Source organism: Protopterus annectens, chromosome 10.part0, assembly GCF_019279795.1.
Source record: "Protopterus annectens isolate FY-2018-M chromosome 10.part0, PAN1.0, whole genome shotgun sequence".
NCBI lineage: Eukaryota > Metazoa > Chordata > Ceratodontiformes > Protopteridae > Protopterus > Protopterus annectens.
The window spans coordinates 998,267,998-998,556,355 of record NC_056744.1 but is presented as its reverse complement, the minus strand read 5'-3'; positions in this window follow the sequence as shown (position 1 = coordinate 998,556,355).

Sequence of the window (288,358 nt, the reverse complement as noted above, 5' to 3'; positions counted from 1 at the left end):
GTATTAGAATTCTATCTAATCTACAGTAGTACTACATCTGCTCAAAATAATATAAATATTGCTTATTTCTATTACAAATATTCTCCATATGATAATTCAATTCATGGAGCTCAGATGTTCTGGATTGTCAAGGTATGCGTGATAATTTGATGGACTTAGGTTTATCCATCAGCTTAGGAATGATTTTCATTCCATGGCTAGTGCGGATGGAAAATAATTTTCTTGGGTGGCAAACGCCAGGGTACCATTTGGTTAGGCTTATATGGACCCTAGGGCCAATAGCCTAGTACCTACCTATGAACCTATTTATTAATTTAAATTTATTTCACAAAAACATTTTTAATATGCCTAACCAAAACATTACTTTATTGGTAAACACTCAACGTATAAAACTGATAATTTCCTTTAAAAGCTCAAGCATATACTTTTATTAGTTATCAGAGGAAAATGTTTAATAGTCACAATAAAACAAAAATACATAGTCTAAATAACCTAAGATGGATTTAACTTTATTATCTTTAAATACCAATGACTTAAACAATCCTAGCAGGAGATCAAATCTACTGAAATATTTAAAACTGAACAAAGCACAAATTCTCTTCCTTCAAGAAACTCATTTCAAAACAAATGACAATTTCAAATGGAATCCTAAGAAATATATGATATTGGCACAATCCACTTATAAGACAAAGACAAAAGGGATAACAATGTTATGGAAAACAAATGTGATTAACCCAGAAAACATTTATAAGTATGAAGATATAGAAGGCTTATGGCATTAGTAATAGTTAAATATAATAACAGAATATGGATCCTAACCAATCTATACTGGTTCCCAAGCATTGGAACAGGAACTGTTAAAAAACATTTGGATTTCATTTCCAATAATTAGAAAGGCAACTTAATATTAGGAGGAGATTTTAACTGTATATTTGATATTTCTGAAACTACAAATAAAAGACCGCTAAGTACATATGCTGTTTTAAAAGCTTTAAACAAGTGGGTAGAATCATTTCATCTTGTAGATACTTCAAATTTAAAAAAGACAAATCTTTGTTGTTTTCCCTTCAAGATCATAGATTTGGTACCCAAAGTAGAATAGATAAAATATTTGCTGGCCAAGACTTACACTCTAAAATCATTAATTTCCCAATCACTCCCTGCCTCTTTTCAGACCACAATTCATTGATACTAAATCTTCAAAATGGGTTGTTGTTGTTGTTGTTGTGTCTTTCAGCTTATCCCGGTTAGGGGTCACCACAGCGGAACTCCGGTCCGCTAATGTTTGGTAGCGGATTTTTACATGCCAAGTTACCAGCCCTGACGCACAACCTTCAACGAAGGCACGCCCATTCACACATGCCTCCACACGGAAGATGCTATAGCTGAGAATCGAACGCGACAACGTCTTGCTGTGAGGTGACAACGCTACCGCAGCACCACTACCACGGGTGGTATAATCTTTAACTCCAGAATTCCAGCATATATAACTAAAATTAAAGCGTGCAAACCCTGATTATTATCTGAATTACAGTTCTTCTTAGATATTAATTACACCACAGGGATAAACAAAATAGTGATATGGGGCTCATTAACAGCTTACATATATGGTAAAACCCTAACTTCGTATAAAAAATTTCAGAGAATGGGATTCTGAATTATTAGCTCTACAATTCAAACTTTTGTCAGCAAAAGCTGAAAAAAAATCAAAATCATTTGGAGATGAAAAAGAAAGCGGAAGTATTAAACAATAAATACAACAGAATTCTAACACACAAAATTAGTTTAGCTTTACAAAAATTAAACATTAATACCTTGTCCACTTCTTCTAAACATCTACAAAATTTATCCACAAGAATCAAAATACAATCAAAAGCTAATAATATTAAAAGTATCTTCCATGAAAAGAAAGGGGAAAATATCTCAGATATGGGTGACATTCTTGGTGCCTATAGAAATCACTATATGGAACATTTCCAAAATGAAAATATACATATTGATCAATTAAATATAGATGAAAAATGTTCTAATATAAAAAAAACAGAAAAATTAAAACTAGATCTGCAAGCACCCATATCCTACAAAGAAATTACAGATATAATAAAAGAGGGTAAAAATAATAAAGCTCCAGGTATAGATGGAATAATTATGGAAATATATAAAGTTTTTCCTTCAAAGATACTATCCCTCTTTCATAAAACTCTACTAGAAATTCAGTCACAAACTTTAATACCACCCTCTTGGAGATATTCCTTAATCATACCAATCTTAAAGGAAAACAAATCCCCAAAAATCTGTTCCTCATATAGACCTATATTATCATTAAATAACACCTATAAGATATTTATGATAATATTAACTAACAGAATGAAAATACCACTATCTAAAACAATAAATAATGATCATACTGGATTTATATATCATAGAAACACACGTGACAATATTAAAAGCATAATTTCTCTTATAGATTATGTTAATAAAGAAACACTCATAATTGTCTTAAATATAGAGAAAGCCTCTGAGTCCCTAAATTGGGATTATTTATTCAAAATTCTGGTGTCATTTGAATTTCCTCCTTTGTTCATCTACTAAAGAATATATATGCAAATAATTTAGCATATGTTAAGCTAGGTCCTTTCACCTCTGAATCTATACATATAACAAAGGGTACTAAACAAGGATGTCCCATGTCACCAACTCTGTTTGCTTTGGCTATTGAAATATTGGCAGATTCAATACGTAACAATACAAAAATCAAAGGAGTAGATGTTTACGAACAATACAATTCTAAAGTAATGTTCTTTGCTGATGACATATTATTAACATTATCCAATACAAAAGAGATATTAGAAGAATTTGACATTTTAATTGACACATTTTACAGGACTTCAGGACTCCATTTCAATAAATCAAAATCAAAATTTTTATTTTTAAATAAAACAAAAGAATTGCAGATGAAGAGGAATCACATTAAAGGGAAACAAGAATCTACCTTAAAATATCTAGGAATTGAGTTATGGAAGGATAATAATGAATTAGTCTCAAAAACTACAATGATATCATCAATACAATTAAAATCTCTGTGGAAAAGTGGAACAAAATAATATTAACATTTGAAGATAGACTAATAAAAATGGTTTTACTACCCAAGATTCTATATATAGCTTTGGCAATATAACTGTTACCAGAAAGTTATATACTCAAAGAAATAAATTCATGCCTAATAAAATGTTTATGTTTTTCCAAAAGAAACAGAATAGCTTTACTACATCATATCAGACCATTAAAAAAGGGAGAATTAAACTTTCCTGATACAGAAACATATATAAACGCATCAATATCCAAAACAATATCAGATTGGATGTCCAAATTATTCTGCAAATTGGAAAGAATTACTAACTGTAATATCAATAAATGAATTTGATTTACAAAAAAAAATTTTCAAACACCAGAGAAAAACAATTTGCCATGGCACATATGTATTAGTATGCAACATAACACAACTAAGGCCACTAAAGCTCGTATGATTAATTATTACATTGACTCATTTAGGAAAATTATTAATGCAAATATAGATTTAATAATCTGGTTTGATCTTTTAACAACATTCATAGTTACAAAGAGCTATCCAAATAAAATATACAGAGAAATAATTAATTCCTGGGAACATAAAGGATTTGTTTGTTGGTTGCAATGTATCAAAGATGTAAAATGTTCTGGATATGCAGACAATAGAAACAACATACACAATTCCACAACAAGATTGGCTAACTATGCAAAGCATTCTGATGTATTTGCAAGATTTATGTAGAATAATTAGTAATTCTTCATTTAAAGAAATACCTAAACTTATGAAATACCTATATGAAATCATATATAATGATTATGACATGGGAAATAGTATTTCAAAATTTTACAAGATATTGGTAAATTATAAAACAACACCCAAACCCTCATATTGGAATTATACAACAAAAGGGCGCTCATTACATCTAACTGAATAAATTAAATCAAATATTTTATTATCAATAAAACATACATCCTTTAAACAATACTGGAAAGTTTTTAATTAGAAATGCTTGCACAGAACATTCTTAACTCCAGATGGAATTACTAAAATTAATTCTTCCACAAAGGGAATATGTTGGAGGTGTGAGCAAATACATAATGCAGATTGGAATCACATTTTTTTCAACTGTGTTAAAATTAAGCCATTTTGGAATGGTATTAAAAACTTTTTACAAGCTTTATTTAATGAATTGTTTAACTTATCTAAAGTTCTAGTATTATTAAATGTGTATGAAGGTCCTCATTTGAATGAGTCAAATATGTATCTAGTATGGACAATACTTGCAATCTCAAGGAAGTGTATAACAAGAAGATGGAATACAAATACAATACCAACTTTGGAAGACTTCTACAGCCTACTGAAGACAACATCATTGTTGGAAATTAAGATTAAAGAATTAAGGATTCATCATCAGCCATTTATTAACAATCCATGGAAAAAAGTCTTATCATTGATTGACACTTTACAATAACTGAACAGATACACTCTGACAACAGGATTTATACTTATAAAGTAATTGTATATATTGAGTGCTGTTATAGTGTCAGGCTGATGTAAATAATGTACATAGTTATTTAAGATGTTGTATACAAATACTATTGAATTTATTTTTTGAGAAAAAAAAACAATAGGCAGAATGCCTCCCTCTAGACATCTTGGCTCTGAGCTTTAAATCAAAGAATTTCACAAAGCTTAACTTATCAGCTTTCTTATAGCAGAGTGCACTGTTGTTACATTTTTTTCAGTTCAAAATCCAATACCGTCTTTTCACATTTAAGAAAACAAGCCAGTGGCTTACATTAATATTTACAAATGACAGAATTTTCTACAAAATTCTATCTACCTAGCCTGGCAGCCTTCACCTATCTTCACAAGAGTAAAAGACATATTTTGATTTATGTGGAGAGGAAGGTGATTCAAAAGAAGTGGAATTCTCTGTGATAAATATTTATCCCTTCAATATGTTCTACTTATGTTGCAGAAGAGATTAAGAGCTGTTGAAGAGGTGTTTATTCTACCACTAGATTTGTGGATGTCTGGTAGGACCAAAAGGATCGGGTCGGTTGAGGGTCTGTAACTGAGATAGAGATCACCCATCAGCAGCCTATAAAATATTGAGAAGAGGGACAGGGCTTTGAGATATTCATTGTATCTTTTTTGATTTAAGCCATAGATTTTCTTGGTGAAAAGCACTGTGGTTTTTCAAGCTTTATCGAGTGTCTGAACACATACATACTGGGGGGGGGGGGGCACTGTACTCAATGATCAACTTAATAATTGCAAAATACAGTGGAATGATCATAGGATGCTACTAGGCTATTGGCCCTGAAGCCCTTATAAGCCTAGCCAAGAGTTTAGCTCATGTTTAGACAAGTCAGCACCCAAAGCCCTGGGTGTATTTTTTGTTTCCCATCCAGTTATCCAGGTTGTGCTTAAAAAGGGATATGAGGTACTCTGCTTGACGTGAAGAGGGAGTTTATTCCACAAATGGGGGGGGGGGTCTCTAGGTCACAAATCTGTCCCACCAACAAGTCCTATTGATATCACAGACCAGATTGAGGTCATGAGTATAGGTTACTCAAGTGGATCTTGACTTGCGGATATGCAGCAGTCCCATCAAGGCGGGGTCTAAGACTGCTTTGTATACCAGACAGAGGTCAACTCTGAGGAGTCTGTATGAAACTGTGTAGAGGAACAGAGCTTTTAACCTTTCTGTGTAGGGTAGATGTTTGAGGCCCTTGATTCTCCTGGTGCGGAACCTCTGTGATCTCTGTGGCTACTACATGTGCTTTGCGAGGTACATGCCGAAGGGGGTGTTGTACTCAATAATTGGCCTTATAAGGGAAGAATACAGGGATGTTATGACCTCTTTTTCTCTGGATGAGGTACCCTTACTTATAAGGTGGGCCATGTAGAAAGCTTTCTGTACAACAGAAGCAACAGGGTGATCAAAAGTCAGGTTGCTATCAACCTGGGTGTCTAAATTCCTCAGTGCTGATTGTGTACTTAGGATGTTGTTATTAATGCTAATATGTGGGGACATCACAGTCCCCAAAGGGCATGATGATGCATTTTTTGGCATCCAGCTTGAGGCCATGTTTCTGTCACCAGTCATTTGTTTGGATGAGACCCTCTTGGTGGACATCCACATCACTTGGGGAACTGAAGACCTCGCCCTGTTTGCAGTCATCTGCAAACTTGGTCAGCCACAGCCTACTGGTTTTGGCCTGCACCTCAGAGAAGTATATCCCGAATAACAGAGGGCCCAAGACCGATCCCTGAGGTACGCCACTTGTTATAGGTCTAGTGCTTGAGGTGGCTTCTCCTATTTTGAATAGGTGGTTTCTATCAGTGAGCCAGTTTGCTCCCCATCTGGTAATATATGGATTGATGCCTAGTTGAGAACACATCCTTTGACCTGCACACTATGCCTCTACTAATAAGGTGCACAAAGAAAAAGGACTTTCTTACAGTAATGGATGCATGGTGCTCAAAGAACAACTCATTGTCTACATAGGGTCCTAGATCCCTAACTACTGGATCAATTTTCAGGGGTATGTTGTTGATGTCATTGTTACAGGGCACATCATGCTTGCCAAAGGATACTATTATACATTTTTTTGAATTTAGTTTTAGTCCATGGTATTTCCAGCAGATATTTTTTTTTTGGGGGGGGGCACTCTTGGAGGATCTTGGCATGTTCTGGAGAGTTTATTACAGTAACCTGCATACTTGATAAGTCATAGGTTCGTAGGCTCATAAGTGGTTGCTGGGCTAATAACCTGAATGTCTTTATAAGGCTAGCCATGTGTACCCAATATAAAGGATCTTGTCTAAACTCGAGATCTTAGTTAGCAATGACTGCATATATTTTGGAGGGTCACAGGTGAAATCCCAGGCAGGAACTTTCAGCTGCCCATCCAGTTATCTAGGCTATGCTTAAATAGTATCATAGAGGGGCTTTGTTTGATGTGAATTGGTAGCCTATTCCAGAGGAGTGGCAACCTCTGACAGACACATCTCTCTCTCCAGCAGGTCCTATTTTTGTCGCAGGACAGGTTAAGGTCCCTGGAGTAGGTGACCCTTGTGCCATTTGAAATGCAGATGTGCACCATTTCCATTAGGTTTGAATATGAGATTGTTCTGTATGCCAGGCACAAGTCTCCTCTAATTAGTCTGTACTCTACTGAGTACAGTGACATTGACTTCAGTCTGTCGGTGTATGACATGTGCTGAAGACCCTGAATTTTATTAGTTAGAAATCTCTGATGTCTCTCAAGTTGCTGCAGGTGCCTGGTAAGGTACAAACCAAAGGGAGCACTGTACTCAATTATTGGCTTGATGAGGGTCAAGTACAGGGGTGTTAAGACCTCTTTCACTCTTAAAGCAATGCCTTTGCTGATGAGGTGTGCGACACAGAATGCCTTCTTTACCACAGTAGATATGTGGTGGTCAAAGTTTAGGCTACAGTCAACTTGTGTTCCCAAGTCTCTCAATACTAAGTTGTTACTAAGGGTATTATTATTTATATGATAATTTTCAAGGATATCGTTTTACCAAGGGGATGATAATGAATTTTTTGGGACTGAGTTTGAGTCCATTGCTTTGGCACCAATCAGTAGTTTGTGTAAGTCCCTCGAAGTATATTGCCATTGTTTGGGGATTCAATTATTACACCTAGCTTGCAATCATTAGCAAACGTAGTCAGCCACAGCCCCTCTGTTGGCACCAATCATTGGTTAGTGTAAATCCCTCCTGATGTATATTGACATCATTTAGGGATTCAGTTATTGCACCTAGCTTGCAGTCATTAGCAAACTTAGTCAGCCACAGCCCCTCTGTTTTGGCCTGAACTTCTGGGAAGCATATTCCAAATAATAGGTGACCCAGCACTGACCCCTGTGGAACCCCCTGGTGACAGGTCTGCTGGTTGAGGTAAAGCCCCCAACTTTGACTGAGTGTGATCTGTCAGTCAACCAGTTAGCAACTCACCTGATGACATATGGGTTGATACTCAATTGGGAAAGTTTATCAATGATGCCCAAATGTGGGATTGTGTTGAATGCCCTGGCTAAGTCAATGTAGGCTGTATGCACAAATCTGCCTTCATCTATGGCTCTGGTACTGTTTTTGAAGATGTCCCCCCAGGTTTAACAGGCATGACTTACCTTTGACAAAACCAAACTGTGTTGGAACAAGGATTTGGAGATCACCTATATCCTTCTTTATAAGGTCCATGATGATTCTTTCCATGGTCATACAGATGAGGCTGGTTAAGTGTATGGGTCTGTAGTTCCCAGGGTCTGTTGCTGTACCCCCCTTTATGAAGGGGGATGACGATTGCTGTTTTCTATTCAGCAGGGACAAAATCAGTACTTTGGCTGTGGTTGAAAAGAGTACCTAATGGAGTTGATAACTCATGTTTTGTACCATTTAAAATGCAACCTGTGATGCCATCCAGTCCCACTGTATTTTTGGCCTTGGAGAGAGCATTAATGACTTGTTCTTTGAAGATGCAAGGTGGAGGAGATGTAAAGGGAATGCTTTTTGGAATGTTTGGAGAGGACGGGGGGGGGGTGAAATTTTCAATAAACCTGTCAGCTAATAGGTTAACTATGTTTTGCAGGAACAGTGTGTGTGTGATACTATCCACAGCTAGTTCAGTACACGTCTGGGGACTAACTTTTAGGTTACGGATACAGTTGAAGAATGTCTTATGGTTATCCTTAGCTATGGTTGCTAAATTGTTTTTGAAGTTGCCCTTAAAAAATTTTTACAAGTTGCCTTATTTGTTTGTTCAAACAGAGGAGGGTGTTTTTACAATGCTGGGACATCTCCTTTTTATTCTTAGACAGCAACGTCTTCCTCTTTTTGTATAACTTATTAATGCTAGATGTCTACCAGGGAGGCTTGTTTTTTTTTCTTGCGGATCTTGTTTTGATTCTATCAGGTACAGCAGTGTCAATACATTTGTGTAAGAGTCTGTACAGGGCATTTGTGTATACCTTAGTATAGCTGTCAATGCCATCTGAGGGAACAGGAGCTTGGAAATTATTTATGCCATCCATTAGGAAGGTATAATTAACTTTGATTAATTTTTTTAGCCTGATTTCATTTAAGCAGGGTTCAGGTGTTCTATCTACTTCAAATGTGACCGATTTGTGATCAGATTTAACCAGTGGGTATCCTATACTTATGGTGGTGCAATGAACCCGTGTTGATGAGAATCAGGTTGAGAATATGACAGCCCACTGTGGGGTTGCATATTATTTGTTCCAGGGCATTAGTGTTTATAAAGTCCAGGAACCTTTGTGTGAGCATGTTGGTACTCATATAAGTTTCCCAGTCAATGGAGGGATAGTTAAAATTGCCCATGACTAGAGTGCTAGGTTATATTGTGATTGACTCAAGTAGGTCCAAATAAGCAGCGTGAGTATCTAGGTACATTGAAGGGGGCCTACAGCTAACGATGACTTGAAGTGGGTCTTACCCACAGTTAGTTGAACTTGTAGTAACTTCATGGAGTTTTCCTATCCAACCAGTCTAAAGGTATATTTATCTTTGATGAAGATAGATACTCCTCCTCCTTTGGCTCTCATACATTCACTTTGTGGTCTGAAAGTGTGGAAGACATTGTAGCCTTGCAAGGCCAAGGTACTCCCTGCAGCACTAAACCAAATTTCTGTGAATGCACACATGACAACATCCTCCAGGGAGAAGAGTGCTTCCAGGGAGTACAGTTTCTGATTTAAACTCCTAGCATTTAGCAGCATAACCTTTAATTTATTTGTGAATGATATTTTCACATCGGAAATTCTGTGAGACCTTGCCTAAAAAAAGGCAATATGGAGGAGGGAAGAGCCTTAGCCAGTAACTGAAAGCCTAGAAGTGACAGGTGCAGACCACCTTTGGCAAAGCAGCGTGGTCCATCAACCATGTCATCCCAGGCTGACAGGAACTGGACCCCCTTAGAATAACACCAGAAACTAAGCCAATTGTTGAAGTCAATCAATTTTTGTTTATAATGTGACATCATCCTAGGTGAGGGTAGAATGCTGCTCAAGGCTAGGGACAACCTAGTTGAGACACATATTTATAAAGCTCAATCATGGCTCTCTTCATATAGTCCAGTGACAAAGGACTAATAAGTAAATGCCAAGGAGTGGCTGATCTGTAGGGTACACTCCTGATGACAGTTGTTTTGGAGGAGGCCACTCATCCTAATTTCTTAGATTGTATTAATGAGCCAGTTGTGATGAGTTATATAGGGCTTTACATTTACCTGTGTGAGTTTATCAAGTATACCTAGGTGTGGGATAGTACTAAACATATTTGTGAGGTCTCAATATGTGGCATGTACCAATTTTCCCTGATTGGTATGGTATATACACTGCATATATCTCCTAGTGGAAATAAATCAGCCTCAGAAGAATTATTATCCTGTATAACTACAAATATATTACCTGAAACATTAATTTTAGGTGACTGTAATACAGACTAGCCAAAGTGTATTCATTAAACTACTTGCCCTCCTATATATGGAATAACACATTGAATATGTATTACAATGAAAGATAAAGTTAATGGAAAAAAGGTATTTTAGACTGTATATTTCACTAGACCTCAGCAAAATTTCCTGTTTAGGAATTATGCCTTAAACCATTACTGGTCATAACCTAGTGTTTGCTATACTGACACATAACAAAATGTATAAACCATCTAATGTAAAATAGTCAGAAATAAAACTAAGTTTAATATGGAATAATTCTTGGCTATCCTTAATCACAGTAACTAGAAACAATTAAAAACACCATCTTTAGATGAAGCAGTAACTCACTGCAACAAAGCCTTCCTCTCCATACTAAAGTCTCTAGCTCCTTAATATAGGAAAATCAAGTCAAAACCTGCACTGTGGCTCACCAGATATAAAAGTATAATGCATAACAGAGATAAAGCATGGGAAAAACTAACATACAGGGACAAACAACAAACAACCTGCAAAAGTGTCAACACAAAACCAAACTAACAATAACATTCTAATGACAAGGCAAAACTATTAGATGGATTTAGAAGAAAATTATAGTAAAACTTCATATCAGTTTTGATCAACAATCAATAAAACGTATACAACCTGGTACAAAATGGCAATCCTGCCATTTCAGAGATGAACCATACTACAGCATAGCATGTAGATTTAATTCACACTGCATAAATGTTGCTAACTCCCTTAAACGCAATGCACCCAACACTTCAGTGAGTAAGATGCTTTCTCACTTACCACAATTCCTATCAACATGATAAAAAAACTTATTCAAAAATGTAAATCCTGCTTTCTTGCAGCTGATATTTATCAGTAGAACATCTCATAATCATAATAGCTGCAAAAGACACTGTACACCCAGTATCTATACTTATAAATCACTCTCTCCAAAAAGCTATAGTTATCTTATATAAACGTGGCAAATCTCTCAAACTGGCAAACAACAGACCTGTAGCCATCTTGCACCTCTTTTTTAAAATATTTGAAAATGTGTTCACATACAGCTGCTCAGCTACCTAAAAGAGAGCAAATCAGTTTCCTTACCACAGAATGGATTTAGGCCAGGCCATAGCACAGAAACAGAAACAAGATGAAATCAAGTGAAATGGATGCATCCCTATTTTTACATCTATCCAAAGCATTTGATATAGCTTCTCATCCCATACTATTTGTAGACTTTCATTTCTAGAACCAAAGGCAAGGGGTGCTACCTGCTCAGCTATAAACACATGAGCCATGCCTAACAAACCATACGATCAGTTGGTTTACAAGTTATCTTTGTTACCTAACTTTATATGTACACTGTGCCAAAGAGCTGTCACTCCTCACCAGCTAAGATTAGGCATGCCATAAGGATTAATATTAGGACCTTTAATCCTTATTATATATTTAAATAAAATGCAGACAGCCCCTCACCCAGAAAAATCAAATCTGATATACAGACAACTCAATGCTAACATGCACTGCCTCTTAAATCAAACAGCTCCAAGATGACCTGCCTCAAAACTGAAAACTGTCTAGAAAACACTAAATTACACCTAAATACAATAAAACTAAACATGATAATATTTTTACTTTTAACCCAACAATCAAACTATTGCAACTTAAAACTATTTTCAGTCAGTAATATTAAAACTGAGACAGTACAAAATGCAAATCTATTGGAAATAATAATTGAACATATACTAAGATTCGTTCAGCACATCTAACATGTAGTTCTTAAAAACTAAAGTCGAACCTTTTAAACAAAATATGCTCATAACACCATAGCCCGGGCATAGTTTCTCTCTAGTTTCCTATATACCCCCTGCATTCAAGTCGATTTTGAGTGTTTTTATTTAAACATACTTTAACGAAAGCGCTTTTTCGATTAAAGCGCTTTCATTAAAGTGTGTTCGGTGGTAATTGGTTTGGGCTTTTGAACTTTCGTTCAAAAGTCCTAGATCTATACATATATATATATATATATATATATATATATATATATATATATATATATATAATTTGTCAGAAATATCTCATCTACAACTTAAAAATTCCATCGAAAAGCATTCCTATCAACAAAATGGTCCTGCACTTGTAATAACCCCATTGGTAAGCTCCATTCTTAAACTAAATCTTACTTGGTCTATAAATTAAAATCCCACTGAAATCATACCTATCAACAAAACAGTCCTACCCTTCTATCAACACCATTACGATGTCCTCTCATCATGCAGTCAAATCAAACTAATATAATAATAATCCTTACATCTTACTATAATAGTATCCAGGTTACAAGTTTCAAGTGAATTTATTTTACTGTTTGGATAAAATATGCATATGCTTCTTTTGCTGTTTGTGTACTAACATTACACTATGACTATATATATATAAAATAGTAAAAATGCAGTTGTAGGCGCTGTTCTCCAGTAACAATAAAGATTTTCCTCTTAATAAAATGTGGAAACTCAATTTCAATAAATTCAAGGTCCAAGTCCAACAGACCACTAGGCAAAACGTTTCAAGACACCAATTTATTTGACAAAAAAAACAGATTAAGCGCTTTCATCTCCCATGTGGAGACTTCATCAGAATTTATTGAAATTGAGTTTCCACGTTTTATTAAGAGGAAAACCTTTATTGTTACTGGAGAACAGCGCCTACAACTGCATTTTTTCTTTTTATATATAAAATAGTGCTGAAAGTTCTGTAGATGTGTGTGAGCTTAACATACTGTAAATAATATACATTGTACATATCATGGTTATCAACTGTTAAATTATATCCTCCTGAATGTTATATAGTCCATTTCTCTGTTCACTCATACAGAGTATGTGATGTGTAGCTTTTCTCCCTAGGCCTCCACTGAAAAAGGACTTTGCCTAGTTCGACATTCCTTGTAGTCAAATGCAGGAAGATTCAGAAACCTCCCTTCCACAATCATGCAAAAGCTATCAAGGAGATGCCAATATAGCCAGCCTTTGGTACCAGTGATCCCTGTTGCCCCTTCTTCCGGGGGGGGGGGGGTGTAGAGGTAACCACAGCAAATTATCTTATCTTAATATTTTGTAATATGGCTGTCAAACCAACAAAAAACAGTAAAGTAATCTTGTATACTTAATAAATCAGGTAAGTAATAATTCTTATTTATGTCTCCTTTAAAATTCAGAGTTTCCTGTTATAGAAACAATATTTTATTAAGTAACAGGCTTCACAAATTCATTAAAGATTTTACCACTGACATAGTACCCCTGGCTTATTTAAACCCTGCTGGTGGACATTCTCTCCACTAAAACCAACTTAGGTACTTTGCAACAGCTGTGGCTGCAGGGGGCTCTTTAATCATCCTTGACTGTGTAGGGGTCCCACAAAAGCAGTTGCTGGTTGGGGAAAAATGAGGAGAAAACGTATTAATTTCCTCATTACACTCTTAAACCTGAACAAGGCTGTGATATGACCATGTCAGGTTATAACTGAAAATGAACATGAGCAAGGTAAACACTAGAGAGGTCAGCATCCCAGAGTGATTGATCTCAGTGCATTACCTTGGATTTCAAGAAGAGCTGATACTTCGATCTTCAAGGATGGCCTTTCAGGGAGGTTTATTAATATTGGCAGAACACCAGATACTATAACTCTCAACTTCTTTTCTGAAGAATTCAGCGCAGTGCCAAAATAATAGCAGAATAAAGGCTCAAAATTAGGAACACGTTTTAACTATTATTCTAATTCACTTAAAATTTAACAGAATAACACATTCCATAACAACATGCATTTTTGGATGATAAGAAGTACAAAACTTTGATGCCTGGATTTATTGACTGTCTGTGATCCTGAATGATTTACTAATAAATAAAACTTTTTACAACGGAGACAGAAAAATTATGAGGAAAATCAGGCAAGGTCTGTGAAATCAGGGACATTGACAGGTACGCATTAATCCTCAATGAGGTAAATAAAAGTGACTTACCCTGCTGTGTTTGACAACTGCTAAACAACAGTCAATGATCCGCTGTGGCAGTACCATTGTTGCACAATCTATTGCTATTTACGGAAATAAGTACAAAAGTAGTACTGCTATGGCTTATGCGTGTGTGTGTGTGTGTGTGTGTGTGTGTGTGTGTGTGTGTGTGTGTGTGTGTGTGTGTGTGTGTGTGTGTGTGTGTGCGTGCGTGCATGTGTGTGTGTGTGTGTGTGTGTGTGTGTGTGTAAAAACATCACTGATTTTTATCTGTGCACACACCCAATAATGCCAAGAGACATACATTATTCTTCAGGGCATAGGTAAAACATGCAGCTAACAAGTAATTATATTTCAAAAATAAATAATAAAATAGATCACAGAATATTCAGGTCCCTAGATCCTTAGGAGTGCAGTAGTCCTCACTCCTCAGACTGCAAAAATGGATACACGGGGCTCAGTTTGTCATCCTTAATTATGTGGGATCCCCACAAAAGCTGTTGCTTGTTGGGGAAAATGAGGAGAAAAAGTATTAATTTTCTGATTATGCTCTTTAACTTGAACAGGGCTGTGATGTGATCCTTTTAGGATAAAGCTGATAATGGCATCTGCTCTCAACCGCACCCATTTTAAAACCAGTCCTGCTTAGATGTGTGTGTATACAGAAAGATGCTTTAGGTTATATGGGGGGGGGGGGGCTAGGGATTGTGTGGTTATTACTACTTTAGTTTTCATCACACTCAAACTTCAGTGGTATGCACAGGAGGTCATTATATCTTGAGATTGAGTTGAGGACAGTGTGGTCATTGTTTCTTATATTTTTCTCACAGACCTCAGAGGTGTACAAAGAAAGTTACTACAGCTTGTGTAAGGGCAGTGCACTGTCTAGGAGCAGTAAAGTAGAATACATTACTGTAATCATTTTTTTTTCACTTTCCTTACAATCATACATCAGGCACATAGACAGGTGGCTGACTTTGGGGTTAGGGGTGGGGTGTGAAGAGACATGCTTTGTATATGTATGTCAGCAGTCAGTTGAAATACATGACTGCGGAAATTTGAACATTTGCTTTCATCCCAATCTAATAACAGAGGAGTGCATAGGCAGTGGCTGTCTTTTTTGGGGGGTTAGGGAGTCAGGCAGTATTCCCAGATAGGAAGTGGGTATCCTCACAACGGTTGGCTTGTTAGTTTATTGTGAGCTACTATGTTGTTGACTTTGTATATTAAGCCTTGGGAAAAACTTATGTCTTCCTTGAAATAAGAGTGAAATTCTTTTCTTACTCATGAATTTTGTTTAGGTGCCATTTCATTAAAAGGATGGGAAAATGCCCTGAAATGCTTTATAGAGACTCTATAACCCCTTTGGCTTCTGCAGGCAAAGGCTTACTTGAGTTATTTGCTAAATTATTATTATTACACTTGTTCAGGAAAGGTATCCGTAGTGGTGATGCTGCGGTAGCGTTGTCGCCTCACAGTAAGACGCTGTCCAGTTTGAATCTCAGCTAGAGTGTCTTCTGCGTGGAGACATGCATGAATGGGCGTACCTTCGTTGAAGGTTGTGCGTCAGGGCTGGCAACTCGGTATGTAAAAATCAACTGCCAATCATTAGCGGACCGGAGTTCCACTGTGGCAACCCCTAACCGGGAAAAGCCGAAAGACACAACAACACTTGTTCAGGAAAGGTGTGTTGAAAGGATGCAAGGAAAACTAAAGCTGAACAGCAGCACTGAATTTCTTTCCTTAATCATAATTTCTGTTCAATGCATCAATAAATGAAAAGGTTGTGTAACAAAAAAAATACTTTAAAATGCACTTCAGAGCATATAGAGTTATGGCTTCTTGAAAAAGCAGAAGAGAAAGGCAAAATGTGAGAAAAAGGAAGAAAAAAGAAATGTACATGGTATGGGGAGCCCAAGATGGGGAGAAACAGAGGGAAGGACTGGCGGGTGTGTGTGTTGGGTAGCTAAAACAGTATGCTGTGCCTAGGTTACTATTTCACCTAAGTCCAGACCTGTATATAGAGCTATTGTAATGCACCATTGTTGCAACTAAATGCCAGGAACTGTAAATGTCTCTGTGAGATGCTCCAACATAACGTGGTACACAAGCCTGCTGTAATGTAAGAGCACTGTAACTACAGGTCATTCTGTGTGTACTACTAAAGTTTGCAGCATGAACTAAAAGATTACTTAGGAAGGGTGGTAGTGACAGGGTGATACTTAGACTGGAAGTGCCTAGGGGGCTCCCAACTTGATAAATGCTGGGGTCGTCAAAATTCTAACAATGGCCCTGGATGCCAAAAAGTATGTAGCACAAAGGTGATATATCAATTAACAAGTAGGAATTTCGGGTTCATATCAAAACACCGAATGCTGAAAACAGTGAACGGTGTTTCAGTGACACACATTCAGAGAACGCTGAAAATGTCGAAACCACAGAATAGCGATTTCTTTCTTAGGGAAAGAAATCACTGTTCCAACTCCAAAAAAAAAAAAAATATATTAAACACTTCCAAACACATATACACATACCGTAACCCTAATTATACCCCCCCAAAAAACAGTAAACAACTAAATACATATATGCATGTAACCCAACCATACATCTAATGAAAAAAAAAACAGTAAACATTTTAAAACATATGTACTTACCTTAATCCGCACCCTAATCCTAAGGTCAGTAACTCGCACATTTACATAAACAGTTCCAAACACATACACACTTCCCTTAACCCTAATCCTACCCCCCCCAAAAAAAACAAAAGTAAACAGCTGAAAACACATACACACGTAACTCAACCATACATCTAACGCAAAATAAAAAAAAGTAAATAATTTCATACATATGCACTTACCTTTACCTGCACCCTAACCATAAGGTCAGTAACTGTTGCACAATCACGCTGGGGAGCTATAACGGACAAGGGATCACACTACACTTCAGAACAGACAAAGTGGTCAGGCGACTTCTTTCCCAGGGAAAGAATTCATTGAACAGCCGCTTCACTGTTTTGCCCTACATGTGTCGACGAAAACGCATTCAACAAAATGCGTTTTCGTCATTCTAATAGGAACCCAGAATTTCACAGCCCAAGCAGCAATTAATTAAGAAACTCACTCACAGAAATGACAGGCTCAATGGTAAGAAAGCAGTTCCTGCAATGTCTCAAAGTCTGGTGGCAAACAAAGAGCATGCACATGTATGCACTTGTGCGTGTGTTATTTTGTGATACACAAGTATGTCTTGAAACCACATTAAATGGTTACAAGCAATGTTTATACAGTTTTGTTGTTTTAAACAGGGAGAAATGGCTGTACAGGAAAGTAAGAAAATGGGAAGAGCAAGTAGAAGAACATGCAAAAGGGCAGAGAAAGGTAAGAGTGGGAGTGGGGAGGAGGAGGAGGAGGAAGTGTATACTTTTTTTGTTAAAAGCATCTATTTTCGTTTTTTAAGAAGTTTAGCTGGGGAAGGCAAAGGATGGAAACAAGGTAGGTATGGAAGGAGAGGCACATAAACAAATATAAAATGCATAAAAAGGCTAACAGGGAGGTGCTGATACAAAGTGGGTGGGTTTGAAAATGATATTACTGACATACAGGGAAGGGAGTTGACATACAAGGAGCAGAACACCACGATGGGGGGGACAGTGGAAATCCTGTTCGTGATAGCACACTGACTGAGCTGGACATAGGAAGAGATCAGTCACCATAGTGACTGCCCTTACCACTCAGCCGAGCCTGAGGTAATGGTGATGGCAGGACCAAGTGGCCAGAGTAGGCATTAAGCTGCCAATCCACCAGCTCTCCCACTATTTCCAACAGCTCCTACCAGGTGACAAACAGTAACCCTTTGGCAGTGCCACCAGAGGGAACAACAGCCCTTTCCTCCAGTAATCAACTGTAACAGGCCACTGGGGCTGTCCCCAGGTCACCCATTTATTGCACCCAAAGAGGAGGCAGGCCTGCTGGGAGGACAAGTCTGGGACTAATGGTGGGGCTTGTGCTGCATCACTGGCATAGCTGTGGCAGACGCTGTACAAAATGTTAACATAAATGCATAGAAATAAAACAACAAACATTGCATAAAATATAATGATAAACAGAGGGACAGGGAGAGACAACAAAAATATATTAGCACTACAAATGTCTCAGAAGATGACTTATACTAGTATCTTCCACTCACACTAGTACCTACTGGTGTACTACACAGCTGCTAGATGTGCTACTATGACAGGCCCTATAATTCTCCCCAGGTACAGAAGCTCAAATATCACTACTACATGATGTGTGTCCATGTGTACAGCACCAATGTTCACGTGGTCAGGGATGGGAGGGATGGCATTGAGGCTACAGCGGGAGAATGAGGATAATGGATGAAGAATGTAATACCCCATTGGGATGTATGGGGTTATGCCAAGAGACACAGTCAAAGATAACCTATCATCCTTATGAGGGCATTGTGCTGTAAAACAGGCAGAAAGCAATCATGTCCAACAGTCCCAGCTATCAGCAGGTGCTTTGCAAAAACTAAAAGGTACTGTGGTATGCCCCAGGTCACTCAGCATGAGTACAGCACAAAAGTCAGGAGTATGCCAGGGGAAAGTACACCTGACATGGGTATATGGCACAGTGATGTTTGGACAGTATGGAGTTAAGGGCTTTTAATCACCCTGCCTAATGCCCCCCAATCCATTCTTGCATGGCCTTCTGTATATAATAAAGGGATGTGGCAACCACCCTGCATGTCAGAACCATGAATTAGTTGCTATGCTGTCCAGGAAAACAGAGAGCTGGTCATCTCCTTGCAACTACGCACTATGTGCATACCAACAACATGTAGTTTTTGCATGTGCTACTGCACAAACAAATGAGACAGCACTGTTTAACTGCTACCAATACATACTATATCAGTGGTTATACCCAAGTTGCTGTAATATACTTGCATAATAAATTACATGGCAGTAAATCATATTCATCCCTGCACCTGGAGAGAAGTTCCACTCTCCTCTGTTGCAGGAAGGGATTCTCTGAAGTTGCTTCTTGATCTGAAAAATAAAAACAGCAAATACGCCATACATTAATTGTATTTCCACTAAGGGTCAATTTACTTTAAGGAAAATATCAGGGCAGTGATCAGTTCTCATCCTGAAATACAACTCTGGGGCTCTCTCTCTGATTCTTCTTCCCACTGGCTCAGAAAATCAGAATGTTACCTCCTTATGTCACTAATCTGGTGTTGGCAATGCTCATCAGAGTGGTTTATGCCAAGGGAAGTAGTCACTACCCTGACAAGATTGTGCCAGGTATCCATCTTATACTGGAGACTCTTGTAAGACTCCCCAGCTAACCACTACCAGTGGTCCCATATAGCAGATGAAGAAAGACCACGTTTTCTTGAGGTCACAACCTAGAAGTCCTGCCACCATCAGTATCCATGGAAGCCATCGCCATTCACCCAGTGACAATCCAGAAAAATATGGTGGTCGTCTCATAGTTGCACACATTAGTGTTGTCCACATGTGATGCAAATCCTCGGGTGACTATGTAAGACAACCAGTTCTGGTACCACTATTAAATTATGCCAAAGTACAGGGCATGGCATTGCATTAATGTGTTAGGATGCAACAAAAGAGATATATAAATGGGGAATGGTACTTGTTCCATTTTTTCCTATTGTAATGCCGCTTACTTGTATCTTGTTAGAAGATATACATGACAGTTTGATATTGTAGGGGGTAAAAGTAATGGGTGTAAATGTCAACAGTAGTGAAATGTTGTGAGGGACTCGACACAGAGGAGGGGTGGGGTGTACTGTGATGGCAGTGAGAGTGGAAGGAATGAGGCAGGTGTAGTAAAACACTTTGCTGCCTTCAAGGTATACATGACCACAGAGCTCAGAAAACTCCAAGCTGTAGGATGACAACTGTAAGTGTCCCTCAAAATGGTGATGTGCAACTGCTAAAAGGTATTCTACTTGTTGATAAATTCACAGTTGTTACAAAGATGCTGTCTTGTCCTGTATCGGAGGGTAAGCATTGTGGTATTCTACTTGCTGATAAATTCACAGTTGTTACAGAGATGCTGTCTTGTCCTGTATCGGAGGGTAAGCATTGTCAGTACAAAATGTGTGGCTACTGCCACTACTGACGCGGTAATGTTGAGTGTAGTACTGTGGGTTGTGTTTATTGGGTACCATCTAACTAGCAATGCCAGCAGTATGCATTAAGTGATGTTGATCTCAACATATCCCATGGAGTACTTTTTGACTGATGTATCCATAGAAATTTTACATTCATTACTTCCTATATATTTATAGGTAAGTATTAAGCAATTAAGTTGTAGACTTTTACAAGCCTAACTAAAACCCCTATTTTCAAAATTTCCTCCAGCCTCAAGGAAGGCAAGACAAGACAGACTGGGGGAGAATTTGAGACCACCCATTCAATTATCTACATTTATCTTGAAGGTGGTACAGGAGGCACTTTGCTTCACTTGTACTGGTAGTTTGTTACTGAGGTAAAGACACATTGTGATTTGAATCTATCATGTCAATGTGTCTAACAGTCCACAGAAGTATGAAAAGCACTAATATAACGTCTAGTGGCATTACATTTGTAGACTAGGCTTCCAATGGGTTCTGCAACGAGCACACTCGTGCCTGTGTCAGCAATCCCTGGAAGGGCTGTTAAAGACAATGCCTTATCTCTACTTTGGCACATCCCCCTTTCTACATCTGTAAAAGGGTGCTGCATGTCTGGTCTGAGGTATGTCTGTTGCTTTGGGGGGATGGTTTGTGCACATTCCCATGAAGGGGGGGGGGTGTGCTGACAGTTGGAGGTGGATGCATTTGTATCTTGTGGAATGAGTTTTCAGCACTGTGTATTAGTTTGGTTTGTTTGTTGCTCAGTAAGTCATCTTGCGGAATGTTCTATGATAGGCCTATGCCAGCCTGCAGGCTGCACACACATACTGTATTTTGGCGTATACTGCCTGATTGTACAGTAGCATAGATACACTGTATTTCACAGAGGCTGTATATGTCACTAGCAGGGAGTGTGGTGAACAATGGCAGTCACATTCTGTGATGGACTTGTGGGTCCTCTTCAGTCAGGGTGAGCAACAAGAGGCATAGTACAACAGTTGTAATACTCCAAGGCATATGCTGACACAGCATGTTTGCCTATATGACCTCTGCACAATGACATTATGCAACATGTCCCACATACTGCTATAGTTGCACCTAGTTGCCTTCTCAGGGTATTGTTACATCACTGCCACATGTCACAGCAATACCTGGAAAAACAGCATACAAAACACCTCTTCACAGATGACAGCCGTGCATGTGGTTAGTCTCCCATCAAAGTTGGAATGGACAAGGGTTTTGCCAACACTGTCCAGTAGCGGTTGTAGCTATGTAGGGATATGCTGTCTGTGACTCCCAAAGAACTTACATGCACATTTCTTTGGTATTCTAGGTTGTCATACCCCGAAGTGAGAAGCGCAATACGAGAGCAAGCACGCTCAAGCACAGAATGACATTTTGCTGTGGCAGGCCCTCCATTAGCATGGTCAGCAGATGCTTCATCACGAGAGCTCTGACTGGACTTTCTGTGCCAATGTATGGCAAACCATTATATGTACCATCAGTGCTGTCAATTATCAAAATCAGATCAATGTGCAGGTATGAAGAAAGGTCACACAGCAACGACAGCACTCACTAAGGACACTTTTGTGGCACAGGAGTATACAGACATGTGTGACCGTCAGCCATCATAATCAGCTATGAACAATGTGGAGGCGTTCCTGTTATCTCTGCCAGAGGACACAGACAGTTCAGAAATAAATCTGCAGAGGAATGCTTGATATCAGTGCTGAGTTGCACATGGCACCACAGATATCCCTCAGTGTGACACCCCAGATGGGTCTTTAGGAATGTGAAGCAATATTTGCATAAATTGTCCATTTCATGATCATACCACTTAAAAGCAAGGCTTCATTGTTTTACAGGAACATCAGGACTGCAGATCTAAAGGCCATCTGTCCAAGATATTTAAAATATTTGTTTTTTGCAGTATTCCGCAGTTCCACTAGGCAGCAGGTGTTGGTTAAATGCTGTGGGTGTTGTCATAGTGCTCATTCTTTGATTGCGTAAAGTTCTGGTGCTTTCATAGGTGCTGTTTATCGGGGTCCTCCACCACACATATAGCCAAGCCCAAAGTCAGGAAACTGTCTGTCTCCAATGACAATGGAAGCTAAATCCTGGCACATTCACCTTGACAGAGTCACTGGTAGACTCAGGCAATGTAATAGCTACATGACTACCTGCATCTACAAGCACAGCTCCTGTGCATCTCAACCTTCAGACAAATGATGCTACTCAGGGACAGGAAAATGCACACATATCCTTTTAGTAAGTGGCCTCCTCTCCAGAGGTAAAGTCCCCCTTGGTTGCAGCCTGCTCCACTGAGAGGGATTATTACCTTAAAGACCAGCATGTCAGTGACCAAACACATCATGGGTACTGTACCATTCCTAAGCTGAGTGTCTCTATGGCCACTATTCAGCATTTGTACACAGCCATAATAAAAGGACAGGAAGAGACTAATGCATCCATAGCTGAACAAGTTAGAGTAGTATATGATCTATGTGAAGACTCCCAGGAGTGTATGGGCCACATGTACAATATTATGGACATGTGGAGTGGGAGCACATACATCTCCTGCAGGTGCCCTAGACCTGTCCCTCACACCCCACCACAGTGCTGCATCATCTACTGGAACAGTGTCCTTACACATGCTTGCACACACATATACACCAGCAGCACCACATAACACCATTCAGTCCAAAATAATCTCCATGATCATTCTTCCCATCATCCTGCAATCACTTATCTGTGCTTTGTGCACATGTGCGCAAAGCATTAACCCACACTACCCCTCTTTGCACACAATGCCTGTTATTGACACTTGTCACTCTGGTCCTCCCCACCAGTGCATATGGTTTCAACTGTGGTCTGCCTTCAGAAATCTATCACCCGGATAACCTGTGTCTTATGCACTGCATGGCCATACTTTGCATGGAATAGCACAGCTTGGGTGAGTTTTGCATAAATCATTTTATGGCTATATGTTCTGCCAATTCTGGCCCATAGTTATGAACCCAGTGCTGCCTGGTGTATTGTAGAAACCTCCATTTGATATAGTCACCCCTGCAGCCAGGTCCTCCATAGGCTCATCGTCAAGTGACCAGTAGGGACATGGTGGATAAATCTTCTCTGATGCTGATTCTGAGACTTCCTCATCCTGACTATCTCTGTCCTGTTACAGCTGTTCATGTTTCAAAATAATGTGTAATACAGCACACATTGCAGTGTGTCCAGAGAGTGCAATGTGTAACACAGCACTTACGGCAAAAATGTTACTGCATGTTCCAAGGTCAGACCGCAGTGCATGACGAGAGACATCATGACAACTGAAGTGGGCATTTAGCAGAGTCACCTGTGATGCAGCATTTCTGTATGAATTCTCTGCCACTGTCTGTGGGTTTCTAATTGTTGTCATTAGCCATGACTCCAGGGCAAATCAGGTATCGCTAATAAAATGGCCTTGTGGAAAATTACCTGCACAAACCACTGATAGAAGATACATATGTGCCAGATGTGGGAATTATGTGCACTGCCTGGGTGGTCTGCTGATGCACTGTACATTAAACTATGTGCATTTCAGATTATCTGGAAATTGATGGAGAAGACACCCTTACAGCTGTGTACCATTGATCCTGTTTCCCAGTTGGAGCCTTTATTACAATGTGAGTGGAGTAAATGGCTCCAAGTACCTCAGAGAACCTGGACTATGTCATTAAATGCCCATGTGGTATTGTCTCTCCTCTCTATGATAGAGGAAAACATATATTCTCCCTCACAAGCTGTGGCATGGCATCAAAGAATTGGTGGAGTACTTCTGAGGCTGCAGGATTTATCCACTATGTCCCTGCTGGTCTGTGAAAGATTCCTGTAGCTAGTATTCTAAAGTCACTCATACTTTGGTGGCCACAGGGAAAGGTACTCAATATGTCCCACAAACCTACATATGAGGGCAACACATCTCAACCAGCTCTTACATGATGCCTCTGTTCACAGGGTAGTACTATTTATGTGTCATGGATGTTGTGTCAGCAGAAGATGGATGTCTTGGTGCCAACGAGGGCAATGGCTTGCACTTCCTTGATTACTGGCAGCAACAACAGTATCTTGCATATACATGCTCACTAATGCAGTAGCTACCTATACATGCCTTTGCAGTCTGTCTCCTGTAACTGCAAGACCTTATTCAGGTCAAATCTTAGGATAGTATCTCTTTGTGTGAAATTTAGATATTGTTAAATTGCTCTGCTGTATTTTTTACCCTTATTTGCATTTTGGAATGCCCTCATTTTAAAAAAGCTGCTCATCTCTATATCACTACACTGCTTGGCCTTCATCAGTCTTGCTCAATGTGCCTGTGAATCACACTAACTAGGCTTGTGGCTGCTCAGATTGCGAAATCAACTGCAGAGAGGAAAAAGCCATTTTCAAATAAAAGGGACAATTCTTGTTTTTCAATTCATGAAGAAACGGCTTTTAAAACTCTGCTAAGGATTCCCAAGCCCATCAATAATTCATTTTTTATTTCTTAATTTTTGAAAACATTTTCTATCCAGATTTCCCTAAAGAAATAGGTTTCGTTGAGCGCAACTAAATTTGAAAAACAAGCTGTAGTAAGCTAAAATAAAGTAACAAAACTAATCAAAAATGATCTAACGCACAAGGCACACTGGCTGAGTCACATTGCCAATTCTAATTCAAACAGGTTTTTTCCACTCTAGCTGAAGATGAGACTTGCAGAATTACTCCAAACTGATGGTTTGAACTGTAACAGTAATATCTTATGATCTTAACAGATGCTGAAATGGGTTTTCCATTTCTTTGCTGCTATTTGAAATATGCTAAACAGTTAAAGCAGGCTTGCCAATGAAATGGATTTGTCAAGGGACTCAACTGGCAAAAAGTTTGGAAAGACAAGTAATACCTCTTGAGTTCAGCTTACAGCAAATGATGCAATTATTCTACAAAGACATGTAAGACTGATTCAGGAAATTATGCTGGCTGCTTCCATAGCTTACAGTGCATTGGGAAGCCAATTTGTTTTAAGCTTTGCAAAAACCTTATTTTCAAACATCTCCCTAAAACCAGTGAGGTTTAAACAGCTTCTGTTGACAGTCCAGTCAAAACTTAATGATTATTTTAGTAATGCAGTGATATACTTATCAGCATTTATTGTCAAAGTGTTCAGTGAAATAAGATGAATTTAATCAGAATCTAATCTAATAAATAATACAGAGTTCCACTTATGAAAAAAATAAATAAATAAAAAGCTGAAATATCTGAAAGTTACAAAACTGATGGGCAGGATATTCTAAACTTATACTGGTTTTGTTTTGCATCTCTAGTAAATAATTGCTTTCCTGTTTAAAACTTTTTTTTTTTTTCAGAAATGAGTATGCACTACATATTTAAATGCACAAAGCTGCATTATCTAAACTAAAAAAGCCTTTATCACCCTGTAATTTAGTGAGCTTTTTTTTTATAATCTGGAAACTGTTTATTTTCTTCCATCTCAAATTGGAGTCTGGTCATTTACAAACTCCTGGTGAAGACCAAATTAGTTTACTCTACAGGATCTTGTCTCATCTGTTAAAACTGTGTGAATGCCTGTACTGTACTGCACAGCTTTTACACTAGAAATACACTTTAGTGGTTAAAGTAATGGCATGCAAATTATTTATATTCTGGAGATCAGGACAACAGCCACTATTTGTACTTTCTCACCCTCCCCCTGGATGTGTCACTTGACCATAACAAATGTCCAAGGTCATGTATGAAGGCAGGAAGTTCTGTTACTGAGTTTAACCTGTTAATAGATATCAACCAAAACATTAGATGCCCTGTGTAATTCTGTCTTTGTAAGTATTCAAAGTTAGTTAATGTCAGGCTTCTAATGCATGTTACGTACAATACTTCAAGCCTATCTAACTTAATAGTTGTGAGTACACTAATAGTAATTGCATATACCATTTAGCAGGTCAGGAAGCTGGCAAAGAAGGTGTGACTGTACAACATCCTGGGGAACTGAAGGCCACTAAATCCACTTCATGTTTAACACATCTGGATATAGTAGCAAAATGCAACTAATTTGGGTCGTAGTGATTATTTGTGACATGTAGAGTCAATAGGCTTTCATGTGGAGGAATGACATTTCCCAGACTGCAGCATAACACAGCCATTGTCCACCATGGGAATGGGGAGGCAGGGAATAGGACAGGAATCTATATGAATTCCCGCACAGAACCACTCATTACCTCATCACTCTTATCCTAAGCAAACGGGCAGATCAGGCTAAGTGATGGGCCAAGAACACACAGGGATCAATGTTGGCCTGGGATACAGTCCACTTCTCAGCCCCATGGGGTAAGGAATGAGCAGACTGTACATAGGTAGAGTATTTGACATTTATCTCTAGGCAATAAAAATAAACATATACAAAATTATATAAAATTTATTTTGGGGAAATTAAAATGGTTACTGGAAGAGAAAAGAAAAGAGGATGTATAAGCATATAGATGATATGCTTTTGCGAGGGAAACCACGTAAAACCTGGTGATGAAATCAGGATTTCAGGAAAGTGAGCAGAGTCAGCCTCAGAATGGCACAGGATATGTGGAAAAATGATCAAGGATGGAGAAGAGTAAATGCAAACAGAAAAACAAGACAGATGAATTACCTGAATAAAAAGGTGGGATTATTGGTGTCATTATGAAAAGTATTTTTTACCTGGAATTTGTATGGGAGAGATAATGGTAGTGATAGCATTATCTATAAAAAGTAACGTAGACATTTGGTGAGACTTCTCACTCTCTTTCAACTATCATAACAAATAACTTGAAACAAGGTCAATGCCAGCTCTGTGGTTTAGAAAGTTAAACATCGACTTCTCCTTAGACAACCTGAGTTTGTCAGGTGGTTCAGTTGCTAGAGGAGCTAAAACGGGGAGATGGGACTGTGGTGGCCTGGGGGAAAGTGACCCTGACTAATGCAGGGGAGGGCATTATCCTACACTTATGCTACTGGTGCACAGCACCACCAACTGGTGGCAGTACTCAGGCATGGCATTTATGCATGCATGCATGCACCCCCAAACACAAACACAACATGGAAGTCACAGCTTCAGTGTGGAAGTTAGGGATAAACACAAAGTCCCAATGGCTACCAAGAATGGCAGCACCATGCCCAGCTCCCAACTCACCCTAAGGGTAACAAGCTGTTGGGCTCTTGCTTCTGAAGAAATCAGTGGGTCACTAGGGAGTCTGGGTGGAGTATAGATGATCAGGATAGGGATGATGGAAAAAAAAAAAAAAACAGAACAGGATTACTAAAAATACTCGTCTGGCCTGATGAAAGCACAACTCTAAGCAAAGGTACGTTTATCCCCACCTCAAATACAGTGCTCCATTACTTGTCACTTTTTCTTCAGATGACAGCATTTGCTGTTTACATCCATCAGTATGCACAGCCACTTACTTATTTACTTATCCATCTGTTTTCTAAATCTCTTTTTCCTGGCAATGGTCACAGTTGTAGAAAGCTGAGTACGGCAGACCAGACTTCCATGTAGCTAGTCCAAAGCAGAACTCTTAAAATAAAAGCCTTCAGGCTTCAAGATGTGAGCATCTCCATAGTCTCCTGAACAGAATACAGTAACTCTTTATCGATGAAAATACTTGCACTAAGGATGCTAAGCTATAAGCTACTTTTATGATATGCTCACTGTACAGTCATGCATACCTCCTTCTAGGATTCTCAGAAGAATAGTTTAATTCTTCTCAACACTAAGATGACCATCAGGTTTTTGGAACTTATTTATGCTTTAGAGATATTTCAAAAGAGCAGAGTCAATAGTCATTGCAATATTACTTATGAGGAAATTATTGTGTTATGTATGTGTATTTTGGGATGTTTAAGGCACTATCACCATCACTAGATGTTGTTTAAGCTCTGGTTGCACTTACTTATTCACTGTCTGTTTAGATTTTAACTAAAATCTTTGTACTTTAAGCTTTTAGAGTGTAGAGAGTTAGTCATTTTATTTGCCTGTGTATTTGTTCTAGTTTTCAGAAATAATTTCTAATAATTAATGTGCAGGCCATCTCAGAAAAATGTCCATTTAGCTAACTACCTCACCTGGCTAACAAGAATAAACAGAATACCATGAAATAATTGGGTACCATGTGACAAATCAGCATATAAACCTGCACCTACTGCCACCAATTTATATATGACAGACAAGGGCACTGGTCTCACATTCTGCACTTTTGCCATTAATAACATTCAAGGGTTTCTTGCACTTAAGAGTATATGGTAATTGTCCAGTGCTGCCTCAGATAATAGCCAGTACCTAATGTACCAAATAAGTTCTACAATGGCAATAGCAGGATTACGACCGTTGGTTCCCTAAGATCTTACTCAACTTGATCTCACTTCAGTTCCTTCCAGTACGAATAAAATGAATAAATCCAAAAGCCACAGGACCCAGAGCCAAAGTAGAAGTATAATGTTTAATTTTATTACACCACGTACACCAAACACGTAAACCAAGCTCTTTCACTCGGCCACTGCCAGGCTTTTTCAAGGAATGAATACTTGTAAAAGCCATCCTTTCATCATGAAATAACAATTTTCTAAGTCAGCTGATCAACAGATTAATTATCATCAATTAACTTAAAATACACTTTAAAGCCCATTCAAAAATGTATATTTGTTTTTCCGTATTGTGTGTTACAATTCCCAAATCAATCATATACATAAAACATAATCACATTTAAAAAATTTTTTATATAAAGTAATCATTCTAAACTTGATAAAATGCTTTATAAAAAACTTGCAGTACGATCTTACCAGCAGATAACTGAAACTTGTCCAAGAGATGATTGTGGTCTCTAAACACTATTGCTCCTTAGCCCCCACACAGACACACACACTGCTTTCCAGGGGGGGTTAGGAATACCTTTCTAGTACCAGTATATGTTCACAGGTGATTATTGGACTATTGACCAAGAGGTCTTGATAAGATTAGCCATGTGTACCCAATCTAATACCACAGAAACAAATGATTGACTTTAACAATTGGCTAAGCTTCTGGTGTCATTCTAACGGAATCCAGTACCTGCCTGCCTGGGATGACATGATGGACAGACAACGCTGCTTTGCCAGAGATGCCCTGCACCTGTCGCCCTTGGGATTCCGGATACTGGCAAAGGCTCTTGCCACCCCTATAGTGCCGTTTTTAGGCAAGGTTCAAATGACAAATTCACCACCGTAACAGGTACAAGCAAGCAAAATCTGAGGGTAATGCTACTCAATGCTAGAAGTCTAAACCTCAAAATGCACTCACTCGAGGCACTCCTTAAAACGGAGAACATTGACATCTGTGCAGTGACAGAGACCTGGGTCAAAGCTCCAGAGAGCACCCCTGCATTACCAGGCTATAATTCATACCACACCTTTTGGCCACCAAACCCGGACCAAAACACTAAAGGTGGAGGCGTGTCCATATTCATTAAGGATATCCACACCTCCAAGCTAGTTGCTCAGCATAATGCATCCGAGATTATCCAAGTTCAACTAACTCTGGGAAAAACTGCAATCCAGACTGTAGCTTGCTACAGACCCCCCACCATGCCCCAGGATTCCCACTCCTCTTTTCTTGATACACTGAAAAATATTAAGGTACAACCCAACACTCTAATAATGGGTGATTTCAACTACCCTACCATTAACTGGGAAAACTACTCATGTACCAACTCTTTTGCTCAACGTTTTCTGGAAATCATCACTACCAATGCTTTGAATCAACTTATCCACACCCCCACCAGAGGCAGCAATATCTTAGACCTGGTCATCACCAATATGGGTGACCGGTGTTCCACACCAGAGGTCAGTTCCTCGTTGGTCAGATCCGACCACAAGCTAATCACCCTAGACATCCACATCCCGCTCCCACCCCCCATTAGGAAAACAACCGTAAAAAATTTCTCAAAAGCCAACTTCATGCTTCTTAAGACAGAAGTGGCAAACTTCATGACACCCATGCAGATGGACAATAGAGGTACGACTGCTGAATCCTACACAAATGCACTTTATAAGCACTTACACGAGTGCATGGATCGTGCTATCCCTAACAGAACCAAGATGCTATCCTACAAAAATAGGAAGCCAATCTGGTGGTCTTCTTCCATAAACAAACTCTACAACAGAAGAAAGAAACTGTTGCAAAAAAGAGTAAAATCCCACGATTGGAGGAACTCCCTAGTCAGCCTCAGTAAGAAGCTGAGATCCCTCATAAAATCCTCCAAAGCTAGTTATGAAAACAAAATTGCCACTGATTCTAAAGACAACCACAAAGCATTCTATAGCTATGTTAAAAATCTCAATGGCAACACTCAGATCTGCTCTGATTTACAGCACAATGACACTAAATATACAGAACCAACTGATATTGCCAACATCCTGGCAGATAGGTTCAGTGCTAACTTTACCCCCTCTCACCCCCTAAAGGGCCCATCTTTATACCAGAAGAATGCAAAGTTCCTGTAATCACGGCTGTACACGTAAAAACTTCACTCTCCAAAGCCAAGAACACAGCATCCATGGGACCTGACAACATCCTAGGCTGCCTTCTACATGAACTACAGAATGAACTGGCACCCCACCTAAGTACCATGTTCAATCATAGCTTCACCTCAGGCTTTGTGCCCATTGAATGGTGCACCGTGACAGTTATCCCACTCCACAAAGGGGGGGCCACAACAGACCTCGGGAACTACTGCCCCATTAGCCTGACGAGCCTCGTCTGCAAGGCCATGGAACGTATCATCATGGAACTCATAAACAAAGACATTGGAGATCTCCAAACCCTGGAACCCACAAAGTTTGGGTTTGTAAAAGGCAGATCATGTCTCCTAAACCTGATAGACTTCTTTGAAGTAGTCACCAAGGCCATGGATGAGGTTAAGGTGGTTCACACAGCCTATCTAGATCTCTGCAAGGCGTTCAACACCATCCCCCACTCTGGAATTATAGAGAAACTCACTAAACTAGGTATAAATCCCTATGTCACAAGATGGGTTGCCAACTGGCTTACTGAAAGAACCCACACTGTGAAAGTAGCAGACTTCAAATCAGACTTCAAACCAGTGACAAGTGGAGTACCACAGGGTTCAGTCCTCGGTCCTCTCCTGTTTGGTATCTACTTCTCTGAAGTACAGGCTAACACAGAAGGTCTTTGGCTAACTAAATTTGCAGATGACTGCAAACTAAGAGCCATAATTGAAACTCCTAATGATGTGGATATCCTACAAAAGGGCCTCACTGAGGCAGATGCCTGGTGTCAAAGACATGGTCTCAAGCTCAATGCCAAAAAGTGCATTGTCATCCCCTTTGGTAAAAATTCTGTACCCATGAACTACCACATAGATGGTAATCTATTTAACACCGAAAGTGTGATAAGAGACCTTGGGACACAGGTGGACAGTAGTCTCTCCTTTGATAATCACATCACCAAAGTGGTCAGGAAATCCTTCTACGTGGCACACCTCATCACAAAAGGTTTCTCATCCAGAAAAAAAGAGGTCATTGTTCCCCTCTACTCATCACTCATTAGACCCATTATAGAGTACAACGCCCCTTTTGGTATGTAACTCACAAGACATCTACAACAACTGGAAAGGCCGCAAAAATACCTCACAAAGAGGATTACTGGCCTCAAACAGATGCCTTACGCAGACCGTCTCAAAAAACTCCAGCTTTACTCTGTCGCATATCACCTACTCAGAGGCAATCTCTGCCTAACATACAAAGCTATGTCAAACCCAGAGCTGTTGGACATGCTCCACTTAAATAAATCCCAATCCCTCTGAGCTACACGCTCTAGGGACCTAAATCTTGTCACCACAATAAACAGAACATGCTGGAGGGATAGATTCCTGTCCCAGAGACTTTCCATACTGTGGAACAGACTACCTATCTATGTCAAACAGACCTCCTCATTAGCACTCTTCAAGAAAAATCTTGATGATTGGATGGGTAATAGGAAATTCACCCGGGGATCACTTCTGTGGTTCTGCTTGGCAGGGGCACAGGAAAATAATTTTCTTGGGTGGCGAAAGCCAGGGTACATTTTTGGCTAGGTTTGTATAGGCCCTAGGGCCAATAGCCTAGTGCCTACCTATGAACCTATATAAAGCATCTTGCCAAAACTTGAGATCTTAATTAGCAATAACTGCCCATATCTAGGAGGGTCACAGGTGAAATCCCTGGCAGGAATTTACAGTTTCCCATCCGATCATCAAGGCTACACTTAAACAAGTCATAGAGAGGTTCTGTTTGATATGAATTGGTACTGGCAACCTCTGGAAGACATACGTATCCGTCTCTTCAGCAGGTGCTATTTATGTCGCAGGTCAGGTTAAGGTCCCTGGAGTGGGTGACCCTTGTCCCAGTTGATTTGCGGATGTGCAGTATTTCCATTAGGTGTGGATCCGAGATTGCTCTGTAGGCCAGACACAAATTTCCTCTAAGTAGACTGTACACTACTGAGTACAGTGATTTCAGTCTTTCAATGTATGGCATGTGCTGGAGACCCTGAATTTTCTTGGTTAGAAATCTTTGAGGACACCCAAGTTGCTGCAGGTGCCTGGTAAGGTAAACACCAATGGGAGAACTGTACTCAATTACTGGCCTGATGAGGGTCGAGTCAGGGGAGTTATGACCTCTTTCACTCTTGAGGCAATGCCTTTGCTAATGGGGTGTGCTATCTAGAATGCTTTTCTTACCATAGTAGAAACATGGTGGTCAAAGTTTAGGCTACAGTCAACTTGCATTCCCAATTCTCTCACTACTGAGTTGTTACTTGGGGTATTATTATTGATAAGATAGTCTGCAGGGATATCATTTTTACAGAAGGGGATTATAATGCATTTTTAGTATTGACTGAGTCCATGGCTTTGACATGAATCATTGTTTTTTGTAAGTCCCTCTTGAGGTATATTGACATAATTTGGGGATTCACTGATTGCACCTAATTTGCAGTCATCAGCAGACTTAGGTCAGCTACAGCTAGGGTTGCCACCTTTCTACCATTTCCTGACAAACAAGCCCCGCCCCATGCACAATCACATGCACAATCAAGCCACACCCATTCCCTTTAATAGCCACACCCCTTTACTCTAGCACCCTTCAGCGCAAGTCTTTAATATCACATACAGTTACCAATAAGTAGAAAAATGTGCAACGAGTCAAAAGTAAATTTAAAAAAACTTTATTTAGCAATACTTCATTCAAAGGTTCACTACATACAACAGTACATCACACACAAGCATGGGAAAACTAAGCCCAAGTCTAATATCACAGGTAGTACTAAAATGGAAATACAATTACTTAGATATTAAAAACACCAGTTTATTCAAAGCAGTACATTAAGGGTTCACCACACACAATAGTAAAAGAAAAGCAACTGTTTAAAGTATCTTCACAGTTTTGCTAGAAATCATTGCTTATACTTGAAGCTATATTTGGCGTTTGATCTAGCAGCCTCAAGTAATGGCTGGTTATTTCTCAAAAATGAATAAAATTGCGAACAACTCATGTTAAAGTTTAGCTTGACCTGCAACTCTGTCTTCACAAGTGACACAAGCATTCTATTTCTTACATCAGTCTACGCATTCCCCATTAAGAGAAAAAACCCTTTCCACAAAGCTATTGCTGGGGGGGATTGAAAGAGCAAACTGCACCGGTCTGTAAAGTGGCTTGCAGTCTGGAGCTTTACTAAAAAAAGTCACCCAGCGATCACTTACAGATGCCTCTGTCATCTGTAACAGGGCTGGCAATGCAGCAGTTAAAGTACAGTAGTCTGAGTAAAGTGCTTCAATGTCCACATCCAATTTGAAGAGGTCTGCAACTGTACGCAGTTCTGGCCAAGTTACAGGATGTTGGAGGCTGAGGACCTGCATAGCTTTAAAGGGACTATTATCATAGTCAAACCACTTCTGTAGGTAACAAAGTGCTTTACTGTAAAAATCACAGAAGGTCCTACAGACCTGCTGTGCGACAGCTGGAGTAAAGTGCTGTAAGGCAGATGAAATTTTAGCACCAAAGAACTGGTCATCTAGCCTTCTCTGCAACTCATCTTTTAGACTTTTCATCACAGTGTACAACTCTGGAGCAGAGAGTGTTACTTTCAAGTTTTGCTATAGACTTGTGGAATACCTGCAGGATGTAGTGCATGAAATGTATGTAGCACTCTGCCTCCGAGACATCCCCATTGATGCCATCCTCATTGGCCTCCACAAATTTCCAGATAAGGGGGAGACACTCCTCAGGCCCTTGACTAATAAAATAACTTTTAATAGCAGGCCAACATTCTACCAGCCTTGCCACAGCTGGGAACAAAGACAGCCACCTTGTTACAACATGCTGCATTATTTCCTTAAAGTCCTGGTCTAGGAAAGAATAGAAGCCTTTCAACAGTGCCATTTTTAGCAGATGCTGAAAACTCACTATGTACTTTCAAAACCAGAGTCTCCACATCAAACTTTGCAAGGGACTTGCTTGCATGCTTGGCACAGTTATGTATTGCATGGCATAAACAGTTTGCTGCAATGATGTGAGGCACCTCAGATTTCAAACTTTTAAAAACAGATCTGTGCTTTCCATAATTGACTGAGGCATTGTCTGCAGCATAGCTAGCAATGTTTTGTACTTTGAGTCCTTTATGCACAAGGATGGCCTTTATTCTAGTAAAGATACATTCAGAACTTTTGTTATGATCCTCGTAGAAATCAAGGAGTTTCTGTTGTGTGCCATCGGTGTGAGTAAAGTACTGAATAACTAAAGGGAACATTTTTCTGTTCCCTTTATTGGATGCATCTGATCCCACTGAGAAATAGGAATTGCCAAGTTCCTGCAGAAGGAGCTCCTCTGAATGAGGTGCAAGTACATTCATGACAATACTCTCAGATTTTGTCTTCCCACAGGTGAATTTCGAAGCCAAAGTAGAATCAGGGAAGACTGTCGGTGCCAGCTTACCTCCACAATCTATGGATACATATGAGTGACCATGTTTCACTCCATGATAGACTGCTGTCACTTCAGCTGCAGTGACTTTGGAAGCTTCACTGGTTACACTACGTGGCTGAATAAACTTGGTAATTACGAGGTTCTGCCTCTGGAGCTGAAGGCTTTGCTGATGTTTGTCTGACTTCTGATGGCTTTTCAATGCCTTTTCCCCATCCCATTTTACAGTGAAAATTGTTCCACAGGATGTGCACTTTGCCATGGCATCTGCATTTGGAACAGGTCGCACCCATGAGTAGCTTTGCTCCCACACCTTATTATAACTGCAGAAAAACCTCTTAGGAGACACGCTTTCAGCCTCTTCTTGATGATCCATTGACCTTTTCCTGAACATGATTCGTGCAGGATCCTTGCTCAACACTACAATAAACCAAAACAGCTATTAATAGAAAATCAAAATACTTGTGACCAATACCAGTGCCTGGTAGGGCCTGTGTCAGTCAGTAGCCACTAGCCAGAGTTCACATTCACATGTGAATCCCCAGACTTTCACACCCTAGTAATACCAAGTTGGTATAGGGAAAAAAAATGAGACTCCTCATGAAAAATTACAGTGAAGATAAAGCAATGAAAGGCAGAAGCAACTCCTGTCTGAGGGGCTTTCTGCAGCTGTTACACATGGACCTGGTGTGACAGCAGAGTATGCACAGAAGGCATTCAACTGTGTGTAAAACACATGGGTCAGACACTACAGCAATGCACCAAATTAAGACCCTCTACTTTTACGTAGAACCCAGTGCAAAAGTTATCCAGCTGAGTCTGAACACAGCAAGAAAGTTCAGGCATACTGTGGACTGACAAGATAAAGATGAAATACATGACAGCTCAGCAATCATACCCTCTGGCTACAACTGTAATAACTTGCATAAAGACAAACAGAACATAGTGTGGGCCGACACAGTGATAAACATGAAATATGTAACTCAGCAATCATAATACCCTCTGGCTGCAACAGTAATAACTTGCATAACGATAAGAGACCGTATGGGCAGACATGATAAAGACGAATTCCATAGCCCCACAGTATTCCAGATGCAACACCCCATATTAAGTGCAATTTCTCTTAAAATCACAGAGACCAGTCAACCTGGGGCTGGTTTCTCCCCTTTTCCACTCCAGATCCCCACCACCACCTCCCACTGGCACAGTTAGAGTTGAGCATAGTGGCCAAGTGAAAACCTCCAGCACCCTATTTATCAAACAGTGCTTTGGGCCCCTGCTCAAGCAGTTGAGACACACTTGAGGTCTGATTTATATACACAAGGGAAAGGCTGGCACAAGTTTACTAACTATGCCCCCCTTTTCCCCAGACTACAACGTAATCATTGCCAGCTACTCCTTATAAGCAACTTTAAGGCCCTAACAAAGTGTGTTCAGTCTTACTGTGCAATAGTAAACATTGCTAGTTTGACCAATGCCAAGGTAGAGTGGCCCAGTGTCACTAAATAAATATTTAAGTAGTCTCAAAACTTAAATATCTACACAACAAAACGTTAGAAAATATCCAATGTATATTCACTGTAACAAGCTCAAAACCACATGAAATATTTCACATTGACAGTCCCAAAGAAAAGCAACTACATTAAGCCTTGCTATATACCCAAGACACCTAGAAAGAAAAACAGGTCAAGGTAAACATCACGGTGATGACAGACTAGAAAAGACAGTTCTACAGTCCAAGCATCCTATACAAATCATGTAGTCATATATTTACTGTAACATCAAACGAACTAAGCTTTGGTATAGACGGTATACCCTAGAAAACACAGATAAAGGTAAACAGTGGTGATGACAAGCTAGACAAAAAGCTACATTTAAGCCTCACTATAATACGAAGACTGTACACCCTAGAAAGACACCCTAGGAAGAAACACAGGTCAAGGTAAACATCACGGTGATGACAGACTAGAAAAGACAGATCTACAGTCCAAGCATCTTATACAAATCATGTAGTCATTATATATTCACTGTAACCAAGTCCAAAACCAGATGAAATATTTAAAACATTGCAGTAAAAACAGCCTTGGTATACCCTAGAAAATGCAGATCAAGGTAAACATAGCAGTGATGACTAAAGAAATGATAGTTCTACAATCATAGCTCTACAATCATAGCAAGAACCCTATATAACTCCGTCAGTATACATTCACTATCAAAGTGCACCCACATGAAAAATAATAAATCAAAGTGCACCCACATGAAAATAATAAATCAAAGTGCACCCACATGAAAAATAATAAATCAAAGTGCACCCACATGAAAAATAGTTACACTAACTACAGTTAAAAACAGCCAAACAAACCCTTCCTTTATATATCTGCAGACAGTATACTAGAAACTACAGACAAAGAATAAGGTAGATGTGGTGATTACAATCTAGAAATTGTTCTAGTTAATAATCACCACATGTTGAACATCTAGATACAGTTACACACATCTTGTCACCATCAATGAATGAGATAGTGCCAGCACAGCTAGTGAATTAATATAAATTTAATATTTAAAAAATTCACTAGTAGCTGTGCTGGCAATATTTCACTCCCCTTGTCACACTAATCTTTGAAAATCTACCTTAATTCCAAAGAATTCATCCATTAAAAAAATTCCACTTAACTCCAGAAAAAGCAGCAGCAGGGCTCCTTAAACAAGCTCTCAGCCAGAAGAGAACAGGCAGCTAACAAAGGGCCAGCAAGCAGCAGGCAGGCAGGGGAACACAACACCACCCAGTCGGCCAGTCCACAGCACTTCTCCAGGGCAAGACTCCAGCAAGCAAGGCAAGCAGCAGGGCTAGGGCAATCCTTCCAGGCTGCAGGTAGCAGCAGCAAATGAAACCAGCACACCACACCAGGCAATCCACCAAAGACGTCCCGAACAACTAGTAAACAGCCGAACCAGCAAGAAATTTCAGACCTTAAGTACCGACCTTTTAGAGTAGAGACAGTAAAAGGTAAAAGTATAGCTGGAGCACCACTTTTTATCCCCTAATTTTCACGGGCTTTGCGGGGATTTGACTTGCAAATCTAAGTGTTGATTGGCTGCTTGCTGCATGAGCCTCTTCTGCAGCAAGCAGCCAATCAACCGAGAGTCCAAGACGGCAATGTCATTTTCTTTTGTTGTCATACAGACGCACTGACGTCGTACAACTTGTTATTATTATGTCTGCACTCCGGAAAAAAACGGAGGGGTGGCAATGCTAGCTACAGCCCCTCTGTTTTGGCCTGAACTTCTGAGAAATATATTCCAAACAAAAGGGGGTCCAGCACTGACCCCTGTGGAACCTCACTGCTAACAACAGGTCTGCTGGTTGAGGTAAAGTCCCCAACTTTGATTGAGTGTGATCTGTCTGTGAGCTAGTTAGCAACCCACCTGACAACATAAGGGTTGATATTCAACTGGGAGAGTTTATCAATGATGTCCGAATGTGGGATTGTGACAAAGGCCTTGGCTAAGTCAAGATAGGCTGTATGCACAGATATGCCTTTGTCTATGGCTTTGGTGATGCTTTCAAAGAAGTCGACCAAGTTTAACAGGCATGACCTGCCTTTGACAAAACCAAACTGTGTCAGATCAAGGGTTTGGAGATCACCTACATCCTTATTTTTAAGGTCCATTATGATTTATTCCATGGCCTTACAGATAAGGCTGGTTAAGCTTATGGGTCTGTAGTTCCAGGGTCTGCTGCTGTACTCCCTTTATGAAGGAAGAAGTCAGTCACTGCTTTCCATTCAGCAGGGACAAAACCAGTACTCCGGCTGTGGTTGAAAACAGTACCTAATGGAGTTGCTAACTCATATTTTAAACTATTTAAAATGTAACCTGGGATGTCATCCAGTCCCATAGAGGCTATGTTTTTGGCCTTGGAGACAGCATTAATGACTTGCTCTTTGGAGATGCAAGGAAGGGGAGATGTAGAGGGGATGCTTTGTGTAATGTTGAGAGGGGGCAAGGTGCTGAAATTTTCACCAAACCCCTCAGTTAATAGGTTAGCTATTTTTGCAGGATCAGTGTGTGTGATGCCATCCACAGCTACTTCAGAACATGCCTGGGTCCTACCTTTTAGGTTACAGATATAACTGAAGAATGCCTTATGGTTATTCTTAGCTATAATTGCTCATTTTTTTTCGAAGTTGTCCTTAAAGGGTTTTACAAGTTGTCTTATTTGTTTGTTCAAGCAGAGGCAGATGTTCTTCCAGCACTGGGACCTCTCTTTTCTATTCTAAGCAATTTCTTCCTCTTGTTGTATAACTTATTAATGCTAGATGTCCACCACGTAGGCTTGTTTTTTTCTTGAGGATCTTGTTTTGATCCTATCAGGTACAGCAGTGTCAATACATTTAATTGTACAGGGCATTTCTGTATACCTTAGAATAGTTTTCAATGCCATCTCTGAGAACAGGAGCTTGGAAATTATTTATGCCATCCTTTAGGAGGGTATAATTAGCTTTGGTGAAAATTTTAGCCTGATTTCACCTAAGAGGGGCTCAGGTGTTATACTACTTCAAATGTGACTGATTTCTAATCTGATTTAAGCAGTGAGGGTTCTATACTTGTGGTTGTGCAACAGTCACCAATGTTGGTGTTAGCTCAGACTGACAGGAACTGGACCCCCTTAGAATGACACGAGAAACTAAGCCAATTACCAGTGTGACCTATAATGGTACTTGTTGAGAGACATGAGTGCATGTGTGATTTGATGGATCCTGGTACCCAATAGACAGCTGACCGTAACTTTCTCCTTGTCCAGCCTGGTGAGTGGGACATCTGTGTGTTTCACAATGGAGTCACCTATGACTAAAAAATGTGGTGTAGATGTGCTTTGCCTTACGGGCTTAAAGTGGATATAAAAGTGTACACACCCCTATTAAAATGCCAGGTTTTTGTGATATAAAAAAATGTGCTTCAACAAAGTATTATTTTAAGGGTGTGCACACTTATGCAACCAGCTTATTGTACGTTTTTTTTATGTTTCCTCTAACAGATTTGTTTTTCAATTGAATTGTACAGGTTATAGGTCACATTAAAGGTGGGAAAAGTTTTGAAATGATTTACTGTGGTCTAATTTTTTTTATATCACAAAAACCTGGCATTTTAACAGAGGTGCGCACACTTTTTATATCCAAAGTATTTGGTGATACACCACTGCTTGTATTTATATGTGTATTGAGTACTGTAGCTGCTGTATTAGGTGTAGCATGTTTGTGTTTGGAATGTCTCTGGTGTTTAGGTAGGTCTCTGGTGTGTTCCTCTGCAATTGATGGTTTGGGTCTATATTAATTCAGCGAAAGCTGTATTCCGCGAATATGTCTTCATCTATCACCAGCCACAGAAATTCACTTCAGCGAACCTTGAAATTTTTCCCAAGATTCGGAAACACTCGCACACCAACTGTCCGGAACACACAAAGCACTAAATCAAATCCATCCAAGTTGGGGGTCTTTGCCCCCCACACCTCACACCCTAACTATATATACAAACTCTGAGATTGCACTACAGTGGGGAAAAGGGCAAAGTTGAGATGATGGCCAAGTGTTTCTGAACTGTGGAAAAAATTATGTGGCTCGCTGAAGTGCACTTCGCTGGCTAGTGATCAATGAAGACGTATTCATGGAATACGTCTTTCGCTGAAATAATATATACTTGATGGTTTATGTGTTGAGTGCATGATTTGCAAAGGAGGTGTAGTATGTGACATGACAACCTGTTCAGTGTCACTGTTCTGTGAGTGAGAGAGCAAGGATTCCAGATTCTTACTGTAGATACATCTCTCACAAACCGTACTTGGGTGATTTAGGAGTACAGGGTTGTCAGTGTACATGAGACAGCTGCTACACTGCCTTAGAATACCCATGTCAATACACTGCCTTAGAATGCCCATGTCAATCAGGCTGGTAGCAGAAATGGTGGGAACCCGACCATCCATAATGCTAGGTTAAATCCTGTTTTCACAGTGGGGAGAGAAAATGGAGGGGTGTAATATAACTGGGTGCTCTAAGTGGGGTCTATACTAGTGGGGGGTTCTCTAAATGGTATAAGACTATGTATATCTGTTGGTGTTGGGACGGCTTAAGGGTCAACAGTGCAGGTGAGGTGTTCTCTGAGCAGTTATGCACAATTTAAGAACTTCTTGGTCAGATCACAGGCAGCTACTACAGGAAATTTTATCTACTAAAATGTTTGCATCTATAACCACCAATGGTTACCCACACAGCACTGTAGTGTGCGATGGTACACGGTGATGCACCACTTGTAAACGATGACTACAGCAAAGCAATGGCTGGTAGCCTAACTCTGTGGAGCTGTGTTAAAACAATCACAAATGTGAGGCTTATATAGCAACAGTTAGCACACCAAATTAAACAATTTAACCAATAAAAAAGCTCAAATCTCAGCCCTGTGTTAGCAACCTTCAATCAGATGAGTCCTAACTGCACTCTCCTGCCACAAGGGTGCGGGGGGGGGGCCTCTCCAACAAAAGATAGCCTGGTTTAGTGCTCAGTGTAACAAACAGAACCAGATTCAGCAGTTCTGAATCTAATCTATGCTACAGCAGACAGAAAGTTTAACAAATCAGCAAAAACAGTTTTAAAAAGTCAGCAATATAACAAAAATACAGTTTAAAAGTGCAAAATACAGTAAAACATTGTACTTATGGTTAGCATAATGACTTGACTTCAAAGTAGCTCACTACTACTAACCAGATCAAACTGACACATCAAGAAAATTATTACTGCTTTACCTTAAAAATAAGCCATTACGTATGTGGATCATAGCAACAGTAGTAAGCAGTTACTCTTTAAAACGTGGATGCTAAAACCTGAAGTGTCAGCAAGTTTACCTGCATACTATGCACTAATAAACCACTAGCCACAAGCTTTAAAAATATTAATTAAATTCTTTACCTGAAATAAAATTAAGCACTATATTGTACGTGTTTACAAATTAACACACAAAAAAGTTTTGGTAATCTTATGGGAATATATGCCTGTATCTGACCATGTATATACCTACAGAAAATTTTAACACAAATCAAATAATTGCATATTGTATAGCTGCTCTGACATCTGTGTATCACTACTTTCTTCTGAATGGAATATGCAATATATGCCTGTATTTGACTATATATCTGCAGAAAATATTAACATGAATCACATAACTGCATATTGTATACCTTTATCTGACTATCACTTACAAACATCAGTTTTGTAAAAGCCATTCTGCAATGTCTCCATCACGTAAATTATTCAAGCAGCAAATTTTGAAACAACACCACAGATCAGCCAGAAAATTCGAACAATTTAATAAAAAACAGTACAATACAATACAAAAATCTCCTCATTTTATAGCACAAATTCAACTTCTAACAATCAATTATTCAATTACCATAATTACAATTTTAAAGGCACATTATAAAAAACATTTCCAATTATAATGCCTGTTCAAGCCATTTGGATTCAGTGTGTTGCATTTCAAAATAAAAACAGTTTCTTTCTTAAATTATACTTAACTCCTTCAGGAGTTAAAAAAGTTATTTTTATACTGCTCTAGCACTGTGGCTTCCAACCCCATGGGATCCCCACTGTGACACTTAAAAAAATGTTCTGCTATTGGGCTAGTTTCTTTGTTTTTTATGTCCCTAATATGCTCTTTGATCCTCATCCCAAAACTTCTTTTACTCTCACCAGTGTAGAACAGTCCACATGGGCACCTTAGCCCATATATAATTTCCTCACTCCTACACGTAAAACTAACCTGTACAAAAAAATTATTCTTATTTATTGTAGTAAATGTTTTAACCACATATGAACAAACTGCACATTCCCCACATGGGAATGCTCCTTTCATTGATGTAATACTATCATTCCTAATTATGGGACTATTAAAGACCCGATGTACCAACATATATTTAATACTCTGCTCTTTCTTATAAGAAAATTTTAACTTTACATGCTTAAACAGGGTTTCCTTTCTTTTCAAAATATCCCAACAATATTTTACTATACTTTCCAATTTCTCTGAAAATGGAGTGTATCTAGAAACAAAATACATTTCCCCTTCTTCATTTTTAGATCTTACATACGTATTACATGTTCGAACATTTTTTGTTCCTTATTTAAAACTTTTCTCATTCCCTCATACACTTGTCACTTCTGATAACCCGTATTCAAAAACATATGAGCTACCTTATTTATTTCTTTAATGCTTTCTTGTTCATTTTTACTCAGCATCTTAATCCTCAGAAATTCACCATAAGGTACAGAGGCAATAGTATGGAGGGAATGACAACTGGAACCTAATAACACATTTTCCTGTTGCTCAAACTTCCTGAATATTTTAGTAGTTATCCCCATCTATTCTTTCCCTTCTACGGTGAGATGCAAAAAATAATTTTTTTTTGTATTGTATGGTTTGGAAATATTGCAACTTATTTTTTGTATTGTGTGGTACACATTTTAGTGCTATATATTATTTTGTGTATTTTTCAGCTTCTCCTGTACTGTTATGCATTTTGTACTTTTTTGAGCTTTTCTCCCCAGGCCTACTCTGAAAATCTACCTGTGTCCAGTCGGACTTTCCCGATAAACAAATGTTAAAAAAAAATAATAAAATAACTAAAAATACAGAAGAACTACATTTAATTGCTTAACTAGTCTTATTACTACCAGTAACAAATGAAGTACTGCTTTCTCTCTGTCTCTGACTTCTAAGTCAAAATAACAACTGGACAGTTTCGCAGGCAAAGAATTTCAGGCTTATGTCCTGGAGCTGCAGTCCACTGTTTACATTTCAAAGCTAACCATATTTCCTCCCTGCTTAAAAGATTCCTGGGTTCTTTATTGTTTGTTCGGCTTTAATTCTGAATATTGAGTTTCCTTCTTTGTCAGACACATAACTTTGACAAGGGGAAAGTTACAGTTCAAACAAGGTTATACATCCTTTGACCTCTAGGAACATAAAGCTTTAGACACTGCAAATATATGCACAGTTCAGAAGCCAGGTTCACTTTTTAACAGCTCTGCTGTCATTCTACTGAATGCAATTATATATTCTGTTCACATTTTTACATTCTAAACATTTTTCAAGCTACAAGATTTCTTGAAAGCATCAACCTCGATTTTTATGAAAAAAATTGCATTACTTCAGCATAACACAGCTTTTCTGCAAACTTTACTATAAGATAACTTCAAGTTGCACTTGACCTGCAGACACCAGAAAGTACAGTTATGTATACTTACAATAAATCTGGTTGTTCGAGTGTATTCACTGTTGCAGTCCTAACTGATGGGATTTCCTTCCGTACAAACCCTTGGCTGGCCCAACTAACAGAGAATTGTCTCCTTCTCCTGTAGCCAGCAGATGCCCTGACCGATGTCAAGACATCTGGGTATAAGGGGAGTCAACCAACACAATATCCTTAGTATGTTCTTGCCCCTAACAGGTCCCTAAGGTTAGAGCCTAAGCTCAGAAGCTCTGGAATTTGTAAAGAGGAGAAGGGAACAACTTGGAATATGGGGAATTAGCACCCCAATCTCATGGGGCAAGAGGGGGTGGAGGGAGGGAAAGAATACTGCAACAATGAATACACGCAAACATCTACATTTATGTACACAAATGTACTATATTATTTGTGTTTCACTGTTACAGTCATAACTGATTGTATGACTCCCAAGCTGAAAAGGAGAGTGGATGCAAACCTTAAGGAGAGAAAAGGATGCCCTGCAAGATGGCAGTGGCAAACCCTGCTCTGGATTTGGAGAAGGATGGAAGGTGATAATGTTTGGTGAAGGTATGCACAGAGGACCAAGCTTCCAAAATGTTTTTACTGCCCACCCCTTTAAAAAAGTCAGTAGATGCAGGAATAGCCCTACTGGAGAGTGACCTCACAGGGTCTGATGGCTGTAGCAAAACAACATACAGTGGGAGATCCATTTGGATATTGTTTGGAAACTGCTCTCCTCTCAGAGCTACAGGCAAAGGCCACAAAAATCTGGTCAGACTTCCTGACATTCTTTGTTCTGTCCAAGTAGTAACACAGTTGCCTATCCACATCCCAAGTATGGAGGAGTCTTCCCCCCTTGTTTTGAGGGTTAGGAAAGAAAATGGGCCACTGGATGTTCTGGTTTAAAGAGATCTCTGTAACCACATTACAAATAAAGAAAGGGATGGTCATGACAGTGACTCTGTCAGGGGTGAAAGTAGTGAAACTCTTCTAGCTGAAGTAATTGCTAGCAGTAAAGGCTGTCTTCCAGGTCGCGAGTTTGATGTCTGCAGAGGCAGCTGGCTCGAAAGGTGGAAGAGTGAGCTTCTGCAGAAAGAAATTGAGATCCCACAGGGGAGCAGGAGGTTTTCTTGGGAATCTAATGTGGATAACCACTCTCAGGATCGGTTTCATGACAGGATGGAAGAAGAGATGAGGTTGAGTAGGCAGATAAGTTGAAATTACTGAGGTGTGAATTTTAATAGAATAAGAAAGTTCTTTGTCAAAAAGTCTTGATAAGTATGAAAGGATCAGAGGCATGTGAGCTTGAAAAGGAATTTGTCCCTTTTGTCTGCACCATATAGTGAAACTCTTTTATTTGGCAAAGTAACATTTGCTTGTGCTAGGTCTCCTGTTTTTTTAGAATGTCCATGATGTGTTTGTCAAGGGTGCCCCCTCCAGTGTTTCAAGGTATCATTTAAGCTGCCAATTTCAGAATGTTTAGTATGGGCTGTATGATGGTGTCCTTGTTCTGTGTTAATAGGTCCACTCACTGGGACAGCAACTATGGTTTCTTCTTCCTTAAACTGAGCATCAGAGGATACCAGGGCTGCCTTGGCCAATCTGGCACTATTAAAATGGCACTTGGACCTTCTTCCCTTATCTTCACCATTACCCTGGGGAGTAAGAGTATTGGGGTGAAGGCATAGAGGAAAAGGGCTGTCCAAGGAAAGGAGATGGCATCTGTCATCTAGGCTGACCTTGTTAGTCCTTGACCAAGATATTTCCAAGTGAGTGTTTTATTTGGTGGCAAAAAATGTCTATGTCTGGCACAATCCATTCTTTGGCTATGCTGAGAAAAACTTCCCAATGTAGTTACCACTCATGACGGTCTGAAAATCTCCTGCTTGGGTGATCCACCAGTTGATTGGTTTCTGCTGGTAGGTACTGTGCCACAGGGTACAGACCTAGGGAGTTTGCAGTTTCCCAAAGATCTGTGGATAGATGACAAAGAGGGTGGATAGATGACAAAGAGGGTAAGAGTGAGTCTCCTCTGCTTGTTTATGTACAACATAACTGTGATATTGTCTATCTTTACTACAAGAACTCCAAGTTTCCATTGGTCTTTGAAGGCAATCAGACCTTTTTGGACTGCCACAAGTTCTTTTAGGTTGATGTGTTTGTGTGTTTGCTCTTGAACTGGAAGTCTCATCTGTCCTGAGTCTGTTGTAGTGGGTCCCCCAGGCTATTTCCAAGGCATACATTTTCAGTGTTTGGTCCTAGGGGATGAACCTGACGTGAAGGCCCAGGTTGAGGGAACATTCTCAGGCCCACCAGACAAACTCTGTCGTGAGACAAGGGAGAAGCCTCACCTTGAAGCTGAGGGATTGAGAATGCTGGCAATACACATTTCTGGGGTACCAGTGCAGCTTTCTCATACATAGTATGGCCAGAAAGATCATGAGGATGCAAGAGGCCATGTAGCCCATGGCTCTGAGGAATTCTCTGGCTGTGAGGTAGTTCCTGAGAAGGAGCTTTTGGAAGTACACAGCTAGAATGGTAACCTTGTCTGGAGGAAGGAGGACTTTCTGAAGTGAGGAGTCCAGTACAGCCATCAGAAACACATTTCCATTTGTGGGGATGGTCTGAGACTTTTGGGTGTTGGTGGTGAACCCCAGTAAAGGCAGGATATCTTGGGTTTAAAGCAGATCTGCTTTGAGTTTTTGTAGCTCTGTTACCTGAATGAAGCTATCGTCTAAGTAGGGGTAAACCTGAATGACTTTTGACATGCAGAAGACTATCACTGAGGCTAGACATTTTGTGAAAACCCCGGATGCATTAGATATGCCAAAGGGCAGAGCACAGAAATGGTAATTCCTCACACCTGCTGTGAAGTGTAAGAACCTCCTGGGAGATTTTTCTAAGGGGATGCAGAAGTGTGCATCCTTTAGATCTAAGGTTGCCATGCAAGCACTGGGTGAGATCACGGGGAGCAGTTTTTGAAGGGTTAGCATTTTGAATTTTGGTACCTTAAAGAATCGGTTGAGCAAGACAGATCCAGAATCCACTTCCAAATACCCACTTTTCTGGGGACTAGGAAAAGCCTTGAGTAAAATCCTTTTCCTTGTAATGAGCTTGGTACTAGTTCCACAGAAACTTCGGTGCAAGGGAGCTGCACTTGCTTTAAGGCCTCTGTTTGTTGGTTTGGTGGAATATTTGAGGAATCTGATTGAATTAGAGGCTGTTTGAACTGCCCTTTATAATCTTTTTGAATGATTTTTCAGTACCCATTGATCAGTGGTAATTAGAGTCAAATTCTTTAAGGAAGAGGACAGATGTCTTCCTAGTTTGAGAGGTGGTAGGGAGGGAGAGGCGGGACTAGAGGGGAGGGGGAAGGGAGTGTCATACAAGAGTCAAGGTCATTTCTTGTTGGGTCACTGTTGGCAGGATCACACAGGCCTATTGGAATCTGCTTGCCACTGTCTCGGTTGCTTCTGCTACCTTTGACTCCTTTCCCTTCGATTTCTCCTTTAACTAGGCTTAGACTGGGAGGCCATAAAGGACCAGTGCTTGGTAGGGTAATTGTGGCACCAAAACAGCAAATGGAGCAAGCAGGCACAATGTAGAAATACACCACTTTAATAGTTCAAAAACCACAGGTAAAACAATATTCCACAAGTTAAGCACTTTCTTCCCCACCTGCAAGGGACTTCATCAGATGGGTTCTTTCTCTAGTGCAGACCGACTGATGCACCGACTAGCACTCTGCTTTGGGCTCCAATTCCAAGAATGTCTTAATGTTGTTCAGGGCATTTGCCAGCTTCAAGAGGAAGAGAAAATTCTCTGGAAGTTGGGCTGACCAAGGGCTTCCATGGCACGAGATCCCATCAGTTATGGCTGCAACAGTGAAAAACAAAGAACATCGAGGAAATAAGTGCTCAGTGAAGAAGATAATGTTGTGCGACACCAGAAACCTAGATAATAACCTATTTCTTTTATATGAAATGAAGGAAACGCTTAAAAACATGACTATGGTGATATGAAAAAACAAGATAAGTTTTGATGATGAATTGTTCATACTGCCAAAGGAGAAGGTGACAAGAAGGGTAAAAAAACTGGGAATCTGATTAAAGGAGAGCTGATGATGACACTCTGTGGGTGGTTCAAACATGGGCCTTGTTAGCTTACAAGAGATCAAAAGAGTCAAAGAGACATATAACACCATGAAAGTATGATCTCCGGAAGTATGGCAAAGTTCAGAAAGTTTTGCCAGGGCAAAAAAAAATACTTAATTCGCTAAGAACACAAAGATAGCCATAACAGAAAAGGAAATATTAGGGGGACTGCAAAGATAATGGGAAAAATCACTGGTGGAAAAGTTATGTGCAAACTGCAAATATACTACTAAGATGAATCAAAAATGCCAAAGAGAAAGTGGAAAAAAAAATTAGTAGCAGATATTAAAGTAGGCATCGTATGCAGTAGAAAGAAAACTAGGAGAGTAAAGGTATACTAGAATGGAACTGGCAAAAATATAAGAAGGGGAAAAACAGATGAAAATTCTGAAATAATATCTTTTTTTCACTAAAAAGAAGGATGGATGAAATGGAAAAGCAAAAAGGACCAAGAGAAAATGCTCAGATGACAACTTAACAACAGAGGAGATGGAAAGGCACAAAAGAGGGATGAGAATACGGGTGGGATCCCTACAAAGGATTGCTGAGGTTTAGGTAAAGTGTCTGGTAGACCTTCGTGATAAGACCTTTTCAGTCAAACAACTGTTGTGCTTGCTCTACAAAGGCAAAGCAAGAAATAACTAAGAAATTTACAAGCCAGTTAAACTGACTTCAGTAATATGCAAAATAAGCCTCCTGAAGTCAAGCTTTAGAAGGTTTTGTGAAGAAAATGGACTGCTCCGCAAATATTAATACACAATTAATACACAAATCATATCGGAGTAATTTGATTAAGTTCTGTGACTGGGTCCTTACATATTTAGACAGAGGTTATTCTGTGAACGTTTTCTATCTAGATTCCAGTATAACCTTCCATCTATCCTATACCACAGGCTCCTTGCAAAGTCAAAGGAGATAGGCATGGGTAGCAGACTGTGTTGATGGATGGAAAAGACTTGTATATCTAGGTTCTCACAGAGACAGAACAAGGTAACTGTGTAGATGTGCTGTATCTGGATTTCACCTGTACTACAACATGGACTCCTAGTGAGGTAGTGATGGGTAGGAATGTATAACAATGGGTTCATAAAGGTTAGATAACAGGGAACAAAGGACATCAGGGAAATTTCCCTGTGAAAAAATGGTGACTAGTGCTATCCTTCAAAGGTCAGTTGTGGGGTCAGCTCTGTCTAATCTGTTCATGTCTGGCTTGATGTAGGGCATGGAAAACTGCCTCAGTCTTTATGAGGTAGTGGCAAATGCAGTAGCAAGTAAGAAAACTGGAGGCATTGTCTAAAAGGTAGCAGTTTTGCCATAAATCATCCAAAAGTATTTTACTACATGTGGCAAACAGTCCAGGCACAGTGTACACAGCTGGATGAGTTTGGCTAAACAATCCATATCCAGATCTAGGAAGTTACAATGGAAAACCTACACCTTCAATATCAAAGAGCAACTGCAAAGGTAAAATCAGTTGTTGGAATATATATCTTGGAGGTGGAAACTGGATACAGAAAGGTGATTTGTTCTGACTATTCTGAAGAAAGACTACAGTGGGAAGATCTGTATGCCTTTTAGGGAATGGGAGACAGCAGTCCTCTAAAGGATAAAGATAAAATCAACTAGTATACTGATGGTCATGGAGGACCCATCACACGAGAAGAGGCAAAGTTTGCTCAAAATATTTCATTGTAAAAAAGGATATAAGTTAATATGATATTGTTATATAAGTCACTGATGGAATCTGACAGGATTACATTGGAAAAGAAAAGATATGTCAGGAAGAAGGGGACATTACCATGAGATAAAAGGAACACTGCAATCTTGATATAAGAAAGGAATTTTTGCATAGTGTGATATTCAGACTAATATCAAGCCAGTAGCCGAATGGCATTCAGTAAGTTGGTTTGCATCCATGTCAGGTTGATACTTGTTTAGTCCCATATATATGTCAAGATTATTTTGAAGACTGTAATGGAAATACTTGGGGAGTTTATCCCGTAGGTGTGGTGAACACTAGGTGAAGTCTCTGCTTTGCCTTTTTCCCTATTATTAATCTTGACCTTTAGTCTGATCTTGTGTTTGAGACTCTCATCTACTATTCCAGCAGTACACTCAAAGCAAAGATTTTCAACAGAACTGAGCTTAACAGTGCCTTGTAAACAAGACAAATGGCACAGTTTAATGATTGATATGCCATGGAATAAACAATATCTCTGTTAATTTTCCAAAACAAGTGATGTCTTCTAACTCTTGAATTTTCTTGCTCATCAATCTCTCCACTACCTAAAGCTAGACTTCATTTATGATATGAAAGCTACAGAAATCCATATTGCATTTAAATATATAAAAACTAATAAGGCTTTGGTATACTGGCCAGATGCTGGGCTATCCTTGGCAGGAGATCCGTTAGGTTATGAATACTACATAAGCAATATGGAAGGAGATCGAGTAATTTTGGTGTTTTCAGTGTGACTATATTATCATATAAATATTGACACTGTTTGCAGAGTAGCAGGTAAAGGCCTGTGTTTGACTGGTCTTTCCTTTTGAGGCTCGGAATTCATTTTGTTTTGCTGGAAGTATACTCTTCCCTTCATCTCTGATCTCCAGAATTCCTTTATACCAGTTCCACATATTCATAAATTCCATGACTAAGTTTAACTGTTCCCTACAGGAGACTATTTCTCTTGTCTTTTACTTACATCAGCAATTCTACAATGAAAATCTTCTTTGTGTCTCTTTTGAATTATTACCCACATAATTTATCAGTTGCAGTCTAATCCTGAAACATCTTTTTATTGGAAAATAAGGCATTTTTGCATACTATTTTTCCTAAGAGAGGAATTTGTACACCTTTGTCATATTCTCTCACTCTCGTTAGTTAGTTAGTTAGTTAGTTAGTTAGTTAGTTAGTTAGTTAGTTAGTTAGCTAGTTAACCACAGTAGTGCACTGATCAAAACTGACTTTTAAAGGCATGACCTGGATAAATAACTTCACAAAAGTACAGTAATATACGAATGAAGAGATTAATCTAAAAATCATAACAATTAACATAATTTGGTGAGATGTATAAGTATTTACAAAGAAGAATGCAAATGTACAATAAGAAAAACAGATCAACATCAAATCAATTGCATAAAATTGTTGGAGAAATTTACATATCTCCAATAAGAAGAAAGACCGTAAAAAACAAAACTAAGCTATCATAGAGTGGGCTAGAGTCAGTAGTAGTAAAGACCAGGGGAGCCAAGTGACTTTTCCATAAGAGATGGGAAAAATTATTTTCAAAATAGTAGGTAGGAGTTCATTAGTAGGCAGTTGAATGGATTTGGCATTTGGAAGTAGGATGCTTAGGTGATAGGTCCACCACTGAAGCAGGCGTATTATGCATTTTTGAAAAGGTATGCCTTTAAGTGTTGACAAAAGGCAGGTAGGAAGTGATTGTCAGAATGAAGGAGCCAGGAAACAGAAGGCATGTTCATCATAAATTTGTTGCGGTAGTAAGGAAATCGGGGGTGATTGAAAGCAACTCCTAAGGGAGTAAGACCATGGGCCAAATTCCAAAATAACTGCTCTCAGTGTAAGCATGCCCTGCTTCCGAAAGACTCACTGTAAGTGTTTTACTTCGGTTTAAGGCCTAGCTATAAACAGGCTTCCATAGGGGCTAGATTCCAAAAGACCTGCTCTCACAGTAAGCAGTCACTTACAGTAAAAGCAAGTCTTTTGGAATCAGGCACAGTGTTTTAAGTTTTCAGCTGAATTACTTTGAAGAGCTAGGTCCTTAGTTAGAAGACAGTTCTATGCTATATGGGAAGCAAGTTAGCTTTGCATAGTGTGAGGCAGTGACACTCATCTGTGGAAGGGAGCATAACTGAAACAGCAGATATTATTTGAAATGGTTTGAAGAGAGCTGGGATTCTTTTTGGAGGTTGAGGCAATGATAGGGGAGTCCATATTCTAGTCAGAATATAAGACTCCATTCCCTATTGCTTTTCTAACTAGTTTGTTGAGAAAGGGTGATTTTGTTGTTCCACAACAGGAGAGAATGGACTTTGTTCCTGTTTTTTTTTCTTTTTTCATTGTGTGATTGGACGTTTAAGGTTTGATCGACTCAGGTGTTTAAAGGAAGTGGTTGGATCAATAGAGTAGTTGTTAAGGTCAGTGATATGAATGTTGCTAGTGGCAATGGGAAAGTTTTTGTTTCCCAAACAGCATGGTTATAGTTTAAGGTGCATTAAAGATTACTTTGTGGTTAATATGCCAGTTGTGGTGGCGTTACATGTCTGTCTGTATTTGGGATTGAGTGCATTTCATTTGCCAGCTGGATCAGAGGATGACCATGTCTGGATATAAAATCACTGGGATTTGGGATAGGTCATAGAAGAGTTTATTAATAAAGACAGAAAACAGGAATGATCAAGTATGGAGTCCTGAGGAACACTGCTGTGGAGGGAGTTTTTATCTGAGAATAAAGTATCAATTTTTACCAAGAAGTATCTGTTATAAACTAAGTCCTTAGTCTGTCTTACAAGGAGTACCAATGGAAACTAATTCCTTAGTCTATCTTCCAAGGAGTACCAATTCTGCCCAAATGTTTAAGCATCTAAGATTACAGATCCTGAGTTGCTACAATTAACACCCACTACTGCATTGCTACGAAGTCCAGATCAGACAGAAGCTACAGTCGAATCACAATAAATTATGGCAGTAGCACAGAGGCAAACCTCTCAAATGTTCAGATTTCCACAGACTGACCAGATTGCTGTGTCATATTTTGGTCTATTCCTCATAAAAAGAAATTTTCTAGCAAACCAATGAAAACTGAAGTCAATAAATAATTGCATTCGAGTTCCATACTTGATACAGTAGAGAGTCGATTATCTGAAACATCGGTTATCAGAACCAGCCTTCCAAAGTTTTCAGTTTTGAAAAATCATAAAGTCTGAATATGTAAACATTAAATGTATTCACTTGAGCATATTTTTTTAGTATATAGCCAGCTCATCTGTGGAAAATATTCTTTATTATCCACTGGAATCACTGAATGGTTGAAAAGTGTATTCCGATGTGCAGAAAAAAAAACAAGATTTTAGAAGTTTGTTATCCAGTTCAATTATATGTTTGATTATCCAAACTACCCTAGGCCCCAATTAGTTCTGATAATTGACTCTCTACTGTATTCTTCAAAGAATGCATGCTAACACAAATCCTGGTATTCTAGCAACTTTTTTTAAGTTTGTAAGAGCAATATTTAAAATGTTTACCTATTTTTGGGCCTTTGTGTTTTGTTCAGATTTCTTGGTCGAAGAGATTTAGAGTGCACACAGGGGATGGCACTGACACCATACCCAGACCCCCAAAACTCTTCCCCAGACACGGAGGTACAATGATCTAATGTAAGCTACAACAGCTACATAGTTGTTGTTAATACCTTGGTCTTTGAGCCTGGGTGACATGGCTGTGCTTAAATGTTTATGCCTGATATCTCACCAGTCATATATACAGCCATTTGAAGATGTGATGTGGATAGGAATAAAAATGAAATTGTTACATTTCTTGACTTCTGATTAGGATATTTCTATCTATACAGGAAGAATGCAGAGCCCCTGTAATCACAACTACGCAGGTAAAAGCTGCACTCACTAATGCCAAAAACACAGCATCCATGGGACCGGACAACATCCCAGGCTGTGTTTTACACAAACTGGCTCCCCACTTAAACACCATATTCAATAATAGCCTCGCATCAGGCTTTGTGCCCACTGAATGGTGCACAGCAATAGTTATCCCACTCCACAAAGGGGGAGCCACCACTGATCCCGAGAACTATCGACCTATTAGCCTGATGAGCCTGGTCTGCAAGGCCATGGAAAGTATCATCATGGAACTCATAGACAAAGACATTGGTAACCTACAAACTCTGGATCCCACCCAGTTCGGGTTTGTGAAAGGCAGGTCATGCCTCCTGAACCTGATCGACTTCTTTAAGACAGCCACCAAAGCCATAGGTGAGGGTAAGGTGGTTCACACAGCCTATCTTCACCTCGCCAAGGCTTTCGACACCATCTCCCATTTTGGAATTATAGCTAAACTCACTAAAATAGATATAAATCCCTACGTCACAAGATGGGTTACCAACTGACTCACTGACAGAACACACACTGTAAAAGTTGCAGACTCCAAATCTGACCTCAAAGCAATGACAAGTGGAGTACCACAGGGTTCCATCCTGGGACCTCTCCTGTTTGGTATCTACATCTCTGAAGTACAGGCTAACACAGAAGGCCTCTGGCTAATGAAGTTCACAGATGACTGCAAACATGACTACAAACATAGTCAAGTCCCCAAATGATGTGGACATCCTACAGAAGGGCCTCGCTGAGACAGATGCCTGGTGTCAGAGCCATGGCCTCAAGCTCAATACCAAAAAGTGCAGTGTCATCCCCTTTGGTAAAAACCCTGTACACATGAACTAACACATAGGCAGCAATCTACTTAACACCAAATGTATGATAAGAGACCTTGGGACCCAGGTGGACAGTAGTCTCTCCTTTGATAGTCACATTGCCACAGTAGTCAGGAAGTCCTTCTACACACATCATAAAATGGTTCTCATCCAGGAAAAAAAAGGTCATTGTTCCCCTCTATTCGACACTCATTAGACCCATTATAGAGAACAACACCCCTTTTGGAATGTACCTCACAAGACATTTGCAGCAGCTGGAAAGGCCACAAAAGTATCTCACAAAAAGGATTACTGGCCTCAAACAAATGCCCTACACTGACCGCCTCAAATAACTCCAGCTTTACTCCATAGCATATCACCTACTCCGAGGTGATCTCTGCCTAGCATATAAAGCTATGTCAAACCCAGAGCTGTTGGACATGCTACACCTAAAGAAAGAAATCCCAATCCCTCCGAGCTACACGCTCTAGGGACCTAAACCTTGTCACCACAATAAATAGGACATGCTGGAGGGATAGATTCCTGTCCCAGAGACTTCCCATACTCTGGAAAAGGCTACCCATCTATGTCAAGCAAAGTTCTTCATTAGCACTCTTCAAGAAAAATCTTGATGAGTGGATGGGAAATAGGAAATATACCCCGGGGATCACTTCTGTGTCTCTGCTCAACAGTGGCACAGGAAAATAACTTTCTTGGATGGTGTAACCCAGGGAACCTTGTTGGCTAGGATTACGTAGGCCCTTGGGCCGATAGCCTAGTACCTACCTATGAACCTATGAGACCCAGGGTGGAAATGGACATGTCATTTCAGATAAAATAATTATTTACGCTAGATCCAAACAAATTAAAAGCCACAAATGTAATCTGTTTATTACAGCTTTTTAACAAAGTAAATACAACTAAGAGAAGTACTTTTTTAGTATGGAAACCACCCATAAAAGCACCATCTATGACAACAAAGACAAAGTAACTCCATGCTGGTGATGGTGGGGAAAATAAGCAGAAAAGACTTGCTTGAACATCTCATGCAACAACGTATTACTGAAGACCACGTCAGTGCATTTACTTTAGTTTCTGATAAAAATAAGAACTATATTTATCTGCTCGGAAAATGTATAAATATGAGAACAATTAATAGAATTCATTAGCACCTATTTCTTAGAGCAAACTGGCCTAAATTCCCTGAGCTAATCTATATTGCTTAGCATTGCTAGGGATGGGATGCTAAAATTCTTTAGCATTACACTGCCAATACTGCTGCAGAGAGGATCAGCATAAAGGATATACACTATTTTGTTTGAAGAAACACAGTATAGCTACAGTACAGCATAAAGGAATGTAAATGAGGATTTTGTTATACTTCACTTACAGGTGATTCTTAAATGGAGGAGCAGCACGCCAAATTATTTTGGCAGTCAGTTGAGCATTTTGGTAGGTTAATGATTTCCCAACCTCTTAACGCAAAAATCAGGGACAAAGCTGAAGAAAGTACAGTTGTGTAAAATCTTACCATAACAGTAGATATACTTCTCTTCACTGTTGCAGTATTCATTTCACTAGGGATCCTCTGCCTAGGGTGGCCTGACATCCAGCCAGTACACCAAAGCCTTTAGGTTGCCTTAAGGTATGCTGTATGTCACACTTATACTCCTTGCATATCACAAGGCATAAAGGTGACGTCCAGATGTACCATCCTCAGAACTGAGAGTCCCAGTAAGAATGCCAGTCCAAGGAAAAGAAAGGTAATCAGTACATCCAGAAGACAAATGGACCAGGGGGTTGAGAGAGGGTGTAAATAATGCAACAGTGAAGAGATCATCCTCCTCTGTTTTGCTAAGATTTTACACAGCTGTACTATGTCCTTCCATTTCATTATTGCAGTATTCCTTGCACTAGGGAGAGTGCCAAAGCTCAGGAAAAACAGAGGGAGGAGGAAGGACCAGGAGAGCACTCTAGGAAGCCATGAAGGATGGCCCTAGCAAAACCAGCTCTAACTCTGGAAATTCCATCCAACGTATAGTGCTTGGTAAATGTATGCAAAGAAATCCAGGTAGCTGCCTAAAGAATAGAGTTAGTATCCAAACCCTTGAAAAAAAGCACTAGGAGAAGCCACGGCTCTAGCAGAATGAGCCTTAACAGAAGGAGGAGGACTCTTTCCATGAAAGGAGCAACAAAAAGAAATGGCTTTACAAATCCAGGAAGAAACGGTCTGCTTGGACGCATCTATTCCTAAGGACCTAGGATGAAAGGAAACAAAAAGCTGATCAGATTTTCAAATAGACTTAGTCTTATTGAAATAAAATTTGAGTTGTCTTTGCACATCCAACATGTGCAGCACCTTCTCACAGGCAGATTGCCAAGAAAGAAAAAAAGTGGGCAAATGACTGGTTGAGAGACAGCTCATTCACCACCTTGGGCATAACAGACGGATTAGTAAGCAAGGGCACCCTGTCCTTATGAAACACCAAAACAGAACAATCCATAACGACATGAAGCTCAGACTGGCAGAAGTAAAACTAACAAAAGTACAGTCTTCCAAGTGCAACGTTGCAAGGAAGCTGAAGCTGCAGACTCAAAAGGAGCCTCAGTCAATAATTCCAACAGAAAATCAAGATCCCAAGGAAGAGGAACAGGCTTCCTGGGAGGCCTAATATGATGGACGCCTTTAAGGAATTGTTTAGTCTCAAATCTAGAAGTTAAAGGAGGGGATAATGGCAGACAAGCAGAAATAGCTGATAAGTGGGCCTTAACAGAGGAATAAGCCAACCCAGCATTGAGCAATACACACAGGTAAGATAGAAGCAAAGGCACATCCACAGAAAGTGGATCCAGGTTACGAGAAAGACACCAAACAGACAACCTCTTCCATATGAATAAGTAGGATTTCCTAGTATTGGGTTTCCTGGCCTCCTGCAGAACCCTAAGCACGTCCCAGAAAAAAGCTATCTATGTGGAATTATCACCCAGAGTGTCAGTTGAAGAGTGGACAGGTAGGGATGGATTTGAAATCCCTTATCTTGTGTGAGTAGGTCCACCCTGTGAGCTAACATGTGATGATTGCCCAATACTGTCTCAGCCAAAAGGGAGTCACCAAGGGTTGGGAGGGTGGCCTAATGGTTAAGGTGTTTGCCTTACAAACACAAGGTACAGGGTTTGAGTCTCACAAGGCATAACTGGCTAGGCTTAAAATGCCTCGCAAGGGCAGTTAACCTAGTACTAATCTATGAACCTATGAACAAGATTTTGGGATCATCCTGTTGAATTTTTTACAGGACTTTTTGGAATAAGGGGAAGGGAAGGGAAAACATAAAGAAACACCACTTCCAAGAAAAAGAGGGCATCCACCTTCCATACCAGAGGCCCTGGAACTGTGGCTCAAAAAAAGAGGAAGTTGTCTCTTCAGAAGGGAGGCAAAAAGATCTATTTGAGGAGTCCCTCACTGGTGGACAGTGTCCATAAACACATCCCTGTGAAGCATATATTTGTGGGACTGAGTTAAGGACCTGCTCAAAGTGCTGCCACAACATTTTGACCTGAGGGAATGTAAGCAGCCTGAAGAGTCACTTGATACTGAATAGCAAGTTCTCAGACTCAGGAGTGACAAATGGCAAAGAAGGTAAGATCTTGCACCCCCCCCCCACCATTTCTTTACATACCATATCATTGTGGTATTGTCATAAACACCTTGGAAGGTCCCAGGGAGAAGAGAGAATGAAAAGCCTGAAGAGCCAACCAAAGAGCTCTAATCTCTTTGGCACTGATGTGCTATTTTTGTAGCCAAGGCAACAACACCTTCTGCAACTTCAGGGAGCCAAAAGCTGCTCCCCATCCCACGTCTGAAGCATCTGTGAACAGCTCCTGAGAGGGAAGAGGGTGGAAGAAAAGGAATTTAGAGACAACTGCTGAATCCACCACTGAAGTTCTTTCTTCAAACAAAGAAGAAAAGGAACTACAAACTCTAAGGAATGTGCATATTGAAGCCAAATTGACTGCAGAAGCACTGAAACTTTCTCATGTGAAGTTTGCCCAGAGGGAGCATAGGAATGGTATATAAGGCATGAATCCCAGAGTTCTCAGAAACTCTCTGGCTGTAATAGAGGCCAGAGGAAGAAGAGTTTGAAAAAGGAAACAAGTTTTAGGGCCTTGGGAGGGATTCCAACAAAGGCACAGTCATGATCCTGCACCCCAGAAAAAACATGGTCTTGAGAAGGAGTCAGAAAATACTTTTTTGAAGATTATTATGAACCCCAGGCTTTGCAGAAGGGAAATGCAAAATGAAGATTTTGCAACAGGACCTCTGGAAAGGATGCCTGAAACAGGAGGTCGACCAAGTAAGGAAAGACTTGGATCAAATGAACCCTGCAAAAAGCAATCACAGGAGTGAGGCATTTGGTGAGTACCCTTGGGGCAGTAGAAAGGCCAATGGACAAAGCAGAGAACTGAAAAAGGCTGGAAAATCAACAGAGTAACGTAAAAATGTCCTTAAAGGGGGATGGACTGAAATATGGAGATAAGCATCCTTGAGATCCAGAAATAACATAAGCCTGAGGAAGCAAAGGAGGGAATAAAGACTAAAGAGATAACATTCAAAAGGAGGCCACCTTCAGAAAAAGTATTTAGTTTAGTTTAAATGAGAGAGGTCTAGAATTGGTCTCCAAGTACCTCTTTTCTGGGTACTTTGGTATACTTGCCGGCTGTTGGGTCGCCCTTGGCAGTGGATCCTTGTGTTAACAAATACTGCAACAGTGAAATGGAACAACTTTAAATAAATACAGGACAAAGGCCTAAACTCAAGCATACATTTTAAATACTACACAGTATGTAATGCAACACTTACTAGAATAACAGTATTTTATCAGCATGCATTTTCTGAAATATATGGATTTCTGAAACTGAAGAGTCTTTCATTATTTAATGACTGTAGGGCTCAATTTGACAGAAAAAAAACATTAATTTTATGATGAAAAGACCAAAAATGATGAAAACTGATGGCATTTATAAAAATAGTGACATTTGAGAGGTACGATCATACTAAAGATAAGCTTTGCCTTCCTGTAGTCCAGGGTTTGATTCCCACAGCCTCCAGTTGTTGACTGTGTGGTTGACCAGCCAGTTAAAAATGTATAGAATTTGCTCCAAGCTACTAAATTTTCAACCACAAATGTATAAATGCCAAAGAAAATAAAATTATGTAAACTTTCTAAAGTATTTCATCAGTTGATAAAGATGCACCATGTTATGACAAGTAATTTTCTGGGAAAGAAAAAGGACCCAGGCTAGTACTATACTTCTTCTTCTTCTTCTTTCGGCTGCTCCCATTAGGGGTCGCCACAGCAGATCAACTGTTTCCATTTCTTCCTGTCCTTTGCATCTTGCTCTGTCACACCAGCCACCTGCATGTCCTCTCTCACCACATCCATAAACCTTATCTTACGCCTTCCTCTTTTCCTGTTACCTGGCAGCTTCTTCCTTAGCATCTTTTTCCCAATATACTCTGCATCCCTCTTCAGCACATGTCCAAACCAACGTAATATTTCCTCTCTGGCTTTGTCTCCGAACCTTCCAACCTGGGCTGACCCTCTAATATACTTATTCCTAATCCTGTCCATCTTCGTCACACCCAGTGCAAATCTTAACATCTTCAACTCTGCCACGTCAAGCTCTGACTCCTGCCTTTTTGTCAGTGCCACTGTCTCCAACCCATATAACATAGCTGGTCTCACTACCCTCTTACAGACCTTCTCTTTCACTCTTACAGGTACTCGTCTGTCACAAATCACTCCTGACACTCTTCTCCACCCACTCCATCCTGCCTGTACTCTCTTCTTCACCTCTATTCCACACTCACCATTACTCTGAACTGTTGATCCCAAGTACTTAAACTCATCAACCTTCGCCACCTCTACTCCCTGCATCCTCACCATTCCTCTATCCTCCCTCTCATTCACACGCATATATTCTGTCTTAGTCCTGCTGACCTTCATTCCTCTTCTCTCTAGAGCATATCTCCACCACTCCATGGCCTCCCCCACCTGTTTCCTACTCTCACTACAGATCACAATGTCATCTGCAAACATCATAGTCCACGGGGACTCCTGTCTGATCTTGTCTGTCAACCTGTCCATCATCATTGCAAATAAGAAAGGGCTCAGAGCTGATCCTTGATGTAATCCCACCTCCACCTTAAACGCATCAGTCTCTCCCACCGCAGACCTCACCGCTGTCACACTACCCTCGTACATATCCTGTACCACTCTTACATACTTCTCTGACACTCCCGACTTCCTCATACAATACCACAACTCCTCTCTAGGCACCCTGTCATATGCTTTCTCTATATCCACAAAGACACAATGCAACTCCTTCTGACCTTCTCTGTACCTCTCCATCAACACTCTCAGAGCAAACAATGCATCTGTAGTGCTCTTTCCTGGCATGAAACCATACTGCTGATCACTAATCATCACTTCCCTTCTTAACCTAGCTTCCACTACTCTTTCCCATAAAGTACAGTTTTGTACCTACCATAAATGTAGATGTTTGAAGATCCACATTGCTGCAGTCATAACCTGTGGGTAGTCCGCTGTCCTCGGTCGGCCCGAATACCAAAGTGTTAGGCTGGCGTCGGTCATGGTCGCTCAGATCTGACGTCAGTACGCCATGGTATTAAAGCGCATGACCGACGTCATATCCTCAGTCTTTCTTGCCCCAGATGTCAGAAGGCCCTAAAAAGAAAGGCCATAGCCAAAAACAGAAAAACCTCCAAAACCCATGTACAAACAATATTTACAACCCAAACTATACAACCACTCCAAACTACAGAGGGGAAGGAGGGAGGGTAAATTGGACTGCAGCAATGTGGATCTTCGAACATCTACATTTATGGTAGGTACAAAACTGTACTATGTTCTTCATCTCACATTGCTGCAGTCATAACCTGTGGGTAGAATCCCAAAGCAAAGGTAAAGGGAGGTTGGCAAAATCATAAAGCATTGGGAGCTGCTAACATGCCCTGTAAGACTGCAGTGGCAAACCCAGCCCTAGATTTGGAATAAAGAGGGAGATGGTAATGCTTAGAAAAAGTGTGCACTGAACTCCAAGTGGCTGCTTCCAAAATATCTTTAGTAGCTACACCCCTTAAAAAAGCAGTAGAAGTGGCAGTAGCCCTAGTGGAATGAGGTCTGATTCCAGCCGGAATCTCCTTACCATGATGAGAATAACAAAAAGCAATACAATGACCAATCCACTTAGAAATAGTTTGTTTTGAAACAGGTTTCCCCTGAGAGCCCAAAGCAAAAGAAACAAATAACTGTTGAGACTGTCTGAACCCTTTAGTCCAGCTCAAATAACGCAACTGCCTGTGAATATCCAAAGTGTGCAAAAATTTCTCCCCTTTATTTTGGGGATCAGCATAAAAAGTAGGCAAATGAATAGATTGGTTCAAGGCCACATTTGAAACCACTTTAGGCATAAAAGTAGGGTTAGTACGCAGAGATACCCTATCCTTATGAAAAATCAGGAAGGGTTCAACTGCCATTAGAGCCTGTAATTCAGATACCCTTCTAGCAGACGTAATGGCCAACAAAAAAGCAGTCTTCCAAGACAAAAACTTCAACTCAGATGTAGCTGCAGGTTCAAAAGGAGGTAAAGTAAGTTTTTCCAACACAAAATTGAGATCCCAGGAAGGAGTAGGAGCTCTACGCGGGGGTCTTATGTTCTTTGCCCCTCTAAGGAATTGCTTAAACAAAGGATTAGAGAATAATGGTGGGTCACAGTCATAGTGAGCAGAAATGGCTGCAGCATGAACTTTTACAGAGGAGAAAGACAAACCCTTGTCCAATAATTCTGTAAGATATTGAAGTGAAACACTCAAATTAGGCCTGGAAACATCCAAGCTCTTTGCTTTGCTCCAAATGAAAAATCTCCTCCATTTATCAGCATAAACTTTCCTTGTACTAGGCCTTCTGGCCTCCAAAATGACATTCAAAACTTGTTGAGGAAGCTGCGACCCTCCAGGGTCTAGAACAGAATATGCCAGGCTGTTAGATGCAGGGACTGTATCCTGACATTGAGGAAATGATTGCCTGCCTGAGACAAAAGGTGTGGAATTGATGGCAAAGGCCAAGGAGGCTCCCGTACTAAACTCCTCAGCAGAGGGTACCAGTGCTGCCGTGGCCAATCTGGAGCTATTAGAATCATGGAGGGCTTGTCCTGTCTGACCTTCAAGAGCACCTTGGGAAGGAGAGGCAGAGGAGGAAAGGCATAGACGTGAAGATTGTTCCAACTGAATGATAGAGCATCCACTTTCCAAGCTTTTGGATGAAACATCTTTGTGCAAAACTCTGGCAACTGGAAATTTAGTGGAGAAGCGAACAGATCTATGTCTGGAGTCCCTCATATCACTGTCAACTGTCGAAATACATGAGGATCCAACTTCCACTCGTGGGGATCCACCATCTGTCTGCTCAAAACATCTGCTAAGGAGTTCTGTGCTCCTGGCAGAAACCTTGCCTGAAGAGTGAGGTGCAAACTGAGAGCAGTCTCCCACAAAATCATAGCTTGCCTGCAAAGAGGGTACGAATGGGTTCCCCTTGCTTGTTGATGTACCACATGACAGTTGTGTTGTCTGTTTGAATCAACACTTGTCCTGGGTGAAGTAGATCCTTGAAAGCCATCAATGCAAATTGGACTGCTAACATCTCCTTCAAGTTGATATGTAAATGTTGAAGTCTGGCAGGCCACGTGTCTTGAACCCATTTTCCATTGAGGTCTGCTCCCCAGGCCTTGTCTGAGGCATCTGTCGTTAAGATCTGACTCGCCTCTGGTTGGGTCACAGAGAGTCCCTTCTTTAGGTGACATTCCTGAGCCCACCACAAAAATTCCTTTTGAATGCAAGGTATTATCTGAATGACAGTGTCCAGATCGTGGCAGTGTTGCGTCCATACACTTTTGAGATACCATTGTAGCTTCCTCATATGCAGTTTGGCATTGGGAAGCACCAGAATACAAGATGCCATGAACCCCAAGGCTTGAAGGACTGTCCTTGCAGTCAGCCTGGACCGTAGAGACAATTGTTGGAAGTAAAGTGTAAGATTTCTTTGCTTGTCCGGGGTCAAAAAAGCCATCTGGGAAGCTGTATTCAGTCTCACACCCAGAAAGCACATTTCCTGAGAGGGTACTAGACTGGACTTTGTTTCGTTCACAGAATACCCTAGGCACCTTAACACTGCCATAACATACTGTAGATGGTGAAGTAGCTTGTTTTTGTCTTGAGCAAGAATCAGGCAGTCGTCCAAATAAGGATAAATTTGTATTCCTCTTAACCTTAAGAAGGCTATCACCGGAGCCAGAACCTTTGTGAACACTCTGGGCGCAGTAGATAAGCCAAAGGGCAATGCAGAGAACTGATAATGTAAAGTCCCAGCCCGAAAACGCAGGAATCTCCTGCAACTGGGCCTGATAGGAATATGAAGATAAGCCTCTTTGAGATCCAGAGTTACCATCCAGTGATCTTTGCCCAACAGAGGCAGAAGTTGTTGCAAAGTCAACATTTTGAATTTTGGAATGTCCAGGTATGTGTTGAGGATAGATAAATCCAAAATTGGCCTCCAAGTGTTTCCTTTCTTTGGCACAAGAAACAGGCGAGAATAAAATCCTAGGCCCACTTCTGACAGAGGGACCTGCTGTATAGCCCCCATTTGAAGAAGTAAAGAAATCTGTTTGTGAGCCTCCACCCTTTGCTGAGGAGGAATGTCTGGCATGCCTTTGAAAGGAGGCAATGTGTGGAAATAAAACTTGTAGCCTCGGTCTATAATGTCCAACACCCATTTGTCCTGGGTGACTAAAAGCCAGTTTTGCCTGAAGAGTGCCAACTTTCCTCCCAGAGGAGCTGCCAGACAGGAAGGATCTGGCAGCTGAAGATGCAGGTCATTGGGTCTGTTTACGAAAGGACTGGCCCCTGCCCTCACCTGTAGATTGTGCAGGGGAACTCCACGTTCTAGGCCTGAAAGAACCCTGAGCTCTGCCCCTACCACATCTAGATCTGCCCCTAGACTGTAAATCAGAAGAAGGGTAAGCCCATCCCTTAGTAGGCCAATTTCTGCTAAACTTAGGGGGCTGCACCTGCAAAAAATCCTTAACAGTCTGCATAGACTTAGCTTTGTCTTCCATTTTCTTTAAGACTGACTCCACAGGAGAACCAAACAAAACTTCAGACTGCAGAGGAGCATCCAAAATTCGAGCTTTAACATGCTCTGACAAGTTCTGATCCTTAAGCCAGGCGTGCCTACGAATAACTGATCCAGTGGCAGCCACCCTGGAAGAAGCCTGTAAAGCATCGAAACCACACTGCAAAGAATGCTTACCCACCTGATCAGAGGCATGAACCAAATCCTGTAATTCCTTACACTCTATGCCCTCTGCCAAAGCATCTACCTTAGATTTTAACTGAGTAAGGAGAAAATTCTGGTACTTCAACATATGAAACTGGCAATTCAAAGCCCTCATTGCTAGAGTGGAAGAGGTATACACTTTTTTACCCCACCTGTCCAAAGCTCTAGAATCTTTATCCATAGGAACTGGATTCTTTACAACAGAAGCCCTGACACCCTTAGGTCCCTGGCTAATAGTTTCTGGGTCAGCCCTTGGGCTCTTATACAGATATTTATGAGCCTCAGGCACTCTGTAATACCTATCTGGTTTAACTGGCGCAGGAGGCAAAGAGTCTGGATTAAGGGAAGCTTCAGAGAAAACATCCTGAACAACATCCAAAACAGGAGGTATAGCTAAGGGTCGATGTTGTGGTAAAAACAAAAATTCCCTAAGCCTCTTTCGGGAATCTGAGAAATCCTGACCTTCCCATTTAAAATGCTCCCTCATAGAATGCAGGGTTTCTGAAAAAGAAAAATCCTCTGGAGGAGAAGCAGAAGGACTGGAATCCTCTGCGTCTGAATCAGAATAAGGAGGAAAATCCTGAATGTCTTCAGCCGAAGACTCTGAGTAATCTGAAAAATGCTCCAAACCTTCCACCTCTGGCTCCACCCTAGGCCTCTTATCTGGAGGGGGCATAGAACCCCTGATTAAGAAAATCAAATCTTCTGCCATTTTTAGCATGTGTTTTTTAGGTACAGAACCTGCAGAACTAGGACTGACACCAGAGGAAGACAAACCAGGCCTGACCTTGGAGGGTACCTTAGAGACAGAAGGGGAAGGCCTAACCACCTTATGCAAAGAAGGGAGTACAGCAACCTGAGAGGCCCCCTCAGCCTGACCCGACTCCTGAGAGGCCACATCTTGCAAAATTAACGGCTCCCCCTGAGACTCAGCTGAAACCTCAGCTGGATCCACAGATTCCACCGTAGTTTCTAAAGAACCGGCGTCCAGAACGGACGACTCATCCTGCTTGGACTTTAACGATTTTTCCTTGCGCTTCTTAGCGGTAGCGGGCGTCGGAGGATCCGACGGCATATTGTAATTACACCGCTTACCGAAAACAAGCCTAGCGCAATCTAACCTACGTTTAATGGTGCGCTTATTAAATCTAGCACAAAGCGACACCCGACTACGTCGTGCTCAGGCCCCAAACAAGGAATACAGAGAGTGGTAATCCCTATGCGGTATCTGTTTCCCACAAGAAATACAATTATTCACTTTTTCTGACATCCGGAATTAACTGAGGCAAGAAAAAACAAAAATATTCCCCAACGGGGTACTTAGCCCAACTTGGTTTTCGGTCTGAAACTCAGAATACGAAAATTTCAGAACACCGAACGGCACTTGCAAACGCTGCTTCTGCTTTGGACCATGCGGCAAGAAAGACTGAGGATATGACGTCGGTCATGCGCTTTAATACAATGGCGTACTGACGTCAGATCTGAGCGACCATGACCGACGCCAGCCTAACACTTTGGTATTCGGGCCGACTGAGGACAGCGGACTAACCACAGGTTATGACTGCAGCAATGTGAGATGAAGAACATCTTCATGGTGTGACTGATCAGTTTAATTCCTCCATAGTTACTACAGCTCTGCACATCACCCTTATTCTTAAAAATCGGTACCAAAACACTTTTTCTCCATTCCTCAGGCATCCTCTCAGTTTCCAAGATTTCATTAAACAATCTAGTTAAAAACTCCACTGCCATTTCACCTAAATACCTCCATGCTTCCACAGGTATGTCATCTGGACCAACAGCCTTTCCGTTCTTCATCCTCTTCATAGCTATCCTTACTTCCTCCTTGCTAATCCACTGCACTTCATGATTCACTATCCACACGTCATCCGATCTTCTCTCCCTCTCATTCTCTTCATTCATCAACCCCTCAAAGTACTCTTTCTATCTGCTCAACACACTCTCCTCGCTTGTGAGTACGTTTCCCCTCATTATCCTTTATCACCCTTACGTGCTGCACATTTTTACTAGCTCGGTCCCTCTGTCTAGCCAATCGGTACAGGTCCTTTTCTCCCTCCTTAGTGTCCAACCTTTTACACAACTCTTCATACGCCTTATCCTTAGCCTTTACCACCTCTCTCTTTGCCATGCACCTCATCTCCTTATACTCTTGTCTACTTTCTTCATCTCTTTGACAATCCCACTTCTTCTTCGCCAACCTCTTTCTCTGTATACTTCCCTGTACTTCTTCATTCCACCACCAGGTCTCCTTGTCCTCCTTCCTCTTTCCAGATGTTACACCAAGCAACTTTCTAGAAATCTCTCTTACTAGCTCTGCTGTAGTTACCCAGCTATTCGTTAACTCTTCGCTGCCACCCAGTGCCTGTCTTAACTGTTCCCTGAACATCACCTCACAATTACCCTTTTTCAATTTCCACCATTTGATCCTTGGTGCTGCCCTCACACTCATCCTCCTCTTCTTGATCAACAATGTCATCCTACAAACCACCATCCTATGCTGCCTAACTACACTTTCCCCTGCCACCACTTTATAGTCTCCAATCTCCTTCAGACTGGTCCTTCTACTTAAGATATAATCCACCTGTGTGCATCTTCCTCCACTCTTGTATGTCACCCTGGGCTCCTCCCTCTTGTTAAAATATGTACTCATCACAACCATGTCCATCCTTTTCGCAAAATTCACTACCATCTGACCTTCTGCATTCCTTTGCTTAACACCATACCTACCCATCACTTCCTCATCCCCTCTATTCCCTTCACCAACATGCCCATTGAAATCTGCTCCAATCACCAGTCTCTCACCCTTGGGTACAGTCATCTCCACTTCATCCAACTCACTCCAAAATTTTTCTTTCTCATCCATCGCACACCCAACTTGTGAAGCATATGCACTAACAACATTCATCATTACACCATCAATTTCCACCTTCATAAACATCACTCTATCTGACACTCTTTTCACCTCCAAAACACTCTTAGCATACTGTTCCTTCAGGATAATGCCTACGCCATTTCGCCTCCCATCCACACCACGATAAAACAATTTGAAACCGCCTCCGATACACCTAGCCTTGCTCCCCTTCCATCTGGTCTCTTGCACACACAATATACCAACCTTCCTTCGGTCCATCATATCAGCTAGCTCTCTCCCTATACCAGTCATACTGCCAGCATTCAAAGTTCTGACCCTCACTATCACAGTCCTAGCCTTTACCTGCCTTCAGTGCCTTCCCCCTCTTCTCCTCCTTTGGCCAACAGTAGCCCAATTTCCGGCAGCACCCTGTTGGCCAACAGTACTGGTGGCGGTCGTTGTTAACCCGGGCCTCGACCGATCCGGTATGTATTTTTGTACTGTTGTCTGCATGTAGGATTTGGCAAAATTTTATGCCGGATGCCCTTCCTGATGCAATCCTCCCCATTTATCCGGGCTTGGGACGGACACAAAGAAATGCACTGGCTTGTGCATCCCCAGTGGCTGGGTACTACTACTACTGTTAAACGAGTCACTTCAGCTAGCCTGTCATCATGAAAAAAATAACAGCAGTCACAGAACAAAGGACAAATTTAAAGCTCTGAAAAGTATTCCAAATTATAACTTTGCTTTCCTGTACTCCACAGTTTGATTTTGTCAGCTTCCATTTGTCCACTTAAAAGACTGAACGACCAACTTTTATACTTAGTTCTATTTGTTAGGGTCTGATTAAATGACTAGCTCAGTCACACAATAGATCAATGGAATCAAACACTGGTCCACAGGATGTGGACTTGATAATAGCTCATAGCCTTAATCCTCTGTGGCATTTAACCAGCCAGTTCTCCACTGGACTTATTTATCCAAAACAAATAAATAAAAACATAAAAGAAACCAAATTCAGTGTATAGAATTCTTTGCATGCTTAGCTCTCCCATTTTTTAACCTACAAAACACAATATCACAGAAAATTAAACAGTATTAAATATCAACATTATTCATTTCAATAGCTAATGTACAAAGGAACACACAGATTTATTATTGCAATTATTACAGTCAGCATTCCGCAGGCAGACTCATTTTAGAACAGAAAGGAGGGTACCTTCAGAAAAGTGTTTAGTTTAGTTTAGATGACAGAGGTCTACAATTGGTCTCCAAGTATCCTCTTTTTCTGGGTACTTTGGTATACTGGCCAGTAGTTACCTCATAAGCAACATCGACACCCATAAGAGCGAAACTGTATTATCGCGAAAGCCGGTTTTCTGAATCAGCAAAAAACAAAAGAAATACTGATAAAATCAGTATTTTGCAGGGGGGCAAGCCCCCCTGCACCCCCCACACCCTCCCTACTTAAATATACCAACTCAGAGATCGCACTACAGTGCAGTAATGGGAAATATTCCCATTACGCGCTGTATGCAGATCCCCATGCAGTCCGGTCGAGCTTTCACAAACTCGATCATATGGGGTCAGCCACATGATGTTCGAGATTGTGGGAATTCGACCATTTGCAGTAGACATATATATATATATATATATATATATATATATATATATATATACATACATATTAATCACACACATGCGCGCACACACACACATGCATGCAGACATACCCTGTCACTGTGCACAAAAAATACAATTGCAGATTTTAGTTCCAATCACACATAATGCCCCGGTAGAATTTGATCCCTTTGGAGACAGTACCCCACCTTTGCCTGTGAACGTACATCAGTTTTCTGCTCCAGAGACATACGTTGACCACCACCCAAAAAATATCAGTCTTACACACACACACACACACACACACACACACACACACACACACACACACACGTTAAAAAAAAAAGAAAGTCACACTTGGTATAATTCTGATGACTCATCAATAAAATGAAAAGAAATAGTGGCCAAGGAAATATATTACAAGCTATTACTGTCAGACACATAAAGCAGCACCAAGCAGCTTTTAACAACTTTGCAAAAGTATCCATAATAATTTCTAAATTTGTCCCTGATTCTGGAGGTAATAGGTTGAGAGATATGCTTCCGGAATCAGAGAAACTTTTTAAAACATTATTACTATTAACTTAAAGTTGGCAGAATAAGAAAATGTGAATTATCACTCCCAAGTGGGACTTACATTCCCATGTTTGTATAGTACATCAGTGGAGGAGAAGTGATGGAGAAAAAAAGTTATGCCTTACCATAACATTCCATCTGTGTTGTTCATCTTCTTTCATTCATCACTGATGGGGCCTTTTTACCAAGCTCGCGCCAGCCAAAAAAAAAACTCTCAAGCTAAGTCTCTACCCAGAATGCTCTTCTCCCTGTTACCTCAGATCGAGTTTGCTAGAGAAAAGAAGTAAAGCCTAGGCCACTTCTGCGCAAATACCCTAGGGCACTACTTAGGCCCAAAGCATCCCCCAGGAGCTTTTCTGCACGACTCAAAAACAAAACCACAAACTGATAAATACCACCGTTGCAAGTTGCTGCACCTCTAAAAAGCTCCTAGTAATCCAGAGGTTATATTTAGGACTCCTAATAATCCACAAAATGTCTGTACAGAACGCCAATAAATGAAAATACCAAACAGGAAGCTGTTGGAGGGGTAAGGAGGGTGGGATGAGATGAATAAAAGAAGATTAACAACACAGATGGAACGTTATGGTAAGACATAACTTCTTTATCTGATGTTGTTGACCTTCTTTCCATTCATCACTGATGGGACAGAATCCCAAGCTACCTTGAGGTCCATGGACGGCCCTTATGGAAGAACATTCCTGAGTACCATTGAGCTGAAGGCAGCTCGCCCTCTGGAGACCAAGTCCAATTTGTAATGATTGATAAAGGTATTATGCTTAGCCCAAGTACCTGCTGCGCAGATGTCATCCATGGAGGCCCTGGAATGGAAAGCTACAGATGTTGCCACAGATCTAGTGGAGTGAGCTGTAACTTTTGGCATAGGTTCATTACTGGGAGAATAGATGAAATGTATGCAATCTCTTAGCCATTTTGATAATGTAACCTTGGAAAAAGCCTCTCTCATTCTGGGCGCAGAAAAGGAGATGAAAAGCTGTTCAGATTTACAGATAGATTTGGTCCTGTCCAGGTAAAATCTCAATAGTCTATGTACATCTAAGGAGTGAAGGCAGTACTCTCCTCTATTGACAAAATTCAGAAAGAACACTGATAGGTCAATGGTCTGGTTTATGAAGAATTCAGAAACAACTTTGGGGAGGAAGGATGGATTAGTTTGAAGTGATACTCTGTCGTTATGAAAGACCAGATAGGGCCTTTTGATACACAATGCCTGCAGCTCTGAGACTCTTCTGGCAAACGTAATGGCTACCAAGAGCAGGGATTTCCAAGACAAAAACTTTAGGTCACACTTCCCAGTAGGCTCAAATGGTTTCTGGGTCAAAGACTGAAGGACTCAAGTGAGGTTCTATGGTTCCACAGGCTGTCTGACAGGAGGTCTGATATGAGAGGTCCCTTTGAGGAAAGCCTTGCAAAGGCGTAAAGAGATAAGAGAGGTGCCATCTATACCATTGTGGAAATTGGAAACTGCCACTAGATGTACTCGAACGGTAGAGGCAGAGGCTCCATTATCAAAAAACTTAGCCAAGTATTGAAGCATTGCAGTAACTGGAGCCGAATACGGGTCTAGCATATTATCCTTGGACCAGATGGAGAACCTTTTACATTTATCCTGATTCAGTCTTCTGGTGGATAGTTTATGAGAGGCCAGAATGATGTCTCGAACAGATGATGAGAGATTAGCTTGCCTGGCTACTAGTGGAAGTGGAGAAACCAAGCTGTCAGCTTGAGACTATACAGATTTGGGTGACTCATCCCTTGGGGGTGAGTAATCAGATCTGGCAGAGGGTCCAGAATCCACGGCAGGTATACTAGGTGAGGCCTAAGGAAAGGGAGACAAACTTGTCGAGGCCAGAACGGGGCTATGAGGATCACCTTGCATCTCAACTGAGGATATTTCTTTAGAAATTGTGGAATCAGGGGGCTGGGAGGATAAGCGTAAAGAAGTCCTGTGGGCCAATCGTGGATCAGAGCGTCCCTTGGTGACTCCCCCTCTGGGGGAAGTAGGGCGAAATAGCTGCTGCATTTGTTGTTTAATGGGGAAACAAAAAGATTGCAGAAAGGCTGGCCCCAGTGGCTGAAGATTTCTGACGCCACCTCGGGGTTGAGAGACCACTCGTGAGGCATGAGGATACATCTGCCTAGTTTGTCCGCAATCATGTTGGAGCTCCCCAGGATATGCGTTGCTATCAGAAAGTGATTGGAAGCTATCGCCCACTGCCAAATTCTCATGTTTTCTCTACATAGCGGGTAGGACTTGGTTCCTCCTTGCTTGTTGATATACCAGACCACTGACATATTGTCTGACTGAATTGCAACTGTTCCTGAAGGTAGAGTCAAATGGAAGGCCTGCAATGCTAACAGCACAGCTCTCAGTTCCAGAACGTCGATATGCAGGTGGGCCTCCAAGGTGGACCATGTGCTTTGGACAGTCTTTCCCTAGAAATTGGGTTGGGAGGGTGGCCTAATGGTTAAGGTGTTTGCACAAGGTACACAGGTACAAGTTTGTTGAATCACAGGATAATTGGCTAGTGGCTAGAAAAATGGCAGGGGGGCAGTTAGCCTAGTATGAATCTATGAATCTATGAATCTATGAAATGGCCCCCTCACCCGATCAGGGAAGCATCCGTTGTCACAATGGTTGTGGGCTGAGGGGATTGAAATGGGCGACTCCAAAGTTCTACGTCTGACCTCATCCACCAAATGAGGTCTTGTTTGCAGAAGTTGGTTATTCGAATCTGGTAACTGAGGGGATACTAGTTTGGGAACCATTGACAAAGAAGGAGCCATTACAGGATCTGCATATGTAGCTTTGGTAGAGGCACTATTGGGATTGAAGCTGCCATTGAGCCTAGGGCCTGAAGAACTTTCCTTGCTGAGACTTTTGCTTGAGAGAGTAACACCCAGAGTTGAAGCCTCAATCAATGGAGTCTGTGAATTGGTAGTGATACCAGACAGGACTGGGTATTGAACACTGCTCTAATGAACTCTATTTGTTGTGTAGGAGTACGGTTTGATTTCTCCCAATGTATCGTTATTCTCAACAATTTTGCCAGACAGTATAATGCAGTGGTGTTACCAGAAGATGCTTGGTGGGGGTGGTGAGGAGCCAGTCATCTAGATATGGAAACACCAGGACTCCTTTTAGTCTCAAATGAGCTGTGACCACTGCCATGCATTTCATGAACACTCTGGGGGCTGTAGAGAGACCGAATGACAGGGCACAGAATTGATAATGACTGGCCCCTAGCCAAAAGTGAAGCAGACTGGAGCATTTGTCCATCTTGATGTGGTAATACGCATCCCGGAGATCTATAGAGCACATCCAATCGCCTTCACTTAAAAAGGGAAGAATGGACTGAATCGAGACCATCCAGAATTTGTAGAAAAACAGCTAGATGGAGACCACCACGATGTAAAAATAAAGTTAATTTATTTATATAACAAGCGCTTTCACGTGCATCCAAGGCACGCTTCCTCAGGTTTATACAACTTCATTACAATGAGTAGCTTTTATATGCTACCAAATCATTCATCAGACAATCTAGTTCAATTAATCAATAAAGACATTTATCAATTAAGCTTGCTAAAAACTACAATAAGATGTAGCAGTTTAAGAACAGAAATGAAATTAATGAAGTAGAGATACATATATATTCAGTTCCTTAGGACATGAAGCAATATTATCAAATTTTAATCTAGCATATAATAGATAATAATGCCTAAAGCCTCTTAAAAATTATTAAATCATAAAAATATATAAAAAGAATAGTACAAAACCTATCTAAAATAAATGTATATATTATCAAATATATTTATATATATATATATATATATATATGTATATACATAAAAATATATCACATTTCATCATTTCAAAAACCAGTACTAAATATATTATATTTTTATTTTTAATCACGTGCAGTTAAAATAGGTTTAATACTAATATATTGATTTAAACCTGGTTCAATATGTGCCATCAGTCTCCAAATCCATTTTAATTCCACAGTTTCTAAGTAATTCATCTTGTCTCCTCCTCTCTTATTAAGGCCTATCACTTGTATAACTCTAAACCTAAAACTGTGGTTGGGTTGAGTGGCAACATGTTTGGCTAGAGCATTATTCAGATTTAACCTCCTGATGTCATATATATGGTTATATACTCGATCTCTTAGCCTTCTTGTAGTCATGCCCACATAAAATGCTGGGCATTGTATACATGTTGCTAAATAGACAAGATTAGTAGTTTCACAAGTGGCATAAAAATTAGGTCTATAGATGTACTTAATAGAGGGATGGACAAACTGATCATCACTAGCTATATACTTACATATACTACATTTACTGCATGGAAATGTACCATATCTTAAAGTTCGCTTGTCTATACTACTGATTAATGGACCAACTTTATCAATGCACTGGAGCCTTTTTAGATTCTTACTGTTCTTATACCTAAAACTGGGTGTTGTCCCTATTAATCTATGACATCTGCTGTCTACAAGTAAAATATTCCAGTTTTTCCTAATAATGTCAGTTACATAAGTTATATCACTAGTATATCTTGTAGTGAAGGATATCCTATTTAGGTCATAGTCTGTCCCATGTTTATATGTAATCTTAGGGTGTCTTCAGACAACAGAAGCCTCTGAATACATATGCATATCATTCATGTCAAAGCAATTTTGCTTACATAGTGAGGCATTGTAGCCTCTCTCTTGAAATAACACCCTTAGATGACCATCCGGAATTTGGTTTGGGTGACATACTTGTTTAATCTGCTGAGATCCAAAATGGGTCTCCAGTCCCCTGTCGTTTTTGGCACCAAAATGAATCTCGAATAAAATCTGGATCTGCACTGGTCTGATGGGACTGGTTGGATGACTCTTTTTTGAGACAGCTTTATAATCTCTGAAGCTGCTTCTTCTCTTTCACTGGGTGGAATGTTAGGAAGTTTTCTTGGAAGATCTGACTGATAAGAAAGAGGAATTGTGTAACCTCTGGTGATGATACTCTGCACCCAACGATTGGTGGTGATAGATTGCCAGGCAGGTTGGTGCAGAGAGAAACGACCCCTGACTGCTTCCAGAGGTAAGCAATCGGGCTGCTCCTTAGGAGCGCTGATAAGGCTGTCCAGAGAAGGAATCCCTGAAGCCTTGGTTATGAGGACCCCCTCTGCCTCTATAGGTGCATCTTCCAAAATTGTTACCCCCTCTGCACTCAGGGGTATCATCACCATGTGTGGCACAGAAAGGCCCCTGAGATTTTTTATGCCACATTTTTCCACTCCTCTGATTCCTGGAGAAGGTACGTTGAGGGTTAGAAAAACGTAGGCCTACAGCAGACAGGGTCTTTCAGTCTTGCTTGCACCTGGCTAGCATGTCCTTCACTTTGGAGCCAAAAAGGGACAAAGCTTCGAAGGGAGCATTCTGAAAGGAAGACTTGAAGGGATCTGCAGGGACACAAATGCACATCCATGCATGACGCCACATAACAATGCCAAACCCACTGCTCTAGCTGCCCCTTCGGTCGCATGTGACAGCATCCTCATGGATGAGTTGGATCCTGATTCCAGGGTTGCAAGCTTAGATGCCACTTTATCCCTGACCTCGTTAGACAACTGTCCTGTGAGCGTCCCAGAGAGTTCAGAGATCAAGTCCCTCTGGAGCCTCGTAAAATATGCCAAATAATTCAGGGACTGTATAGAAAGTCTCTGATGCAAAAACATGCTTTCCAAGTCTGTCCATCGCCCAAGACTCCCTGTTGGGTGGGTGGACAGTGGGACTTTCCTCAGCCAAGTCCTTCTTCGTGGCCGCCACCACCACCATAGCATCAACTGGTAACCCTTTGGTCCAATGCGGGTTTTCCTCAGGAGGGGAAAGAAATCTGTCTGGTCTCTGAGGGATCGCCTCAATGGAATCAGGGTTCTTCCAAGCATGCTACATGATGAGCTGGATGAGCTCATCGGCAGGTGGGGTCACCCAAGAGGTAGAAGGCTGGGTGCAAAAAGCCTGCAGGAACACGGACTCCTCAGATGAAGGGTTGGAGGGCTTCCAGTCACCTCTCTGCTTTAACATTTCCAGGATGTCTCCAAAAGAGACATCATCAGGAGGTGACTGCGGGGACCCCTCACCATCATCGTAATCCATGTCTTCTGTTAAGGACTCCTTGGGTGAGTCCATGTGCTTCCTATTGCACATCTGGGGGCTCCTCAGTGGGAGTCTCTGAGGAGGACTTGGAAGAGCACGTACCCTGAACAGGGGTGTCCTGTGGCTTCTCTGCCCGGTGTCCTGGGTGGGGGTTCTGTGACAGCTGTAGCTCAGGGGGTGAAATTGGGGTTCTGACATCAAAGGAGTGCTGCCTGAAGCAAGAGCCCTCTCCATCAAGCGGAAGACAGGACCATCCGAAGAGGGATGCAAGCCCGGAGCTGAGAAAGACAACCTTGTGACTGGGGTCACACCCCACTCCGACGAACCCGCCCCCATGGGTGAAGCCTCAAGTAGGATCGGCGCGGATGAGGTTATTGGTGCTGAGGATGGAACAGAGGAAAAAGATGGTTCCGTACCCCGAACCAAAGCGCCCATCCCCCAAACCCCAGATTGAGGAAGGACCGGTTCAGCAGGAACCGAAGACCAAAGGGACAAACTCGGAGCCGGAGTGAGATGCACCATAAGTGCCCGAGGTGATGGGTTCCAAGAAGGATGTCAGAGCAGAAGGCTTCGGAACCAAGATGGTCGAAGGAGGAGTGTAAGATGAAGTCCATGGATAAGTCAACCCAAGTCCTGCAGGTGGATGGGTCTTAGAAAGTGTGGGTAACCCCCTGGCCAACAACAGCTGGTCCACAAGAAGCACCACATCGTGTTCTGATAGGCTCCTGGTGGATCTAGTGGATACTCTGGATGGGGAGTCAGGGCGTTCAACGAAAGGGCTATAGGCTTGGCCCAAAAACAGATCTACGGAAGGGGAGTATCAGGTCCATGGTGCAAGGTCCGCTGGCACCGAAGTCTCTAGCTTCAAGACTGGAAGTAAAGGAGTCAAATACAGTAAAGTTGGTACAACACTCAGTGTAGAAGTGGCACTCGGACCCGAAACAGTCGGTTCCAAAATAGTAACTAATGAAGTAGTCGAAGGTGTGCCCTGAGCCGAAGTGGCCACAGGTGCCAAAGTTTGAGTAGGCGAAGTAAGGTCTATAATCGGTGCTGGAGGCAGGACCGGTGCCAAAGCTGGTGCCGGTTTTGAATGTTTCGAGATGCTCAGAGCCGAGGAAGATGGGGCCGTAGAGGCAAATTTATGCTCCGAAGATAACTTTGGGATTTTTGATTTCCCAGGCTTGCTTTGATCACCCAATGGTGAAGAAGGAACAGAGTGGGATCTCTTTTTGTCCTTAGCTGTAGGGGTTGAGACCTCCATCGCAAAAAAGGTCTCTGAGAAGGGAGACTTGAGTAGCCTTTCAGGATCAGTTTGTTTTTGTGCTCATTAAGAGTGCATTGACTGAAGCTCTGACAAATGTCACATGGAGGCTGCACTGAAAAGTGGGACACTCCCAAACAGTATACACAGTCATCATGAGAATCACTATTAGGTAACTTGCCATTACATGAAGTACGATGCTTAAAACCTGAAGTACCCTTCTTATCTGACATCTTGATAGAAAGACACCACAGGCCAACTGTATAATCCAACTAAAACAAAGTCAAACACCATTCAAAATCACAAATATAGCAACACACTGATATGTAAAGAAAAAAAAGGAAACACCTTACTAAGAGTCAAACCTAATAGGTTAGACAGGAAGGACAATACCAGCTATGGTATTGAAGAAATACCAGAGGGATAAGGGAGAGAAGGCCGTACCAACAATGGTACTTGAAAGTTTACCAAAGGTAACAACAGGTAGAGGAAAAGACAAGGTTAGATAGAAGAAAAGACACTGGAATCACTAATCGCTTAATAAAATACGAAGATATCAAACGTTTTTGCACACATATCAAATAAAGTTCCACTTAGCTGAGAGCTCGGCTGAAATGCAGCTTTACAGTTGCGCGGCAAACACGATCTGAGGTAACAGGGAAAAGGGCATTCTGGGTAGAGACTTAGCTCAAGAGTTTTTTTGGCTGGTGAGAGCTTGGTAAAAAAGCCGACTCAGTTCCGAGGGCTTGGAACTGAACCCCATCAGTGATGAATGGAAAGATGATTAACAACATCAGATCATAATTTCTGTTGCTTTTTTTTTTTTTAACTTAAAAAAAATAGATATTTATAAGGGACAGTGCAAACATATAAGAAAAATCAGGTCAGTTTCTGTTTGTTTAGTTTTGCAGAACGCATCTGATTTTTCTTTTATTTTGCTCTGTCCCTCAGCATATACCAATGGTACTTCAGCAGCTGGTCTTTTGTTTTTTTCTTGGTATATGCTTGATTTACAATGGGCACATTGGTTGGGCTGTCCAATCAGCTAGCTCAGTGAATAGTAATGAGCATTTATTGTATAATTTTTATCACCTCCAAGTGTTCATATACAGACACAGAATGTAGATGCCCTTTAACTGTACATATATGAGGCATGGAAAAGGAAAATGGATACAATTATTTCCCACAGTGCACAGAAATTAAACACATTAAGGGAAAGTGCATACAATTATCTCCCATAGTACAAAAAGCAAACTATAATGTATATTACTGTAAAAATAATTTGCACAGAGAAAAAAAAAACAGAACTGGACGCATTTGGGCAGAACCTCCCATACTGGGATTACACACTTGCATAACATCAGACATATGCATCCCTCTGTGCCAGCAATGGTTTCTAAGCAACTTACTAAGAACCGTCATAAGTGGTATTCCAAGAGAGCTCAGTAGGGAGTTCCCTCAGCATTCTCTATCGCTTGCAGAAACCATAAATTATGTGCAATAAAAAGAAAATATTCTGTTTTTCCTTTTATGCAAAAAATTGTTACTTTCACATAATCAACTGCAGTTGTCCAGGTAACAGATGTGTGAAGGAGCAACATATAATGCTTGCATTAAAATTTAAGAAACTAATCCCCCCATACATCTATATATAATTAATAGGAATCTCGGGACTGTTAAAGTTCTTCGAGCATTACAGCAAACCCACATGGGGATTACATCAGACTTGTCTACGTCTCTAATCCTGGGTTTTCCATGCACACTTGTGAAATGCCTTGTAAGACTTCTCTCAGTCATGAGGAAGCCCAGATTTATTTTCCACATGTATTTCCTGACAATTTGATTTTGCTTTGTTGTCCTAAAAGGTGAACTGCTCATTAATGACATTTTACAGTTGCAGCTTGGCATAATACATCAGTAGCAGGAAATGTAATAATCACGAATAATAAAAAATGATATACACTCTAACAATAACTGCAAGACTGCTTCACCTTACACATTTGTTAATCTTAACATAAATCAGGTAAGTGATACAGAAAATAACACAATACATGTACTGTAAGACATGAAATCAATAGCAAATATCATACATGTGAAGTCATCCACAGAAACTGTCCCTAGAAGAAAGTCAAGAAAGGTGTGGATCTTCCCTTTCTTGTGACAAAATAGTTACAAGATCTCTTTTTGGTCACCCAACACCCTCAGGCACCATGAAACTACAAATCAAGAAACCGAGCGCGTCAAGTTTCATTGAAAAAGAATCTTGAAGGCTGTGATGGCTCCAGCAGGCCATAACGTGGGCAATATCAGCACAGTAGCTGGGGTGACATCAAGTTATGTACAGAAAATAAATAACTAAAAAGAAACAGTTGGAGCCTAAAAAGAAAACAACAAAGGAGAATATTGTGACCAATTTCCTAGAAAAAAAAAATCAATCACACTGCATCAATAGTAAAGGATAACTTTTTTAGAAAAAGCAGTTTGTAAAGGTTTAAGTTTTTTAAACAGACAACAAGAATCATGAACTTTGTGATGCCTAACAAAAATATTTCATTAATTTTAGTTTATGCTGAAATTCAGCTGACTGAAAAGGTGAAGCATCTGAAAATCTACAACTATAAAACAAACTAATGAAAGAGAATGATGCGCACATACTTGAAATAATTTAGTATTCTGTCCTTACTACTAAAGTTCTCATACCTCTGTTCAAATTAATTATAAAACCATTAACAGAAAAAATACAACCAATTCTACTGTTACAGTCTATTTGGATTACTCTCAACTGGAATACATGAGATGATGGTCTATATGTACAAATATGTAGTTCATATAATTGTATACCTTATACTGACAGATTTATTATGCTGGAATCATATTTGAATATGTACAGCTTATGGTGAGAAAAGCAAATACATCTCAAGCCCAGATATATCTTACACTAACCAAGTGCACACGTTGGGCAGAGACATGGTAACAACCAGGAACTGCCAATAATTCACTTAAAGATGTAAACAAGCTTCACCATCTGTCAAGAAGGCTTGTAGGTGTGTACCAGGATAATGTCCACTACGGCCTTTTTAAGCTTAGCCATGCCTCCCAAATAACTGACAACTTCTGGTACCCTTGATAAGAGTTAGCAGGAGCTTGGGAGATGAAACATTTACAAGCAGGGAACTGGGAGATGAACCATTTATAGGTTGTCTATGTCCATTAGAGACACAGCTGCTAAACTAGGGATGAATTTCCTATTCCCCATCCAATTGTCCAAGTTGCACTTAAATTGTGTTAGGGAGAACTCTGCTTCATATGGATGGGGAGCCTGTTCTAGAGAATAGGTAGTCTCTGGGATACATACCTGTCTCTCCAGCAGGTCCTATTAGTATCACAGGCAAAGTTTAAGTCTTTAGAATGGATAATTCTGGTGCTGTTTATTTCACGGATATGCAGGAGGTCCATCAGGGTGCCATCTGACAATGTCTTGCATGCCAGGCATAAGGTCTCCTCAACAGCCTGCAGGGGACAGAATACAGGGACAGTGCTTTGAAGTGGTCTGCAGAAGACATGTTACATATGCCCTATAAGGAATCTCTGTGAATGTTCCAAATGTAGGATGTCCTTGGTTAGGTACATATCAAAGGGGCACTGTACTCAATAACAGCTCTGATGAATGCTGAAAACAGTAGAACAATGACCTTCTTGGACTTAGATGCTATACCTTTCTTAATAAGTTTTAAAACAGAATGATTTTCTCACTACTGTAGACATGTGATGGTGAAAGGTAAGATTACTGCCTGTGTGTGTCCCTAAGTCCCTGACTGCTAGATTGACTCTTCGGAGTGCATTGTCAAAATGATAGTTACCGGGGTGAATGACTTCCTGAAGGATACTATTATACATTTCATGGCATTTAGCTTTAGTCCATGGCTCCAACAAAGGGTAGTTGTCTGACTGCTCCTAATTTGCAATTGTCTGCAAATTTAGTCAGCCAGAGGCCCTTAACATGAGCCTCGACTTCAGAGAAATAAATACTAAAAAGGAGCTTTCCCAGTATTGATCCCTAAGGGACTTTGGATGTGAATGGCTGCTTTGTAGAGGCAGGCCCCCCAATTCTAACTTCTTGGGTCCTGCCTGATAGCCAGCTGGCTATCTTCTGGGTGACATAAGGTTTTATAGCTAAACTCTTAAGTTTGTCAACAATGTCCAAGTGGTGTACAGGTACAAGGTTTGCTGCCATTGTGGGTCATTTTAGGCCTAGCCAATTTCCCCTCAAAGTTGAGAATAAAAACCCTGTATCCTGTGTCTGTGAGGCAAACACCTTAACCTTTATGACAACCCCTCCCCCATTATGCCAATCTGTCCTGTGTCAAATGCCTTGGCTAGGTCAAGGTAGGCAGTGTGAACCACTTTGCCCCCATCCATTGTTTGGTGACCTTCTCAAAGAATTCCATCAGGTTGATTAGGCATGACCTGCCCTTAACAAAACCATATTGGATGGATCCATTGTGTGGAGGCTTCCTGTGTCAGTATTGATTATTTTCTTGATGATTCTTTCCATGGCTTTGCATATGAGACAAGTGAGACTCATGGGCCTGTAGTTTCCAGAATTTCTATATTACCTACCTTCATGCAGAAGGATGACTGTTGCTATTCTCCATTCATTAGGCATAAAACCTGTTTGGACTAAGGTTAAACAGTGATTCCAGGCAGTCTGATACGTCATGTTTCAAGCTATTTAGAAGGCATTCTCGGCCCACTGATGCAGTGTTCTTGGTCTTAGAGAGAGCACTGAGGACCTGTTCCCCCAGTGATAGTAGGGGAAGTTATTGGTTATTTCCCGAGGGGAGGATAAGCGGGAGAGAGGGGTAAAAATTAGAGCTGAATTTGTCTGCCAGTAAGTTTATTATACCTTCTGACTCAGTATAGGTGGCTCCATTATCAATGAGTTCTGCAAACAACTGTGTATTGCCTTTGAGGTTGTGGACATAGTCAAAGAATGCCTTGTGGCTGTCCTTGGCCTGAAAGGCCAAATATACCTTGAATTTGGCTTTGGTAGACTTTATTTTGTCTCTGAGTTGTTTTGTTTAGTTTGATGAGTGCACCTTTACCCTGCTGGATGCTACACCTCCTAATTTTAGTCATGATTTTCTTCCTTCTGTTATAGAGACAACTGTTTGTCTTTTCGGCTTTTCCCGGTTAGGGGTCACCACAGAGGAACTCCAGTCTGCTAATAATTGGCAGTAGATTTTTATGGTGCCAAGTTGCCAGCCCAACGCCCAACTTTCAGCAAAGGCACGACCATTCACGCATGTCTTTTGGAGGCCTCTCAACCGCGGGGAGGACATGCACACTCCACACAGAAGGCACTCCAGCCGAGAATTGAACAGGAGAACCTCTTGCTGTGAGGCAACAATGCTACCGCTGTACCACCACAGATATACTTATAGAGACAACTGATGATGTGATTCCTCCAGGGTGGCTTGTTTTTTGAGTTAGTTCTCTACTTACTTTTATGGGTACAGCTGTCACTATGCAGCTATTAACATACTTATACAGGGTTTCTGTGAAGAGTTCCTCATAGGCAGTAGCGTTCTCAGGGTATATGGGGGCTCCAAATTTTGCCAGATTATCACTTAATAGTAGGAAGTTTGTCTTACAGTAATTCCTGAACATTCCATGGTTAGTTGGGTTTCAGCATCTATTTTTACTTCAAAGGAGACTGTTTTGTGGTATGACCTTACCAGAGAGGACATTACATTAGGTGATGTGTAGCACTCTCCCATATTAGTGATGACCAGATCCAGTATGTTTGCACTACTCGGTGTATTGAACATATGGTCTAGGGAGTTTCTGTTTACAAAATACAGGAATTTCTGTGCCTGCATGTTTGGTGTCACAAATGATACCCAGTTAATAGTGGGGCAAAGTTGTCCATGTATATGGTGTTGGGTTAGATGGTGATGTGTTTTCAGTAAGCTGAAATACATGTTAAGGCCTACCCCATAATGTGTAAGCTGCTGTTTATCAGAGACCCCTGTGACATGTCCCTGTAGAATGATTCTCACACAAACAGCAATTTATTATGTATGGACAGATGACAGAGCTTGAAGTGTTTGTGCTGTGTAGTCAAGTATCACTTGCATTGCTGGTAATATTCCTTAACTTGAAAACTGTGAATGCACTCTGATAATGCCAGCTCCTACCTCATGAAAGGTTAGAGCTATACCACTGAGACAGCTGAGATTTATGCATCTTTAAGCATACTAATTTTCTGAAAGCATAAACACAGAACAGTAACTACATGCATGATTATTCATTAACAATTCCACAGCAATGTGCTGTGCATATTTCAGAACACACAGATGTACAACTCTGGGAAAAAGTCAGGACTTATTTTTTTCTGCTTCAAAATATTTGGTTTCCAATTCGTTTCCCAGATGGGGAGCCTTTTGTGGAAAATCTGCACATCCTGCCTGTGCCCATCTGTGTTTTCATGGAAGTTGTAGTGTTCTTTCATATCCCAAAAATATGCATGAAGATGAACTGGCAGGCTTCTAATTTGTCATTAGGTGTGTGTGCTCATGGGCACATGCTTGTGTATGCATGCGGGCATGTTTGCTTGCATTGTGCAGTGAACCTCCATCCCTTCTAGGAATGCACGTTTGTCTTATGTCTGTTTTTTGCCAGGATAGCTTCTCCATCCTTTACGACTCTGAACAGAATACGCAAGAACTGGAAGATGCAAAATGTAATGAATGAATGATCACAAGAACACATCAGAAAAAATTACTTTCCTCTGCTAAGACCGGAGCCCATAGCTTGTAGAATACAAGTACTGTTATGTAACCAGCTGTGGCACTGCAGAAGATAAGCCCTTTACATCCCCAAGCACATAAATCTTTTAGTGTACACAGCTCAGTATTAGCACAAATAATTAGGCACTGTACTCACACAAATATATGGTGTGGTATCACAGACCACAAGCATGGAAGGAGCAGTGCACCTCAGCTGGTCTTTCATAATACTACACTCCACTTCTACTACAGGCTGTGTCACTGGGTTATTTGATAAGTGCATGTTATTCAGTAATTAGTATTGCACATTAATCTTTTCCTGTGCAAAATCCACTGTCTGCACTGGGATTTACCTGCAACACGTGTTGTTATAAGTGAAGTAAAGCATCTTCCAGATCTATGCAGTGCTCACTGGTGTGATTTCAAATTAAAATGTACATGGGAACGATATGGGGAATTTTGTTTATAATATAATGCACTCTAGAGCTCAGGAAACCCCACAGATGAAAAGGCATAGTAATATACAGTTGTGTTTCTATTTTAGGATGAGGTCTGTAATTCGAAGCTGCTAACAGTCATACCATAAATTTCTCAAAACCGGAGCAGCTGGAAAATTACTCTGCTCAGTTTTGAGAATTCAGGGAAAACCCTTATTCTAAAGTTTGCAGAAGATATGATAGGTGTCAGAAAGGAAGTCATGAACACCTGGTTACAAAATGTCACTATTACCTATATTTTACTTTACAACGGCTGACCAGCTGATGCTTGCACAAATAAGTAGCCCTCTTTATATATGCACAAAGTGGAGCTCAAAGATTTCGGTCTGTGACATAAGGGACAAGCAATGAATCAAACTTTGTGACTTTAAACCTCATAATTTAACCAGGCACACACATTAATGCATAGGCTGTGTAAGTTCACACTTATGGAAGAAACTAAAGGACATTTTAAGCTCTAGAAGACATTAAACTATTATATTGTCAACATATGGCTAATGAGGTAGTACACTGACAAAAGCATATGCAATTTAACAAAAACACAACTTCAATGATTTGAAGTTGAGAAAGAGGACATTAAAATGCAGTCTCTTCTCCATAAAAGACACATGCTATGATATTCTATAAACCGTTTCACCTTATTCTCCTGTTATGTTTTCTTCTAACAATCCACAGTGTAGGCAAGACTGAATGGAAGACAAGGCTTGTGGATATGGGAAGAAATATGGCACTGTAATTGAAATATTATGCTGCAGTATGGCTAAGTGTTAAAGCTGAGCCAGTTATCGTATGTAGGAAGAAGCAGTATTGACGGTGTAGAGGCAATGTAAGTGTGCCATCTTTAAGGCTGACTTGTGAAGTAGTTATGCTTCTAAGGACACCTTTTCATATATTTATTTATTTATGTACTGTTTGTTAACCAGATAAGTAAGCTGGGCCAAATACCCTTTTCAGTAGCAACCCAGACTAGAGGCAATAGTACAGAAAATTAGACAACAGTTCAGAAAATGTATACATGAAAATTACATAGATAACCACTTGTCTGCATAATTTTGATTGCATAAATTTGTAAATGGTTAAAAATCACATTGAGAGTTGAAATACTTACACTTAATTAACAATGGCAAGATGAAACAGATATTACATAAAACATGAAGCTCATTGATTGCTAAGTATGCTCAGTTTGACATGCTACAACAACTACGGATTGCTGTTTTTGTAACTCACTGTTATTTGTCCTAAAAACATACCTTCACAATGTCATTTCTTAAACTAGAATCACTAATTTTTCACTAGTAGTGATATTCATTCCATATGACAGGAATAGGATTTCTTCTACATTTTGCATATCGAGAAAAGTCTTATGGCAGCAAAGCACATTGCCCTGCTTTTGCACAACTTTAGACAAATAACATACTCAGGTAAAAACATACTGACATTTTATAGATAGCTAAATATAAGTTTTATAATATATATATATATATATATATATATATATATATATATATATATATATATATATATATATATATAAAACTAAGAACGAACTTTGTGACACAAAAGCATTCAAAAAGAATTCAAAGGAAAACACCAGCAACTCTTGTATTATTTAGCGTTTTCGTCTTATTTAATTTCAAGACTTCTTCAGAATGACATGTTTCATGAATAAATATATATATATATATATATATATATATATATATATATATATGTGTGTGTGTGTGTGTGTGTGTGTATATATATATATATATATATATATATATATATATATATATATATATATATATACAGACACATGTGCATGTATTAGGTTCCCTTTTATTTCTCTCTCTCTGGTCTGGTTAACTGGTGGGTAAATGATTGAAATGTTATAATATGATTTCTGATTTGAGGCAGCTGTTGTTACTTCTAAATAGCTGTTTTTATAATGAAAATGTTAATTTTTTCATGATGTTAATGTTTTATGAGGAAACTAGTGGTCTGTGTGACTGTTCTCATTGTGGAGATTCATGAGATGCACTGACAAGGCAGCTTGAGTTATATATATATTTTTTTGCTTTCTGTAAACTCTAAACCCTTCAAGATCTGAATTCCCTGCCGAAAATGCTTTTTTCTTTACTAGAGACAGCTTCTGTTGTGCATGAGCCTATTTAGATATTTTTTAACAAGTTTATGAAGCTACAGCTTGAGGAAAAAATAGTGATGACATCATTTGACATTTTGAACTTGTTAAATGGTTGTAATTATAGGTTCATAGGTTAATACTAGGCTATCTGCCCTAGGGCATTTATAAGCCTAGCCAGAGTGTGTTTGGCTTTCACCACCCTTTTAGATTAGTTGACTGTGCCTCTGTATAGTAGGTCACAGAAGGTAGCCCTTTTAATGTTAGTTTACTGTACCTCTGTCAAGCAGGGACACAGAAGAGATCCCAGGGGTAAACTTACAATCTCCCATCCACTCATCAAGATTTCTCTTGAAGAGGGTCTGTGAGGGGCTCTGCCTAACATGGATTGGGATTTTGTTCCAGAGTGAGGGGAGCCTCTGGGATATGAATCTGTCCCTCCAGCATGTCTTATTTATTTCTGTGCTGAGGTTCAAGTCCCTGGAATGTGTAGCTCTAAGGGATTTGGATTTCCTGAGGTGAAGCATGTCCATTAATTCTGGGTTGGACATGGCTTTATATGTCAAACACAGATCACCTCTGAGTAGGTGGTACGCAACTGAGTAGAGCTGGACTTTCTTTAGCCGAACTGCAAAGGGCATCTGTTTGAGCCCCTTGATCCTCTTGGTGAGATACTTTTGGGGTCTTTCCAGTTGCTGAAGGTGTCGGGTAAGGTACATCCCAAACGGGGCATTGTACTCAATTATGGGCCTGATAAGTGATGAGTAGAGGGGCACAATGACCTCTCTTGATCTAGATGTGTACCCTTTCGTGATAAGGTGGGCTATATAGGTCTTTCTAACAACTTTGGCAATGTGATTGTCAAAGAAGAGATTGCTATCTACTTGGGTCCCCAAGTCCCTAATTACTTCTTCCATACTTAATGGATTACCACCTATATGGTAATTTATGGGCACTTTGTTTTTCCCAAAGGGGATGACTATGCACTTTTGGCATTTAGCTTTAGGCCATGGCTCTGGCACCAGTTATCCGTCTCTATGAGACCCTTTTGGAGGATGCTTGTGTCAGCCGGAGAGTCGATTACAGCACCCAGTTTGCAGTCATCTGCGAACTTGGTCAGCCATAGTCCACCCGTGTTAGCCTGTACCTCAGAGAAATATATACTGAACAAGAGAGGTCCCAGGACTGAGCCTTGTGGGACACCACTTGTAACTAGTTTAGAGTCTGACATGGCACCTGCTATTCTGACCATGTGGGTTCTATCCCTGAACTAGTTTGCAACCCATCTTGTGACATAGGGGTTGATATTTAAGCTGGTGAGCTTATTTATGATGCCCGAGTGGGGTATTGTGTCAAAGGCTTTTGCGAGGTCCAGGTAGGCTGTGTGGACTACCTTCCTTTCATCTATGGCTTTGGTAACTATTTCAAAGAAGTCAACCAGGTTCAAGAGGCAAGATCTGTCCTTAACAAAGCTAAATTGGGTAGGATCCAGTGTCTGGAGGTTCCGAATTTCTTTGTTTATGATTTCCATGATGATACGCTCCATAGCTTTGCAGACCAGGCTAGTCAGGCTGATAGGGCGATAGTTTCTGGGGTCTGTTGTGGCACCTCCTTTGTGGAGTGGGACCACTGTTGCTGTACACCATTCCTTGGGTACATATCCTGTAGTAAGGCAGAGATTGAACAGTGACTTTATATGAGGGTTTAGTTCTTCTTGGAGCTCGTGTAAGACGCAGCCCGGGACACCGTCTGGTCCCATTGATGCTGTGTTTTTTGCTTTGGAGAGGGCAGCTCTCACCTGTGCATCTGTGATCTCAGGAAAGCTACACTCTGTTGGGATAGACATTTGCTCTTTTGGGGGGGAAGGGGGAGAGAAGTTTGCACTGAACCTTTCTGCCAGGATGTTGGTAATGTCTGTGGGTTCAGTGTATTTTCTGTCAGTTTGCACTAACTCAGAGCATATCTGGGAGTTGCCTCCCAGGTTTCTGACATAACTAAAGAAGGCCTTGTGATTATCTTTAGTGTCTTGTGCAATTTTTCTTTCAAAGCTGGCCTTAGATGATTTTATGAGGGATCGTAGTTTCTTGCTAGTACTGATCAGTGACGCCTTCCCCTTTTGGGATTTTGCTCTGTCATGTAGTAGCTTTCTCCTTCTGTTGTATAGCTTATTTATGCCGGGGTCCACCAGAAAGGTCTCCTGCCTTTGGAGGAGTGAGTCTTGGTTTTATTTGGGATAGCATACTCCATGCATTCCTGTAGGTGTCCATAGAATGCTTTTGTAAAGGATTCTGCATTTTGAGCCATATTTTCCACTGGCCCTGGGGCTTTGAAGGATTCCACCTCAGTTTTGAGAAGTGTGAAGTTTGCTTTTGAGAAGTTCTTCACTGTGGTTTCCTTGGCTAGGGGTGGGGATGGGATATGGATGTCCAGTGAGATTTGTTTATGGTCTGATCTTATCAATGACGGGTATACCTCTAGTGTGGAACATAGAGACCCCATGTTGGTGATGACCAGATCCAATATGTTTTCCCCTCTTGTGGGAGTGGTGATCAGTTGTTCCATAGCATTTGAGTTTATAAATTCTAGGAACCTTTGGGCGAGGGTGTTTGGGCTTGAGTAGTTTTCCCAATCGATGTTTGGGTAGTTGAAGTCACCCAATATAATAGTGTTTGGAGATACCTTCATATTCTCCAGTGTTCTCAGGAAAGCCAAGTGAGGTTCCTGTGTTTGGGAGGGTGGTCTGTAGCAGGCTACAAACTGAAAGGCAGTTTTTCCCACTGTTAGTTGCACATGGATGCTCTCCGATGCTTCGTGCAGTGCCACTAACCTGGAGGTGTGAGTATCTTTGATAAATATGGATACTCCCCCCCCCCCCCTTTTGTGGTTCGGTCCGAGTTTTGGGGCCGGAAAGCATGGTATGAAGTATAATCTGTTAGTGCTGGGGTGCTCTTGGGAGCCTTGAACCAGGTTTCGGTTACTGTATAGATATCAATATTCTCCATACTGTGGAGAGTCTCGAGTGCGTGCATCTTGAGGTTTACACTTCTGGCGTTGAGCAGCATTACCCTTAGTTTTTTTTTTTCTTTGCGTTGTCTATGGGGGTGGGTTTATCTTTTGAGCCTTGCCTAAAAAAGGCACTATGGGGGAGGCAAGAGCCTTTGCCAGTATTCGAAAACCCATGGGTGACAGGTGCAAGCCATCTCTAGTGAAGCAACGTGACTTGTCGAGCATGTCATCCCAGACTGACAGACACTGGACCCCTTTGAATGACACCAATACTTTAGCCAATTGTTAAAATTGATAATTTTGTCTTTATACTGTGGCATCATTCTTGGTGAGGGTAAGATGCTACTCAAGGTCAGGGTCATACTGGCCTGGTCTACATGATCAAAGAGCTCCTGTACGTCTTTTTTCATTAGAATTCTTTTCTCTTGAAATTATGTTATCCTTCACTAGATACTTCAAATGGTAAATAATTAGTTTTGAAAAAAGTGCTTAACTCCTTTGAAAATGCCCATGTTCTCTTATAGATGCATACATTCTGCAGATTCAATGACACTATTAGTAACTAAATGACATCAAGTGAACTAGTAGCTGCATTAGAAAACTCATTATGCATATTAACATCAGACTTATATAACTAAACCTTTAGTAACTAAATAGAGGGTTGTGAGGGTCCTTTTTTCTCTGTCTCTCCCCGCCTCCTGATGAAAGATGTCAACATAGATATTGTTAATACAGCTGAGTAATATGTGTATAATTGCAAAAATATAATAGTTATGTTGTAATAAGTGTTTTATATATATATATATATATATATATATATATATATATATATATTCAACAGATTCTTACATGAAAAATGTTAGGTAGATGACTGACAAAATGGTTAAATTATCTGATATTTCTTGAAAAGTCTTGGAAATAATGACAATCTTCTTAACTTTCAGCTTCTAATGTTTAGACATACTTTGATCTGATGTGTATTTGTGGCATACCTACGTATTAGAGGTGATATTATCATATGTGACATATTCATATAACTTCAGATATGTTAGACACTCTCATTCTAATGTATATTTCATGGATTCAGATTTCTTTAGTTGCTTTCATAATGCTTTTCTTTTTTGTTTTTATACTATATTCTAAGCAGAGATGGATAATTTGTGTTGTTTGGTATTGAAGAGGTGGTGGATGGATGGTTTAGTTATGTTTTTAACTAAACCAGTAGCTTTATGTTTCATGTATGTGTTTGTAAATAGTTTTGGGTTTTTGAAAGTAGTGCACATTCTGCATCCATGATAAGTTTTCAGAAGATTTCAAGTCAACATGGAAGAAAAGTCTTTCAGTTAATAAAAACATACACATTACAGTCAATGGCTTATAAATGTTATATCATTAAATATTAATGGTTCGAGTCAAAAGAGCTGGTTTGCTTAAATGTATCAAAAATGCATAAAGCCCAGATAATCTTTCTACAGGAAACCCATCTATTAAAAAAAAATCTAAAAAATACTCATTCAATGGCTGTACCATTCTGGCTGATTCATGTTTTAAGACTAAGAGAAGGGGCACTCTTAATCTATGGACAAATACTTATACTATGCCAAGAACTATAGATACAATTTAAGATAAAGATGGGATGCTAAGCATGGTTATTTTAGAAATCAATAGGGAGTATTATACTTTGATTAATACATACTGGATATCAGGACTGAATACTAAATATGTTGACAAATATCTAGACCTGATTACTTTAAATGCAAAAGGGGAAATTATAGCAACAGGTGATTTTAACTGCCTATTATCAGGCAATGATACTTCTAAAAATGGTAAAATAAAACTAACATCTCAAGCAAACACGTTAAATGACTTTACAAACCAGATGAACCTTAATGATATACATGATCTAAGAGAACATTATTCCTTATTCTAAACTGACTATTCATATCAGTTTGGTATACAAACACTGATAAGGTCTTTGCATCAAATAATAGATGCTCTAAAATAAGTCACATATCTATAATGACTTGTCCACTTTCGGACCATAATGCTATAAACTTTACATTAACTACACATACAGATGATTTAATATTTCTACAGATAATTCCTGCTTATATAACTAAGTTAAATGACTTTAGAGAATGGATAATGAAAGAAATAGACATGTTTGTGGAAACAAATGATAATGGTGAAGTGACTGATACTATACTATGGGACACCTTTAAAATGTATATATATGGTAGAATAAAATCTTAGTTCCTTAAAAAAAGGAAAGAGGGGGACAAAGAACTTTTAGACTTACAAAAAAAACAGACAAGATAAGAATGGACGTAAAACAAAAAAAAAAAAGTAGCACATAACAAAATTACTAAGTTAAATCAAAAATACTTAGAAGCTCTGAATCATAAGGTAGCCATAAACCATAAAAAATTGAAATTACAATCTTGTGCTGTAAATCCCAAATATCTACATAAAATACTGGTAAGATCCAAAAAAATAAACAATCAAAGTCTTATTAATGAGATTAAATAAATAAGTGATGGTTCAGTTAAGTGTACATCTAACTTAATGGGCATAGTAGAAGTGTTCAAAAACTACTATAAATATATAAATAATAACACACCACACTTTTGGAGACAGATAATGTAATAAATTATTTTATTCAAGAAAATATAACTACTAAGGTGTCAATGCAACAGAATAACATATTAAATAAACAAGTAACACTAACAGAAGTGAAAGAGCAAATAAAAAATGTAAAAGATAACAAAGCTCCAGGACTGGATGGAATAATTCCTAAACTATATAAGATCTTTCCTGAATATATAATAAAGAAAATAATGAGTGCCTTTACTATGGTTAAGCAAAAATGTATAACATCCCCATTGTGGAAACACTCAATTATCTCCCACATTTTAAAACAAAGTAAGGACCCCAAATCTTGTGATTCATATAGGCCAATTTCGTTACTAAACACTGATTATAAAATTTTCATGACAATATTAGCTAATAGGATAAAGAAAATATTACCTAATCTAATACATAATGATCAGACAGGGTTCATTCTTCATAGAAAAGTGCAAGATAATATTATTAAATTACTATCATAGGTTCATAGGTTGGTACTGAGCTATCTGCCCGAAGGCATATATTAGCCCAGCCACGTTGTGCGGTATTCACCGCCCCTTTAGCAGTTCCCTAGACTCTTGTACTACCAGCCAGTACCCCTGGCCCCTATCTAGTAGTGCTGTTGGTCTGATCCCCGGTGTGAACTTTCTGTTACCCATCCACTCATCAAGGTTCCTCTTGAACAGTGATAGTGAGGGGCTCTGTCTTATGTAGATCGGGACCCTGTTCCATAGTAAGGGAAGTCTCTGCGAAGGGAATCTATCCCTCCAGCATGTTCTATTCATTGTTGTGTTGAGGTTTATATCCCTAGAGCGTATAGCTCGAGTAGATTTGGTTTTGCTAAGATGGAGCATGTTCAACAATTCTGGGTTGGACATGGCTCTGTACGTTAGACAGAGATCGCCTCTGAGAAAGCAGTATGCAACAGAAAACAGTCTTAGTTTTTTCAATCGTGCTGCATAGGACAACTGTTTGAGGCCAGTAATTCTTTTGGTTAGGTACCTCTGTGGTCTCTCCAGCTGTTGGAGATGTCTAGCTATAATTAATAATGTCTAGTCATTAATAGACTTAGCATGCAAATACAAAAAAACAACTAACTATTATCAGCTTAGACATAGAAAAGGTTTCTGATTCTATTAGTTGGTCTTATCTAGAAAGAATTCTGATTGGTTTTGAATTCTCCTCAGATTTTTGTCAACTTATTAATGAAAATTTATAGTGGGCCACAAGCTTATGTGAAAATCAGATCATGTCTATCCTAACCACTAGAAATCCTCAAGGGAACTAGGCAAGGTTGTCCTTTGTCACCATTATTGTTTGCTCTTACAATGGAACCTTTTGCTACAAACATCAGAAACAAGCAAAATATAAAAGGCTTTCAAATTAATAAGGACTATTGTCCTAAGATACAATTATTTGCTGATGATATGTTAACATTGGGTGATATTGATGGTTATTTGCATGATTTTATAAATACCTTAAGCAAGTTTGAAAGAATGTCAGGCCTTAAATTTAATCATAATAAATTCAAAACATTACTAATTAACAAAAACCTAAGAGAGAATAAATAGCCTGTTTAATTGGGAGAATGATGCATTAGAATATTTGGGTGTCACTATAAAGAGTATATGGAAAGAGTCTGTTATACTAAACTACAATAATTTAATAACCACCATTAGTGAATTAATCAAAAGATGGAATAAAATGTTCTTCACAAAGGAGGATAGTCTCTCTTTAATTAAAATAATAATTTTACCTAAAATTTTTATATACAGTCATTGATACTACCCCCTGCCAAAAACTTTTTTAAAAATTAGATTCTATGCCATTTACATTTTTATTGTTCTCCTTAAAACCTAGGATTGCATACAGATGGCACATTAGAGCTTGGAACAGTAATGGGATAGCATTCTCTAGCTTAGATCTTTATTTCAAATCAGTTATAATTAATGTAATATTACATTGGATCACACCTACCTATATATCTGGCTGGAAAACAATAAATGAGATTCATATAACTGATGTCAGAACTATAGAAAATCAATTTAAGGAACAATATGGAATAAGTAGAGTTCATTGACTTTTACGTGAATTTTGTTTATTTAATAAGAAGTTTGATCATTGTTCTTATGGCATTAATAACATATTTAATAACTTTAAAAATATAATTGATAATTATAACATTAAACAATTTATATTTCTTACATTCCCTATAGAATACTCCCCTGATTGCCTAGATTATTTCAACATTAATGTGATGCAAAAATTAAAGGAAAATAACGATGTTCTGGCATCAGTTTGTTGAAAATAAGAATATTAAACCACTAAACTCTCTTCTATGTAGTTTTGATAATAGTCAAGACAGCTGGTTGTTTATACACACATTACAGAAGTTTATAGAAAACAAAATGAGAGTATCAATCAACCTACAGACTGAATCTATACCTTGTTTGATTCAGCTTTTTATTAGGTGTCTTGACAAGAGAGATAATCAAAAATTAAGTATCTCACCTAATTATAAGATACTAAGAGAAGACACTCTAAAGTATGACTGAGAATTTTGGAATTACTATGTAAAGATTAATGGAGAACAAATATCTGATGAATCAAAAAATTTGTTATTGAATTGTATGTATGGTACGTCTTCTTTATTATATTGGAGATTGTATACATGAAAATTTATGAACAGAAGTTTCTATACTCCACATAAAATAATCTTATACACAAAAACAGTGAAAGCAAATGTTGGAAATGTGATGAATTACTACAGGTTGACTGGGTTCACATATTCATTGAATGTAGAAATGTTGTTCAATACTAGAAAGACTTCAGATATTTTGTATATGCTTTATGGTCTGATAACTATCATATTTCTAACTCACGAATCCTATTCAATGTTTCTATACTTAATGTAATACCTAAATCTCAAATTCAGTTACTCTGGTCAATTCTTGCAATTGCCAGAAAAGTTATTACTTTGAATTGGAAAAGTAAACAAGATTTGATGTTTAAAGAGTTTATTAATTTAGCAAAAGTTGTTTGTAAAAAGAATGTGATAGATGATCGAGGATCCACATTGCTGCTAACCTAACTATTGTCCGCTGTCCGTGTCCGAATACCAAGTATATGGTGGTGTCGTCGTCCAGCATTAGACTGACGTCAGCACGTCAGGGTACTATCCTCCTTTGCCCCCAGATGTCAGAACCCTGAAAAGATAAGGCCAAAAACAAAACTCCCAAAAATACCTGCACCAAAAAAATATATATACAATATATACACAATTAGCAGAATATAACCTCACCTACACAACCACCCCTAAACACAGAGGGAAGGAGAACATCTACATTTATGGTAGGTAAAAAACTGTACTATGTTTTCATTCCACATTGCTGCAGTCCGTGGAGCTGGAATAATCCCATAATGGAACAACCCCAATGGGAATATAACAAATTGTTTTGAAGAAATAGTTTGTTTTGAAGTCAAAGCAAAAGAAGTAACAAAGCAAAAAACTCAAAAAAAATCCTTAGTCCTGCTCGCAAAAGTCCAACTAACAGCCTGTGTACATCTAAAGTATCCTGCATTTGAAAGTGTACACAAAGAATTTGTGCAAAATTTTTTAAATTTATTTTGGGGGATCAAGGGAATTAATAAAACAATAGAAAGCACTATAAAGGTTTAAAAAGGAAAACACGAAATTAGTAATGACTTAAAAAAATAAAAATACCCCCACTGCCATAAAATCCTGCAAGGGCCTGCAACTCAGAAGCATATGCTTGCCCAAAAAAGAAACAGTCTTCCAACAGGCCAACAAAACAAAAATAGTATCTTCAGCATCAATTCAGCAGGTCAAAGGTAGCAGAGAGTAAGTTCTAAGCCCAAAATTGAGATCCCAAGCAGGAGTAGTAGGGTCTTAGTGGGGGTCTTTCTATAAGAAATCCTCTTGAAAGGAACAAAAACAAGGTATGGAAAAACAACAATGGTGAGCTGAAATCACAGTGAGCTGAAATTTAATGGAAGAGAAAGATGGAAGAAAGTCCAACCTTTGTCCAGTAACTCAGTGAGATATTGAAGAGCCACATCAGAATTAATCTCAATAATTAATTCCATTGCTGCAAAAACAAAAATCTCTTCCATTTTTCTTCCATTTTTTTCTCCTTACTTTCCTTGTACTAGGTCTTCCATTCCAGCATTTAAACTAAACTTGGGAAGAGGGTTGAGCTTCAAAACAGAATAAAATGCTATATGCCCAGGAGTTAGATGTAGAGAGTGATGGCTTGACATTGAGCGGCCCTCTGAGACAACAACACAGGGAATCAAGGGTAAAGGCCATGAGGCTCTTTACCAGACTCCTCAATGTGGGTACCAGTGCTGCGCCGGCCTCTCTGGAGCTATAAAATCATCCTTGGCTGTCTTGGCTGACCTTTTTAGAAGCACCTTTGGAAGAAGAGGCAGAGGCGAAAGGCATTCCCATGACACTCAATTTTTTTTGATACATGAAAGATCTCCAGTTCCACTGGGATCCATGATTTTGTCTGCTTAATACATCTGCTAAGGAGTTCTGTGAAACCTTGCTTAGTTGAAGAGTTGCAGACTGAGCCATAAATAATATCATCATTGCTTGTCTGCAATGCGGGTTGTTGTGTGTTGTTTTGTTTTGTTTGTGTACCATGACAGTTGGAAGTTGTCTGTTAGATAGAACCTTAGAAGCCTGACCTTGAAACCGCAATGAAAGCAATGCCAACGAACTGCTGCTAACACATCTTGATATGTGTGATATGTTTGTAGTCTGTGGCAGGCCCTCTTCTTGGTATCCCTTTCCCATTAGATGAGCTCCCACACAATCTCTCATCTGCTGTCTAGAATCTGACTTCTTCTCTGGCCGCGGGTCACAGAGAGTCCCTTGTTTAGGTGACATTCCGAGCCCCACAACAAAATTTTTTTTTGAAGGCAAGGTATTATTTGAATGACAGTGTCCAAATCTGGGTGTGCTGTCCACAGATTTTGAGATACCCAATGAAGCCTTTCATATGCAGTTTGGCATTTGAGCACCAGAAATACAAAGATACCATGACCTAAGGCCATGAGACTGTCTTGCAGTCAGCAGCGGACTGAAGAGATAGTTGATGGGAAGTAACTGCAAAGATCTTTTGTTTGAAGGTCCTTCTTGAGATGAGAAAAGTTACCATCCAGTGTGATTTGCCCAGCAGAGGTAAAAGCTGTTGTACCTCTTTCTGGCAGGAACTGGCTGAAGCCCCTATTTGGAGTAACAAAGTAATTGTAGAGGATGTCTGGCATGCCTTTGAAAGAGGGCAAGGTATGGAAATAAAACCTGTAACCGGTGGTGAATGATATCCAGAACCCATCTGTCTTGGGTAATTAAATCAATTTTCTTTGAAAAGAGACAGTAATCATAAGCAGGAAAAGTCCAACCCTTAGCAGGCCAATTTCTACTAAACGGCAAGCTGCAATCATCATCTTTTGTCTTAACATGCTTCAGCTATCTCTCTGATCCTTCTCTTATCCAGGCTCAGAAGAACAGAACCAGTGGCAGCCACCTGGAAGAGGCCTGCACAGCATCAAAACCACAAACCAAGGAATGTTACCACACCACCCAAGACACATGAACTAAATCCTGCAACTCTTTACAGTAGTCAATACCTTCCACAGAGCATCACCTTAGATTTCAACTGTGAAAGAAGAGAAATTCTGATATTTTAACCATCTTCTACACATTCAAAACAGGAGGTATAGCTAAAGGCCCTCCATTGCTCAAAAAAAACTCAGCTCAGGTTCCCCTCTAGGGCTCTCTTATCAGAGGGGGCATAGAACTGACTCCAAAGAAAACACCACCTCCTCTCTCCGGCTCCACTCTCCAAAGAACCAGAACCGGCGTCTGTGACGGTTCTTCCCCTCTGCTTGCTGTGTTTTTGTCCTTTTTTTTTAGCGAAGCGGCGCCGGAGTATCCAAGTATGGTAATCCCTATGAGGAATCTGTTTCACACAGAAAATAGTTATTCACTTTTTTTTGACATCCGTTAAATACTGAGGCAAGAAAAAAGAACATCTGCAAACCATTTGTTATAAAACTCATAATATTACTCATAAAAAATGCATGGCAAAAACTGGAAAACCTTTTGAACAAATATTGATGACTTCTCATGTATAAAATGACTGTTAATCATGGATGAATGTTTGTTTGTGTCTTTCGGCTTTTCCCGGTTAGGGGTCGCCACAGCGGAACTCCGGTCCGCTAATGATTGGTAGTTGATTTTTACGTGCCGAGTTACCAGCTCTGCTGCACAACCTTCAACAAAGGTACGCCCATTCATGCATGTCTCCATGCAGAAGACGCTCTAGCTGAGAATTGAACCGGACAGCATCTTACTGTGAGGCAACAACGCTACCGCAGCACCACCACCGCGGGGTTTATCATGGATGAATGTAAATATTGTAAACAGTTTTGCTATTGCTTTATTGTATTTGTTATATGTACATTTGCATATGTTTATAATGAAAACAAAATAAAAATGTTTTTGAAAAAAAACATACTGACTTGTTTAAACGAAATACATTCATAATATCAAAAGGGAAAAAAGAATGAACACTAAAAGATGGACAACAAAATGTCAAAACACAAAACCCTGAGCAACCTACAAGCAAGCGGTGTGACTCGCCTTAAAGCATATCTGTCGAAAAAGTCAGCACAGCCAAAAATGTCTGTGTTATCAACTTAATATGCTTTACTACCTCATACAGCAGGCATCAATGACAAATAAATACAAATAAGGTCCCTTTGAAGTCACAGTTCACTTAGATCCTTGCCACCCTCCTTTTACACATACTGGATTAGTCCAGATAACATCACTTTAGCTAGTAGTCTATCTCTCTCTCTCGCTCTCTCTGTCTCTCTTTTGCTTTCTCTCGCTCTCTCTCTATATATATATATATATATATATATATATGTATATTCTTTTAACTAGGATGTCCATAAGGACAGAAAAATACAACCATATGTGGCTAGATGTCTGTCTGTCCAGATGGCCATCATCCCCCACCCCCCATATTGATGCCATCCAGTATAGGGAAAACAAGTCAGATTTGGTTATGCTTGAGTTTCGGTAGACATGGGGGCAAAATGCATACAAACAATTTTATAAGGCAACATGTGGCAGCACTGAGAGGAACATGTCCTAGACCTTAGATGCCAGAAAGGAACAGAGCACAACCAGACCCTGAACATAAGGCTATGACAATGCTAAAATCCAGGGAGAATAACAGTGTTGTGACTCTTCATAACTGAAAGGCATGTCAACCAATTATTTCAGCTACTATAGGTTAAAAAGTGGTGTACTAAAACCCCAGGTCTGTGGTACAAAGGGATGAGGCCTGACTGCAGTGCATATGAATCGGGTTTGAGTAGTGGCTTAGGTGCTGGAAGAGTTGTGTGAAGCAGGACAGGAAATGAATGGCTTACAGATTAATCTGCTGCCCCATGTGGGCATTACAGTCATCATTTGAGGGCCTGCTGTGGGGGTTCTGTGGGTTAACTTGAAAGGTTCTGTTTTTCCTTCTTTTTAATTTTATATATATATATATATATATATATATATATATATATATGTACCTCTGGAACTTACTACCTACATGGCTTCATAAATGTTCCTCCCTGGCTAGTTTTAGATACATTTTAATGACTTGCCTACATACCTCTCAAATGTACAGATTTTTGCAGAATGTCCAGATTTTTGCCTCATATTTTTGTTCTCTTATTCATAAAAATTGTGGTTTCCTGGCAAATCATTTCAAAACATTGAGGGTTGAAGTAAAAATATATAATGACAGAAATTTGAGTTTCAGACTTCATACAACTCAAAAAAATCATGCTAATACAAAACCTGTTATTCTGTCAACTTTCTAAGTTTGTAAGAGGAATATTTAAAAAAATGTTCTTATTTTGGGGTTTTTGTCCCCACATTACCTATAGCTTTACCCAGATTTCTTGCTGTTAGAAGTTGATTTGTATGCTTACCTGCTCAATCTAGCATATAATGGAATATACTAATGCTAAGCTCATACAAGCTGTGTAGCTTTTACTGTTATTGTATTATTTATGGTTGTTTATTTTATTACCTAGTTTTTGTGATTGTTTTTTTTTTTTTTTGTTTGTTTTTTTGTTAAAAAGCACCTAAACAAACATAAGCTTGAACTTGCCCGACCTCAGGGAGTGAGTGGTGGTTTCCAGCTGGACAGTAGCACCCATACAAACAATGTTGTCACCAAGATGTGGGCTTGGCATTCCCAAACCAGTAAGGAGTCCTTTAGGATATATGTGTGTGGCAGCGCACATTCACCCAGAGAAGGTGTTGAAGGTTCATGATGTGACACGAGTGTACATGTCATCTGCTGGAAGGTGAGATTAGGTACATAACAGAAATGTCACTCATAGTCTATACCTTAAATGCTGCTAAAAAGTAGGTAGTGCTGTGTAACTTCCCATCCTGGGGACAATTAATGTCCATCCCGAAACACATATGGCCCCAGTCTGGGTTCATTGAGATGAGGGTGCAACCTCCTTGCAGCAGATGGATTCTTGTTCATAGGCAAGGGCACAAACTCTTCCACTACTATCTGGATGAACACTTTCTTTGATTGGGTCTTGCCTGATGTAGACTGGGGCCCCACTACATTGAGAAATAATGGGCTCAATATCCACTGGTATAGGGCCTAATGGACAACAGCCATAGAGGGGAAGGCATACATTAAAAAGATAACAGAGAGGGACAATTGAAAAAGCAGGAACTTAATGGGATCAATAAATGTTTGTGCCTCTAGGTAGTATCCCAATAGAGTCAGAATATCCAGTCATGTATTCTACTATATTGTAAGACTCAAACAGATGCCTTACGTCATATGGACAGGAATTATGTAAGTGATAATAAAAAACGGAGAGCTCAGATGTTATAAATGTAATTAAACATCCAGGATGAAGTTTCACAAAGGCTGAATTTGATCACAACATAAGCTATATGGGACAGTCACCTTTCAGAGGTCTTAGAATGCTGGTGGGAAGGACTAAATAACAATAAATTATTCACACCCTTTGTGTATTCCATTCTTTTCTCTGCAAGCTGCTAGGAAGACTGCTTAATTTTCACTGGCACTTTGACTGAGGCCAGAAGCACAATAAGGCACTACTGATCGCAGCATTCGTGGTAATACCACCTTCAGTAGTAACATTTAGTGTTATAATGGAGTGTGAAAAGTAGTAAACTGCAGATGTAAAAGCTATGCACTGCTTCTGGAGCTGCATTTATTATTCTTTACTGAAGTGAGATTAAATAAGAAAGTGGCAGCAATATGGCATGAATAGGTGTGACATTCCACAATACTGTGGTGTAGATGAGTTAACACAAGTCAGCAGTATGAAAAGGTAACACTTTTAGAACATTTTACATTGAAATTATACACCAGAGTTAAAGGACTACCTATTACAACACTATTTAATACAGGATCGAGTAAAATCAAATTCACAACAGTGAAAGTTAGGAGCGGCCTTAGGTCCCCCATCCTGGTCTAACTACACCAAATAAATACTGGAAAAGCGCCCCTACCAGAGCAGAGCCCTAGGCAGCCACCTAGTTGGCCTATGCCTAAGGCCGGCTATGAAGTTAAGAATACTGAAAGTTCAGAAAATTTAACACTCAGAGATGAAGTATGCCATAATGAAAGACACACAATTTTCTTTCCAGTGATATCCACATGAAAATGAATACATTTGTTATTAAAAAAGATACATTTTTTATAGTGATGCTTTATCCTGACACTCTCATCAGGGCCGAACTTAATAACTTCAGGGCCCGATATGGAACATTTGGGGACCCCCAAGCCAATCACCAATCATAACTCACCCTACACCTCTCCCTTTGCCACAACCCTCTCCTCTTAAGATCACAGGTCTACTTAGAGAAATAAAGCTCAGTATTTTAAAGAGCAGTTATCTACACACGGGCTTACAGATACAGACATGCACATACAAATGCAAACTCACACACACACTTGCACACATCTATAATCAGACAGACATATTCACTGATTATTATCTAATCATTAGAGCATAATATCTGAAATAGTCTGTGACCGATAAAGAATGGGACTACTTTCACGTAAACAATTACTAAGAAACAAATAAAAACATCACCTAAACATATACATTCTGATTGTTGCCTGGCTGATGAAAGGGTAGAAATGTCATTAAAAAATGACAGTTTAGTGTGATAGCTATACTATTTATCTGTGTCAAAAGTAGTCATTTTAAGGAGATGGTAAGGGTTACAGTAGTCATTTTATTTTATTTCAGACTGTCTAATTATAAATGATAACATAGGGTGGGGAAGATGGCAAGAGTCAAGTGAGATAAACTGATTCTTCCAGTAGAACAGGGTAGAGTGGGATTACCCGATTTGAAGGGATATTTCAGAGCTACACAATTAAGGCTTCTATACAATTCACAATCAGAAAACTATAATTCAAATTGGAAAGGGAAGATGATGGAACATTGAGAAGCTCAAGAAACAAGGAGGGACTGGGAATTTGGATGCAGGCCTTTAAGAAAAATAACAATAATCATACAGAATATTATATCCATTATGTAGCAAAAAAGTATCTTAAGAACTAAGCCAATACGGGAATGGAGAAAGGAGATTCTGATGACAGGGATGACTGTAATTAGGGATATAAACAATAGGCAAGAAGGGGCTGGAATGCATTGGAGAAAACTGGCAAAGAAACCAAGGTATTGGGAGCAAATAACTTCAGAGGGAAAGATGATAGAATGGGAAGATGCCAAGAATTTATTTGGACTGCAGGTTAAAGATTGCCTTCCATATCAAGAATTGATATCAGTGTATAGGCAAAGAGAAAGAAATAGGGGGTCCTAAATGAAAGACCAGCACTGTTAGACTTTTTATTAGAATCTACAACAGAACAGAAGCTGCCATTAAAAAAGAAATAATTAGTAAAGCATATAAAATATTGCATGACTACTATAAGAATCAATCCAAGGAAGTCAGAAATGACTGGGAAGAGAGACTGGATAAGCAATTCACAAAGAAAAAATGGAAGGATATATGTATGTCTCCCAAGCATGCAACAAAATCTAGAATAGTTAGGACTTTTGCTTGGAAGTGTTTACATTGATATTTTATATCTTAAGTAGACTCCAGAGAAATTTTCCTCAGGTAGACAGCAAATGTTGGAGGTGTGACAGGGAAGAAAGAGGTAATTGGGAACATATTTTCTGAGAGTATGTTGAGTTGGCAGACTTTAAGGATTCCCCTGCAGAATGCACTGTTGGAGGTGCTGAGTGGGCAGCTTAGTGTGATGACAGATGATTTTTCTGAGCTATAATACAGAATCGGAACTGCCTAGATATGGTAAGGCCTTGCTTTGTCTAATTATGGTGTCTGCCAAAACAGCAATTACTATAAAATGGAAATCAAAATCTAAACCAACTATACTAGAAGTAGTGAATATAGTAACAGAGATAAAAACAACTGGAACTGAGATCTTTAGAAAAGGGTAGGATCAACCTGCATTAAAAATGGGAATTGTGGGAACAAAACATACAGGGGAGGAATGAGGTTTAAAAGAAGGCAGGGCTTAAATGAGGTATATAATGTTTGACTGAAAATAACTGGATAGATTATAAGTGATATATAATGTTTGCAACTGGGAGTGTGCCATTATGGTTTATATAAAATGCTTGCAACTAGGATTGTGTTGGTGTGGTTTGTTTTCATTTATACAAATGTATGACGGTTTATGTCACAAGTGATGGTTTAATAAAGATGTTTTTTGTTTAAAAAAAGGGCAAGAACTGAATAATTTATGTAATGTTCCTTAGGTTATACGATATATAGTAATATAGTAAAGTATAATGTTTGTAAACATTAATTTGTTAATACAGTTTGATTACTTTCATATACATGTAAATTTGCCTGTGTCACAAGTATTATTCGATAAAGGTGTTTTAAAAAAAAGAAAACACAGGTGAAAAATAAACAAAAGAGGAGAAGGCATCCATCTTGTCTTGCACCCCTATAATTTCTGACCAACTTTGCATCAGATGTAGCACTAGGCAAAATGTGAGATTCTACAAGTCAAGTACAAGGCTGGGGATAGTGCTCACAGGGTAAGAAAGAAGTACATAGTTAAAGAAAAGTGCACCATCGAAGAGTATACAGCTGTTGAGAGCATCCCATTATTACTTCATCAGCTCAAATTTATTTATTTTTTGTCATTAAGTTAGTAGCAGGACAGCATCTGACAGGGAGATACCAAGACCTGATAATGAGCCACAACAGAACTAGCAAACGAATGGAGCCAATTGAAAACCTTCTGTTTCACAATCTGACACAAGGTAGCCTACTCTCTGACACAAAGGATGGTGAACACAGAGTTATTAGTACTTCATTAGGTGCCATCTTGAACAGAATGGGCAAAAAAAAAAAACATACACTGATCACCATCTATGGATTATAGAAGACATTTGACACTGACTGCAGTCCCCATTTCTAAACAGACTAGCCTGTTTTATGACTGATTACAGGGCAACATATACAAAGTGCAACAAAAGTCTACTGCTACACAATCGAAGATTATTTGCCAGGGTTCTTCCAAAACTCAATTATGCCCCCCCCACCCCGTACCTGCTTTTTTTAATCATAGCATATGACACAAGTGGAACTGGTGAGAAATTGTTCACTGTTTTGACTATTAATGCCTCCTAATCTCCCACTGCAAATACTGTAGGTTGGTCATACCTCAGCTGTCCAGAAATTTATGGAATGCCCCTGACTTTGCTTTGTGTTTCTGCTCTGTTTCTCTTATTTTTCATTTTCTGGGAGGACACTGAAGATTGCAATCAGTAATGCTGGAAATTACAGTATCAGATTTCATATTCATCAAAATTCATGCTGATGCAAAACTTGTTGAGCTATTAACTTTTTTTTTTTTAGTGAATTTAACATAACTAGACATCTATGTTGCCCATTTTCATTCTTCCTTAACCCATGGGTTCAGATCCAATGCTCGGATCCAATTCCGCCACATACTACAGACTTCAGATCCAGCTCTAGAGCTCCTCCCTCTACCCACAATGCACTATTCCATCCTGATTATCTTAGATCAAGTTTATTGCCATATAATCCTATAGCTAAACAGAGATAGGTATAGCTGAGAGAGAGAAAGGAAGGGCTCAAACCTGGAACTGTAGGTTCCAAATACAATACAATAGGTCTCTCCAGAAAAAATTAGATGGGGGATGGATGGGAGGGAAGTTGAGGAAGAATGAAAATGGACAACACAGATGCCTAGCTATGGTGAGTACATAACTTTTAAATCTGATGTTGACTTTTTCATTCTTCCTCAATCCATGGAACAGAGTCCTCAGCTATGCTGATCCTGGGTGGCCCTTGTGGAAGGATGTTCTATAGTCTTGCCGAACCCAGGACGGCTCTGTTTCTAGAGATAACATCCAGTTTGCAATGAGTAACAAACGTATGAGCATTGGACCATGTGGCTGCAACACGAATATCATCAACAGATGTTTTTGACCAAAACGCCGATGAAGCAGCCATGGATCTGGTTGAATTAGCCTTGGGAGGTTTAGGTAAGGTCATAAGCAGAAGCAGCACAAACACCAATCTAACCAACAAAAGGAAAACTACGCTGTAACAGTTATATCCAAAAAAATCAAACTTTTATTTGATAAGCGCTTTCATCTTACTTAATACTAAAACTTCATCAAATATCCAAATTTTCAAACAGTCTGCTTAAATACCATTTAAAAGTCACATGATCACAAAACATCCATTAAAATTTAATTCTTAAAGGTTTCTACACAATTTCAAAAACATACATACATGATATACAAAAAGCAAGTATTTTTATAAAAATATACATACCTAAGAAAACAACAATAAAATATTTATTAAGAACATAAGGAAAGAACATTAATGAGGAAAGAACATTAATACTCTACCTAAAATCTATCAGTACTGCAATATTTATCTTTTCTGTGCCTTTCATTTTAAATGGAGAGCATTAGATGTTTGTTACTACTAAGTAAGTATTATTAAGTAAGACGGAAGTGTTTATCAATAAAAGGATGATTTTTTTTTTGGATATAACCATTACAGGCTAGTTTTCCTTTTGTTCATTGGATTAGGTAAGGTTATGCCTTGTTGAGAATAAATCCAAGAAACACAGTCTGTAACCATTTGGCTAGCGTGACTTTAGGTACTGGACAACCCAGTCTTTTCAGTGAAAGAGAGACAAAGAGTTGATCCAATTTTCTAATTTGATCAGTCCTGTGAAGATAAAAACATAATTTGTCTGTGTACATTGAGGAGATGAAACATGTGCGCTCCCTTATTTGAAAAATTTGGAAAGAAGACTGGTAAATGAATTGACTGATTAATGTTATATTTAGAAACCAATTTTGGTAAAAAAAAGAAGGGTTTGTCCATAAAGTATCCCTATCTTTATGAAAAATAATGCAAGGTGTTTTAGAAGAAAGAGCCTGGAGTTCAGATATTCTCTTTGCAGAAGTAATGGCAACTAAGAAAACTGTTTTCCATGAAAGGAATTTTAAAACAGTTTTAGCTGAAGGTTCAAAAGGAGGGTTTTCAGTTAGACCTTGAAGCACAACTGTTAGATCCCAAAGAGGTGAGGGATCCTTTATTGGCGGTCTTAGAAGAAAAATACCTTTCAGAAAAGCCTTGCATAATTTGGACAAAGCCTGCGAATAATTTCTGTCCTGTGTGAGAATTAGAAATTGCTGCTAGCTGAAGTTTAATCAGAGACAAACATCCACCTTCTTTAAAAAAAGAGTTGCTAAAAACCGAAGAACTACAGAAACTGAAGCAAAGAAGGGGTCAAACTCATTATTCAAACCGCAAAGGGAGAATTTTTTCCACTTGCTCTTGTATACTTTAGTAGATTCTTTTTGAGAAGCCAAAATAATGGTACATACAGGGGAAGAGAGCCTGGGCTGTCTAACCATTACAGGAAATGAGGAAACCATGTGGTTAGTTTGAGGGCCTATATGTTGGGATGTTGGGTCTCTGATGGGTGAGAGAGGAGGTCCAGAGTTGGATCAGGTATCCAAGGAGGATAACAAAGGTGAGATCGTAGGAATGGGAAACTTACTTGCTGAGGCCAGAAATGGCCAATGAGGATTACTGAGCTCTTCAGCCAATGTGTTTTCTGCAGAAATTTGGGACTCAAGGGGAGAGGGGGATAAGCATAAAGGAGACTAGAGGGCCAAGCATGGACTAGAACATCTCTGGTGACTTCCCCTGAGGGGGGATAAGAGCAAAGTACCTGCTACACTTGTTGGGGGGGGGGTTGCAAAGACGTCACAGCAAGGTTGGCCCCAATGACACAGGATCATTTCCACCAGAGATTGACTGAGAGACCATTCATGAGGCATCAAAATTGACTTACTTTGTTTGCCGGCTAGTATGTTGGTTTTCCCCAGAATGTGAGCTGCAATTAGAAAGTGGCCCGACAAGATTGCCCATTCCCATTCTCTCACAGCCTCTCTGCAGAGGAGATAAGATTGAGCTCTGAATTGTAATAGTCCCTAGAGGGACAGCATCTTGAATTGCCTGCAATGCAAGTAGGACTGCTCTTATCTCCAGAACACTGATATGCAGATAGGTCTCTTGGGGGGACCACATGCCTTATACTGTTCTTCACAAGATATGCCCCACCCGATTTGGGAAGCATCTGTGGTCACTGGGGCCAATGGGTGCTGTAGAACAAAAGGTAAGCCCAGATGAATATCATCCGACTGTATAAACCAGTGGATGTGTTGTTTGGAAATTGGAGCAAGCTTAAATGGAAAAGATAGGGGCTGATGCAGAATGGACTACTGAACAACTAGAGTCCATTGGCAAACACGCATAAAGAAATGTGCCAATGAAGGTAATACAATGGCTGCTACCATGGAACCTAGTACTTGAAGCACTGATCTCACTAGAGGAGTTGGTAGGGAAAATAGAAGATGAACCTGATTTCTGAAAATGTGATGAGGAGGTAATGATGCTACCTGTGTTGTCATACTTAGAAGTGTACCACTGAACTCCAGGCTCTGGACTAGCACTAAGTTTGATTTGACATAGTTTGTTGTTATACCCAATGACTTGCAAATCTGGAGCAAATAGTCCCTGGCATGTAGAAGTTGATGCTTAGTAGGGGATGTGAGGAGGCAGTCGTCTAGGTATGGAAACACTTGGAATTCTTTTAGTGTCAAGTGAGTTGCCACCACTGCCATACAAACACCCTGGGATCTGAAGTCCAAAGGGCAGGGCTCTGAAGTGGTAGTGACGTAAATGCCTTCTGGAGTGCCAGTCTATTTTGATATGTTAGTACACATCCTGAATATCTATCAAGTACAGCCAATCGTCCTTGTGAAGAAAAGGTAGGATGGACTGTATTGTGACCATTCAGAACTTTGACTTCTTCACATACTGGTTCAAATTGCTTAGTTCCAAGATTGGTCCTAGGTCCTGTGTTTTCTTGGGCACTAAAAAGAAGCATGAGTAAGTTCCGAATCCCATCTGGTCTGGTGGGATCTGTTGGATGACTCTTTTTTTTTCTAGCAGCTTTTGAACTTCTTGTGCTGCAGCCTTCCTCTGACTGGTTGGTATGTTGGGAAGTTTCTTGTTTTTGTAAAAGGACATTTGGAAAACTGGAATGAAACAGCCTCTGGATATGATTTTTAGCAGCCAAGTATCTTTTTATATATTTGCTCAGGCTTCTGGGTGCAGTTTTAACTGTCCCCTGACTGCCTCCAGAGCAGAACAGTCAGACAGTGTGCTTTAGGAGTGCTGAAAAGGTCGGTCCGGAAAAGAATATTGGAACCCCTGGTTCTGTGGGCCTCCTCTGCCTCGAGGGCGATGTCTCCATTAGAATTTCCTCCTCTGCCTATGGAGGAACTGTCCCCATGCAGATCCTGAAAAGGTCCCGAAGATTTATGGAACCAAATTTTCTTCCCACCTCTCTGGTTCCTGGAAAAGGTTCATTGAGAACTTGATTCCCATGACAGACAAAGTTTTTCCAGCTTGTTCATCATGAGTAAGCATCTCTTTCACTGACTACCAAGATAAGAAGGTGCCATCGAATGAGGCATCGATAACTGACATCTTAAAGGGCTCTGCAAAGTCGCATAGCCACATCCAGGCATGTCTCTGAAGGGCAATGTCTGAACCAGCCGCTCATGAGGTGCCTTCAGTCATGTGGGAGATCAACCTTATCGAAGCATTTGAAATACACAAGAAGTCCTCTGCATACATGGATTCAGAGAGAATTTGAAAGCCCTTTGGTCAAATCTCTCTGAAGCCTAGTGAAGTGTGCCAGGTAATTGAGACCTCAGTGCAAAGGTTGCAGAGGCAAATCACTTTCTGTATCTGTCCAGCGCCCTAGACTCCCCTTTTGGTGGATGAACAAAAGAGCTTTGTTCTGCTAGCTCTTTCTTGGTGGTTTCAGCTGCCACCATCTTACCGCCAACCAAAATTCCTTTGTTCCAGTGGAGTGTCTTTTGGCGGGGCAAAGAACTTGTCTGGTCTTTTTGGGTTTGGTTCAACAGTAGCCAGTTCCTACAAAACCCGGTTCCTTCAAAACCTGTCAGGAAACCAAATCCAAGAAATAGTCAGGCCAGAATCAAAAGCTTCCAAAACTACCAATTCTTACAGAGATGGGTTTTGGGAAGACTACCCACATTTTTGCTTTAGGATCTCTAAAATATATCCAAAGGAGATGTCATCTGGTGGTGATCTGGGGACCCGTCATCATCAAAATTGGTATCCTCTGTGAGTGACTCTACTGGGGAGTCAATGTATCTCCTTTTGTACATTCTCTTCCAATGTACCTCCTCTATGGAATGTTCGGGTCTATATTACAAGAACGAAAACAGCATTGAAAGAATACCTTTTCAGCGACACGGAAAGAGCGAATATCTAAAATATCAAAACTCAATAATAACAAAACTAACAAACAAAAACTGTCACTAACTGTTTCATGCAGGGGGGGCAAGCCCCCCTGCAACCCCCACACCCCCGCTACTTAAATATACCAACTCCGAGATCGCACTCCATTGAAGTAAAGGGAAGAATTCCCTACGGCGATCTCCAGGTTTGAAATATTCGCACTTTCCGTGTCACTCAAAAGGTGTTTACACAATGTGGTTTTCGTTCTCCTAATATAGACTTGAATGTTCAGGTAAGGTGTCAGAAGAGAGGGGAAGTTCCTCTACTAGAATTGGTTGAACACTTATTGGAAGTGGCTGTCCCTGTGGAGTAGGTCTGACTAACTCAGTGCTCAAAACCGATAAGAGAAAAGGGGTAGGATCTGAAAATTGAGAGGGTGGCTCTCTAGAGAGACAGAAAAAGCCCTTTCCACCACCTTGAAAGGAAAGACATAGAGAAGCTTCAACCCACCCTCTCGGAGACAAAACTCTAGATAAAGGTAGGTCTCAACTTCTCTCAGATTCGTGCAATGATAGAACCAGATCCAAACTGTCCAGGGCTAAGGTTCCGAGAAGAAGGGATGGATATGACAAAACTAGAGCTCAGCCTATCCCCTCAGATCTGACACTGACACTTCGGTTCCAAGACCTGTTCTGATCCAATGGTATTGGAGCAGAACAACTCAAGGATATAGTCAGAGTCAAAGAAGAAGCTTTCATTGGATCCAAGATTGGACCTCTCAGGGCTTTTGGATCCTAGGATTCCCAACCCACTGGACAGATCAGAAAAGGAGACAGAATGGTCCTGGATGTCATAGGCATACTCACAGATCAGACAGGGGACGGAGCTGGTAAGACACCCATCTAGACCTGAGGTCTGAGAAATTTTCTCACCATCCTATCCACATTTGTTTCCGATAAACTTCTGAAGGACTTGGAAGAAGTTATGGATGGGGTCCTAGAGTGTTTCTTGGGAGTCTGTAACAATTGAGTGGACAGGGTGGCCGAGATGGGTTTAATATGAAATTCTGCAGTACGACTCCTATGGGGCATGCCAGGCTTTGCATCCACGGACTTAGGATTTAAAGGTTTTGTTGTAGGGGATGCTAAGATAACGGTTGTCTATTAGATGAACGAATGCTTAAAATGTTGAGTACGATATGCTCGACAGCTTTTAAGCGAACGTTCATCTAAGCAAAACCTAAGAATGTCAAAACAAGGAGTTTCAAAAAGTCATACTTGGCCAGCCATCAGGAAGCCAATGGCTGACGTCAGAACATTCACCTTGTCTAGCCGTTCTTACAGCCCTCCACTGTGGTGCGGTTTCGTCGTTCACCCTGTGTAATGTTATGAGAGTCCTCCACTGTGGTGCGATCTTGGAGTTGGTATATTTAAGTAGGGGGGTGTGGGGGACACAGCCCCCCAGTTTATTTTGTTTGTTGATTTGTTTTTTTTTTTGTTTGTTTTTTTGGGGGGGGGTTAATGGTGTACAGTACATTTTAGCCATCAGCCATTGCCTTCCTGATGGCTGGCCAACTATACATTTTTGAAACTCTTTGTTTTGACATTATAGGGTTTTACTTAGATGAACTTTTGCTTAAAAGCTGTCGAGCATGTCGTACTCGACATTTTAAGCTTTCATTTATCTACTATAGATCCATATATGATTCAAAGCTCTGATAATGTCGGATCCATAATTTTTCTTGTCTTTGCCTGAAGCTCCAATGAACACCTTGGGGACTTTGAAGGAGAGTATTTTTTATGCTCCAACTGAGGCAACTTACTAGATTTTGAGGGGGTTTGAGCTCCAGAAGTAGTAGCTGGTAGCAGACCTTTCAAAATAAGTTTGTTTTGCCTATCTGCCAAGGCCCTTGGATTAAAAGTAGAACTAATTAGACATGCAGTGTCCAAGTACCAAGGCAGTACACACACTTCTTTGGGCATCTGAATTAGGGATTTTGTGCCCATAAGAAGTGCATTTTTTAAAAACCGGTTGACTTACTGACATGGTTAAATACAGCAAAGTCAAGTCAAAGAAAGTTTGTTTTTTTTTTGGATAGAAAAAGAAAACATTAAAAAGTTCAACTACCATATAGAAATACACTATTAACTAAAGAAAAAAGGGTAAACATCAGCAAAAAAATACCAGCAGTGGTATGGAGAAATGCTATATTGAACAGTAGGGGCAACAAAAGAATCTTCTAACAACTTGAGAGCTTGATGTGAAGTCTGTAGTATGTGGCCAAGTCAGATCCAAATATTGGATATGAACCCAAGGGTTGAGGAAGAATGAAAAGGACAATTTCAGATTAAATATTTAAAAAAAATTGCTGTGATTTTGGCCCTTTGTCAGCTCATTATTTCTGGTTTTGTCCAGAATTCTTGAGCAAAGAAGTTGAGATATATTGTGTCAATTTATGAAAATCAGAATGCACTACCAAATTTGTTTGCAGGAGTATTCTTTTTAGCAATTTTGGTGGCAAATTCGTGATTTCCTTTAAAGACTAACTGTACCGTTCAACTGTCTCGAATTTTGCAGAACGTCTCTGATTTTGCATGATGTATTTGCCCTGTCCCACCTAACATTTTAAACTTTCTGGTAAATAACTGTAGGTGGCAATCAGTCATTACCAGACACTAGAGTTCCTCCCTTCTTATTATTAAGAAAATACATCTTGATGCAAAGCTGTTCTATTATATTTTTTAAGTAAATTACAGAAATACTTAACACTGTCCCTTTCAATGATTTTGGGTATGTTGCTTTTATCTAAAATTCTTAAACAAAGAAGTTGATAAGTGTGCAGAATACTAGTACTGGTAGCAACAGTAATACAACTGCCTTTGACAATATCTCTTTTCCCTGATAAAACTAGCCCGATGCCCAACCTTCAAAGAAGGCACACCCATTCACGCACGCACCTACCTGCATGTCTTCATCACCCAGATACAGAAAAGAAAAATATTTATCTGTTACAATCATACCTCTAAACTGTACAGACTTTCACAGAATGTCCATACTTTTGCCTCCAAGTTTTGGTGTGTTCCTCCTAAAATCTGTACTTTTCTGGCAAATAGCTGAGGATTGAAGTCATTAAATAATGACAAACATTTGAGTTTAAGACTCCAAATCCCTCAGAAAATTAATGCTAATGCAAAACCTATTATTCTATTAACTTTCTAAGTTTGTAAGAGCAATATTTAAAATCTGTCCCTTTTTGTCCCCCCATCATTTTAGGCTTTGTCCAGATGTTTTGCTCTAAGAGGTTGAGAGATATGGTTACAATATGTCCCTCCACATGAAAGTAAAGCCATCTCTCCCTGTCTTATTTTAATGTGATTTGCACATTATTGCCGCTGTCAAAACATAAATACCTCTTAAATGCAAAACTACCTTTCACAAAGGAAAGCTTTAGACTGGGTGCAAGGGAATTGCAAATAAAGGGAGCTAGACTACATATCCTTAAATGCCTTGTACCTGAATCGGTATTCCACAGCCAGCTAAAGTATCATCTCATGGCAGCTGTAGACAGGCAGACATAAATTTAATGTGGCAAGTTTGGGGGACGATAGTTTGCTTTGACAAGTTCAGAGCCCCTTTAGGCATGGGGCCTTATTGAGCCAAATTGTATATATATATATATATATATACACATTCACATATATATATATATATATATATATATATATATGGTTCTACTTCATTTGACTGAAAATACACTTCACTGAAAATGAAATTACTAGGACCACTTCACTGAAAGACCACTTCACTGAAAACTCATTTGACTGAAACGCATTTTGTTGAAAGTTATATATGGCCTTTTCCCCACTGTAGTCCGATCCTGGAGTTAGTATATATATTAAGGGGGGGGTGTAGGGGCGAATCCCCCCACATATGTTGGTTATATATTCTGTTCGGGAAACAGTTATTGATTGCACTTGTAAGTATCAATGTGTATAGTTTAAAATGTTTAAAATATGTGGGGGGCTATGCCCCCACATCGCCCAATGTGGGGGGCTGTGCCCCACACACACACACTTTATATATAAATATATATATATATATATATATATATATATATATATATATATATATATATATACTAACTTCAGGATTGCACTACAGTGGGGAAAAGGCCATATATAACTTTCAACAAAATGAGTTTCAGTCAAATGAGTTTTCAGTGAAGTGGGCTTTCAATGAAGTGATCCCAATGATTTCATTTTCAGTGAAGTGTATTTCAGTTTTCCAGTCAAATGAAGTAGACACACATATATATATATATATATATATATATATATATATATATATAGTGTAGAGGTGGGGGGTAGAGCTTACAGATCAGTGATGCAGATCAGTCCAAGGTCAGGTCAAAGCATGATTTTCTGAAAATCTGAAAAGGGAAGTTCTCTTCATCCATGATAATGCTTGACATAAGGAGATGAAGGATGTAAGGGGTCTTCTACTCAACAGCTAGCATGGAAAGTTGTCATAGGATTATAGGGTCATAGAAGTATACTAGGCTAATAGCCGCAGAGCCCTTACAGGCCTAGCCAAGTTCTACCCTTGTTCCCAAGAGTGTCTGTTTCTAGCAGACAGTGTAATCAGCACCTGATGTCCCTGTCCATGAGGGTCATAGGTGGAAACCCTGGGATGAATTTCTGGTCACCCATCCAATCATCCAAATTACACTTAAACAGGATCAACAAGGAGCTTTGTATAATATGAATTGGATGTTTGTTCCAAAGAAGAGGCAACCTCTGTGAGATAAACCTATCCCTCGAGCAAGTTCTGTTGATGTCACATACCAGGTTAAGATCCTTACAGCAAGTGACCCATGTGCCATTTGACTTGAGAATGTACAGCAGTTCTAGCATGTAGCAGCATAACCTTGATGTTTTTTTTTTCAAATAATTTTTTATTTTCCAAATAATATAATGTTTAACAATACAATCATCAATAAACAAGTATTATAAACCTTTATATACACTATGTACAATTGACCTGAACAAAGGAGGGAAAAAATTAATAAAATATATGAAATTAGTAACAAACATTTATAATATTCAATTAATAAAGTATACTTACACATTAATTATTTAGGGTTCATTTTTAATGTCTCAATAAGAGTTAAATTTTTTTCCCAAGGATTCCTTCACCTTGATTTCTGTCACTATTTCTTCCATCAATCTCAAGAATTCTTCCAGAGTAGGTTCATGTGAAGACTTCCAATTTCTAGTTATACATTTCCTTGCCACAGCTAGTATGGACCAAAGTAGGTATAGATCTTTTTTATTCATTCCAATTGTATCATTAACATTTAAGAGGACTAAAGATTTGGTTAAAATAAAGGTATCTGCGAATATAGCTTGGAGAAAAATAGTAATTTCTTCCCAGAATTTTTTTTATATTAACACAATCAAAAAATATATGAGACCAATCAGCTTTACAGTTTAAAGAACATCTCCAACAAATGGATTTATCAAGTGAATTGAATTTGGCTAGTTTATCAGGTGTAATAAATGCCCTGTGAATATATTTCCATGTGAATATTTTCCATACTTGTAAATTAAATGTTAAGTTAACAGAACATAAAAGATTTGTTTTAATCTCATTTAATAGATTAGTGTGATATCCTTTTGCTATGAAATTCCAATATCTTGCATTAGGGTTAGTTTTATATGTTATCAATCTTCTTATTTCGTCTTTTTCCCCGGTTAGGGGTCGCCAGAGCAGATCACCTGTCTGCTCATGATTGGCAGTAGAGTTTTACGGTGTTGAGTTGCCAGCCAGTCCACAGAAGGCACACACTCATACCTAGGGCCAATTTAGAGTGTCCAATCCACCTACAGCAGGTCTTTGGGATGTGGGAGGAAACCTCAAGGAAACCCATGCGACCACAGGGAGGACATGCAGACTCTGCACAGAAGGCACCCCAGCCGAGAATCAAACCGGTGAAGCCCTTGCTGTGAGGTGGCAATGCTAACCGCTGCACCACTGTGGCCGCCCGAGTTTTATATGTTATCAATATTTTGTATAATTTTGAAATTAGATTCGTCCAGTTATAATTGTCATAAATAACTTCAGATATTAGACTTATCAAATTTGGATTAGTTTTATAAGGAGAATTAATAATTTTACTATTAAGATCCTTAACATATAATAATATGCTTTGTAGTATCAACCAATCTGCTGATGGAATGCCATAGTTATTCTGAATTTGTTGAATGTCTAATATTACTTGATTCTCTATACAATGTTGCCAACAAGTGAAGTTTTTCCCCTCCCATCTAGTTAAAATAACATTATGAATTTTACTGAAGAAATTCTTTGTAGAGCTAAAGGGCATTATCAAGTCTAGCTAAATCTTAATATCCGTGTTAGTATATATAAATCTTCTGAATAAATTGTAAATATTATTTATATAATTTAAGTTTGTTGGTTTTGTTATATTATATTGAATATTAACAGTCAGTATGTGCCACATCCTATTATTTTAACTTAATATACAATTTTTAATTATTTTATTTTCATTTAGAAAAATAACAGTGTGCAATGTTTTCCATGTTGAATAATAATTAGGATCTATCCAATTAATAATAGATATTAATATGGAAGCTTTTATGTATGATTCTAGATCTGGAAGTTTAATTCCACTCATTTCCCAAGATCTAATATGATGTGTATAGGCTATTCTATTTCTTTTTGGATACCAAAGAAAGTTTAATAAAATTTTATTTATTTATTTCAAGATTTTCTTTTTAGGTACTATAGGAATAGCTTGTGCAATGTAATTAATTTTTGGAAGTATTGTCATTTTTATTATTTGTGTGCTAGGAAAGATGTGCAGCAGGTAAAGGTGATAAAGGATAATGAGGGAAAGATACTCACAAGCGAGGAGAGTGTGTTGAGGAGATGGAAAGAGTACTTTGAGGGGTTGATGAATCAAGAGAATGAGAGGGAGAGAAGGTTGGATGATGTAGGGATAGTGAATCATGAAGTACAATGGATTAGCAAGGAAGTAAGGATAGCTAGGATAGCTATGAAGAGAATGAAGAATGGAAAGGCTGTTGGCCCAGATGTCATACCTGTGGAAGCATGGAGGTGTTTAGGTGAAATGGCAGTGGAGTTTTTAACCAGATTGTTTAATGAAATCTTGGAAAGTGAGAGGATGCCTGAGGAATGGAGAAAAAGTGTTTTGGTACCGATTTTTAAGAATAAGGGTGATGTGCAGAGCTGTAGTAACTACAGAGGGATTAAATTGATCAGTCACAGCATGAAGTTATGGGAAAGAGTAGTGGAAGCTAGGTTAAGAAGGGATGTGATGATTAGTGAAGAGCAGTATGGTTTCATGCCAGGAAAGAGCACTACAGATGCGATGTTTGCTCTGAGAGTGTTGATGGAGAAGCACAGAGAATGTCAGAAGGAGTTGCATTGTGTTTTTGTAGACTTGTAGAAAGCATATGACAGGGTGCGTAGAGAGGAGTTGTGGTATTGTATGAGGAAGTCAGGAGTGTCAAGAAGTATGTAAGAGTGGTACAGGATATGTACGAGGGTAGTGTGACAGCAGTGAGGTCTGCAGTGGGAGTGATGGATGCATTTAAGGTGGAGGTGGGGTTACATCAAGGATCAGCTCTGAGCCCTTTCTTATTTGCAATGGTAATGGACAGGTTGACAGACGAGATCAGACAGGAGTCCCCATGGACTATGATGTTTGCAGATGACATTGTGATCTGTAGTGAGTAGGGAACAGGTGGAGGAGACCCTGGAGAGATGGAGATATTCTCTAGAGAGAAGAGGAATGAAGGTCAGTTCTGGAGACCATTACTTCTTATTCTTAGACAGCAATTTCTTATTATTATTGTATAGCCTGTTAATGGCAGATGTCCACTAGACAAGTTTGTCTTTATTTGAAGATCTAAATTTTAGTCCTGACAGGTACTGCAGAATCTATACAATTGTAAAGATGTTTATATAATGCTTTGGTGTATAACTCAGCAAACGTGACCATTCCATCAGTGGGGAGAGGGACAATGAAGCTATTTAGGCTGTTGCATAGGAGGTTGTAATTGGCCTTAGAGAAGTTTTTTAGTCTGGTTGCTGCTAAAGGGAGATCAGGTATTATGGTTACCTCTGAGAAGACCGATTTGTCATCAGATCTCACTAGGGAGGGCCACACAACGGGAATGCCGCAATAGTCCCCCATACTGGTGAGCAGCAGGTCTATGATGTTTGAGCCCCTTTTGGAGGTATCAACCAGGTGATTCAGGGCATTGGAGTTGAAAAAGTCCAGGAACCTTTGGGCAAGTGAATTAGCACACATATAATTTACCCAATCAATGGACAGGTAATTAAAGTCACCCAAAACCAGGGTGTTTGTTGTATCCTGATTGACTCAAGTAGATCTAGGTAGGCTGAGTGGATGTCTTGATTCATGGAGTGGGTCCTATAGCTGTTAAAGACATAGAGAGAGGTTTTACCAACAGTCAGTTGTGCCTGCAGCAATTCGATGGAATCTTGCTGTTTAAATAATCTAGAGGTGTATTTATCTTTAATAAATATTGATACACCACCTCATTTGGTTCTCCCACCTTCAGTTTGTAGCCTGAAGTGTGGTAGGAATTTTAAGCCGGTATGGCTGGGGTGCTCTCTGCAGCCTTAAACCGGGTCTCAGTGACTGCACAAATGTAAGCATCTTTCTGGGTAAGGACTGCTTCCAGTGAGTTCAGTTTGAGGTTTAGGCTCCTAGCATGTAGCAGCATAACCTTGATGTTTTTTTTTTTTCAAATATTTTTTTATTTTCCAAATAATATAATGTTTAACAATACAATCATCAATAAACAAGTATTATAAACCTTTATATACACTATGTACAATTGACCTGAACAAAGGAGGGAAAAAATTAATAAAATATATGAAATTAGTAACAAACATTTATAATATTCAATTAATAAAGTATACTTACACATTAATTATTTAGGGTTCATTTTTAATGTCTCAATAAGAGTTAAAATTTTTTCCCAAGGATTCCCTCACCTTGATTTCTGTCACTATTTCTTCTATCAATCTCAAGAATTCTTCCAGAGTAGGTTCATGTGAAGACTTCCAATTTCTAGTTATACATTTCCTTGCCACAGCTAGCATGGACCAAAGTAGGTATAGATCTTTTTTATTCATTCCAATTGTATCATTAACATTTAAGAGGACTAAAGATTTGGTTAAAATAAAGGTATCTGCGAATATAGCTTGGAGAAAAATAGTAATTTCTTCCCAGAATTTTTTTTATATTAATACAATCAAAAAATATATGAGACCAATCAGCTTTATAGGTTAAAGAACATCTCCAACAAATGGATGTATCAAGTGAATTGAATTTGGCTAGTTTATCAGGTGTAATAAATGCCCTGTGAATATATTTCCATGTGAATATTTTCCATACTTGTAAATTAAATGTTAAGTTAACAGAACATAAAAGATTTGTTTTAATCGCATTTGATAGATTAGTGTGATATCCTTTTGCTATGAAATTCCAATATCTTGCATTAGGGTTAGTTTTATATGTTATCAATCTTCTTCTTTCGTCTTTTTCCCGGTTAGGGGTCGCCAGAGCGGATCACCTGTCTGCTCATGATTGGCAGTAGAGTTTTACGGTGTTGAGTTGCCAGCCAGTCCACAGAAGGCACACATTCATACCTAGGGCCAATTTAGAGTGTCCAATCCACCTACAGCATGTCTTTGGGATGTGGGAGGAAACCTCGAGGAAACCCATGCGACCACAGGGAGGACATGCAGACTCCGCACAGAAGGTACCCCAGCCGAGAATCGAACCGGTGAAGCCCTTGCTGTGAGGTGGCAATGCTAACCGCTGCACCACTGTGGCCGCCCTAGTTTTATATGTTATCAATATTTTGTATAATTTTGAAATTAGATTCGTCCAATTATAATTGTCGTAAATAACTTCAGATATTAGACTTATCAAATTTGGATTAGTTTTATAAGGAGAATTAATAATTTTACTATTAAGATCCTTAACATATAATAATATGCTTTGTAGTATCAACCAATCTGCTGATGGAATGTCATAGTTATTCTGAATTTGTTGAATGTCTAATACTACATGATTCTCTATACAATGTTGTCAACAAGTGAAGTTTTTCCCCTCCCATCTAGTTAAAATAACATTATGAATTTTACTGAAGAAATTCTTTGTAGAGCTAAAGGGCATTATCAAGTCTAGCTAAATCTTAATATCCGTGTTAGTATATATAAATCTTCTGAATAAATTGTAAATATTATTTATATAATTTAAGTTTGTTGGTTTTGTTATATTATATTGAATATTAACAGTCAATATGTGCCACATCCTATTATTTTAACTTAATGTACAATTTTTAATTATTTTATTTTCATTTAGAAAAATAACCGTGTGCAATGTTTTCCATGTTGAAGAATAATTAGGATCTATCCAATTAATTATAGTTCTTAATATGGAAGCTTTTATGTATGATTCTAGATCTGGAAGTTTAATTCCACTCATTTCCCAAGATCTAATATGATGTGTATAGGCTGTTCTATTTCTTTTTGGATACCAAAGAAAGTTTAATAACATTTTATTTATTTATTTCAAGATTTTCTTTTTAGGTACTATAGGAATAGCTTGTGCAATGTAATTAATTTTTGGAAGTATTGTCATTTTTATTATTTGTGTGCTAGGAAAGATGTGCAGCAGGTAAAGGTGATAAAGGATAATGAGGGAAAGATACTCACAAGCGAGGAGAGTGTGTTGAGGAGATGGAAAGAGTACTTTGAGGGGTTGATGAATCAAGAGAATGAGAGGGAGAGAAGGTTGGATGATGTAGGGATAGTGAATCATGAAGTACAATGGATTAGCAAGGAAGTAAGGATAGCTAGGATAGCTATGAAGAGAATGAAGAATGGAAAGGCTGTTGGCCCAGATGTCATACCTGTGGAAGCATGGAGGTGTTTAGGTGAAATGGCAGTGGAGTTTTTAACCAGATTGTTTAATGAAATCTTGGAAAGTGAGAGGATGCCTGAGGAATGGAGAAAAAGTGTTTTGGTACCGATTTTTAAGAATAAGGGTGATGTGCAGAGCTGTAGTAACTACAGAGGGATTAAATTGATCAGTCACAGCATGAAGTTATGGGAAAGAGTAGTGGAAGCTAGGTTAAGAAGGGATGTGATGATTAGTGAAGAGCAGTATGGTTTCATGCCAGGAAAGAGCACTACAGATGCGATGTTTGCTCTGAGAGTGTTGATGGAGAAGCACAGAGAATGTCAGAAGGAGTTGCATTGTGTTTTTGTAGAATTGTAGAAAGCATATGACAGGGTGCCTAGAGAGGAGTTGTGGTATTGTATGAGGAAGTCAGGAGTGTCAAAGAAGTATGTAAGAGTGGTACAGGATATGTACGAGGGTAGTGTGACAGCAGTGAGGTCTGCAGTGGGAGTGATGGATGCATTTAAGGTGGAGGTGGGGTTACATCAAGGATCAGCTCTGAGCCCTTTCTTATTTGCAATGGTAATGGACAGGTTGACAGACGAGATCAGACAGGAGTCCCCATGGACTATGATGTTTGCAGATGACATTGTGATCTGTAGTGAGAGTAGGGAACAGGTGGAGGAGACCCTGGAGAGATGGAGATATTCTCTAGAGAGAAGAGGAATGAAGGTCAGCAGGATTAAGCCAGAATATATGTGTGTGAATGAGAGGGAGGATAGAGGAATGGTGAGGATGCAAGGAATAGAGGTGGCGAAGGTGGATGAGTTTAAATACTTGGGGTCAATAGTTCAGAGTAATGGTGAGTGTGGAAGAGAGGTGAAGAAGAGAGTACAGGCAGGATGGAGTGGGTGGAGAAGAGTGTCACGAGTGATTTGTGACAGACGAGTACCAGTAAGAGTGAAAGGGATGGTCTACAAGAGGGTAGTGAGACCAGCTATGTTATATGGGTTGGAGACAGTGGCATTGACAAAAAGCCAGGAGTTTGAGCTGGATGTGGTAGAGTTAAAGATGTTAAGATTTGCACTGGGTGTGACGAGGGTGGACAGAATTAGGAATAAGTATATTAGAGGGTCAGACCAGGTTGGAAGGTTTGGAGACAAAGCCAGAGAGGCAAGATTACGTTAGTTTGGACATGTGCTGAGAAGGGATGCGGAGTATATTGGGAAAAAAGATGATAAGGATGAAGCTACCAGGTAACAGGAAAAGAGGAAGGCCTAAGATAAGGTTTATGGATGTGGTGAGAGAGGACATGCAGGTGGTTGGTGTGACAGAGCAAGATGTAGAGGACAGGAAGAAATGGAAACAGGTGATCCGCTGTGGCAACCCCTAATGGGAACAGCTGAAAGAAGATGATCTAATCTGTCTTCAAATCTCAAGAACATTTTATTCCAGCTTACTATTAACATTTTTATTTTATTAATTATGCTGCTATAATTTGTAGCTAACGTAGATTCCAAATTATCACATAGTGTTATTCCTAAATATTTTATTATGGGAACTTGATTTTCTATTACACAATTTGTAGTTAAGGTAAATTCTTTTTATTCAAATGTATATAATTAGATTTTCCCTTGTTAAATCTAAGGCCGGAAATATGATAAAACCTTTCCACTATTTCATCGAGTTTTTGTACTGATTTCTCCGAGACAGATAACGTGATTAAAACATTATCAGCAAATAACATAATTTTTGAATTGAGTTGACCATATACATCTATGCCTGATATATTAAAGTTGTGGTGTACAAATGAGGCAAATAATTCAATTCCTAAGGCAAACAGGATGGGAGACATTGGATATCCCTGATTTGTACCTTTGGTTATTTCAATAGCCTTTGAGGTAAATGGCCCAAGTTTTACATAAGCCAAATTGTTTTTATAAATATTCTTTATTAGCGTAATAAAATTAGTAGGAAATTCAAACAATTCTAAAGCCTAAAGAAAAATCCCAGCTCAATGAATCAAAGGCTTCTTCTATATCCAAAGCTACTACTAGAGCTTCTTGGTTGTTTCTGTCTAGAAAATCTATGAGTGTTAGAATTCTTTGTATATTGTCATGTGTGTGTCTTTTATAAATTAATCCTGTTTGATTCTCATTTAGTATGTGTGTCAATGATTTTTTAATTCTACTAATATTGACATGAAGATTTTATAATCATTGTTAAGTAAAGATATTGGCCTAAAAGGTTTACACTGTAAAGGGTCTTTGTTTTCTTTTATAATGGGTGTAATTAAGGAGTATCCCCATGAAACTGGAGTTGTGTTTTATGCTAGAATTTCATTCAAAGTTTTGTGAAACAATGATATTGCTGAAGATGGAAGTATCTTATACAATTCATTAATTATTCCATCAATTCCCGGTGTTTTATTACTTTTACTTTCCTTGATTTTTTTGACTGCAGTGGTGGGGCTGCGGTAGCGTTGTTGCCTCACAGTAAGACGCTGTCCATTTCGATTCTCAGCTAGAGCGTCTTCTGTGTGGAGACATGCGTGAATGGGCGTACCTTCGTTGAAGGTTGTGCGTCAGGGCTGGCAACTCGGCATGTGAAAATCAACTGCCAATCATTAGTGGACTGGAGTTCCGCTGTGGTGACCCCTAACCGGGAAAAGCCGAAAGACATAACAACTTTCCTTGATTTTTTGAGTAATTTCTTTTAGAGATATTTGTTTTTGAATGTCTAACTTTTCTGGTATCGCCTTTACCTTTACTAATTTCAGGTCTAAGTTTGATGCATTCGTTATATGCAAAGTATCATTATAATGGTCAGAGAAATAATGTTTAAATGCATCTAGTATATCATTTAGATCTGAAACCTTTTTGTTTTTTTACTTCCTTCATGTATAATACTTGTAATATTATTTTCAATAAAATGTTTTTTTTTTTAATCTTATTGGTAAATTATGCATATGTTTGGGTGATACTGCATAGGAACTAAGTTTTAACCTTTCTACAGCTATATTAGTTTTGTGAGTTAGGATTTCATTATATCTTAAGTCTTCCAATGCTTTTTTATGATTATTTTGTGTGTATGTAAATGAATTAATAGCGAGATCTGTAATTTGTTTTTGGATGTTACATAATTCTGATTCCCACTCTTTTAGCTTATTTTTATACGGTGAAATAACTTTTTCATTTAGATAGGCTTTCAAGGTATCCCAAAGATTAATTACATTTATTTCAGTAGTGTAGTTTATATCTAAAAAAATGTACTTCTGAATCTAACCAAGGTTTAAATTAAGCTGGAATTCTTCACATAAAAGTTAATTTCTTATAATCTGTATGTATTTTGAGAATTAACTAATTATGGTCTGAAAAGGGACAAGGGATTATAGAAAATGTTATTATTTTTGAATTTAGCTCTTGAGATATGAAGATTTTATCAATTCTTGCATGTGTCCCAAATCTGTGGTCTTGGTGTGAAAATAATAATGAATTGTTCTCCTTATAACTAAATGTATCGATTAGATTTAAACTTTCTTCCCATTTCTTAAGTTGCTTCCCTATAGAACTTACACAGAAATTTATTTTACTTATGGTCTATGATTTATCCACTATATAATTAAAGTCACCTCCCAAAATCATATTTCCTTTATATACTCTAGTTATTAGATCCATGTGTTTTCTTATTGTCCCAACCCCAATACCTGGAAACCAATACATATTTACAAATGTCCAGAGTCTATTGTTATATTTTACTATTACTATGGCTAGGAGCCCTTCTTTATCTTCATATTTGTAAATGATTTGAGGCATAGTGACATTTTTTTCCATAAAATTAAAGTTCCCCTAGTCTTTTTCTTATATGAAGAGTGAGATAAGATCATATATTCATTAGGATTCCAGCTAAAGGTATCATTTGTTTTGAAGTGAGTCTCCTGAAGAAATACTACTTGTACTTTCATATATCTTAATAAATTAGATCTTTTCCTTGGATTGTTTAAACCGTTAGTGTTTAAGGATAAAATAATCAAGTCCATTCTCAGTATTTAACTTTACATCATATTTGTTTTGTATTATATTTTGTAATACCACACCAAATGTAAAATGTGTAACTACTGTGTTAATAATTCTCATTGTAGTCAATATTTTAATTTTGGTCAAATAACTTAAAATAGAGTTTAGTTCAGGCCAATAAAAAAAAAGAAAAAAGAAAAATGCCAACATTACTTGTATAACAACAAGTATATAAATATTTTTGTAAACCCTCTAATGCACATGAAGTGAAATATACTTCCAATATGCTAGATGAGAAGAAATCTAACAGAGTGCCTATCATAACTTCCCTCATGAAAAAAGAAAGAAAAAAAAACGAACCCATTTCGAGCTCCAGTACATCTTTTCTCTTATCTTGGAGATTTAACAATATTAGTTATTAATTTCCATACATAACTATTAATAATGAATTAACAATGTATGGAAATGAGTATTGATTTGGTAATACAATTTAATTTTAGATTAGGTTAGACGTCGTTTTCAGAATATAATCATCCTATAATGCACTACTTAAACATTCATAAAGTAAAATCTCATTTATAACACAGTAAATGTTGCTTAACATTAGTTCTCTTTAGCCTGAGAGTAGTATATCTACATATTAATAGTCTCCAATATTCTGATATGACCAGTATACTAATGATTATGTCAGATAAACACTCTCCTACATACTAAAACTATATTATAACTGAGTGAAGTAGATTTAGAAATGTATCAATAAGTGAAAATAAATATGGACAAGTCTATTCAGAACACTTGAATCATACTACAAAAGCTATGTAGTCCATAGAATGAACCCTTAGACTTGTGTTCACTAGAGATGATAATGTAAATATGTTTGAGTGAACAATACATGTCATAAATCTCTACGTATCACTCACGTTTTCAATTAGAGACAAATGAAAGCATAACCAGATTCAGTTTATTTTATGTCCACCCATGAATGTAGTTGTGGCAAATTAAAAGAAAAAAAGAAGAAAAACAACATTAGACCATAGTGATCACTCATTGATGATGAAACAGAAGCAATTTGTCCTGGTAAGTGGCCATGTGGGTGAGCAATTTATAAACTTCTTAATACTAATGCATAGTTATATTATCAATTCATATTATGAGAATATCATCACAGAATGTTGAACAAAATGCTAGTCAAGACAGAGCATTACTGAAGCTGTTTTGCATAGCCACAGTTCCTTAGAACCTTTATAATAGAGTGTTTATCAAAGACTGTGTCATGCAGCAAGATACAAGAGTAGGCAGACTCCCTTCTTTGTTATTAAATTGTTAAAAGTAATGACACTCGAAAAAATACAAAACCTGTTAAGCTGAACAGTGCCTTAAAAATCTCTCTATCTCATATCTATTTAATTAGTGTTCTACTTGAATTTCTCATCAAGAATTACAATTTACAAATCTGTCTTATTTTACTACTTGAAGCAGTAGCAAAAGCAGACCATGAAGACATTTTCTCATGGGCCCTTTACTTTAAAGAAATAAAGATGAAATTACAAGGTAAACTCATTTTACCAACCATCTCACTAAGAAACTAATAATCTTATTATTAAACAGTTGTCAATATTCAGTAAAAATATCAGCTGCATAATAGTCAGCTATACAACTAATGTCTGAAGGATTAAAGGTAGTTTATGTTATAAATCCCTGCCTTAACCAGATGTGTAGCATACAGAATATCATTTAGGATTTACATTTCTTAGGAACCTATGTCTGTAAATGTGTAATTCAAACAATTCTTGGTAGAATGAATGACATCTAAACTACTTTATTATGCTAATTTATGTGCAATTTTACTATAGGTTTCCCAAGTACTTCCCCGTCATCAAGGCAACTCCCACAATACATCAACAGGCACTCACAAGACTGTCTGAGATGCCAATTTTATGAGTTATAGAACCATGGCTTAAAGTTTTGCTGGGAATAAGTCATCTGTTCATCATAGAAAATAACTACACATGCCCACACAATTTAGTAGTGCAGTTAAACAACTACTTGCATGTTGGTGTAAGAATTTTGGCTAATTACCAGCATCTTTGCTACTTTACTGAAAGTTGAACCCCACTTATCAAACATTAGAAAGCACGAAAAGGTGAGGAGAGTAATCAGTAATTTACTATCTACTGTATTAGCTATTTATTTGGTTACTTAATCAATTCAATTAAACATGTCTAGGCAGTGTTAGCAGAGGAAAATAACAACACTGCACAGTACAAGGTTTACTATGTTATCTAATAAAGCAATGTGCACATTATATTCAAATAAACAGGAGTTATAAGTACAAGGTAACAAGTCCCTTTGTGGCTTTCTGAAATTAGATGATTTCTGTTAACAGGTTAATGAAGTATTCAGTATAATATGTCTAAAACCTGTCTTAATTTTACTTATTATGTGCACAGAAGTATGTCACAACTGCAGCTGATGTGTGCATCTCACACACATATTTTTCCTATTTACACTTGCAATGCTGTAACAGATGTTTACAAAACTATCAGACATGTCATTTTACTGGATCACCACAGCATAGTGTATCTTATAGCCTAGGTAGGAATAATTCAGAAGTAAGAAAGGACTGTGTTTACTTCAAGTGTAACAATGTAGTCTGTAATGCTTCTATTACTTTTTCAACTGGATGTTATTCAATGTTACTATAAATTATTCTTTTTTGTGTTACCTACATGAAAAACAGCTACTCTGTCACTGATTTCACATCTACTCTTTTTATTTATTTCAAAGAAGTCAGGGTTTGTAGATTTTAATAATCCAAAGACCATGTTAAATGTGCTTAAAATATACTGCTTGTGCAACTGATATCACACTACAAGTGCTACCTTAACAACAGACAAGCAGGGGATTCCTTAACTGACTATTTCCACCTTAAGTCTTTCATAGCAGGCAAGGGAAGCTCTAACTAGTGCAGGAGAATGTTTCAAATAACAGCATTGTCAGAACCCAGTAACAGAACTCTGTTTATAGTGACTCTGTTTTTTCCACATTTAAAGATATGGATATCTATGTTACTTTTAAAATGGGAATTTGAAGTGTAGTGAAGTCAGTAAGTCACAGAAACTATGATTAAAAGTTTTCAATTCCTATTATGCAACAATTAGGTTTTCAATTCCTATTATGCAACAATGAGGTGAACTAAATATACTATTAATAAAAAGGGAGATGAGAAAAAGCATTTGTGTATATGTTGTCTCTGTTCGTCCTTTACATATAACTAATTATACTAAAGTGAAAGCTAACATTTGAATCTGGTTTTCCTCACTGCCTATTAATGAGATGTAACTATATTTTTATAAGTCACTCTAAGTTATAAAACCATTTAACGTTATCAGACGCAACCACTAGACTTGTGATGAGTATGTTGCATAAAGTATAAGTTTAAGAAAAAGTATAAAGGTCTCAGAGTATAATAGGCAATACAATAGATAAAATACATACATTTTGAGGTAAAGTCCAGAAGTCTATATCTTTGTTGATTCTTTGAGAGATTTGGAAGACTGTGTAGTTTTAGAATCAGTTCTTTGTTTCTTTTTCCTTACATCAGACAAAGTATTTTTTTTCTGGAGATCTTTTCAAGTTGGTGGAAACAGTCCAGTCCATTTCTTTAGGAATTGTGATGATATTATTATTCTTGATGAAGGCAGAAGCTTCTTCAATGTTGTTAAAGATTCTCAAGTCATTTGAATAGAAAATTCTGATTCTAGCAGGATATAACATATGTGCTTTTAATTTGTTTGAGAAGTTTCACTAATGGCCAAGTTTTTTCCTTGTTTCTAACACTTTTGCAGAATAATCAATCTGATATTCAGAACCGAGCCGGCCATTTTCCAAGCTTGGGTCAGCTACAAACTCTTGAGCCAAACTCTTACCCATAATTCCCCTCTCCCTGTTACCTCAGATTTCGTTTGCCACATTGCCATTCGGTCGTGTCAAGCTGCTTCTCTTGAGCTAAGTATAGAGATTTGTTCTCAGACTAGTCATATATATATATATATATATATATATATATATATATATATATATATATATATATACATATATATAACTTTTTCTGTCAGAAAAGTTTATATTTTGTTGTCTCTTACCCTATCGCATTTAGCGACCGTATTTTCTTGAGTTTTCTTCTCTTTACTCTGCTCCTTTTACCGCAAGGTTTTTCTCCCTTACCATCATTGGTAATCTCTTCTCTTTCTTCATACCTTCGGGTATTCTTTTGCACCATTGCTGGTACCTTTTCTACTGTCCCCTTTTTCTATCATGGCAGATAAGAAAGGTAGTCTGGGATTTAAAAGGTGTTCTGATTGTGGACACAAATTACCTACATCAGATGCACACTCTTTGTGCGTTTATTGCTTGGGTGTGTCCCACTTATCTGTTGACTCATCCTGTGCTATTTGTAAAAAAGTTTTTAAACAGAAGCTTATTGGAAAGGAAAAATAAGTTGTTCCTGAAGGGACTTCTCAAATCTCCCTTTTCAGAGGCTATTTCTGGGTTGGAGGCTTCAACCCCTCCTAGAGCCCATAAGAAAATTTTGGATGATCCTACTAAGGCCAAGTCTTTGCCTTCGTCCTTGGCTGGGGTCTCCCGCCAACCAAGACCTAAGAAGGCTAAAGTTTCTGCTTCAGAGCTCACTCAGTCAGCCCCAGTGCTTTCGGTGCCTAGGCCTTCGGCACCGAGGCCTTTGGCACCATCAGTGATCTCGGCTCCGTCTTCTCCTGTGACCTTTACTATATTGGGACCGAGGGGCTCCTCGGTTCAGACTATTACGACTACTACATCAGCACCGACCGTTCAGTCAGCGCAGGCCTTGACAACATTGGCTCCGACATCTTACTCGGAACCGACGCCTCAGTTATTGGCTCCAATTTTGTTGGTTCCAGCTTCGGTATCGGCAACCACTTCGGCACAGATCCTTGTGTCAGTGCAGACCATGACCTTGGCACCAATGATTTCCTCGGTGCAGACACCTGTAGTCCAGTCTCTCGGCACCGTTGTTCTCGGTGCGGACTGGTGAGGTGGGCGCAGAGTTCGTCTCTTCTGTGGACAGACCTGTTTCTCCCTCAGTCTCTATGAGGTCCACTAAAAGCCTTTCCGAATACAATGTGTTGCGTCTTGTGAAGCAAGTGCTTCTGGCTAGAGGTATCCTGCCCCCCAGGACCTATCCTTCCTTGGGAGGTGATCACCCATCTCCAAAGACCCTTTCTTATTCTCCTCCTTCATTGCCTTTGAAGTCCATTGATATAGCACAGTTTTCCCCCTCTGCGGTTCCCTTTATGGCTCTCACTACGTAACCACAGTTGCCTTCGTGGCAGGAGAGTTTTGCTAGGACCCAGGATGACATGCATAATTTGCTGTTCTACAGCCATCCGGGGACTCCGAGTCGGCAGGCTGAGCCACTTAGGGGAGGGGTGACCCCTGTCCTGGACACTCACCCCTCTTCAGGTGGACCAGCCTTTCAACTGATGGACAAGGCTCTGGCTTCTGCTGGTTATACTGTGCTGTCTATCCCCCCGCCCTCCTCTGGTACACTATTTTCACAAGTCACACTTAGCAGACACCGGGTGCAAGGGCCTCAGGACATATTCCCACAGGAAACCCCTCTTCCACCGTCTTCCCCAGCTTCTCCCTCTGAGAAAGTCCACCGGAAAAGTTTGTGTAAGAGGAAGCACATGGACTCCACAGAAGAGTCCCTCACTGAAGACACAGACTTTGATGAGGGGGAAGGATTCCCCTTGATCACCCTCTGAGGTATCCTTTGCTGATATTCTCGAAATCCTTAAATAGAGAGGTGATTGGCAGCCCTCTAATCTGACCTCTGAGGAGTCTGAGTTCCTGCAGGCCTTTCGCGCCTGGCCCCCTACCTCTTGGGTTACTCCACCTGCCGATGAACTTGTCAGGCTCATCGTGCAGTGTGCGTGGAAGGCTACTGACACCATCGAGGCTACTCCCTGGAGGCCAGATAAGATTTTGTCCCCTCCTGCTATGGATGCCCATTGGTCTAAAGGTCTTCCTGTGGATGCTCTGGTGGTGGCAGCAGCAACTAAAAAGGATCTGGCGGAAGAAGAAAGCCAAACTGTCCATCCGCCTAACAAAGAGTCCCGGGCCCTGGACAGGATAGGGAAGTGCATCTTTGCATCAGCGACCTTTACTATCAGGTCCCTGAATTATATGGCACACTTTACCAGGATTTAAAGGGATCTGATTTCCGAGCTCTCTGAAACCTTGGCTGGTGCCGTGTCTGATGAGGTCCGTGACAAAGTGGCCTGTCAGCTGGCCAGCATTGAGTCAATATCTAACTCCTCTATGCGACTGATATCCCACGCATCAGAAGGAGCAGCTAGAGCAGCAGGTTCAGCTGTGGTCTTGAGACGACAAGCCTTGATGCGCTTGTGCAATTTCACGGAACCCCTTATGGCTTCCTTTCTTAACGGTCCCATTGAGGCCTCTTTGTTGTTTTGACCCAAAGTTAAAAGCACACTGGCCAGATTTGAACAGGACAGCAAGACCCTTTCTGCCATAGGTGTCCGTTATTCTTCCCCTCAACATGCTTTCTCCCGAAACCAAAAGAGTGGGAAGATATGGTTCAAGAAATCTCAGGGTCCTTTGCGTGACACACAGGCCGAGTTCTCCCCTAGTGGCAGAGGGGGAAACTCACAGGGAAGACGCTCCTTTTGGGGCAGAGGGGGTCCGCGCAACCAGACTTCCAGGGACTCTTTCCCTGGCCAATCCTACCAACGCTCCTGAAGAGCGGCCTAACACCTTTCCTCTGGAGGTGGTTGGGAGTCGTTTCTCCTTGTACCCTTCTGCCTGGCTAACCATCACCACCAATTCTTGGGTACAAAGGATTATAACCAGAGGTTATCATATCCCCTTCGATCTTTGTCCTGTCCCTTCAAAAAACCTTCCCAATGTTCCACCCAGTCAAAGGGAAGAAGCAGCACTAGAGATAGAAAAGCTGCTAAGAAAGAGAGTCTTCCAATTAGTCCCTGCAGACCAGACAGGATCTGGATTCTACTCAGGACTATTTTTGGTGCCAAAGAAAACCGGGAACTGGAGACCAATTTTGGATCTCAGTGTATTGAACAAGTTTGTGAGAGTACAAAAATTCCAGATGGTCACAATACAGTCTATCCTCCCGCTTTTGGAAAAAGACAATTGGATGTGCTCGCTAGATCTTCAAGATGCGTACTACCACATAAAAGTGGACAGGCCATCAAGACGATTTATGCGCTTCCGTGCAGGAGCCAGTCACTACCAGTTCAGAATACTGCCCTTTGGACTCTCTACAGCCCCCAGAGTGTTCACAAAGTGCATGGCAGGTGTCACAGCTCCCTTGTGACTACAAGGATTCCAGGTGTTTCCATACCTAGACGACTAGCTCATTTCCGCCCCCACCAGACATCTATTGGAAGAAGCCTTGGCATACTCTCTCCTCAGGCTAGGCATAACCATAAACTGGCAAAAATCCAATCTCACCCCATCTCAGTCCACAGAATTCATAGAGGTTATCTTGGATACAAAGAACTGCAGAGCTGCCATTCCAGAGCACAGAATTCTAGGGATAAAGCAACAACTGTTCCCAGTCCTTTCGAGGGAGAAATTCACAGCTCACTCTGTCCTACAGCTGTTGGGTTCCATGGCAGCCTCCATCACCATTGTCCCCCTGGCCACGTTTCATACAAGGCTTCTACAATGGCTACCACTCACCCAATGGTATCCTTTTCAGCATCATCTTTCAGCCAAGATTCGAGTAGCCCACAGGTGCAAACAGGATTTAAATTGGTGGATGACACACAATCCATCACAATGTTCTTGCCCCTTCTCCCCCCAGCAACCCAAGGCTACAGTGACCACAGAAACCTTCCTGATGGGGTGGGGGGCTATGTCAGGGAGAGACAGTCCAAGGCACTTGGTCCGAATTGGAGGCCCAACTGCAGATAAATGTGCTAGAGCTGAGGGCGGTGCATCTGGCGTTGCAAGCATTCCATCCCCTGCTGCCATCTGGGATGATTGCAATTCAATCAGACAATATGGCGGTGGTCTGGTACATCAACAAACAAGGTGGAACCAAATCTTACCCCCTTTGTCGAGAGGCCATGAGGATATGGCAATGGGCGATGGCTACCAACCATTTTCTTCTAGCAATGCACATTCCCGGGAGTTCCAATGTGATAGCAGACAGACTCAGCAGGTGCATTCTGCAACCTCACGAGTGGTCCCTGAATCCCTTGATAGCGGCGGAGATTTTCCACCACTGGGGCAGTCCTTGCTACAACCTCTTTGCATCCCCGACAAACTACAAATGCAGCAACTACTTCGCCCTGATTCCCCCTCCGGGAGAGTCACCCAGGGATGCTCTAGTCTATGATTGGCCCTCACGTCTTCTTTATGCATTCCCACCTTTTCCCCTCATTCCCCAGTTTCTGAAGAAAGCCCGTCGGTTGAAGAGCAAGGCGACCCTCATAACACCATACTGGCTTCATCAGATTTGGTTCCCCTTCCTTTGAACTCACCTACTAGATCAACCATGGGTTCTCCATCCAACCCCAGAGTTGATCTCACATCCGCAGAAACTGATTCATCCCAACTTGGGACAGCCTGAAGCTCACAGCTTGGCTACTCCAATTCCCTTGATTGCCAGGCAAAATGATCTTTCTTTACCAGTACATGACATTCTCATTGCATCTCATAAGTCTTCCACTAGAATTACTTATCTTAGCAAGTGGGAAACATTCACCTGTTGGCTGAAAGAAAAACACATAGATCCCTTCTCAGCACCAGTGTCAATAATACTAGAGTATCTGGCCGACCTTTTTCAATCGGGTCTATCGGCCTCTACCATTAGAGTTCATTTGGCTGCAATATCTAATTTCCATAAGGGTGTCCAAGACTCCTCTCTTATGTCACACAAATTGTGCAAGACCTTCATAAAAGGTGTGAATCATCTGAAGCCAACTTTTAGAGAACCTATTCAACCATGGGATCTGCCATTAGTTCTACAAGCTCTGACGATGCCACCCTTCAAACCAGCTTCTTCTTGCAACCTCAAATATTTGTCATGGAAAACCTTGTTTTTGGTCACCATTACTTTTGCCAGATGTATCTCTGAGCTTCAAGCTTTATGCATCAAGAGTCCATACTTGATTTTTCATACAGATAGAGTGTCTTTGAGAACTAATCCTTCATTTCTGCCAAAAGTGATCTCGGAAATATCCATTAATCAAACCATTGAATTGCCAGTTTTCTTTCCCAATCATTCAAACAGAGGAGAGTATTGCCTACATACCCTAGATATTCACAGGCAAATCAGTTTTTACTTAAACAGGACTAGGTCCTCTCGTAAATCTGACCAGTTATTTTTGGCCTTTTCTGGACCTAGATTAGGATCTGTGGTTGCTAAGGTCACCTTAGCTAGATGGTTGAAAGACTGTGTGACCTTCATTTATACACAACGTAATATTCCGTTGCCTACTACCATGAAGGCTCATTCGACAAGGTCGGTGGCAACTTCTGCTGCCTTCCATGCCAGAGCTTCATTACATGACATCTGTGCAGCTGCAACTTGGGCTATGCCTCATAATTTCATCAATCATTACAAATTGGATTTGTCCTCCAAGGGAAGAGCATCTTTTGGTTCTATGGTGCTCAGGAATGTCCCTCCATGAGAGCCTCCCAGGAATAGAGGTAGCTGGGGACTCTGTCCCATATGTAAGTAATGAACGAGGATTAACAATATCAGATAAAGAAGTTATGTCTTACCATAACGTTCCATCTGTATTGTTGATCCTCGTTCAGTCATATGACCCTCCCTCCTTCCCCCTCCTGTGGCTTCTAGTAGATCTCACCATCCAGTTGTCTTAGGTCATTTAACCAGAGGTAGCCTCTACCTTCTTTTGACTTGCAAACTCAATCTGAGGTAACAGGGAGAGGGGGATTATGGGTAAGAGTTTAGCTCGAGAGTTTGTAGCTGACACGAGCTTGGAAAATGGCCGGTTCGGTTCCGAGGTCGGAACCGATACCCAAACGTAATGACTGAACAAGGATCAACAATACAGATGGAACTTTATGGTAAGACATAACTTCTTTTTGTCAAATCTGATCTGACTGTTTATATGTTATGGGACTTTTTCTCCAGGCTGTTTTTAAAATGAGCTCTTTATCCAAGAAGGACAAGAACTTTACACAATTGATCTTGGTGGTACATTAGGTGAAGAGGGTATAGATTTTCCTATGGTTCTGTGAGCTCTTTCTATTCCATTTGATAATCCTTCTTTTAAATCTAGCACTGCAAGAAGCCAGGAATTCAAAAAGGTGATGATATCTTCGTCCTCAGTTTTTTCTGGAAGGCCAAATATTCTTATATTAGTTCTCCTCTCCCTATTCTCTAAATCATCCACTTTATTAAGTAGCCAGTTATTTTGGTGAAGTAAGACTTCTGTCTCAGTTTTCCATGAGACTTTCCAAATTATCAGTGAATCTATCCATTTTCAATGACAGCTCATGTAATGTGGAAGATAGCAGTTGTATCTCCTTCTTCAGAGTGGTTTCTGAGTGAGAATTCTTTAAAATGGCCATTACCAAACAGCTGTGTTGTTCTCCAGAATATTTTGACAGGAAAAACTCAATAATATTTCTTGAAATTTGGTAGAGTTACAGTTCTTAAGTTCCTTAATATCTTTTTTCTATTTCTGGTTAATGAAAATAATTCTCCCTGTTTTCTAGTTCTGTTTTGTGGAGCTCTAAAAAAATGCTGCATATCTGTTTGCCATCTAGGCTCCCCCCCCCCCTTGGCATTGTTTTTTTGAAGGTATTTTTACATCAGTAATTTTGTTCTTGTGGCATTGCCTAAAAAAGTTGTTATGGGGTGGCAAGATCCTTTGCCAGTAAATGAAATCCCAGGGTGACAAATGAAAGACCATCTCTGGCAAAACATCGAAATCTGTTGACCATATCACCCCAGCTGACAGATACCGGATCCCCTTAGAATGACACCAGAAACTAAACCAATTGTTGAATTCGATCATTTTTTTGTCATTGCTGAAAAAAGGGGATCTGTTTCTGCATCTCCCCCTCATTCTGTTGAGCTGGAATCTTTCTCCCTTCAAGACTGCTGCTTCTACACTGTTTATATTGTTTGTATTTGTCTTGCTTTTATAAGACGATCAAGCTCTGAACTGATAGTTTTCAGAGTACCTAGCGCCTGGTATATGATTTGAATAACTGCATTTTTATCTTAAGCTTTTTAATCTCAGCCTTTACATAAAATATGCGCCTGAGCACCGAAAAACAGCAAATGTGGTACTTCTACATATGCATGGTTCTGTAGCAGATTTGTTAGTTTCATATTTTTGGTCTGTTCCTCTTGAAAGTTGTGTTTTTTTTTTTTTTTTTTTTTTTTTTTACAAATGATTGTAGATTGAAAATCATTAAATAAAGACAGACATTTGAATTTCAAACTACCTACCTAAAGTATTTTTTTTATTAAGCTCACTCTTCAGGGATTTTTTTCCTCATGCAGCTAACCATCAGTGGACCATACCACTCAACTTCTTAACTCACGAAATCTGGACAAAAACAAAAATTATTGGGATGATCAAAGGTTCAGAAATAGGGACATATTTTAAATATTGCTCTTATAAAACCTAGAAAGCTGCTAAAATAATATGTTTTGCATTGGTGTGCATTTTATGAAGAATACGAAGTCTGAAATTCAAATTTCTGTCAATACTTAGTGATTTCAGTTCTTAATGATTTTCCAGAAAACCTCAAATTTTATGAGGAAAAGATCAAAAATCTGGACTCTTAAGAGCTATGCAGTGGACCCCTGTGCCTCTCTCCTTGTTTGCTGGGTCTATCTAATCCTGCTTAAGTCCTTCAGACATTCTATGAATTAGGGTTGGAGGACAGCAAGGGGATTGCACCATACTGCTGTCATAGTTTCTTTCCCTATTAACCTCCATGCCTGTGCATAACCATCAATGTTTTAAAGATGGGATGAGCAATGGGCATCAGTAATGATCTGCTCCTCATGTCTGCAAGGCTGACATCAACAGGATGCCTCTCACACTACTGGCAGCACTCCATGGTTGTTTCCCCAGCATGCATCAGGATACTCAAACTATTTTATGGGCCTCGGATACACACCATCTTCTTTATCCTCCAGGATGGACATGTCCATCCTTATCTGCCAGTGCCTCAGAGCCAATAATCGAACTTTGGTCACTCACTTAACATGTGTATATATATATATATATATATATATATATATATATATATATATATATATGTCTACTTCACTGAAAACATGAATTACTGAATCTCATTTCACTGAACTGACCTTAGTATATATGGCACTGTGTAGAGTACTGTAAGGCAAGTAAAAGGTATATGCCTTTTTCCCCACTGTAGTGCGATCCTGGAGATAGTATATTTAGTTGTGGGGGTGGGGGGTGTAGCCCCCCTCCTTGTTTATTTTATATTGTATTTTACCAAAAACTTCAAATAAAACACATTTTAAACAACAGACATGAATAGTTGCAACACCAATGACTAACTCTCTCCAGAAGACAATATGTACTCAAACTAAGTGGGGGCCTATGCCCAACACCTGCCCCCCAACTATATATACTAACTCCAGGACTGCACTACAGTGGGGAAAAGGGCATATACCTTTTATTTACAGTACTCTACACAGTGCCATACATACTAACTGCAGTTCAGTGAAATGAGTCTTCAGTAATTTGAGTTTTCAGCGAAGTGTTTGGGGTGAAATGAAATTCAGTGAAATGAGATTCAACGAAACAAAGTAGACCCATATATATATATATATATATGTATATATATATATATATATATATATATATATATATATATATATATATATACACACACACACACATATATAGACAATTTGCAGTAGCCAGTCAACAAGCATGCATCTGGGAAGTGGAAGAAAAATGGAATACCCAGAGAAAACCCTCAGAGACAGTAAGAGAACATGCAAAGTCCACAGAGACAATGAAAAAAAAAGCCAGGATTGAACCCTGCACCTCTGATTGTTTATAACACAATGAAAGACTGTGGTGTGGCTGTTACATCCAGTACAATGTCTTAACATTTGTTACAGATCATCTGCATTTTATAAAGTCTCTAAAACCATAATAAATCTGTCTTTACTTGATTATTTGAGTACTACTAAACAACATGGATAAATGGGTAGAAATCACATGAAAAATAAGAAATTCCTATTATATTTATATTCTCTACCTTTGACTTTACTATCACAACTGAAATATTTGAATTTTCATAAAGCTACAACAGCAATTATATAACCTAATTTTACAAATATTCTCTAGACTAGCTTTACAAGTCTATCACGAGAATGCTTGCAGAGACAAAAGCTAGGGTATGGTATGTTCACATTCCTTCACCCAAGACAGTCATGCTATTTATTTAATTTGCCTTGTTATGTTTTATGGGAAACCACTAATTAAGAACAACATCTACCATTTTAAAAATGACTGCAGAAAGCAACATTTGCCATTGTGGTGATGAATATAAAAAGATGAGTCAGAGGTTGCACAGCTGATAGAACCTATATAAAAGATTCCACACTAACAGAATTTAGTGCTGCAATATTTATATATTTCACTGTTTTTGTGCAGCAGATAGTGAAAGTAACAGTGCTTTGTGCAATATTCCTTCACATTTTGAGTAGAGCTGTGACACTTTACCTTACACTTTTTATAGTGATGGAAAGAAAGCAAGATAGAGCATTTACCATTTGAGTATAAAAAAGATGAGACAGAGCTTGTTAACAATATAATGTAATACTTTGAAAACATTACTATTGTGTAATACATCTTTCATGGGGTATATAAAACAGGATGTTTTCCAGCAAAATTAGGTACAAATTAGATGGGGAACGTAACACAGGGGTGTTTTGTGATAACAACCCTTAATCTGTGATATCAGGTTGAAGGGTATGCAAAAAGGGTTGTATAAAGGTACTGCACCATTAGTCAGTCGTTCTGTAATATTTACTTTCTTTCTTATTTATTTATTTATTGATTGATTGAATGCATACCTCTCAACCTGGAAACATCAAAAATCTGGACAAGGCCCATGAAAAATAGGTACAAATCTGTATGCTGATTAACGTAAAATTTGCGTACATAATTACACAACCCCACTCCAATGGAATTGTGGGATAACTTTCAAATGCAAACTGAAGAACTGAACCAAAATATAAGCACCAAAGTCCCCCTGCAGCCATTCCAGTGTCCCATTACCTGGCTATTTCACCCCATTTACCATAAACACTAATGTGTGCATACTGCTTTACTTCTACAATGATTATTTGCATTTTATTTTTTTACATTTTATAGCACAATGCACAAACACTAATAGATATCTGCTTATCTAGAGACACAAAAAAATAAAAAATAAAAGATGACCAATGGAAATACAACACTCGTTTGAACACAGATTTATTTGAGTAAAGCGCTTTTCATCTCCACAATAGTAGACTTCCTCAGACAAATTGCATAGTAGTCCATACATGTCAGCTGACTCAGATTAAAAACACTCAACCAATCAACATACTGTTTTACATGACATCACTGTATACAAATCTATGTACAAAATTAAAGGTACGGTTTCGCTGTCATCTCCCTTTTAAAATAAATATTTAAATGAAGAAACACCAAAATTCTAAAAGTATATGTGTATAACTAAGAATAAACAAGTTGTTATATTAAGGGAATAATATGTTTAGATATTTCCCTAATGTGTTAAGCTTTTCATCTTTAAAATGCACACAATCGAAGTCACTTCATTTAAACCTGAAGCTCCTGTTTTTCTAACAATAAATGTTGGGGACCTCCTTTTATACTGACAGATACTTCACCTATCACTTTGAAAAGGAAGTGGTGTGTAGGATGTTCTGTACAATGCCTAGCTAGTGCATTTGTTGGGGTCTTTTTCCGAATGTGATAGGTGTGCTCGTATATCCTTTCCTTTAGTTTCCTGTCAGTCTTTCCTACATAAAATGCTGGGCAGACCTGACAGATTGCTAGGTAGACCACAAATCTGGAATTACAGTTATATCTGCCTTTCACTTCAAGTCTACTGATACCTATTCCCAATTTGTTTCCTGTTGCTATATATTTACAGTAGTTGCAACTTTCGCATTTGTAAGTACCTTCTGTTCTACAGAATGACCTGGGATCCATTTCTAAAATGTTCTTTAGATTCCTCCCTTTTCTGTAAACAAGTTGTGGACCATTCCCTAGTTTCTCCAGGACGTCTTGTTCTGTCACAAACAGGTTCCAATTTCTCTTTAATATACATTCAATTTCCTTTGCCTCTAGGCAAAAAGGTGTGATAAAGCTGGTACTCGGTTTCTCAATGGTAGATCTGATTTCTGACAGAAAATTATGTACTAAATTAGCAGGCACTGCAACACCCTAACCTCCTCTACTAAGGGTACTGAATGGCTAGACATGAGGATGGGTTTATAAAACCCTGTTCTCCTTTTGTACTGCACCTCTTCTAAAAGGTCAAAGACTAAACTGTTTGGGTAACCCCGCCTCAAAAACATTTGCTTTAGTGTCTCACATTCATCTAGAAAAGCACAGTCCTCTGTAACTATCCGTGCTGCCCGAACAAGTTGTCCTTTTAGCACTGATCTCTTCTGGTGAAACGGGTGACAACTCGAAAAATGTAACATGGTGTTAGAGTAAGTAGGTTTGTGGTGTATTCTAGCCTCGAAACGTTTCTCCTCAATGTTTTTCTTTAACTCAACATCAAGATAAGTTATGGTGTTGTCGTGATAAGTATACAGTGATGTCATGTAAAACAGTATGTTGATTGGTTGAGTGTTTTTAATCTGAGCCAGCTGACATGTATTTAAATGAAGCAAACTACTATGCAATTTGTCTGAGGAAGTCTACTACTGTGGAGATGAAAAGCGCTTTACTCAAATAAATCAGTGTTCAAACGAGTGTTGTGGTTCCAGTGGTCGTCTTTTATTTTTTGGTGCTGTTTATGTGTCTTGAATATCTAGAGACACAGACATTGTCTGACACCTGTTAGTTGTGACCACACTGCTACCAAGTGATCTGTTTTATTGTCCCTATAGGGTGGAAACGTGATTTTTTTTTTAACCTATACTGGTTCCCATACATGCCAGTGTTATTGTGTTCACTATGGTCGGTAACAGATCAGATTGTTTTTTTGAAAGCGATTCTGATGATAATGAGAACTTGTTGTATTAGAGGGAACACAGCGCATTGGCATCTCCTGACTCCAGGATGCACGGCTGGCTTTCATTGATCATCCCCCTTATGAGATAATGCAATAACAAACATCAATAAGGAGCTGCAAGGGGAATCATTATGTGTTGACAGTGATAAATGATGGTACAGAAATAGCCTGGTTTGCTGTAACAATCCAGGAGTCTAATACCTTTGAGGGTTGAACACAATCACCAAGGAAACAGATGACATCCAAAATGGCACCAAAGAAAAACTAAACAGTCCCTTTCCTTTTTTCCTTTTTTCCCAAAGAGCTAGCCAAAGCTTTAACAGCAGCTGCCACACAAACATTTAGATGTGCTAGCCCATAAACACAACAGGACATTTTACCTGAATCTTCCCTTTTTATCAGAGAGGCATAATTCTCCATTACATTAAACACTTCCGGAACGAACATAATGCAGCATAAATCACTCATGATTACAGGTTTTTACCCCCAACCCCAGTCCGACTTTATCTACAATTAAAGTCCTAGACAATGGTGTGTGCAGAAAGAAATGGAAAGAAAGCTTAAAAGAGAAAGCAATGACTGTACCATATGAGGAATAGGGCTAATAGAGATGCCAAGCGCTCATTTCATCCTTCCTTTACTAAGCTTGCATTATCGCAACTGTGTGAGTCAATTTACATTGAATTGTTGTTAAAACAAGTGTGTACGTGTTTGTTTGTCTGTTTCCGAAATCAGTTGTTTATTAAGCAGCCTCATGTCACTTACTCTGAAAACAAACAGCTGCACATTATTACAAAGCCAAAATATAACATCAGGTCACAAAAAACATTACTATACACATACACACACTGCATTCGCTGACTTTAAATAAATCCTGTCTGAAGATGGTACCTTCAGTCTGGCTTACTCTGCAGTTAAGGGTGCATGGCTAATCTGCAGCTTTCAGCTCTGCAGTTGAAGAAATCCTGCCCGAATGGCAGTCCTAGTACATTCGTTTAGTAAATCCTCCTGCGACAGACATATCCAGGCTGTGTTCTGACCGAATGGCAGTCCAGTATTCAAACAGACGTGTGCAGCATGCTGACGGAGCTGAAGTCATCGCGCAGGAGATAACGTCAGCTCCAAAAGCACGGAAATAAAAAAAAATAGATTGAAAAATCTGAAGTAACGGGGTGCCACTTGGGAATCATGGCACCCCATTATTGGGACCCCAAAATTCTGTAAAAAACGAGTAATTCGGGATGGTTGAGAGGTCTGATTGAATGACACTTGATTACAGGGAAAATTTGAATGGGTAAAAGCCCATTTTCAGTGGAGATCCAGGGAGAAAAGCTCCAAATTATTATAAAACATCTTTAAGAACAATAATTTTACAATCTTCAAAAAAAAAATAAAAACATCTGCAGTTTAATTAATTATAACAAATTAGACATAATATAAAAGAAGTAGTTATGTAGTCACCATAACATTCCATGTGAATTGTCCATCTCGTCTTCATTATATATTGATGGGTTCGGAACCGATCCTCGGTTCCGACTCGGCCGCTTACTAAAGCTCGAGATCAGAAACTAGCTCGTGGCTCCATCCCTATCCCATGATGCTGTAGTGCTTTCCTCACATCTTGTTGGTTGGTGAATTTATATTCTACTCTATAACTATATACAGATGTACATATACATCAAATCTACAAACCTGGACAAGGACCAAAGTATATCACTGAACACACAATAGCACTGCCTTCACATAAAAACACAAACCACACACCCACGTTTGTGGAGGCTCTCAATAAAAATCTATCCAAACAGCAGAGACCTCCATGGCAGAAATGCACTCGACCACCACAACACAACACAACACTAATAATGAGACACATAACTCTCCTAAACAGTGTGCCACTCAACCAAAGCCCCTAAGCCAAAACAGCAGGCCCAACAAGCTAGTCATAGGTGACTTGATAGTGAGGCACACTGATGTCCCACTTACTAGGTTGAATAAGGAGAAAGTAACAGTCAGCTGCCTGTCAGGTGCCAGGATCCGCCACATTACGCATGCACTCAGGTCCCTCAACAATAGGTACAAATATGACTCTGTCATTGTACAAGTAGGTGTGAATGATCTGAGATGTACTTCCCTGGACTATACTAAAACAGACATGGAGGAGCTCTTGGATTATGTAGCCTAGGCAGGTATGACCCAAGCCCTGAGCAGCAGCCTACCATCACCCAGAATGATACCACAGTACAAGCAGAAAATTATTGATTCCAACAACTGGTTAAGTTTCTGGTGTCATTCTAAGGGAATCAATTATCTGTCTGCCTGGGATGACATGACTGACAGACCTCGATGCTTTGTCAGAGATGGCCAACATCTGTCATCCCTGGGCTTCCGGGTAATGGCCAAGGATCTTGCCATCCCTATAATGCCTTTTTTAGGCGGTGTTCACAAGACCAAATTACCACTGTAACACCTACAAACAAATAAAATCTGACGGTCATGTTGCTTAACTCTAGAAGTCTAAATTTCAAAATGCACTCGCTCAAAGCACTCCTTAAAATGGAGAACATCAACATTTGTGCTGTAACAGAGACCTGGTTCAAGGCAGCGGAAAGCTCCCCTGCACTACCAGGCTATAACTTATTCCACACCTTTCAGCCCCAGAACTTGGACCGAATCTCCAAAGGCGATGGTGTTGCCATATTCATAAAGGATGCACACACCTCCAGACTGGTAGCCCAACATAAAGCATCAGAGATACTTCAGGTGCAGCTAACATTGGGTAAGACAGCGATTCAGGTTGTAGCCTGCTATAGGTCCCCAACAATGTCCCAAGACTCACACTCCATGTTTCTAAGCACCCTGAAGAATATTAGAGTCCAACCTAACACACTCATACTGGGCAACTTCAACTACCCTCCATTAACTGGGAAAACTACTTATGTACCAATACACTTGCCCAACGTTTCCTGGAATGCATTAATTCCAATGCCCTGGGCCAGGTCGTTCTTACCTCCACTAGAGGTAGCAACATCCTTGACCTGATCATTAATAACATGGGTGACTGTTGCTCTACACCAACAGTCAACTCCTCCCTGGTTAGATCCGACCACAAAATAATCAAGTTGCTAATCCACCCCGCAAAGGTAACCACCATGAAAAACTTCTCCAAAGCTAACTTTGGGCTCCTAAAAACAGAGGTGGCTAACTTCACGGCACCCATGCAAATGGAGAATAGTTAAATGACTGCCGAATCGTACACCAATGCACTATACGAACACGTACACAAATGCATGGATCTTGCCATACCCAATAGAACCAAGACGCTCTCCTCCAAAAATAGGAAGCCAATCTGGTGGGCCCCTGCCATAAACAAACTCGACAACAGAATGAGGAAACTGATGCAAAATAAAGTGAAGTCCCAAGACTGGAAAAACTCCCTTATCGACCTCAACAAAAAGTTGAGATCCCTCATCAAATCCTCTAAAGCTAGCTACGAAACCAGAATTGCAGTAAATAGTAAAGACAACCACAAGGCCTTCTATAGTTATGTAAAGAGTCTCCATGGCAATACCCAGATTTTCTCTGAGCTACTGCACAATCGTACCTCCTATACCGAGCCAACAGATCTTGCCAATATACTGGCCGACAGATTCAGTGCCAACTTTACCCCTCTCTCCCCTCCCAAAGGACCTATCACATTAACAATAGACTGCCAGGCATCCAGATTTACTGCTGCACAGGTTAAAACAGCACTGTTTAAGGCCAAGAATACAGCTTCTAGGGGACCTGACAATATCTCTGGCTGTGTTCTACATGAACTACACAGTGAACTGGCACCTCACCTGTGTGCCCTGTTCAATCACAGCCTCACCTCAGGCTTTGTCTCTACCGAATGGCACACTGCTATAGTCATCCCTCTCCACAAAGGAGGAGCGACTACAGGTCCTGGGGACTATCGCCCCATTAGCCTAATGAGTCTGATATGCAAAGCTATGGAAAGCATCATCATGGATCTAATAAACAAGGATATAGGGAATCTCCAAACTCTGGAACCCACACAGTTTGGTTTTGTGAAGGGTAGAGCATGCCTGCTCAACTTGGTCGACTTCTTTGAGTCAGCCACCAGAGCTGTGGATGAAGGCAAGGTGGTTCACACAGCCCACCTTGATCTGACCAAGGCCTTTGATACCATTCCCCCCCTCAGGAATCAAAGAAGAAGTAAGCTAGGAATCAACTCCTATATCACTAGGTGGGTTGCAAACTGGCTCACAGATAGAACCCACAGTGTGAAAGTAGCTCCAAGTCAGACTGCCGACCAGTCACGAGTGGAGTCCCACAGGGTACAGTCCTGGGTCCCCTCCTGCGTATACTTCTCTAAGGTCCAGGCCAACATGAAGGAACTCTGGCTGACAATGTTCACAGATGATTGCAAGTTGGGAGCTATTATTAACTCCCCAAGTGATGTTCACATCCTACAGAAAGTCCTCACTGAGACCAACGACTGGTGTCAGAACCATGGCCTTAAGCTCAATGTCAAAAAATGTGTCATCATCCCCTATGGGAAAAACCTGGTTCCCATGAGTTACCACATCGATGGTAGTCCACTCTACATAGAAGGAGTTTTAAGAGATCTGGGAACACAGGTTGACAGCAACCTCTCTATGGACCACCACATTGCCACTGTGATCGGAAAGTCCTTGTATGTGGCACATTTCATTACTAAGGGTTTTGCATCCAGAAAGAAAGAGGTCATTGTCTTCCTCTACTCTTCCCTCATTAGGCCAGTCATCGAGTACAATGCCCCATTTGGCATGTACCTCACTAGACACCTGCAACAACTGGAGAAGATGCAAAAGTACCTCACAAAGAGGAGTATAGGCCTTAAACACTTGTCCTATACAGACAGACTCAAAAACATTCAACTATTCTCTGTCTCATATCGCCTACTTAGAGACAATCTCTGCTTGACTTACAAAGCCATGTCTGACCCAGATCTGTTAGAAATGCTACATCTAAAGAAATCCCAATCTCTCCACACCACATGCTCCAGAGACCTCAACGTCATAACCACAATCAACAGAACGTATTGGAGGGACAGGTTCATACCCCTAGACTTCCCATACATGTCAAACAGAGCACCTCACTGGCCTACTTCAAGAGAAATTTTGAGTGGATGAGAAATAAAAGTTCACCCCCGGGGATCACTCCAGTGGCTCTACTTAAAACAAAAATGAAGAAACCTCACCAAAGGTTTGCTATGCCCAGCTCACAGTCCAAAGAGAAGTAAAAATCGCTGCAGACTACCACTATATTCAAAAATTTAATAAAGCTTATATCCACAAACAACACTGGAACAAAATGGATAAAATCACGGAAAAACATTGTCCACTTCTTAGCGCTTTCAGGTTCTAGCCCTTCATCAGGTGCACTGGCAGAGGCACTAGGAACTAAGGTGAGTTGGTATGATGCCAGGGTTATCCTATGGGTTAGGCTTGTAAAGGTTCCAGGGCCATTAGCCTAGTACACACCTATAAACACTAAGACTTCCTTGATCCTCCAGGTGATAAGAGGACGGGGGTTGGAGGGTGGGACGTAAGAATGAAGACGAGATAGACAACTCACATGGAACAGTATGGTGAGTAGATAACATTTTTATGTGAAGTTGTCCTGTCTCGTCTTCATTCTATACTGATGGGACAGCGTCCCTAGCACCATCTTTCCTGGGTGGCTCATGGGAGGATATTCTTCAGTACAGTGGGCTCAAAGGAGGCTCTGTCCCTGGAGGCCAAGTCTACTTTGTAATGAGTGATAAAGCTGTGAGGTCTTGCCCATGTTGCTGCTGCACAAATGGTGTGCAAGGCCAATCTTGCTTTAAAGGCCTGAGAAGTTGAGATGGATCTGGTGGAATGCACCCTTGCTTTATTTGGCAACTGTTTGTCTGCTGACTGACAAATAAATGAAATACAATCTGACAACCATCTGGATAAAATTGTCTTTGTTACTGCTAAACCTTTTTTGTTTTCAGAAAAAGAGACAAAACATTGGTCCGATTTCCTGTGTGTTTTTGTTCTATGCAAGTAAAAACATAACTGCCTGTGAACATCAAGTTGGTGAAGCATGTATTCTGCCTTACTGCCATACTTAGGGAAGAATACTGGTAGGTCTATTGATTGATTTAAATTGAACTCTGAGAGTACCTTGGGTAAAAAGGAAGGGTTTTTGTACGTAGTGACACTTATCGTTATGACAAACCATGAAGGGAGGTTTGATTGTTGACACTCTTCTTGCTGATGTGACTTCTACACGAAAAAGTGTTTTTCAAGACAGAAATTTCAGGTCGCAAGATGATGCTGGTTCAAAGAGCGGTAGGATTATGTGAGAAAGAACAAAATTAAGATTCCACAGTGGCAAAGATGGTTGTATTGGTGGTCTTAGCAAATTAGTTCCTCTCAGGAAAGCTTTCGAGAGTTTATGAGACATGATTTTTACACCTTCGTTCCCAATATGAAAATTGGTTATTCCTGCCAGCTGGACACGTATCCTTGCTGCAGCAGCTCCCTCATTAAAAAGCTTAGCTAGGAATTCTAAAATGAAAGCTAAGGGTGCTGAATAGGGGTCAATGAGGGGCTGTGAAGCCCAGATTGAGAATCTTTTCCATTTGCTGTAGTACAGTTTCCTCATAGAAATCTTACGAGAAGAAATTAGTATGTGGCGAACCTCTGGAGTAAAATTGTGTAGCCTAGCTATATTGGAAATTGGAGCAGCTATGCTGTCAATGTTAGAGAGTGAAGAGATGGATGGAAGTTCCCCAACGGGTGTGTCAGAAGGTCTGGCACTGGGTCCAGAATCCATGGTTCTTCCAGGAGATGAGGCTTCAGGAAGGGGAACCATACTTGACAAGGCCAGAATAGGGCTATTAGAATTAGGGTCCTTCCCAGACTGCTAGCTTTCTCGAGAACTGTGGGTATTAAAGGAAAGGGTGGAAATGTGTAAAGGAGTCCGGGGGGGCCAATCGTGTGCAGGTGCTTCCCTCGGGGACTCCCACGGAGGGAGGATCAGGGCAAAGTAGCTGCTACATTTTGCATTTGTGTCTGTGGCAGATAGCTCACAGCAAGGCTGACCCCATCTGCAGAATATCCTTTCCGCTACTTCTTTCTTCAGGGACCACTTGTGTGGCATCAGAATGGCTCTGCTTAGTTTGTCCACTATCACAATGGATTTCCCCGAGATGTGTGTTGCTATCAGAAAACGCTGGGAGGACATCGCCCACTACCATACTCTCAGGGTCTCTCAACTGAGTGGGTAAGATCTGGTTCCTCCTTGTTTATGTACCACATTACTGACATATTGTCTGTTTGTACTGCAATTGTACCAATCAGAAGAGAGTCCTGGAATGCTTGCAACACCGTGAGCACTGCTCTCATCTCTAGTATATTGATTTGCAAATGAGCCTTGTGGTCCTACCAAGTGTCTTGCGCTGTTTTTCCCTGATAATGCCCCCCTCACCCTATCTGGGAAGCATCTGTGGTCACTGTAGCTAATGGAACAGGGGGAACTATGGGCCAGATGATAGTTATTTGATCTGAATGAAGCCACCAATGAAGATCTTTCTTGCAGGTTTTCATCAGAGTTATCAAATGTAACATGGATAACTCTTGCATAGACCATTGAGTAAACAGCATCCACTAGAGGATTCTCATGTGTAATCTCGCTAAGGGAATCACCATTATTGCTGCTGCCATTGTGCCCAATACTTTTAAGAATGTCCTTGCTTGTACTTTGGGCTTGAAGAGGAGGTCCCAGATCTGGTGACAAAGAGCTTGGACTCTTTCTGGAGGCAACCTGACCATCATGTCTGTTGTATCTATTTCTGTGCCTATGAAGTTGGTATGATGTGATGGCAATAAGGCAGATTTTTCGTAATTCACTAAAATCCCAAGATGAGCACATAGTTCCAAGGTATTGTCTTTCGCTTGAATAGGTAGATGTTTGGTGGTAGTGGTTAGGAGCAAGTTGTCTAGATATGGAAACACCTGGAATCCCTGACGCCTCAAGTGAGCCATGACTACTGCCATGCATTTGGTGAACACTCTGGGGGCTGTAGTGAAACCAAAGGGCAGAGCTCGGAATTGGTAATGACTGGCTCCCAGGAAAAAGTGCAGGTACCTCCTGGATTGCCTGTCCATTTGGATGTGGTAGTACACATCCTGGAGGTCTATCAAGCACATCCAGTTGTCTTTCCCTAAAAAGAGAAGCATTGACTGCAACATGACCATCCAGAACTTCGTCTTCTTTACTGACTTGTTTAGTCTGCTGAGATCCAGTATGGGTCTCTGATCCCCTGTTTTCTTTCGAACTAAAAAGAATCTTGAGTAAGTTCCAGATCCTATCTGGCCTGTGGGGACTGATTGGATGACTATTTTTTTAGCAACTTTTGAATTTCTATAGTTGCTTGATCCCTGTGACTGGATGGAACGTCCGGGATTTGTTGTGTTTGTAAAAGTGGCATTGAAAAGGGGATTGAGTAGCCTCTGGATATAATGCTTTGTACACATTTGTCTATTGTTATGCTTAGCCAGGCTTGTGGATACAACGAAAGATGACCCCAGACTGCCTCCAGAGGCAGACAGCAGGGCCTCCTTTCAGGAGCACTGAAAGGGTTTACCGAAGTAAGAACTGCGGTCACCCTGTTTCTGCGGACCCCCTCTGCTGTGGGGGTGGCATCTTCCATTATTATCTCCTCCTCTGCTCCTGGAGGAAGGTTCACCCTGTGTGTCCTGAAAGGCCCTCTGGGATTTTTGGAACCACATTTTCCCTCCCTTTTGACCCTTGGGATAAGGTCTAGAAGGTGTGGAAAAACAGACGCCTACGGCAGCGAGAGTCTTTCCTTCTTGTTCACATCGGATAAGTGTTTCCTTTACTTTAGGCCTGAACAAGGACTATCCATCAAATGGGATGTTGACAAAGGATGACTTGAAGGGCTCCACAAAATTACACAAGTGCATCTAGGAATGTCTCCTAAGGGCAATTCCGGAACCTGCTGACCTGCTCGCTCCATCGACTGCATAAGATACAAGCCTCATGGAAGAGTTAACCACTGAATTTAGGGTGGCAAGCTGGAAGGAAACCTTGTCTGCTACCCCCACAGCTACTGTACCCTGTAGAGTATCTTCTAGCTCTTTCAGGAGATCTCTCTGAAATCTCATAAAATGTATGTGGTAGCTCAGGGACCTAAGGGTGAAGGTTGCTGAGGAAAACATGCATTTCTCATACCTGTCCATGGTCCTCAACTCCTTATTCGGGGGATGGACAGACATAGTAGTCTCAGATAATTCCTTCTTCATGGCCACAGCCACCACCATAGCATCTACAGGTACTCCTTTAGTTAGAAAGGTTTTATCATCAGGCGCGGTGATAAATTTGTTCGGGCTCTGAGGGACAGGCTCCACTCTATCTGGAGAATCCAACACCTTTCGAGACACTGATTCCGTCAGTTCATCAAAAGGTGGAGACACCCAGGTGGCTGAAGGTCGAGACCCAAAAACCTTCAGGTACACAGACTCCTCATCAGAAGGGGTAAAGGGCTTCCACCCACCTCTCTGTCTAAGGATTTCCAAGATGTCCGCAAAGGATACATCTTCAAAGGGTGACCATGGGGAACCTTCCAACTCCTCAAGGTCTTTGTCTGATGTAATATACTCATCCAGGAAGTCTATATGCTTCCTCTTGCATGTTTTCTTCCAGGGAACCTCTTCGGTGGGGCATTCTGGAGAGGTTTCGGAAGAAAGGGTCTCATCCAATGGGGCTTTCTGAGGCTTAGAATTTCTACTCTGTTGGGTAATTACCTGTGCTGAGACAGACAACGATGCTTTCTGAGACAGAAAGCTTGGTTCCGACAGAAGGGATGATGTCCATAGGGACAGAGCTCTACTCATGGCTGCGAAGGCCCTCCTCCCATGGCTCAAGACAATCCCAGGTTCCGAAGAATCTGATGATCCTCACGGTACCATGGGGTTTGGCTGAAGCCAAGGTAGGAGCCGAGCTCACTCGAGGTGAGGCTCCAAGGGGTAGAGGTCGGAGATAAAAGAGTCTTGGTCCGACTATCCCCCTCCCCCAGACCTGACCAGTAAGTGTTAGCTCCTAGATACCTCGGAGGGCTTTGAGGTAGTCAGAGATATCGGAATCGAAGAATCTTTAGAAGATCTTGGTTCCATCGGTTTCATCACTGTTGGTGCCAAGCTTTACGGCTCTAAAACTCGAACTAGAGTCGGAGGAGGAACGGAACATACAGGAACAGGTACCCTCAGCTCCGAGCTCACCTGAGTCGGTCCCGACAACAATTTAGCAAGCGCCGGTGTCTGCAGTAATCTCTGCACCACGCGATCCACATCAAATTCTGATAAGCTCCTGGAGGATGTGGAAGATGGAGCCGATGCCACTGATTGGAGCAGAGGAGACCTAAGAGTCAGGGAGACTGGCTCCAAAGCAGGTGAGTGGCTCCGGACTGTAAAGACCGTTGGTTCCGATAAACATGGAACTAAAAAGGTAGGTTTGGCTTCATCAGAATTTTTAGAGGTTGTTGGAGACATCCTGGGCTGTTTTGTCGATGGCTACGATGATGTAGAAGAAGAAGAAGGAGATGACCTCTTTGCATGAGGTTTGGGTGAACTTTAAGCCTTATCCAAGGATTCCACAAAAGAGGATTTAATTAAGCTTCTCAAAATCAACTTATTCTTACATTCTTGTAAAACCCTACAGCTAAAAGAATGACATATAAAGCATGTTTCCTGCAGATGGATTGCTCTTAAACAATAGACGCAGTCTGTATGTCCATCCGTGATGGACATTTTTTGGGAACACTTAGGACAATTTCTAAAACCAGACGCACACACACATACACACACACGCACACGCATGCACACACTCGCACATGCACACGTACATGCACACGCACGCACACACACACACACACACACACACACACACACACACACACACACACACTCAACACTTCAGGTAACCTTACAATTATTGGTAACGTGAAGCTAGATATCAGAAAACAAATTTAAATGCATATATATATATATATATATATATATATATATATATATATATATATATATATATATATATATATATATATATATATATATATATATATATATACACACATTTAAATAAAACTACTAAGCTAATACATAGCTTTATACAAAACACACTGCAAGCCAATAAACAGTGGGTAGGAATATGAGGGTTAAGTACAGACGACCCTCAAAAAACACACATAAAAACACAATTTCAGGTAATATATATCTAAATAACTACCAAAATGTCTTATCTATCAAAATAAAGGCCTAAACATGACAGCCTAAATAAAACACACTCTATGTAATAACTAACTAACAACTATTATAATAATAATACCTAAACACACTAAGCACACTATCTAATTAGGAAATCCAGAAAATTTAACTAACTATAACAAGTTTGACAGAAGAAAAAAACATTTTTTACTCAGTCCGAGCTAGTTGTAGATCTGATCTGTTTCAGCGGCAAACAAGATATGAGGAAAGCACTGCAGCATCATGGGATAAGGATGAGCCACAAGCTAGTTTCAGATTTTGAGCTTTAGTAAGCGGCCGAGTCGGAACCAAGGATCAGTTCCGAACCCATCAGTATAGAATGAAGACGAGATAGGACAACTTCACATCATTGGCTAAGAATTGCTACAAGTTATAATATCACAATCATTTAATATTTAGAGAAATTTTAGTCGGTAGAGAAATTAAAGGTATCTTAGTCTTATACAAACAGGAACTGCAATACGAAATGAGGGAAAACAGTTTTACGGTGTATTTAGAGAGAGTCAGGGAAGAGAATTTGATAGAAGTAAGGAAGAAAGTGAAGAGGGGAGAGTAAGGAGTTATAAGCAAGGAAAAGGTACTTGTTCACATTTAAGGATATACTTTATCCTAGTTTTGAGCAAGAACAGTGTCAGATTTTAGACAGGAAATCTTTCAGAGTGGTTCTGAAAGATGGAACGGAGAGTACTGATCTGATGGATACAGGTAAGGAGTTCTAGGCCTTTGCAACCTTGTATGAGTACAGACAATTCCCAGCAGATATGATAGGTTTGTAGACAGACAGGAGTTTTTTGCTCACTGGATCAAAATGACTGACTAGGAACATAGTTGTGTAGAATGTTTTTTAGTGTTGGACAGGCAGATGGATGCTGGATAACTTTAAAAGTGGTAAGAAGCTCTGTATATGTTAGTTGATGAAACAATTCTAACCAATTTAGGCTTTTTAATGTTATACAGTGGTGGGTTCTGAAAGGGGTATTTGCTGCAAATTTAGAAACTTTGTTATAGCATCATTCACGTTTTAATTTTTGTGAAGCCTGGAGGTTAGTAAGGATAGGAGCACCAAAGGGAGTTGCGTCGGTGAGAAAGATTTTGGCTCTGTAAAACATCTGCAGTGAAACTGTACTGTACTCCCAAATACAGATTAATGCACACAAAGATTGGAAACCATTTCCATGAGTGGAGATGTGACATTTTGGTGATACTTTGCAGTGACACAGAAGGAAGAGAAAGCATTTTAAAATTATTCTAGGAAGCAGTGTTTGGCATTGTAGTACAGAACAAAAAAATAATGCATGCACATTGTCAAGTGTAAGAAAGAAAATGGTTGTGGGTTTTGTTTCATGTTCATGCTTGGTGCTGGTCTTAGGTCAGCTGGCACCCTAGGTTAACAGGCTGCTTTGCATGCTCTGCTCACCATTGCCCACCACCCCCCTATCCTGACTTACCCATACCAAAAAGATTCTTTTTTCTCATAGTTGTCTTACTCTACAGTTTTTCCTGCATTTATTCATTCATTCAACAACTTTTAAGGCAGCAAGACTGCACTCTGATAACTGTGGTGGAAACAACTACATTAAGCCATGGGGGTTCTTTCTAGATGCTCTGAGGTGCATTTTATACTTTTTTAAACAATGTTTTCATACAGTTATGGCCTGAACAAAAATCACGATTAAGGAAAGAAATTCAGTAATTTTCTTCAAGTTTGTTCTTTCCTGCATCCTTTCAAAAACACCCTACATGACAAAGGCTACACTTTAAATTATGTTTGGGGGTTAGGGGCCCAGAAGCCTTGGGGTTATAGATGCCCTGAGGTGCATTTTACACCTTTTTCCAACCTTTCAATGCAATGATGGCCTGAACAAAAATCAAGCATAAGGAAAGAAATTCAATCCTACTTTTTATTTCAAGGAAGAAATGAGTTGTATCCAATACTTAATGCTCAATGTTGACCAAACAACAGTGCACACTAAACAGAGAAGACAAATGCTTGTCATGATACATAAATCATATCTAGAAACAGTACATGCTTCCCTACACCACCTTAAAAATTGTAGTCACGTTCTGTGTATCCCCATCTGGTATTAAATTGAGATGAACATTATGGAAAAATATGACCACAATCATATACTTAAAGCTGCTACTGTCATATGTATATATAACATGGTTGTGACTTTTGTTTCTCACCCCTAACTATAATGACAGCCACATTCTGTGTATCCCCCTAATGTCAGACTTGGACAAAACTGAAAAAAAAAACTGACAATATGCATGCATTATTTTTTTGTTCTGTACTACAATGCCAAACACTGCTTCCTAGAATAATTTTAAAATGCTTTCTCTTCCTTCTGTGTCACTGCAAAGTATCACCAAAATGTCACATCTCCACTCATGGAAATGGTTTCCAATCTTTGTGTGCATTAATCTGTATTTGGGAGTACAAACAGAACATACCTGATTTCAGACGTATATGAAGAAAATGCTCCTTTACTCTCCCCTAAAAGACAGCCACTTGTATGTGCATCTGATGTTTGATTTTGAGAAGAAAATAATTACAGTAATGTTTCCAACTTGTTATTTTTGAACAGTACAGTTCTCCTGCACATTCTTAGTGAGCCTCTGTGAACTTCTTCGAAGTCTGTGAAGAATGTTAAAGAAATAATGTCCACACTGTACCCAGCCCAACACAAGATAATGCCCTCTGAGGTTTGAGATGAATGTTAAAAAATATAATGGCATAATCCCTCCACACAAGTACAGAGACCTTCTGTGTGCACCTATGAGCAGAGTTGGTTTTAGACTAAATATGGTTCATGGAAGAGGCAATTACTAACCCATGTAAAAATCCACTTCTGCAGCTTTAGTGTGTGAGAGTCCACCAACCTCCACAGAAGATCTGAAGGTTTATGTATAGGGGTCTAGGTATACTGTGATGCAATTTATCCTTTTGAGATATGACTAAACTGAGCAAATGATAAGAGTGTCAGGTACTTTCATGCAGACAACCCCAGCCAATCAGTTATAGCTACTTCATGTATAATTCAGAAGTTGAATTATGATAAAATAAGATGGTCACATAACCTTGGCTCCAAACAGTTGACACACATTAAAATATTTAAAGTTGCTTCAAATGTATGTAGTTCATTTTACTTCTCACAAATGCACATTAGTACTGCAAAGCCAGATAGTGACTGCTTAAACTGTGCAAACGATGCAACAGCCAGTTACTTTCATCTGCCATTCACAGCCCAGCAGAGTTATAGCCATGAGAATTACAGTTAGTCAATAATACCAGACACTGCAGCTTTGTAAATACTGTTAGAAAATGCATGTTGACACACAAAATGCTATTCTATTAATGTTTCAAGTAAATTAGAGTTGTTGTTGAGTCTTTCGGCTGTTCCCGGTTAGGGGTCGCCACAGCGGAACTCTGGTCCGCTAATGATTGGTAGTTGATTTTTACGTGCCGAGTTACCAGCCCTGACGCACAACCTTCAACGAAGGTACACCCATTCACGCATGTCTCCACGCAGAAGACACTCTAACTGAGAATCAAACCGGACAGCGTCTTACTGTGAGGCGACAACGCTACCGCAGCACCACCACCGCGGGTACTATCAAGTAAATTAGAGTAATATTTAAAATTTGTCCATAGTTTTGGGCCTTTGCTCTCCCCATCGAACTTGGCTTTGTGGAAAATATCTAGATGATCACTGCCATCATCATTGTAAAAAAATAATACCTTAACCACTGCTTTTGTTTTCTGTACATAGCATCATTCCTCTTGACTGCCAACAATGCTGCAGGATGTCCTTAATTTTGTCTCGTATTTTGGACCCATCCCTTGCAAAACTTTTGATTTTCTGGTAAAATGCTGACAATTACAGTCAGTCAGTCTGCAAAATTAGAAAACCATACTTTGTTCTTTATCATATTGGCTAAAATGCATCAAGTTGATGCAAAACTAACTCCCCGACTAAAGTTGGGAATGCCCAGTATGGCTTCCAGTCAACATTAGAATGTTATGTGAAATCAACATTCATAGTTTAAACCTGATGTGACAATTTGGAGTCTTGAATATGAATATAATCTGGGTTCACAACTGATGTGGTGAATAAATCTGTGTGTTTGTGTCCTGTGAGGGGCTGAGGCACTGTTCAGGAGTAGTTTACTGCCTTCAGCATACTGAGTGCCAGGATAGGTTATGACACATTTGGAATGTGGTTGCGATAATATGCAAATACCCACATTTTACTGACATGGGATAGCTATGAAGAGTGATAGGCTGTGTGTTTTGATACTATAAATGATTTGTCCAAATCTTCAGCATCATGCATGTGGGAACAGTATAGTAGTTGGTATATTCAAAACAGTATATTTTAAATATGTCATCTGGTTTCTGGAGAAATGCTTATTTTATCTCTCTATCAATCTATGAGTTACCTTCAAGCAGTCAGACTCAGGATTTTGTTTTGCTTTCAATCTTAGTAATGCTAAGGCTTTTGATTTCAAATCTTTTTGATTCAAACTGTTTTTCTCTATTCAAACTTTTATAGTTCTAAGATTTGGCACACAAGTGTGTGTGTGTGTGTGTGTGTGTGTGTGTGTGTGTGTGTGTGTGTGTGTGTGTGTGTGTGTGTGTGTGTGTGTATGTGTGTGTGTGTGTGTGTGTGTGTGTGTGTGTGTGTGTCGGTGTGTGTGTGTGTGTGTGTATCTGTGTGTGGGTCTGCTTCAGTAGACCAAAATTCCAAATTACCGAAATTCACTTTATCAAAAATATTAAAGAATAGTCTTTTGAGATATCCAAGCTAAGCTAAAATGCCTAGCAGTAGTACTAAGAAATATTTGTAAATTAAACTCCTAACAGTAATAAAAAATCTTGTTGCGATCAAAATTTCTTCCCTTTTGTGAATAAAAACAGCTTCACATTCTTTGTACTAAAACAACAAATCTTGTTGCAATTAAAAATAGCTTAACTTCTTAGCAGCAAAACAACAAATGTTTATTGGGTGAAACTTATATAAATAGGCAAATAAGCGCTGTGCTTATGCAAAGAAACTAGAAATTAATCTTGTGTTTATACATATTTTAAAAATGAAGAAAAAAATCAACATTCTATTTAATTCTATAGAAATGTAAGCATATAATTGTGATTATAAACAGAAATTATAAACAGGAATAGTTTCTCTACCCAGTAACACAGACAATGGATAGTGTAAACAGGAATAGTTTCTCTACCCAGTAACACAGACAATGGATAGTGTAGCATGTGTTTTATACAAGTTAGCCTACATAGTTGATTAGATGGTTAACACCTAATGGTACACATTTATGTATCTATAACACCAAACACACGGACCCCTATTACTATATCCTCATAGGTGCACTTATAAGTTTTACAGCACATCAAGCAAAAACTGAGAGTGATGCTACTCAATGCTAGAAGTCTAAATCTCTAAATGCACTCACTCGAGGCACTCCTTAAAATGGAGAACATCAATATCTGTGCAGTGACTGAGACCTGGTTCAAGGCTCCAGAGAGCACTCCTGCACTACCAGGCTATAACTCATACCACACTTTTCGGCCATGTAACCTAGACCGGAACACCAAAGGCAGAGGTGTGTCCATATTCATTAAGGATATCCACACCTCCAGGCTAGATGCTCAGCATAATGCAGCCGACATTATCCAAGTGCAACTAACTCTGGGCAAAACTGCAATCCAAATTGTAGCTTGCTACAGATCAGCCACCATGCCCCAGGATTCCCACTCCTCTTTTCTTGATGTACTGGAAAATATTAGGGTTCAACCAAACACCCTAATAATGGGCGATTTCAACTACCCTACCATTAACTGGGAAAACTACTCATGTACCAACTCCTTCGCTCAACGCTTTCTGGAATTCATGAACTCCAATGCCCTGGATCAACTTATCCATGCCCCCACCAGGGGCAACAATATCCTAGATCTAGTCATTACCAATATGAGTGACCGGTGTTCCACACCTGAAGTCAATGCCTCATTGGTCCGATCCAACCATAAGCTAATTACTCTAGATATCCACATCCTGCCTCCACCCCCCCATTAAGGAAACCATGATAAAAAATTTCTCCAAAGCCAACTTCATGCTTCTTAAGACAGAAGTGGTGAACTTCATGACACCCATGCAGATAGACAATACAGTTACGACTACTGAATCCTACACAAATGCACTTTATAAGCAATTACATGAGTGCATGGATCATGCTATCCCAAACAGAACCAAGACACTATCCTCAAAAAAAGGAAGCCAATCTGGTGGTCCCCTGCCATAAACAAACTGAACAACTGAAGGAAAAAACTTATGCAAAAGAGAGTAAAATCCCACGAGTGGAGGAGCTCCCTGGTCAGCCTCAGTAAGAAGCTGTGATCCCTGATAAAATCCTCCAAAGCTAGTTACTAAAACGAAATCGCCACTGATTCATAGGGATACATTGGGGGGGGAATGGGGCATTCATCACTCTGATGATGAGTGATGAGGTAAGGGCTATGACCTCCCTTGACTGATAGATGAGAATCTTAGATAAGGTGGGCAATGTAAGAGAAGACCTAACTACTTACTTTAGCTACATGGACGAATGACACAGACTATTCAACCTGGGTCCCCCAGTCCCTGTTATCTTCTCCTGTGCTCAGTGATTGCCACCTATTTGGTAGCTGGTACAAGAGTTGTTGTTTTTGCTTGATTGCTATCATGCAGTCCTGCAGGTGCTGGTAGAAGGCGTTTATGTAAGTTTCAGCGGCTTAGTATTGTTTTCCGCGGCTCGGGGGGCCTGAGGAGACCACACAGTCTTAGATCAATATTATCTCCTCCTCCTGGGTGGGGATGGTGAGTGTTCCTTCCATGGCATTTGAGTTTATGAATTCCCTTTTTTTTGGGAGTGTTTTTGGGCTTGTTAGTGTTCCCAGTCTATATTAGGTAATTAAAAAGTCACCTAGTATGATGGTGTTTGGTGATACATTTATCCTGGCCTGTAACATGCTACAATTTGCAGAAGCATGTCATCAGGAAGACGATACTGGATCCCTGAATGACACACAGTGTTTAAGCCCAATTGTTAAAGCTGATCATCTTATCTCTGTGTTGTGGCATCATTAAAGACAACCACAAAGTATTCTATAGCTATGTCAAGAATCTCAATGGCAACACTCAGATCTGCTCTGAGTTACAGCACAATGGCACTAAATATGCAGACCCAACTGATATTGCCATCATCCTGGCAGATAGGTTCAGTGCTAACTTTACCCCCCTTTCACCCCCTATAGAGCCCATCTCTATACCGGAAGAATGCAAAGTTCCTGTAATCACGGCTGCACAGGTAAAAACCACACTCTCCAAAGCCAAGAACACAGCATCCATGGGACCAGACAACATCCCAGGCTGCGTTCTACATGAACTACAGAACGAACTGGCACCCCACCTAAGTACCATGTTCAATCATAGCCTCACCTCAGGCTTTGTGCCTGATGAATGGCGCACAGCAACGGTTATCCCACTCCACAAGGGGGGAGCCACCACGGACCCCGAGAACTACCACCCCATTAGCCTGACGAGCCTGGTCTGCAAGGCCATGGAACGTATCATCGTGGAACTTATAAACAAAGACATTGGTAATCTCCAAACTCTGGATCCCACCCAGTTCGGGTTTGTAAAAGGCAGATCATGTCTCCTGAACCTGATAGACTTCTTTGAAGCAGTCACCAAAGCCAGAGATAAGGGTAAGGTGGTTCACACAGCCTATCTAGATCTTGCCAAGGCTTTCAAAACCATCCCCCACTCTGGAATTATAGATAAACTCACTAAACTAGGTATAAAGCCCTATGTCACAAGATGGGTTGCCAACTGGCTCACTGACAGAACCCACACTGTGAAAGTAGCAGACTCCAAATCCGACTTCACACCAGTGACAAGTGGAGTACCACAGGGTTCAGTCCTGGGTCCTCGCCTGTTTGGTATTTACTTCTCTGAAGTACAGGCTAACACAGAAGGTCTTTGGCTAACGAAGTTCGCAGATGACTGCAAACTAGGAGCCATAATCGAAACTCCTAACGATGTGGACATCCTATAAAAGGGTCTCACTGAGACAGATGCCTGGTGTCAAAGCCATGGCCTCAAGCTCAATGCCAAAAAGTGCATTGTCTTCTCCTTTGGTAAAAACTCTGTACCCATGAACTACAACATAGGAGATAGTATACTTAACACCAAAAGTGTGATAAGAGACCTTGGGACACAGGTGGACAGTAGTCACTCCTTTGATAATCACATCACCACAGTAGTCAGGAAATCCTTCTATGTGGCACACCTCATCACAAAAGGTTTCTCAACCAGAAAAAAAGAGGTCATTGTTCTCCTCTACGCATCACTCATTAGACCCATTATAGAGTACAACGCCCCTTTTGGTATGTACCTCACAAGACATCTACAACAACTGGAAAGGCCGCAGAAATACCTCACAAAGAGGATTACCGGCCTCAAACAGATGCCCTACGCAGACCGTCTCAAAAAACTCCAGCTTTACTCCGTCGCATATCGCCTACTCAGAGATGATTTCTGCCTAACATACAAAGCTATGTCAAACCCAGAGCTGATAGACATGCTCCACTTAAAGAAATCCCAATCCCTCTGAGCTACACGCTCTAGGGACCTAAACCTTGTCACCACAATAAAGAGAACATGCCGGAGGGATAGATTCCTGTCCCAGAGACTTCCCATACTCTGGAATAAACTACCTATTTATATCAAACAAAGCTCCACATTAGCACTCTTCAAGAAAAATCTTGATGATTGCATGGGAAATAGGAAATTCACCCCGGGGATCACCTCTGTGGCTCTGCTCGACAGTGGCACAGGAAAATAATTTTCTTGGGTGGCAAAAGCCAGGGTACCTTTTTGGCTGGGCTTGTATAGGTCCCAGGGCCGATAGCTTAGTACCTACCTATGAACCTATGAACCATTTTTTCAAAGTTCTCTCACTGAAGTTTTATTACTGAATTTCCTGGCTGCAAACACTCCATTTAATCACACGGAAGCTAGAAGCAAGATAACCATTGAAATATTAAAAAAAAAATTAAAATATTTAGGTTTTAACCAATCACAATTATATGTTAACATTTCTATAGAATTAAATAGAATGCTGATTTTTTCTTTGCTTTTGAGATATGTATAAACAAAAGATTTCTTTCTAGTTTCTTTACATTAGCACAGCTCTTATCTACCGATTTATTCAAGTTTCACCCAATAAAGATTTGCTGTGTGTGTGTATGTATATATGTATATATATATATATATATATATACACACACACACACACACACACACACACACACACACACACACACACACACATATATATACATTGCAGTTTTGTGTTCTACAGTGCAGCGTATATAAAGCTCTTCTGTCAGTTCCTTTGTTCATTCATTCTTTTATTGTTTACTTAATATAATGAGGGCTATTAATGTGTTGATGCCTATCCTAACATTCCATGGGCACACGGCAGAGAAACAAATTCTGAATATGATGTCAGCTTATGGTAGGATGCACACACACACACATGCAATACTACATATAATGCACAACTATGGGCAAGTTGGGAGGCCACCATTTCACTTATGGCATGTCTGGAATATGGGAAGAAATTAGCACTTCCTCTGAAAAAGACATGTGAAGGCATACGGATGGTCTGCAAATGCCACAAAGAAGGCACCTCAGTCAAAAATGAAACTGGTGAATGTAACACAGCAATTAAAATCAAATAAAATGTGTTTTTAATAGTGCATTCATGAAAAATAGTTTTCATATTCTAAATTATTTTTCCCCTCTGTATTTCTAGACAGTGATTTAGTGCAACGATAAGGTAACCATTCAAGGTATTCTGAAATGATTCAGAAAAACAGTTAACAATTGATGACTTCTTGAGCAATAGACCTAGCCCATCCTGTACTTCCCATGCACGAAGTGTTTCATCATTGCAGTATTAATTACTGAATACATTTTCTCTAATACAGGACTTGTTCTTTAACAGTATGGTTATTCTTGCTGATTTTTCTTTGTTTGATATCACACAGCACTATTATAACATCAACAAATGATTATGAATTTAAGAAGAAAAACAGCTACACATGCAGATGAGAGTCTGAAAGAACTGTAAAGGGAAGGAGAGAGTGATAATGTCAGTCAGAGTCACTTAGCAGTAAATAATAACTATACCTACTTTATTAAATTGTATTCACCTAGGAAGGCCCTATAGTAATGAAATGGGACTGCCCTTTGAACTTACCTGCCAAAGATCATACAACTGAGTTGTAGCACTGTGATCATTAAATATTGCATTATAATTCAAATTCATCACAAGACATTTTTTTGTTTCATTTTCTCCCCAATTCCCCCTGATAATCATGTTTCTCTCCTTACAATCTAGACTCTACTGGCCCACTAATTCCCCCAGACGTGAGAATGCCAGGGAAAAGTGAACAAGCAATGGGAGCTCTGCTGTCACCTATATGGAAACAAGTATTTTTACTTCTCCTACAGTTTCTCTTTTGTACGCCTGATAAGCCTGGGGATAGCATACAATTGATCTCTATGACAGTATGACTCTTGCCTCCACAAGTGATGCCACCTCCTCAGCCCTCATCATCATCATCATCAATCCCCCTTTTTCCCATTTTCTACATGAAGTTGAGGTGTCGTGTCAGCTGTTGCCATCTATCTCTATCGAATGCCACTCTCCTGCCTTCTTCAACACTCATGCCTGACTGTCATAGGTCTTCTCTCACACAATCCCTCCACCTCTTTGCTGGATGCCCTTGTTTCCTCCTGTCTTCTTCTTGTCTGTCCTAAATCATCTTCACCAGATTGTCTTCTGTTTTTCTGCACATCTGTCCAAACCACAGCATTCTGTTCTCTTCGACCTCTTCTGTAATTGGAGCTACTTTGGCTTCTGCTCTTATGTCCTCATTTCTTCATCTGTGCCACATTCTGCACCCTACCACCCATGTCAGACACCATCTCCATCACCTCTTTCTTCCACTGCTCTGCCTTTACTGCCCAGATGTCCGTACCATACAGTAGTACTATTTACACTATTATTTGTACACACTACTTTTCAGCATCTTTGGCATTCTTCTGTCATATACTACACCTGACACCTGCTCTAGCTGGCTGCTGCCTTTCTGATTCTAGCTTTGACCTTCTCATTCAGACTTCCCTTCTTCTCAACCAACCCTCCGAGATACTTGAAGCTGTTAACTTGTTCCACTATTTTCCCTTCTATCTCACATCTCAGCTTCTTCTGAACTCCACCATTTTCTGCCATTACAATGATCTTATCTTTACTCAGTTTAATTCCATTTGCTTTTAGTTTTCTATTCCATTCCCCTATCCTCTGCTGAAGTTCTTGCTCAGAGTCTGCCTATAATGCCACATTTTCTGCATACAGCAACTGTGTTGATCTATTCCCTCCAACCTGTTTGCTAATGTAGTCCATTACCAGTGTGAACAGAAGTGGGCTCAGAGCAGAATCTTGGTGCACACCCACACTGCCACTGGGAACCCCTCTATGAGACCGAACGCTATTCGTACTTGAGTCATTGGGTCCTTGTGCATAGTTTGCAACAACTATACCAATGCTTCTGTGACTTAGAACCACTGCAGGACTGCCCAAATCAGCTTTGTTAGAACCTTGTAATACGCTTTCTGCAAGTCTAGGAATGCCCAGCCCTGTCCCCCTGAAAGCAAGCAGCTTTATTTATCCATTGTTTCTACTGAGGATTCAGAACAGAGTCTGCACTCCAAACATGTACTACTAAGGCCTACATCCACAAGGACATGGCCTTATCACTCCTTACTCTTCCTCTGTCAGTTCTCCAGTGTCCAGGACAGTAACCAAATCTGGGTTGCTTCAATAATAGTCAGGGTTTTGACTACAGCAAGACATCTTAGATATGTTGTCTTGTTTTCATGGAAGATACACTTTACTTTTACATCTTTTTGTTGCTAAATAATCTGCATCCATGACTGGATTTCCTGCTGGGATTCTATCCATGACCCTGTCACTGCTGTTACAATAGCAGGCCTGTAGGTCTCTAGATTTTTTTTTGCATGCCCCAAATACTACAAATATTATGGCTCTCTTATTTTTCCCTGCATCCCTCCCAGTATAGTACCCTCCCCTTGCTTCACTTTAGGAAGGACTGAGATAAAGCATTTATTAAGTTGAACTGTTCTTCCCAATCATTGGGGCAATTCTTCACTCCTAGTTCAGCCTAACCAACTCTGCTCCTTCCTTCATTCTTTATGCTGTCTACCTAGAAAAGACCTTGCTTCCTTTCTTGATCTTGTTTGATAACTCACTTTCAGATTTAGCCTTTGCTGCTCATGCCATCAATGTTGCGTTCCACTGTTATCCTTTTAATGTGCACCCGCTACCTACATACCTCCTCCTTTTTACCTTTTATAGGCCCTATCTTTTGCCTTAATTACAAGCCTCAAATTCCTGTGTAGTTACATTGACCTTTTTCACTTTTTGTCTCTTCATTACTCTCTTATCAATAGCCCTGAGTACCCCAACCCTGACCATTTTCATAGCTTTTCTCCCTTGATTTGTACCTAGTCTTCTAACCTATCCTTGTCTACCTCCTTAAGTTTATTTACACTTCTCTTTTAGCCAAAATTGGATGTCATCTGTAGCTTGAACTGCAGTGTGTGAAAGTGGGATGAAAATCCACACTTCCAATTAGAGAGCATAAACTACTCTGTCCAGGTGAGAGAAGAACAGCTACATCTTCTAATATTCAACACCACCATCTATGTCTTTTTACTCTTACCCTTCTTACAAATCTAAATAAAAAAAGTATCATTATCAGCCTTAACCTGGACATCCATAATACCCTCTTCATTAGTTAGGACCATATCCAAAATTCTATTGTTTCTGGTCCAGTCCTGTGCCAGCTAGCTGGAGTCCACATGATCCAATACCTCAATCAACTACCAAATCCTCTCTAGTTTGAAGAATGGAATTGCACAGACTGTTCCTTACAGATTCAGCTCTCCCATGATTATTAACCTATTCTTCTTACCCAACTCCTTGGGTCTTTCTTTCAGTCTTTCATCATTCTCTCTTGTTGTTCCTTAGCAATAATACACTTCTAGTTCTTTTCCACTCCATTTAATGAGAGTACCTTAGTAAACTGTATATCATCTACCAAAACTAATCAAGCATTCATTACATCTGTGCATGTGCACACTGTATCCATTTTAATCAGTTCAGTCTTGAATCCCATAATAGAGAAAGCGCTAAATCGCTTAATTTAAATACCATCATTTTTGGAATTGAAAATGGGATGCCATTTACATAAAATTAAAGGTATAACAAAAGTTTCATGTACACATACCCTTTTTTCTTACTTGACACCCATTTCTATCTTTCTACTTTCTATCTGACCTTACTAATCACTCCTTCCCACTTCTTCTCTCTTATCCCTATCAACAATACAATTCCCCTAATTACTTAATATAGTCCTCAGTGTCCTTAAGTCCTCACTGAAATTTTAATTTGCTCATGCAAAACATTTCACTCTTACCTTTACTTACTACCGATTTTATTTAAAAAAAAATCATTAACCAAGCCCTTCATTATTCAAACCATCTCTAGAGCCCTAAGTCATACAGTCATATCATCTGCAAATACAATCCCTTTTACCTTCTTACCCTATTTAGTCTTACACCTCTTAATCTTGCCTGATGTCTCAATTTTCTTCAATCTATCATTAAATTAATATGCTTATAGTTAAGGATTCACAAAACGACCATTTACAAACCCATCTTCTTCCTTTTATACTTTCTGTATCATCACCATTTATTAAAAACTTCCAACTCCCATCTCTGTATATTATTCACCATTCTCATCAAAATTTCACCTGTCCCGAGCCATACTCTATGCCTGGATTCACCTAATCATTTTTTTTAATATCTAGTACCACTATATGCCTGACTTCCTCTTAAACTTCTGAAACAAACATCATTTAAGTTTAAAATATTCTGTAACACATTCCTCCATTTATTTAGTCATGCTTACATTTTATGCACCTTTTTCTGTTATTTTCTTTTTCAATTTCCCTAAGATGCCTCATACAAATAACATATAATAAACTACATTTTGCTAATAATGCTCTAAACTGACTTTTTAAAATTGCCATTATTGGGAATTGTTAAATCCCAGCATTACTTATTTTTACTTTCTATATGTTGCCTGTCCTACTAGCATCCCCAAAATGTCCATTGATATCTCACTTCTTTTGATACCTTATACACAAACACACATAATCCTGTCGTTATGTTAATTTATACTCTTCCACAGTTCTTGTTCACACTATTCATATACCACTTCCTCTTTTCTTTTCATAGAAAAGCCTTCTCCAAACAATGTATTAATCTATTCAGCCAAGACTGCTTTCACCCCTTATGGATTCTCATCCAACTTCCCTGGCTATTCTGCATTTTATTCAACATCTCTGATCTGTTTACCATCCATTTAAACTTTCAGTATAGCTCTTTTTAAGCCTACATATTTTCCGCCTTTATCTAATATTCCATTTTTTCCCTAAATACTCCATTACTTGCCTTTTCACTCTTGTTTCACTTCCTTGTCAAACTGATCATTTCCTTTTCCACGCAGCCAACTTAACTTGCCTCTTAGCTTCAGTTGTTTGATATAGTCATCCTCCTCTTACAGAAAATTTCATTATTCATTCCTTTGTAAGATATCTCAAAAGATACCAACAAAATTCTTCAATTTTTTTTCATCCTGTATTTAAAACTCTATGTGAATCTCAATTTGGTTAATCACAATTCCTTAATCCAGAACTTTCTCATACATTCATCAAATATCAATGAACCGTATATGCTCTCCAGCAAATACTTTAAAATTCACTCTTACGCTATTTTTATACAAAAAAAAAATCCATTACTGACTTTCTTCCAGGATCTGAATGATAGGTGCTAACAAAGTAAGAAGGTTGAAGCTTGTTGCTTTTTGTTTTATTTTACTATGTTGCTTCTTCAAAGCTTTTGTGTCTGTGTCCCTTCTCACCACACAAATTACACCGCATTTCATGAGAGTAATTCTTACTAAAATGCTAGTACCCCCCCCCAAACAAAACAAACACATCACATAATTTCAGTCAAACCTGAAATTATTTTATAAACCACATTTATAACATTCTCTGATTTGTCCATTATAAGACATTTGCATTCTGTTAACATTCATTATAAAACAGAGCAGTTAAATACTGCATATGCTAGACTGTCATCTTAATTTTACACTTGCTTGCCAATATACTCCCAAATTCCAACTGTATTCATTATTTAATCTGGATTGTATATCACAATACAGAATTTTCATCATACAACTATTAACACTCATTCCTTCATTTTTTTAAAATCAATTTCACTCTTTTTAGAAAAGCCTGCAAAATTGGAAATGCTTTATAGCAAGCCACCTAGTAATTGTTGCTGCTTCTTCCACTGAGCTAATTGGAGGAAGGGCATTGAGCAAACCCTAACCTGCAATATATAACATTAGGTATCCTGTTTTTTTGCTCATTTTTACAAGTTATTTATAGCACTTTTATTGTCTGCTGCATACTTTTCTAGCTAGTTTCACTGTGTGTAAGGTATTAACTGGAAATTTCCTACATTTGTTAAGCACCTGTTCGGGATTGTTTGTTCTGATTTCCTGCCAATGAGTTTATCATATAACTTATTTGTTTGCAGTTAAAAGCATTCTCTTATGTCTCCTTGCTCCTTTATCTGTTTAAAACTTTCATTTAAAGGCTCACTGCTGCTTTTCTGCTGTAATAAACATTTCTGCAGTTTTTTTCCTACCTAAGTAGTGTGGGTAGTTGTAGGATTGTCCATATTCAGGCTTACATTTTGGGACTAGTTGTTTGTTTGTAGAGGGTGCATGCCTGAGCACATGTTCCAGGCCATCTTAGTTTAGCCAAAGCCATTCTTGCATTTCAGTGAGAGGGGAGTGTTTATGGTCATTGTCTGATTGGGGTTACCTGGACTACAGCTAGGAGTAAGCACCTCATTGGTTCTTTCGAGCTTCTTTTTAAAGTTGTTTCAGGTTTCAACTTTCTGTTACTTAAAGAGTTAACTTGTGAGTGTTTCTGCCATTTCACACCGAGCTAATCAGAGGAAGGGCACTCAGCAAACCCTGATCTGTGATATATAACATTAAGTATCCTGTTTTTTGCTTATTTTTACGAGTTGTTTATAGCACTTTTATTGTCTGCTGCATACTTTTCAAGCTAGTTTCACTGTGTGCGAGGTATTAACTGGAAATTTTTTACATTTGTTAAGCATCTGTTGGGGGTTGTTTGTTCTGATTCCTGCCAAAGAGTGTATCATATAACTTATTTGTTTGCAGTTAAAAGCATTCTCTAGAGTCTCCTTACTCCTTTATCTTATACTTGGTGGCTTTGCAGTTGCCCGCCCCTACTGTAAATTTGATCTGGGACACTCCTCCCAGTTTAGTGTCATTACCTCATTCTACCTAATAAAGGGAGAACATTTGAGAAGGCCAACACACTTAGATCTTAACCTTGAGTTACCTTCTGCTCCTCCTTACTCCCTTTCCACTTTACACGAAAAAAAAAAACTTCTAAGCTTGTTTCCTGCCTTTCCTGTAAGTAGTCTAATCCAGATACAGATTTGCTGTATCCAGGACTGTCTGTAAGCTTCTGAGCCCCCGCTACTTAGCTAGGGTTAAACTATTCCCGGCGCCATAAAGTGTGCTCTTCAAATTTTCCCTTAGAACTAGCCAGTTTTTTTAGTTTAACACTCAAATCTGTTTCTTTGAGCTCAGCACTTGTTCAGAACTCATTCGAAGCTCTAAATAAGCTACAAATTACTACAGCACTCAACTTTCCTCACTTGTCTACAGGAAAACAGGCTTTAGTACTTAATAAATAAGCACCCATCCAGGCATGTCTAAGAATCAGCTACCAGTGTTTTCTCCTGTCTACCTGATGAATCTGGGCATCTTGGAGAAATGCACCAATTGCCTCATGTACACAGACAACCCTCTCCTCCTACCACCCAACACTACAACCTGTGAGAGATGCACTTATATAGCCAAACTGGAAGAAAAGCTCTCTTTACCCAAGACTGGACTAGACAATCAAGAGGAAAGGGTAACCACTTGCACCACACCACACTCATCACACAGTCCCTCAAAACCTACACTACCAAAACACATACATAGAAACACAAAACACACACCTACATTCATGAAGGCTCTCAATAAAAATCTGCCCAAGCAACAGGGACCTCCAAAGCAGAAACGCAAGCAACCTCCACCCCCCCATCACAACCCAAATGACACATAGCCCACAGACTCAGTTTGCCACTCAACCACAGCCCATAAGGCATAACAATGTACCCAAAACTCTAGTCATATGTGACTCTATAGTCAGGCGCACTGATGTTCAACTCACCAGGCTAAACAAGGAGAAAGTTACTATCAGCTGCCTGTCAGGTGCCAGGATCCGCCACATAACGCACGCACTCAGGTCACTCCACAAGTACAAGTATGACTCTGTCATTGTTCATGTTGGTGTGAATGACCTGAGATGTACCTCCCTGGACTACATGAAAAGAGACATGGAGGAGCTGTCCGATCTTGTAGCCCAGTCAGATATGACCCTAGCCCTGAGTAGCATCCTGCCATCACCCAGAATGATACCACAGTACAAGGACAAAATGATTGACCTCAACAATTGCCTAAGCTACTGGTGTCATTCTAAGGGGATCCAGTATCTCTCTGCCTGGGACATGATCGACAGACCACGATTCTTTGCCAGAGATGGACTGCACCTGTTGCCCTTGGGATTCTGGATACTGGCAAAGGCTCTTGCCACCCCTACAGTGCCTTTTTAGGCAAGGTTCAAATGACAAACTCACCACCGTAACAGGTACAAGCAAGCAAAATCTGAGGGTAATGCTACTCAATGCTAGAAGTCTAAACCTCAAAATGCACTCACTCGAGGCACTTCTTAAAATGGAGAACATCGACATCTGTGCAGTGAGAAAGACCTGGTTCAAGGCTCCAGAGAGCTCCCCTGCATTACCAGGCTACAATTCATACCACACCTTTTGGCCATCTAACCTGGACCAAAACACTAAAGACGGAGGTGTGTCCATATTCATTAAGGATATCCACACGTCCAGGCTAGATGCTCAGCATAATGCATCCGAGATTATCCAAGTGCAACTCTGGGCAAGACCGCAATCCAAACTGCAGCTTGTTACAGATCCTCCAGTATGCCCCATGTTTCCCACTCCTCATTTCTTGATATACTGGAAAATATTAGGGTACAACCTAACACTCTAATAATGGGTGATTTCAACTACCCCACCATTAACTGGGCAAACTACTCATGTACCAACTCTTTTGCTCAACGTTTTCTGGAATTTGTAAATTCCTACGCCATGGATCAACTTATCCACACCCCCACCAGGGGCAGCAATATCCTAGACCTGGTCATTACCAACATGGGTAACCGGTGTTCCACACCAGAGGTCAATTCCTCGTAGGTCAGATCCAACTACAAGCTAATCACCCTAGACATCCACATCCCAAACCCACCCCTCATTAGGGAAACCACCATAAAAAATTTCTCCAAAGCCAGCTTCACGCTTCTTAAGACAGAAGTGGCAAACTTCACGACACCCATGCAGAGGGACAATAGAGGTACGACTGCTGAATCCTACACAAATGCACTTTATAAGCACTTACATGAGTGCATGGATCATGCAATCCCTAACAGAACCAAGATGCTATCCTGCAAAAAAAGGAAGCCAATCTGGTGGTCCTCTGCCATAAACAAACTGAACAACAGAAGAAAGAAACTGTTGCAAAAAAGAGTAAAATCTGATGATTGGAGGAACTCCCTGGTCAGCCTCAGTAAAAAACTGAGATCTCTCATAAAATCCTCTAAATCTAGTTACAAAAACAAAATCAGCACTGATTCTAAAGACAACCACAAAGTATTCTATAGCTATGTCAAGAATCTTAATGGCAGCATTCAGATCTGCTCTGAGTTACAGCACAATGGCACTAAATATACAGAACCAACTGATATTGCCAACATCCTGGCAGATAGGTTCAGTGCTAACTTTACCCCCCCCCCCCACCCCTTAAAGGGCCCATCTCTATACCAGAAGAATACAAAGTTCCTGTAATCATGGCTGCACAGGTAAAAACCACACTCTCCAAAGTCAAGAACACAGCATCCATGGGACCTGACAACATCTCATGCTGTGCTCTACACAAACTACAGAACAAACTGGCACCCCACCTAAGTAGCATGTTCAATCATAGCCTCACCTCAGACTTTGTGTCCACTGAATGGCGCACAGTGATGGTTATCCCACTCCACAAAAGGGGAGCCACAATGTACCCCAGGAACTACCGCCCCATTAGCCTGACAAACCTGGTCTGCAAGGCTATGAAACATATCATCTTGGAACTTATAAACAATGACATTGATAATCTCCAAACTCTGGACCCCACCCAGTTTGGGTTTGTAAAAGGCAGCTCATGTCTCCTAAACCAGATTGACTTCTTTGAAGTGGTCACCAAAGCCGTAGATGAGGGTAAGATGGTTCACACAGCCTATCTAGATCTCGCCAAGGCTTTCAACACCATTCCCCACTCTGGAATTATAGATAAACTCACTAAACTAGGTATAAATCCCTATGTCACAAGATGGACTGCCAACTGGCTCACTGACAGAACCCACACTGTGAAAGTAGCAGGCTCCAAATCTGACTTCAGACAAGTGACAAGTGGAGTACCATGGGGTTCAGTCCTGCGTCCTCTCCTGTTTGGCATCTACTTCTCAGAAGTACCGGCTAACACAGAGGGTCTTTGGCTAATGAAGATCGCAGATGACTGCAAACTATGAGCCATAATCGAAACTCCTAACGATGTGGACATCCTACAAAAGGGCCTCACTGAGACAGATGCCTGGTGTCAAAGCTATCGCCTCAAGCTCAATGGCAAAAAGTGCATTGTCACCCCCTTTGGTAAATACTCTGTACCCCTGAACTACCACATAGGCGGTAGTCTATTTAACACTGAAAGTGTGATAACAGACCTTGGGACACAGGTGGAGAGTAGTCACTCCTTTGATAATCACATCACCACATTAGTCAGGAAATCTGTTTACTTGGCACACCTCATCACAAAAGGTTTCTCATCCAGGAAAAAAGAGGTCATTGTTCCCCTCTACTCGTCACTCATTAGACCCATTATAGAGTACAATGCCCCTTTTGATATGTACCTCACAAGACATCTACAACAACTAGAAAGGCCGCAGAAATACCTCACAAAGAGGATTACTGGCCTCAAACAGATGCCCTACGCAGACCATCTCAAAAAACTCCAGCTTTACTCCATCGCATATCGCCTACTTAGAGGTGATCTCTGCCTAACATACAAAGCTATGTCAAACCCAGAGCTGTTGGATGTGCTCCACTTAAAGAAATCCCAATCCCTCCGAGCTACATGCTCTAGGGACCTAAACCTTGTCACCACAATAAACAGAACACGCTGGAGGGATAGATTCCTGTCCCAGAGACTTCCCATACTCTGGAACAACTACCTATCTATATCAAACAAAGCTCCTCATTAGCACTCTTCAAGAAAAATCTTGATAGGTTCAAAGGCTGGTACTAGGCTATCGGCCCTAGGGCCTATACAAGCCTAGCCATAACAATTCCCTGGCAATTTCTTCCCACAGTATTTACTTCCCTGGACCCCTGTCTAGCAGGGCGATTGACATGATCCATGGGGTGAATTTCCAATCTCCCATCCAATCATCAAGGTTCCTTTTGAAGAGGGCCAAAGAGACGCTCTACTTGACATGTATGGACAGTCTATTCCAGAGTCTGGGGAGTCTCTGGGTCAGGAACCTATCCCTCCAACATGTTTTGCTCATTGTGATGTCAAGGTTTTTAGATCCCTGGAGCGTGTCTCTCTGAGGGATTGGGATTTCTTTAAGTGTAGCATGTCCAACAGCTCTGGGTTTGACATAGCCTTGTATGTTAAGCAGAGATCACCTCTGAGTAGACGATATGCAACAGAGTATAGGTGGAGTTTTTTTAGACAGTCAGCATACGGCATCTGCTTTAGGCCTGTGATTCTTTTAGTGAGGTATTTCTGCGGCCTTTCCAGTTGTTGCAGATGTCTTGAGAGCTATATACCAAACAGGGCATTGTATTCTATAACGGGTCTAATGAGGGATGAGTAGAGTGGGACAATGACCTCCTTTTTTCTGGATGAGGTGTGTCACATAGAAGGATTTCCTGACTGTTGTGGCGATGTGGTTATCGAAGGTGAGACCACTGTCCACCTGTGTCCCTAATTCTCTTATCACACTTTCTGTGTTTAGTGTACTGCCACCTATGTGGTAATTCACGGGTACATATTTTATCCCAAAGGGGATAACTATACATTTCTTGGCATTAAGCTTGAGCCCATGGCTCTGGCACCAAGCATCTGTTTCTGTAAGGCCCTTTTGTAGAATATCCACATCATTTGGGGATTCAATAATGGCTCCCAGTTTGCACTCAACTGTGAACTTTGTTAGCCAGAGTCCCTTAGTGTTGGCCTGTACTTCAGAGAAGTAGATGCCAAACAAGAGCAGTCCCAGGACTGAACCCTGAGGTACTCCACTTGTCACTTGTCTGGAGCTGGATTTGGAGTCGGCTACTTTTACAGCATGGATTCTGTCAGTAAGCCAGTTGGCAGCTCATCAAGTGACATAGGGATTAATGCCCAGCTTAGTAAGTTTATCTATGATTCTAGAGTGGGGATGGTGTTGAAGGCCTTGGTGAGGTCCAGATAGGCTGTGTGGACCACCTTACCCTTGTCCACAGCTCTGGAGACTGATTCGAAGAAGTCAATCAGGTTCAGGAGACAAGATCGGCCCTTCATGAACCCAAACTGCGTGGGGGTCCAGTGTTTGAAGGTTGCCAATGTCTTTGTTTATAAGTTCCATGATAATACATTCCTTGCAGATCAGGCTCTTTAAACTGATGGGGCGGTAGTACCCGGGATCCAAGGTGGATCCCCCCCCTTGTGGATGATTGGATGGGAGATAGGAAATTCACCCCGGGGATCACTTCTGTGGCTCTGCCTGACAAGAGCACAGGAAAATAATCTTCTTGGGTGGCACATGGCAGGGTACCTTTTTGGCTAGGCTTATATAGGCCCTAGGACCAATAGCCTAGTACCTACCTATGAAAACAGCAGTCTGAAAGAATGCTTCATAGGCATTTTTCTCAGGACCTGCAAAAACAGCGGCTTAGGAACTAAATGTTTCAGTAACTACTCTCTTATCAAAAGCTTGTAGTCAGGTTCATTACTTAAACTTTAATATGCTTAAATCTTAACATATTTTACATGTGTTGCAGATAAAAAAAAAGAAAACATTTCTACTGCTTTTTGAAGTTACCTCAATCCTGGAGTGGACCCTCACAGTCTGTCTTTTCCCTTTTATGATATCTGACCATTAGCCTGTCTATAACCTGTTGACTGATTTAACCCCCAGTGCCCAAGTCAACACTCCTTTGGGTGTCCAGTCCTATGTTTCCAGTTATTGTCTTGTGTATCACCCCAACCATCTCCATATTTCAAAACCTGCACATCCAAGATGCTGATGCTCATTTCAGTCTCTGTGCCTCATTGTCCTCTTCATATCTATGACTTATTCTTACTCAGCTGTTGACAACATCGTTGGACCATCAAATGGTATGCATTCTAAACAGCAGGGGAATTTCTCCCATGAAAAATAGGCCAAACCTATTACGACTAACTTATTGACAAGAGAGATATATGTAGAGCAGTCTTACTCTCCATATTCGTACTTACGTATTATTGGAACCAGATTTCTGCCATTGCGAAATTCAAATACTTCAACAGAAAAGATTGCATGAAAGAGTTGAAACTGCTAATCAAAGTCCTTATTGCTGCCAAAAAACATTGACCTAGCTTCAGGAAAGGAACAAAACATTAATTCCTCTTCCCATTTGGCATGCATTACAGATGCACGATTGACTGAAAATGCCGCTTGCCTGAAAATGCAGATTGTTTGGCTTCCTTTAGATGCCCCCCACCCAGTATTAAACAAAGGATACATGCAGCCAACTTCATGGATGTTGCTGTCCAGATAACCCAGAAAGGATTTAGACCGACTACAAACATTCAGGTTGACAAGTGCAAACCATTTACCTGACCTTTTTCCAGGCTTTTAGTAAGAGCAAGAAGGCATACAGAATATGCCCATGCCAGGGGATGGTACATGCAATTACTGCTCCGAACTGAAAGTAGGAAGACATAAAACAACTGAGGTTGGTTATTTATGAAGCAGTAATTATGGGAAGACACAATCACCACATGATTGATACCTTAACCCATAGCTGTGTTTTGGGAGGGGAGGGTGGAGCACAAGGTAGCAACAATGTAAATCTGTGTACAAAACCCACCGGTCCCTCCCTTGTTTTATATAAGATTGTCATTTTGCATCAACTGTGGAACACTGCATGCCAAACAGGAAGAAGACTTTCATGATTGTTTCTCTTCTTGAATGTAAGCCAAACTTACTCTTTATCAGTAAAGAGATTAAATAACAGCTTACACTAATTCCCACACTTGTTTTCACACCAGCATGCGTATTTTCGCAACTGTGAAAATCTGGATGCGATAATACGTAAGTACCCCATATTCTTATGCTATGTACAGTGTGTTAACAATTCCTGCTCCATCTTGTTCATCAACATCCCCCAGTGTTTACTTGTCTGTAAATATATACCATGCATACTGATTTTATTCTGTTTTCTCCTAACACTGCAAATCTACATGAGCCTATTTAAAATTTATCAGCATTGCATTTGCTAGAAGCAACAAGATGAATCATTACCATTGTTATTACTTTTTGTTTGATGTTTTAATTACTTTGGGAGATATTATACCTTGACATCCAAAGTAAATATGTTTCTACCAAGCTGCCCTACAACCAAAACAAAACAAACTTACAAGTGCATAAACCTACATCTCTAAGCACTGAATGAAGTTTGCAATTAACAAAAATTTGAAGTACTGAGGGACTTCTTTTAATCAGAGGATTTGATATATATGTAACTAGATGACTAGGGTAATGAGTAGCACTGCCACTTCACATTGAGAGGCTCCCCAGTTCAGTTATTAGATGTTCATACTTTTTTTGTGGAGTCTAACTGTGCTCCCTGTATTTAAATTGGGTGTTTCAGTTTCTTCCACTCCCAAAAACATGTGGTAGGCAAACTGGCATTCTTCGTTCTTCAAGTTGCCCACAGTTATGTGAATGCAGTGTATAAAGTAAGCGCGTTTGCATTCCATGATGGATCAGCTCCCTGCCCAGAATGGAGTTAATACCTTGCATTTGGCTGCTGGGGTAAGGTCTGGCATTCTAGCAACTCTGTGAAAAAATAAAGCAGGTTATCACAAAATTATTAAATGTAAAATTAAAATCTTCAGTATGTAAGTGCCTTTTTTGCAAATTCAGGACAAAAAAAAAATTTCTGTAGAGACAGGAAGGCAGGAGACTAGAAGCAAAAACTGTGCAATGTGCGAGTGAAAAATCACAGTAGATCAGCAGGCATTGACTCTCAGCTCTGTGAGTCAGCAGTTGTACCAGCTATGTAATCTGTACAAGGAACAGTTCTAACAGTTCTTAATGAAGAATTTTTCTGAAAACATAGCCAGTCCAAACCTGCTGACATATTAGGTGTAAATGATATGTCCCTTACTAATGTACAGCTAAAATGGATTTCTCTGAGAAAATATGCAGTTCAAATCTTCTGACATATTAGGTGTAAATGTTTTTACCCTTATTAATCCATAGCCAAAATGTACAAAGCTTTACTACAAAGATTAAAAAGGTCATTAAAAGAAAGCTATGAAGAGCATGTTATGGCTGTTAATGGCCAGTTTAAAACCTGAGTATGAAGGACTTAAATACATTATAAGCAAACTTAGGCTAAATTCTGTGATATATATCTGCAAAGGGATTTACAGCACATGTCTCCCACAGAAAGATTTACAAATAACAGTATACAAATCTTCACTGGCATTCTTTTCTTCTTTGCAAACAAAGGTGCGATTGTGTAATTGTGTGCTTGTGAAGTCGGGTATCTGTTTATATGAACAATGTCATGTACTTTTTGAAATGATTAAATAAAAGAAAAAACATAGGGTTTTCATCATTAAGCTATGTTCCTTCGTGTGTTCAGGGTCTGGCCTGTGAAATGTTATGCCATACCACTGAGGTCTGTCAGTTTAATCAGTAAATACCTGAATTACATAAAATACTTGTGAAAATGGGCTTTTATATTCAAGGATTCAACACTACCATCATGGTAGTATTCTGAGAACTATTTTCTGCAATGTAATATTTTTTCTTAAACCAAAATGAAGCCTCTGTTCCTAATTTCAGTTTTAGTTTTCACTTAAGACAAGGACTTTATCTCCACTACATATCACATTTTTCTGCTATTGTATGACATGGGAACCCATTTTTAAATGCTGTTTTTTTAATTAAATATTTTTTACATTTTTATTTTACTTGACATGAATGTATGTTATATTTAGCCTGCCATCTTAGATGAAACCAGTTACGGCTTCATTTCCCAACATAAATAGTACTTATCCTTAATACTATGAAGAGGGTATAACTGACTTATGATGGGTACTCAATGATCTAAATCCTCTGTCCCCTGAAAAGTGATTGTAGTAGTTTACTTTTGAAGCCTATGCTTAGTGTTTGAGTCAGTATCCCCCAAGTAAAACCCTGAATAAAAATCCCATTAGTGCTGAAGGGTGTTATCTATGTCTATTGAATTACAGCCACCACATTTTCCCTTGCAAGACCTAAGTTACCAAAGTTAGGTGAGAGATTTTGCTGATGCAGGCTGTTGGCAATGCTCGGTGTGATTTAGATGGTGTTTATCTTATTTGGGCATTTATGAGAGTGAAGAGTACACAAACAGTGTTGATTGCCATGGTTAAGAAAAGGTTAAATGCATACTGCGTTTCCACTGTAATTATGAAGACAGTGGCTGCATGTCGTACAATTATACAAATTTAATAGCAACTTGGGAAAATATATACCAAGTCTGAGGTTATGGTACTTTAATAAGCTGGCTGCTATTAACTTCAGACTGGCTTAATAGATTTATACAAAGTCAAGTAATCATGGGGCCTCACATTTCCTATATGTCATAACTTGTCCAGTTTTGCCGTTACTGTCTTAAAGTGCTCCGAGACGCAATGTACAGAATGTTTAACCCCACCAAAACATACACATCCACCCACTGCTGTTGAGTCGCATTCCATTTGTTTAGTGATATCATGAACAGCCATCATCATCCACTGAGAGTTTGATAGGCAAGTAAGGAACAGAAGTAAATTGCCAGGCCTTTCTTTTATTAATCTCACACACTCACACACACACACACACACACACACACACACACACACACACACACACACACACACACACACACACACACACACACACCTCACATGCACACCTGTGGACAATTTAGTGTCAACAGTCCACCTACAGCGTGTCTTTTAGATGTGGTAAGAAACTGAAATCCAGGAGAAAATCAATATGAGCTCAGGTGGGCCATTCAAACTGAAAACAGAAGGTATCCCTGATGAAAACTGAACAGTAGAATATCTACTTGTATGACAACAATATTCCTCTGTGTGTTACTGTGCCACCAAACATATACAACTCTTTCTAATAACTGCTTTTTTGAAAATCTCCATTAAATGAGGTTCTCACACACACTGCAAGGGTGGCACCTCTAGAAATGCATGTATTTCTGTTATTTGATGCAAAACATTCCATTGCATTCAAAAGTTATTTAAATACTAGTGTTCCATTATTTTCAGTGGGAAACTAATGTTTTTGGTTAGTTACATATAGTAGAACTGAACTGTCATTTGATAATAAATTAAAAATAAATCATGTCATTATTGCTGACTTGTGTATAGACATCATCGATGGTCAACATGTTTAGGGGACAGTTACTGTTTTGGTTTGTGTCCACTAAGGAGAGATATGTTTTTGTATATGTTATGTATATCTTGGAATGGAGAGTGAAGAGTTAAAGAAATGGCAACAGGACTTTGTAGATCTGTGTGTGAGTGGGTAAAGCTCATATGCATGTATGACCTTTCTAATGGACTGATGCTGGGCACCACTTCCAATAACCAATTTGCTTTTGACGGCCTATTTTTATACTCCCAGGATGTATAATTCTTCTGTGACTTCAACAAGTAGGCCATTTCGGGCAAAAATTAAAACATTTATTCAGGTCTACTGAAAGTATAGCAGTCATCTTTAGTGGTGTTGTGGTTGCCCACTGTGGTGTACAGTCAAATTGTATTGCCACTTCTGATGTTTATATTAGCCAGAGGATTGTGGTGATTGGAGGACATTGGCTAATTCAGGATGATGAATGTAGTGCATCTCTGCAGTTTGGTCATCAGTGACTTGTGTTTTAGTTATATGCTGCCTGATTCTATACTGTGTTGATCTCCCTGTTAGAAATGCAATAAATAGGTTTAGGCTGGCATTGCTTTAGTTTCTATTAGTGCTATCTTTCTGGTTTGCTTGCTTAAGTACTTGAAGTAGTGGTTCTTATGTAGCAGACATCTGGTCTATGGCTATGCAGGGCAGACTTGTGGTTTCTGGGATACAGCTGCAGGTCTGTATTACAGTCAGTGAAGTAAAGTTGTCATTAGTTACAGCCCATATGCACTAATGTAGAATTATACTTGCAAACAAATAACACTACCATAGCAGATTTGAATTACATGTAGCACTTATTAGATGATTGCTATTTTAGTAGTCACTGCTATTGGCAAAGCTTTCCTTAGGTAAATATTACACGTATGTTCAACTTCCTGGTTTACACTACAGACACAGATGGTGGGAGGATCTTTCCAGTGTTACTTCCATATATTTCTTTCAGTCACTTTTTTTAAAATAGGACTGATTGTCTGAGTGCAGTGTGCACCTGCCTAGTTAATAGCAGCCAGCCTACAGTATAAGATAAGTACTGAGATACAGAAGAACTACGGAAAAAGTTATAGCGTAGTTTAGGGACCGTTCTTCTGGAAGCCTTGTCTGGGATTACCTTTTGTAACTTCCTTTTGGTCGATTTTTATGGTTTTATTTGGACAGGCAGTCACAAATGTTCACCAAGGTTTCTCATGTACAGCCCTCCTTGATTTGGAAGGTAAAAACTATTAAATGTTTGAAAAGACAAGAAAGAACACTTAAGTTTATCTGATTAAAGACGTATATAGCTAGGCATCTTAAGGTCCTAGTGATTGCTTGCATACCATTGTCCCTATTTTCCCATGTTTGTATCTGCCTGGAGGAATACTTTTTCTGATTTCCTGCCTTGCAGGTTTATGAATTTGTACTATGCAGACTGCTAGCAGTGGCCCTAATCCACACTGGGTCCATCAGTGTAAATTTTAGGTAAGGTAAAATTCCTAATGTGTGTTTGAAATCTAAATTCTTACCATAGTACGCCGTTACTGCAAGTACGACCTTAGGGATATTAAGAAAAGAAAGTGATGTACTACATGATATGCTTTTTATTTATCTTATTATGTATTTTTTTTACACTATGCACTTTGCCCAGTTGGACTTTGGTTCCATTTTTTTCCCTACTGGAGCTGGAAAATCTAAAAAGCTGACATGCCCTGTACTGCAATGTGTCTGACAGAATGATTATTCACAATATATGAATTACCTGATGACAGCTAATATTTTCTATATTATGGAAAACTCATTTGTATATAATATGCATGCATGTATGTGTGTAGGTATGGGTACACTTCAAAGTAGAAACGGTTGACTGGAGAATATTTTAAATGTGAAAATCATTGGACAGTATAGTATAAAAATGTGCTATAAACACCTATCACCATCTAAGTAAACACAGAATGTAAAACAGAATGCACAACTTAACCAACAGAGAAATATAACAAAGTTGAACCCCAACTTATGCAAGCAGTCCTGCTTACACCATCTCAGTCTAAAAGAGTAAGTGTGAATACAAAGAGAGAGAGAACAAAATAGTGTGGTATTTATTGGAAGGAACCATGACTGCATGTACTGTACTTATCAAGATGCATATACAGACTAGTGAAACTGTACACCAAACAACACGAGGCATTACAATTTTAAATCATTAGCTACAACAGTTAGGAAATCCAGGACATTAAAGGTCTCCTTGCTATGGATTATGGTCCACATAAGTCATTGCTAGTGATCAGTCTGTCACTTAGGTGAGGCTGGTACAGATGACATTAACCTTTCCATGAGTTTGTCTACACAATTCTGTTCTTTGACTAAGGTACACATGACAGCAGACAAACCCACCAGGTGTTTACCTAATAGGCATCTTACTTGCCTTTGCCAGGCCTCTACTGAATTTTGCATGTCAGGTAAACATAGGTGGATAGCTCACTAACATTACAGAATTCAGTAGGGAAAACTGGAGGGAAATTAGGACACACAATGCCCCAGTTAGAAAACTTCATTACTTTACCGTACAAGTAAAAGTCTTTAAAACACTTAAGTAATGGAGGTGCTGAGACAGGAAAGGTCTTAGCTAATGCAACAGAGGCATCCTTAACTTCCTCAGTATTCAAGAAATACAACGTTAACAGCTTTTTAACATACAACTGAAAATGGACATCATTATCATACTGTACATAAAAAAACCCAAACTGTTGCTTTTAATGTGTACAATATTTTGCCTAATGCTGCTGTATAACAGCTGGATCATAATCACATACAACGAATCACACAGTACTATTACTCAGACCATTAGCTGTTAATAATTCAAAGACACAATTCCACATGACACTGTAGACCTTAAGTAATTTTTGGACATTAATACATACAGCAGCAGTATGGTCGTTATACAATAACATGGTAATATAGCCTGTACAACTGATGACATAGTTTACTGCAGGTTAGAATCATTACATACTTGAACCAGATGGATACTCAGGACAAATCTGTGAAGCTTTGCACTGTAGGGAATACTATCACATATATACCTGTAACACTATCAATAACTTTCCTACTTACAACATCACTACTCTTAAGCTTCCATTCATCTACATTCAAATTAAGGAGAGTAACCTTCCCATTGCCACCATGTCTATATTTCTTGTTTCTTAACTTGTGTGCACATTGCACCAGACATTTCTTATTGGGAAGGCTGACAGCCACTGATGTCGAGGTACATGCTAGAATATTGTCTACCACAACGCAGAATGGATCATGGGAGTTTAAAGGTTTCACCTTTATTTCACTGCCTACTCAATACCTCTCTGCATTACTTATTCCCAGTAAGTGCTGATGTACTGAAGTTTGCTGCACACCTCTCCAGGCACACTAAACTAGTGACAAAGTGCCCTTTACATTTACGGATCATTTTGTCCATACAGCACCAATACTACTGACTGCCATTGATCTTTTCTAAATTATAAACATAACCATCCACTTGCAGTACAGGTTTATTTCTTTCAGACACCAGTGTTGGGTACACACTCCCTATGCCGCATGATGCAGCGCTGCATAACTCTCCATGGCTGTACATGGTACATTTTTGATGCCACTGACTATTTCCTCCCTCACATGAAATACCTGTGACAGGTGTATTAATCAGGTTTCCTATTATATGATCGAAGACACATTCTTTTGAATGCGTCTTTATCGAATGTGAAAGCACGAAACGGCATATAAGCGAACTCTTTCCCTGGGAAAGAAATCGCTTGGCCACCTTCTTATTTTGCCATTTTCATCACTGTAGTGCGATCTCGGAGTTGGTATATTTAAGTAAGGGGGGTGGGGGGTGAAGCCCCCCACTTTATGTAATGTTTTAAAGTTTGTTTTTGTTTTTTTCTTTTTTGAAACAAAATCGCTGTTCTGTGTGTTCGGGATTGTAAGCTTTCACTTACATGAGGTTGATAAATCAGTGTTTGCTGATTTAATATAGACCCATTAATTAGTGGAGGTTTACACCATAAGAGCAAACACTCAAAAGAGCAAACACGCTTTTCTACTGTTTTTCTACTTGCCAGCAGTTCTTTGTGTAATACAGCACTGAAGCAGGCAGGTCTGGCCTTAGTTAAACTGGCACCCTAGGCAAAAAAGGCTCCATGGCACAACCCCTCACCCCCACCCGGCTTCCTTTTTCTCACAGTTTGCCTTACTCTTCATTTTTTCCCTGCAGGTTTTCACTACTTCATTCAACATGATCTATCGAAGCAAGACTGTACTCTGATGGAGGAAACAACTGCATTAAGCCAAGAGTCTGCAGTACCCATGGATGTTCTAGATGCTATGAGTTGGATTTTGGAGGTTCTTTAGACAACCTTTTTCATCCAGTGATTGCCTGAACAAAAACCAAGATCAAAGAAAGAAAGAAAAAGAAATTTCACCTTACTCTTCAACTTCAGATTTTTCAAGCATCCTTTCAACATGCTCTAACTGACCAAGACTATTATGTAATAACTAAATTAAGCTGGCGGTTGAGGTGCTGCTAGGCACTCAGAAGCCATGGGGTTAAAGATGCTCTGAGAAGCATTTTAGAACTTATTCCCCAACCTTTTGATCTGTGTATCCCCCTTGGGTGTTAAATTGGGGTTAAAATTAAGTCTTAAAAAGCACCTGCTGCTACCATATTTATTTACAGTAAGCCTCCCCATTGTCTGCCTCTAAAAGACAACCACTTTCTGTGTACACTTATGATGTCAGACTGAGAAGAAACTGAAAAAGATAAATAGAACATATTTGCTGTCAGACATATGTAACTAACACATTTATTTATTCTTCCCCAAAAGATAGCCACCTGTACATGCATCAGATGTTTGATTGTGAAGAAAATAAAAAAAAATAATGATTACAATAACATCTCCAACTTATTACTTCTAGAGACAGTACCATGCTCGTATACAAGCTATAGTGACCCTTTGGCACCCCTCTGAAGTTTGTGTGGAAAGTTAAAGAAATAATGACCACAGTGTCCCCACTTCAATTGTGCCCTATGAGGTATGAGAGGAATGTTAAGGAAATAATGACATCACCCCAGCCCAATTCCCCACACCCCATAAGTACAGAGACCTTCTGTGTATAACTATGAGAAGAGTGGGTTTTGAACTAGGAGGAGATCATTGCAGAGATGATTATTAAGCCCATGTCAAAATTCATTTATACAGCCTTGGTATGTGGCAGCCACCAGCTCCCATGAGTTCTGAAGGTCTGGGTATTCTGTGATGACAACAAGGTCAGTTAATTTTCATCCAGACAATCCCCACCAAGCAGTTAAATCCACTTATATTTACAAGTCAGACCTCTGACAGTGATAAAAGAGGATGACCGTGTAATGCATTTCACCACTGCTCCAAACAGTTGCCACACATTAAAATATTACACATTGCTTCTCATAATCACATTAGTCCTACAAAGCCAAAATTCTAAGCAAACAGCAAAGTCAGCAATTAATTTTCTTTCACAGAAGAAATCTACAGGAATTATACCTCCTCTGTGCATATCAGATGTCTATCTCACGAATGCACATTAGTCCTGTTATGACACACAGTGACTGTTTAAACTGAGCAGCGGTTCTAGCAATATCACTGATGGCCATGCAATATTATTTAACTTCCTTTTTGTTTTCTTCTTTATGTCTTGCCTTCCCCTTTCCCTTAGTATATTCCATTTTCAGAGGGAATAGCAATTTTTCATTTTAACTGTCAAAAATGAATAGAAACAAAAGCCGAAAGACAACAACAACAGTTCCTAGTTGAACATACTTAAAGCAAAATGAGCTTTTTGTTCAAGAATAAAAGCAAGGAATACTTGAAATGTAACTGTGTTGCCTAGAGTGAAATTTGGTAAATGCTTGATTTCCACCTTATGCAAAACCAGGCTACTCTAGTTTGTCAGCTAAAGACAAAAAATGCACCATCATTCATACCTGACAGTTATATTCTTTTATGACAGACATTTTAACAATTATACTTTGACAACATAATATAATACACACACAATTTATATACCTCGTATATCACATTTTGACAACATAATGTAACTTATTCAGTATGTCCAATAAACAAAAATAATGCATTTACGGGAATGAATATGTGATACTTATTATAATTATACTTACTGTACTTTAATTTAGGCACAGCAATAATGCCTGGTGGGAATTACAGGAAATAATGGACCACCCAGAGATGATGTAAGGCCCAATGCCTGATCCTGCATTGAGAGGGCCTCTGCACCCCTGAAAGGTCTGTTATTCTTCTACAAAGCTGAAAGGTCTGTTATTTCCTTGAAAAACCTACCCTGGAGGCATTATTTTACTTAGATAATGGACAATCTGTAAAAATTTTGTATTTGTTTTATTACCGTACTTCCCTGAAAATAAGACCGGGTCTTACACTTTTTCCACCGCCAAAATACACATTAGGGCTTATTATCAGGGGATGCCTTATTTACCTCCCCTGTACAACAATCTACATTTATTCATGTACAAAAATCGACATTTATTCATGTACACAAATCAACATTTATTTGGTACCTTTCCATTATTGGGCAACAGTTCTAAGTAACGCTTTAACAGTTGTGTGAGAATTCTGTATAAACAGTGCAACAAACATTTCAACTTCAGAATATCTACACCTTGGCTTTCACAGTGCAATATTTCATGCTTAACAGAAAGTGCAGAAAAATCTCAATACATTAGTATTGGAGGAGGGGAATAAAACAGGTGAATAACTGCCACTTTTTGAGTGGTGATGGTTTCTTTATTCCTTACCCAAACTGTAAGAGAAGAATGATGGAAAGTCATAAAAATGAAGTCTGGGAACTAGTGGCCTTACTTTGTAATTACCCCTTGATAATGAAACATTAACTTAATACAATAAAGTCAAAAAAGTGACAGGAGCTTGCTGGCAGCTGAAAGCAGAAGCAATCCATTCTGCTGCCCCGATAACAGAAAAGTTATTCAAATACAGTCATGTCATCTTCTTCTGGAACATTGTCGTAAGTCTCCAACCAGCGAATTCCAGCCTGAATTTCTTGAGACTCCATTTCCTGTAGAACCATTGGCCCAAATATGTCATGCCCAGCAATAGAGCTCTCCTTAAATGAGCACTGCTTGTCCATGCAGCCTGCTCGTATTGCATTGGCAACACAGCTGTCAGTGATTTTATCCCATGAACTCTTCACCCAAGTCATGACGTCTTGCAGGCTAGGCTTCACAAAGTGTACACTCTGATTTCTCTCCATTCTATTTTCAATGTAGTCATTGAGTTCCATGTGCATATGGTCCTTGAATGGCTTGTTTATTGCAATATCAAGAGTCTGGAGATAGGCAGTCATTCCTGCGGGAATCATTACTTGATCTATTCTTCTCTGTGCAAGGAAGTTATTCAGGTCTTTAGCGCAGTGAGTGCTGGCTGAATACCAGACTAGCAGATCTCTTTAGCCACCTTGCAAAACAAGTGGCAGCATTACATCGACCCACTTCCTTATAACTGCTTGTGTGCACCTGTCTTTTTCAGTTTCAAGAATGTAAATGCCTGAAACACGTTCAATCTTATCTTTCTTGCCCTTACTAATGATTAGAGGTGGGGTTTTCTTTGCATCTTAACAAATTGCCAAAATACAGGTAACACGTGCACTTTCATAACCAGTGGAGGGAATGTAGACTGACAAAGGCACCCCTCTGATCAACTGTTTCAGATCCTTGGCCCATAAACACTACAATTTCATCCATAGCAATCATGTTGGAGAGTTGGTATTTAGAAAAGTTGATGCCATAGACTAAGGACTTGAATGTAAGTGCACATTTAATAACTTCAGTCTTCCAGCTTAAACAGTGTTGTCGATCTTCTTAGAGATGGTTCATACTGTTGAAGGAAGTCATTTAAAAAATCTTGATAAAAATCATAAAGTAAATCTGAATGATTTGTTTTCTCAAAATAATCATAACTTTTACATCAAGATATGAATAAAGCATTACTGAGGACACTGTTCAACTAGAATTTACAATAAATTCAGAGTTTTAATTAAGAATTTAAAAGACTGTAAAAAGTACAGTTGTGTACACTTACCATAAATGTAAATGTTCGAGTGTATTCACTGTTGCAGTCATCACATTTGGGTTATCCTGCCAGGAGTAGCCCTCAGTCGGCTCGAATACCAGAGGCTTAGTATTTCTGCGTCAGTTGCTGTCGCTCCAGGACTGACGTCAGGTTGTCAGTGGTATAAAATCAGTCAACCAATGCCATTACATCAGTTTTTCTTGCCCCAACTGTCAGGAGCCCCCAAACAGGGAGCTAGGTTATGGTGGAAGAACACCACCAGTAGAAAGTAAATAACAAAAATTCCATGTAAGGAGTGAGGAAGAGAAAGAGAGAGAGAGACAAGGGGGATGGAGGGTGGGAAACTAGGACTGCAACAGTGAATACACTCGAACATCTACATTTATGGTAAGTGTACACAAAGTACAGTTCTGTACCTACCATAAATGTAGATGTTCGAGTGTATTCACTGTTGCAGTCATTACGATTGGGTTATCCTGCTGGCAGGCTACCCGCAGTCGGCCTGAATTCCAAAGTCCTGGTCCAGCATCAGTTGCTGTCATCTCCTCCCTGATGTCAGTGCGCCAGGGGTATAAAAGATGCAGCCGACGCCATTTTATACAGTTTTTCTTGCCCCAGATGTCAGGTGCCCCCAAAAGGGTAGGCTAATTTATGCCAATAAACATGCATGCAGTAAAGTAAAACTGTACCTTCATCTACAAGCAAATACACCACATAGGTTGTATAGAATAGAGAAGTACAGATAAGACCCAGCAAAGGAAAGGGGGATGGTGGGTGGGAAACCTGGACTGCAACAGTGAATACACTCGAACATCTACATTTATTTATTTAGGATTTTTAAACCTACACTCCTTGGTAGAACATCCCCTCTGTCTTCTGCGTGGTGTGCTGTCCCTTGAAGCCTTGTGCTGTAATCCGGGCTATCTTCCCAACAGCTACCTAGTACTTCTAAGGAACCTCCCAACTGAAAGAATACCCTATCGGTAGAACCCACCCTGGAATACCTAGAAGTGCTTCCTACTGCCTCATTGTGTAGGTGATAACCTACTGATTTTAAATGTAACTCTAACATATTATACTGTTTATCATATTCCTGTTGTTGGGCCAGCACACCCGTGGACCTACCCCGAGGCCATCCAACCCTCTCTTCCCCCTTTTTTTTCACAAACTTGTTCTGAGACTAGGTGTAGTTCCTTTGTTCTGCCACTAGAGGGCAGCAAAGCACACAGCTTGTAATCCCTGTATCTTACCTGTATACTAAACTTTTTAGAGTTGCCGTATAGGTTCATAGGTTCATACTAGGCTATCTGCCCGAGGGCATTTACCCCTTTAGTATGGGGAACTATACCCATTATTTTGCTGTGCCTCTGTCGAGCAGTGACACTGAGGTAATCCATCTCCCATCCATTGGTCAAGATTTCTCTTGAACAAGGCCTGCTCTGCCTCACATATACCGGGATTTTATTCCACAGCATAGGGAGTCTTTGGGTGATGAATCTATCCCTCCAGCACGTCCTATTAATAGCTGTGTCGAGGTTTAAGTCTCGATCTAGATGAACCTATTTTCAGCTATCCAAGTTTAACTTTCTACATAGCTAACCCCACTGAAAGGAAATTGCAGACTTTAACCTATAAGTCAGTTAGACAGTGAGACAGAAGAGCTAGAAAATTACCTTATCTAAAGATTGCTGTTTTATTACTGCTTCTTATTTCCTTCTCCCATAATAAGTAAGACAAAAAGGACTCCACCAGTATTTCACAGAAACTAGTGACTCTAAGAAATGCCACATACCTACTAAAGTTTTGTAAATTACAGTCTCACTGTAAAACTGATTACCTCTCAGCACCTTTTGGTGCTACCTGCTCCGTTCGCCCTACGGGCTCACTCTGCTCCCCTACCCTTCCCCCAATTCCCAACCATCCCCAGTGGTCCTAGCCTTATACTTCCTAAACCACACCCTCTCTCCTATCCAACCTATCCCAGACTCAAATTAATTTATCTAAGTCACACCCATCCTTTTATAGTTTTCCAGTACTCTGTCTCTTACAATCCCTACCTATACTACTTTCATATGTCTCTCCACCCTTAGTATTTTTCTTCTTTACTACCCTACCTTAACTCATCACTACCTAAACAACTTCTTTACCCACACAAGCTCTTCATCACTTCTACCCTACCTTATTATACAACTTCTTTATCCTTCCCATTCCTCTTTCATTGCCTCCCTACCATATCTATATACTACTTATAGAAAACTCCTCTAGTTGTAGCATCACTCTTCTCAACTACCCTATCTTAACTTATTATCTGATACTATTACATCCTAGCCCTACCTGGCAGAAACAGTTTACATTTACTAAGTAATACGTCTACAATAACTAAAACTATCCTATCCTTGGTAATACTCTCAGCCACTCTTATACCTATTATCCTCATCACTACCTATCTCCTCACCTCTTTTGAAAAGGTGAATTGCTACTACCTCAACTACTCTCCTAAACAAACATCTATACATAACAATGCCCTTACCCATCCCCAAATAAATATCGCCTCCACTTCTAGCTACTTGCTACCAAAATATCATTGACTTACACCCATGAAATTAAACCAGCCCACAATAAAAAAACTAAAATATTTACCTAGCCTTAATTCTTACCCTCTTTCTGTACTAAAATCACCCACCTTAAAAGATGGTGACATCCACCCTAACCAGGCCCTTCTAATCTCTCTACTTCACCTATTCTTAGTACCTCTCCCAACACCCTTACTACCCAGACCAGTCTCTCTAACGTCTTACTAATAGGTCATCTCAATATCCACAGTATTAACAACAAAGTTGCCCATCTCCATGCCCTTCTAGATATTCACTCCTTTGATATCCTCTGTCTTACAGAAACCTGGTTAAAACCCACAACTAAGGATAATGAAATAATCCCCCCAGGGTATAATATACTGAGACATGACAGAGTAAAATGCAAAGGAAGAGGAGTAGCCTTACTGTACTGTTCAGAAATGAACTACACATCTCCTGTATAAGTTGAACTCTTAATCACTAGATTTCAACTCAGTCCCACCAATGCACTTTATATAATCTGTATCTACCTACCCCCAGGTAATAACATTACTGCAATAGAGGATACCCTATGTTGGATATCTACTACTTTCCCACAATAAACTATTATTCTAGGAGATGTCAATACTGACTGGAATAGTATCAATACAGATAATCCTTCTCATATTAATCTGCATGGCTTTAATCAAACTATCTCCACCACCACTAGAATTAACAAACCAAATAATAAAGAAACTATACTAGATTGGATACTAATCAATAAACAAGAACATACTTATAAAGTAGGGACCTTGCCTGACGATGTAAGTGATCACATGCTTACTTACATCATTAGACAAAAGAATGACATTACCAATGCCCCCAACTATAGGACTTCTCGAACCAAAAAAAACTTTCAGCCTGTATTATTTCAAATGGAACTTAGTGCCTGTAACTGGAACCCTCTAAAAACTCTCCCTCTTGAAGAAGCTGCTATATATTTCAATAACAAATTCTTAACAATCCTCGACAGGCATGCACCTAAACGATCTATTAGAACAAAATCCAAACCTGTCCCCTGGCTCTCAAAAGATACCAGACAAAAAATATTACTTAGAAATAAATCCTGTGCTAAGTGGAGAGCAACCAGAAATACCCCAGATCAACAAACCTTTAGACAGTTGAGAAATGCTACAAAAGAAGCTATTCTCTCTGACAAAAAAGCTACTATTGCAAGCTGCAGCAAATTCACCACAATAATCCACAAAAATTCTGGGCAAGTGTGAATAACCTCCTTCGTCCAGGCCACTCTAGCACTCCTTCCCCTCTAAGGTCAGAAAACAATACCTCCCATCAAACTGCCAATGCCTTTAACACTTTCTTCACAAACACCATACAAACTCTAGCCAATCAACTAGCTACAGACAACTCTGATTTACCTAACTCCTCACCTTATACTCGGCCAACATTCCAACTACAACCTATACCTACCTCTTATATCCAAAAACTTGTCCACAAACCTAAGCCTTGCACCCCCCTCTGCCGATAACTTACCATCTGAATACCTACAGCAAGCAGCTAAACTAGTCGCCTATCCTATATCCATCCTGATAAACCGTACCATAACTGAAGGAACCATTCCAGATCTCTGGAAAATCTCCCATAGTATTCATTTACACAAAGGAGGTAACTCTAATGACTATTCTAACTACAGGCCTAAAGCTCTCCTTTATCCATTAGCCAAGATTATGGAAAAATGTATTCACCATCAGCTAATGAACTACTTACTTCAACATAACATTCTAGCAAACTGTCAGCATGGCTTCAGGCATTTTCATAGTACCACCTCAGCTCTCCTATCCTTCACCAACACCATTAATAATAACCACAATAATAACACCCTCTCATCAGCACTCTTCCTTGACCTGTCTAAAGCCTTTGATATGGTTAACCATCTCTTACTCAAACACTCTGTCATCCCTCTCTTTTGACGCCAAAGCAATTCTCTGGTTCAAGTCTTACCTTAGTAATAGACAGCAAGCAGTTCTTTGGGAGAATCAACTATCATCTCACCTTCCTATCTCCCTGGGAGTCCCTCAAGGCTCCATTCTTGGTTCTCTCCTTTTCTCATTATTCATCAATGACCTTCAAATAGCCATTCCTCAAACCACCTGTATACAATATGCTGATGATTCTACTATCATATGCTCTGCCAACTGTATATCTGAACTTCAATCTTTAACCCAGACAGCTTTCAACACAGTAGAGGCATGGCTAAACGGTGCCTTCTTTTGAACACCAAAAAGACCAAGCTAGTACTGTTTACAACAAACAGTAAGTCTTCCCCCATAGATTTCTCCATTCAATCCAGTAATGGCACCCTTATATCCCCGGACTCTTCCACCAAACTATTAGGAATTACAACTGATAATAACCTCACCTTTGACAATCACATTAATAACACTATTAAATCTGTTAATAAAAAACTGGGCTCCCTATATAGGATAAAACCTTTCTTAACTCCAACAGCCAGAATGACTATTGCCCACTCCCATCTAATTTCAACTCTTCTGTATGCAGCACCCATATACACTAATCTAAAAAAAAATAATCTTACCAAACTAGCCAACTCCTATAATAGTATTGCTAGATTTGCCACTGGAAACCCATATAGAACTCACCACTGTCTTAACCTTCACCAACTAGTTTGGCTGGAACTAAAATCCTTCTGATACTTTCTCAACTTAGCATCGTTCATAAGATTTTTTTACCAACCTAACAATAGTCCAATACTAAACAACCTTATAGCACCCTATAGGAATCTTGATTCCTTACGCTCCTCCAATAAACTTCTAGCCAGTACCACCAAGTCTAACAACTTAGCTGGTGACTCACTGTTCTCAAATACCATTGGAAAACAATGGAACCTCTTGCCATCTGACCTTACCTCACTTCCATCCCTTCCTCTCTTTAAACAAAGTCTTAAGAAGCACCTTAAAACTCACTGGCTATGCCCTTGCTGTTACCCAGACTGATCCTCCGGATTTCTCTTTGTCATCTCTTGACTTCATACTTTCCTCCACTCTTTCCTGTCTACTCCTCTGAATTAGTAGCACCTATAAGTTATCTCTACTACTTAGGCACCAATTAGATATATTTTCTACTTGGCTATGAATGTACCCTGAAGGTAGTATTCCTGCCATTTTCTTTATACCTCTTCCTTTATCTACTGTTACTGTCTAACCCTTTGGAAATAGTAACTGTCTGGAGTAAACTAGAATAACCAAGGATTTAAATGTATTCTAATAATGTCTTGGGGCTGCCCTAGATATTCATACTGTAAAATGATCTGTAGGTGTATGATGTATTTATTATAGTGTGTCACATAGTCTTCCCAGAAGTTAAACTGTAATACCTTTCTTGTTTATTATAAACATTTTTTGTGTGGTGGTGGTTGTTTATATGTGGAGCTTTTCTCCCCGGGCCTCTACTGAAAAAGGAAATATATCCAGCTGGACCAGCCCGGTCAACAAATGTAAAATAAATAAAATAAAAAATAAAATAAATTTATGGTAGGTACACAACTGTACTATATTCATTGTGTTTCACTGTTGCAGTCATTACGATTGGGTTGAACCCCAAAGCTAAGGTTGGGCGGCTGGGGCTAAATAGGATTAGGAGAGGCTAAGAGGCCCTGCAGAACTGCAGTGGTAAAGCCTGCTCTGGATTTAGAGTAAAGAGGTAAGTGATAGTGCTTTGTAAAAGTGTGCACTGAACTCCAAGTTGCAGCCTCTAAGATGTCTTTGGTTGGTACTCCTCTGAGAAAGGCTGCTGAAGTGGCTGCTGCTCTGGTTGAATGTGGCCTAATGCCCTTAGGCACTGATTTGCCATGCTGTGAATAGCAGAAATGAATGCAGTGGCCTATCCATTTTGAAATAGTCTGCTTTGAGATAGCCTTTCCTTGTGATCCTGCAGCATATGCCACTAGAAGTTCTTCAGTCTTTCTGAAAGCTTTGGTTCTGTCCAAGTAGAAGCGTCGCTGCCTGTGAATGTCCAAAGAATGCAGCAGTCTCTCACCCTTATTCTGTGGGTTTGGATAAAAGGTAGACAAATTAATTGTTTGATTCAGGGCCACACTGGACACTACCTTAGGCATAAATGCCGGGTTTGTCCTCATAGAAACCCTGTCCTGATGGAAAGTGATAAAAGGTTCCACAGCCATGAGTGCCTGTAACTCTGAGACTCGTCTTGCAGAGGTTATTGCTAGGAGCAGAGCTGTTTTCCAGGATAAGAATTTTATATCAGCTGTAGAGGCTGGCTCAAAAGGAGGCAGTGTGAGTTTTTCCAATACATAATTTAGGTCCCATGCAGGTATTGGTGCTCTCCTTGGAGGTCTTATGTTTTTGGTCCCTCTGAGGTACTGCCTTAGTAATGGATGAGAAAAAAGTGGTGGTTCTGTATTGTAGTGAGCTAAAATGGCAGAGGCATGAATCTTAATTGATGAAAAGGATAGGCCTTTGTCCAGCATCTCAGTTAAGTATTGCAAAATCTGAGGAATATTTGGTACAATTGTGTCAATTCCTTGTGCCTGGTTCCAAGCACAGAATCTCTTCCATTTTTCTGCATAAGATTTTCTGGTGTTAGGCCTCCTGGCCTCCAAAATAACATCCATCACTGCTTTAGAGAGAGGCGTGTTTTGAATGGTTACATTATCCGTCATGCTGCCAGATTTAAGGTCCTGAGTTGGCTGTGCAGGATCTGACTGTTTTGTTGAGTCAGTAAGTGAGGAATTTGAGGCAATGTCCAGGCTGGGCATTGAGACAAGCTCTTTAGGATTGGGTACCAGTGCTGGCAGGGCCAGTCTGGGGCAATCAGTATCATTTTTGGCTTCTCTTGTCTGACCTTTAGGAGTACCTTGGGGAGGAGAGGCAGTGGAGGAAAGGCATATACTGTTAAGTTTTTCCAGCTGAAAGATAGACTATCCACTTTCCATACTTGCTTGTGATAAGTCCTTGTGCAGAATCTCTGTAGTTGGTAGTTGTGAGGTGAGGCAAATAAGTCTACGTCCGGGCATCCCCAGTTCCTTGTTATCATGCTGAAGACTTGTGGATCCAATTTCCACTCGTGGGGATCCATTAGGTTTCTGCTTAGTTCATCTGCCAGAGAATTTAACTTTCCTGGCAGGTATTGTGCTTGCAGATGTACTTGGTAAGTCAGTGCTGTGTCCCACAAAGTCATGGCTAGTCTGCAGAGGGGATAAGAATGTGCGCCTCCTTGCTTGTTTATGTACCACATGACTGTAGTATTGTCCATCTTTATCAATAGTTGTCCTGGATGAAGTAGATCCTTGAAGGCTGTCAGGGCATTTTGAACAGCTAGCATCTCTTTTTGATTGATATGTAGATGCAGTTGGCTTGCGGGCCATGCGCCCTGAATACATCTTCCTGCCATATGGGCCCCCCAGGCATAATCTGATGCATCTGTTGTTAATGACTGCCTGGCTGTGGGTAAAGTGAAAGGCTGTCCCTTGTTGTGGTGACAGGCCTTTGCCCACCATCGAAACTCCTGTTGCAGGCAGGGAATGAGGGTAATTATTGTTTCCAGGCTGTGGCAATGTTGAGTCCAAACACTCTTTAAATACCATTGTAGTTTCCTCATATGCAGTTTTGCATATGGAATTAGCAGAATGCAGGATGCCATGAAGCTCAAAGCCTGCAGAATTTTTCTTGCAGATAACTGGGTCTTTGTTGTCAACATTTTGAAATAAGTAGTCAGTTGTCTTTGTTTGTCTGGCATGAGATAAGCCATCTGGGCAGTTGTATTTAAGCTTGCACCCAGGAATATTATCTCTTTTGAGGGTACTAGTTTTGATTTCTTTTCGTTTACTGTGTACCCTAGGCATGTTAATAATCTTTTTACAAATGCCAGATGCTGTCGTAGAATGTCCTTGTTCTCTGCTTGAATAAGGCAGTCGTCCAAGTAAGGATATATTTGTATTCCTCTTTGTCTGCAAAATGCAATTACTGGTGCCAGGCATTTTGTGAAGACCCTGGGCGCAGTAGATAAAGGGCAGTGCAGAGAATTGGTAGTGCATTGAGCCAGCTATAAATCTGAGGTATCTTCTGCATGAATGTCTGATTGGGACATGCAGGTATGCCTCTTTTAGGTCTAAAGCCATGCCTTCTTGCCCAGCATGGGCAGAAGCTGCTGCAGAATCAGCATTTTGAATTTCGGAATATCCAGAAATGTGTTTAGAATAGACAGGTCCAGTATTGGTCTCCAGGCATTGTCCTTTCTGGGCACCAAGAACAGTCTTGAGTAAAATTCTAGTCCCTGCTCTTGCTGTGGTACTCGCTGAATGGCCCTCAAGTCCATGAGGGATGAAACTTGTTTTTGTGCCTCTGCCCATTGATTGTGTGGCAGGTCTGGCATTCCGTTTGGCCTTGGCAGGGTGTGAAAATGGAAACTGTAGCCTTGTGAAACGATATTCAGGACCCAATTGTCCTGGGTAATCATGTGCCAATTTTGTGAAAAAAGTGCTAGTTTTCCCCCTAAAGGGGCTGCCAGAAGATAAGTGCTTGGTGCTGGCAGGGGGAAGTCATTGAGGCTGTTTCCTGTATGGCTGTGGTTTATCTTCTCTGCTTTTGGAGGTAGAAGCACCCCATTGTTTAGACCTGTATGAGCCCTGGGGCTGGGATCTGCCTCTGGGGCGTCTGTATCTGCCTCTTTGTGGCCTGTCTGACACTGGAAAGGACCAATTCTTTGCAGGCCAGTTCCTGCTAAATCTGGGAGGTTGGACCTGTAAGAAATCCTTGACTGTTTGCATAGATTTAGCTTTGTCCAACATTTTTTTCAACACCTCTTCTGCTTTAACACCAAACAAGGTATCATGCTGTAATGGAGCATCTAATAATTTTGCTTTAACATGATCAGGCAGATTCTGTTCCTTTAACAAAGCATTTCTCCTAATGACAGAACCCGTAACAGCGGCCCTGCAGGAGGCCTCCAGAGAATCAAAACCACATTGCAAAGTATGCTTTCCTACTTGTTCAGCTGCATGCAATAAATCCTGCATTTCTTTGTTTTCTGCACATTCAGAATTTGTCAACATTTTCTGTTTAAGTAGTGACATAAGATATTGTTGATATTTAAGCATATGAAACTGACAATTTAAGGCCCTTACAGCCAAGGTAGCAGAAGTGTAAATCTTTTTCCCCCATCTGTCCAGGGCCCTTGAATCCCTATCAGAGGGAATAGGGTTTTTTGCAGTGGACGCCTTGACCCCTTTGGGACCCTGAGATATAGTTTCTGGGTCAACAGCAGGGTTTTTGTAAAGAAATTTATGTGAATCAGGAACCCTATAGTATCTGTCTGGCTTAACAGGAGCTGGTGATAAAGAGTCAGGAGTGAGACTGGACTCTATAAATACATCATCTACAATGTCTAAAACAGGAGGAATAGCAAGGGGCCTGTGCTGAGGTAGTAAAAGAAAATCTATGAGCCTTTTCTTAGATTCTGAGTAATCTTGGTTCTCCCAATGGAAATGCTCCTTCATAGTATGCAGGGTCTCCCCAAAAGAATAATCTTCAGGAGGAGAGGCTGAAGGGATAGATTCTTCAGCATCAGAATTCTCATAGGGAGGAAGAGAGTATCCCTGTTCAGAAGAGGAATCAGAGGAAATGGAAACCTGATCTGAAGATTCATATTCTGTCTCTTGCCTAGGTCTCTTATCAGGAGGGGGATGGGAACCCATGATCAAAGTAATTAGGTCTTCGGCCATTTTAAGCATCTGTTTTTTAGGCATGGAGGCCTGTGCAGGGGAATGTTGTACTTGTTTCTTTCTCTGTAGAGGTGCTTTAGTCTTTGCCTTTGAAGCTGAAGTCATTTTCACATATAACTGTGTAGGCCTGAAAACACCCTCAGAAGCCGATGCCTGCTCAGCAGCTCTGGACCCATCTGAGGGAATAGTTTCCGAGGGTCCAATACCTTGAGTTTCCAGTGGCCTAGTCAGCTCCACGTGGGAGTCGGAAGTGGCCTGTGGCTCTGAGGTAGCGGGTGTCAGGGGCTGCGAAAGCGCCTCACTGAGAACTGGCAAACCGGCGACTGGCCTAGCCGAAGCCTCGTCGTCAGTTTTGGACCTCGGATGTCTGTCCTTTTCTTTGTCTTTGAGCTTTTTATAAATTCCGGTAGTCAGCTGTTCCAACGGCATTATATAATTAAATCTTCTGCCAAAATAATGAAATGCAAAATCGTACCGATGCTTAATAGTGCGTTGGTTAAATCTAGCACAAAACTGACAACTAGCAACGTCGTGGTCAGGGACTACGCAAGGAATACAGTAAGAATGAAAATCCTTATGAGGTATTTGCTTCCCACAAGAAATACAATTATTAACTTTTTCTGACATCGGTCTGGAGCAAGAAAAAAGTTTCCACAATGGGGTACTTAGCTTTAATGAAGACTTTGGATCTGAAATTCGAACTTGAAAATCTCAGGATTCGGCCGACCGGCACTTGCGAACTGCTTTTGCTTCGGGCACCGCACGGCAAGAAGGACTGAAGAAAATGGCATCGGCTGCATCTTTTATACCCCTGGTGCACTGACGTCAGGGAGGAGGCAACAGCAACCGACGCCAGACCAGGACTTTGGAATTCAGGCCGACTGCGGGTAGCCTGACAGCAGGATAACCCAATCGTAATGACTGCAACAGTGAAACACTATGAACATCTGTACTATCTTCTTTGTGTTTCACTGTTGCAGTCTTCACACTTAGGTTGATTCCCAAAGCTGAAGAAAAGGGTGGAGGCAGTCAAGAAGACTGGGGGCTGGCTAGGGTGCCCTGCAAGACTGCGGTTGCAAAGCCTGCCCTGGATTTGGAGAAGATAGGCAGGTGGTAATGCTTGGTGAAGGTATGTATTAACAGAAGTCCATGTTGCATCCTCCAGGATGTCCCTGGTGGGGACCCCTCTGAGCTGCAGAGGTGGAGGTTGCCCTGGTGGAATGCGTCCTGACTCCCTTAGGGGGTGGTTTCCCATGGTGTTTGTAGCAGAAATGGATGCAGTGTGCTATCCATTTGGAGATTTTTTTGTTTGGATATGGCCTTGCCCGCTGCCCCTGCTGCAAAGCTGACTAGCAATTGGTCAATTTTCCTAAAAGATTTAGTCCTATCCAGGTAGAATCTGAGCTGTCTGTGCACATCTAGAGAATGCAGAATTCTTTCCCCCCTTGTTTTGTGGGTTAGGGAAAAAGTTGGGCAAATGAACTGATTGGTTGAGAGCCACACTGGACACCACTTTAAGCATCAAAGTTGAGTTAGTCCTGAGGGAGACCCTGTCAGCATGGAAAATGATGAAGGGCTCTACAGCCATGAGTGCTTGTAGCTCTGAAACTCTTCAAGCTGAAGTGATGGCCAGAAGCAAGGCTGTTTTCCAAGAGAGGAATTTTAACTCTGCTGAAGCTGCAGGCTCACAGGGGGATAGGGCGAGTTTTTCCAACACAAAGTTAAGGTCGCAAGCTGGGGTAGGAGCTCTTCTGGGTGGCCTTAAATTGTTAGCCCCTCTTAGGAACTGTTTGATGAGAGGGTGTGAGAGGAGAGGTTGTTCTGTGCTCTAATGAGCAGAGATGGCAGAGGCATGAATGTTAATAGAAGAGAAGGATAGACCCCTGTGTAGTAGGTCTGCTAAGTAATCCAGGATGAGAGGTAGGGAGGGCTGTGCTGTTTCACTCCTTTAGCCTGGATCCAGGTGCAAAACCTTTTCCACTTGTCAGCATATGATTTTCTAGTGCTGGGGTGTCTGGCCTCACGCATAACATCCAGGACTTGTTTTCTTAGACTGGCAGCTGAAGGAGAGGTCAGGAATAAGCCAGGCTGCCAGGTTCAGGGTCTGTAATTGTGGATGCATGAATTCTCCATTCTTCTGGGTCAGGAGTGTTGGGATCTGAGGTAGGTGCCATGGTGGCAGGGGTGATAGGCTGCACAGCAGTGGGTACCAGTGCTGGTGTGGCCAATCTGGGACAATCAAGGTTGCCTTTGGTTTTTCCTCCCTTATTTTGAGCAGTACCATTGAAATTAGTGGTAGAGGGGGAAATGCATAGATCGAGAGGTTTACCCATTGGAAGGATACAGCATCCACCTTCCAGGCCGTGCTGTGAGGTTCCCTGGTGCAGAATTTGCTGAGCTGGTGATTGCTGTGGAAGGCAAAGAGGTCCACCTTTGGGGTTCCCCATTTCTGAGTTACAAGGTTGAAGGTTCTGTGGTCTAGCTGCCACTTGTGTGAGTCTAGCAGGTTTCTGTTTAAGTTGTCTGCCAGAGAGTTTAGGGAGCCTGGCAGGAATTGCGCTAGCAGGTGAATTTGCATGGCTGAAGCCGTGTGCCAAAGGGTCATAGCGAGTCTGCAGAGAGGTTAAGAGTGAGTTCCTCCCTGCTTGTTGATATACCACATCACTGTGGTGTTGTCTGTTTTGATCACTAGAGGCCCCGTGGTGAGTAGGGGTCTGAAAGCTGTCAGAGCATGCTGAACAGCTAGCATATCTTTTTGGTTGATGTGCAGATGCATTTGATTTGGGCTCCAATGGCCCTGAATGCACCTGCCGTCCAGGTGTGCACCCCAGGCATAATCTGATGCATCTGTGGTGAGGGTCTGGATGGCGTGAGGTTGTGAGAAGGGAAGACCCTTGTTGTGGTTGCATGCTGCTGCCCACCAAAGAAAATATTTCCTTTGACATGGTATCATATATATGATAGTTTCCAGGTCTTGAGAGTGTTGACACCAAAGGCTTTTTAGGTACCATTGTAGTTTCCTCATATGCAGTCTGGCATATGGAATGAGTAGAATGCAGGAGGCCATGAACCCTAGAGCTTGTAGGATTTTCCTTGCGGATAACTGGTTCTGGTGGCTAGTTAAGAGAAGTAGCCAGTCAGGTAGGCTTGTTTTTCTGGAGTAAGGAATGCCATCTGGGATGCTGTGTTCAGGCTTGCTCCCAGTAATACAATTTTTTGATTGGGGACTAGTTTTGGTTTCTTTTCGTTTATAGTATACCCCAGGGAGGTCAGTAGGTCCTTTACAAAGGTCAGGTGCTGTAACAGCTTTTCTTGACTGTCTGCCTGAATCAGGCAGTCATCTAAGTAGGGGCAAATTTGAATTTTTCTTTGTCTGCAAAAAGCAATGGCTGGAGCCAGGCATTTTGTGAAAACTCTGGGAGTAGTGGATAAGCCAAAGGGAAGTGCAGAGAACTGAAAGTTCATAGATCCTGCCCTGAAACATAGATATTTCCTGAAAGATTTCCTGATTGGGATGTGTAGGTAGGCCTCTTTTAGGTCTAAGCATAGGAAGAAGCTGCTGGAGGGTGAGCATTTTGAATTTTGGTATAACCAGGAAGGTGTTTATAATTGACAGATTGAGGATTGGGTGCCAGGTGCCCTCTTTTCTGGGTACCAGGAAAAGCCTGGAATAGAAACCTTGGCTTATCTGATCTGCAGGAACAGGCTGCATTGCCCTCAAGGAGAGGGGGGGAATGGACTTGTTTTTTGGCTTCTGCCCACTTTACAGGAAGATCTGGAAACCCTTTTGGGGTTGGCAGTGTGTGGAAATAAAATTTGTATCCCAGGGACACTATGTTGAAGACCCATCGGTCGTTGGTAATAGAGGTCCAATTGTTTGCATGGGATGAGAGTTTTCCTCCTAGGGGCACAAGTAGGTGGGCAGAGGTAAGGGGTGGAGGTGTAAAGTCATTGTGAGTTCTTTCCATAAGGGGGTGGCTTAGCATTCCCTGTTTTTGAAGTGGAGGAACTCCATTATTTAGATCTCTACATTCCTTGGGAATGCTGTCGGGGGGGGGGGTCTGCTTGCCCTCTAGGTCTTGGCTGAGCTGGACTGCAGGAGGCCGGAAAGGACCAGTGCTTGGAGGGGCAATACCTACTGAACCTTGGAGGCTGGACCTGTAAGAAGTCTAACTGTCTGCATAGATTTAGCTTTTTTTTTCCATCTTTTTTAAGACCTCTTCTGCCTTGGTGCCAAACAAATTGTCTTTGTTCAATGATGTGTCCAATAGCTTTGATTTGATATGGTCTGGCAAGGTCTGTTCCTTAAGCCAAACATGCCTTCTAAGTACAGAGCCAGTGACTGCTGCCCTGCAAGATGCTTCTAGGGCATCAAAGATGCATTGCAAGGTGTGTTTAGTAACTTGGCTTGCAGAATGCATAAGCTCTTGTAATTCTTTATTTTCTGCACAGGCAGGAAAGGTAGATATTTTTTGTTTGAGGAGTTTCATGGTATGTTGCTGGTATTTCAGCATGTGGAATTGACAATTTAGTGCTCTAATGGCAAGAGTTGCAGAGGTGTATACTTTTTACCCCATCTGTCTAAAGCTCAGGAATCCCTGTCCAAGGGGGTGGGATTGTTACCTGTGGTTGCTTTATTTCCTTTAGGTCCTTGGGAGATGACCTCTGGATCAGCAGTAGGATTTTTGAAAAGGAATTTGTGAGTCAGGGACTCTGTAATACCTGTCAGGTTTCCTGAGAGCAGGAGGAAGGGTGTCAGGAGTCAAACTGGATTCCATAAAGACATCATCCACAACATCCAAGACAGGGGGAATGGCTAAAGGTCTGTGCTGTGGTAAATCTAAGAATTCCCTGAGTCTGTTTTTGGACTGAGGATAGCCCTGATATTCCCACTGGAAATGCTCCCTTAAAGTATGTAGGGTTTCACCAAATGAAAAATCCTCTGGAGAAGAGGCAGAAGGAATGGATTCCTTTGCATCTGAATCTTTATAAGCAGATAGGGGTTGCATGTCTTCATATTCAGAAACCTCAGAGTCATCGGACTCCTGGTCAGATAAAACTGCTGGGGACAAGTCTCTTTTTTTTTGGAAGGGGTAGGCTAGCTTCCCCTAATAAGCACAATAAGGTCTTCTGCCATTTTAAGCATTTGAGACTGAGGCATGGAAGCAGGTGTATGCACTTGGGTTGTTGGTTTTTGTAGGTGTAGTTTGTACCCTAGGCCTTAGAAACTCTGTAGTTTTAGAAAGAACTGAAGACGCAAAAGAAGTCATCGGTTTGTGTCAAGTATCTGTAGTGAGAAGAACTTCCTCGGAAGCCGGTGCCTGCTCAGCGGCTCCGGACCCATCCAAGATAGAGACATCCACAGGATCCTTAGTCAAAGAAGAGTCTCATGGCATACTGGACTCCAAATGGGTCTCGGTAGCGGCCTCGATTCCACAGAAGCAGGCATCAGAGGCTGCAAAAGCACCTCACTCAGGACTGGAGAACTGACGACTAGCTTAACAAAAGCGTTGTCGGCAGTTTTGGACCTGTGCAGTCTGTATCTATCTTTTTCTTTATTTTTTTTGGAAGATCGGTAGTCGGACGGCTTACCAAAGCCATGTTGGAATACGGGGACCGAGACCAAAAATATTTAGCTAGAATAACGGCCTGATGACGTATAGTTCTGGTGTTGAACAAAGCACAAAAGCGACAGCGAGGTATGTTGTGGTCTGGGCCTAAACAGGTGACGCAGTAAGAATGGAAGTCTCGGTGTGGTATTTGCTTTCCATGGGTGAGACAATTGTTAACTTTTTCTGACATCGGTTAGAGCAAGAAAAAAGGATCCCCAATGGGGTACTTAGCTTTAGAAGACTTCAACTTCAATTCGGAAACGAAACTCAGGTAGAGGCGAACTGCTTCTGTTTCGGACTCCTCAGCAAGAAAGACTGAGGTAATGGCGTCGGCTGCCTGATTTTATACCTGATGTCAGTCCTGGAGTGACAGCAACTGACACAAAAATACTAAGCCTCTGGTATTTGGGCCGACTGAAGGCTACCCCTGGCAGGATAACCCAAGTATTATGATTGCAACAGTGAAACACGAAGAACATCTACAGTTACTAATAGATTGATTCTGGATATATATATATATATATATATATATATATATATATATATATATATATATATATATACATTTCTGACTATTATAGAGATTGTCAAATTATTACTGAAGGTATTTAATAATATTACAAATGAGGAACTACTACTTCTTGAAATTAGTTAGATACTAAACAACTATTTAAACTGGATAATGGTCCCTTAAAATGTGTTCTGTACTGTTCAATATCTCTTTTGAGTATGGTCTGCTGTGATCATAGTCAGTGCTCTACCCTGGTCAACAAATCAAAATAAATAATAAATATGCTAACAGGTTCAACTTTATTATTGCAAATAAAGCTCATCCCTGTCCATATTCCAACACAACTTAGATCTACAGATGGTAATCAGAAAAATTACCCAGCAGCTATATGTTTTATCCCATGCAAGGATCCCCTAAAATCACTTTGGGGTAATATATAATTATCGACTATGGGACAGGTAAGGCCAACAAAACACCAAATGGGATAGGTTAATTCAAGCACCAAAAAAACTTGATAGGCTTAATATGGCCCAAAAGGGTAGCTAGCCTACTACTTACCTATGAACCTATAAACCTATTCTAATTTAACATATTATGCTCAAACATGTTTCATTATTAACAGGTAGACACAAGATAATGATTAAAAAAACATTCACATAGACTGTGGTACATAATGGCCTCATACAGAAGGCATCTGACTCATTAGACTGGACACACATTTTTGTGGTTTTGAAATAATATACAATTCCACACTAATTAATTAAAATAATAGAAAAGTTATAATACAGAGGATTATGACTGGGTTTTACAATCTAAACCAAGTTGAAATACCTCTTCTAAGAAACATAATTGATGTCAAGAAATGTACCTGAGGAGAAGAGCAAAGCAAAATTGGAGACAAGAATTTTAAGATCAAGTTTGAAGGCATATAGCTACTTGGCTATGAATGGAGAGACCTGATCATAATTCATAATACATGGTACTTCACTTGCTTTATGTGCTACCATTTGCAAAAGACAGAGGGAAATTTAGAAGAGCCAAGTTTTTACAACTTTGAAAGCTTTAGTACATTTAATGCTGTCACAAAAGTCTTTGTAGTGCATGAAGCTTTAGCTAATGCAATGTTTTACAACAAAGACAAAAAGAAAATAAAGAAACTGTAGGAGTGCAGACTGATAGCACACGTAGTACTGCCTCATAGACAGCCACCATAAGTGAGCTATATCTGATTCTGTAGCAGCTTTAAAAGTTAAAATGCACATTGTGCTGTCATAACAGAAATAAAAGTGTGACAGCCTGAAGTACATTATTGCTTTTAAAGCGATCTAAGGTTTAAAATCTGCAATGCGGTGGCCACATTACACTTCTCATCCAGTGTATGGTTGGTTCAGTAAACTTGCATCTAGTACAAGGTTACAGAGTATCCACTGCAGGACTTTCGGATTCATGAACAGTTTTTATCCAAAGGGAACAAGACTCATTAATGCAGACATAAATCTGGATGCATCAAAACTATAATAGATTGTTACTCTATCATTCTTTTCCTTTTTCATGCAGTAATTCTATTTATTTATTTATTGCATACTAAAATTAATATATTCTCATTCAAGTGCATTTCCAGTCACTTCCTTATGTGCAACATCACCCATCTCACCTCTGTGTATAGTGTACTTTTTCTCATGTGTTAATCATCTAGTAGTCAGTGTTGTCCAGTATATATAAATAGTGTACAAGCATATGCGTCAGCTACCTAGACATCTACTTCTTTTATACCTATCAAGTCTTGCCCTTTTTGTGTTTGTTTTTTTTTTTTCCTGTAAAACAGCTGACACTCGAAATTTCGTTTAGGTAGCACTTGTGTTTCCTAAATGACAATAAAGTTTCTTTTGAATCTTTTTTTTGAATCACAAGACTAGAGTACAACAGCATTGAAAGGTGTGCAACAACTTTTAGCACCTTACCTAAATCATAAAAGATGCTTAGCATGTTTGCTTCCTTCTCAAATTTAGAGCATAACTGCTGCTCTTTAATAAGCCTTATACTGCATTAAAAAAATCACATGATGCTACAAGATCAAGGAAGTACTGAACTTCCTCGTACAGAATCATATCTGTTGGCCTTGATATAGAAATTAAGAATTGAAAGTTCATCCAAAGCAGTCTGAAAATATGTATCTAATTGTCCAGTTAATAAAAAAGTAGTACTGATGACTCCCAAATAACTCTAATTACTAACAAGGTGATTCTAGCACATTTTTTAAATACCTGAAATATTCTATAAGTAATGCAACTACAGCTAGGTATTTACATATTATTATTAAATTATTTCAAGATATACCTTTAGACTTGCATAAATTAAATATTGGGTCTTTACTTACACTTATAAGATTTAGGCCACATTAAACAAAAAAAATGTTAGCGATGAGGATCGGGTTATTTTTCTGTCTTTTGCTACATTTCCTATATACAGTACTTATAACATTTAGCCACACATTACACAAAATGAGAAAAAATGTTAGGAGAAGGAAAATAGATTATTTTTCTGCTTTGTTTTAGTAAAAAACAACTGAATAATATTATAAGATATTCAATGCAAAAGTAACTTAAATAATAACTGGCTAGAAGTTCAATTTAGAAAGAATTTTATAATTCAAAAAACTCACCTCCTACTGAATGGGTCAACTCTCACATTACTACAACTATTTGCAATCATATTAATAATTTTAGTATTTTAGTTCTAAATTCTATCTAGCCATATTATCATATATATATATATATATATATATATATATATATATATATATATATACACAAACACACACACACGGGTCTACTTCTGTTTATCGAAAAACTACTTTTTCAAAAAACAAAAAGGTGAACCCACTTTAGCAAAGTGCACTTTCATAGGTTCATAGGTAGGTATTAGGCTATCGGCCCAAGGGCCTACGTAAGCCTAGCCAACAAGGTTCTCTGGCTTACGCTACCCAAGAAAGTTATTTTCCTGTGCCACTGTCGAGCAGAGACACAGAAGTGATCCCCAGGGTGTATTTCCTATTTCCCATCCACTCATCAAGATTTTTCTTGACGAGTGCTAATGAAGAACATTGCTTGACATAGATGGGTAGCCTGTTCCAGAGTATGGGAAGTCTCTGGGACAGGAATCTATTCCTCCAGCATGTCATGTTTACTGTGGTGACAAGGTTCAGGTCCCTAGAGCGTGTAGCTCGGAGGGATTGGGATTTCTTTAGGTGTAGCATGTCCAACAGCTCTGGGTTTGAAATAGCTTTATATGTTAGGCAGAGATCACCTCTGAGTAGGTGATATGCTACGTAGTAAAGCTGGAGTTTTTTGAGGCGGTCAGCATAGGGCATTTCTTTGAGGCCAAGTAATCCTCTTTGTGAGGTACTTCTGTGGCCTTTCCAGCTGCTGCAGATGTCTTGTGAGGTACATTCCAAAAGGGGCGTTGTTCTCTATAATGGGTCTAATGAGTGTCGAGTAGAGGGGAACGATGACCTCTTTTTTCCTGGATGAGAACCCTTTTATGATGAGGTGTGCCATGTATAAAGACTTCCTGACTACTGTGGCAATGTGACTATCAAAGGAGAGACTACTGTCCACCTGGGTCCCACGGTCTGTTATCACACATTCGGTGTTAAGTAGATTGCTGCCTATGTGGTAGTTCATGGGTACAGAGTTTTTACCAAAGGGGAATGACACTGCACTTTTTGGCATTGAGCTTGAGGCCATGGCTCTGACACCAGGCATCTGTCTCAGTGAGGCCCTTCTGTAGGATGTCCACATCATTTGGGGACTTCTCTATGGCTCCTAGTTTGCAGTCATTTGCGAATCTCATTAGCCAGAGGCCTTCTGTATTAGCCTGTACTTCACAGAAGTAGATACCAAACAGGAGAGGTCCCAGGACAGAACCCTGTGGTACTCCACTTATCACTGCTTTGAGGTCAGATTTGGAGTCTGCAACTTTTACAGTGTGGGTTCTGTCAATGAGCCAGTTGGCAAGCCATCTTGTGACATAGGGATTTATACCTAGTTTAGTGAGTTTAGCTATAATTCCAGAATTGGGGATGGTGTCGAAAGCCTTGGCAAGTTCAAGATAGGCTGTGTGAACCACCTTACCCTCATCTAAGGCTTTGGTGACTGCCTCAAAGAAGTCAATCAGGTTCAGGAGGCATGATCTGCATTTTCACAAACCCGAACTGGGTGGGATCCAGAGTTTGGAGGTTATCAATGTCTTTCTTTATGAGTTCCATGATGATACGTTCCATGGTCTTGCAGATCAGGCTCTTCAGGCTAATAGGTCGATAGTTCCCGGGATCAGTGATGGCTCCCCCTTTGTGGTGTGGGATAACTGTTGCTATGCACATTCAGTGGGCACAAAGCCTGATGCAAGGCTATTATTGAACATGGTGCTTAAGTGGGGAGCCAGTTCTTTCTGAAGTTCGTGTAAAATGCAGCCTGGGATGTTGTCTGGTCCCATGGATGCTGTGTTTTTGGCTTTAGAGAGTGCAGCTTTTACCTGCATAGTTGTGATTACAGGGACTCTGCATTCCTCCGGTATAGATATGGGCCCTTTACGGGGTGAGAGGGGGGTAAAGTTAGCACTGAACCTATCTTCACAAACACTGATTCACCGAAGCACTGTACAGTGGGGATAAGGAAATATATACTTTTCCCTACTGAAGTGCAATCTCAGAGTTAGTATATATAAGTAGCTGGGTGTGGGGGAGGGTGCAGAAATGTGTTTTTAGTGTGTTTTTTTTTTCCGATTCGGTGAATCAGTGTTTGCAAAAGTGCACTTTCATTTAAGTGCACTGTCACTAAAGTGGGTTCAGCTTTCTGTTTTTCAAAAAAGTGATTTTTTGATAAACAGAAGTGAACCCATATGCATACGTACAGATTATATATATTATATATATATATATATATATATATATATATCATATAAAATTGAACAAAATAGCCAAATCTCAACATTCACAAACTCAACAACAAAATGTTGACACATCCACTACAAATGCACTGGCTGACAATCTGGGTACACGAAAAGTTAAAACAGCACACATCCCCCTGCTAATTATATATATACACTAACTCTGAGTCTTTACAATCTCAGGGAAAGGGCATATTTCCCTACTCCTAGAATTGTGTAGTCTTGCATACCTGTTGAGAATCTGTTTAGTCGATCAAATTTTGTCAGCTAAACAGATGTTGACTAAAGGTAGAGTTGACCTACATACACACACACACACACACACACACACACACACACACACACAGGAACATGTATACTTATGTATATGTGGTGTACTGAAATATACCAAAATGTTCAAATGTCAATATTGTGAATGCTGACATGTAAAAATTGACATTTACAATGTCAATGCACATGCTCTGAGCATAACCCAGGAGCATGCATTCTCAAAAACAGTGTTTTTTTTTTTTTACAGGACTAGTCCCCTCTGCACTCTCCACACCTCCTGCTAATTATATATACTAACTCCAGGATCACACAATACCAAAGAAAGGGGCATATTCCCCAGCCCTGGTGACTGTTGATCTTGTATACTTGTCAGCTGTCTAATTTGCCAACCGAAATGTGACGACAAAACAGATGTATACCTAAGCCACACCTGACTAGACAGAAACCACACATATTATATTACAAAACAAAATAAATCTCCCTCAGAAGTATTTACAGTTTCATCATTCAAAAACATAATTTCTTAACACTAATGAAAATTAAAAAAATATATATATATTTTTTAAATCTCCTGTGCAAATCATATAATCTCACGTTTGTAAGAGTTACACTTGAATCTTTAGGCCACAGCATCATGCCTCAGTCCAGAAAGTTTTTTTTTTTTTTTACTTTTTAATAATCTAGGAGATTTAGCAACTTAAAAGCTGGATGACATTCAATATTTTGTTCAAATGTTATGGAACACAACATTTATTTTAATTTAATGCTCCTTTACTATCTTGCATCAAATCTATCAAAGCTCATTATTATGCATAATCCTAGATGTGGTAAGATAGGCAATTAAAATGAACCAGAAAAAGTCTATTCCTCCTTCTTTACAATACTTCTGTCTATACTAAACATTATACATTCAGAAAATCAAAACTTTTTTAATTAGGAGCAAAGCAAGATGCAATCATGTGTTTACATTTTGACTAAAGATAGGTACAATAATAAAAATATAACATTTTGACTACAGTTAAGTAGAATAATAAAAACATCTCAATAAAATTTTAATTTTGGCTAATACTACAAAAATATGCACATGATAGATGGAATTATCAAGAATGAAATTTTTGTACATTTGTCCTCTTTATTTTTGTGTTTTAAATTATTCCTTATTGCTTTTCTACTCATTTGTCCACTTTTTTCTTGGATTTCTATACTTTTCTTACACATTAGTCACATTGTTTTTCTTAAAATTCATGTTTTCATTTATAGCTAATTTAAACAAATTAAGATTTATATATTGTCTTAATTCATGCATTTTAATATCATTTGCACTTACTGGATATGAAATTCTTTCTAATATTGCAGCATCTATTATGCAGCTCTTAAAATAATAAAAACAAATACATATTTATATAAGAACTGGGTGGTTTCTAAAAACTAACTTCAAACTTTTCCTTATGTTTATTAGTCTAATGCTCCATTAATTATATTTTCAAACTGTTCCTTAATGAATGTGTTTCTGATACAATTATTCATTTCCACATGTTGCATTGTCCTACCATATTAACACAGGGTCACAAGCAAAGAAGCTGAGGCCAAGACAGCAATCTCTTTCCCTGTACTGAGATGCCTGGTTATTTAACCAACATGAGTAATAAAAGAGACCGTTCAATGTAGATGGGGAAGCCATTCAACAACTCACACTAACTAGCAGAAAAGGCTGATAGTGCAATTGGCCAAAAAAGGCATTTCCAGACAAACAGCATAATTTTGTTTACTGAGTTGGAGGGGTAAATCCTCTGCAACCCTACATTCTCATACTTTAAATAATCAACTCTAAGGTACATCCACCATAGGGGAAAGGAAAAATACCTTTCAGGTTCCAAATGAACCTGCCCAATTTCACCTGGCAGTGTAGCTCAGCCGCTATGCATATAAGAACTCATTCTACCCTTCATCTATGATATGGAAATGTGACCATACAACAATGCAGAATATGAAGTTGCTCAAGAAAAGTGATCTACATACACTGAATACTGTGCAGCTGGAATGTCTACCTTGTGCTAATAATCTTGTTATCCCCTTCTTCAATGTCCTCAGAAGTATCACCAGTATCAAGGGTGCTGGGGTTTGTGGTCCAGACTTCACTGAAACTGGCCTGTACTTCTTTCCGATTATGAAATGCTGCCCGAGAAAGTTAGGGACAAGATAAAGGGCCTGGAGGAGCCCTTCTTTAACTTTTCAGTGAAAGTAAGTGGATTAATGAAGATGACTGACCATTTCCACTCAGATTTTTGGGTCACAGAATACCTACTTGTTTTATATACATATATATATAGAGAGAGAGAGAGAGAGGGAGAGATGGATTTGTCACATTTGCACCATGTACAAATTTAGAGGGGATAATAGCCCTCCAGATTTAAACAATATGAGGTATTCCCATCAAAAACAGTGGCTATGTATGCATTACATAACTGACATGTTCATGTGCAGATAGAAAATGAAGGTGGTAAGGATAAAGTAGTGTGATAGGACAGAAAGGGCTTCAAGTGTGGCATCTGCTTGGGAAGGGGGTGGAAAGTAATTAAGAAGAAATTTTGCAACTGGTGAAGCTGTACTAGGATGGAGAACCTCTACAGGGGTAAAATAAGGCCTTTGCTGATAGAAAACCAGCAGATTAGCCATGTAAGGATGGGAGAATTACAAAGAAAGGAGCTGGTAGCATTATGTTTTTTGTCCAAATATAGCCAAGACATGGGTTTATGAACAAAGATCACTGGCATTTTCTACAGCTGTGTCATTCAGAAGTGCATTTTCTTAAAGCAGAAAAAAAATAATCAAGGCCAGCAAAAGAAACCCTCTTAATGGGCAAATTTCATTAACCAAACCACTTTAAAATATGTTAACTTAATCAACAAACAATATAGAAGCTTTTGTGCAGCACTCTGTCATGTGAAAAAAAAATATAGAAGCATTTAAAATCAAAAAACAGTCAAACCAAACTATAACACAACAGTCTCCTTCTTACAACAAATGTAAAGATAAAACATCAGCATCAAGTGACAGTGTATCAGCTTTAAGTAAGATCATTCAGAAGTATTCTCTATAATTTGTTATAATTTCTGTAATTAGAAGGATTACTACCACTGCTGCGAGGACAAATAGCATTAAACACTTGGAACTTAAACCAGGGGCAGCTAGTGGTACTAGTCTGTTGGGCTGCATCCCTCTCAACTAAAAAAAGAAAAAAATGTGCTAATTCAGAAAGTCAACTGTTATTTCTAAATTAAAGATAATAGTTGACTTTTTCACTTCCTCACAGCAAGAGGTCCTCGGCTGGGGTGCTCTGGTGCTCCTCTCCCTGAGTGTCCCCTGGTCCTGTGGTCTTTCCTCCGGTTCTCCTCCCTCCTCCCTCATCCCACATCCCAAAGACATGCTGCAGGTGGATTGATTAAATCCCTAGGTGTAGGTGTGCGGTGTGGTGTGTGTGGAAGGTGAAGGTTGGGCTGGCAACTCACCGACGTAAAAAAAACTCCACTGCCATTCAATGTGCGGACAAGCTGATCCGCTGTGGCGACCCCTAACCGGAAAAAGCTGAAAGAAGAAGAAGAAGTTGACTTTTTCTTGTGTTTTTTTCCTCGTAACTCAGCACATGTGCAGAGTTACAAGGAGATCAGCTTCTTAGACCATCCTGTTTTGAAAATAGACTGGCATTAGGCTTCCCAATCATCGATCGGGTTTAATCAGCAGCATTCAGCAGTGACAGAAGCGTCACTCAATAAGTGAGTCACTGAACTGCTGCAAGATGCAGCAGGAAGTCCTTCTTATTGGCTCAGGCTGCCTCAGGTGACTATGGCAGCCTGAGCCAAGAAGGAATACTTAGTTAATGTGGAAGAGGAAGCACGAGCAAGGGAAACGTTTTTTTTTTGTTTTTTTTTTTCAGTAATTTTAAAGTTTTTTTTTCTTACACTATATGTGCTACTACTGGGATGTGGGAAGAAGGTAAGTACTTAAAGTGTGTGTGTGAGAGTGTGCATACGTGGAGATACTATTGAAGAGATTGTTGGGGAAATTATTAATTTTGATGTTAGTAAAGTGCTTGTGTAGAGATGAACATACTACTAGGGGATCATGGGGAAAATGTTTAATTTTGGTATTAGTGAAGTGCTTCAGCAAACATGGACATACAACTGAAGGGACACAGGGGGGAAATGTTTCATTTTAGTGCTTGTGTACACATGGACAAACTACTGAAAGGTCACTGGGGTAAATGTTTCATTTTGGTGCCAGTGAAGTGCATGTGCAAACATGGATATACTACTCAAGGGTTTGCTTGGGAAAATGTTTTATCTTGGTGCTTGTGCATACACAGATATACTACTGAAGGGGTCCCCGAGGGAAATGTTTTATCTTGGTGCTTGTGCATACACAGATATACTACTGAAGGGGTCCCCGAGGGAAATGTTTTATCTTGGTGCTTGTGCATACACAGATATACTGCTGAAGGGGTCCCCAAGGGAAATGTTTTATCTTGGTGCTTGTGCATACATGGATACGCTGCCGAAGGAGTCACTGTGGGAAATGTACCATTTTGGTCCCAGAGAAGCGCTTGCGCAGACATGGACAAACTATTGAAGGGATCAACTGGGCAAATGTTTTGATATCTGTGAAGTGCTTGAGCAGACATCGGCATACTACTGAAGAGATTGTTGGGGAAAATGTTTCATTTTGGTAATTGTGCAGACATGGACAAAGTACTGAAGGGATCATTGTGGGAAATTATTCATTTTGGTTTCAGTGAAGTGTTTGTCCCAACTTGGACAAACTACTGAAGAAGAAATGTTTCATTTTGATCTCAGCGAAGTGCTTGTGCATACTGGTTAAACTACTGAAGGGATCGATGTCTACATATTTGATGGGCACATCTGTGTATGGGGGGGAGGGGTGGTAAAATAAATCACTTTGTCCAGTTTTTGCTATTTTTAATTTATCACATCTGAGGTATATTCAGTCAATAAAGTTGGCTTTAACTGTTGAATGCAGAGGTAGTCTGTGGATAAATGTGACTGACACAACTGCCATTTGTTTAAAATAATAATTTATTATTATGGCTTTTTAGAAGTAGCGTGCATATTTTTTCCCATTCTATAACAGTCAGACATCAGCACTGTACTCAATAAGTAACTGTTTGTGTTGGTCTGGACAGGATGTGTGCGGCAGCAACTGATCACTGGCAGAGTATTGGACTGAGTAATGTTGCCATATAACAGCATTTGGTTCTCCTGCTGAGTTTTTGGCTGTGTATTCCTTCTATGTGAAATCCTTTTCTCTTTGTGGATTTTATCCAAGTGCTTTGGTATTTTCTCCCAGACTTGCAGCAGTATAATATATGCCTCTGGCCATTTGTTATTTAACTTTTCATCATAATCTAACACCACAGTGTTAGAGAGAAGATAATTATCTTTTTGGACACGTAAGATGGTTAAACTACCGAAGGGATCAATGTGTAAATATATTTCCTTACTCATCATTTTTGTTCAAGTAATCATCATCAAGTTAAATGTTAGTGAAAAAAAAACAAAACTTAAAATGCACCCATAGGCGCTGGAAGCTGTTAACTGGGGGAGGGCGGTGGATGACAGGGGCACTTAGTGAAATAAAAAGGGTAATTTTTTTTATAACTATTTGCTACTACAACATAGGTTCAATTGGAGGACATTTTAAGCTAAGCCAATTCCCTTTTGGTGCTTGAATTAACATTTTCTGATTGGTCTTAACTATCCCTGTGGCTGATAATTGTATATTAGCCCTAGTGAGAACAACTGTGATCATACCATAGATAATTTGAGGGGGCCATGTAAGGGATGCAGCATTTAGGAACTGCCTGTATCCATTAGTGGCATGAGGGAAATCCTGCAGTACGTTTTTATTACCCATCCTTAGATCCAAGTTGCATTTGAATATGGATGGATGAGCTTTGCTTTATTTTTATGGATAGTCTGTTCTGGAACAATGGTAGCCTCTGTGATATATATCCATCTCTCCACAACATTCAGTTTAGATACCTGGACTGAGTATTTCTGATGCCATTTGACTTGCTGATGTTCAGTAGGTCCATCTGTATTATGTTGAAGGATGCTTTGTATGCCAGACATGTCACCTCTAAGCACTCTGTAGGATACTGAGTATAGTAATAAATCTTTGAGGTGGTCCATGCAAGACCTATTGTTTACGACTTGTATCCTTTTAGTAAGGTATCTGTGAAGGCATTCCAATTGTTGCATGGGACTGGACAGATACATGCCAAAGTGGGCATTATACAAAATGACTGACATAATGAGAGCTTTGTAAAGGGGGACAACAACATCTCTAGATCTAGTCACAATCAATTTGTTTATAAGCTGTGCAATATAGAAAGGCTTTCTTATGACTCTGTGCACATGTTGGTCAAAAGTTAGGTCACTATACACACAAGTTCCCAAATGCCAAACAACTGGATCAGTTCTCCGAGGGCATTGTCATGATTTTGACACCAGTTATTATTTGGGACAAACCTTCCTGCATGATGGATAAGTCATTTTGGGATTCAATAACTTCTCCTAGCTTGTAGTCATCTCAAACTTAGCTGGCCAAAGCTCTTTGGTATTTCCTTTTACTTTTGAGATGTATATGCCAAGCAGAAAAAGTCTCAGCACTGAACCCCTGGGGGACTCCATTGGTGACGGGTCTCTTCCCCTGTTTTGATCTCTTGCATCCTGTGAGCCAAGTTGGCAATGCAGCTGGTGATGTAAGTGTTTGCTCCTACATTATTCATCTTTTGTACTACACCTGAGTAGGGGATTGTGTCAAAAGGCTTGGCCAGGTCAAGGTAATGTGGTGTGAACTGTTTTACCTGCATCCATTGCTTTGGTAACAAGAGTAAAGCTTAAAAATTGCCCATGATTTTGAGCCTTTCACATTTTCCTCTGGGCTGTTTTCAAACGCATGTTTAGGGCCATGCATACATGTATGCATTCCTAGATTCACCTTCCTGATTGTATTAAATTATATTCCTTGTATAATACAGCACACTTGTTAGACTTGTTAGAGTGCATTTTAAATTTATTGTTTGAATATTTTTCCAGTAGGCAATGAAGCAAAATGCATGCACCAATAATGACAAAACTGCCCTATTCAGAACATTTCCATGATAACAGTCTACTTCTACATACAATATATTAATACAGAATCACAGTAGTGTAAGCCATAGGCATGTTGCACAGCTTCTTGAACTTATTTTCAATTGGGGGAGGAGGCCAAAAACCAGGGACATTTTAAACATTGCTTGTATAATTTTGGAAAGTTGCTCGCATAAAATGTTGTGCTACCACCATGCATTTCACTGCCAAGTCTTGAACCCAGAACCATGTGCACTACAGTCAGAGCAATATGCCACTAAACTAAACCAGGAGTCTCTTGAAAGACAGGAAGACAAACTTAAATAGCTATCATATCATTTAGTGAATTCAATTCTCACTTCTCAACATAGCTCTCAACCTCTTAGCACAAAAATAAAGAACAAAGCTAATAATGGGGGAATACAGCCCCAAAATAGGGACACATTTCAAATACTGATTTTATAACCTTAGAAAATTGCTAGAATTAAAGGTTTTGTTTTACCACTCCTGAAAACCAGAGGAACAGAACAAAAATGTGAGGCATAAATTCACAAGTGATGGTGGCTAGGGACTTTAGGTTCTTTTTACCTGTACCCAAGGTACAGGGTTTGAGCCCGAGTACCTGGAGCTTTTCTACCTAGGCCACCACTGAAAAGGGGTTTCCAGTCCAGTCAGACTTTATCAGTAAATAAATCCAAATAAGACAGATAGCCGCTGCAACGCTAGTTAGACTTAGATGTAATGAAAAGATTGCGGCAATCTATCCATACATATATTACCATTATACCTATCAGCACAAAAGCACAGAACAGATACTACTAAGGGTAAAATCATCACACCATCGAAATGAAGCACAAAAACTGAATACCCCTTTGATAACATCTGTCAGTACACCAGGGGAACATAGGCCAGTGAGAAGCAATCAGATATATAATGGATAACAGTCTTACACTGATGAAGATCAAAGTTTATCATTTAGCATCAAAGGGAATACTTAGCAAAACATCCATCCATCAATACACGCATTACCTAACATAAATAAAGTAGGCTTATCAAGTTCCCAACATGTGGAACTAAACACAAACTGACTACAGTAAAGGATACCTGCCAGACAGGCAGCAGAGATAGAAGATGCGCATGGATTATATGGTGAAGTGTCACTTCTAGAGAAAGGAAAACACACATAAAATGGTAAGGTAACAGAGTGTTGTAGGTAGTGGTGTGCAGATTGCTGCTTGCTAGCTCATAGCTGAGAAATGCCCATAGAGACATTGGTCATGTAGGTCAGTATATCTAATTTAATCTGGATGGAAAACACTCACTGCAGGGAATTCATTGTGTAATCTCACTGCTTCTCATGGTACAGCTAGACTGGCCTCCAGCATGGGAATTACTTGTGTAATCTCATTTCTCATAGTACAGAGAGACTGTAGGTCACCAGCACTGTAATCTTCACTTGAAGAAGAGTGCAGGAGAATGAAAATAACAGAGTCACGTGTTGCAAGGGCAGGGTATAAATACTAAGCTTACAGGTTCACTTTTAAAGAAGAGTACAATTTCTCATTTTCTGCATGTAGATATTTTTTTTTATTCATGGTGCAAGTGTGCTGCAAATGTATAACTGCTTTTAGCCATAAACTGAGCTCAGAATTTGGACCTAGGTTTTTCTGTTTGGGAAAGTTAATCCTGTCTGTCTCATTGACAGTTACTTTATTCAGTTCCACATTCGACATGATTGTTACGCTCGGTATGGTCCTCACACATGTTTCTCCAGAATTTACACATTTTTTTCTATTTTTGGTCATTTTACCAGTGTTGTTTTTCTACCCAGTTCCTTGCTAAACTTCTATTCCTATACTGTTTGTTTTTGTATTTTTTTATTTATTATTATTTCTGTGTATCTTTTACTGTATCAGTTTATTGTCACACATGCTGTAACAGTCTTGATTATGTGAAACTATGAATGGTATTTCAGGTGACTAATGGCCCATAGTCTCATTGAAGTGAGGGGAGGCTTGGTATATATTCAGCAGGTATACACACAGCATGCATAACTGTGATTTCTGTAAGACAGTCTCCACACAATATTGATAACTTAAACATTATGTAGTTATTTCACCACCCTTTCATCTTAACGAGAGGCAGTCCAGTTGCATTGGTAGAGGAACTTTGCTTATTTATTTGATAAATTATTTGCCAGTAATTGTTAGTTTTTTTTCTTCTTTGAGTGCTTAAGGTATGTAAGATCTGTACCTTTTCATTGGTAAAAAACAGTAGTGGGCTGAGCTCTGAAAACAAAAGGAAAGGCTCGGAACTGCCTGAATAGGACAGCCGACTCTATAATGTCAGCAAAGTGTAATTGCAGGGAATGCTTGTCATCACTGCTAAAATATCTCTGGCTAGTTAGATGCCAGGGGAGTTAGCATTATTCCTGAGTAAAAAATAAGACCAGGAAAAGGTGATCAAATATCAATGTTATAATTAGTGTCTGTTATAACTACATTTTCTGCCTTAATATGCAGTGTGGTACCTTTTCAGAAGCAGAGATATTATGTACTCTAGAGCAAACAGTAGTACCATTTACAGATGCATAAGCTATAATATTATTCCCACTAGCATTTCAGATTAAGGTATTAATATTTAGATAACAAGCTCTTAAGCTTGCACCTAGGCAGCAGGGTACTGCACCAGAAAGTGCAGAATTATCCAGGCAGTTATTGGAATTATCTTTTTTGCGTTTTTAGACTGCAACCCTTGTGACTGAGCCTGTGTTAAAACAGGAGCTATACTTAGCCGTTAATTTAGCGGCTTTACTGGTGGTCTGTAGAATGCATAGACAATTAAAATTATGCATGCATATTTTAGGCTTTAACAACTGAAATAAATCTCATGATTTTGGAAGCTTTTAAAGTAAGGGATACAAAAATCAGGTTCTCATTCGTTTAAGTAAATTCGCTCTCAGCAAAACTCATAAGACCATGCTGTACATGCATTTGGTCAAAGACACACAATACTCAAGGTGCAATCGTCATCTTCAAGCCTTGAGTGAGACTTGTTTCCAAAATTTAACGAGTAGCATTTCCATCCCACTCCCTGGAAAGGATGAAATTGTAAGGGAAACTGTAGTACTGGCTTATTTTTAATTTTAAGATGTTTAAAATTGTTTATGCTTTTTACCTTGCAAAAACGTACACTGTCTGTAAAATATGATGCATATTCAGTGCAGCGAAATTAGACCACTTCACACACACACACACACACACACACACACACACACACACACACACACACACACACACACACACACACACACACACACACACACACACACACACACACACACCTCAATCTAAAGACAGTGCCTTCTTCTGGTGCAGCAGCTCTGCATAAAATAAATCCTTCTGCCCAAACAAGGAATCCGCGGTTCTGCAGTTGGAAGACAATAAATCCTTCTGCCAGAATGGTAGTCCGTAAGGAAGTGAATCCTGTATTCAAACAGGCGCGCGGCATGCTGACGCAACTGCGCACGTGAAGACAGGTTATTCAGGATGGTTGAGAGGTCGCAAGTGCTGCAAAAGTGGGGGGAGCGCCCCTCCTCCTTGCTCTATGGTTCTGGCGCCCATGAATGCACCTCAGTGCATCTAAAACTCTGACTTTTGTGGTCCTAGCAGATACTTTTTCCAGACGTAAATTACAATGGAGTCTTAGCCAGATACAGAGTGTTAAAAGCATGGGGGAGTAAAAAGAAAGAAAGAAATAATCTGTATGGTGTGGGGCCAGAATGAGGGGACAACAGAGGAGGGCACTAGAGAGTGCAGGGGAGACTAGTGGGTAAGAGGGGACCCATGGAGTGTTGATTGTTGCTAAACATCAGTACCGTATATAGTCAATAAAGTGGCTATAATGAGTGGGTTTGTACTGAAGCAGTTTGAGGATGAAGGTGAATAACCACATCTGTTTGATTACACATAACAGTTACTGACCTGCTGTAATACAGCTCCGCCCTAGTGTATATGGCTCTACCCATTCAGTTGCTTGCAGCAACCCCCCCTTTGACATCACCAGCCGCCAGTGACTTAAACATACATGTAGCCCTTTTATCGGTATACGTTTGCTTAGGATATTAATATAAACATTCCTATTTATCTCACAAATACGCTCTAAAGCTCTCTCTCTCTCTCTCAGAACCCATTTTCCAAAGAAAATAATTTTACTACTACTTAATACAATCATTCAGGTCAGTAGAAGCATACCTTTCATGCACAGAATGCCTAGGTAGGGTGATAAGAACCAAATCTGCCTTCCCACAATATAGGCACAAGTGTGGGTTCCTGTGCTGAAACTTTTACAGGTACATCAGCCGTTAGGTGTCCCTGGCAATAAAAACATGTGAGACCTCCACACTGTTCAATAACACTCCTCCTCTTTTTTCAGTTTCAGGCACTGGGACCACTTTTTTGCCCTTAGCTCTCTTCTGTTCAACATGCTTTCTCATAGGTGAGCCATTATCTGTGAGTTTTGTACAAGACACCTGTACAAAACAACTATCAATTACTCCTGAGAATTATTTAGAACCACAACCATACTGCCTGATATTGACTTCATCTCCTGATATGAAATTCAGTTTGGTATCATTATCAGAACTCTGTCTGGGTCATTTGTTTCACATTTTTGCATTCAAATGTGGTTTAAAAAATAGTCAAATGTTGGTCTCAGGGTTTGCAACATAAGTATTTCTTCAGGAGAATAAGAAGCCTATTACTAATAGAACTACGAAAACACTAACATAGTTAAGAAAAGAATTAAATACATACATTGAAGTTAATCAAATTATGCACAGGTCATCTGATTTATATTGCTTCTTTTTGTCATGCTAAAGCCTTATTTAGCAGGAAATGGGATGTTTGCACCCAAAACAATCTCCCAGAATCCCATACACAAATTAATTGACCAGAACCTCTGCCGAGTCATGATATACATACCTGCATAAATAAAATACATGAGCTCTCAATATGTTTTAATTGTTGTGCTTATGTGATCATTAATAAAACATTTACAGCAAACAAGTGCATTTAGAAAGCATGACATCAAACTAATGTAAATAAAGGAAAACAAAAATTCAGCTGAAGAAACACCACAATTATTTTCAATATTCTCAGGCTACTTTCTAGTCTTGGAATATCACATCATAGCATAAGCAGCTCATTCTGCAAATTTAGAAATCCGGCTTAATTTACTGTCTGTATTTTATGGTTTTCTTAGAACAATTTCTCATTTGTGCCTTTCCTGCTGGTAAACTAAAGTACTCAGAGAAACTGCAGTGGCAGATGTTCCAGTGGACTGCTAATGCTGCGCAGGGAAAAACAAAATGCTGGTTCATGCTGAGAAACTGAACTATGCATCGATCATCCTCTCCTGCTCCCTCAAAGAATGCCACCCACTCACTAATAATTCTGCATTCTGAAATAATGCTACACAGTCTCTCATCAATGCCAATTAGACACAAAGAAACACAAAAAGTATTAGCAGTGAATGTTGGCTTGCACTGGAGCTAGAGTGCAGTGACGCTGGTTAAAGATAAAAGGTCAGCAACATGAAGATGTGTAAGGGATACGGAAAAATAGCTAAGCACATGCATTCTGCACTGCATTCCTAATAGAATGTTAGTGTGTGTGTGTGTGTGTGTGTGTGTGTGTGTGTGTATGTATCTGCAAATAAAGACATTACAAGGGGGAGGTTGGGGTGAAGGAACAGCTGTTGTGATAAGCTTGTTCCATTAATGAAACTTCTATTGCTGAAAAGAAATATATGGCCATAACTGTGTTTGTTTTCTGCAGCTATCATTCAAACTTACACAGTACTCTTTGGTGGTGTATAGTCTAAAAGGTCATTTTAAATAACTATTTAAAACTATTTTCCTGAAATACAAATATAAAATATTTAATAAAGTGCTATGCTGATAACCTGGATTCAGTTAATGGCCAAATTACAAGATGACCAATCAAAGGAAAAATGATAGCTGCTGATCAGAATGAGTTAGTCTTCATGTCTGTCATGATGTTGTCACTACTGGCTATGTAGTCTTCATGTCTGTCATGATGTTGTCACTACTGGCTATGTAGAAAGAGGTAGACTAAACTGTAGAACATTAGTGGTGTGCAACCACCTCAACAACTAGCACAGCAATAGTAGGGGGTGCAGTAGAGCATAATGGTACCCCATTACTCAGCTTTCGCCCAGTAATGGAATCAAATGGGTGGTACTGCAAATAGATGCATACTTAGTTGAATGATTAGGAACGCAAGTACATTCAGAAAATAAGTAATACAAATTAAGAAAGCTGTTATGCCACACTTCTTATGTATGTCGATGCCATTCTTGATGGAACAGAACTGCTGTCAACTGTGAGGCTCCCTGAATGTATATTACTAAAGCTTTTCTGCCACTTCATACATGGAAGTGTTAATGACAAAAGACAAAGAGTATCAAATAGCTGTGTTTTTGTACCTTCCTGAACTACAAGAAAGGTGCTGGGGTAGGACTTTGACTTGTATGTGGTGATACTTGTTGATGGAAGCACACAATGCTCTGGCACCATCTGACCAATGATATTTCCAACTAATGACTGACAACGGAAATGTATGACAGTAGCGACCCTCTTTAAATGTAACATGTCACCACCTGATCAGGGATATTACTGTCGAGGAGTGACAACAGAACTGTACGACAGAGGTGATGCTCTCAAAATTTAACATGTCATCACCTGACAAGTGAGATTACCAGTGAGGAATGACAACAGAAATGTATGACAGGATCAAAGTTCATTGACTGTAGTGTGTCACCCACCACCTGCCCAAGTGATAGTACCATCAAGGAGTGACATCACATATGGAAGACAGCTGTAATGCTACATAGCTGTAGCCACATCACCACTGTACTAATGTTATTACAACTGACAAGAAACAACACAATTGTATTACAACAGTAGTACTCCCTGATTGTAGCATGTGATCTCTGGTCACATTCTGACAAAAGTTAATGTCACTGAAAGAAGAACCACATCTTCCTAAGAGTTGTGTTCATCATCACCGGTAGCATGGAGTCTTTTGAAATAGTCATGACATACTGCAATGCCACTGATATCGTGGTAATGGCATGTCTGTTTCTGTCTGTCTCTCTCTCTCTCTGCTTCTTCATTAAAGTTCCCTATGATGGCAAAACTGTATGATCGCAGTCTAATTTACAGCAGTTCCAATAACTAGTGGCAAAGTATCTAGATGACAGCTGTGCCACTGTTAGATAATGCGATGGTCCCGAGCATTTCTGACAAATGGCTGTGTTATAGATGAGGGAACACTACATCTTGCTGACAGCTTTCCTACTTCAAGATGGCCTCATCTACTGATGTAGCACCATTCTAACCTACAGCAGTTTCACTGAGGGGACACAGCACCCGTTCCATAACTGCACTATTCTCTGGGAATATAATACAGTACTTTAGAACCAGAAGATTTAAGCAGTGCTAGTTATAAGTGTGCAGACTACATGCCTGACAGCTGTTTTTTTTATTTTATAGTAGAGTACAGTGCCTTGGCACCATTTTCTTATACAGCAGTGCCATAGGTGAGGGAATAGAGAATCTGGCTGACATAAGTGTGGTACATGTAAATACTGTGCCTTCATTGACACCTCAAACACCTTCACAATAAGAAAAGAAACATTTACAATTAGAGACATTTACAATTGTAATACAAGGTCAATAGTTTACATAGCTCAATGTGTACAATGCCCGTCATTCTACATTGGTAAGACGGATCGTCGTCTGAGGGATAGAATATACGAACACCTTTATGCAATAAGTAGGAAAAAAGGTGACAATGCTTTAGCAAGACACTGTGAGCAAAATGTTGGACATAAATTTAACTTTATGGTTATTAGTCATATAAATAACCAAACCATAGGAGGAAAATATTCTAATGATAACTACATGAAGTTAGAACTCGGAAAAAAATGAATTGAGTTGGCAATTGCGTTTAAGAGCATGTACAGAACCAGGTTTAAATGAAACATGTTCAATAGCGTGTATATTAAAATTAAGAAGCCTGTTGAGATAAGCATGGTTAACTAGATAAATTGGGTAAAACAACCACTGAGGTTTTTATAAGAAGTCTACGATGCCAACCACAGTACAATTTTGTATGCACTATTAAAATTTATTAACTTATAACGTTAACAACACCGAATGTAGTTTAAACAGATGATTTGTAGCGACGACAACTATTTTACCTTTTTTATATATTTAGTAGTCGAAAAGTAGTGATTTGACCACTTTAGTGTATTGAATTTTAATGTAAGGAATAAGGTATTTACCATTTGTACACACGTTGCTAATATTGGATATATGCAGTACTAAAACTAGTGTAGAAATGGTTGTTACTTGTTGTCACTTGATCTGTAACAACTTTCTACTTATTTACTTATTACTTGTTACTAACTGCATGACACGCTATGGTTTTATGTCAGACACAGCATGGGAATTGGCTTGGACAGAGTCAATAATGAATTTTAACTAGTTTACAAACTTTGCAATAATAATCAGAGGAGAAGAGTATTTTAATAAAAATAAATTGCTGTCACAGCATAATACTTATGTTTAGAAAACCTAATTAAGACATATACTTATACTTTGATGCATGATTACTTCATGATGTAAAAAGAACAAAATGTTCACTTATTTAGAGAATACCTTTAAACACTATTAGACAAAGAAAGTACAATATGGGTTTAACCCAGAGGGGTTGTTTCTTTAACTCGTCAGTCACAGAGTTTTGTCTGATTGGTCAGTGCATTATGTGTAAACTATTTGAACTTTGTTATTTAGAACAAAACTGTTTGTCTGAAGAAGTCCGGATACCATCCGGATGAAAAGCGCTTTACATTTTATGGTTTTTATTGTTTTACTTGAGTCGTGTATGTTCGACAATAAATTCAGTGGAATACCTTCTCTTTTGTTGCGAATCAGTGCCTGTTTTTTCTTAGTTGTTGGAGTTACGTTTATTGATGGAAGTGTTAATGACAAAAGACAAAGAGTATCAAATAGCTGTGTTTTTGTACCTTCCTGAACTACAAGAAAGGTGCTGGGGTAGGGCTTTGAATTGTATGTGGTGATACTTGTTGATGGCAGCACACAATGCTCTGGCACCATCTGACCAATGATATTTCCAACTAAGACTGACAACGGAAATGTATGACAGTAGCGACCCTCTTTGAATGTAACATGTCACCACCTGATCAGGGATATTACTGTCGAGGAGTGACAACAGAACTGTACGACAGAGGTGATGCTCTCAAAATTTAACATGTCATCACCTGACAAGTGAGATTACCAGTGAGGAATGACAACAGAAATGTATGACAGGATCAAAGTTCATTGACTGTAGTGTGTCACCCACCACCTGCCCAAGTGATAGTACCATCAAGGAGTGACATCACATATGGAAGACAGCTGTAATGCTACATAGCTGTAGCTACATCACCACTGTACTAATGTTATTACAACTGACAAGAAACAACACAATTGTATTACAAGAGTAGTACTCCCTGATTGTAGCATGTGATCTCTGGTCACATTCTGACAAAAGTTAATGTCACTGAAAGAAGAACCACATCTTCCTAAGAGTTGTGTTCATCATCACCGGTAGCATGGAGTCTTTTGAAATAGTCATGACATACTGCAATGCCACTGATATCGTGGTAATGGCATGTCTGTTTCTGTCCGTCTCTCTCTCTCTCTCTCTCTCTCTATGTTTCTTCATTAAAGTTCCCTATGATGGCAACACTGTATGATCACAGTCTAATTTACAGCAGTTCCAATAACTAGTGGCAAAGTATCTAGATGACAGCTGTGCCACTGTTAGATAATGCGATGGTCCCGAGCATTTCTGACAAATGGCTGTGTTATAGATGAGGGAACACTACATCCTGCTGACAGCTTTCCTACTTCAAGATGGCCTCATCTACTGATGTAGCACCATTCTAACCTACAGCGGTTTCACTGAGGGGACACAGCACCCGTTCCATAACTGCACTATTCTCTGGGAATATAATACAGTACTTTAGAACCAGAAGATTTAAGCAGTGCTAGTTATAAGTGTGCAGACTACATGCCTGACAGCTGTTTTTTTATTTTATAGTAGAGTACAGTGCCTTGGCACCATTCTCTCATACAGCAGTGCCATAGGTGAGGGAATAGAGAATCTAGTTGACAGCTATTCTACTTCCTGATGGCAGGATGTAGTGTTTGGGTACCAGTCTGATCTATGACAATACCAGTGATAAGGAGCAGGCAATCTCAGTAATGGTTGTGCTATTCCTTTTGACAGTGCTCATCCTCAGTTTAGATGCACAGTAATGCCAGTGATGACAAAAAAAAAAGCATCTGGCTGGCAGCTGGCAGCATTTTTGTGATCTACAGCAATACCACTGCTGTGTGGATAAAATATCTCACTAAGATCTGTGCTTTTCTCTAGACAGCAGCATGCCATAATCTAGAGCTATTTGAAACTTCAGCAAAGCCACTTACAAGGTGGAATGATCACATTTTTGACAGTTGTTACTTCCTGATTGCAGCATGTAATATCCTGACATGATTCTGACCAATGGCAGTGTTAATGACAAGGCAGCTCTCTCAGCAGGCACTGGCCCCACACAGCTTTTCTGTTCTGTGATGAAAGTTGGTAGTGTTCTGACAGTGATCTAACCTAGAAAACAATGCCACAGAGAGGCAGTGGCACATCAGTCTGTCTGAGGTGCTCCCTTAAAACATTAGCATGCCATGCTATGGTTGCATTCTAATTGATGATAATGGCAATATGTAGGGTCTCAGATATGCTACTTTCTAGACCTTTCTAATCCTTGAGGTCAGAATATAATGCCCTGGAATCAGTAGCTGCACAAATGAAGAGTAAAGAATTTAGTTCAGTAGTTGTTCTACTTCCTGGTAATAAAAATGTACTCTTATGGAACTATTCTGACCTACAACCAGTACAATGGATAAGGGCTAGATCTTCGATGTTAGCAGGTGATGTACTGCCACCATTCTAATGGCAGTCCTACTGACAAGGACAGAAAAACATCTGGATGTTAGCTATGCTATTCTAAAATCAGGGTACCGTCCAGAATGTAAAGAAGCAACTCAGCCAGGGGCACGTACTAGAGTTCCTTTCAATGAGTGTCCCAGTGATTGAGTGTTACAAGTGAAAACTGAATAGCATTATCAAAGATGGAGGGAACAGACTGTTTCCTTTACTCCATGACAGTAGGACAGTATATAGAAGTAGCAGAAAGTGCGGGAGATAAAGTCCACCAGATGCAAGGTTGTGCAAAAAAATTTAATTTTAGCTAACTGCTTGATGTCAGTGGAATAGACAAGATGCTGACCTCTAAGAAGCTGGTTTTCAACTAGTTCAACAAATACTGGGAGTTTCAAAAGATGGGACTTGATGTGCTAGAGCTTGACAAATTATGTGTTGAAATTATGGACTAGCTCCTAAAACTGACACAGAATGCTGAAGTTACATAACACAGCTGTGACGAAACAATCCATATCTGGACCTCAATTATCTCTTGTTCTGTACATGTTTTTTTGTTTTTTTTTTACTATGATTGTACATGTGTTATCTCACACTTTCATTTTTAATTTTGTTTCACACAAACTTATTTTGTGTCATTAGGACTTTCCTACACTGATCCTTTTTGAAAATGGATGTAACCCGCAGGATTAACCCATGTAACAACCTATAAGTAAAGAAATAAATAATGATAGGAAAAAAGTGATTGGTAGAAATTATTTCATTATATGGGCTTTGACAAAATGCTGAATACTGCAAGACATCTAAAAATGTATTCCCCAAACTCAAAATAAAGTTCTACATCTGTTAAGTGTCAACAGATTCATTACAAATCCTCCCATGCAGGCAGTGACAATGTACATATATAGTGCAGGAATTAATTACAATCCATTTATATTTGCGTGTGTTTACTGGGCTAGGGCATTAACCCCAGTGGATTTTTTTCATTCTGCAAAGCAAAAGCAAAATCTCATGTTGCAGAATGAAAAATGGATTCTCACGTACTGAAGTACAAAGGAATGACTTTGAAGTTTGAAATCAACAGTCTGAAAACTGAATTAAACCTTATATTTTCAATGTATATTTTCACTCTGTAATCTACGTACCACCCAATGCCATGAACTCTAATGCCATCTTGGTGTATTCTGCCTTAAAAGATAACTTCTCATCATTATTATAAAATCACCTGCTTGGATGAGACTATGCAATCATACTCTGAAGTTCATGACTGACAGGAGTAAATTGAATGTTCGATTTAAATTTACTGACCAGTTGGTTCCAAAGCTATGAGCTTTTAATTATTATGGTGAAGTTTTGCTTATATTTTTTCTTAGTTTTTAGTAGTTTGAAGCCAGCTTTTGAACGTGTAATATATAAGGCCCAGTTCCTTTCCAACAGGTGATTTTTCTAGTCAATGTGAGCAATCACTGCTTGGGGCCAAAATAAGCAAGGACTCTGCCAGTGCTCATGACAGGTAGGGTCCCCTAGGTATCATGATGAGTTAATGTCCCAAAGTATTAAGCAATGGCTAAATCATAGCGAGCTATTGAAAATATCACTGAAAATAATGGAAAAAGATGTTCTACTTCCTTTCATAGGTAGCTGGAGAAAAGAAAAGTCATCTCCAATGAAGGGAAGAAGAAATCAGTCTTGCAGCTTCTGAAACTGAGCCATTTATTTGATATTTACACACCTATGGGTTTTGAAAGTTATAAATCTCGTGAGCTGAAGATGCATTATTTGCATGCATGTCATTGCCCTAAAGTCATGCTGGTGAAACCGCCAATGAAACTGGACACGTGACACAGGAATAATGGTAGTAGTAAGCATGAGCACAGTATTAGAAGGCTCTTCTCAGGACAAGAAGCTAAAAACTGGGGAACCAGCCAGACCTTTGACATGAGAGAGATTCCTGGAGGAAGTATCCTGTCTTAAACCTTTGCTGACGTCAATAACATCAGGTATTAGCCAGCTGAAGGTCACCATGCAGGAATCTATGAAAGAAACTAAGGTATTAAACAACAACGTAACCTCGGGTATTAAACAACAACGTAACCTAGGGTATTAAACAACAACGTAACCTAGGGTATTAAACAACAACGTAACCTAGGGTATTAAACAACAACGTAACCTTGGGTATTAAACAACAACGTAACCTAGGGTATTAAACAACAACGTAACCTTGGGTATTAAACAACAACTTAACCTAGGGTAGTAAACAACAATGTAACCTTGGGTATTAAACAACAACATAACCTTTGGTATTAAACAACAACGTAAACTAGGGTATTAAACAACAATGTAACCTTGGGTATTAAACAACAACTTAACCTAGGGTATTAAATAATAATGTTAATCACCAGCAATACAGCCAAGGGTGCACAGTCAGACAGACAGTCTTAAGAACACTTTGAAAAGGAATGTAAGAGAAATAAGAAATCATGCACGAAAGCCTGTGCACACATTACAGTAATATTTGGAAAGGTAGAAGTAAAGGAAAGGGGTCACACCTATACATTTTATTGAAGTTGTTTACCAAGAGTCAAGTTCACTGAAGCAAAATACAACATGTACTACTAAAAGGGTATAAATAATCTTTCTGGCTTTACCCAGCAAGCAGAAGACATTTGCATCAAATAATATTTAAGTTAGTCAATTACCTAGAAAAGTGGTATACTTAAGAGGCAGAAGTCAAGTACAGCAGTTGATATGGAAATGGAAGCCCATATGTAGAGCAGAAGATTTTTTTCAGCTGCAGGAGTTGCCTACAGTAAGTAACATTTACAGTAATCATATTGTTTTAGACAGTAGGGTAAAAAGTAAAAGGAATTTAGATATGTAAGAGTGAAAAGGCTAGACTACATCTGTATCTTAAGGAATAATTGTGAATGTGATGAAATCAACTGAGCTTAATAGATGCAGCATTGTATATTCAAATATACAGCAGTAACAATTATTGGATGTGTAAATATTAAGCTGGCTGAAAGGGACATGTAGCATTAGGACTAAAATTCACAAATTATCAAAGCATTTAGTGACTGTAAATCTGGGCCTTAAAAGTGGGAAGTACGGAAAGTAATTCGACTAAGTAGGAGGCCAGGACAAAGGTTGCTCTGCCAGTAATGCACAACCACTCTGCATTTCTTCAAGTAAATCGATGATACTATCTGGGGTAAGCAAGCATGAAGAACCTATACATTTTAAGAATTACTCTGTCTGTATGATTCATAATGTGGGTAGCAGACTGGAATTTATCAGCCAAGAGTTTACATGTGCTCATAAGGATTCTGCCTTCTTGTTTTGATAGAGCATGATACACAAACTGCAAAGGATGTACATAATATTGCTTTCATATTACTGTTCCTTTCATTTAGGCATGCCCCAGAAAAAGATGTGTGCAAAAACTTTTGTGGATTCTTTGCATTAGGTAATATTTTATCCAGTAAATGAACATTATGAATGGATGGAATACAGAAAAAAAGTTGTGCAGGTCTATCCTCTTCTGTTAAAAAGCATGGGTGTTAATGTCTTCATTAATGGGATCACAGTGTCTGTTTCTATGGAAACCCAGTAGGCCTATAGTTTCACTAATAAAGCCAGGCATCATCAGCTGTGTCAATTCATATACTTACAGAGTCAGCAGATCAGTGTAAATGGATTGTATTATAATTAGTTGATGAAGCTACTGTCCCAGCTGTATGCTCATTCCTGTTTTCACTATAATAGCTCCATAATATTTATGTCGACACTGACAGCTAGAATTGGAAGGTTCTAGTTCTACAGATAGGGTATTGGACTAGTTGTTCAAATTTCCAGCAACATTTTGTTGTACAGACCCCCTCTGTGTACAGAAAATTTTCTTTGACTGGTGTGATTATGTATATTTTTGGCTGGGACTGGGGGTTCTACTATAGTGTAAGATAAGAAAAATGCAAGAAGGGTCTATTGTTTAATGCCCCTAGAGCTACAGGGAAAAATATGGTAAACAAAATGACTAAAATAAGTGTATGTAAGTTTATAACAATATGCTTTACAAGATAAATATAAACGAAAGAGTCAAAATGAGCATTCAGGCAAGTACATTAAGTATGAAATTATGGCTGCATTTGGCATTAGAGGAATCAGGCTGTCTTGTTTATTTTAGTGTTTGTTTATTTACTTGTTTCTTTGTAAACTTGTTAAGTGGCTAAGTAGACAAATCTTTATGACAAAAGCTTCAGCAGGCTTTACCTTTCATGATATTCCTTAAGTAGCTCAAGACAGCCATATATGACTAAGCAGTTTGAAGATGAGGTGATTACTGATGGTGGAGAGAGGTTAGTGTTCAGCCAAAGTGTTGATTAGTGGGTGCCAAACGAGCATGGTAGTGCCTTCCGGTGAATCTCAGGTATAAAATACAGTAGCTGGCACTAACGTGTGCACCAAGGGTTAAAAATATGGCTCTTGAGATTTCCATAGGTAATGCTCAACTGGAAGAAGACATCATCAAGGAATACAGATGTCTTCATGGATTCACTGTGTACAGTTTATCTGGAAAGGAAGGGCTTCACTTTGAGATCTGATGCCTGTGGGTCAGATTCCAGATTGAAAGTTTTTTATTTAAAATCTCAGAATGTATTTCACTGACAACAAAATGCAGTAAATTAATATGGTTTACATCCCAAAATATCCCATTTTCCATAAAAAAGCAACAATTTTGCGAAACATCAAAATAACAGATGCAGAGTGTATATATATATATATATATATATATATATATATATATATATATATATATATATATATATATATATACACACATATTTGCAAAATGTAATTGACATTTCAAGGCATCTGCTTAGGATGGATTTATAAAAGGTAGCACTGAAATGCATATTTTAGACATAAAGTTGCATCTATGTTATATACAGAACCATCAAGAATATAACTAAGCTAACAACCTAAATTTGTTCCCCGAATTTCAGCAACATATAAAAACCTATCTAGGCAAGTATTATGAATAAGCATAATATTTATAGGAGGAGGAGGAACCCTCAATAGTTTATTCACTAACAAAACAACCTCTCATTGAATTAACAACTTGCGGCATTACCTTCCACAACTGAAAATGGCTTGCTGCCTCACTCCAGAGGCTTTTCTCTATCTTATGAGATTCACAGAAGAAAAAGCACGTCCTGTTTAATGGAATAATAAGTTCAAGTTCAACCGCATTTAAGTGCTTATTTCCTAAGTGGTATTAAACACAGAATTCATTGCAAAATGGAAATCAAAATAAGTAACAGACAAATGAAATACTATTAATGTCATCAGCATGCCAAGACAGCTACACTTAACGACTGTACTAAATAAAGAATGATAAAACAGAGCCAAAAACAGTTGAAACCACAGTTCTTATGTCAGGTATTGAATATATTATCAGTCTAGGAAAATAAAAAAATCCTTGACAAAAACATAAGACATTAAACCAAAGATCAACAATTCCAAGGCCAAACAGTCAATGATCAAATACAAGTTCTAAGTCCTCCAACTTCTTCCTCAGAAGTACACCTCCTGACTAAAATTCCCAGGCTACAAAACAGTTTAATCATAGTTAACCTGCAATGACCTTGTCATTACTACCGCATGCACAGACTATGACACTGGAACAGCCTCTGAGTGATACAAAATAACATCTGTGATGTCTTGGATTACAGTCAGGGAGGTTCCACAGCATGGTAGCTACAAAATTCTGGCTGAGAAACTAATTCCTGCTTTGAATGTTCTACACAGCTATATGGCTTTTAGGATGATTCCCTATTAAAACTAACATTAACTGTACTCCTATGTCACTAGAAGAGTACAGACCAGAATGGCCAAGGTTTTGGTAGAAGTACCATTTATTGAAAACAGGCTGATTTTTGGCCCCATGGACTTTCCCGGTAAACAAACTGCAAATAAATAAATAAATAACTAGGAAACATATGCAACTGTTTATTTATTCCTTCCTTCTCTGATTAGCCACTTTATTCAAATCAGGTTTGAGGGTGCCAAGTAAAGAAATTAATTCCAGACAAGATGCCAGTCTTCTATGGGATGTGCACACACACACACACACACACACACACACACACACACACACACACACACAGAGCTCCCACCTCAACTTGGAGGATCACAATAAAACCAGAGATACAGTAAAGCCAAAGTCGACATACAAAAAAAATTAAAATAAGAACGAACTTGACACTGCAGTCCACCAAGCTTTTGGGCTCAACAACCCTTCATCAGTGTACAAAATTAACAATATAAACAACCCACAAAGGATAATAATTATTAAACAATAATCCAAATGAGTAAACAGACAAACATAAAAATTCAATACATACTAACAGTTGCTAATATCTACACCGTTGTGTATAACAGGAAAATGGAGAAGAGCAGTAAATGGCAGGTGTATATAACTGAAACATGAGTACTATTAGATAAAAGAGAAAGAACAAGTGAACTGGAGAGTAAGACACAAAGAAAGAGATTTACTAAAAAAAATAGTAGAATGAGAAACATTAAGCTGTGCATTTAGAAGAAGAGCATAAACCATTCATTCAATACCACGACTGCAGATTATTAGCAAACTGAAAGTACTATATAGTACAACTTAAATAGCAGTACATATGTAGGATTAAGAATAAACTTGCTTAAAAAAAAAAAAAAAAACAGGTTGCTTCTTAAAGTCTTCCTTGTTAAAGAAATCAGGAAGCCTACTGTCCTTGGATGTTGTATCTATTTGACTGTGTCAGTCCATACTGTCCATTTAAGGACTTTTGGTCATGAACATCCCTCTTCTTTTGAACTTTTGTTAGTGCTCTACACAGTGGCTCACATCCAACACAGCAGGGAATAGGGCATACTAAGGGGAATCACTGTTTTTAGAACTAGACAGGGACATCTTTTGTTTTTGTGCTTATTTAATCCATCACTGAAACCCATAAAGCAGTGCTCAATGAAAATGAGGAGATGCAGGTTGTAAGCAACAGCAGAATACACATTAAAATTGCCAGATGGACAGCCACTTTCCCTAGTTTAGTCAACTACAGTTGTAACTAGCCAAGTCCCTTTATATGACTGATTAGTACAATTGTTCAACGCACAAACTGAATAAAAGTAAAAATATTTTATCCTTTGAAATATACCATACATAAAGTTAAAATAGTCAAATGCCCTGAATATGCCCATGAAATATTTAAACATTTACATCTATTTGTAACTATAAACCATAACCAGTTAATAATTAAAAACCTTGGTATGACCTCAAATTATGGACTAACATATCTCTTTCACTACATGAAATAATTAATGTAACTGAAATTACTGCTATTGCAAGACATCACTAACCCTTTTCAATGCTATCTAATCTGTATCATTCTCTATAAATTGCTTTAACAATACCTACGATGCTACTAATGGACTGGTGGCTTTGTCTGGAGGAATGAAAGTCTTTACTACGATGCAGAGCACTGCCCTTGCCAAAAATATGGGAAAAAGTCACTGACCAGTACTTCACTTTATTTTATCTCAAGCCATCCTAATAGCCCAATATAGCTTACAATACAGTGATGCCCCACCCAAGTGTGCAGTCTCTTCTAGCTTATGGTAAAAGAAAGTCTACTGGCCCGTGACAGCACTGGAAGTTAAGCAAGTCCCTTCTTGAAACTTAATGCTTTACAAAGCTTATGAATGGCACACTCCTGACCACCTCAATGTACACATACCAGTTGCAAGGAAAAGAACTGCAACCAGAACATGCAAGGAATTACTCACTAACTCATGCTCATAAGCTCATTTTCAAGCCCTCACTCTGCCCCTCACTCACCTCAACCTTCACTATGCACCAACCTAGCAGACCCCTAAGAACCAGCACTCAGAACCTAGTTGAACTCCACAAACCAGCCCGTCCAGCAGGCAAACTCTTACTCTCCTTTGCCCTGGCCCGTCTCTGGAACTCCCTCCCACCTCATATCTGCAGTACCAGCAGCCTTCCCATCTTTAAATCTCTCCTCCACTCACATTTATCATCTCTCTGGGAATGTTCATGTTCCCATCCTGCATAACATCACCAGATACTACCTTACCCCCTTAGTCTACAAACTCATCCCTCCTATGGGAACATACACATTGTAATTCATCTCTTATGTTAATATCTTCTGCACACACCTACTAACTATTGTCTTACTTAACACTTTTTTCTTTTCTTTTTGCTAGTAAACATAGAGACTAAAAAATTGTAAACTGATATGAATTGTTGCATATGCTCTTCTGTGTTTTCCTGTTGCATTAACATTTACTTGTGCTTATATCTACTATTCTGACACTTTAACAAACTGTTATGTTATTTTATTGTATTTTACTTTTATTCTTTATTTGTATATTTGATATTGTATCTATGGGGCTTTCATCCCCAGGACTCCATTGAAAATGGGCTCATTCGGCCCAATGGACCATCCTGGAAAACAAACTTCAAATACATAAATAAATAAATAAATAAATTTTTGTGGGTTGAATTCATGTTTTAAGTTAGGCAACATGAACCTTACTAGTTATAAAAGGATGGAGTCAACTAACTGGATTGCATCAATTACTATATCTGCTGATCAGTCTTAATCAGTCATTAATGCAAGGAACAAGATGACATTCCAGACTAAAACATGGTCTGAGGTTTATGAATTGTGCCATAAGTCTAGAAAATGTCTACACCCTGCTCCTTGGAACCATCAAGGGATACAATAAAGAACAACCTGAAAAAGCCACCATGCCAAAGAATAGAACATATGGTGCTCTGGCTAGGACAAATATGTTTACTGTTTATATAAATTAGAGTGGTCCAATGACAAATGGCTAGACACCTGTCTGCAAAAGACCTCCCAACTGCCCATATTTTGGGGAAATGTTCCTATTTTCAGGCCCAGTTTGGTAAGTCCATATTTATGGAGGTATGTCCCTACTTACCAGCTTGATTGACCCTTCACACAACTTTCAGGATACCCTCATCACGTGATTTGTGAAGTTGTCTAGTGCACAGGAAACCAAACTACATGACCAACATTTGAATAGCAAAAATAATTTAAGGAAAGAGGATACACATCTTATAACTCCCTTTTTTCTTTTTGAAGCAAAAATATATGACCTTATTGGCAGAAATTTGTGATACAGTTCAGTAAAGATTACAGATTTTACAATCTCTTTGATAACATACTGACATTTTCCCATAATTTTTGCTACTCTCTTATTTAAATCTGTTTCAATGTAGTATCCCACGTTCCTACTGGAATTGGGAGGAGTCATGTGCTATTTGATATTCAAATGTTATGCTAACTAGACGTCTAAATTTAAATGGATGTTCCCAGTTTTTTAAGGGCCTTTGTTCCTATTTTCAATGTCTGCAGATTGAGAGGTATGGTCTGCAAGACTGAAGATTATTTTCACTCCTCAACTCTAGTCTGAGTACCTCAAATTTTTAAAGGATGTGCTCTTTTAACCCTTCTATTTTAAATTGCTGTTTTAATAATATCCCTATATTTTGTCTAGAATGCAGCAGGAATGAGGCAGACCCTTTGCATATGTATTAGCAATGTCCAGTTATTACTACCGTGCGGTAAAAAAGCAAGGGGGAGCTCATGACTTACTCATTTAGAAAGTCTCCTCGTAAATGATATATATCTTCAAAACTGAGAATGGTTTAGTTTCCCAAAGACCAGATGAATAAATCTGAATATGACAAATGCTAATTTTGTTTAAATGCAGGGAAAAGGAAGGGAAATTCTGAGAAGCTTCTGCGCCCTTAGGGTTGCAGAGTCTCACTTGAAGGCCTAGAATTTTTCAGCTGTCGCGTACATTTTAAGGAGTGTGTGGAGGCAAAGGCCTTCATATGGAAGGATCATGAAGAAGCTTTAGTCCACTGAAGCGCAGGAATGTGGTACATCAATGTTTTCTACATGGTTGACAGAAACAGTCACATGTCTGTCTTTATACTCAAGTTATGCATGCATCTACATGCTTTTAATCTGGTTTATTGATTTTGGGCAACCACATTAGCTAAATTTGTTACTGTAGTGTCGTACTATAGTTCTGCTCAACAGGCACAATAAGATTAAGTTTTACCATTATTTTGCTGACAACAAGTAGGTTATACTGACATCATGGCACCCCATAATCCCTGTTATCAAGACTGATTTAATGAGATTTTAAAAAGAAGTATGGCCAGGGCTGGAAGGTATATGCTTAATAAGAAATTAAACATAGTAAATATCATAAAATCTGTCTGTAGTTTGTTGCTCGTAAAACAGGTAAGAACTACTGTGTTCTCACCTTATTTATAAGACTGTTGTCCTTGTGTCACTTAGACTGATGTAATGTATCCTATACAGCAATGATCATTTCTGCTAACAATGGTTAGCCACCAGCAACATTTCAGGACCGGTCTGCTGCTTGCAAAAGAACATATCAGTGATAAAATCGAAGCTGTCCCACAGTAAGAAGTTCAATTTTATTTTAATAACTGGGTATCCATGTTCTTTTTCTTCTTTTCTTATGGAATGAGCAGTCCTTGGCTGTTTGAGAATACAAGCACTATTCATTTAGTTTATTTTACATCTGTACTTGTAAAACTTGTTAAAAGTGATATAAGATTTTGCTACCTTCATTCATTCATTGACTATATGCTTTATTCAGTTTACAGTCATGAGGATATAAAGCAGAAAAACCTGTGCCAAACAGCATGCAATCCCATCACAGAATGCACATATACATTAATTCACTCAAGGTATGTACAGTTTGGAAGTTTGACTGTTAATACACAGCACATGTTTACGATGAGGAAGGAAACTAAAGTAGTGAGTGAAAACCCATACAGGCACTAAGCCAAGAACCAAACCAGACAATCAAACATTGTAAAGCAGAAACACTAACAACCATAACACTGTGTCACCAGCACTGGAAACACATGAGCTTTATAAAACATTTTGATTCGTACTAGAAGACTAAATTTCATACAGGTTTTTTGAATGTTAATAAACTTTTGCTTTCTAAGGAATTGAAATTCTTGACATATCTGAATATAATTAGTTTAATTTCATGAGTTTTAATCAGGGTCCTACATGACAGATCATTTAGCTATATTATTTGATATGTAACAAAAAGTCATAACTGTAATTTTTGAAATCAGATTTTATGCCGGAAATTCTTATTACACTGATTTATGAATTCTGACCCAACATTAATAATACATTTGTGTATAATACAACACATTTTTCAGGTATAGAATACAGTTCTATAGTACTGTTTGACATTTAATTCTGTTTATATTCATTTGGGAGACATTAAATAACAGGCTTTAGCTCATTTGTATCATTCTATGCAGTTACTGTGTTACATTCAGATGGGAGAAATTTAATAACAAGGCTTTTGCTCATTAGTACTATCTTCTGCAGTTACTCTGTTACATTCAGATTTTAAATAAAAAGTATTTTGTTCATCAGTATTATCTTCTAAGTTTTATTTATGTATTGTTTGCTATTATTTCTCTATACAAACTGAATAAAGCATATCAAAGTTAAAACAGTCTTTTGCTTTTGAGGGAACATGACTGTACAAATGCAAAGTAATATCGCCAGGGCAAGCTGAAGGTCTATAACCTGTTAACTTCTTGATTAAAAAAAAAAAAGAATGACGATGATTGGTTATAAACACCTGAAGTGTTTGCTAAAGTAAGACTAGTGTTAACCCCAATGAATTACACTTACCCCCACCATCATCCCCTGCATTTAACTAATACTTCCTTAATAGTCTAGCTCTGCCAAAATCCATCAAACCATGAGCTTCTGGAATAATGTCTCTGTCTGGCCATTTCTCCTAAATAGTATAAGCCCTTGTTCTCCTGCATTACTGACCTATCTGTAAGGGTGCATTTGCATATGGACTTAACTTTTGCATACAATTTAATCTGCTATTTTCTCAGTGAACTGCAAATAATTCTTCCTACAAGAGTAAAGCACTTTATCATGTGTAGCACACACTGACACAACTTAACATACTCTACACGAAGACAGCAAAGAACCACCTAAAGTGCCAGTTTGTTCACTGGAGACATACAAAACTGCTATCCAGTTTGTTGTACCTGTTGTGCAACTCACTGCATTAGTATAGTCAATGCACAGTTGTTACAAGGTTGGCTTAGAGTAAGAAAAAAAAAAGTTTCCAGGAAAACAAGTTCATAAACTAGAAAGAAAAGGATGGAAATGATATACAATAGCACAGAAGACAAAAAAAAAAAATCCTTGATGGTAAATATGCCGAATGTGCTTACATAAATGGATAAAAATGATGACTGCAATCAGGTCAAAACAAGTGTGTTTTGGGTAATAAAAGTGATAAATTAATGACTACATTGGATAAATTATCTATCTGGAAAGGTAACACAGTGGGGTACCATGGGTACCATTTAGCATTGCTGTTTCACACTGTTTGGTTCTCCAGTTCTGGTCCCAATAGGAGTTATCGTGTGCGCACAGTATGCAAGCTTTCCTAGTCCCTGCATAGGTTTTTGCTAGGTGTTCTAGTGTCCTATCACATCTCAAAATCTCAAAGATAAGCAGTTTGTTTAACTGGTATTTTTCTAAATTATCAATGTGTTTGTGTGGGCATGCAGTATAAGATAAAGAAAGAGAGAGATAAACAGGCAGAAAAAGAGAGAGGTGTGTGTGTGTGTGTGTGTGTGTGTGTGTGTGTGTGTGTGTGTGTGTGTGTGTGTGTGTGTGTCGGTTCTGCAACAGATTGTGGTCTTGTCTAGGATCAATTATCTACCTTACGATATTGCTAGCCAGGATAAGCTTTGGCTCCCCATGACTCTGAATAAGATTAAGTGGGTACCTTAGAATTAATGAATTAATTCAATACACAAATGATTTATCTTAAGGCACAGCAATAACCTTTACAAACAAGATTAGCTGCTGAATATTAATAATGGGCCATCTATTGCACAATGATTAGTTGCAATCATTTCACTAACTGTGATACTACTTGACTTTTTCAAAAACAAATGGTCATTATATGATCATGATTTATGTACAAAAATTACTTGCAAAAAGAATGAGATTTTTTTCCATACTGATACATTATTTTTTCAGCAAGCCAGAAGAGATTCTTACAAAAATCATACAGGCTGCTAAATGATTTGCCAAAGCAATGCCAAAAAGTTTTTAGGGAAAGTTATAAGCATCTAATAGAAAGCATCAAAAGTGACGGACTTTATAAGAGACTATTATATAAAATGGCATATCGAATTGTAAGTATGAGCACTTTCAATGCTACTGCAAAAGAGCTGTCAGCCTACGACAAAAGACATATTTTACTATAATATCAGGGAATGGGTGACCTGTACATCGCCGCTCTGATTAGAAAATGAACGTTCTACAGAAGGGTGTTACTGTACAGGTAATGCTCACTGCAAGACAAGTTCACTGCTTCACAGTAGAAAATTAAGCAATGCCGTGAAACTCACACACAGTAAAACTAAATGGTGCTATTTAGCAGTCTTAAAATTAAAACAAAAAGTAAACATCATTTTTGTGTGTCTGTGGGAATGGGTACATAGTGGCTCCCCCTTTGTGGAGTGGGAAAACTGTTGCTGTACGCCATTCAGTGGGCACAAAGCCTGATGCGAGGCTATGACTGAACATGGTGCTTAGGTCGGGGGCCAGTTCATTCTGAATTTCGTGTAAAACCCAGCTTGGGATGTTGTCCAGTTCCATGGATGCTCTGTTTTTGGTTTTAGAGAGTGCAGCTTTTACCTGCATAGATGTGATTACAGGGACTCTGCATTCTTCCTGTATAGATATGGGCCCTTTAGGGGATGGGAGGGGGGGTAAAGTTAGCACTGAAGCTACGGTCCCATGGATGCTGTGTTTTTGGTTTTAGAGAGTGCAGCTTTTACCTGCATAGATGTAATTACAGGGACTCTGCATTCTTCCTGTACAGATATGGGCCCTTTAGGGGGTGGGAGGGGGGGTAAATTTAGCACTGAACCTCTCTGCCAGGATGTTGGCAATATCAGTTGGTGCTGTAATTTTCATGCCGTTGTACTGTAACTCAGAGAAGATCTGGGTGTTGCCATTGAGATTCTTCACATAGCTATAGAATGCTTTGTGGTTGCCCTTAGAATCAATGGCAATTTTGTTTTTGTAGCTAGCTTTGGAGGATCTTATAAGGATCTCAGCTTCTTACTGAGGCTGACCAGGGAGCTCCTCCACTCATGGGATTCTACTCTCTTTTGCAACAGTTTCTTCCTTCTGTTGTAGAGTTTGTTTATGGCAGGGGACCAACAGATTGGCTTCCTTTTTTTGGAGGATAGCATCTTTGTTCTGTTTGGGATAGCACAATCCATGCACTAGTGTAAGTGCTTATAGAGTGCATTTGTGTAGGATTCAGCAGTCTTAACTGTATTGTCCATCTGCATGGGTGTCATGAAGTTCACCACTTCTGTCTTAAGAAGCATGAAATTGGCTTTGGAGAAATTTTTTACCTTGGTTTCCTTAATGGTGGGTGGGGGCGGGATGCGGACATCTAGGGTGATTAGCTTATGGTTGGATGTGATCAACGAGGAGTTGACTTCAGGTGTGGAACATCAGTCACTCATGTTGGCAATGATTAGGTATAGGATATTGTTGCCCCTGGTGGGGGTGTGGATAGGTTGATCCAGGGTATTGGACTTTATGAATTCCAGAAAGCGTTGCGCGAAGGAGTTGGTACATGAGTAGTTTTCCCAGTTAATAGTAGGGTAGTTGAAATCACCCATTATTAGGGTGTTTGGTTGAACCCTAATATTTTCCAGTACATCAAGAAAAGAGAAGTGGGAATCCTGGGGCATGGTGGGGGATCTGTAGCAAGCTACAATTTGGATTGCAGTTTTGCTCAGAGTTAGTATCACTTGGATAACCTCGGATGCATTATGCTACGCAACTAGCCTGGCGGTGTGGATATCTTTAATGAAAATGGACACACCTCCACCTTTGGTGTTCTGGTCCAGGTTAGATGGTCGAAAGTGTGGTATGAGTTATAGCTGGGTAATGAAGGGGTACTCTCTAGAGCCTTGAACCAGGTCTCAGTCACTGCACAGATATCGATGTTCTCCATTTTAAGGAGTGCCTCGAGTGAGTGTATTTTGAGATTTAGACTTCTAGCATTGAGTAGCATTACCCTCAGTTATTGCTTGCCTGTTCCTGTTATGGTGGTGAATTTATCATTTGAACCTTGCCTAAAAAAGGCACTATAGGGGTGGCAAGACCCTTAGCCAGTATCCGGAATCCCAGGAGCGACAGGTGCAGGCCATCTCTGGTAAAACATCGTGGTCTGTCGACCATGTTGTCCCAGGCAGACAGATTCTGGATCCACTTAAAATAATTCCAGAAGCTCAGCCAATTGTTGAAGTCAATCATTTTGTCCTTGTACTGCGGTACCATTCTGGGTGATGGCAGGATGCTACTCAGGGCTAAGGTCATACCTGCCTGGGCTACAAGACTGGAGAGCTCTTCCATGTCTCTTTTTCATGTAGTCCAGGGAGGTACGTCTCAGGTTATTCACACCAATGTGGACAATGACAGAGTCATATTTGTACATGTTAGTGAAGCAATAACTACGTGTTAGTGAAGCAGTAACTAAATCAAAGGACAATGCTCGCAGTTTGCCAGTATATCTATGACCTCCATCCTCACCTATGGTCCAAAAGTATTAAGAGAGGCTGCTTGTTAGCATTTCCCAAAGGAAGCATACCAGGCGTAGTCATCGAGAAAAGGCCCCAGGGAAGATCCAGGGCAGTCTGGAGAGATAAAATAGTCATTGTCTTGAATGGGAATTTGTGTGGACTCCACATGATGTACTGGAAGCTGCTACCTGGGAAATAGAAACATAGCCTATCATTCTCAGCTTGCTACCAATATAACTTCACCAGGATGTGCAGCTTAGGAAATGCATGCATGAAAGCATATATAAAAAAATCATCTCAAACAGACCCTGTGGCTTTACATTCCACCTTTATATATTGCACTTTCCTTTACTAGGAGTTATAAAAGGCTACAAATCTATAATTATAAACTGTGGAGACAAATAAACAACCATAAATAGGTGGCACAAACTTTAGCTACCCAAAGCATATATTACAATTGCATGCATGCATGGAGAAGATGCACCAATAATATGTCTGCTAAATTATTTAACACAAAGTCAGCAAAAGGTCTCCTTTATAATGGGGTGAGTTCAAAAAGACAGCACAGAGAAGTTTTGACTTGCTATTCAGCTGCTCCCTGTTCCAAGAGCACATGGTTAGAATCTTTCCACCTTCATTTCCCTACTGTGTGACTTGAGCAAGTCACTTAACCAGGCAATACTTTGGGGCAGTTGAGAATTTGGGCTAGGCTCCTTAATGGTCTCCTGAACTGCATGCCTAGTAACTAGCTATGAATCTATTTTGGGTACTACTACCAAATGTAGCCATTTTAGGGTGATTGTAAATTTTCCCACTCCCAGCGAAATCTACCCATGTAAGTGAACGGCATGTGAATTGCACCACTGTGGATAAATCTTTCTTCATCTCTGATTGGGCAGTGAAGGTTAATTGACAAGTACGTAGAGCGGTCTTGATCTGCTTGGACTGTAGAAGTTGGGGAAACATACTAGAGACTCCTGCATGTAGCTGTTTTATTGGTTGGAGTGCTTATTAATCAGGTTACCCTGTTTTTAGTGCCTTTATAAATTCTGCACAATTAAGTTGTTCTTGTCTCATTTACACAAAGTGAAGTACTTTTATTGAATAATCACACTTTTATAAGCTGTATCTGTAGCCAAGTTTGGGTGTGGTACTATTTTGGTCTGAACAATCTTTTACTTTACTTTTACTTTAGGAGGATTGGTATTATTCATCTAGCAGCATTAGGTGTTTACCTGGTCCATCTGGGTTCGAGAAGCAGACAAATGGGCTCTAAGTGTAGTCATTTTATTGGCCAGAGGGTTCAGTTATGTGTTTTCTGTATTTTCAGTGCTGGTATAAATTTGGCACATTTGCATGGAGCTGCTTACTGTGCCATTGTGCCCTGTACAGATATAAACATATGGAAACATTGCTTATTTCCATTATACTGTGAAAGTTTAATGTACCATTTACATTATTATAGCACACAGGACTATTGCTACTCAAAGAACATCTGGTTTTGCACTGGGCAGCATTGTTGGTTAGGTTAGCTGCAGATTACATCAAGTAAGCACCCTTCCCTCATATAGTTATGAACACCCTCCACTCCTATCCTTTCAAGTACACATTAGGACCTGGACCCATGGATGGGCACTTTCCTGCTATCTCTGCATCCAGCTTGGTAGACTTGAGCATCCTGAGGCAATGTAACAACTGCCTTATGTACACTGACAACCACTTAATTCTCAAAACGATAAATACAGTATGTCAGAGATGTAGTTACAAATTGACATGAGAGGCCAACACTCACAGACAGACACAAAAAGCAACAAATAAGTTTTCAGCAACTCCCACATATCACTCGTCATACCCACACAGGGCCACACACAGAGCCACACATGCAGAGGTAGTCGCATGTAACTTACCCAAACCACAGTCCTCAGAAACTCTGAATGCACACAAACAATTCCCATCACAACACAAAGTCACATCTTGCTGTGTCTCAACTACCAAACCCATATGGCAAAACACTCAACAACCCAATATTCTGGTCATAGGAGACTCCATTATGAGACACGCTGATGTCGGCTGGATAAGGGGAAGGCTACAGTTAATTGCCTGTCAGGGGCCAGGATTTGCCAGATCATGCAAGCACTCAGTTCACTTACCCTAAGTACCAGTATGACTCAGTCATAGTCCACGTGGGCGTGAATGACCTGAAACATACTTCATTGTACTATATAAAGACAGACACTATTGAGGTCTCAGAATATGGGTCACAGGCAGGTATGAGCCTAGCACTGAGCAGCATTCTACCATGCCGAAGGATGATGCTGCAATACCAGCAGAAAATGATCTACTTTAACAATTGGCTTAGCTACTGGTGTCATTCCAATGGGATCCAATATTTGTCAGACTGGGAGGACATGGTTGACAGGCCACACTACTTTTCCAGGGATGTTCTTCACCTGTCACCTCTAGGCTTTCAGATATTGGCCAAGACATTATTCACCCCTATAGTGCCTTTTTTTAGGCATTGCCAAATGGACAAACCTTCCAACATAACAAAAGCTACTCAGGACAAGCTAAAGGTGTTACTGCTCAATGCTAGGAGCCTTAACAAGAAACTGTACTCCCTGGATTAATCCTTCCCCTGGAGAATGCTGATGTCTGTGCAGTTAGTGAAACATGGTTCACAGCCACAGAAAGCACTTTGGCAGTGCATGGCTATAACGCCTTTCATACATTCTGACCACGCACTGAACGTGAAAGAGCAAAAGGGGGAGATGTATCCATCTATGTAAAGAATAAGCCCACCTCAAGGCTTGTCAAACAATATGACATGCTTGAACTAGTCCATGTCCAACTAACCATGGGAAAAATCCATTACCATATTCTTGCTAGCTACAGGTTCCCTACCATGAACCAGAAAACCTATACATCATACCTGAAGTTACTAGAATCACTCACCATCCGGCTCAATACCATACTCATGGGTGATTTTCACTACCTCTCCATTAATTGGGGAGGCCTACTGAACCACTAACATGCAGGCCCAAAGATCTTCTGACTTTGTAAATTCAATTGCCCTAGAGCAGCTAGTTTGCACTCCCACTAGGGAACAACTATACTAGATCTGGCACTCACAAATATGGGAGAGTGCTGCACCCACCAGTGTGATGTCCTCACCTGTAAGATCATATCACAAAGCAGTCTCCCTTGAAATAAAGGTAAAACTCGTCCCACCACCTAATCTCAAAAACTTTTAAGAGCTTCTCTAAGCTAAGTTACCCCCTATTAAGGTATGGCATATCTAGTTTCTAAGCTCCCCCAAATCCAGAAAAAACAGAAACCTATGCAGAGGCATACACAAAAGTCCTGTATGACCATATAAACAACTGCTTAGTAGCAACAGTATCAGATAGAAATAACCCCAGGTCAAACTGCAAAAACAAGCTACACTGGTGGACCACTGGTATTAATAGGCTGTACAACAAAAGAAAGAAAATCCTGTCAAGAAGTAAGACAGAATGTGCACAACAGATTAAAAAGTCCTTCATTATTCTAAACAAGCAAATCAGGGAACTAGTCAAGTCTCTTAAAGCAGACTTTGAGATCAAATAGCCTCCAAAGCTATGGATAACCATAAGGCATTTTATCAGCAATCTAACCTAACAAAGTGCAGAATTAGTTGTAGATGGCATCACCTATACTCAGCAGGAAGATAATATTCAGCTTAAATTTCACCTCCCATCACCCCCTGTTCTCCCCAAAAAACAATCTGCCACTCCACCTTCAATTATCACCAAAGGATGGGTTGCCACTGTGCTCTCTAAAGCTAAGAACATGGCTTCAATGGGGCCTGACAATATACTAGGTTGCCTCTTAAACAGCTTAAATCAGAACTTATCAGGACCATTAGAATCTCTATTTAACCACAGCCTCTGGAGTGGTTTTGTCCAGATAGAGTGGATGACAGCAGCAGTCATTCCTATGCATAAAGGGGGACCATCTACTGACCCAGGAAATAAGGGACTCATAAATTTGACTAGTCTTATATGTAAGGCCATGGAAGGAATAATCATAGACCTGATAAATAATGACATAGGAAACTTCCAAACACTGGACCTGACCCCAAATTAGCTTTGTCAAGGGCAGGTCATGCTTACTGAAAATGGTGGATTTCCTTGAGAAGCTTACTAAGACCTTTGAAAAGGTCAGCGACTCAAACCAAACATACTGGAGAGACACAGATGAGGGCTAAACAGCACATTTATTTTTATTTTTAATTTATTTTTATTTTACATTTGTTGACCGGGATAGTCCGACTGGATGCATGTCCATTTTCAGCGGAGGCCCGGGGAGAAAAGCTCCATGGGTAAGCAGATACAGCATTACATAATACCAGCATTACATAATACAAAAAGACTATTTACAGAGATTACATAAGTAAGCAAGTTAAACAAGTTCCACAGGTTAGAGTTAATCCCGAGTGTAAATCAGGATTAAATTAAATTACACAGTAAACTGGTTAACAGATATTTACACATTCTAGAGAGAGTTAGCCAGGCTTGATACAGTGACATAGCCAGTTAAGTGACAAATGTTGTTTGAGTCTAGTTTTAAATTGACCTAAGGTGGAAAGTAAGGTAATATCAGCTGGAACAGAGTTCTAGGATCTACTTACAAAGTTTGCAAAGAGAGAGTCACCGGCTGTGTTATTAATTTTGCTAGTCTGAATTAGTAGTTTGTTAGAGGATCGAAGCGGTCTAGGATTGTTATAGGGGGTGATAATATTTTTAAGTGCAGGAGTATTGTTCAGATTATAGAGGATTTTATAGGCCACAATCAGCTGGTTATACTGGATTACGCTGGGTAGTTCAAGCCAGCCAAGCTGATTTAGGTTGATGCAATGATGTGTCCTAAATGGCAGCCCAGTGGCAAACCTAGCAATGTGGTTGTAGCTAATTGAGAGTTTGTTAAGGACAGTCTTGTTTAAATTCGAAAGTAGAGGGGACGCATACAGAAGGGTTGAAAGAAGGTGAGAGCGAGCTATGGCAATTTTAGCTGGAGGGGTTAGGAAGGCTTTTATTCTGTAAAGTGACCCTAGTTTTTTATTGATGGTTTTGATAATTTGGTTAACATGTAGGTCGAATTTTAGATTGTTATCTATGATGACACCTAATAGTTTTGTAGAAGGGTCAGGGGAGATTATTGTGCCATCATTTGAATTTATGGTAAAGGTGAAAGCAGCAGACCTACGTGTTGGTGAAAATAACAGCATTTTAGTTTTTTGGGATTTAGGATCAGACGACGTTCAGAAAGCCAGTTTTCTATTGTATTAAAGGTGGTCTGGGTAGCTGACCATAACTCTAGTGGAGATGTGGCTGAGCAAATCAGAGTAGAATCATCAACATATTGGATACAGCTGACTTTAGGGATGACAGTATAAAGGTCGTTAATGAAGATGGAGAACAGCAAGGGCCCTAGTATAGAGCCTTGTGGTACTCCAAGGGGGTTAGGTAGAAGGTTAGAGAGTTTGTTCTGCCAGAGGACAGCCTGCTGTCGACCATTCAGGTAGGACTGAAACCATTGAAAGGCTCTAGTATGTAAACAGAATGTTTGCAGGGTGTGGATTAAAAGTTGGTGATCAACCATATCGAATGCCTTGGAAAGATCCAAGAAGAGGGCTGAGGATATATAATTATTGTTGCGATTATGGTTTACAGTGTTGGTAAAGGCTAGGAGGGCTGAAGCAGTGCTGTGATGAGGATGGAAACCATGCTGAGTGTCTGACATAAGGTGATTCTGGATTAGGTGGTGCATGAGTTGTCTATGAATACATTTTTCCATAATCTTTGCAAGTGGAGAGAGTATAGCTATTGGCCTATAACTAGAGAATTCAGTAGAGCTGCCTCCTTTGTGAAGTGGGATTACATAGGATATTTTCCAGATGGTGGGAATTTTAGCTTCTACTATGGTTCGATTGATTAGTATTGAGACGGGGTAAGCAATAGCATCAGCCGATTTTTGTAGGTACTCGGCAGGGAGTTGATCAGCAGAAAGTGTAGTGGGTTTTAATTTTTTGATCAAGGTATGGATAAGTGAAGTGGTGACTGGTTGGAAGCTGAACGCGGGTAGGATTCTAGTGGTGCTACTTTCAGGACCAGGGGAGCTAGGAGGTAGTTGGCTAGCTAGGGCTTGAATTGTCTCAGTAAAGAATCGGTTAAAACTGTCAGAAACATCTTCAGGGGTTTTATCAATAGTAGCAGCAGGGATTGGGGTTGAAGTTTGTCCAGGATGTAGTAGATTATTTAAACCTGCCCAAAACTTCTGAGGGTTATTTTGATTTACTGTCTGTAAATTACAGTAGTATTGTTTTTTGTCTTGTAAAATGGATTTTTTAGTTTCGTTCCTGGATTGCCTGTATTTAATGTGATTTTGGAGGTCTTTAGAAGAACGCCATAAAGCCCATGCTTTGTTTCTAAGGGTAATTTTGAGTTTAGACTCTTTAGAAAGCCATGGCGCAGTTTTTGCCTTTGTCCTCTTTGAACGAACAGGTGCATGCAAATCAAGGATCTCAAGGAATTTGTTGTTAAAGTATGCTACTGCTTCCTCTAAGGGGAGGTGTTTTAGAATAGACCAATGACATGAGATTAGTTCTTGTTGGAATTTGGCAGGGTCAAATTTTATATTGTTTCTAACCACATACCACCTACCTCAACCTGGTCAAGGCATTTGACACAATTCCCCACTCAGGTATTATAAATAAACTCACAAAACTGGGCATAAATCCCTACACCACCAGATGGCTAGCCAGTTGGCTCACAGACAGAAGACATGATTAAAGTGGGTGAATCCAGATCAAGCAAGAGGCCAGTTAAAAGTGGTATGCAACAGGCAGTGCTGGGACCATTCCTGTTTGGAATATACTTCTCTGAAGTCAAGGCCAATGCATAAGGCTGCTGGATGACAAAGTTTGCCAACAACTGCAAGCTGGGGGCAATCAATAAACCCCCCAATGATGTAAATATCCATAAGGAGGGTCTAGATAAAACAAATGACTGGTGTCAGAACCATGGCCTAAAACTAAATGCAAAAATATGCATTACCATACCCTTTGGGAAGTCAAATACCCCTGTAAATTACAACATCAATAGCACACCTTTAAGAGTAGACTCAGAGGTGAGAGATATAGGTACACAAATAGATGGCAGCCTTAACTTTGACTGCCAAGTGTCCAACGAGGTGAGGAAGTCCTTCTATGTGGCACAACTTATAAGTAAAGGTATGGCATCCAGATTAAAGGAAATTATAGTCCCGCTGCCCTCATACCTCATTAGACCAATAAGCAAGAACAGTGCGCCACCTGGCATGTACTTGACTAATCACGTACAGCAGCTGCAGCAACCTCAGAGGTTGCTCACAAAGAAAATACAAGATGCAAATAAGATGCCCTATGCAGATAGACTAAAAGCCCTATCCCTTCACTCTTGTCTTCTACTGACTATTATAGAGTAACTCATACCTGACCTACAAGGCACTCATAAATCTAGCCCTGAAGCAGCTGGTACACATTCGCAAGTCAAACAGCATGAAGGTAACCCAATTTAGGGATCTAAATTTTGTTAGCGACTGAAATAAAACATGCTGGACAGATATATATGTGTCTCAGAGATTGTCCTTCTTTGGAACAGTCTTTCCATTCACACTAAGCAGAGCCCTTCCCTGGTCCTCTTCAAAAGCAGTTTGGATTAATGGATGGGGAATTGCAAATTCACACCTGGGGTAGCACCTACGTCCCTTATGGACAGGGACAGTCTGTAAGATACTCAATGCACAGGCACAAATCCATGCCATCCTCTTGCCCCTATTGGCCAAATATTGGGTAAAATCAGGCTATACTGGCTAGGCTTGTAAGGATTCTTTAAGCCGTTAGGATCATAGGACGTTACTAGGCTATGATAAACTGATCACATGAAGAGACATGGGAGAACTCACACCTGGAAGGCAGTTGAAGAAAGTGGTATGGTTAAGTAATGGTCTAGAATACAACTAATACACAAGTAAAATATCTAATATACAAGTAAAAGAAAGAGGGAATACCTAAGTAGTTTTAGTCTTGAGGGGGGTCCACTACATTACTATAACATACTACAAGATATGTTTATACCCCAATAAGAGTATGTCTTGAGATGAGTAAAGGTATTAGGCTTTCATTTGTTAAAAGGATAAGTAAATTAGCAGCCATTGATTTAACTATTGACTTATTTGTTTGTTTACTGGCTAAGTGAGCATGACCTGAAACAGATATCAGTACTATGCTCGATGAAATAGAGAAGGATTTCATGAAGCTTAAAAGGCTTCAAACACAACGTATACACTTTAAATTTTGTTTAGAGCACCACATCGTGCCTCGAGGCTTGAGGGTGTTTACTATGCCTAACCAGGGTAAGGAATATCCAGACTTACTTGCGCAATGGCAGCGCATTAACATTGAGGTGAGCTACAAATATTTACAGTTATTGATTGACTTTTTTCACCCTGAGGAGATCAGATTAATAGAGTGCATTAAGAATAAACAAGAGATTCTTTTTGGAAGCTTTCCTGACAAAGTAGTTCTACCATTGTTTGAGAATCTGCTTGACTGTATTTTAGCATATGAGAGAAAGTTGCTACAGCAGAAACGACACAAAGCAACTAGGGACCTCAATGATTTTAAACTGGGTAATGTGTTCCTTTGGCCCAGGACTGCACCAGGTTCCCACATACCTCCCACGTCAGTCCACAGGGACCAGCGTCTTGTCGTTGGTTCCAGGAGGGATGAGGGACATATTAATTCCATTTCTACCTGTGATCAGGTTTTGGTTGGTACAAATGGAAACATAGATTCAGGCAATACCCATAAACATTCCAGTGATGTTGCCCTTCCTAGAGGTCTCAGTGATGGAGAACTCATTCATGATATTGAATGTAATGATGATGCTGTTTCATCTGTTGATAAGACCAATGTTAACAATTGTAATGACTCTGGTGATGTCATTCATATCATTCATCCAAGTGCCTGCCCAGAGAGCAACCTCTACCCTGAAATACATGTGGTCAAACACGGACATACCACTACTAAAGGAGGCTCAGAAGCCGTTGTTAGACCCAAGACAGTGACAACTGGGACCGAGACTGCCTCTAACAATAAATCGATGAATTTGGATTTAACTTTTCCCCTACCCGTACGCCTGGAAAAGGGTCCTCACAGACCGCGCTCCATGAGTCGGGGCAGGCAGAAGAGGAAATTATCAGGGGAGTTTGCCCCTCACCAGACATTAAAGAAAATGTGGAACAACAAGAACTAGTACACAATTTATCTCATATTAATCTGACAAGCAATGATGTTAAACTTCTGAATAAGGGTTTAAATTTCATTCCCAGTAGGCGCAGCAGGTTAACTGACACCATTATGGACTTGAAACTATTCTGCAGGAACGTTATGCTTAAACTCATGTATCATGATTTTAAAGAAGACTCCCCTCAAACTAGGGGTTTTATTTTTAAGAATTTGAGTGACTATGTACCCACACACCATCCTCTGGTTGAAGCCTTCTCCAGACTCACTGAAGATGAATTATATAACTATTATAATAGTAATTCTAGAATAAATAAGCAGAGACAGAGGGATAATCTATCTTTTCAGGAATGCCAATGCCTTAATAGATTGCAGAATGATCCCACCATAATTATCAGACCAGCTGACAAAGGTGGTAAGGTGGTTGTCATGGACATGCCCTTTTATGTTGAGGCTATGACCCTAATGCTACAAGATAAATTTTATGAACCTACTTCTATTGATGATGTTCAATCTGTTATTAGATATATCAGTAATACACTTTATGACATATTTAGCAGTAAACTGATAGATAGGGAGGCATATGACTATCTCACGATTCGGAAACCTGCTATACCTGTTATACAAGGTCTCCCTAAAATTCACAAAAATGAAGTGAATCCACCCATGAGGCCGATAGTCTCCGGTCGTGGATGGGTCACTGAGCATCTTTCAGTGTTTGTAGAGAAACATCTGAGACATATCTTGAATGATAATGTTACAGTGCTAAAGGATTCCAAGCAGTTCTTAATTGACTTGTATGAATGTATTGGCACCTCAGAGATGGTTTGTAATTACATTTTTGTTACATTTGATGTTCAATCCTTGTTCACTGTGATTCCAAATGATTTAGGATTGGACTATATTTCACATTATCTGCAAGCACACAGTACTTATACACCAGTGTTGGTAGATTTAGTGGTACACTTCTTGGAATTGGTTTTGGAAAACAATTTTTTCATGTTTCAGGATTATGTCTATAGGCAAAGAGATGGCGTAGCTATGGGCACACCTTGTGCCAATAGTTATGCCAACATGTTCCTTGCCCATTGGGAGGAACATATTCTGTTTAAAAATGATTTATTCTGTAGACATGTTTTTTATAGAAGGTTTGTTGATGACCTCTTTGTTCTCTGGAATGGAACAATATCACAGTTGGAGGTAATGTTAGCAACTATGAATAGTTTGACGACGTTTCTTGTCTTTACGATGAACTATTCTACACACAGGATTGAGTTTCTAGATTTATATATTGAGAAATTAACGGACAATCTGATTAATACAGGTGTCCACCGTAAGGTTTGCCATCGTAACTCTTTATTACTAAGGTCAAGCATGCACCCACCCTTCGTGTTTAAGAACATTATGAAAGGGCAGGCTATTAGAGCTTTTAGACTCAATCCAACTGATAGTGGTTTTTCCCAGGAGTTGGTTAATCTTAAAAATAGGCTACTAGCCCGTGGCTATAATAATGATGAGGTCACTTCCTACCTAGAAGAGGTAGAGAACCTACGTCTCACAACAGGCCTACCTTATTTTGGACCCAGAAACCAACAGCATGTTTTTCAAGACCGTCCAATATGTACACCTGTCAAATTTTCCACTTATTTCACCTCTGACCTATATAATGTGAAGGAAATTAACAATAGGCATTGGGATATTCTCCTTGTGGATAATGATTTGAAATACATTGTGGGTGAAACACCCAGCTTCCTTTACAAGAATAAAAATAATCTGAAACGACTATTATGCTATCCCAGATCTGACAAAACTGTGATGAACAATGGTTACACTAAACCATGTAATCATTGTAATTTTTGTTCATATATAGACAGTAGCAATGTCTTTATACATCCAGATGAACATGTCACATTCTCCATTAGGGCAGATGCCAACTGTATGACACCAAATGTGGTGTACTTAGCTACCTGTCAAGCCTGCCCGAGTTTCTATGTTGGGAAAACTAACCGTCCATTAAGAGACAGAATGAGGGAACATGTTTATCACATTAGGAAAGGTACTCCCCACAATGCTCTTGCAAGACATGTGTCTTCTAATAATGAAAATCACTCCTTCCTATTTAAGGTATTAGAGATCATCAATGTTAATATAAGAGGGGGCGATATCATGAACCATACTGAAGCAAAGGAGACTGACTGGATTATTACACTCAAGGCAGACAGGGGCCATGGCTTAAATGATAGGGCATCCATTAAACCTAAGTTGAGGCAGCGCAGAAATATTAAATAATTGCATTTCATGACTCTGTCATTACTTTTCACATATTTACAAGGATTTATATGGACATTGACTGCACATTTTATATATTGTATATATTATATATATATATGTATATGTATACTGGTGCAGTTTATAATAACTTTGATGTTCAGTTTATTTTGAGGCATAAATGTATATGTCTGGATATTGACTTTACTACTTACACATTACTTGTATATACAGTTTTTAACTAATATTTCATATGTACATTTTTATATATGTTTTTATATTCACTTGGAAATGCTCTCTTTATTAATGTGACTTGAGAGAGAGAGATATATATATTTGTTTTGCCTACTTATACCTTGTATATGTTAATGGATGAGTACCAGTTGACTAATTATCTAATTACTTAATTGGAACTACTATATAAGGAGTATACTTATGGGGTTGCTAGAAGGATCTGAAGAAACATTATTTGTGAAAGCGCTCATCCGTTTGTGCACACTCACTTGGAATTAAACTTTTGTGTTTTATCTTACTTCTGCTGCACTCGTTTTCCTGTTAAGATATCAGTACTAAAACAATTTGATCTGTGCTACAAGAGCAAGGATTTTGTAATATGATTTAGTCATTAAAAGAAACTATCTTTAATATTTTTTTTTAGTTTAAGGAAGTTTATTTACAGAGAAAAAGTTCAGCCTCCTCAGAAGCATAGCTAGGGTGGAAAGACTAGGTGTTAAGGGCTCAATAATGACCACCAAGATGGAAGTCCTTTTTTAATTGTGTTTTTTCCGAATGAGTGCCAGTTGGAGAAAGGACATTTTTTGAGCCACAACTTAGTGTTGAGGGGCACCAATTTGGGTAGCTGCACCAAGTGCCAGATGAGTCATTTACAGCTCTGAGCTTCTTGTAGATAAAATAAGGTGAATGAAAAAACAAAATAGTACTTCATCATACTCTTTCCATGATGCAAAACAAAATATCACTTACACCCCTGCAATACTAGGCTACAACTCTTACCACACTTTTCGCCCACCAAACCAGGATCGAAACACTAATGGTGGAGGAGTGTCCATATTCACCAAGGATATTCACACCACCAGGTTAGTTGCCCAACACAATGTGTCTGTAATTCTCCAGGTGGAACTAACACTAGGTAAGACTGCAATCCAAATTGTAGCTTGCTACAGATCCCCCACCATGCCCCAAGATTCTCACTACACCTTTCTAAACATACTGGAAAATATTAATATATAACCAAACACCCTAATACTAGAAAAAAACCTTTTTGACAATCTGAAGAAGGCAAATTGCCGAAAGCTCTTATTGGACTTTGGAGGACTGTATTTTATTATTTTATACGTTCTCAACGTTGGAATAAATATTATATTGTTTTACTTTATTTTCACTTTTTTGGGATTTTTGCCATGGTGGATTACCGAAGGCTTTACCTTTTTAAACACCCTAATACTGGGTGATTTCAACTACCCTGCCATTAACTGGGAAAACTACTCGTGTGCCAACACTTTTGCCCAATGGTTCTTGGAATTCATAAATTCCAGTGCCCTGGATCAGCTAATCCATAGTCCCACCAGGGGCTCCAATATCCCAGACCTGGTCTTTACCAATATGGGAAATCGATGCTCCACACCTATGGTCACCCCCTAGTTGGTCAGGTCAGACCATAAGCTAATCACCCTTAACATCCACATCCCACCCCCACCCCCCGTAAGGAAACCTCCATAAAAAACTTCGCCAAAACCAACTTCATGCTACTCAAGTCAGAAGTTACAAACTTTATGACACCCATGCAGACGGGAACTGAATGTTCAACTGCTGAGTGCTACACTAAGGCACTGTATGAGCACATCCACTCATGCATGAATCGTGCCATCCCAAATAGAACCAAGATGCTCTCCTCCAAAAAAAGGAAGCCAATCTGGTGGTCCCTGCCATAAACAAACTTTACAACAAAAAGGAAGAAACTGTTGCAGAAAAGAGGAAAATCCCAGGATGTAAAAAACTCCCTTACCAGCCTCAGTAAGAAGCTGAGATCCCTCATAAAATCCTCTAAAGCTAGTTACGAAAATAAATTTGCCAAAGATTCCAAAGACAACCACAAGGCATTCTATAACTATGTCAAGAATCTAAATGGCAATGCTCAGATCTGCTCTGAGCTACAACAGAATGGCATTAAATATACTGATCCCAAGGATATTGCCAATATCCTGGCAGATCGATTCAGTGCCAACTTCACCCCCCTCTCACCCCCTAAATGTCCCATCTCAATACCGGAAGATTGCAAAATTCCAGTAATAATGGCCACACAGGGAAAAAACGCACTTTCCAAAGCTAAGAATACAGCATCCGAGGGAACTACAAAATGAACTGGCACCTCACCTAAGTGTCATGTTTAATCATACCCTCACCTCAGGCTTCATGCCCACTGAGTGTCTCACAGCTACAGTTATCCCACTCCACAAGGGGGGATCCACCTTGGATACCGGGAATGACCGCCCCATCAGTCTGCCGAGCCTGATCTGCAAGGCCATGGGACATATTATCACGGAACTTATAAACAAAGACATTGGCAACCTTAAAACACAGGATCCCACCAAGTTTGGGTTCATGAAGGGCCAATCTTGTCTCCTGAACCTGACTGACTTCTTCAAATTAGTCTCCAGAGCCATGGACGAGGGTAAGCCAGTCCACACAGCCTATCTGGACCTCGCCAAGGCCTTTGATACCATCCCCCACGCTGGAATCATAGATAAACTTACTAAGCTGGGCATTAATCCCTACGTCACTCAATGGGGTGCCAAGTGGCTTACTGACAGAACCCACAATGTACAAGTAGCTGACTCCAAATCCAGCTCCAGGCAAGTGACAAGTGGATTACCTCAGGGTTCAGTCCTGGGATCTCTCTTGTTTGGCATCTACTTCTCTGAAGTACAGGCCAACACTATGGGACTCTGGCTAACAAAGTTCGCAGATGACTGCAAACTGGGAGCCATTATTGAATCCCCAAATTATGTTGATACTCTACAAAAGGGCCTTACAGAAAGAGATGCTTGGTGCCATAGCCATGGGCTCAAGCTCAATGCCAAGAAATGTATAGTTATCCCCTTTGGGAAAAAACATGTACCCGTGAATTACCACATAGGTGGCAGTACACTAAACACTGAAAGTGTGATAAGAGACTTAGGGACACAGGTGGACAGTGGTCTCACCTTCAATAACCACATCGGCACAACAGTCATGAAATTCTTCTATGTGGCACACCTCATCACTAAGGGCTTTTCATCCAGAAAAAAGGAGGTCATTGTCCCATTGTACTCATCCCTCATTAGACGCACTATAGAAAACAACGCCCATTTGGTATGTACCTCTCAAGACATCTGCAACAGCTGGAAAGGCCACAGAAATACCTCACTAAAAGAATCACAGGCCTAAAGCAGATGCCTTATGCTGACTGCCTTAAAAAACTCCAGCTATACTCTGTCGCATATCGTCTACTCCAAGGCGATCGTTGCTTAACATACAAGGCCATGTCAAACCCAGAGCTGTTGGACATGCTACACTTAAAGAAATCCCAATCCCTCAGAGCCACACGCTCCAGGGATCTAAACCTTGTCATCACAATAAAGAAAACATGCTGGAGGGATAGGTTCCTGACCCAGAGATTCCCCAGACTCTGAATAGACTGCATATACATGTCAAGTAGAGCACCTCTTTGGCACTCTTCAAAAGGAACCTTGATGACTGGATGGGAGAGAGGAAATTCACCCCAGGGATCACGTCAGTCGCCCTACTAGACAGAGGTCCAGGGAAGTAAATAGTGTGGGAAGAAATAGCCAGGGAATTGTTATGGCTAGGCTTGTATAGGCCCTAGGGCCGATAGCCTAGTACCAACCTATGAACAATACTTCTAGTTCTTTTTATACATTTCAACTGCTATTTTATTTCAAATAGTTCAATAAAACTGTTCTGCAGGGCTTAATATACACATCACCATGCTTCAGCCCTCCCAGCTTCGATGATATGCTTCCACACACTCTCCTTCAGGGACACCATTCAAATGGTCTTGTCACTCCCTGGAGACTCCTTCAGTCTTACTTTCTTCACCCAGACGTCAGGAACTCTAACTCCTAGGTGGGTACTAAGCCTAAAACATCTTTTACTGAAGATGAATCCCATTATCTTCCTGTCCTTCCTAGTCTTAAAAGTAAAGTGCTCTACAGGTTCAGCAGCTACCACTATACCACACTAACAGAATGGAAAGAGGCCAAAAACTTATTTGGACTGCAGGCTAGAGATTGCCTTCCCTATCAAGGACTGATTATCAGAGTACTGGCAAAGAGAAAGAAACAGAGGATCCTAAGCAAAAGACCAGCACTAGTACAGTTTTTAGCAGAATCTAGAACAGAAGCTGATGTTAAAAAAGGAACAATTAAAACATATAAGATATTGAAGATTTACAAATGTTTGCCAGAAATATACCGAGTTATGTTAAGTTTAAGAACATTTATTTGTACCCAAGACTCGCCCAATTGTTGAAACTTTTGTCTCTGTATGTGAACGGGAGATGAGAGAGATGTTCGAACATGAGCATAACCTCGCCTTTTATAATTTGAAAGAAGATGAATACAGAGCTTTGTATGAATTAAAAATACGTCTTCATTAGAAACAAGACCAGCAGATAAAGGTGTGTGTGTGTGTGTGTGTGTGTGTGGGGGGGGGGGGGGTTGTAGCAATGGATAAAGAATTCTACCTGGAACAATGGAACAAATGGTGAAATTGAGTGACACTTCTACTTATACTCTGCTTTCTAAAGTACTTGTGAATGGTGTAATAGAGAAAACGTCCTTTTTGGTCTTTGACTTATTTATGACCAATTTAATTACTGAGGACTTGCAACAAGTATTTTAATGTTGAATATCCAGTGGCTCCTGTCTTGTATAGTCTTTCCAAAGTAGATAACAGTTTGGTATACTCACCAATGAGGCCTATAGTTTCCAACAAAGGATGGCCTACCAAACTACTTTCTATTTATGTAGATAAGACTTTCCAACCGATTTTGGATGTAACAAAGACAGTTTTGAGAGACACTAAGTCTTTTTACAGGAACTGTATGCCAATGTGAAAGAGTTTGGGCCTAAGGATGACTATGTTTTTGTTACCATGGATATTGAATCCCTGTTTACTGTCATCCCGAACACCTGGGGTATTGATAATATAAGGGGATTTTTGGTAGTAGGGAGGTACTTGCCTCCTGAAAAAATTGATTTGGTCTGTATATTGTTAGAGATCATTTTAGAAAATAACATTTTTGTTTTTAATAATGAGTTCTTTTTGCAGAAGGATGGCATGGCTATGGGCACGGCTTGTGCCAATAGCTATGCCAACCTAGTGTTGCTACAATGGGAAGAGAGTGCAGTGCTACGTAACAATGAGTTCTATAGGTATGTGGTATGGTACACTCAATTTGTGGATGATATATTCTTTTAATGGAATGGTTAGAGTGAGTTACTTTCTCGTTTCATTGAGTATTTATCTAATACAATGACTTATTTGAGATTCACTTAGAAGTAATCCAAAGAAGAGACAGATTTTTTGGATGTTACTGTGAGAAAGTCTGATTTAGGGAATCTGCAAATTAGTTTAAACAGGAAGCTGAGCAGAAATAACTCACTTTTACATAAGAATAGTATACATCCAAGTCATGTTGTTAAGAATGTACTTAGGGGCCAGAGTCTGAGAATGATGCAGCTGCATAATGAACATACCCAATTTATGGTAGCCCTTAAGGATCTTAAGGGTGATTTTCTGAAGGGAGGGTACTCCGAGAAAGAAAGTGATGCTAGTATTACCCAGTTATTGAATGAGATGAATACTAGAGACTGAGCGTACTTTTCTGAGCAACCCCATGAAAATAGGAATGAGCATGACCATAGTGATTCTGGAAAGGTGAGAATTCCTATGACTTTTTCAAGTGATGTCAATGTTTTCTATGACATCATTGAAAGTAACTGGGGTATATTAAAAGTGTCTGAGGAACTTAGAGAGGCTGTGAGTGAGAGACCCATTTTTTCTTTTAAGAATAATCTCTCACTAAAAAGGCAGTTATGCTACAGGTCAGGATCGGCTAGATCATCTTCTGCATCACTGAGACAAAGGACATATCCCTGTAGAAGATGTAGTACCTGTGATTGTATTTATACAGGTATGAGGTTTATATATCCACAGATAAAGGTAACGGTTGAATGTAAGTTCTATGCAGATTGTAAAACTAGAAATGTATTTCAGTTTTTGTGTGGTCTGCTTTGCATTTCATGTAGGTAAAACTAATTTCTCTCTGAAGGAATGTATTTTAGAACATTTGAGAGACATCAGGAACAGTAGGGATAGTCATGCTTTAGCACATCATATTAAAGCCTGTGGACCCCAGCATAAGTTTAAGTTTTTGGTGCTAGAAATTGTGAAGGATAGCATTGGGGGGGACATCAGGAATATGACTGAGTTGGCTGAACAAAGGTGGATTCTCTTTTTTAATGCAGTGAATGTGCCTGGAATTAATGATATGCTGTCTCTTAAACCCTTGCTGTATGCACATGCACTCCCCCATTGAAGCTTTATAGGGTGATTTGCATTAGCTATATTTTTTACATTATTTTTTTTTTACATGATGTTTATGGGAAGATATGTATATGTCTTTAAGAGAGTTGTATGTTTAATTGATTTGCTCAATTGGATGTGCTTTTATATAGGGAGCAGGTGCTGTTATTGTGAGAGTCTGAAGAAGCGACAGTTAGGTCATGAAAGCACGTCTCATTTTTTATATTAAAGTTATTTTTGCCTTTAAGCCATGGTGATTCTGTTTGGTTTATTTTTGTGTATTTGTTCCTGTACCATTGGCAGAATCTTTATCCTGGAACCGGATTTCTTTTTATCATATAAAATATTGCATGATAACTATAAGAATCAATCAGAGAAGGTTAAAAAGGATTGGGAAGAGACTGGATAAGCAATTCACAAAGAAACAATGGGGGGATATTTGTTTGTCTCCCAAATATGCAACAAAGTCTAGAAGATTTAGGATCTTTCTTGGAAGTGTTTACATAGGTATTTGTCTACCCCACGTAGACTCCAAAGAATTTTTCCTCAGGTAGATAGCAAATGTTGGAGGTATGATGGGGAAGAAATAGGTAATTGGGAACATATTTTTGGGAATTTAATGAGGTGGCAGACTTTAAAACTTTCCTTCCGACTACTCGATCAGAAATACTGGGTGAGCAAATTGGTATGAATAAGAGAACTAGTTTTTGAGCTATAATATAGAACCTGAATTGTCTAGACATAGTAAGGCCTTGCTGAGTCTAACTGTGGTGGCTGCCAAAAAAAGCAATTACTAGGAAATGGAAATCAAAGTCTACATCAACTGTATTAGAAGTAATGAATGTAGTAACAGAGATAAAATAACTAGAAATGGGTTCTTTAGAAAGGGCAGGAGCAGATTACAAAGTAAAAAATGGACATTGTGGGAAGAATACATGCAAACAAGGAATGAGGTTTAAAAGAAGGCAGGATTTGAATGAGATATGTAATGTTTGACTGACAGTGATTGGACAGACTGTAAGTGATGTCTAATGTTTGCAACTAAAATTATGTCTATATGGTTTGCTTTCATATATATATATATATATATATATATATATATATATAAATGTATGTTTGCCTATGTCATAAGTGATATATATTTATATATATATGTATATGTCTGTGTGTGTGTGTGTGTGTGTGTGTGTCTATATATATATATATATATATATATATATATATATATATATATATATATATATATACACACACACACAGACATATGTATGTATGCATGTATATGTATACACAGTTTAGACTAGCCAATCAATCTGCTGTTTTTGGGAAGCAGCAAGAAATACCCACAGAAAGCCCCCATAGACATGGCGAGGACATATAAACTCACCAAGATAGCGAGCAGAGTTCAAGACTGAACCCCAGGCTCTGGCAATGTAAGAAGCCAATCATCATAATGTACTATTAGTTTAAATACAGAGGTATCACAGCAATGTATTTAAACACAGCACTTCTGTAACTGCCAAATCATAAGAGTTTCATCAAATGATTCATTTTTTCAACAGTCTCAACATAAATGTCTGAGAAGAGCTTTGTGCTATGTACGGTACTCCAAGTTAGTGATAAAACTAGCAGTACTGGTATGACAGAATACCATCAGAGATAGTCATGTCAGAATAGTAACTAAGCCCTGTATACCATTCTTATCACAGCAGTTAGTGAATACTTCACCCAGTTCTGTAACCTACTTACATGTCATATGGCACATTCGAAGATGTCATGGAGATTACTCAAGAGAGGATGAAAGTATTTCAAGGCTTGTCTTATTGTCAAAGGCTACAAGTAGCTCTCTCTGTCCCCTGTATTTTATTTTATTTTGCAGCTCATTACTTTCTTAGCGGAGACCTATGCCTCAAATTCAGATCATTAAAGGACCCTTTACTATCTGAAACTGTCTATTTAAAATAGCCATCCCCAGTTACCCAAACAAAACAGGATGCTTAGTCTCCATAAAAAAAATGTTCCATGGAATAAGACAACTTCACATCTCAAAAGATCCATGTCTAGGGAATAAAGTCCTCCTCTCAATTAAATTCGCTAACCCATATCTTCAAGATGGAACTAGCTAACTACATGGGCATCCATTAATCTCAATACAAGATCTGGGGCATCATACTCCTTGCTTGTCAACAGGCCTTGAGCTTGTTCATCAAACTTAAAAATATAAGTAAGATGAAGACAGGCTCAAAGTCCAGAAATTAAACTGAAACACAAAAAGAAAAGCTATCAAATGCCCTCAAAGCTGATATTTTCTTCTTCCTTCTGTTCTTCTTGTGATGTTTCCAGTTGAAAGTTGTCTAGCTTATTGCCATTCAGGAAACTAATCACATTTTAGTTTCTGAGGTGCAGTATCCCATACACAAATTTACTGCATGTTAAGGGACAGGGACTGCCTAAAGGAAAACAGGCATAAGCAGATGTGAGGACAATCTTCTGGAATGTGGCATCTGCAGAGACACATGGTCATCTTATGTAGGCAACAGGGTGGCAAAATCAAAAGTAGCTTTCCAGCTAAACCATGGCAATACCTTCTGTACAGAATGACTAGGTTTAAAGAATTAATACAGAAACAAGTATCAAGAATGACTCTTTATAACCCAGTACTGTACTGTTAATTTGGGAAACTAACTAGTCTCCACCAACATGAATATAAAATACAAAAAAAAATATATATATAAAATACAAAAAAAAAAAAAAAAAAAATACTAAGTGCAATCACAGAGACATTAGTCCTCCTTATAAATAAAATACACATTCTTTCCACATCAGTATATCATTTTAAGTAATGTCCATCCTTTGTAATTATCTGACTGGGCTTATCTTCTGTTACTACCAAACATTTTTTTCTTTTGGAGTTTTCAGACCTGCTCTACAGTTATGTAAAGTGTGATGTTATGTGCTGCATTAGGACTGTATGCTTTGTCCCTGAGCATACCAGTAGACTGCAAATCACTACGTGAGCAGACTACAGATCATGGGAAAAACACAATAAAGATTCTATAGCTATGTTGTTTATAAGTGCTATACAGAAGTATAAGTTTGCTTAACTTACACAGAATTTCATCTGGAACTACTGGATGGAGGGCTGTCCAAGCAACAAGAGGAATGGTTGGAAGGTGTTAGCAACCCACCAGGAAGGTTACTCCCACATATCGCCTTTTATAGTAAAAGTGTGTATGTTGTATGTATCATCAGTTACCCACCTTAATAATATACAGTTAGGGAGAATCCAAAGCAGAGTAACTCTCAAGAGTGGAAGGCACAGAGAAAATTCAATGGGAAAAACTTTAAAAGCTAAGTCCTTAAGGGCTATGGTACCAAAGGATGCCTAATTGGTATAGCCAAATTATAGACATGAAAGAAGATGTGAAAAAATGACCATCGGGTCACAGCATATATGTCTATAATACAGAGGTAGCTGCAATAAGCAGTGGTCTTTAACTATGTCTTTGTCCAAAGGCTAATGAGTCATTTCACAGCAAAATATTATACAATTGCAAATCCACTTGAACAGGGTTTTCTTAGAGACTGCTAATCTTTCATTTCCAGGAAAAAGGAAACAAAAGAGCTTGTGTGGCTTCCTAAACTCATGATTTCATTTCAGTAAAAATGTGAGCTGAAGGTGCCCGTCCTGTGTAAGAATGGCCCTTCGTAAACTAGTTTTACCACTGAAAACAGTGAGAAGAAAGGGCTGGTTCGACATCACTTTTTGGAGGAAGAGTGACTTGATCCTAAGGAATACCCCCATCCTCATGACAGCACATGCTCCATACATATGAGGGCCTGTAACTCCAACATCCTCTGTGCAGAAGTGATAGCCAAAAACAACATAATTTTTCAAGAAACAAACTATAGTATGAATGAAACAGTCAGGTCAAACAGTGAGCTGAGCAAACCCATTAATCTTGAAGTTCAGATCCACTAAACAGTGGAGTACTTCAAAAGGGGAGTTATGATATGGAATCCATTTGATGATACACCTTACAAGCCACTTATGAGCTGACACATGCGCCCTGCCCTTGTAATAACTGAAGCCTAAACCATACAGGTGCCGAAGGTAGGATCACCACTCCAGGACCTGCAGACAGGGGTCTGACATCAGCAGAACACTTGTGAAAGCACACTGACCCTGCAGCAGCTAATACCACAGAGTTCACTGCATTCTCACATCCACAGAGGGCACAGAGGATTTTGGTAAATTTCAGCCATCAAGCCCACAATGTATAGAAGTGTCCAAGTCTCATGGACATAGGCAGCACCATGACTCAGTGGTTAGAAACTCTCATAACTCCAGGGTCCAAGGTTCACTTTCGATCTTTGTTCACTCTCTGTGTTAAGTATGCATCACATGTATGTGTGTTTTTTCTCCATGTATTCCAGTTTCTTTCTGTCTCCAGAAATATGCTGGTTGATTGGCTACTCAGTTCTACTCCATTCATACTTCATTTAAACTGCAGTCTATGGCCTGGCTGGAGGCTGGAAAGGGTCCATGATGATTCACATAACCAGTTAACAAATTAATAAATTAAAACATAAAATTAAAAATAAAAAAACTGGAATATTTGTTGCATCTTAGCCCATAAGATCATAAATGTGGAATGTTTGGGAAATCTCAATGGAAAAGAATTATTAATACTAGAGAATATAAAGCTCTGTGCCAATAAATGCAATCCAGAGATGTGGGATTAGAGAGGTTATCTTTCAGCTACATGAAACCTAATTGTACGACTCCTACATAAACTTTGACTTGATCATTTAAACAGTGAATTACAAAACTAGCTGTTACACTTTTAAAGTGTTTTTGCAGAAAAGCACTCTCGCTGTATCTCTTGGGGTGGGGGAGTGGGTTTGTATCCCCACATTCCTATTAAAGTACAGTTGTGTACACTTACCATAAATGTAGATGTTCGAGTATATTCACTGTTGCAGTCATTACACTTGGGTTATCCTGCTGGCAGGCTACCCTCAGTCGGCCTGAATTCCAAAGTCTAGGTCTGGCGTCGATTGCTGTTGCCTCTTCCCTGACGTCAGTGCGCCAGGGGTATAAAAGATGCAGCCGACGCCATTTTCTTCAGTTTTTCTTGCCCCAGATGTCAGATGCCTCCAAAAGGGTAGGCTAAAAATATGCCAATAAAACATGCATGTACCAAAATATATAATACCTTCATCTACAAGCAAATACACCACATAGGTTGTATAGATTAGATAAGTTGCAGCAAAGATATGGGGGATGGTGGGTGGGTAACCTGGACTGCAACAGTGAATACACACGAACATCTACATTTATGGTAAGTGTACACAACTGTACTATGTTCTTCGTGTTTCACTGTTGCAGTCATTACACTTGGGTTGAATCCCAAAGCTATAGTTGGGAGGCTGGAGCTAAATAGCATTAGGAGTGGCTATGAGGCCCTGCAGAACTGCAGTGGCAAGGTCTTCCCTGGATTTAGAGTAGAGTAGTAAATGATAGTGCTTTGTAAAGGTGTGCACTGAACTCCAGGTAGCAGCCTCTAAAATGTCTTTGGTTGGTACTCCCCTGAGGAAGGCTGCTGCTCTGGTTGAATGTGGCCTAATGCCCTTAGGCACTGGCTTGCCATGTTGTGAATAGCAGAAATGAATGCAGTGGCCTATCCACTTTGAAATAGTCTGCTTTGAGAGAGCCTTTCCTTGTGATCCTGCAGCATATGCCACTAGTAGTTGCTCAGTCTTTCTGAAAGCTTTGGTTCTGTCCAAGTAGAAGCATAACTGTCTGTGTATGTCCAAAGAATGCAGAATTCTCTTCCCCTTATTCTGTGGGTTTGGATAAAAAGTAGGCAGATAAATAGTTTGGTTAAGGGCCACACAGGAAACTACCTTAGGCATAAATGTCAGGTTTGTCCTCAGAGAAACCCTGTCTGGATAAAAAATGATAAAAGGTTCCACAGCCATGAGTGCCTGTAGCTCTGAGACTCATCTTGCAGAGGTTATTGCTAGGAGCAGAGCTGTTTTCCAAGATAAAACCTTTATATCAGCTGTAGCGGCTGGCTCAAAAGGAGGCAGGGTGTGTTTTTCCAAAACATAATTGAGGTTCCATGCTGGTATTAGTGATCTCCTTGGAGGCCTTAAGTTTTTGGCTCCTCTGAGGTACTGCCTTAATAAGGGATGAGAAAAGATTGGTGGTTCTATATTGTAATAAGCCGAAATGGCAGAGGCATGAATTTTAATTGATGAAAAGGATAGGCCTTTGTCCAGCATCTCAGTTAAGTATTGCAAAATCTGAGGAATATTTGGTACAGCTGTGTCAATTCCTTGTGCCTGGTTCCAAGCACAGAATCTCTTCCATTTTCCAGTGTAAGATTTTCTGGTACTAGGCCTTCTGGCCTCCAAAATGACATCCATTACAGCTTTAGTGAGAGGTGCGTTTTGTTTCACTACATTATCCGCCATGCTGCCAGATTTAAGGTCTTTAGTTGGCTGTGCAGGATCTGATTGTTTTGTTGGGATAGTAGATGAGGTATTTAAGGCAAGGTCCAAGCCGGGCATTGAGACACGTTCCTTAGGATTGGATACCAGTGCTGGCGGGGAAAGTCTGGGGCAATCAGTATCATCTTTGGCTTCTCTTGTCTGACCTTTAGGAATACCTTGGAGAGGAGAGGCAGTGGAGGAAAGGCATATACTGCTAAGTTTTTCCAGCTGAAAGATAGGGTGTTCACTTTCCATGCTTGTCTGTGATAAGTCCTTGTGCAGAATCTTTTTAGTTGGTAGTTGTGAGGAGAGGCAAATAGATCTATATCCGGGCATCCCCATTTCCTTGTTATCATGCTGAAGACTTGTGGATCCAATTTCCACTCGTGGGGATCCATGAGGTTTCTGCTTAGTTCATCTGCCAGAGTATTTATCTTTCCTGGCAGGAATTGTGCCTGCAGATGTACTTGGTAAGTCAATGCTGTGTCCCACAAAGTCATGGCTAGTCTGCAAAGGGGGTAAGAATGAGTGCCTCCCTGCTTGTTTATAAACCACATGACCATGGTGTTGTCTGTCTTTATCAGTAGTTGTCCCGGATGAAGTAGGTCCTTGAAGGCTGTCAGGGCATTCTGAACAGCTCGCATCTCTTTCTGATTGATATGTAGATGCATTTGGTTTGCGGACCATGTGCCTTGAATATATCTTCCTGCCATGTGGGCCCCCAGGCATACTCTTGATGCATCCATTGTTAATGTCTGCCTGGCTGGGGGTAAAGTGAATGGCTGTCCCTTGTTCTGGTGACAAGCCTTCGCCCACCAACTAAACTCCTGTTTTAGGCAGGGAATGAGGGTAATTATTGTTTCCAGGCTGTGGCAATGTTGAGTCCAAACACTTTTTAGGTACCATTGAAGTTTCCTCATATGCAGTCTCGCATATGGAATTAGTAGAATGCAGGATGCCATGAAGCCCAAAGCCTGCAAAATTATTCTTGCAGATAACTGGGCCTTTGTTACCAACAGGTTGAAATAGGTAGTCAGTTGCCTTTGTTTGTCTGGCATGAGATAAGCCATCTGGGCAGTTGTATTTAAGCTTGCACCCAGGACTATTATCTCTTGAGAGGGTACTAGTTTGATTTCTTTTCACTGACTGTGTACCCTAGGCCTGTTAGAAATCTCTTTACAAACACCAGATGCTGTAGTAGAATGTCCTTGTTCTCTGCTTGAATGAGGCAGTCGTCCAAGTAAGGATATATTTGTATTCCTCTTTGCCTGCAGAATGCAATTACTGGTGCCAGGCACTTTGTGAAGACCCTGGATGCAGTAGATAAGCCAAAGAGCAGCGCAGAGAATTGGTAATGCATTGAGCCAGCTTTGAATCTGAGGTATCTTCTGCATGTTTGTCTGATTGGGACATGCAGGTATGCCTCTTTTAGGTCTAAAGTCACAAGCCAGGCCTTCTTGCCCAGCATGGGCAGAAGTTGCTGTAGAGTCAACATTTTGAATTTTGGTATATCCAGAAATGTATTTAGAATAGATAGGTCCAGTACTGGTCTCCAGGTCTTATCCTTTCTTGGTACCAAGAACCGTCTTGAATAAAATCCTTGTCCCTACTCATGCTTTGGTACTTGTTGAATGGCCCTCATGTCCATGAGGGATGAGACTTGCTTTTGTGCCTCTGCCCATTGATGTTTTGGCAGGTCTGGCCAACCGTTTGTCCTTGGCAGGATATGGAAGTGAAACTTGTAGCCCTGTGACACTATGTCTAGAACCCATTTGTCGTGGGTTATTATGTGCCAGTTTTGAGAGAAAAGTGCTAGTTTTCCCCCTAAAGGTGCTGCCAGAAGATAAGTGCTTGGTGCAGGCAGGGGGACGTCATTGGGACTGTTTCCTGTATGGCTGTGATTTGTCTTCTCCAATTTTGGAGGTAGAAGCACCCCATTGTTTAGACCTGTATGAACCTTGGGGCTGGGATCTGCCTCTAGGGCATCTGTATCTGACCCTTTGTGGTCTGTCTGACACTGGAAAGGACCACTTCTTTGTAGGCCAGTGTCTGGTAAATCTTGGAGGCAGAACTTGTAAGAAATCCTTAACCGTTTGCATAGATTTAGCTTTGTCCTCCATTTTCTTTTACACCTCTTCTGCTTTAACACCAAACAAAGTATCATGCTGTAATGGGGTATCTAATAATTTTGCTTTGACATGATCAGGCAGACTTTGTTCCTTTAACCAAGCATGCCTCCTGATGACAGAACCCGTAAAAGCGGCTCTGCAGGAGGCCTCCAAATAATCAAAACCACATTGCAAAATATGCTTTCCAAGTTGTTCAGCTGCATGCAATAAATCCTGCATTTCTTTGTTTTCTGCACATTCAGAATTTGTCAACATTTTCTGCTTAAGCAGTGACATAATATATTGCTGATATTTGAGCATATGAAACTGACAATTTAAAGCCCTTATAGCCAAGGTAGCGGAAGTGTAAATCATTTTTCCCCATCTGTCCAATGCCCTAGAATCCCTGTCAGAAGGGGTAGGGTTTTTTTGCAGTGGAAGCCTTGACCCCTTTGGGACCCTGAGAGATAGTTTCTGGGTCAGCAGCAGAGTTTTTGAAAAGGAATTTATGAGAGTCAGGAACCCTGTAGTACCTGTCCGTCTTAACTGGAGCTGGAAGTAAGAAGTCAGGGGTCAGACTGGACAGTGAAGATACATAATTAACAATGTCTAACACAGGTGGAATAGCTAGGGGCCTGTATTGTGGTAGTAAAAGGAAGTCTCTGAGCCTTTTCTTAGATTCTGAAAAATCTTGGCTCTCCCAGTGGAAATGCTCCCTCATGGTATGCAAGGTTTCCCCAAAAGAGTAATCCTCAGGAGGAGAGGCTGAAGGGATAGATTCTTCAGCATCAGAATCCTCATAGGGAGGAAGAGCATGTTCCTAATCAGAAGAGGAATCAGATGAAATGGAAACCTGATCTGAAGATTCATATTCTGTCTCTTGCCAAGGCCTTTTATCAGGTGGGGGATGGGAACCCCTGATCAAAGTAATTAAGTCTTCGGCCATTGTGAGCATCTGTTTTTTGGGCATGGAGGCCTGTCCATGAGGCTGTTGTACTTGTTTCTTTGTCTTTAAGGGTGCTTTAGTCTTTGCCTTTGAAGCTGAAGTCGTTTTACTGTATAATTGAGTTGGTCTGAAAACACCCTCAGAAGCCGATGCCTGCTCAGCGGCTCCAGACCCATCTGAGGGAATAGTTTCCGAAGGTCCAGTACCTTGAGCCTCCAGCGGCCTAGGCGATTCCACGTGGGAGTCAGTAGCAGCCTGCGGGTCTAAAGTAGCGGGCGTCAGGGGTTGCGAAGGCACCTCACTGAGAACCGGGGAACCGGCGACTGGCTTAGAAGAAGCCTCGTCGTCGGTTTTGGACCTCGTATGCCTGTCCTTTTCTTTTTCTTTGCATTTCTTGTGAATTCCAGTAGTCAGATGGCTGTTCGACGACATCGTATAATTAAATCTTCTGCCAAAATAGTCTAATGCAAAATCGTATCGACGCTTAATAGTGCGTTGGTTAAATCTAGCACAAAACCGACAACTAGCAACGTCGTGGTCAGGGCCTAGGCAAGGAATACAGTAAGAATGAAAGTCCTTATGAGGTATTTGCTTCCCACAAGAAATACAATTATTATCTTTTTCTGACGTCGGTCTGGAGCAAGAAAAAAGTTTCCCCATCGGGGTACTTAGCTTTTAATGAAGACTTTGGATCTGAAATTCGAACACGAAAATCTCAGGAGTCGGCCGACCGGCACTTGCGAACTGCTTATGCTTCGGGCACCATGCGGCAAGAAAGACTGAAGAAAATGGCGTCGGCTGCATCTTTTCTACCCCTGGTGCACTGATGTCAGGGAAGATGTGACAGCAACCGACGCAGGACCTAGACTTTGGAATTCAGGCCGACTGAGGGTAGCCTGCCAGCAGAATAACCCAAGTGTAATGACTGCAACAGTGAAAGACGAAGAACATCTATACATACTACCTCTAAGGTCACTGCACGTCAGACAAATGATAATACTTCAACAACAACAAATCCTCTTCCAGACTGGGTATTTATCATCCAAACTCAAGGACTGTAATTGCTGTCCCTGGAACTACAATAGGATCTGAGAGGATTTCTCTTAGTATAGGGTCCCTTTCATTGACTGCAGTTACAGAACCATCTAGTCTTGAACTACAACCAACAGACAAGTCATACAAGTAAGGGAACACATGGGGATTCTTCTGTGAAGCTTCAGCCATCATAACCAAAATACTGGTGAACACCTGGGGTGTAAAGGAAAATTCTAGCATTAGTATTTTTTAATGAAAGCAGTTCACACCCGGGGTGAACCAATGAAATCTCCAGCATGAACCTCAAAAAATTATATGTCAGGGAGCATGCATCATGAGCAGTGACACCAGCTAGCAGCCCTGCAGCAACAGGTGAACAACAATCTGGATGGCTACCACACAGAAATGAATGCACTGGATCTGTTTGTTGAAGATGCTGCGGTCTAGGAAAGGGCAAGAGTTACTCCACATCATTTGGATCTAAAACTGGAGGAACTAGAATGTTTCCCTCATTATGAAGGAAGGACAGCCTCCATGGTATCCTTTAAGAAGTAGAGTCTGGATTTCTCCAAAAAAGATCTGTGGGAACAGCTTTGTTCCAGAGCAGAACTCCTTCTGAGGTAGGATCTGGACAAAGCAGTCTGCAAGACATGGCTATCCACTGGTCCTTAATGATGGTTCTTCATGCAAGGGCAAATTAAGAAATACATCTCCCCATTAGAAACAGATGATGTGGGTAGGGGGATGTCATAGTGGTTAAGGTGTTTACCTCACAGACACAATGTAGAGAGTATGATTCTCATCACTGAGAGAAATTGGTAGGCTTAAAATAGCCCATAAAGGCAGATAGCCTAGTATTTACCTATGAACCTATAACAGGACTGTGATTGTTGGGTCACTAGAGATGTCCTGGGGGGACATGACCAGCACCACAGGAAGGGGAAAGTGTACCTTCCTTAGACTTCAGAGAGGCCCCTTTCTCTTGGAAGGTGGCTAGGCCAGGGAAAAAAAGGAAGAGGGTGTCTATCACTGTGGCACACTGTGACCAGGTAATGCAGGCTTGGTTAGTAGCTCGGGTATCTCAGTGGCATGACCTCTCAGGACACTCAATTCCATGCTAGTCTCATTCTTAGAATAGAGGTAGTCTGGGGCAGTAGGAGAAGTTAGTAGATCTGATAATGGATAGGGGCATTGGTGTAAGCCAAAAAGAATGAAGCAGAAAGGGAACAAAAAAACAAATAAATACATAAATAAATAGAAAAGGAAGAAAAATGGAACAGAGTATATCAACATAATCAACAATGGGCAGTAGCTATTTTGTCTTTAAGCATCTGAAGGATTTTCACATATAACCTTCTCCTTGAAAGGTTAATCCAGGATGGAATACCAAAAAGTAGCACAGCTTCAGATAGCCCATACTACATAACCACATATGCCAATATCTTCTGCCCTAGCCACATAATTGCCATATTCAGAATTACAGTGTGCCACATGGTAGTCAACTATGAACACTATAGAAAAGTTCTTGATCAGCTCTTCCTTAAGCCCAATCTCAGGAAGGAATAAAAATATTGTTGTAGCCTACTACACAAAGGAGGATAGGAATATGGATAGATAAGACAAAATGTTGAGTTTTCTGACACCTAGAATAGCACAGGAATATATTCTCGTGCCAGCATTGTCAGTGGCTTTAGATTTCATGCCTCACAACAATGTGTCCAAATGTTATGGTCTCAGTTTCTTGTGCTGGATCAAGGACATTATATAGAAGCCTGTTCAAGTATGTTTGGTTAGGGTCTTGTTCCATACAGATCTCCCCCATAAGAAACAAATTTTAGAGCTACAGGAGCAGAGCCCAGGCATTTCATTGTTGCAAATATGGCATCCCAGTTATTGGATATAAGTTAATTGGAGGTTACTAGGCTAGTGGCCCTAGAGCCCTTACAAGCCTAGCCAAGTTAATCCCGAGTTGTCTCAATTGTCCTTGGTTAGATGGATGCAATTCACAGAGCAAGTCTATGATAAACAATGACTAGCCCTGTCCATGAGGGACATGGGTGCCCCCCGGGGTGAATTTCCTGTCTCCCATCCAATTATCCAGGTTGTGCTTGAATAGGGTCACTGTGGAGCTCTGCTTTATATGAATTGGAAGTTTATTCCAGAGTAGCGGCAATCTCTGGGAGATGCATCTGTCTCTCCAGCGTGTTCTGTCACAGGCTAGGTTAAGATCCCTGGAGCGAGTGACTCTTGTGCCATTTGACTTGCAGATGTCCATCAGAGCAGGGTCAAACAATGTCCTGTAGGCCAGGCACAAGTCGCCTCTCAGCAGCTTATATGACAGAGAGTACAGTGACAGGGCTTTCAGTCTATCCCCATAAGTCATGGTTTGGAAGCCCTGTATTTTCTTGGTGAGAAACCTCTGTGGTCTCTCCAGCTGCTGCAGGTGTCTGGTGAGGTACATGCACAGAATGGAGCATTTTACTCTATTAATGGTGTGATGAGGGTCGAGTACAGTGGAGTTATAACATCCTTAGACCTGGATTCAATGCTCTTACTTATGAGATGTACAATGTAGAAGGCTTTCCTTACCATTGTGGAAACCTGGTGGCCGAAGTTCAGATTGCTACCTGTGTTCTCAGATCTCATAGCACTGGGTTTGATCATAGGAGGTGTTGTCAATATTGTAATTAGCAGGGAATTCCATTTTGCCAAAGGAGATAATAATGCACTTTCTTTTTTGTGTTTAGTTTTAGACTGTGGCTTTGGCACCAGTCATTTGTCTGTGTTAGACTCTCCGGTAATATGTTAACATCATTTGAGGACTCAATGACTTTACCCAATCTGCAATTATCAGCAAACGTGATAAGCCAAAGGCCATCTACTTTAGCCTGCACATCCGAGAAATAGATTCCAAATAGTAAAGGGCCCAGCACAGATCCTTCTGGTATGCCGCTGGTGGCGGCTCTTCTGGTAGAGGTGGAGTCACCAACTTTGACAATATGTGTTCTGTCAGTGAGCCAACTTGCTACCCATCTAGTGACATAAGGGTTAATCCCCAGCTAGGAGAGTTTTTCAATGATACCCGAGTTGGGGATTGTGTCAAAAGCCTTGGCTAGGTCAAGATAAGCAGTATGCACTGTCTTATCTTCATCCAGGGCTTTGGTAACTTTCTCAAAGAAATCTACTAGGTTTAATAAGCATGATCTACCCTTAATGAAGCCAAACTAGGTTGAGACATGAGTCTGAAGGCTGCCTTTATCCTTGTTGATAAGGTCCATGATGATTCTTTCCATGGTCTGTCTATAGTTCCCAGGGTCAGATCATGGGCCCCCCTTTGTGCAAGGGGATTACTGTTGCTGTTCTCCACTCTGCTGGAACAAAGCCATTTCTCAGACTATATGATTAAAGAGAATGCCAAGTAGGTCTGATAGTTCCTGTTTTAGATTGCTTAATAATCAACCTGATATGTTATCTGATCCCACTGAGGCCATGTTTTGGCCGTGAAGAGTGCAGATATGACATGATCTCTAGAGATATTAGGCAGAAGACTGGAGTCAGGTAGGCTTTGGGGTATGGCTGGTGGGGGACAGCAGGGTAAAGATTGCTCCAAACCTATCAGTTAGCAGGTTAGCAATTTCCTCTGCTATAATACGAGTGGTACCATCTACTACCAGTTTGGCACATAGCTGGGCATTCCCTTTTAGATTTTTGGATGTAGTTAAAGAATACTAAGAGGGATGATGAAAGGTTCTTCCTCCATCCTCCTTGATAAGGGCAGCTATAAGAGGAATAATGCAAGGCTTCTCCTCCATGTTTCCTAGATATTCACTTCTGCATTTCTTGTAAATAAGGATGCAATGGCCATAGGTCAGTCCTTGGAAAACTTCCTGAGTTTCAGAGTTTCTCAAAAGCATGAGTCATCTGTTTGTAGGAAGCCAAGCACAGGAAATACCTGCCACACTATTCATTACAGCAAGAACAGCATCATACATGAACCTGTGGAGAGGCAAGTGTATGATGAGCACATGTTTCATATCAAATAATAGGAGCAAGTGCTAGAGGGCACACCTGCCAAAAAAGCAGTGCAGGAACCTGAGAGGCCTGGCAACATTCAGGTGCTGCTATCAGCAAAGTTCCCTAAGGTTGTGTTCCCATACTTACGTGGATAGTTCTAAACAAACTTCAAACAAGTGTCAGAAGTCCATGGCCTGAACAATGACCCTTGTGCCAGAAGATGTGGAGTATTCAGAATAGGTTATCAAGATCTACCAGTGCCAGTGAGAGACCTTGTCAGAGCACTCTCATTGGTCCTAATTCAAACCACAGACTAGGGTTAGTTTACTCTAACAGATGCTCGACGGGGGAATGCTCCAGCCAATCAATACAATCCTCAAAGTGGTATCTGAGGGGGGTCCCCTCTGTCAGGCTCTGTGTCATTCACTACAGCAGAATGCAGGTTCAAGCTCAAATACTATTTATCCCTCTGTGAGGTTATAACAGTTGGGGGTTACATGACTGTTTCAGAAACAAACTACATCAAGGACAGTGTGACCAGCACCTGTTCTCTCTTTCTCTGATCTTCTGACAATGTTCCTGTAAAGGTCTGTGGGTGAGCACAGGACCTTCCTAATAATCTCAGTGGAAGGCACTTTTAACTGTAGCCATCCTCCTGGAAAAAATAAAGACCAGGAGTTTTTCTCCCTAGTGTCTATGGGTGGTTTGGCCGAATCATTGGAACCTGTGGCAGCACTTTATTCTGCTCCCTCAAGAAGTAAACACAATGCCTGTGTTAGTTTGAGCTCATAATCTGATGGCCAAATGAATATTCTGAAGCGTTGCTTCTTTAAGCATCAAGCAAGGGATCTTTGCTGTGATGTAAGTAAAAAAATAGAAGTTATGTTCTTACCATAACGTTCCATGTTAGTTGTCTTCTTCTCGCCTTCTTCTTGCTGGATGGGTTCGGAGCCGACCTCGGCTCACTGCCACTCTAAAAGCTCGAGAGTTGGTTCCACCGGCTCGAGGCTCCCCTTATATCCCACAATGCTAGGCGAGAGTTACCTCAGATCTCGTTTGTAAGCTAACCCCAGCTTATAACAGGAACAGTATAACTGTAAAACAGAATCCACCTCTAACAACAGGAAGAAAGAAGGGTGACCTACATCCTGAACCAAGAAATATGCATAATAGCATATGACTAAGAAAGAGGTGGTAGAAAGAGAGGTCACGATCACAACTCCTCTAGGTCTGTCCAGGCCAGGGGGAAGGAGGGTGGGACACAAGAAGAAGGCGAGAAGAAGACAACTAACATGGAACGTTATGGTAAGAACATAACTTCTATATGTTAAGTTGTCTATCTCGCCTTCATTCTTGCTGGATGGGACCGCGTCCCTAGCACCTTGTCCCGGGTGGCCTAACGGAACAGACTCCTGAGAACAGTGGAACCAAAGTTAGCTCTATGCCTAGAAGCTAAATCCAACTTATAATGAGAAATAAAAGTGTGAGGAGTAGCCCAAGTAGCAGCTGCACAAATGGTGTCAATAGGCAGTCTGTCTTGGAAGGCTAAAGAAGTAGCCAAAGCTCTGGTGGAATGGGCTTTAGGTTTATTAGGCAATTTTTGTTGTCTAATTTCATATACCAGGGAAATCAAAGATGTTAGCCATCTGGATAATGATACCTTTGAAACTGAAAGTCCCTTTCTGCTTTCATAGGAGACAAACAGCTGATCAGATTTTCTGAATTGTTTTGTTCTATCCAAGTAGTACCTTAATTGACGATGAACATCCAGGCAGTGTAATTTTTGTTCAGACCTATTGGAATACTCTGGAAAAAAGACAGGAAGGTCAATGCTTTGGTTTAGATTTGATGTTGAAACCACCTTAGGCAAAAAGGACGGGTTAGTTCGTAAAGATACTCTGTCCTTATGAAACAAAAGATAAGGAGGACGACAACTGAGTGCTTGAAGTTCTGAAACTCTTCTAGCTGATGTAATAGCCACCAGAAAGAGAGTTTTCCATGATAATAATTTCAAGGAACAGGAAGCTGCAGGTTCGAAAGGGGAAAGAATCAAAGAAGCAAGAACTAAATTTAGGTCCCAAGGAGAAGGAGGATTTCTTATAGGAGGTCTGAGAAGAAAAACTCCTTTCAAAAAGGCTTTGCAAAGTTTGTGGGACATTAGGGCAGATTCAGAAATACCCACATGGAAGTTAGAAATAGCTGCTAATTGAACTTTAAGTGTAGATGGAGATGAACCTGCATGGAAGAGTTCAGCTAGAAAATCAAGGACTAGTTGGATGGAAGCGGTGAAAGGATCTATGTCCTTTCCTTGTGCCCAATATGAGAAGCGTTTCCACTTACTCAAATAAATCTTTCGAGTGGAAGATTTATGGGAAGCTATCAATATATCTCTAACAGAGTGAGATAATTGAGGAAGCCTGGCTACGGTTGGAACTGGAGGAACCAAGCAGTGAGGTTCAGAGAGGGAGGGCGATGAAACTGACCCGACTGATGGATCAAAAGATCTGGAACTAGGTCCAGATTCCACGGTCGCTCCAAGAGAAATCGATGTAGAAAGGAGAACCACACTTGTCGAGGCCAGTAAGGAGCAATGAGGATCAATGAGGCCTTCTGAGCGATAGCTTTCTGTATTACTTGAGAGATCAGTGGGAAAGGAGGAAATGCATACAGAAGTCCCCGGGGCCAAACTTGGACTAGAGCGTCTCTGCTGGGTTGGCCTGGTACAGGGAATAGATTGAAATATTCTCTGCACTTGCTGTTTTGGGGAGTAGCAAAAAGATCGCAGCAAGGCTGACCCCACTTGAGAAAAATTTCTCTCACTACAGAGTCTTTCAGAGACCACTCGTGAGGCATGAGTATAGCTCTGCTCAACTTGTCCGCAATGTGATTGGACTTCCCGGGGATGTGTGTTGCTATCAGAAAACGCTGAGAATAAATCGCCCATTGCCACAGTCTGAGTGCTTCTCGACACAGGGGGTATGATCTGGTTCCGCCTTGTTTGTTGATGTACCACACTACAGACATATTGTCTGTCTGGATTGCAATTGTTCCCAGGGGAAGAGAGTCTTGAAGGGCTTGCAACGCTAAAAGCACTGCTCTCATCTCCAGAACATTTATGTGCAAGTGGCATTCGTTTGGTTGCCATGTGCCCTGGACTGTCCTGCCCTGATAATGCCCCCCCCACCCGATCAGGGAGGCATCCGTTGTCAGAGTAGCAACCGGAGGAGGTGGAACAAAGGGTCTTCCGACAGGAGCTGGGGAAGACATCCACCACATGAGATGCTTTTGCACGCTTGCGTGATCATAATGGTGTGAGACATTGGAAGTTCCTGGTATGACCATTGAGTAAAAAGCATCCACTGAAGGATCCGCATGTGGTATCTGGCTAATGGAAGGAGAGGTATGGCCGCTGCCATGATTCCCAACACCTTTAGAACTAACCTGGCTTTGATTCTGTTGTTGTTGAGAAGAAGTGACACCAATTTGTGAATGTCTGATATCCTTTGGTGAGTTAGCCTTGCAGACATGTTTATAGTATCTAGGTTTGCGCCTATGTAGGTAATAGTACGACAAGGCGACAAAACAGACTTTTCGCAATTTATTGAAATACCCAGTTTTTGACAAGCGAAAATATAATCTCTGGCCATCAGAAGGAGATGCTTGGTGGGAGCTGTGAGAAGCCAGTCGTCCAAATATGGAAACACCTGGAATCCTTGTCGTCTCAGGTGAGAAGCTACCACTGCCATGCATTTGGTAAACACCCGAGGGGCAGTGGTGAGACCAAAGGGCAGGGCCCTGAACTGAAAATGACTGGTTCCCAGCCTGAAGCGGAGGAATCTTCTGGAGCGTCTGTTCATCTTTATGTGATAGTACGCATCCCGAAGGTCTATAGAGCACATCCAGTTTCCTTTGCCCAACAGGGGAAGAATGGATTGCAGCGTGACCATCAAATCTTGTTTTCTTGACTGATTTGTTCAAGACACTGAGATCCAAAATCGGTCTCCAGTCCCCTGTTTTCTTTGGAACTAAAAAGAACCTTGAGTAGATTCCGGATCCTTGTTGGTCTGCTGGCACTGGCTGAATTGCTCTTTTGCAAGCAGTTTTGAAATTTCCAAAGCTGCTAGATCCCTTTGAGCGGTGGAACATCTGGAAGGGATTTTTTGACTGATTTGGAAAAGCGAAGAAAGGGGATAGAATAGCCTTGGAAATGATGGACTGTACCCATTTGTCTTGAGTCAGGGATAGCCAGGCTTCTGGGTACAGTGACAATCTTCCCCCGACTGCCTCCGAAGATGGGCAGTCGGGCAACACCTCAGGGATGCTGAAAGGGCTTCTCAGGGAAGGCTTCCCGATTGCCCTGGTTCTGCGGACCCCCCCTGCCCCTAGGGCGACGTCTACCATTGTTATTCGCACCTCTGCCTTTGGTAGGAAAACGACTCTGTGCGTCAGGCGAAGTCCCTTGCGATTGTTTACGGAACCACATCTTTCCACCCTTCTGGCCTTTGGGGTAAGGCCTGGAAGGAGTCGAAAAACGGACTCCGACGGCAGAAAGGGTCTTGCCATCAGTCTCGCACCTAGTCAGGGTTTCTTTCACTTGAGGACCAAAGAGAGATGATCCATCAAAAGGGAGTTCGTGAAAGACGTCTTGAAAGGGTCCGCAAAATTACATAGCCGCATCCAGGCGTGCCTACGTAAGGCTACACCTGTCCCTGCGGCTCTGCTCGCTCCATCGGCCGTAAGAGGAGGCGCATGGAGGAGTTGGATATGGAATTAAGGGTAGCCAGCTGCGTGTTCATCTTGTCTTGGAAACCCGCAGCTGTAGGATCCTTAACATTTCACTCGCTTCCTTGATCAAGTCCCTTTGAAGACGAGTGAAATGGCACAGGTAGTTCAGCGACGCATGGTAAATGTCGCTGAGGAGAACATCCGCTTCCGTACCTATCCATGGACCTAGATTCCTTGTTAGCTGGATGGACAGGTAGTGAAGGATCAGCCAGTTCCTTCTTTGTGGCAGCAGCTACCACCATAGCATCCACAGAAACTCCTTTTGATAAAAATTGCTTGTCTGATGGAGCTGTGATGAACTTAGAGGGTCTCCTGGGAGTGGGGTCCACTGAATCAGGAGCCGTCCATGCCTTCTTAGCAACCACCTGCATGAGGGGGTGAAGGGGGACACCCAGGAGGTGGAAGGACGAGAGCCAACGCCTCAAGATACACAGATTCGTCCTCCGAAGGGTTGAGGGCTGGCCAATTTCCCCTCTGTTTCAGGATCTCCAGAATGTCTGCAAATGAGACATCTTCAGAAGGGGAATGGGGGGAACCCTCAGAATCATCCAAATCTGTGTCTGACGTGATAGACTCAGGTGAGTCAATGTGTTTCCTCTTGCACTTCCTCTTCCGAGCGGGCTCTTCTGCCAAATCAGGAGAGGCCTCGGAAGAGGATGAAATCCCCACAGGGGGCTCCTGAGGAGCTGGCTCTCTGCGGACCGGGATGAGGGAGTGAGTCGACTTACCCTGAGGCAGCATAGAGGGAGGGGCGGACGGAGCCGACTGTGGAGTAGAGCCAGGCTCTAACACACTCCGCATGACCTCGAATGCACCCCTGTCAGGCAGAGCCAGAGGTCCCCGCTCCGAGGAGCTAAGAACCCTCGGCACCGACAGTGATGGCTCCGAGGCGATGTCGGAGCCGAACTCACCAGCGCAAGCCCGAGAGGGAGAGGGGGGTCGGACAAGGGTCGATGCCACTCACCCTCGGAGCCGACGAGGGAAGTCCGCCGAGATTCTTCCAAAGAAGAAAACGGCCGAGCCGAAGACAATTGTCTCGGCTCCGGCGTAATCACAGTCTCGGTTCCGACATGACCCGGCTCGAACTCAAGAGAGTCGAAGGAGGAAAATGCTGATGGACGGGGCAGGCATCGACTGATGAGTCGGGCTCTGAAGCATCTGGGCTAGTGCCTCGGACTTAAGTAGTCGACTCACTACCCTCTGAAGGTCATGATCCGACAGCCTCGATGACCTAGAGGAGTGAGACCTTTGGCTCCGTTCAGACAGCAGGGGAGATCCTGGAGCCGAATGAACGGAGCCAAGAGATGGTGACCTAGACCTCTTTCTAGTTGTCGGCTCCGTAGGTCTGGTCGGAGCCGACACGGGAACCTCAATAACCTCGGCTCCGGCGAGGGAGCCACAGAAACTGTGGACTGAGACTTATCGGCTCCAGCCGGAGTCGATAAAGGCAAAGGTTGAGCAACCTGAGGTCTCGGCTCAGAAGCCGGAGCCGAAGACCTCGATGCCTTAGAGGGCTTCCCTGTTGAAACTGACAGGGAATCCTCTGGCTTCAGTAAGCCTCTAAGAATTAATTTGTTTTTTCTTTCCTGCAGGACCCTGGGGCTGAAGCCATGGCACACAGCACAGGAGTCCTGCAGGTGCAAAGGCCCCAGACAATAGACACAAGAAGTGTGAGCGTCTGTCAGAGACATTTTCTGACAGCACGCATCACACTTCTTGAACCCGGAGACCTTTGCTTCTTTAGACATTTTTTTGACTGACAGGTGTACACAAACACTCACACAAACACACAAGTTATACCCTGTCAGGAAAATACAATAAATTTGGTAGTAATACTAGTAATTAAAGTACAATAAACTAGAATAAACTACAAGAAACACATACACTCCACTAGGGAAGGGAAGGCCTAAAGGCCCAATGGAAGAACCAAAGGTTCTTGGGGAAAGAAAAAGGAAAAATTTAGGGTCGGGAATAAAGTTTTCTAATCTACACTAACTAAGTAAGAATATTAACTTAAAAGGGGTTTTAAAGAGTAATTTTTACAAGAAAAATTAACACTCACCAGGAACCGGTAGAAACAACCAACCTCAAAGCTGTAGCGGCAAACGAGATCTGAGGTAACTCTCGCCTAGCATTGTGGGATATAAGGGGAGCCTCGAGCCGGTGGAACCAACTCTCGAGCTTTTAGAGTCGGAGCCGAGGTCGGCTCCGAACCCATCCAGCAAGAATGAAGGCGAGATAGACAACTTAACATCAAAGATTAAAACAGTGGAAGAGTCATTAATTGAGAAATCTTGGAGAGCAATATTCTGAAATGTTGCTTCTTTAAGCATCAAGCATGGGATCTTTGCTGTGATGTAAGCAAGAAACAAAGATTAAAACAGTGGAAGAAAAGAACTATCAATCTCAGAGGTTAGGTGCACTTTCCTACTATGGCATATGACATTATGGCTTACGTTAGCAAAAGTTGTAAATGCCACAAGCATGAGACAAACAAGCAAGAAAAAGATAATCTGGAACGGAAGAGAGGATGAACCTAATCCTAGTCACAAACCAGCCAATTGAAACTTCATCGCTACATTAGCTTTTGCAGAAAAATCACAAAATTAAGTTGTTTCTTTAAATGAGAGGTAATCAAGTTATAACTTTTCTTTTTCTTATGGCCACTTCCCTTCCCCACTTTGTTTCTCTCAAACTTATACGTAGATAAACCACCTTCACTCAAAGCACAGCCCACTATATTATCCTCTCTTCTGTCTAAGATAAAAAATTCACCCACTTCTCTTCTTAACATCAGAAGAAACAGTAATAGCCTTTAAAATCAGACAGTATGCTTTAAGATGCAGTAGAATAGAAAAGTTATGTCACAGATGGTATATCTGAAACAAGGACAAGAACACTTGTTTTCCACATCACTTCCTAACCAGTGATAGATCATTGAAAAATTCTTTCTGTTTCAGCCTTTGAGTTAACAGCTACTTAAAGGATGATGGGAAAACTGTAGTTACATTAACCACACATCCTTTGCTGGACTGCAAATCAGTATGACAGATGAGCTTTCCAGTTCTGACTGATTGCGTGTTATGGACCAGTGGAAGTTGGTAAGTTCCTTGGAATCTGGTAATAGGGAAACACTTTATATGCTCGAAATCCTGAAATGTCGAATTTCAGAATCTCGAGCCCATTAAGAATTTTTTGCTTCTGGGTGTTCGACGTTTTAGCCTTACCACTTTATGGGCACAAGATTCTGAAAGTCGATATTTCAGGATTTCGAACATATAAAGTGACATCATTTCCACAATAAGACATCTGAAGTGTACACTTATGTGAAATAAGTTGAAACATTATTATAATCAGACACCTGAAATAAGTTAAAATAATTTATTATTTTAATTTTAACTCATTAACACCAACAGAGCTGACTGTACCGTGCTGTGGTGTTAATCACACCTGCAGGGCCACTTGTATGAGTTTCTTTAACCCATTTACACTAATAGGGTTTTTGTTTGTGGATATTTTATGTCACCTTTTTACAGCCAAAGCAGCTGAACCCTATAAGAAAGGACATAATTGACTGTGACAAATTGTGGGTACAACTGGCAATAGTGAAGACACAATCCATGTTTTGACTATAGAAGTGTGACTTCATTACTATAATTTCCTCAATGCAAATTTGATTCATTTCACAGCAAATATGCAGAACTTCCTGTTTTATACAGAAGCATACCACATAAAACCATAAATGTACTGGCACAATGTAATAATATGCATTATACATAGCTTGCACTGGGGATGCAATAGGACCTGTCATTACAAGTGAAACTATTATCAGAAATATATACACACAACTTTGTGAGGAAGATTCTTCTGAGACACTCATCTTAAATGCAAGGCTTGATAATGCACATATATTTTTGCCATTAGTTCACTCTCAGTATTATAAATGAACATTTCTCAACTCTGTCTACTAAACTGGAAAAGTTATATGCTATTCAGTATGCAAATTCTATAATTATGGGTAAAGATTTATGGCCAGAGATACCTACTTTTCAAGAGCCCATGTCCCTATTTTTGATGTCTGCACATTGAAAGTATGCAATAAGTGCTAGCATAATTTAGCTTTTTTCCAGTTCTACATTTTCTATATTCCATAGAAAAAATGTCATTTTTTCATTAATTTAAACTAAAGAATATGGATGAAGTAGCCACACTGCATAAAATCTAGGGCAGACAAGACTGAACTGTTTGAATTCTGGATATATTAACTATTATAAAATGCTGTTGCCTGTCAGGCTATTTATTTATTTATTTATATATCTGTTTTTATGATAACTCAGAAATGTGAGCTTGTCCATATTGATAGATCATTTTTACAGCCAATACAAGAGCCAGAGACAAAAAGTAACAACTATTTCGTTCTTGAAATAAAATCAAAGATTAATAAGTCTTCTCTGCGAAATGTGCATATCTGGTATCTAGCATCTATTTCTTCATGCAAGAAAATGAAAGAGTTAAAACACGAGTGGAGATCTCTCCCCAGTAACAGGGGAGGATCCATACAGGGCAAAGCAGCAGCTACCTGGAGAACTTCACTAGCTTCTGAACAAATACAAAAACACACAGTGTCATATTCTGATGCTGACTCACACAGGCTGTCATATCAATCCCAAAAAGGCACGAATATGCCCTACTCAATTACCATAATACTTTAATAATGAAAGCCTGAGTTATCAGAAAGTGACTCACAGCTCCCACGCTCTGCAAATCCAGACCCGAAGTAATTTTGAGAAGTGACTGGAATAAAAGCAAGCAAAAAACAAATCAGTACAGAAAGTGAGATTTGCTTTATGAGAAATATTTTTATGCTTCATTGTTATAATAATGAAATGCACTTTTGCATGTCTGTGACAAAGAGACGCAGTAAGAGACAGCTCAGATTCTACTTATGAATGTAGACTAACTGCTGTGTGACCACCAAACCCAGTGGGGAAAAAACATTTTTTTCCATATTGAATTTCCAAGTTTTTCTCATTTACATAAAGGGTGCAGAGTAAAATAAGTTGTTTGATTTATCGGGAAAAAAAACTCCCTCACCTTCTTAGTATGCAGTCACCAAGTCTGACTATTTTCCCATCAGCCCCAATTTAAATGGAAATAAATCTAAACTTTTAGTTACACCAGTCTTTGTTGTTGTGATTGATGTCCTGTTTCATTTAAGAATAACTCAGGAGATATCTTAATCTCTTCTGTCCACTGCACTTCTATAAAGTTCTGAGACCTTTCCCATCTCTTCCACAGTACAACTTTGCCCTATCAACAAAATCTCCATCCATATACCACTGGGCTACAAGTTTTTTTCTTTCCTTAGGTCACTTTTAGCCCAGACTGTTGGTCATCAAGTCATCAAGCCTGGCCAGTTCATACTCCCTTACCCTACACAAGTAATGTACTCAGTACTGTACAAAGGAAACAGCTGTCTAAGGCAGCTGTTATACAGGCAGTCATGAGGGTTACATGTGCCCTCATCAGCATCCTAGCTCCTGAAGGCAT